Source organism: Xenopus tropicalis, chromosome 3, assembly GCF_000004195.4.
Source record: "Xenopus tropicalis strain Nigerian chromosome 3, UCB_Xtro_10.0, whole genome shotgun sequence".
NCBI lineage: Eukaryota > Metazoa > Chordata > Amphibia > Anura > Pipidae > Xenopus > Xenopus tropicalis.
In genome coordinates this window covers 71,669,252-71,872,085 of record NC_030679.2, presented here as the reverse complement: position 1 = coordinate 71,872,085, position 202,834 = coordinate 71,669,252, and the positions used below count along the sequence as shown (strand labels likewise).

The window sequence follows — 202,834 nt, the reverse complement described above, 5'->3', positions numbered from 1 at the left end:
GTCAACAGTATTAGTTAAGTAATTCCATGTTAATATAGGGTAGGCTGTTTTGTGGTGCATCGGAGGTGCATTTTTAAGAAGCAAAAAATGCACCAAAACAGCTTCATGTGGCATTGCCTTGACATGTATAGAAATCCATCGATAAGACCATTCCCACATATCCTTGCATAAAGAAGTGTGTTAATTATCTTCAAGCATCCTGTTGATCTACCATGGTTTGTTGTTATTGATTTCTACCATTCCAAAAATATTCAGCCCTCTTCTAGAAACCAGAGTTTTGGTTGGATGTAGGGGCTGCCTATGCTAACTTGATCCTTGTCCTGTGAAAAAAAAAGATTTATCATACTCATGAACATAAGAGGCTTAATGGGTGTGTTTTGCAAGTGTTGTTGCAGAGGTTGTGTTACGGTTGCAAGGCTAACCAGTATTGATTTTCACAGAAACAACTGTCATTGGGACACATTTTTGAAGCAGCTTCGACCTCACAGTCTGTTATTAATTAATAAAGGATCTGGAGAATGCATGAGCAGCTCCTCCAGTTAAGGTGCTGAGGGGATAACAAATGCAAAGTAATTTGTAATTTCCCCTGCAGTGATTGCTATTGACATCAGCAGTGGGGATAAGAGATTAGCTGAGGCTTCCTTCACACAGGAGATGACATCAAGGACAGCACATTAGCTGTAATTTTGAAAGCAATTACATAGTAGGTTGAGGTACATTTGTACACATTTTGTTTTAATTAGACTTGTGGTTCTAATGGTTGTAGCCATAATTTTATGGTTTCCCAAATGTTGAAATTCAGATGGTTTTCTAATTAAAATGAACTTTGCCCTTATTAATCAGGCAATATATTTCAATTATTTATTATTGTGCATATAACATTTTCATATATGTATATATATATATATAGGCATACCTTCAGTTGTCTCAATAGTGCCCTTAAGTCTCCCCATATTTCTCCCGTTCAGAGGATCAGAAGCCAAACAGGAAGAAAAAACGTTGAGCTGTGTATAGAAAGTTCCCATAATGCCTCACTCCTGCACCGAGACCAAGTGTACATGCTCAGTTAGTTAGACTATGGTTCAGCTTCCTGCTGACTGGCTCAGATCGACATTCCTAAGGGGGGGTGAGTTCTTAGCATTCTTGAGGGAGGGGGGAGCAGGAGAGGGGAAAGAGCAGAGAGCTGCGTGTCTCTGGCACATGAATTACAGACACAACAATTTTTGACAGAGAAGTCAGTGCAGTGTTATGTGAGTGCTTATGGCTGTATTTACATATACCTTTCTGATAGCTTACTTAGTTTTAACCTTTCTTTCTCCTTTAACATATAGAGTGCTGAGTCTTCTACAGTTGCGTATATGCTGCCATTTTGATCCTGCACCTTAAAGAAATTTTTGGACAGAGTGTATATACATGTAGTCCAAATATGCCAGCACTCTGAAATGTCAAAAATGTGTGTATATATATATATATATATATATATATAGGAAATTAGAACTTTTTCACCATCTTATGTAAAACCACTAGTTCTCACTTCTCAGTGTTTCATATTTACTCTCAAGAGAGATACTTGTACCATATAGGTAATCTGCATACACTAATATCAGTTTTAATATCAATTTGTAATAAAAACCCTCTCATGCATATTGTAAAGTACCGAACATATTGCAGAAAGTGTATTTTAGTTTTAAGTTTGGAACTGCATATTTTGTCCTCCTTATTGTTTCTGTTATGTTATTGAAATAGAGAACTGACTTGCCGCCTTGTTAGCTGCATTGTTCAGATAAGGTCCTGGTGGCATTAGGGCTGATCATTTCCCACTCTGACATTTATTACCCAGCTAAAGGAGATCTATAGCCTTCCTATAAATCAGAGCAGCTGAGTGGGGAGGAAAAACCCTGCAGTGGACTGATGTGTTAGCAGAGCAGATACAAGCAGAGCTGCGATCTGCAGCGAGGGATAAAGGTTTAGACCAGCAAGGGACCTTAAGTTCCAGGAAGCTGTCCTTTGTCAAGCTACCTTATTAGTGTGTGCATGCACGTATATATGCATATCCAACAGAGGAAGATGAAGGGAGTCAGTCTGCATCTTGTCGAAATGGACCACCAATTACTCTGCACTCAGAAGGACCTTTGATCAACCTCAAGCCTCGTTGAAAGCCTGCCAAAGGGGAGTAAGAACAATAGCATGGCTTTTCTTAAACTATCCCTCATGGCTTTTAGCTTTGTGTTTTGGATTGCTGGGTTGGCCATGCTTACAGTGGGCATATGGACAAAGATCTCATTGGAAGAGTACCTGGTGTTATCTACTAATGATTATCCAAATACCCCAGTAATTTTGCTAGGGAGCGGAGCTGCTGTGCTACTCTGGGGTTTCCTCGGCTGTTTCAGTGCCGCAGCAGAGAGGCGCTGCCTTCTGCGCACCTATGGGCTCTTCCAGTTGGCTGTGCTCCTGGCTGGGCTGGCTGCTGGACTCTCCGCACTCTTTTATCGCAGGTAAGAATTTCCTCTCTCATTATCCAACCAACTGCCTACCATGCTACCTTTTCTACAGCAGTCATCTTTCCTGTGCATAGACTCTCCCTCTCCTTCTACTTGCAGTGCACAAAAGAAAATAGGGCCAGAGGGCATTGTAGCTTGCTAATTTTATTTGGATTAACAATATAAAGTTCTAATTATGTTTACTTTAGTGCTGGTACAGTTTAGATCTGACTTATAAGCTATTATTATTGCACATTTTTGTATTATTGTGCACTTTGGTATGTGGTTAATGAATACATATTTCCAATCTGAGGTCCTCTTCATTCTGCATACATCCAAAATCGTCCGTAGAGGCAATTGTGTTGTAGGTTGAACATCCCTGTTCAACTGAGCCACAGACTGAAATCTTCTCTTTTTTAAAATAAATCCGTTTTTACAGCAGCCTCTTAGTTTGGTAAAAAACTTTTTATAGGCATTTCGGTAATTTAAAAATAAATTTACAGTTGGTAAAAATTATCTTCTGTTGGGTGCCAGAAGGTACCCAAGGAATACCTTTAAAGCAAATGGGTTTTGGAAAGAATAATTGTTCTCAATTGTGGGGGCAGGTTTGGGAAACACAAATGGGAAGCCAGGTCAGGGTTTGGGTTAAATGCTATAGTGACATAAACATTTGTGGTTTACTGGGGCTATGGTTTAGGTTGTGGGTCACTCAAGTCTGAGGAGTGAAAAATGTGGGTCAGCAGATCCTTTCTCAACCCTGCTGTGCTGGTGTATATGGACCTCTTGTAGAGCAATTTGGCCAGCAAGAGTCTTGTAGATGGCACAACATTGATCATTCTAAAAAGAAAATTGTGTCATCAGATTGCAGAATCTGCTGCCATTTGGGCCATGGGCGGTAGCAGGCAAGCATAGGTGAGAAGTATATTGGTTGTTGGTGAATCAATGAGTTCTGAGTTTTGGGGCCTGTTACAGGCAAGCAAACACCATGCAATACTATCAGGATTTTTACTGTAGAGATAATGTTTTTCTATACTAAACAGAAATAAGCAATGGATAGGAACAAGTTATATGCTAATTCAAATGACTAATTTTCCCCACATTTTTAATTTAATCTGATGCTAAAGAATAATGGAACAATTGCAGTTTTTTAAACAGTGATAATGTTAAAAAAAAAAAAAAAGATGGAGGAATTTCCTTACTGATTTTTTATGGCAATGCCTTGTTCCTTTTGTTCTCCAATACAAATACGGTAAGTGGAAAAAATAAGGGGCTTATATACCAGCAAGTGTAGGCTTATTCTTGTTATACTAACACAAAGCAACCAATACACATGTAGAATTTACCAGTCTGCTGTGTGACAACAAAGAACTGATTGGTGTGTTAATGCTTTGTAATAGGGACATTGCAGAGGGATTCCAGAGTGGCCTACAAAACGCTGTTCAATCATATGCAGAAGATGAGGAGAAGGCAGATGCTCTAGATGATATCCAGAGGGCTTTGCACTGCTGTGGGGTTCATAGTTACCAAGACTGGTTTGAGTCACCCTGGTCCTTGGAGCAGCTGGAACAACATCAGTCTTTTGGAGAACACAGCAATAATTCAGTGCCCAGCAGCTGCTGCCAGGTGCGCAGAGGATGTCGGAACAACCCTCTGCTGCCAGGTGCCCCAGGAATCCATTGGGATGGATGCTTTAAGAAGGTGTGTGACTTTGTAAGTGACAACATGTTCTACATTGCTACTTCTGCTTTGGGTCTGGCACTTATTCAGGTGGTTGGTATTGTCTTAACATGTCTGTTGGCTGCCAAGATCCCTAACAGTGTACCAGAAACTGTACCAACGTGAGCCTTCGTGACCTGGCAGAAGGCAGTTACCTGCTAATTGTAAACCCTCAACTTTTTTTTTTTTCTAATACCAGAATTATTAACTAGGAGTTGAGGTACCACAAGAATAATTGTGAACTGTATTTCCTTATGGGTGAACTATATTCATCAATTGGTTTGTTCTATAATGAGGAGACACACATAAAAACACTGTTTCAGAGTAATAACTTTTGTCAAGTTAGGGATAATCTGTGGCTATCTACTTTTAGAGCATGTTTTTGGAGAATGAAGATGGAATTGTTTTCTTTGTGTTTGTAATTGTAATCCTAATTATTTGTGTACAGTATATAGATGAGGCCTGGTTCAACTTGGATCTAAAGAGAAAGGTAATTGTACATTTTTGTACTTTTTGGAAGTTAGCTAATTAATGTTACTGAAGAATTTGTAAGTAGTTAATAGTTACAGGGCATAACAGGGCTCCAGAACAGAATATTTTTATGGTCACCATTTCCAGAATTTGGGAAACATGCTGCACTTCTAGCGACTTGATACATCTCTCATCAGCAGCTGCATGGCCTGCATCTCTCTAGTATGTTATCTATGGCAATATTTAAGCAATGTATTTTATAAGAAGAAGAAAGATATTAATTCCCCACCTATATAATATAATGATAGCCATGCACAGGCCCTTTTTTCACAAATAGCATAGTTAGAATTGATAACTTAGCTACTAGCCGATATGCACTTAACTGGGGTTCACTAGAAGCTAAGAATGCCTACATTATTCACAGTATAACATTTTTGAGACAACAAATTATCCAGATACAGAATACTGCTGCTAAGACATGGAAAAGAACAAAAGCAAAGCAGTGATTTAGGGAAACATATGGCAAACTCAAACATACAACAATGGTGAACATATATACAAACATGGAGAAGACATGTCACACATTAATGGGGCTATTTACAAAATGTAATGCCAATGGGAAAAAAATGATTTTATGTTTATAAATATGTATGTTTCTAAAAAGTATACAAAAATGTCAAGTACAGTATGTATGTATAACATCCATGTGTATAAGTTCCCTAGTTTCTATTATACACCAAATGAATGTGTGCTATTATGGTATTACAGGTATCGGACCCCTTATCTGGAAACCCATTATCCAAAATGTTCCGAATTACGGAAAAGCCATCTGCCATAGGCTCCATTTTAATCAAATAATTCACATTTTTCTCTCTAATAATAAAACAGTATCTTGTAATTGTACAACTAAGATAGAATTAGTCCTTATTGGAGCAAAAACAATCGTATTGGGTTTAATTACTGTTTAAATAATTTTATTAGGAGACTTAAGGTAGGAGATCCGAATTACGAAAAGACCCCTTATCCAGAAAACCCCCAGGTCCCAAGCATTCTGGATAATGCGTCCCATACCTGTATTATACACTTCTCTGGACTTTTCAGTGTCCATTGAAAGCAACAGGACTGATGTTACAGAAAACTCCTGAATACAAATAGAAAATTGTAGTTTTTTATACATATATATACCTCATAACAACTGGTGTGAATGATGTACATTTTCTGTAAAGCTCTGTGTAAATGTATCAGCACTATATACGTAAGAGATAATAAAAGATTCTTGTATTCCTACATGCTTATTTGCAAATGGAGGTGAGTGCCAATGCTCCCCTTCATCTTACTCTAATGAATTATTAGTGCACACATTGACACATGGGAACCCTGGAACCCTTACTGTCAGCATGCTCCAGGTGGTAAGTCCAGGGTACCCCTATCAAGTTGCGTCAATACTTTTGACTGACTTACTCCAAGTTAATCAGACACTAATGCTGTTATTAATGAAACATGGTAACACTGATGCGATTCTAACACAAATTTAGATGGAAGTACATGTCCATATTGGTGCATCACACACAAGTTGTGAATGCACCTAAATAGCACACTGCATTGGTAAAAAAGTCTTTCTGTGCATTTAAATTTTTATGAGTATGCTTCATAAAGTTTCATAAATCTCCCCACCCCCATCCTTTCCAAAGAAAGTTGGTTTTCTGGAATTTTGCATAGCAATTTCCACTTTGAAGTTGAGTAGACAGGCATGAGACAGACAGGCTTACCATGAGACAGACACAGCTGCATGATTGAATGACCTTAACATGTGTTTTTAATGACTCATTACTACCTTGACTGTCCTCATAGAACCAGTTCTGATGGACAAATCTGTCTTTCTGCTTAAAAAGGCAAAGAAGACCTTTCCTCATATGTCTATCCTAATGAGTAAGAATCTCTTTATAAACGTTGGGTATGCCCCTTATGAAGATTACATTGGATTGCAGGCAATTGCTGTTCTAATGAGTGGGAAGCCATTCCAAACATTTTGTAGTGTCTTTGCTGAGGAAAACAAAATGCTACGTGTGCTATTACCCTAAAATTACATAAAACAGGAAATCTGAACCTAAAAGCACTCATTTACCATTTACCCAGATTCAATGGGTTACTGCACAGCCTGAGCAAGCAGAAAGCAGGGAGTGGAAATGATGGGCAGGAATAGAAGGTTTTTGTAGATACAGGGTCACTCATTACCTACTCTCTTTGATTACAGAACCAGTGCAGTACCACATTCACAGTAAGGAGCAGCCCTTTACACTTCATTTGAGCATTGCTAAGTGCTACATCTCAACTTGTGGGACAAGTGAAAATAACAAGGCACTTTTCATCTGTTGCCCTATATGTTGTAAATGAGCTCTCTAATCTGGCAGAAAACAACTCAGCAGTATTATGGACTACGGCAGTTTACATACCCTTTACCTTGAATGAATTTTTTTTACTCCAAATTATTCTGGTGCCATCACAATGGTTAATAGACCTTTTGATCAAAATTCCTAGTGTTATGTTAGAAATATGTCTTTAACAGATATCCGTCCTGAAAATTTGGGCTATAGAAAATGAATTCCAAAAAATAGCATAACATATTGAGCTACCACAGTGCTATGACCTCCATGCTTTCACTACCACACCAGGGAGATCAGAATATTCCAAAACCCAATAAAACACAAAGGAATCATTAGAATTCAGTTTATTGATTTTCCATACTATTTATTTCATTCAGCAGTGACAATTATGAACTGTGCATTTTAAGGTTATATGGACATAACCCAAGATACTATTAAATGAGAACATTAACAGCTGTTGTGCTCTTGTTCATATACAACATCACATACACATACATTCATTTATTCTGGAATGTAAATTTCTATTACTAAAGCAACCCTCTACACAACTTAGCTTTACAATACCTGTATTTATGCCCTCCCACCAAAAGAGCACCCCCTCACACAAAATGTTCTTAGCAATTGCAGTGGGCCTTATTTACTGTTGTAGGCATAGTGCAGAAAATGGGTGCATTTTGCCAATTTTTTGCACCACCAAGTGCAAGATGCACTTGGAGGATTCTAGTTATCCCTGGCAATGACAACATGCATGCATGCCCTTTTACTTGCAAGCGATTTACACCTGGTCAATCATAGGTGTTATAGGTTATCTAGAGCCTCTGCAAACTACGCCTTGACCACTTAATTTATTTTAGTAAGGGCAGCTGGAACATTAATGCCCAGATCAAGGCAGTTTGGGCACAAAAGCTTTGGGTATGGTATTTTACAATGTATAACTTGCACATGTTTTTGCCTACATTAGTAAATGAGGTCCAGTAAGTTTATCCCTTAAGTAGTGGGCTGCTGGAATACCAAACCCTAAAGAGACATATCTTGTTTTTGTATGCAGATATATTTGTATTATTGCTTTTATGACTGGTTTTCGGTTACTTGTGGGAGTTTTACATTGAGTATAACAAAAATGAAAGTTGATGAGAAAACGCTTCTTCCAGGGAAACTTCAGCACCATAAATGGAAAATATATATCTCTATTAAAATGATACATGACTATTTATTATTAGAAAATACAATATAAAAATAAACTCTACATTTGTTCTTCTATTCATTGAGCGTATGTTTTCAAACAGGTTGATGTAAAACTTAAACTTGAGGAGGAGATCAGACTCCTTGCTCACAAAGCATGGACACATTGCTGCACAGCAATGCTCTACTTGATCATCATACATACATTTTCCGTGCCATGTCTGTACCTGTAAATGAAAAAATAATTCCATTTCTCAAGTAAATATGTACTTCTGTACTTTATACAGTACCAGTAAGTAGAATACTGTTCTTTCTGCATCAAAGGTCCAGTCTTTTTTTATAAGTATGTGTCCTGTAAAATTCCTTTTAAAATGAGGTAAGTTCAGCTTTAAAGTCTAGTCAGTTGTGTCTGCCATCACATTAAGTGGTTTAGTAAGGTACTCTTTATTACATCTCTTTAAGAAAAATTTTTTTAAGGAAAAATATACCCCATTTATAAATATATGTTTTTATGACATATTACTTTGTAGATTACTGTGCACTGGTTCTTTTATGCATATCTGCACTTGCACATATTGGTGTAAGCCATACTGCTTGCCTCAGCAAGGACTTTCCACAGAATGCATTAATTCCAATGTACCTAGTGGTTAGAGACAAGAGAGCTGGCTGAGTGGAAACACTGGCACTTGCTGGAAGTTGGTCAGGAGTATGTACAGACATGAATGAGATGCCAAGTACATAATTTATATTGTATAATGAATATGGGTTGAATGGATCAGTCTGTGAGGTTATATAAGACTGATGTGTAAAGCTGGCCATAAATGGTAAGAACCGCTCTGCAATCCAATCTTCAATCTGTTATCCAATTGTATGGCCCAGGCCAATGACTCAATGAGTCATATGGGGGACCTACAGATTACCACTGGGAAAGGACCCTATCAACATGTCATTGTAGTTCTTGTCTGATGGCATTTTTAAACCTGCCTAATCTATAGCTGCCTGGTATTCAGACAAATATTGATTGGGCAGGATTTTCTGTGAGGCCCATAAACAGATCAGTAATTTAGGGATTAACTCCATGAATGCTTTTGTTGGATTGTCAATCCGACAAGATAAAAACTGATGGTGTTGGAAAGACTTTCTCATTCAAATACATTGTCAAATGTAGATGCATGAACAAAAGAAAACATCCAACTTTACATTACAGACTATGGAGATCAGATTTGATAGGTCATACGAAATCTCATGCTGTTGCGTGGTATTGCATGACAAGATTGGATAAAATCTGACCAACAAAATCACAAGCACTTGTGGATTTTAGACCTAAGTCTGGAGGGACTGAATTGGCAGCTTTTATTGGCTCATGTACAGCCAGCTTTACTAGAACCATCTGAGGAAGATGCCAAGAAACTGGTTTTCAGGGCCCAGTAAAGACAAACAGTAAAGTGCTAAGATTAGCTAGGCTAGATGGTGAAATAGTTCACTGTAGTAGTGAGAGACAGTAAAGTCAGATAGTATGGGCATTCCTGTGCCACAGCAAGAAGAAAGAGAGGGATTGGTACTAAGGAAGATACACTCATTCACCAAGGTGAAACACATTCCTGAGGATTTTGGCTGAGCGCCAAGATGAGATGGTCCCAGAAGACCTGCCAGACACCAGGTGGTGAGCAGTACCTTAGGGCAGTTCTGTCCATCTATCAGCCTGCAGGCCACATCTGTCCAGTGGGCTGCATCTGTCCCACAGCCCCCCCCTTGTGTGACCTCCCATTAAGGTCTGGCTGCCGTGACTGCTTACCTTTGTGTAAGCTTTAAATGGTATCAGTACTGAGATGAACTGCCTCCCCCTGCATTATTCACACCTCGGATTAAGGCTGTAAGCCCCCCCTATTGTTCACACCTGCAAGTATCTGCATTGCTCACTCCTAAAAGGGCCAATTTATGGTTGCTCAAGCCTTTTCGCTCAAGTAATCTTACGGGAAACGCTGCATGAGTTAAGGAACTTACCTGGGGTTTCAGGGAAATAAACTCGACTTAACCCCCGAAACCCCACGTGAGTTCTTTATCTCACGTATGATTGCTTAAGAAATCAGAAATGGGCTCCTCCATGTTTCCCATAATTGTCGATCCATCTTGCACATAACTTAAAGGACCAGTAACACCATTTAGACCTCCCAGTCCAAATCAATCAACTTACAGTTTTTACTTCAAATGCTCTGCTGCATGCTGCTTTGCTATAATACATCAGTAAAAAATCCAAACCGACGCTTTCCTGTGGAGTAAATAGGGTGTTCGCCATCTTGCAGGGCCTGAAAGCTTCTTCTCCCCTATGTGCGCGCTGCCGACAGCTTCTTCCTGCTTTTCGTTTCAAAAATCCCGCCTCCGTGACGTCACGTCGCTTAGCAACCAGGGAAGCTACTCTGCAGCTTTTCCCTTCAGCAGCCGTTCCATGAATGTGCCTCTCCTCCCACCAGCTCTCCTTTCAGTGTCGCTCTCCCCTACAAGCTGTGCTGTTCCATGAATGTGCCTCTCCTCCCACCAGCTCTCCTTTCAGCGTCTAAGCCGTGCCGTTCTATCAGGTGTGCCTCTCCTCCCACCAGCATGTCTTCAGCACAGCGATCCCTGCACTTCCTGGTTACAGCCGGATGTCTTGTGAAGAGGAGATATGTCGGGGACGCGCACACACTATGGGGTAGTCGCCATATCGCCTTTCTTCAAATACTATGGAGAGGAGTTTTACTAGGGATTGTTTTGCTAAATACAAGGTAAATAACTACAATTCAGCTGGACATGGGTGTTAGTTAGAGGGTGTAGTTTTTATTTTTTTAATAATATTTTTTACTGTTACTGTTCCTTTAAGGAATTTAAGCCAATTCTTACTGAACAGCTTCAACTCGGGAATGTTTGTGGTCCTCCTCCTATGAACTGCCCACTTAAGGTCCTTTCACAAAAAAATCTATTTTGGCCCATTCACAGAACGTTCTTCCAACAGCCTCCTGAGATCTGTAACAAATTGAATCTGTCCCATTCCACTTCAGAGAAACTTGTGAAAGAGGAAATTTGTGAAATGCATTGAAGTCAATAAGTGTTTTTTTCGCTGCAAATTTTTTTTTTTTTGCAGCCATATCTATGGACATTTTTTCGTGGCAAAACCTGGTAAAAATTTTGCTCATCACTATTCTTGTTGGACAGTAGTGGTTTTCTCCTTGCTACTCTACCATGCACAATTTTGCTAATAGCTGTTTTTTGGAGGTCCTTGGATTTCTCTTTTTGAAGCCCTGATGCACTTCCAAAAACAGTGTTAAGATCAGACTTGGACAGTGAAAATCGAGATTTCTGTTCGCTAAATAAGGCAGGGTCTTCCACACTCACAATTTCCTGTCAAAGGAATTGAGGATACTAGAGGTACACATACTGATACACAGCGGCGTAACTAGACATCCTCAGGCCCGGGTGCAGGGCATGAAGCCCCCCCTTCCCCCGCTTTGATCCATTTTTGTGGCAAATTCGCACCGGTGTGAGCATCCAGCGGGCCCCGAGGGGATGTGACACTGCTGATACACAGATATAAATTTGGATCGTTATCCTCGAAAAATACAGACAAACGTTAAGTTTGACTCGTTTGTTTAATTGGGTACTAATTGTCTATTTTTAGGACTTGGGTGGAGAACAGATCAAATTTTCTGTATTTATGCAGAAATACTGAAAATTCAAAAGGGTTCACAAACTTTCAAGCAGCAGTGTATAAATATATACAGTCCCAAGAAGACAAGAGTGTTTAAAAACTACAGACATTTTGTGCTACTCTTTCCTACGAGGGTCAAAGAAAACTGTGCTTTTCACTGCAAACTACCCTAATTTATTATTAGATTCATAATGGTGAAAAAGTGGTGAGTTCAATTCGTCATTAGCATATTTAGAAAATAGTTAAATGCTCCAAGCTCATGCAGCAATTAGTGTGTTTGTATAATGAACCACCAATTCTCAGTAATCCAAAGTAGTTATTATGGTCCTAGGCTCCTCAAAAGAAGCCAACATGACCTGTTTTGGTGGAATCACAGAAATTATTTCACCAGGATCTGGGGAGGAGTGATCTCGATCTCTCAGGGTAGTAACATGTTCCTCCCTGTCCTCATATAAAGTGCTAATGTGAAGCAGAGGGTGAGTGGGATTACGATTAAACACACTCATTGGTTCTGGTTTCACCTGGCTGAGTGTTACACTCGATGTAGTCACTGCTGCAGAGGTCCTGTGGCCGCAAGTGAGGAACAGCCCAGAAACAGATACATCTCTACAGCTTTCAGTTAATGGCTGGTTCTCCTTCTCTATGTCTGCAGTTGGTTTTGGAATATCTGAAAAACAATAAATGCAAAATACATGTGCACATCTTAAGACATGTTAAGCTTCTTTAGTTAATAGAGGTTTATTCGGCCTCCCAACATCAACACTCTACATGAAGTCAGAAAAAACAAAATCATGTGCATTCTCAAAATAATATCATAAGCACCATGAATACTATAAACAGCATTGAACCAGTTTTGTTTACACAATATCTTGATCATCTCAAAGATAAGCTGTTCCCAATTTAATAATCTTTGCAGTATCACTTTGAGTGTGCTCTTGATCTGCAAAACAAACCACAGATGCTGGCTTTCTTGAGGAAGCTGAAATAATAACACAGATGAAAACAAACACATTGGCAATATTCTTAGGAGCTAAATGTGGTAACCTGAAATTGCCTGCAACAGCTATACACACTAGAGCTCATTTATCAACACTGGGCAAATTTCCTGCCAGTGATTTGCCTTTTTTAGCCAGCTGCAGGTAGGATAGTGAATGGGACAATGTAGTTGGTTGCCATGGGCTACTGCCCATGGGCAATTTTGCCCGGTGTTCACATATGACCCAGACTGAAATAGTACTGAAGACTCCTCTTTTGCCTTAGCAACACTAATTTGTCTTCTCTGTAAAATATATCCTTCAATTAATGGATAAATCTGTCTTTATGTTTTTATGACATTAGGTACTATCAGCAAGCTTCACATTACACTGGTTATACACTAAAAGATCACTTGTTTGGCCAGGTCAACAGAATAGTAATTATTTGCTTAATCTAGTTACCCAAGTGTTAGGTTATATATGCAATACATGCATAGATATGTCACTGGAAAACATGGTTTTTTTTTTAAATGAAATCCATTTTTTATATTTTAATTTTGAAAATTTGTATGGGGCTAGACATGTTCCTAGTCACTCTTTACTGCTGTGCTGTTAGTTGGAGTGATATCACCCCCCCCCCCCCCGGCAGCCGACCAGCAGAACAATGGGAACATAACAAGATAGCAGCTCCCTGGCACCTGTAATGCTAAAAATGCTCCTATGCCCCACCTAGTGATAGGCACATTACAAGTCCGACCCATGACTACTTCAGTTACACTGAGTAGGAGAAACAATAGCTTGTCTTGCAGATATTGTTAGAATAGAAGTTCTGTTGTATAGTTCTGGCTTTTTCTGAAAGCTCAGGATCAGACACAATGACCTGAGATGGCTGCCTACAAACCAATATTACAGCTAAAAATTTAGTTTTTGGTTCAAAAATAAAATTTGAAATGGTGGAGTAAATTATTTGCTATGTAAAGAGTGTAATTTAGAAATAAAAAGTACACCATAAAAATTATTACAGAATCCCTTTAACTATTTTAACTAGGAAGGTGATAGCATATAATATATGCCATGGATAATGGTCAGTTAATTATCTTTGAGTCTTGAGAGTCTTTGAGATTTTGTAAACAGGCATAACAACTGCATATCTATTCATGACTATAGGGTCTTAAAATTAAATTGGTAGGAAACCACATTGGTAATACAGGATAAAGACCAAATGTAGTCACGTGATTGCCAGTTGTGCCAAAATAAAAAAGTTGCGTTGGCGACAAAAAAGCAGATAGCATGAGGCCTATGGCAGTTGTTGTCCTTGTTGCTTTGTAGAGAACTAGCATCAACTGCAATCTTTGCCACAAACAATTTACTATTTTGAACTGAATATATTTTGTTATAGCTATGAACATCTGTGACAAAGATTGACACAATCCATAATATTCATGCACATATTTGAAAGTTTAAATATTTTTAAATCTGTCTCACAGTGCTTTGGGCACCTTTGGTAAATTACCTTACCTTTTGTAGATGTTACAGAATCGATTATTGTTTCTTCATGGTTCAGGAAGCCACTCTCTTGACTTTCAGACAAGGCAATAGGAGCATCTTGTGTCTCTGATTTGGGTTTTTTATTGCTAAGGATGTATGGATGAACATCTAAGGAGAAGTGACGAGAATGCTTCTTATCACCCATGATGCTTAGATCAGTTTTAGGAGAAATTATCTGAGAGGAGCATTTGGAAGAAGCTTCTAAAAGAGGGGCTATTATGCTATCTGTAGCAGTTTTTCTCCTAACAGGTTTAAGCTTTTCGGGCTTGCTGTTTTCAATTTTCATGATTGCTAACTGTTCCTTGAAGGGTTGAGGAAGAGGATTGCTACTTGGAATCCACTTCATTTTCTTCCTTGGTCGTTTTATAACAAGTTGTTCATTGACATCAATGTCTGCTGGGTTTGCGTTAGGGTCAACAGTCTGAATACCTGAATCACGCATCGTGGGTGTGGCATCGTAGTTTGATTGTGCCAGAGCCGCCAACAGTTGACGAACCACATTGTCATACATCAGATCACTCTCATTTGTGATAAAGTCCAGTCGATTTAAGGATTTGATGTGGTCCCTATTTTCATTGCAAAACATAGCGAGAATATTAATATCACAGAACTGTGACTTTTGCCACTGTTTCTTGGTCTTAATGCCAACTTTGTTAAGTTTGTCAAATATGAAGTTGGACTTTCGGACAATGAAAAGATGGATTAAATTGACAAGAATAATTAGATTAATGAAGCTAAGAAGAAAAATATCCACTGAAGCAATAATTCTTTGGAGCTGAACAGCTGGCAGTTTACAATTCATTCTTATGTAAAACTTTGAGTTTAGGGTTTTATGAAAGGGCTCTCCCAGTGCACATAAGAATTCATTCTGTTTTTGGGTTGCATAATAAGTGCTTAAATATGTTATTGGTATAATGCTTAAAAAAATAATGAGCAAATGTCTTGCTAAATATAACTTGGCTAAGATGTTACTGCGACCTCGTCTTTCCAAGTACTTTTCAAAAAGGTTTTGTTCAGGGCTTTTTTCCTTTTCTGCATTTTCTATAATCTCTCGTTTCTCTCGTTCAGTAATACTTGGACCCTTTGACTGAATTTGCTTCTCAATTTTGGGGGCACGCCCCTCTGCTGCCCGGTGATAGCAATTGTCAATCTCTTGAAGAAGAAAGTTCAGCTCCGAAGTCAACCTTGTTGAGGCAAGAAATTCCCAACCCAGTGCGGGTATGTACATTATTCCAGCAAAGGCTAAAAGAGCATAGGGCAGAAACTTGTGTTCAAATAATGAAGGCCATTGACTAATATCCACTCCTGGTAGGGCATCTTTAAGTTCTGTCCAGCAATATCCTCTTGCATACAAGGCTTGATCACGGGTGAAGTTTTGAGGTGTGTAACAGTATATAGGCTCCTCTGCATAACAGAGAGAAAAGTCACTGCTGTGGGTTTAACCTACAAGAAAAAGCTCTGAAAAATAATGTAGATTTTATTTTGTTGATTAAACTAAACAGCATGATCCTAAAATATAATATTCTGGCATCAAAATCATTTGTTTTAAAAAAATCCAAAAAATAAATAATTAAACCTCTATATAATTTCATGTCACAGAAATATTTATAAGACAAAAATTTACTTGTAAATGTTATTGCAGTAAAAGCAATATTTGTTTATCCTTTTCTGTTCTCTGGGCTTGACACTTCAGAAGTTATCTCATGCTTTATCACGTGAAATTGAATGGATGAGATTCAATTCGAGGAGAGAAAACCTGTCTCCAAATTAATTTTTTTCCCATAGACTTTAATAGGGTTTTCACATGATAAACTTCTGAATTGAACTGTATCTCAAATTGAATCTTGTCTATGAGTTGTCACATGATAAACATTTTTCTCACTGAACTGGATCTGGCCCAATGTTACAAACAAGCAGACAGATATTGCTTTCAATAGCAAGAACATTTACAAAGAACTTTACAACCTTAGCAAATGTCTAATGTATACTGGATCAATACTTTAATCAAGCTAAATATTTTTTCCCAAATAATTTTTCAAATGTTTATGTAAATTTGTATTTAATACCTTTCTAAGTAGACCACATCTACTAGAACAGCACTGTCCAATGTCCTACAGACTGCATCATAAATAAAAAAGTTGATAGTCTGATCTGATTGGTCCTTCATAAAACTAATACTACCATTACTATTTATATTGCCATTCTTCAGGACATGATCTTTCAAGGACATGCAAAGCCTACATTTTCCTACCATGTATATAAGTTGGGCACTTCTCCCCCACCCAAACCACACCATTTGTACTGCATATATCCCCTCCATTTGCCAGTGCCATCAGATTTCCTAAATCATATAGCAGCTTTCACCTGGCAGCCATTTTCCCTCTGACATCATCAGTGACATTAACATCTGCAAACAGCACATGTGCTGTAAAGTTAATGCAATGAAGAATGCAGGCTTACAAAAGCAGAACATACTTTGATAAAAACTCCTGCTTGGATTGAGCATTGTACTGGTTTAACTAAGCTCAGGAGAAAAAAAAAGTTTCTCCCGCAGAGTGCACAGCTAGAGCAGAGTTTCTCTGGAAACCAGCTTTGTCATCTCTTTATTGGCTGCTAGGGTGGAGGGTGTGTATAGTAACCTGAGTTGAAAAAAAATAAGCATGTTCAGTTAGCCAAGAGCCAAAGTCAATGTATTTAAAGGTTTCAAAGAGGGTGTTCACGTATTGAATTTTTTGTGGGGGGTTTACATGTCCTTACGTGTATAATTACCATGTTCTCTGTCAGCAAATAACAAATTGTTTGGGCAAACCTTCTGTACTGCTAAACTGTATTCCTGTAACATTTGCACCTCATGAAAGTGTTTTTATTACTTTAAGATAAATACTTCAACACATTTTTAGCTGATACTTTCTAAGCTAAACCCAAAAGAAAAAAGTTTAAGATTTAGAAAACCCACATTAAGCTTTACTGCTGTCTTGCAGATGACAAGAATACTTTGTTTATTATGGGCTCCATGGGATTCTGATGGGATGATGAGAAAGAGAGCCAGACTATTGTACTTTCTGGGGGTTGTCTAAGACCTGGAGTAGAAGTCAATGAGACTGACTAAAGCCATGCATTAAAAGATCTGATCATTTTGGAGGTTGCCAAATGAGTGGATCTTTCCCTGATATACCCACACAGAGGTGGGCAATATTGGGCTAAACCTGCAAGATTTATATCTGCCCATTTTTCCTCTGATACATAATCAGATACATTTAAATCTGCAAACAGCCTACACACACAGACCCTTATTCAGCATATATTTCATCAAGAATACAGGCTCACACAGGCAGAACTGTCTCTGATAAAAGTTCTTCTTTGTTTGAGCTGAGCTCAGGAGAGGAGGTTAGGAGAAAAAAATTGAAGCAGACAGCTAGAGCTGAGTTTCTATGGGAACCTGCAATGCCATCTCTTCACTGGCTGCTAGACTGGAGGGCGTGTTTAGTAATCTGAGCTTAGAACAACTGAGCATGCCCACAAGCCAACAGCCAAAGCAAATTCCTGAGGGAGGGGGCAGAGTGGGTTACAGGAGGAGAAGGAAATCTAAGTGATTAAGGGGACACTGTAGCCTTACTATTAACCTCTGGACAACCAGAGTGGCAGGTACTGAAGGATTTCAAAGAGGCTGTTCACTGATTACATTTTTGTGTGTGGGGTTTACATGTCCTTTAAGGCTAGGCTCTGTATCTGTGATACATACATTAGTTCTAGTAGGATAAGAAACTGGAGCTCACAAGACCAAACCCTGAAACGGTAATGTCATGCAATTATCCAAATAATGTGACACTACATGATCCAGACCTGATGTTACTTTCTTGGTAGGGTGACAGGGCATCAGTAGATGGACCAACCGTAATCACAATTTTCACTTGATATTTTCCCCCACAGATAATGATCAATTCATTTTAGAAAGACAGAGGAAGAATGGATCAAAATTCAGGTTTTAAATCAAAAGCTTCCTTGGTTAGCTCTAAGGTAAGGCTATTTAAAGGGGTGTTTACCTTTAAGTATGTTATAGAATGACCAATTCTAAGCAACTTTTCAATTGGTCTTCATTATTTATTTTGTTTAGTTTTTTAATTATTTGCTCTTTCCAGCTTTCAAATGGGGGTTGCTGACCCCAGCAGCCAAAAAACTATTGCTCTGTGAGGCAACAATTTCACTGTTTTGTTACTTTTTATTACTTATCTTTGTATTCAAACCTTCATATTCATATTCCAGTCTCTCATTGCAACTCTACCCAAGCAACCAGATAACAAGTAATAAAATAAAACTAAAAGTTAACTCAAAGGTGAACAACCCCTTTAATGTGTCCACAAAACAGCATAAAACACATATTATTAAATTAAATTTGTGTCTAGGTGCAAGACAATTTATAAACACAACACAGATCAGTGATTACAAGGTCATAACCACAATTTAGCTTACATCATTGCACTTAATGGTAATGAGACCAGTATATTTATTTTTAAAACAACTGGATAGAATTAGCAACTATGTAATTTCAAAATAATAAAACCTTTTTTTGTATAACTATTGCTGTTAAACTAGCATATATGGTAGATCTACAGCAACCATATTCCTACATGTTAAAGGCACCCCAATCAAATATATGCTGCACAGCTTTTTCATACATAATGCTTTAGACGAACTTTAAATGAGAATAAAGGGCAAACAGTGGTCCCCAATATTGGCTTTCCTCCCCTCTCTGCAAGCACAGAAATTATTTCATACCCCTCAGCACAGCCTTGCTCCCCTGTAGTGATGCTGAAAATTCAGAGCTACACAGCAGGATTGGTGGCTGCATTGACTGGCCACCAGAACTCTGGCAAGAATACTTGAAGCCAATATGTTCCTTGCTTCATGTGTGCATGTCCCTGGTCAGCCATCACCACCAGAGAGCACAGGAATAGAAATCAAGTGGGCAATCATGGCAGCTGCCAACCCCATCAGGTCAGGTTGGATGGATGTATTTGGCCACGTATTTCTCATAAAAAAAAGATAAATGCCATTGCTATTGTGTCTGAGCAGTGTTGCTCTCATTCACACTGATTGCCCACAGCACCAGATTTCAGTTTGGGGCATCCAAAAGCCGCCCCATTCTTCACTCCCCCACCCCCCAAGATTGCACGCATGCGCATCCTTTTTGGTCAGATACAGAGCAATGGGGACAGGACACACGTCCCTTCCCCAGTGCCCTGTATGTGAGCACATTTAACTTGTGGCTGGACAGCATGCCGCCCCTAAATTTATGCCACCCTAAGCCCATATTCTCTTTAGCCTTGTATATTACTACTTAGCCTTGCATATAAATATGCACATTTGCTTAATATTGCCAGGGCTGGTGCTTTCACTTGATTTCCATTGCCAGATATTGGGGGTGTATTTTGACACTGGTATCTGAGCAAAGAAAAATGCAGAGGGTAAAATGCCCCAAAATCACTTTGCCATGGGGCTTGCAAATATTTCTTTTTCACATTTACTCTTTACTTACAATATGCAGAACAATGCTGTTCTAGTTTAACTCCTCCATACATCAATATAGCCCAAATCTCAATGAGGAACACCAAGGCAGATCCCAGGCAGTTCTAATAAACATTAAGTTTGTGAGCACGCAGGTCAGATTAAAATGCAAACTAACTAAACAGTTATGTCCGATATGGCCAGACATCTGCCTACTCCAGCCCTTATAGACTACATTTTGGGTAACTAACTATATTGAAAACATTTTTTATTTTGTGCAGTCTATCTATTTTACCCAGTTTCATTTTTACACTGAACTGCTCCTTTAAAGAGATACTGACACCACAAATTAAACATTTTTTACATTTATACTAGCACTGGCTTTGCATGCTATTTATAATTTCACCATAAATGTATTTGCCCAGTGCTTTTACATTACATATATAATCCCTATGTCCCTCTATGAGGGGGCTGCCATATTTGTGCAGCAGGAGGCCGTTAGCATTAGAAGCTATAACTGACAGGCTGAGAAGGGACAGTCAGGTTGGCAGTCAGGTTTAGGGACTTCAAGTAACAATTACTTACAAAAGCAGCCCTATCACTGAAAAACAATCAACATGACCTATAGGCAACTTTAAATTTACATTAATAATTTAAAGAGTTGTTTTTTGGTGTCAGTATCACTTTAAGTCAGTCTTCAAGGACTGTGAATTTCTTTGCATTAATGAGTCCGTTACAAAATGTACCAGCATACACTGTATTACCATTGTATTTATATATCTAGATAGTTATGAAATTATAAATGATATTTTTGGCAGTTATAGGTTTCAAGGTCAGCTATTAGGTTTCAAAGTCATGCTATTATTTCAATGATGAATTTAAACTTTAAGAAATGCTTTACTGAAGTACTGCACCACAATTAACATTTGCTTCTCTGTGATATAAGCTCATGAACAAAGCTTTGCAATATTTTAGTGATAATGGCAGTATTAGTTGAAGAACAGAATCCAAGATTTAGTGCAACTACATTATGTTAATGTTTTTATTTATATTGTGTTAGTGTGATATGGCTGCAGTTATAAAATGCACCCTCTAAATAAACTCTACTCACCCGCAAAGTTCTTTGTGAAGACTAAGGTAACAAGGAGTATGGGTATAAGGACAGTGCCAATGGTCACCACTCTGTCAAAGGGAAGCTCAAGCTTAAGCTGCACCATAAGAGCTGCAAGAGAGCCAGCCCTGTCATCTTGCTGTCCAGGCAGTATCAGTTCTTTAAGTTTCTCTCCAGCCAGCAGAGCAGTAGCCATGTCTGGATGGTTATCAATGATATGTTGCATAAGAGTATGAGGTTCTGAATCTCTTGAGACTTCTCTCTCTTGCTTATGTGTAAAGTGCTCTTTCCAGTTAATGGAGATGTGTTAGTAGTCAAATCTTCAAGAGAAAACATACAACATTATAAATAAAAAAGAAAACATATTCAAGATGAACAAAAAAGTGTCACAATCAGCATTGCAGATGTACGTATAATTGCCTACATCTTCCTTGCGATGAGGTCTTAAATTGCACATAATTACAATGTACATCAAAATGATTGCAGGTAAAAGTTAGATACAAAATAAAAAAGAAAACTTCTCCAAACAAATATATTTTTCAGTATAGACATATTGTCAGTATAGAAACATCTGCAGTCAGCTGCAGTCCAAAAAAAACCAAACCAATACAGACAATACACATTATTGCACAAGTTGCATATAGATATTCAGTATATATTCACCTGCTGCTGCTGGTCCTCGGGCTCCTAAAAAGATGATATGCAGGACAGCTGCCATCTACAGATTTTAGGCAGATTGAAAACTTACATTTCATGTCACTGTAAACTGGCAAATCTTTAAACAAGGCTGAGAGAGGTTAGATATTCATTTGCAGTGATGCTTGTTCCCAGCATTGAAAGAAAGATGGAATATTCTACCAATAATCCTCTGCAACGTCTATGCATCCCAGTAACAAACACAAAAGGGCAAACTGCTGGCAGATTAGGAATGAAATAGATTGTTAGATGTCAGCCATATGATCAGAGAAGGAAGGAGAGCATTTCTAAATACTGCAGGCTACAGAAGGGAGGCGGGATCTCCGGCTGTACATTCTGTACCACAAATGTGTTCTGCATTTCCCTTCCTCCTAGAGACAGAATCAGACTCTCCTATTCACATTGTACCCTCTGTTAGTTTTAAATATGTTTGTTTCATACGGAAGAGAAAAAATTCCGGCAATGCATTTGTTTTGCCGTATCTAGAGATTGCATTTGTGCTCACAATAATGCTGCATATTCTTGTAGATATCACAAACACTTTAAAGGATGAACTCAAGATTCCAAGGTCAGTGCATATAGCTTTGTGTATTTACTCAGAGGTAATTAGCATCATACTTAGCTGAGCTTCAGTGCATTTGACATGACAAATGCTCATTTTTTGGTTAATGGTGAGATTAGTTTTTAACTGCAGATCCCAATTAATGGGCAATGGCCTTAAAACTGTAAGAAAAGGCACAGAGGATATGGTTCAGTAATGAATGCGAGAGCTACTACAAATTGGTCTCTTGCACTGAGACTGCACTAGCTTTTAATAAAGGTACTTGTACCCATACATGCTCCTTGCAACTTGCATGTAGCACAAATGCCAAATGCAAAATGAATGCAAGTTCAAAATACAGGAAGCTTGATGGAAGGGAACCTTGGATTTAACACATCCCTTGAGGAGGTTTTACTTTCAGGGTTCCCTTATTAATATCACATGTTACTGAAATAGAAATCTTTTTAGTATCTTTTCAATATGGCAAGAAATAAAGCAACAAATAATATAATTTAAACCTCCCTTAAATCACCCATCTGGATTTTTATGGGAATGGAAAATTGTAAAAAAAAATTTTAGTTAGGAATTAGGTTGGGAGTAGTGGATTCCCTGTCTGTGTGGGTACTCAGGGAGGTCAATGGGTGGGTTAGCATCTAGCCAGAGATACCCTGTCAGCCCCCAGACTTGGGGTAACGGCTCATCCATTTCATAATAATCAGTTTCTTTATATAGAATGGGATTGTTATCATCAGATTCCTAGGGTAGTTTCTTTGAATAAGGTCATCAACCAGGAGGCACACTTTCGGGAATTTGATTTGTAGGTAAAGTGAAGGGGTTGGCTAGATATGCCACTACTGCGGACCAATAGTTAGCAATACCAAACCATATGTGCAAAGCCTGAGTTAGCAGCCAATTTTGGGCATTCTGGCTGTCTTGACCTACCTATGATTTTCTTGGTGAATAAATTTAAACTGAATTATCCTATCCTATCAATAAGAAAATCATATAAGTTATAAGAACAGTGACCCATTTGTTTTTAAGCTTTGGTGAATGGGGGAGGGAATACTGTAAGACTCATACTATATAGATGTGAGAGTAGTTTTTTAGACCTAGGATCCAAAAATCGAGCCTCCTAGCAAGTTGACTCTGGGCCTAACGTTAGTAGTCCAAATTTAGTTTTAAAGGTGTGCCGCAATTGCAAGTACCGCAATAGTTTATCATATATATCAGTGTTTCCTAACTTTTCCTTAAGGGTTTCAAACTGTATAAAGTCATTAAAGGAGAAGGAAAGGTAAAAACTAAGTAAGCTTTATCAGAAAAGTCTATGTAAATACAGCCATAAGCACTCACAGAAACGCTGCACTGTGTCCTCTGTCTAAAGAAACAAATTATTTCTTGTCTCCTTTTTTGTAAACATGTTCTTTGGTATCAGACTTCCTCTCTCAGAAAAATTCTTTATTTCTGGGGCCAGAGTAAAAAAAAAGTTCTAAATGATTCAATGATTTAAAGTAGCTGCACTGCCATGGGAATTAAATGAAAGAGTATTGGAGCAGGTATTCATAATTAACTACAAAAGAAAAACACTCACATTGATCTTTTTACTAGCAAAAGAAAGTTTTTGTCAGGGTTACAGAGAGGCTGGTTACACCCATGCTTATTACACACACATGTACAGTTGTGGCAAGTTAATCAGAATGCACTAATATTTGGAACCAATGCAATATTCAAAAAGATGCAATAAATAGAAGGAGAATATAAAATAAAAACATCAGATATATTAGGACTGAGTAAAGATAATCCAGTTTTAGAAAGAGATAGAAATTGAATGCCTGTATACATATCCTGTTGATCTGGTGATCTACCTCAGGGTAGTTAAAGGTTACATGGGCCAATAGTAGCTGCCGATATCGGTCCCTTGGAACGATTCGGCAGCTAATTGGCCCATGTATGGGCACTTCTGTCGTGCCTGCCCGACCTATATCTGGCCTGAAATTAGCCAGATCTTGATCGGGCAGGTTAGAAAATCTAGTCGGATCGGGGACCGCATCAACGAGCCAATGTGGTCCCCGATCCGACTAGATTTTCTAACCTGCCCGATCGAGGGACCAACCTTACCTATGCCCGTTTGGGGCCAAACAATCGAATTACCCTGGATTCTCCCGATATCGCCCACCCGTAGGTGGTGGGCCTTTAGCTTGCACCCAATTTATTTTTTTGTCCCTGACATGCATTGAAGATCTCTCTACTCCTCTATCTAGATATGACAGGTAATGGAAGTAACACAACGAGGTGTCTTTCCTTTAGAATACCAGTTTCCTACTAATGACATTGACAAGATTGTGAAGAATCTGAATCCCAGTGTAATAAAATTACCTTTGGTGCGGCGGGGACGCCCGCCGCACCATCGGCAGGGACGCCTGCCGAGCCGCTCCTCTAGCTGGCTCCTTCCTAATGCGCGCGCGCCGCGCACGTCGGCTATTTAAAGGCGCAGGCACGCTGGCGCGTGACGTCAGCGCGCAATGGCGCCAAATTTGAAAAATTAAAGGGGTATTTAAAGGGGTTTTCTGGAATGCTTCCTTGCCCGTGATAGGTTTATTTCTGGTGCCTATATCTGTGCTTTAAGCGTCTACTTATTCCTGATTCCTGTTTTGACCCTGCCTGGCTTTGACTATTCTGAATATCTGTATCCTGACCCGTGCCTGTTTTCGACTACTGATTCTGCTTAATCCTTCTGACTGATTACCCGGTGTGACCTTTGCCTGCCTGACGTTCCTCGATTTCTGCCTGCCTCGACCCGGTCTGTCTGACTTCGTATCTTCTAACTCCTGTCTGTACCGTGACCGTTGGCCTTAAGACTTTTTATACTGTCGTGCCCCATTGCTGGCCAGAACTCCTGCCCTGCACCTCTCGTTTAAGTCCAGGTGGCATCTGAGTAGCTGAGGGCTCCTCCCGAAGCCAAAGGCGGTCACACTACTGGCGAAGCACGAGCCTAGACCAGGGTGCTTAGCGTTTGTTCTGGCATTGGGTGCCGACCGTGACACCCAGGAAACTAAGGGTTAGACACCTTCTTCTTTCTTCACTTTCAAGAAATGTGTGGTGAATTTATCCATCTTTTACAGCAAAAAGCAGATCCATAAAGGTCCTTGCCTACCCCAGAATGAATACTTAACCCACAAATTTATACAGAATTAACAGAATTTATACTCTGACAATAAAGTAAATCCACCCACAATTTACAGAAGATGCCACAGAATTAACCTACAGAAATCTGAAAGCTCTGAACCCTCGTCAGATTCTGACACCCCTGCCAAGACATAAAACACCAATTTTTTTAGGGATCGGCCAAAACCAGAGCCCAAAAAGAAAAGGACCCCACACAAGACAAGTGGTTAATGAAAGTTGTGACCGTAAGAATATTGTTTTTAACCTCAAGTTACCAAATTTTCCATCTGAGCTGAAAGAAAGATTTTAAGGGAGGTGGAAACTTTAACCCACACTATTAAACTTTAAGGGCCATGACACATGAAGCTACTTATAGCCAGCTACTTGTTGCAGCTACAAAATGCCCAAACACACGTTGAGACAATTATCAGTGATGTCTATTTTTAATCGCAACAGGTAGCTGGCTACTGGTAGCTGCATGTGTCACTGCCCTGCCCTAAAAATAAAAATCCTATTAATTAATTCCACTAGAAATACTTTTTAAATCCAACATGTTCTGCCTTTCAATACACTCAGTGTAGACAGTGAATAAAGCAGCTGAGGCCCAAATTAGTAACATCATTGAGGGCTCCTCTTGCAGGCAGACTTGTTTTTAAATGGGAATGTGCGACACAGGAACATAGAGTATAGCATCTATCACCAGAAGGCAGAACACTGGTAGAAGAAGCTGACTCCTCCCTATCCAGCTTTACCCTCAGAATACCACCAGAGGTTTTAGTTTTTCTATTGTCCTCAAGGAAAAATCAGTGACTTTAAGCAATGCAAAGGTCTTTCCACAGGCAACTCCTATTATTGAGGGTGGAAACCTTTTTCGGAGTGGGTAGTTGCCTGCGATAGCAGTGATCTATCGCAAGTGAGTAAGTCGCTCCGTGGGTGCTTGACCTTAATAATTTAAATGCATAATTCTGGATGAAGCTTAACTTGGTGCACTTAACATCTGACAAAAAACAACCCCCATTGGATTTAGCAGGATACTTGCTAATTTTGGTGTTATTAGACTAATAGAAACTCCATTTGATGTTATATTGAGTTATATTGAGTAATATGCAATGTTGTTTATGGGTTCATAGAGCTACTAAGAGAGCACTGCACCAATGTTTAGTATAAAACGACTGAAAATTCTTTTAAAGCATTACACAAAAATTACTTACCTGTGTTACAGTTATGGAAAACGGTATTAATGTCCTTTCCTTAAACGTCAACAGGTTAAACATCTCTGAAAAAAGGAGTAAACTGGTTATAGATATATATGTATAAAAATACATTTCTTTATAAAGCAAGTGTTGGAATATGTCAAGGGTACAAATCTGATCTAATGGAGAACATTTGAAAACTAATAGACTGATAATGTATTAGTTTCTTTGGTATTGGTAAAATAAACAAGATCCCATGCCCAATATTTAAACACCACCTTAACTGGCAATTGTCTTCATCTATAGCAGTGCTGTCCAACTTCTGTGGTGCCGAGGGCCAGGAATTTTTCTAGCATACATAGTGGAGGGCCGCTAATGGAAGCCATTTTTGACCATTCCCCTTTTTTAAACCGCACCCACTTCAGACTGCACCCATGCTATCTCAAGAGCTTTTAAGACCATGCCCACATTAATGGTGGTAGCACAGCAAAAACCCAAATGCTTGGTGCTCACTACGGGGATATCAACTGTCATTCATATGTGAAAGAATTATATTATGTCATGTTAAGACACACCCTTAAATCCATATGCCTCCTGCTCCCCTGTGGATAGCACAGCAACCCCAGCACATAATTACACACCTTAGGGACCATTTAATGGCTATTTCCAACTGCAAACAAACTCCCAGAACAAACCCCTGCCAGGTTCACCTCCCACAGGCAGCATAGGGTAGGTAGAGTATGGCACACACAGGCAGCATAGGGCAGGCAGAGTATGGCACACACAGGCAGAGTATGGCACACACGGGCAGCATAAGGCAGTCAGAGAATGGCACACACAGGCAGCATAGGGCAGGCAGAGTATTGAACACACAGGTAATAGTTTGCCTGATCTATGCTGCCTGTGTGTGCCATACTCTGCCTGTCCTACCCTGCCTGTGTGTGCCATACTCTGCCTGACATATGCTGCCTGTGTTTGCCATACTCTGCTTGCCCTATGCTGCCTGTGTGTGCCATACTCTGCCTGCCCTATGCTGCCTGTGTGTGCCATACTCTGCCTGCCCTATGCTGCCTATGTGTGCCATCAGGCCCGGATTTGTGGCGAGGCCACAAAGGCTCGGGCCTAGGGCGGCACAAATTTAGGGGCCGCAACATAATTTTTAAATTTGGGTCTGATAAGGAGCAATTGGGACCTCTCCTCACTGCTCCGTATGGGACTTTAAATGTTTGTGCATGCGCACTTGGGGGGGGCACAAATGGGGCGCTGTGTGCCATACTTTGCCTTGCCTATGCTGTCTGTATGTGCCATTCTCTGCCTGCCCTACCCCATCTGTGTGTTCCATACTCTGCCTGCCCTTAGCTGCCTGTGTGTGCCATACTTTGCCTGTTCTATGCTACCTGTATGTGCCATACTCTGCCTGCCCTACCCCACCTGTATGGGCCATACACTGTCTGCCCTTAGCTTCCTGTGTGTGCCATACACACAGGCAGCATAGGGCAGGCAGTACATACAGTGACACAATGCTGGCAATGTTCCTACATTCTGTCTAAGGTGTGAAGAGGTGAACAATGTAGGTGCTTACAGTCTGATCCTAAAGTGTGAACAATGCAGAGATTAAAAAATATGAACAGTACAGGGGATTATATATTTAAACAATACAGGGGGGTTACAGCCTGAATCTGAGGTGTGAACCATGCAGGGGGCCAGTTAATCTCAGTACTGATACCATTTAAAGCTTACACAAAGGTAAGGCATCAAAGCAGCCAGACAGGTGGGGGGGCCACACAGAGGGTCGCTGGCTGCCAGTTAGACAGCACTGATCTATAGCATTCACAAATATGTAGCAGGCTTTAGGTTCACTTTTTGTATCCTTGACTGCTAGCTCAAAAGTGCATGAACTAGCTATTTCCTTTACCTTGGACGTAGTATAGGAATGGGTAATGTCTATTATTCCATGTGGGAGTTTAACCTTCTTTAAAATTGTTTCCTACATGAAGGCAATACTCGCTTTTTTTGGAGTTTTGAGGAAAGTAGAATTCACAGAATGTCTTAATGCCCTATATATATATTGGGAATGGGTAAAAGCAGAGGACCTCTTGTTTTGTGGTAACAGCCTCATCGCACCTCCACCAAATGGTTTAAAATTCAGTGGTGAGCACAACTTTCCCTTTTTCGCTATAAAGGAGCAGTGGCCAGCTTCATGTTGTAGCTCCCAACCTTTCCAGCTAGAGTCAAGTGATCCAAATAGGCCAATAAAAGGGCAACCACTTGGTGATTTTAAGCAAGTTGCAGGTAAAACTCAGTCCCTTTGTAAAATGTATAATCAAGTAGTAGAAATCTTACTGAATCAGATAAAAGTGAGTGTACGACTGGCCAGACTGGGGATGACTGACATAGTTGGCCAGCTTGAAGTATATTGCAATATATGGACAAAGGTAAAAACTAAGTAAGCTTTATCAGAAAGGTCTATGTAAATACAGCCATAAGCACTCACAGAAATTCTGCACTGACTTCTCTGAAAAAAGATTAGTTGTGTCTGTAATTCCTGTGCCAGAGACATGCAGCTTTCTGTTCTCTGCTCTTTCCTGCTCCCCCCTCCCTCAAGAATGCTAAGAACTCACTCCCCCCCTTAGGAATGTGGATCTGAGCCAATCAGCAGGAAGCTGACTCATTGTCTAACTAACTGAGTATGTTCAGTTTGGTCTGCATGTCTGTGCAGGAGAGAGGCATTATGGGAACTTTCTTTACACAGCTCAGCATTTTTTCTTCCTGTTTGGCTTCAGATCTTCTGAACAGGTGAAATATGGGGACACTTAAGGGCACTATTGAGACACCTGAAGGTATGCCTGCAGCTTGAGATTAGCTCTTTACTAGCCTTTCCTTCTCCTTTAAAGGCGAGGGCATCTCTTGGTAGCCTTACCTCTTGTGTCTATCTATATGAAAGAAAAATTATTTTCTGGGGACAGTTAAGCCTGCTGACACTTATACTAACTACCTGGAAAGAGTCAGATTTTTTCGGAGTGGTAGACATTATCAACAGGGTACACAAAAGAATATGTGTGAGTAGTTAAAGGAGAAATAAACCCCTCTGTGTTCAAAAGCCCCATTCAACTGTACTCCATTGCCCCCACCCTCCGCCACCCCTCCCGCCCCACACAGTCTATTACGAAAAACAGCACGGCGGAGATTGCAGGCACCATCTTTACTCCCTTCCAATCCGCTATGTGTCTCTTCGCTGACACAAAACCACATGAGTCTCTGAAAATATAGATGTGGCGGACTTGTTTGGATATCCTATCTAAGTTGAGCGGAACCGCCCATGAAATGGTTGTTTGTGCTTCCTCTAATGATCCAAAACAAGAGAAAAGAGCTGTGATATCCTGCTTGATATCCTGCTCAGAAGTTGGTTAAGATCTGCTTTTTGGGGTAGTGCAGAGATGAGAGCCAAGAGATCAGGGTTTTGTGGTGATGATGGTGCTGCGGGGAATAGGACTTGAGAGCTGTGTGGGTCTGTTTTTTCATGGTCGTTTTCCCACATATTGGAGTTGCTCTCAAAGGTGTGGCCAGAAAGGACTTACTGAAGAATTTATAGATGTACCTCTTTTTATGTGATGTATTGACTCTGGGCAAATCCCTGAGTTGAGTTTTTCCCCATTTTCACAGCCAAATAGTATGTTTTGAGCTGTTATAAGGGTCCAGGGGTGGGAGCTCTGTGAAAATACCAAAGGATGTGATGTCTATGCTTTCATATACAATCAAATAGTCTTTACTGTACAATTTTGTACTATGGACAATTAAAAAAAACAATGTATGCTGTATCGTACAGTTTCCTCTTTTTTACTTTTTGGCTGTTGCTGTACAACATGGCAAAAAAAGTAAAAAAAATACTTAACTTATACATATTTTTGATTTCTTTTTCTTTTGGCTGCTATAAATGTTTATTGTTGTAATTTATTGGAATGAGCGTTTGTACCTAAGAATGAATGGTTGGTATGTGTGCAGTTTCCAAATTGTTAAACAATCAAAATCTGTCCATCTCGTCAATGGACAAATTTCATTGTTTAAATACAAAAATCTTTAAACCTGCCCAATTAATTTTGTGAAGAAAGATTGCCAGATGTATGATGGTTCGGTGCACACCAACCTTACGAAAAATTGACGGTTTTGTCGGATCACACTGAAATTGGTTAAGTAAAAATCGTTAAGTGTATGGCAATGATTCCCCTGCATTAGAAATACAAACCACCACACACAGTTGAGATATGGATTAAGGCAATAAATTAAAAATGTTTCATGAAAAAACTGACAGCTTTACAGATCTCTAACCAGTAAGATTTCTTCAAATAATTATGATGAATTTTCAGCTAATGAAAATACTAGCATAGATTAGGGGGCCCATTAATGAAACCTTGAGTATTAATCTGTCACTGACTTTTTTAGGTAAACCATTACTATTACTCTTGGCAACCATGAAAAAGTATTTTTTAAAGTTCCGTGGCATAATTGGAAACTGAGCAAATGACTTCTAAGGCTAGTGGGAGCTGAGGAGGCGGAGGCACAGCGAATAACCAACAGGGCTTTCAACCACGTTCCGCCCACTTGCCACGCCCACAAGGCGGTGCGGGAGTGTTTGCGCTTACGTGTAGTTGTGACGCCAGTCTCGCGTGATGAGACTTGTGGCCTGGAGATTTTCTGTCAGACGGGAGGCTTAGGGGCTGCAGTTAACGTTTTGCTGGAGGTGTAAGTAACGATTTGGGAGTGTGGGCTGTGTTTGGGAATTCGGGACTGTAGGACTGTGTTAGATAAAACTGCACTATTGGGCAGTATAAATGCCATGTTAGGGGAGGGCCATGCAGGCACCGTAGCAACTGAAATTGCTCTCGAAGTTTGCAGCTCACTGACAGCAGGGGGGGTATTCCAATAAGTGTAGCACAGCTGGCCGGGACGACCCGTGATGGCGGCCCTGACTGATGCCCAAGTAACCTGGAAGCAAATTCACTCTGATTCTGTATTTAATTGATCATCATTTTTTAACTTTCTGTTTAGACCCTCTCCTATTTAACTTAATTTTGTCAGTCAATCCACAGTTAGTGGCTAGGGTAAGTGTCATTTTAATTTTATAATATATTCACAAACTGTAAAATATAAAGGCCATCTGCAAATTGTCTTGTAAATAACATTGTCTGTGTTATAAAAAAAAAAGTTTCATTTCAGGGAAGACATCAATGATGATTCATATTAATTTGGCTGTGCAAAAAACTAGAGAAGTTTTAGTTGTCTGCCTGATATCAGAGAGAGAACATTATAACACTGTTATGTAGCAGTTGCATCATTACTTGTATCATAATAAATAGTGTACCTAAGCAAAGTTTTTATAAACATATGGTATGGATGCTTATCCTAGAAAAATAACAACATTCCTTGTTATTCCTGCAGCCACAAAAGTTGCTTGTCATGCTGATGTTAGAGATGAGTTATAACATAGTTGACTTCTTTGAATGAATGTGCCGTGCACGACAACTGGGTGACCACTGGCAAAATGCATTATTTATTATTATGGGGTAAAGTTGCACACAAATTGCACACTTACATCATCCTTCTTTACACATTTGTGCTTAAATGAATGTTTTCTGGCACATTTTCCAATAATGGTAGGTAAATTCCATTTAAGTAAATGACAGGCTGTGTGGCCATATGTTGGCACTTCTCAGCCAGCTGAAAAACACTAGGGGGCAATTTCGGAAGATCGCAAATATCACGAAAATGCTTACGAAAAAATTGTATTAGTCACAATAATATCGTATTGGCAATCCGAAAGTCACGAAATTTTCGTACCGAACAATTGTAAACAGCGGTAAAACCTTTCCGATTTTTTCGTGCAAACGTCCAAAAAAGTCGTGCGCCGTACGAAAAAGTCGTGCGGACGCCCGAAAAAATTGGCAATAATACGCTCGGAGCGTTCGCGCCTTTGTAAATGTGCCCCTAGGGGTCTAAAAGCTGTTTCCAAATGTTGCAGGATACCACCTTTTACATAAATCAATGTGTGTTGAATAAACTATTCATAAAAACTGCAGAGAGTAGAGGGCAGGATTCAACCCACCAGAGAAGTGCACTTCTGGTTCAGGTAGTCATATGTGAATATTGAGGAGTAGTCATATGTGAATATTGAGGAGTGTCCAGCCTAGGGTCAGGGAAGAAATTCCCCATTCTTATGTAACACGTGCACATCATAAGCGAGCCAGGAGATTCTCTCCTTATCTTCAGGTGTGTGACCAAACATGGCCGCCCACACCAGGAACTTCCTCTCATTGCTGGCAGCATAGCACTCAGTAGGAGAATTTTCTGCTCAAAATATTATTGTTTAAACTTACTGGATGGAGAGCTCTATTAGCTGTCCCCTCTGATGAAGGAAACTATTTTGGATATAATAGGATTCGGTTACTTATTATAAGTAATGTGATACAGGTATGTCTGTTGTTGGTGTAACACCTTATTTGCATAATGCTAACTGTATGAGCCAACACCATGGCTTCATGCTGCACTGTTATTGGTTGTTAGTAAGACAAAGTGAAAATGTCTGGAATACCACTGGAAATTTGACTTTCAGGGGTTTGCTAATTTGAAAATCTTGTATCTTTTCAAAATTATCCTCCCTATTAACTAAATACCTGTAATAGTGGCAGCATGGACCTGATTGAGAACATACTATCCTTTTATTTCTATTCCATTTTGATATTTGGGTGGTGTTAGTATACAAAATAGTATACTTGCAGAAAAGAAAATATTTTAAAAGTATTGTTTGAAATGTTTATTATTTCATGCAATATATAATGGGGAAAGTTGTCTTTAGGCTTCAACAGGATTCTTGAGCCTCCCCATCATGGCTGCCATTGGAGGGGGGAAAGGTACTGCTGTCAGGGGCCCGGTGTTACAGGGGCTGCAAAAGATGTTAAAGTGCATTTCATAGGTAATGAATGGGGGTGGGTGGATTATGGAGAAGTATTTGATATAATGAAGCATCGTTATGTGTGTGCAGGCCATTTACATTGTAATGGCACCCCATTCTACTGGGTGACCAATGGGTTAATAATTTAGGACCCTTGGAGGGGAGGGCAGATAACAGTTAAGCTCTGCAGAATTCAGTTGTAATCTACACGGTTTATCTGTGTAATTTGTGCCTTTTCTCTTTTTTTTCCAATTTGAATAGCTACCCCCATGGCTACACAGTAACTTATTTATATAAACTATATTAATCTTTCTGAAGCAAACAAACAACTTTTACCAGTGCAGGGCAGTAGTACATAATATATTAATTTCTTTGAATCCCTTTAATTTTTGGTGTTACTGTTTCTTTAGAATAGTGATTCTGTATAGCAGCCGCTATTTTGCCTTTTTATGTTAAGGCAAAGATATAGGCACAAATAAGGAACAATATAGTGATACATATAGATTTAAATCTAATTGAGTAGTTGGGTTTATCAAGGCTAGATCCACACAGAAAAATAAATGTTTTTTTGAAAGTTTCTCTTATTTTCACAGGTTGCATCATTCTTGGAATGACGGAGAACCAACAGCAAGAGGTATGCCGGCAGTATAATTTCTAAACTAACATTAAACTGGACTGTATTCAGTCACCAATAAAATAACATAATAAATGGAAGGAATAAGACTATGTAACTATTTGCACCCCAGAGTACTTACAGCCCACTCCCAGGGATAAACCTTTATCAGTGTTATCAGTACATTCTAACTCACTCATAAAAAGTAGTCTGACATTGTAATATAAATAGTATCCAAGGAAGTTGTGTCATTTTGTCCATAATGATAGAGTAAATTGAAATGTCAAAAAGCTTCCTGTAGTAAGTTACTCTTACAGTTAAGCATGATAGTTTAGTGAATCTCTTTACTACCATATCCTTAGTAAAATATATATGCCCCTTTGATGCTGCTTTTGCAGAATTATACAATTCTGAAACTAAATGCCCACCCTTAATACACTGTTATTTGGTTTCTTGAAAAAACAGCACTGAGTAAAATATATTGTATTCTTCGCAATTCCTAAAAGTGCTTTTAAGCATATGTTGTGTGGTATTTTCAGGTTGGTGCAGAGCCAGTCCCAGAAGATGGGCCCGGTGAGTCTTCAGGTATACCAAACAACATCTGTAAGTAGTTAGTTTCTTGCCATCATGGCATAACATTCCAGACTATTTTAAAAAATTTAAGAACCCAAATGTCTTCTACAACAAGCAACATGTCTTTTAATTAGCCAGCTTATAAGTTAATACTATACCTACATTATAAGCAGAGTCCCTATTTCACTTTCACTATAATTAAGAATGTTATACACTCGCTGTTAAATGGTGCACACTTATTGTAATAACAAGTATAGAGAATAGCTACAGAATAATATATATTTTTATAACTGGGTGCCAATACTCTTGTCTTTAAAATTAGCATTTTTTGCCAAAGCATACATATGGTAGTGCACAGAGACAGAGAAAACAAACTTGAAATTCATGTATAGGACACATTATCTCTCCCAATGACAACAGTTTGGGGTATAAAAATCCACATTATTTTTGTATATATGCACAGGCTGTTAAGCAGATATTTTGTATTTTGTATTGAATTTTCCAGATACAGGAATAATTCTCATAAAGAGAGGCTCCAAAGGTTTGTTAGAGATATTTAGACATTCTTTAGTTACACAACTTATGTTGTAATCAGATGCCATAGTGCAGTGGTTCTCAACCTTCCTAATGCCGCAATCCTTCAATACAGTTCCTCATGTTGTGGTGACCCCCCAACCATAGAGGAGCGGTGTCTCAGTTCCCCAAACCATCGGAAATTTGTGTTTTACGATGGTCTTAGGCGACCCCTGTGAAAGGGTCGTTCGACCCCCAAAGGGGTCCCGGCCCACAGGTTGAGAACCGCTGCCATAGCGATTAGTATATAATGTCACTCTAGAACCTTTAGTGTTAAATCTGGAGAGGGAGATATTCAGTGTGGATTATAAAGTTTTCAGGAACCTCTTTCTCTTTGCCTCCAAATACCTTCGTTACTGATAAGATGCTTTCTTAGAACAGTGTGTTAAAACAAGCTAGTTAGTATCACATCCCATAACTTTCTATTACAGGAGAACAAAACTCTCCTCCCAACCCTATGCCTTCTCCATCAGCCTACCTCCATGCACCACCTGTTACTGTCTGAAGTGTCCCTATCTTTGTACCTGATATTAACATTTCATTTAGTAAATTATAAGAATTAATGATTTTGCCAGTAATCAAATCTAACAGTAAATTCAGAATTGTTGCTTTTGCTGGTAATGAAATAGAATAATCACATGGCTAACAGTAAATACAGAATTGTTGCTCTTGCTGGTAATTAAATAGAATAATCACATGGATAACAGTAAATACACATCCTCATGCAAGTGCATAAGGTGACTCTTTGTAAGAAAAGTAAATTACATTACTTTACGTACTGTTACAGTGTTTCAGGTTAAACTAAATCCTGGGAAATCCTTATTATTCTGATGACAATATGGCTATACATATGTCTCTCTGAAATGTTACATTTCTTATTTCTAACTTAAGCTGATGAAGATGCCTTCAGAATCCTATGGGAAATGAAAATGAACAAAAGACAGAAGCGCCCATCTCTTCCAGATACTGTGACAGAACTTACCACTGAAGAAGGGAGCAAAGTCTATATTGTAGGCACTGCCCACTTTAGTGATAGCAGCAAACAAGATGTGGTTAAGGTATGACACAGACTACACCATGTGAGTGCTTATCACAAGTGTCTTTTCAGTTTCATATCAAAAGACTGTTAGTAATCTATCATTCTACACCAGAATTGTAGCTGTAGAATTTCCCAACATAATCCATTTACTTGTGGTTAGGGCTATGGCCTACAAACACACAGTATTGTGCATTTTTGGGTTGAGAAGTGTTACTGTTGTTTGATTGTACCATTAAAATCAGAGAGAGAGTTTGATTTTGTGTACTTCTCCACCAGCTGATTTACTTTGGGTGGAGAAATCGCCCTTATAGCATTAGCCTTACAGTTGTCCTACTTTGGGTTTTGGCAGACATGGTGTTTTTTCAAAAATTACTGCAGCTGTTGAACCAATGGAACATAAAGCATATGTGCTGGATCATTGTTGGGCCTCATTGCCAATGGCAGACATGGTGTTTTTTCCAAAATTACTGCAGCTGTTGAACCAATGGAACATAAAGCATATGTGCTGGATCATTGTTGGGCCTCATTGCCTTAACTCAGTGATTACTCACTGCCCCCTTTAATGTTGTCCATTTGGTGTCCATTTTTGAATTTCTGGCTTGGAGACTAGTTTTGGTAGCACAGTTTTGCTCCAAGCATAGCCTCCTGCAGGCTAGCAATCCACATGGGGCTACCAAATAGCCAATTGCAGCCCTTATTTGACATCTCCAAATAACTTTTTCCATGCTTGTGTGGCTTGCCAACATTTGTTACATCTGAGTGTGGCTCACGAGTAAAAAAAGGTTGCGGATCCCTGCCTTAACTGAACCCAGAAAATTAGCTTACCCAGCTTCGCTGAATATGTAAATAGTATGTCTAACCTTGTACTGGAGTTTGAGGTTTGTACTGAATACTTTGATTGAGTGATGTATTGAATCCAGAATTTGTTCTGGGATTGAGACAAATACCAGCAGATCTCCACTTAAACAGATTACAGGTCCATCATGTGACACAATAATTTTCTAAATATAATAAGTGAAACAGATTCTATTGTACATTATGTTACTGTATATAATGTGTTTAAATTGGTTGCACTGGTATTGTGAATTGTATATTACTTAAACACTAGGTGGTGCGGTATTGCACAAGAAAAGGACATCACTTACACTTGATTGTCAGCTTGATAAAGGACCAATTAGGTTTTAAACATTGCAGTTGCCCATGTTGTGATAATAAAGGGTTTTGAACTTTATTATTTAGTGCTGCATGTAACCATTTGAAAACAAGTTCCCAGGAGTGGAAGGACCTATTTACTTTAAGACATATGGATTTGGCCTACAAACATTTTGCCTATCTCAGTGGTAAGGTATACCCTGGTGTACCAAACACACTTTCTCAAGGTGATAATATGCTGGATTCTGAATGTAAAATTGATTCTTTCTCCTAAGTATTAATATAGCACTATCTGTCCGTAGACCATCCAAGAAGTCCAGCCAGATGTTGTTGTAGTTGAACTTTGCCAGTACAGAATATCCATGTTAAAGATGGATGAAGAAACACTGCTTAAAGAAGCCAAAGAAATCAACCTGGAAAAACTTCACCAAGCGATTAAACAGGTGCAGATTTCTTTTCAGTGTTATTTTTGGGGTGGGGGCAGAAAGGTGGAGCTTTCAAAGTATTCATGAAAATGGGAGCTCTAGGGAAATGATACAGAACTTGTGCCCACCCAGTTTGGGACACAGTGGCTGCTTAGGATATTACTATACACTGAATAGTAACACCTTCACAGAGGTATTGGGATAAGGTGACTGTCATATTAAAATTTCAAGCTCTTAGGCTATTAGCACACATTACAGTGTTAAATATATATCACAGCAAAGACAATATAGACTAAAAAAACAATTTCTTATGCTTTTGTTGTTCCTAAATGTTTTTATTGCTTTTTAGTAGAATGGAGTAATGTCTGGTCTTATGCAGATGCTTCTGCTAAAGGTGTCTGCTCACATCACAGAACAGCTGGGAATGGCCCCTGGAGGGGAATTTAGAGAGGCTTTCAGGGAAGTAAGTTTGACTTTTTCTGTTTTCTTAACCACAGAAAATACAAGGTTTCAACAAACAGGTTCTCAAGCCTGTCACAAGGCCTCATGTTTATGGCGTCTGTCAGTTTACCTAGGGTATAGACTGATCCACATATGCTGCTTTGAGGATATGTACAAAACCTTTTCTCATGGGCAAAGCAGATGGCTTGGATTTTCACACAAAGTGAAATCAATACCCTGACTACCAGGGAAGATTGGTTTCCCAATCAATAATGAACCAAATTAGATAACATTTATTAATTCAACCATTCCACTGCTAATTATAAGGCCTCTATCAAACATTTCATGAGAAAATCTTAGATAAGACAACCAAAAAAGGTGCTCTTTTAAAGATGTTTAAATAATATGTGGTCTTATCTATAACCATGCCAAAAACTGATCAGTCGTTTACAACTGTAGTTATCTTAGTCGCAAAGGTCTGGCATTGTCATGAGTAACTTCCATTTCTTGCAGGCAAGTAAAGTGCCTTTCTGCAAATTCCACTTGGGTGACAGACCTATTCCAGTAACATTCAAGAGAGCCATAGCTGCACTATCAGTATGGCAAAAGATCAAACTTGCTTGGGGATTGTGCTCTTTATCTGATCCTATCAGGTATGGGAAATGGATTGTGTTCTAGTTGATTATTGCCATTGTTCTTTTATGAGCGATATTTTTTTCTGATAGTTATACTGATGGTCACAGTATTTGCAGCACAGAAGTTTATTTCTTTGTGTAAAAGATGGGTACTTTTAAAGGAAATATTAAGAAAAGAAAGTTAGCATTTGTATATATGAAGTAAGGTCCTGCTTAAGTTACATTCCCTTGCTCCAGCCCAGTAATCTGAGGTGCAAGTCTGAAGATACCTGAAAAGTAAATGAGGAAAGCTAGAAGCTGCAGACCAGTTACTTCTCTGCATGGAAATATATAAGCTATATGCCTTAATAGAAATGACCTTTTAATGATGCCTTTTTATAAACTTTATAATTGGGAATACCTACATTTGTAATTCCGAGTACTTTGTTCTAGTGAGGATGATGTTGAAAAATGTAAGCAGAAGGACTTACTGGAACAGATGATGGCAGAAATGATTGGAGAATTTCCTGATCTTCATCGTACTATAGTCTCGGAGAGAGATATTTATCTCACCTACATGCTGAAGCAAGCTGCTAGACGAACTGAACTACCTCGTGCCTCAGAAAGTAATACTATGTTGTCTACTGTACTTGACTTTCTGTGTGAGTGTAACATTACTAATTTGGGATTCATACACTGGGTTCATCCTAACTGTGATGATCCTGTTCTACATAAAAAGTAGAACTTCTAGATACTGTTTCCAAAACTGGGGTGCAGAGTTTATTAAAAGTTGCAGTGGGTATAGGATTAAAAGTTATGACTTACACTGAAGGTTGCATCAAATAAGATACTTTGCCCTAAGAATAGTTTTCTCAAGTACAACACACACACACTAAATTTATTACCCACTTTCTAGGGAAAAATGGCAGATATTCATTTAAAAGAGAAGGAAAGGTAAAAACTAAGTAAGCTTTATCAGAAAGGTCTATTTAAATACAGCCATAAGCACTCACAAAAAGGCTGCACTGAGTTCCCTGTCAAAATATGTCTGTTTTCCTCTGCTAGAGACACGCAGCTCTTTGCTTTCTGCTCTTTCCTGCTCCCCCCTCCCTCAAGAATGCTAAGAACTCACTCCCCTCCTTAGGAATGTGGATCTGAGCCAATCAGCAGGAAGCTGACTCATAGTCTTACTAACTGAGCATGTTCACTTGGTCTGGGTCTCTGTGCAGGAGAGAGACATTATGGGAACTTTCTTTACACAGCTCAGCGTTTTTTCTTCCTGTTTGGCTTCAGATCTTCTGAAGAGGTGAAATATGGGGAGACTTAAGGGCACTATTGAGACAACTGAAGGTATGCCTGCAGCTTGAGATTAGCTCTTTATTAGCCTTTCCTTCTCCTTTAAATGATAAGTCCAACAAGAGTCTGAAAAGGTGATGAGGGTAGTAATAATGTACACACACAATAGACTCACACTGAAGTTGCGGCGACTAATCCTCTCAGCGAAAAAACGCACGCAACTTAAGCAGTACCCTATGGCGGAAGAGTTCCCGTGATTAGTCACCACAACTGACTTTTTAAAAAGTTGCGGCGACTAATCACCCCATGTGTCTTTGCCCTTACAGTGAAAGTCTTGGGAAGGTCAGTTTTGAGAGTGTTGCTGCCCACCAAGCTAAAAACACATGAGCAGGAAAAATCTTGCTGTTGTGCAGTGTATCTTTACAGTTAATAAAGTGTATCTTGTCTTGAACTCCATTATTACTTGTACCATTTTGTACCTATTTTTCCATCTTCATCTTGTATCTCTGCCATAGTTAGAATTGCATGCATTTCTGTGTTTGTTGTGTGTTTTGGTGAAATCTGTTTGCATATAGAATTAATTTATTTACCACTTTATATACCTAGCTGAACCTAGAAAAAGTATCCCTTCTGTTGTTGTTGGAGTGGTTGGGATGGGACATGTGCCTGGAATAGAGAGGAACTGGGACCGTGAATTAAACATCCAGGAAATTATGAGGTAAGCATATATCATGAGGTATGTTACTTGTGCAGACACACAAGCAAATTTAATTTTGGTAAAACTGATTATTTTTTGTAAGACTGCTGAGTTGGATTTCAATATTTTGTGTCTTTTCTGAAGGAATATACCATACATCCTGCCCAATAGTAATTACATCTATATATTCTCTATCTCTATATTTATGGTTTTCATTTGCCAACATTATTTAAGCACAGATTTGATCAGAGAGGCAAATCATTTACTTAGCAACATGATATATATACATAAAAAAAAGACTAAACTACCCCTAAAAAATTTATATTCTTCATGACACCATGTACACCAGCTCCATCCAAGCTAAAGGGGTACTTCACCTTTAAATTAACTTTTAATATGATGCAGACATTGATATTCTGAGACAATTTTCAATTGGTCTTTGTTTCTAATAATTTTTTTTTATGGTTTTTCAGTTATTTAGCTCTTTAGCAGCTCTCAATTTGGTACTTTACCAGCTGCCTGGTTGCTAGGGTCTTTTTTACCCTATCAACCAGGCAGTGTTTTAAACAAGAGATGGGAATATGAATAGTAAAGGCCTGCATAAATAGATAAGTAACAGAAACGATGTAGCCTCATCGAGCAATCATTTTTTGCTGCCGGGGTCAGTGACTTCTATTTGAAAGCTGGAAAGAAACAGAAGAGAAAAGCAAATAGTTTAATAAAAAAAAAAAAAATAATGAAAACCAATTGCAAAGTTGCTAGAAATAGGGCATTCTATAACATACTTAAAATTAACTTAACGGTAAGGCTCCTTTTACTTTTCGTCCACATATGTAAATGCACTTAGATTTGCGCTGCTGACCCACAACTTGGAACTTTTCTGTACTTGCAACTTGTCCCCTTCATTGGAACAGATAAAAACGTTGAAGATTTAGGAAAGTGAGTCATTTTTTTTTGTTCTTTCTTTTACAGTGTGCCTCCCCCTTCAACATTGAGCAAGGCTGTTGCATTTGCTGCAAAGCTAACCTTTTTTGGACTTCTTGGTTACAGTTGTTATTGTATTAGCAAAAGGACAGTTCGAATTATACTCTCAGTGCCAGCTACACAGTATTGCCTTCAAAGACTCAGCCAAATGGGTCAATGAAATAAGGGTTCTCATCTGACTGATCTCCCATGACCTGTCGAAAAGGTGGTAATGTAAAATAAGCTGCAATTACATTTGTTGCAGGACCCTGGTTTGCAGGTCATTTTTTAAATGGACTGTTTCTATTCTGCACCAGCCTATCCCTGCAGATTACCTTTAGTTGCTACCCACTGAAGTGGCATTAAAGGAAATGGTAAGCAGATATTGGCTATTTGTTTATGCAAATTGTCTACACAGTCCAAAAGGTACAGTATGTGGTTAACTGGTATAAATGTATTCAGGTGTGCTTATACCAAATTATCCTAAGTCATTCTATTTGCCCATGCAAACATCACAAGTGCACTCCTGTAAAATATGTGGTGTTAGATTATTTACTCTACAGGCTCAGCTAAGGCAGTAGTTGTGCTTTATTTAAACCTAAGAAACTGTATATTAAACCAATTTTGTTTGTTTTTTTCTGACTACACAGATGTGAGTGGAATCTAACTGTCCTGCTTTTCCCAAATGAACAGGGTTTGGCATTGTTTAGAACACAAATTGCATCTAAGGGTTATAGCTGACATAGTCCTTTTAGGAAGAACCATAGCGATAGAGGTTATGTGGTAATTGCATTCCCTTGCAAGACAGCTCAAGTGTGAAATGAGCAGCCCATTTTGGTTATTAAATTGTTATGCGACAACATGAAACTAAAGGGCAGATTTATCAAAATTGTTTGTGAAAGAAACAAAATGTGGCCGTAAAAAAATAACCGCAGATGTAACAGAATATTCCCACCCATGCTTTATCATTTTCAGTGAGACTAAAAAACTCTCTCATTAACTTTTATTAAACCTTGCCAGCTTTTATTTGCAGAGTTTTTGCGACTTTTCTCTAAATACAGACTATTCATGGTTCTTAAGAATATTCTTGGGTATAGTCTCATTCGCGTTTTTTTTTTTAACAAATTGTGCAAAAAAAAAAAACATTAACTCAAATTTTGATAAATCGGCCCCCTAAGAGTTTTGGTTGTTATTAAAGAAGTTTGCAACAATCGCCTCACATGCCACTGGACTAAAGGAAACTGTTATGAAACTGCTGTATCTTGATGGCTGTGGATATAGTCTCTGGCAAAACACCAGTGCTCTCCTGCTTTACAATTATTTCTGAAAACCCAAACAGAAAGTAGAAGTTCTCATTTTACTAACACCATTACTAAGACTTATGCCTCTGTGTGCAATACACATTGCACTTGTGCCTGGTGCAAAGCAGCCATGTTCTACACCCTTGTGCCATTTGCACCTTAAACACTCACCAGCACCTTTTGCACACTAAAGCCCCTTCCTTGTGCACCATGAATAATTGCCTAAGAAGGAGTGTGCCTGTAGACAACCACATTCTGCCCATGTGCCGTGCCTTACCTTCAGAATAGTGCACTTGTTTATCTGTGTGGCATATAGAAGGAGATAAGCGGCAGCTCCCAGTGTGCCTGGTGCATTGTAGGCAAAACACCATTTAAAGCTGTGAGGTCAATATCTCATGGACCTTCCCATGGGCTAGGCATGTTTCTGTGCAAAGGAATCTTACAGTAGGGGATTGATTGGAGATTGCACATGTGGCCATACTGTAGAAACACCTGTATGAAACAAAGTTCATACAGTTGATTTGTTGAGAAAAGTATTTTAGTTGTAATGTTTTTTGTTTTGAGAATTCTTCCCATATGAAATAGGATTAGCTTTTACTAAAAGGGAAAAAAGAGAAACATGACTTCTGTTGTGACTGTGTAGGGGCTGTGCTCCCAGTGCCTGCTGAACCATGGGATGCTAAGCTGTGATGAAGGAATGCCACTGTGATCAGTGTATCCTGCCAAACCGTGCCTTTCAGAAACTTCTCAGTAAAAAGCTTTTGAACTTTCAGTCTAAAAGTTATGAAATTGATTGTCCTGTGGACCAAAAAGTTGGACATTTTGAGATTTGGTTACGCACACAAGAAGGGGCATGGGCAGATTTTTCAATTTGTAATATTGCACATACTGATCACAAAGGTGGTAGGTTCAAACTGTCCCCCAACTTCCTTGGGCATGTATGGCTACCTTTACCATTAGGCTGTACAAGCCCATAGGTCTAGTAAACAAGCACTTAAATATTTCAACTTTTTTTTTGATAGCGCATTAAAGGTTGAGGTTGAAGTGAGGACAAAAAAAGGAAAATTTACACAGAACTTGATTAATGTGGTTAGTTTAAGGTTGACTTTCCACGTAATACATCAAGAAATTGACTTCTAAAATGATCTGGGAATGGTGATTTAAGATTTTTTTTTTTTTTTAAATTATTAATTAGCAAAAGTTTGTACTATTCTGATGTTGATCATTTTTTTGTAAACAGCATTTTCAGATATGGCTGTGTAGCTTGTTTTTTTAGAAATTCTGGTATTACTTTTTATTCTGATATTACTTTTTTGTCAAAGACAAAAAAAAATCACGAGATCATACACATTTTGAAGCATTGTGTTCTGTCTGCCCAAAAGGCCTTACCTGGACATATCTGGCCCTCTTTCCTTAAGGCTAGGGATCCACCGAATCCTGGATTCGGTTCGGGATTTGGACAACATTCTGCCTTTTTCAGCAGGATTCTGATTCTGACAAATCAATGGTCCTGGCTGAACCAAATCCTTAAAATCATGTGACTTTTCACCACATTAACACAGAAGTTGAACATTTTTTGCACGGTTCTTTTTACGCCTTATATGCCTTAGTTTGCATATGCATATTGGAATATGGTTTGGTATTCAGCTGAATCTTTCACAAAGGACTTGGGGTTTGGCCAGATCCCAAAATAGTGGACTCTGTCCATCCCTACTTAAGGCCCACATTCATGGCACCTTTTATTCTGCCACTGTTGGTTTCATTTTTCCTACATTCACACCACTACAGGGCTGTCTTACTTTGCACTACTGGGACACAACCATAGTGTGCAAATATAATAACGAATCATATGTTCGAAACTAAAAGAAGAGCAAACACTGGAGCCTAAACTCTTAGGTTTAATGCATTAACATGGCCTGCTAGATTTTTATAATTGAGCAAGAAGGATTCAAGGGTTTTAGAAACCTAAACCTTAAATATTTCATTAATATATTTATGTCTGCTAAAACTTTGTGGTTATATTATTGTTTTTGCTAGTATCCAGAGCCAACTCCTCCTGTGCAATATTGTTATTACCTTTTCTAAATGTCACTTGACTGGAGGAAAGACAGATCCAATAAGCAGTAGCTCCTTTAGTTAATATTAATGTTGTGCATTGGGCTGCTGTACTCAAATATATAACTTCCCTATGATTGATGCAAAACTAAACAATTCATTAAACTTTAAATGGCAAGTAAACAATTTTATTTATAGTAAAGGGTGCTGAATAATTATGCAGTTGTAATCTCTTCTAGGCAATTGCCCCCCAACTCTGTTGGCCACACATACTAGGAATCTTAAGACAGGAGAGCTGCTATGACCTGCTGCTCTTTTACCTTTACCTGCAAGCTGTTGCAGTGACACACATGCCGTAGTGCCATGAGAAAAAGCTGCCAATTAATGACATATTGGTGACATGTCACCAATCAAAAAGGTGGCCATGGGGGCTAAAAGTAGTTGAAACTTTAAATACTAGCATTGGAGGAGAGGCTGGGGTACTTTGGACCAAGCCAAATTAACACTGTTAACTTGCCTTGTTCTTTAATTATATATTGTATACTGTTAATTTTCTACCCTTTGCTGCAATACTGTCCATATATCACTAAGTAGATCAGCTGTTGATTGCAGAGGTATGCTAGTCTGGCAATCATTGCTTCTTCCAATTTTTGTAGGCAGTGTACAAACTGCTTTTCTTTGCTTCTATGGGAAACATTGCTGCATCTTGTGGGTGTGCCGGTACTGTACTCTATTATGCAATATTATCTTTGAAAACACCCACTGCTTGCTGTATCATGTAAAGAGGTTATGTGAATATGGCATATTTGGTATTTTTTTCTTTATATATGGCTTTTCCTACATGTTTGTGAATGCAATATAGTTCATTGTTTAGCCAGTAACTTGAATTTCCCTCATAGTAAACTTTGACTTTTGGCGCACAGACATTTGCAATTGCCGCAAAAACACAGCAACATCTTCTGCTGTTGGCCAACTTTAATTGAAAAGGAAACGTCAGGCACCAGGCATGTATCTCTCCTATAAATGTAAGTGCCTGAGAGCACCAAGGTCTGCCATAAGCATTAAAGAAGCTGCTGGCAGAGGGAATTCTTCTGATGACTGGTCCTCCCTGAGAGGCACAGGGCAATTAAAAACCAGGTGCCATGGGCCTTTAGTTGTACTCTACTATAAAATCTATTGCACATACCATTCTTACAGTGGTTAAACGTGTGCCTCAGGCCTTTTTTTCATTTTATTTAGCAATTTGCCTTCTAATTTTATTTTTGTGCTTCCTTAGCCATGCTGAAATCCTAAATTTGATGTATCACTTTAATTTTCTTGCAGATATAATTGAAATAATTATCCCAGTTTATCATATTGCAGAAAGAGAAAAACTATTTTAATTTCATGTTGCAAAATTCTAGATTTCCCTGTAGACTTCAGAGACTGACACTATACATGGAAATGAAGGGTTGGCAAAATGAAATTAATCAGTTGTGAACTGCACTTCATAGTTACTGTTGCCATGAAAATGAATGCATCTTTCATCTGTAACATCTAACATTGCTATCAGCTGGATGGCTTGGCATGACAACTGTCCATAATGGATAAAAAAAAAGAAAAATAACAGTGCAACTTTACCTGTTATGGACTTCAACTACTACAAGAGCTTTACAGTTACATTCTACAGCACTATTTTCATTGATGTGGTGCTTAAGGATAACAGCAGCAGCCAGGTTGTTTGAATGCCCATTACAGCTTCTACTTGAAAATAATGGGAAAACTTTGCTAGTGGCCAAGACTGCATAGGCTGACTATCCTTTCTTCATTCTTTAGTCATTAAAAATACTGCAAATTACCCATGAAAATATTTCTTTTCAGTGAATCTAGAACAGAGAATATTGCTTTGTTTGTGCTTGCATGAGACATCTATTTTATCTGTGGTATTTCTAGAATTCATTCTTAAAAGCAAAAGTAAAATCGCTAATACACTGTTTATTATAGACGGTTAAATGCAAACTTTTGTGGCCCCCTTTTTGACAATTACATATTTTATTTAATCTTGTAAAGGAAAAGTAGTAAACAAGTACTGCAGCAAGCAGTGTGTTAATAAACAAAAAAATTACAAAAGTCAAGGCACAGTTTCATTTTATTTCATTAAATTTAAAACATGGAAATTAGTATCTACAGCAAACTGAACCAAATGTGTAATTTAGCAAGGGGTGCCCAAACATTTGCATTCAATGGTATGCCATTTTCTTTTTTTAATTAAAGCATTTTGACAGCTAAAATTGTTAAAGGTCCCTGGGAGATCTCCTATCTTGGAAATATGTTTTTTTTTTTAACTATATTTGAAATAATCCTATGAATTGCAAAACATTTAATAAACACACACATGTGTAAGCCTTTTCTTAAAGTGTAAAGCCATAATGTTTGTTTGCCTGAGGTCTCCATCTGCTTTCTGGCGGTGTACAGACTTTGCAATAGCAGCGTGCCTTTTTTAAGGTTTTAGGGGAACATTGTGATTTCTATTGTAACAATAAAGAATTCTAAACAAAGTTGGTGTGGCTTACTATTATTGTTGTGATCACAACAATTTCTCCTTCCTTGAAACTAACTGTGTAGCTAAGTATTGATACGTATGGCTTCAGTGAGGCACTGGAAACCCTAAAAAGGAATGGTTAAATCTTGATTCGGAATGTGGTATAAATGACTCCTTTTTAACAATTCAAAGAGATGCATTTAAAAACATTTTAACGTTTATTATGTAATTACTCCGTTTTGTGGATCCTCAGCAAAGACTTTTGAAAAGTGGTCAGCCTCCACACCAAAATGTAATTGAAATTCAGATTTGAAAATAAATAAATTGAAAGACTGTTAAAGGGGTAGTTCATGTTTTGTGTGATGTAGAGTGCCATTCTGAGAGAATTTGCAATTGGTTTTCATGTTTTATTTGTCTGTTTTTAATTATTTTGTTTAGCAGCTCTCCAGTTTTCTGTCCTCAACATAATGGTAATCTTTTCTGTGAGACACTGCGGAGGAGATGTTAAAATATATACCATTTGCAGAACTGCCCAATCCTTAAGGTATAAAATGAAGACCCTATTTATGAAGGCAAACTAAAATCCCTTAAGAATGGTTCAAAACAGATTCCCCATCTATTAAAGAGGTTCTTTTTTTTATTATAACAACTAAGTCTGCAAAAAGCAATACGATTTTGAAACCCAATGTTCTAAAGGCGGCCATACACTATAAGATCCACTCATTTGGTGAGGTCACCAAATGAAGCGGATCTTTTCACCAAAATTCCCTCCTTAGGTGAGCAATATTGTGTTAATAGAAACATTTGCGTTACAATGATGGTAATATAAGCTGTCAGAACGAGGACTGCATCAATGAGTCTGATCCGAGGGGAAAATCAAACCTGCCACAAATTGGTCAGGTAGGCCCTATACATGGGCAGATTAGCTGCTGAATCGGTCTCTGACAAATCTGGCAATGTATGGCCACCTTTAGGGTTTATCCTTAAGGGTAGTGATAACACAGGGACATTAGTCAACCGCTTTTATATCTCTGCTACCGCAGGCAACATCTCCCCATAACTGTTTCCCACTGGCAATAAATATAGGCCATATGGTTCCTGTGCAGGAAACATCAGACGACTTCAGAAAATAAAGTGCCGCATATGTATTCACTTTATTGACAGTGGGAAAGCATTACAGGGAAGTTTGCTGCCTGCAGTCACCGAGATTTAGCCGCAGGCGACTAATCTCCCTGTGTGCCACCAGGGCCGCCATCAGATATCACGGGGCCCCTCACAACAACATTTTCTGGGCCCCCCTCCCACAGGGCCACTCCCGCAATGGCCCCTCCCATCAGTACAAAGTACACACAGACATGAGACTTTGGTAGCCAGCAGTGCCCCCTAATACATTTGGTATATTCTACACACTGCAATAAATTTAAAATACATATTTTTGTATCTATGCTTATAAGTTTTTGTTGTTACTTTAGCTCCAAAAACTTATAAGCATATAAAACGTCAATAAAGGGGTGGTTCACCTTAAGGTTAACTTTTAGCATGGTATAGATTTGCCTATTTCTTTATTATTTGTTTTTTATTGTTTTTGAATTATTTGCCGCCTTCTTCTGAATCTTTTTAAGCATTTAAATAGGGGTGACTGTGCACTATAAAACTATCACTAAATAAATTGTATCCCCCCCAGGATGTCTTAAGTGCACCCAAATATTTTAATTATAATATTAGCCTACTGTTCCTACAACTCCCAGCACCCTCACCCAACCCCCAACAGGGACTGAAGATTGCTATTGGCACACAGAATGTGCATATAGTATGGGAGGGGGGTGTTACCATTGCAATGCAAAATAACCATGAGGCTATGGTTTGATTGGAGAATTTATTATACACGCACAAGATTTACAAAATTAAATGTTATAATAAGTTTCAGCATAGGACCTGGCAGATATATATGTATAGCATGGACTGACATTGCTAGATACTGGCCAGAGAATGTGTGTATGTTTGTGTAGTTCCCCTACCCCCCACCCCACCAGCGTCTTCTTCGGCTCCCCCGGTGGCTCCTCCTTCAGCAGCGGTGGTTGTGTCGGCGGCAGCGGCTCCTCTTTACTTCTGACTGGATAGAGGACCAAAGACAGGCCCTTTTATAAGGTTGCGCCCTGTGCGTACTAACGACTGTAGTATGACTGTACCCCCTGTGCCCCCCTGATGGCAGCCCTGTGTGCCACTACCCTAAAGATAGATTATTATTTTAAGATTATTGATACTGAAGATAAATCCTGCTGCCTGTTAAACAATTTACATGCGCTGATCCCTGGTTTTTGCACCATAATGCAGAAAAAAAAAGCATTTTCATGCTATTACCTGGGATCAACGCATGTAAAGCATTTTTCATGCAGTGAATCCGGAGTTATTCTAGGCGCTTTAACACCCTTGGGAGAGATTTCCTTCAGGCAATAAAGCACCCTGTTTGTCAGGGCCTTTAAAGTAGTGTTCTAGAAGCAGTTTCTTGCATGGCAAAAAAGATTTTTTCTTTTAGTATGGTTCTCTGTGATTTCTTTCCCCTTTTAATTAAAGGGCTTCTGTCATGATTTTTATGGTGTACTTTTTATTTTTTAAATTACACTGTTAACATGGTAAATATTTCACTCTACCATTTAAAATTGTATTCTTGAACCAACATTTGTTGGTTTTTTTTTAGTTGTAATGTTGGTGTGTAGGCAGCCATCTCAGTGCATTATGCATAAGTCTGATCTTTCAGAAGCCACACATTAGGACTGCTTTCAGGTAACCTATTCTTTCTCCTACTCCCATGTAACTGGAGGAGTCCCAAGCCGGACTTGGATTTCTTACTATTGAGTGGTATTCTGATATCTACTGGGAGCTGCTTACCCATTGTTCTGCTGATTGGCTGCTAGGAGGGGGGTGATATCACTCCAACTTGCAGCGCAGCATTAAAGGAACATCAAAAAATTAAAGTGTTTTAAAGTAATTAAAATATAATGTGCTGTTGCTCTGCAAAAAACTGGTGTTTTTGCCACAGAAAAGCTACTATATAAATAAGCTGCTGTGTAGCCATGGGGGCAGCCATTCAAGCTGGAAAAAATGAGAAAAGGCACAGGTTACATAGCAGATAACTAGTAGATAAGCCCCATATAATGGGGATTTATCTGTTATCTGCTAAGTAACCTGTGCCTTTTCTCCTTTGAATGGCTGCTACACAGCAGCTAACTTATATAAACTATAGTAGTCTTTCTGAGGCAAACACACCAGTTGTAGCAATGCAGGGCAACAGTACATTATATTGTAATTACTTTTATACACTTTCATTTTTTGGTGTTACTGTTCCTTTAAAGTGACTGAAGTTTATCACAGCACAGGTCACATGGCTGTAGAACCCTGGGAAATGAAGAATATGGCTAGCCCCATTTCAAAATTAAGTAAAAAAAAAAAAAAAAAAATCTGTGTTTTTGAAAAATGGAAGGAAGAGGATTGCTTGCCTGCATTTACCCTGGCCTGATGCAGTTTTCTGCAGGGGCACTAGCTGGGGATTTCGGGTAAGCGATTACAATAGAATTTAGACGGATTTCAGTTTGTGAATATAGAGAAAGTGTTTTATGCCAGTTTTATTACCACTTTTACGCCAAAAAAGGGCTATATTCACTTTTGTGAATTCCCCCCTAGAGTATAGTACAATAAGGGGAGAGACTGTGGTTAAAGTAACTGGAAATTCACAAAATACCATCTAGAGGAGTAATCAGAGAGACCAATTGGCTGCAGGGAGACAGCATTGTGGCAGGACAAAGCAGTGGGCTGGGAGCAAGAATTTCAAGGGTGTGGGAAGGTTTGAGCAGAGTTGGTGTATGAGCAGGGCTGCAATTTAGCCCTGGGTGCTGGACATGTACAGCTAAATCTGGTGGTGGAGCTGAGTAGAATAGGGAGTCCCTCTTTCCACAATTGATATATGTGAATATGTGGATTAGTGATAGGAAGGGTGAGTGCTAGCACTGGATATAAATACAGCAGTGGATGTAGGTGGGCAGAGGGAATTGTGCCATAGCAGGGCAACCAAGGAAGGAAAGACCACTTGCTACTACATTGTCATCGCTCAGTCCTGTGTGCATCAGCAAGGAATAGTGCAGTGCTTTTCTTCCCATTCAAGCTTTGGTTTGAGGTACAGCATTTTTCAAGGCCCCAAAAATCTGTCTGCCATTCAGCCAAGGATATAATTATATATAAATGGTTATGGCTATGAACAGAACAGGGTGCAAACATTAAATATTCTACACATATCAAACAATGCACAGATGTAACCACTAAAACCAAATATATATATTGGTGCAAATGTCACACTATTGCATGACAGATCACTCCGCCCCACCCCTAAACTAGCCACTCCCGCCTGACATTTCACACCATTGGCGGATTCCTCAGAGAAGGCGTGAAATCAAAAGCACATGCCTATTGGTATCCCCCAGTAAATAAATATTATGTACAATTGTAGAATGTGTATGTTACACATTGTATAGCACTTGCAACGTTATTGCTCTTTCTGTGCTCCCCCGCCAGATTTGTTAAATTCAGTATAAGAAAGGTAAGCGGCTCTACAGATTGGGGGTTGACGCATAGAGTCTTCAAGGCAGTGCGCTGAGCACCTATGCGATGGATTCCTCAGAGGAGGCGTGGCATTAAAAGGACATGCTTATTGGTATCCCCCAGACCCCAGCTAATATATATTTTGTACAATTCTGGAATGTGTACGTTACAGGATGGTTTTATATTTTTTTACTGCTTTTTGCACCAATAAAAGTTGTAATCATTCCTGGGCCAGACTGTTCAGAACACATATATAGGGCACCCCAAAATAAATCGAGAAGAGTTTGTTTTAGAAACATTTTTGCAACATATCCCGACCTGTTTCCGCCTAACTTAACACATCAGGGGCTCAGCTATATATAGCTAACACATACTGAGCAGCACTTATTGACTAACGCCACACTCCCGGCACGCAAGCAGATAACCCGGCCTGGCTGCGGGCACATAGCGCCTCCGTCACGTGACCCGATGCTGCCTGTTTATCCCGGGGCAGAAGGCGAATGGCAGCGGGGTTGGTAAGTGCTTCTCCCCGGCTATACGCGATTCACTTGCGGGGTGGGACACGTCGAGTGAGCTGTAGGAAGCCGCGGATGTTCCCTGCCCTCCGTGGAATATTGGCCATAATGAGCAGAGGAATACTGAGCGCCCCTGGGACTGGCTTTCACGCACTGACTTTCGATAACTTAGCGCTGCGCTCCCTGCCCGTGGAGCCCGGAGACGGTACCGAAGAGGAAGCAAGAACACCCCGGCAAGTACCGGGAGCCTGCTTCTCCAGAGTCCGGCCCACCCCCCTACTCAACCCGACGGTAGTGGCACTGTCACGCTCGGCACTTTCACTTCTTGGTCTCCAAGTCGGGGAGGAGGATGAGGAGGCGACCGAGTACTTCAGCGGAAACCGGTTATTGCCAGGTTCGGAACCCGCCGCCCATTGCTACTGCGGGCACCAGTTCGGCAACTTCGCCGGGCAGCTTGGCGATGGCGCAGCCATGTATCTGGGGGAAGTAGTGAATGCAACCGGGAAAAGATGGGAGATCCAGCTCAAGGGAGCCGGCCTTACACCCTATTCCAGGCAAGTGAAGGGAGGCGGCAGATGGGCTCCACCAGCCCAGAGTCCAGCGGAACTGTCACCTCCCGAGTCCTGTTCAGTACAGTGTTAGTTCCCTATCACACAATGCTTACCAGTTAAAGGGATAGTTCACCTTACAGTTAACTTTTAGTACGTCACAGAATGGCCTATTCTTAGCAACTTTGCAATTACTCTTCGTTTTTGTTATTTGCTTTCATCTCCTGACTCTTTCCAGCTTTCAGAAGAATTTTTTGTGACACTAAAATGTTATTGTTATTGTTACTTTTTAATGCTAATCTTTCTATTCAGACCCTCTATGTTCATATTTCAGTCCCTCATTTAAACCAGCCTAGCAACCAAATATGTGCTGAATTTCCAAACTGGAGATCAGCTGAACAAAAAGCTAAATATTACAAATTGTAAAAAGAAATGACAACCTGTTGCAAATTGTCTCAGACTAGTAATCTCTTCATCTTACTAAAAGTCCTTCAATAAAGGGGCCCTCTGCCAAATAAAAAACTATTTATTCCATTTGTTAAATATAATTTGACAACTTTTTAATATACATTCATTACAGTCTCCGTTAAAGGTCCCTGTTCTTTTGGTTCTAACTAGTGATGGGCAAATCTGACCAGTTTTGCTTAGACGTAAACCTTTCAAAACGCATTGATGTCAATGGGCTTCTTTTCGCAGTGAAAATTTTCACTTATCACTAGTTCTAACTCATTAAACAATGTAGCAGCAGTCTGTTTTACTCCAGGCTTTTTGTTAGGGCAGGGTACATGGGGAGTTGCGCCACAACAATCCTCTGTTGTCGCAGGGGACTAATCTCCCCGCAATTCCATCCCACCGGCTAGAATGTAAATTGCCAGTGGGGTGGCATACATGGCGCCGCAATTTGCCGAAGTTGCAACTTCGGCAAATTGCGTCACCGGGTATGCTATCCCACAGGTGATTTACATTCTAGCCGGTGGGATGGCATTGTGGGGAGATTAGTCACCCGAGACAACAGAGATTTTTTTTCTAGCTTTCAGCTGCTGGGGTCAATGACCCCCACTTGAAAGCTGGAAAGAGGCAGAAGAAAAAGGCAAATAATTCAAAAACTATAAAAAAAAAAAATAGTGAAGACCAGTTAAAGAGTTGCTAAGAATTGACCATTCTATAAAATACTAAAAGTTAACTTAAAGGTGAACCTCCCCTTTAACTGGGAAACTAAAGCTCATCAAAGATTTATTCTAGACATGTTTCACCATATCTATAAAATGTAAGCTACAAAGCTGTTTATTAATCAATTCAAATTCACATACCATATCAACAAGTGCCTTGTGCATCAGAAAGGGTTAATAATCAATCTTCTACCTTGGTCCATTGGAAGATTAGTTGCTATCATGAGCAACTATTCACGCACCCACTCTTGCACAAGCAGAATTCCACCACTTTTATTTCCTTTTCGGTGCACCCATGCTGCTTGCCCTGCCTGCCTCCCTGATTGGGAACATCAGGGCCAGGAGGGAGGCAATATGTGGGTGGTCTGTGGGCAGTTAGTGGGGCCTGTAATGACTGGGGCTCACCTGGATTTTCCCAGTATCCTGGTGGGCCAGTCTGACCCTGCCCATGTACAACTTGCATGCAAACTTAATTGCAGTTTACAGTGATTGTTCTGACACAAACACCAAAGAAGACAGGCCACGTTGGTCTGTTCCAAAGGTTTCTGTTTACTTACTGCAGGGTGAGCCTGTCACCCAATTTAAAGGAACAGTAACACCAAAAAATGAAAGTGTATAAAAGTAGCTAAAATATAATGTGCTGCTGCCCTGCACTGGTAAAAGTTGTGTGTTTACTTCAGAAAGTCTACTATAATTTATATAAATAAGCTGCTGTGTAGCCATGGAGGCAGCCATTCAAAGGAGAAAAGGCACAGGCACATAGCAGATAACAGATAAAACACTATTGTATTCTACAGAATTTATCTGTTATCTGCTATGTAACCTGTGCCTTTTCTCCTTTTCCAGCTTGAATGGCTGCCCCCGTGGCTACACAGCAGCTTATTATATAAATTATAGTAGTGTTACTGTAGCAAACACACCAGTTTTACCAGTTCAGGGCAACAGTGCATTATATTTTTATTACTTTAAAGCTCTTTCATTTTTTGGTGTTACTGTTCCTTTAATGTTAGGGGCTACTCTTTGATCGCCACAGTCATCAGATAAAAAATGTCAAAATAATCCTGTCTCTGTCACCAAATAAGCAGGCCTGGACTGGGATTTAAACTATGGCATCTTAAAGCAGCCCCTCTGGCATTAGCCCAGAATTCACAGGTTGCTAGTCTGAGTGGTGACAGGCATGTTGGGGAGTTTTGACCATTGCTCTTTTCTTTGTGCATTAGTCCAAATTGCCTGTGGGCTAGTAGCCTTACAGTTACTATGAACATTAGGTCGGCAAACCTGAGCTGATAAGCACTTCTGACTCAGCCCCTCTGGACTGAGTCGGCAGCTTATTGGCCCATGTACAGGGCCCTCAGGAGGTCTTGCCCAACTGATATCTGGCCAGGAATCAAATGGATCTCTGTAGGCCTGCAGTATGATGTCAGCCTATTTTGGTCCAGCACATGGGTGGCAACCTCTTCAAACAAGCAAATCTCAAAGTGTATAGCTAGGGTTAAACCCACAAAACTTGCAGGTAAAGTTACCAGATACTCTGTAAAATCAGGGGCACATTGAAAAAATCCAGTCATAAGGGCTTCGCTGATTACACATTTTGCTGGTGCTGCACAGGCTACAAGCATAATTTTCTCTCATTGAAAACGGCAGGAACCAATACTTAACCTTTAATTAGCAGTCACATATCCCCATGCTTGACATTAGACATTTCTGAAAGGTTATTCTCTACATTTGCATTACTGTAGTTTGTCTGTCACAGATTAGGGCCAGAGCAGTCTCATGTTTTGGTGTGGAGATGTTTCTGAAATCTTCTTACTTTGCAGACAAGCTGATGGGCGCAAAGTATTGAGATCCAGCATAAGGGAGTTTCTTTGCAGTGAAGCCATGTCTCACCTCGGAATACCAAGCACACGGGCTGGTTCCTGTGTAACTGCAGATTCCACGGTTATCAGAGATATTTACTATGATGGAAACCCTAAGAAGGAGAAATGCACAGTGGTTTCACGCATTGCACCCACATTTCTGAGGTAATAGCAAATGCCATTTGCATGTAATATATATATGGAATAAAGTACCCCCTATTGTAAAATGTAAGGAAGTCACATAAAAGCACGAGGCCAAAGGCCGAGTGCATTTATAAAGGTCATGGAACTCAGTGGTAACTTCTAATATCCTCATATTTTTCAACAGGGGGTCATGACAGAAATTACATCACTAAGCACCAGTTATAACTGTTGACATCACTAAGCACCAATTATAAAGACATAATTTACAGAATAATCATGGCTTTTTTGTGTTTGCAGCCGTCTTGTAGTCATATTTTACACTAGTGTGTTCAAGTCCATTTTGAATGTGCACTGAAGAGAGGTCTTTTATTACTACATAACTGCTTGTGTAATATAGAGTTATAGAGTTCACAAACACAGTGGTGGTATACATTTTGTTAATTTTTGTTTTTGTATTGTTTGGAGGAGGAATATTATATTCTAATCTCCAAAAGCTTGGAATTGCCCAGAAAAGGAAGCATTTAACTGATCACGTTTTTTATTCAATGCACTTACAATGCCATAACTTTTTTTTTTTTTAAATTTCATATAATTTTTTTATCACCATATTTTATATTCATCAAAGAATTCTCCATTTGCAGCTTTGCAGGCCTTTGGAGGTGGGGTCATGACATGTGACTTTAGGGGAAGGGCCATGATATCAGACGTGTCATTGGCCAGACTTAGCTGTCTTGTAGGGATTTTTCTCTGATGTTACCATGAAGTTCTTCCTTCAAGAGCTGGTTAAGACTGAGGTCTGACACTTCTGCTGGCCAGTTCGAGGCACTATTCCAGCTTCCTCTATCTTACCTTACCTTTTCCAAAGCTTACAATGGAGCTTCAGTTAGTAGTCCTGCTACATGATAAAATGTGTATGAATCAAGTGCTGATCAAAATTAGATGGTATGACAAACATATTACTTAGTGATTCCAAACTTTCAAACACAAGTGTATAGAACAACATTTTATTTAAAGTGTGCTCAAATACATCACTCCTTTATAATGCAGTTTAAGTGGCATCACAATGTTGCTAGAAGAATCTTGAATCTAAATCTAGCAATTGAAATCAGTGGGTGGTCCAGTTTTATAAAACATAGTGTAAATTCCAGAATACCTCCTCACAATCTGTGTTTTGGATTTGCAGTATGTTCAATTCTGCTGCAACAAAATTAAAACCCCTGTGTACTACCAAGTATAGTATATAGTGTTCTAGGTGGCACTAATGTGGCGAATCTATTGGCAGTAAAATGACAAAATAACTTTTTTTTCCTTTTAAAGTCATATATTTTGTTATAGATTTGTTATTACAATTCAACAATTCAGCATATTAAGAAAGCTGAAACAAAGTTTCCTGTAAATGTGAACTATGGCTTATGAGTTGAAAAAGGTCATAGGCAGTGATTTTGCAGTGATATTTTAGGAAATATTAAAAGAGAAATCACTAAACCTGACTTGACAAAAACTGTATAGATAAATTGTTTTTGTATCAAACAGTACTCCAGTATGTATATGCTGCTCATACTCTTAATATTTCTATATAGGTGGCCACACACAGGCAGATTATGCATCCTCTCTGTCCATTGGCTCAGGGGCGGAATGGACAAAGAGCATAGCCGCCTCCCTTTTGTTCCTGTCGCTCTTGCAGAGCTTACAAAAGATTGTAACGGCAGGAAGTGAACAGATTTGTTCTTCTTCAATTCCCCATGTGCTGATGCGCTATAAACTGGCTAACATAGTGTGTGTTCTACAAAAGTTATTAGTGGTGTTTATGTATATGGCTAGCTAACTAACTTCAATTTATAATATTTATAGTTCTAAATTGAGCTTTATGTCTGCATGTAAGATATGGGTTGATATTTTTTAGATGTAGAAAAACTTCTGTTTTTTCAAAGTGTATAAATGTGTAAATGTTTCATTCTGAACAGGTTTGGATCTTTTGAAATATTTAAGCCAACTGATGAGTTTACTGGCCGCAAAGGTCCAAGTGTTGATAGAAATGACATTCGGATCCAGATGCTTGATTATGTGATCCGTACTTTCTATCCAGACATACAGGAGAAACATGCAGGAAATAATACTGAAAAGAATGCTGCATTCTTCCGAGAAGTAAGGACTTTTGTTTATTAATAAAACCTCTATATTTTTTCATCAGCATGTGTGATAAGTGAAACTGAAAAGGAGATCTGATTCATATACAAGCAGTAAAGTATTGTTAGTCAAAAAAAAAAAGGTGCTTCTTGTAGTGTTTTGCCAAGAAATTCTCCCCCTACCCCCAGGCAGCATAAAAAAGTAGCTGGATGCAAGGGGGAAAAAGCACCATATTTCTTTGTTGTCCCAAACTCACCTGTAGAAAACCTTTCACATGTGCTGAAAGAGCTGTGCCCATTTGCAAATACAGTTCTTCTGATGCCTTTGAGTTTTCTGCTATACCAGATGAGGTTTAGAGCAGCAGCTGGGTGGAAAACTTTCAGGTGCTATAAAACTAGACCAAGGCAACTGTGCTGGGGCATTTCTGTTATAGGCCTGCTCTGAATTTCTCCTGATACAGTAAATTCTGAGTACAGCATTTCTATCCTTATTTAATTTTAGGCTTCAGTTCTACTTTAAGGGCAGAGAAAATTTAAAATTTAGTACTAATGAAGGTGATTTTCTCATAGGGTCCAGTGTACACACTTATATAGTTACATTTACTATTTTCCTTAGAAAGATGGCTTGTTATTCTAATTGGTGCCTTATTTATTTGTGTTTTGTGCTTATTGATATCTGTGGGAGTTGTCACAATTACTGTGATAAGTTTACTTTAACCATGGACTTTTTAATGAAAAAGTATATTGCAGTGACCGAATTATCAAGAAAATAGGAGAGTTTCATATGCACAGACTTTTAAACAAGGTATTCAGATATGGTGGATAGCTTGTTTTATCCCTCTCAATCATTTTACAATACCTACTGTAACCATAGCCTCATGCAGTAAAACAGCACAAATTATATATGGCAAGCCATATATGGTTACAGTAGGGGGCTGATGTACTAATCCACAAACGGTCCGAAGGCGTCCGAATGCGTCTTTTTCGTAATGATCGGTATTTTGTGATTTTTTTCGTAAATTGTCGCGACTTTTTCGTAGCCGTTACGACTGTTTCGCAAATTGTTGTGACTTTTTCGTAGCGTTACGACTTGCTCAAATTGTCGCGACTTTTTCGTAGCCTTTGCGCCGAGTACGAAAGTTTCGGATTCATTCAAGCTTCAGTATCTTGACTTTTCTTGGGCCAGGTTGGAGCTGCAGAGTGCCATTGAGTCCTATGGGAGGCTTCCAAAATCATGCAAAGTCTGAAAGTTTTGCCCGCTGTTTACGAGCACTCAATACGAAAAAGTTGCGACAATATACGAGCAAATCGTAACGGCTACGAAAAAGTCGCGACTTTTCGGGCAAGTCGTAACAGCTACGAAAAAGTTGCAACAATTTACGATAAAGTCGTAACGGCGACGAAAAATTGCAAAAAATACGAAAAAGTCGCAAAATGTTTGTTTCCAATCCGAATTTTTCCCATTCGAATTCGTGGATTAGTAAATCAGCCCCTAGGTATTGTAATTCTTGTAAAATGATTGAGAGGGAGATGTGATTGCAGTTATTCTGGCTCCAAGAAGGAGTTCCCAGAGGACTAATTAGTATCCAACTGGAAGCCCCTTGTGGCCTTTGGTCTCATATTTTTGCAATCTCTTCCCCCCCCCCCCCATTTGTTTCCAGTTTGTTACTAATTTGTTTTGCGCTAACAGGAAAGGCTTTAGGGAAGCTTCTCTAAAAACCCTAAACATTGTTGCAATTTAAAATGGATACTGTTGTGATATTTTTGCAGTTGTTTTCAATGGCATATTACATGTGTTGCAAACAAGTTAGTAATATGGTATTTCTCAGATTAAGTTATGATTATTTATAGATTAATTATGCTGTTCGGGGCCCCTCCCTATTTCTTGAGCATGATCTTGAGCTGTTGTAAACACCAAGCACAGCAGCAGCATAAATTCACTTTCAGGTTGCTGTTGTTCCAGCTATTTTTAGTATGACTGTGCTTTTCTCACTTTTAGCTACCTTTACTCCTTGATGTACATGCATGCCATAAGCCTAGCATATAAGGCTGGATATGGTGCTACTTTATGGTCCCTGCAAAGTCTTATGTCATCCAGGCATCTGCACCTCTTCTGCAATTTTAATTCCATGTAGGTCTCTGCTGTTTGTAACACACAAATGCACCCAACATGTGGCTTGCTGCTCCCATCCAGATTCTCTACTTCCTTTGTCCTGTGAGCATCCTTCCCACCAAGCCTGTGTAGCTTGTAACTGTTTTAATTTAATTTTGTGTACTTTGTACACTTCCACATGAGTGCCCTTTGTATCTTTTTCACTGATAATGTGCAAAATTAACTCCTACCCTGTTCTACCTGTTCCTTTGTAACCTTTGCCTCCTGCTTTTTGGCTCATGATACCCTACCCTTTGACTTCGCCACCATGTTATCTTTTGTGACCTTTGTCTTTCTTAGTGCATTATGTGCTTTGCCCCCTACCTTGTGCATTTTGGAACACCATTATTTTTCATATTATTTTCCATATGTCTCCTTTAAATCCTCCACCTTTTAACCCAAGCCATTAGTACATTGGTTCCCTTTATCCCTTTGTAGTTAAAGGGATACCTTCATAATTTTTGTGGTGTACTTTTACAAAAGTTTCTTTAAACTTTCTTTCACCAAAAACTGCAGTTGAGTTGAAATTTAGGCATATTTCTGTTTGTGAATATAGAGAAAGTATTTTATATCAGTTTTACCACCACTTTTACTCCAAAAAAGAGCCAATTCTTTGAATTCCCCCATTGTGTTCCCATTTTAGATGAATGAGAAGCAGCTATTGACTGAGATAGTTATCCTGATCACCACCGAGAGAACCACAGCACCACTGGCCCATGCCTTATTTTAATTAACCCTAGGTTTTGTAGTACCTGCATGTTACCCTGCACTCTACAGATATTGTACATTAGTGCCCCAGAATCAGTCATCTGGCCTGCATATATGCTTCTAGACTACAAAAGGAAACTGAGGCAATCCCATATACACATGTGGAGAACATACTAACTCCATGAAGCTAGTGTTTTTATCAGAACTCACAACCTTATAACTGTAAGTTATCCATGCATTCACTGAGCCAAGGAGTTCTGTCTCAAAATCCCACAAACTAACTTATAAAGATCATATACTGACACTGTGCAAGTGAATATGAGGTGATATTCAGCAATTCATAAACTAAAAGTGCATAATACTTCCTTATGTGCCATTGCCCTAACTGCTTGGCATGTTATATGAGATACAGGACATTTATCTTTTAAATGCTGATAAGTGTAATTCCTGCTATTTTAAATGATGACATGTCTGAGCTTTACCGTTTCCTGGGCTGTGGTTCCTAGTATCACTGTTGTGGGTGCCATTTCATGTTTTGTGTGTATTTTATTTAGATAACAAAAAGGACTGCTAGGCTGGTTGCAGAATGGCAGTGTGTTGGATTTTGCCATGGAGTCCTAAACACTGATAACATGAGCATTGTTGGGCTTACAATTGATTATGGACCGTTCGGATTTATAGACCGGTAAGGGCAGTTTTCAGTCATTGCTATCGGTGCATTTTTTTCATATAATAGAAAATTATAGTAAGACATTTTATTACATGAATCACTTGGAAAATATTTACTCTCTTGTAAGATGTTTTTGAGTTAAAGGATTTTTTAAAGTAAGTTACAAATGCTGCATTATGCTTTGTTGTAAATATATGATCGGCTTAAATGCACATTCGATTCTGTTAGCTAGACAGTAATACTATTAATATGAAACCAACAAAAGTGGTTTAAAGGTGATATGTTAATGTATTATTAACTAAGATGATAAGCACAGGCAGCAAACATTATGAACATTTCAGTTGCTTCCTGTAAATCTTTGATTGGCTAACACTGTACACCACCTTTAATTGATTAAATTATATTTAGCTTCAATACGTCAAGTGGAGCAATAGGTCCTGCTTCACTAAAGTGATGTAACTCGTGACCCTAGCCTAGATAATAGAAAGGGCTCATAACCAAAAGTCAGGTAGTTGATGGTTGTCAACGCCCTATAGAGGAGTTCTGAGCTTAGCCCTCCATAGAATCGGCAATCCGTTCTGCAGCAAGCTTTTAATGTCTAGACTACTAGCAATAACAGAAACCATTAGTTCAGATCTCCCAATCACATAACCAACATTGCTGTTTTGTTAGAATAAGAGTTGTATTAATATCTGAGTGTTGTTATTGCACTGTATGTATATAGTTTTATTTGTGTTCTGGTCAAATTAATTATGTTTATGTATTTTGCCAAATGTTCAAACCATCTATTACAGTCGTTGTGTCTGTTCGCTATGGCTACATTCATCATGTAAAATTAAGCCCACCTAAAGCAGTGGATACTTTCTCATAAATTATTTGTTTTTATCTATCCTCTATCATAGTGTTGTTCAAGCTGAGATGATAACTGTATTACAGTTGTTTGGCTTGTGCAATTTTGCCGTGCTTGGATGCTACTGAACCCTCACAGTGAGGTGTACATTTGCTACTTAGGAGGAATCAATATTTCTCTGTTCCATGGATGCCCTTTGTTAGTTGGACATATCATTTTAGAGGTCTACAGCCTCTGCAACAGCATATTGTGCTCTCCCCCCAAAAGCTAACAAAGATTTTTTTTATGACATATAAAATGTGCCCAAATAAGGGCAACTAAGCTGAAAAAGCATGTGGGAAGTCTCAGTTATGAGAACGTGCACTTTATATACAAGTGTGACTTATAATAAACTCTCTAATGCTTTATTTACCAGTAGGTCCTTATAGCAGACACAAGGGCATACATTTAATTTTTTTTTTTACAAAGAGAGCTGTGAAAATGTGGTATTATCTCTCTCTAAAGGGATTTGCATCGTTTTGGCAAATATACTCATTTACAAACGTGAACAATTGTGACAAACCTGATGAAAAATGCAAACCTTAAGCACATTTTTTTTCTGTTTTTCACAGGTATGACCCAGAGTATATTTGCAATGGTTCTGATAACATGGGACGCTATGCCTACAATAAGCAACCAGAAATTTGTAAATGGAATTTGGGGAAGTTGGCTGAAGCTCTGATTCCTGAGTTGCCGTTAAGTATAAGTCAAAGTATTCTCGATGACGAGTATGACGCAGAGTTTCAAAACCATTATATGGAAAAGATGAGGAAGAAGCTTGGTTTAGTACGATTGAAGCTTGATGATGACAGTCATCTAGTATCAGATTTATTAGAAACCATGAACATTACAGGTAAAAATATAAGGTTACTGATGTAAGGGTATATATTGGCATAGTGACACAGCAGAACTTATCTGAAGTTTCCTTGAGTTCTCCTTAAGAGTAGAAACTAGGTGCCAAATATTAGGCACCCCCCAGTAACTTAAAAATAAATTTTACCCTGGGCTGGTGCTTCTGTTAGGAGAAAACCGCACCAGCCGCAGAAAGTGTACCCTTTTCTTTCTGTCTTCTGAATCCCAGGGCCGGTGCATGCACAGTAGAGTGAAAAAGCCAACCTTTTTTTTTTTTTTAAAGTTCTGTTTTTCACTGTACTGTACGTGCACAAAGGCAGGGAGAGGAGACACTCGCCTGCAGTAACCCCAGGCTGGTGCGGTTTTCTTCTCACAGGAGCAACAGCCCAGGGTGAAAGGTATGCAAGTAAAGTCACTGGGGGTGCCTAACATTTTGGCACACCCCAGTGGCGTAGCCTTTCCTTTTCCTTTAACACATAAATCAAATTTAATGCTGTGAATGCTTTGTACTTAGGGCTGACTTAATTACTTGCCTATAGTGATGTGGGGGTCGAAAAAAATTTCAACCCACACCAGACCCTAACACACTTGAATTTAATTGCATCCATTTATATACCCATGTCCAACTTGCCCCGCAAGGGTGGCAGGAAGAGCTCAGCCCACACCCGCCCGCCACCCGCATATTTGCTGTGTCTGTCAACCTGAACCTGCCCGACCCGCAGGTAAACCCACAGGTTTGGGGCTGGCCTGCACATCACTACTTGCCTAGGGTGCCAAAATACCTTGGTCTGGCCCTGTTTGTACTAAATAATAAGTATACTACAGTATATTAATTAAAGAATCCCAGTGATGTATTGTAATCTTTTAATGACTGTTTTATGTAGGCTCAGATTTTACAAACACGTTTCGTGTGCTCAGCAAATTCTCAGGAGATGAAGCAGAGATACAGGATTTCCTGAACATAATTATTGAGCAGTGTGCCTCTGTAGAAGAATTAAAACTTGTCTTCAAACCCAAAATGGATCCAAGGTATTTAAATTGCAATGATCATATCTGATCATAAGTACTCAAGGGTGTATTCCATAAGGCCCTGGGTCCTTATTATTTTTGGTAAAACATTTTTGTTCAGCACTGACAAGTTGAGTATGAGGTGAGCCATATGTTCTTGTAGGGGCCCATTAATTAAAGCATGGATTTTCGCTACTAAAAAGCATGATTGGAAACAATTTGGAATAACCACAATAAATTCTGATGTGCAAAAATTTCACATTCTTTTCTTGGCTGTACGAAAATATCATGGTTGCGATCCGAAAGTCACAAAATTTTTGTATCAGAATGATTGTAAACGGCGCAAAAACCTTTCTGGCTTTGAAACAAAATGTATGATGTTGGAAGCCTTCTATAGGACTCAATGGCACTGTACAGACCCAACCTGGCGAAAAGATAGTCACGATAGCAAAGCTTCAATGAATAACGAAATTTACCACTTAAAATTTTGTACTTGAACAAACAACTGTATTTTTTTTTAAGCTGTATATAGGCGCCATCTCAGTGCATTGTGCCTGAGTCTAAGCTTTCAGAAGGAGCCAGCGCTACACATTAGAACTGCTTTCAGATAATCTATTGTTTCTCCTACTCCCATGTAACTGGAGGAGTCCCAAGCCAGACTTGGATTTCTTACTATTGAGTGCTATTCTGATATCTACTGGGAGCTGCTCTCTTGCTACCTTCCCATTATTCTGCTGGTTGGCTGCTGGGGGGTAAGGGTGATATCACTCCAACTTGCAGCGCAGCAGTAAAGTGTGACTGACGTTTATCAGAGCACAGGTCACATGGCTGTGGCACCCTGGGAGATGAAAAATATGGCTAGCCCCATGTGAGATTTCAAAATTAAATAAAAAAAATCTGTTTGCTCTTTTGAAAAAAATGGATTTCAGTGCAGGATTCTGCTTGAGAAGCTATATTAATTGATTTGTTTTGGAAAAAAATGTTTTCCCATGACAATATTCCTTTAACAATAGCATTTTGTCATTATAGGCAACTTTCAATGATGCTAATGTTAGCACAGAGCAACCCTCAGCTATTTTCAATGATTGGAACTCAATCCAACATTAACAAGGAGCTTGAAAGAATAGATCAATATACTAAACTTCAAGAAACTAGTGCAGATGATCTTCTCAAAGATAACAAGAAACATTGGAAAGAATGGCTTCGTAAGTACAGGTATGTGACCAGCAGCAAGTCTAATGTTGATTAACTAGAGAATATGATGTATTTTTTTTGTCCCATTTATACCTTCCTTTTCTCTCTCCATGCTCTGGTGCATGTGCCCCTTTGGAGGCTGATGTAGATCACTGCCATGGCTTTGTTGTACTGAATTTTTATGGAATTTCCCTTTAAAGAGAAAGTCCATTGTTGGTGGATGAGGTAGATCACCCTGAGTTATAGACTGTTTATATAGAGATGTTATTCTCTGAAAGACCACTTGTTTTGAACATGTGGATGATTGAAAACTTCTCCCCAGCCACATAGACTGATATCGCTTGTAATTATAGACCACTTTACCACTGAGCAGGTTGTGCCCACTCTCATGTTGTGTGTATGCCACCACCACTGAAGGGAACTTCATATTTGCTCTGAGAGCCAGAAGAATCATATATTACATTTTCTTTCATTATGCAAAAACTATTTTTGGGTGGAGGACCCATTTAACAGCTTAGAGAGTTGATGACCTGCCCTCTTCCTTACTGAGCTGCTCTTGCCACACCAGCTTTGCCTTTGCATTAACATTTCTAACTATAGTTGTTTTTCACAGGTAGAAGTGAACAGGAAGTATTTTTTTTTTTTTTTCCAGTGTGCGGTTGGAGAAAGAAAGAGGTAGTGTTGAAGATAGGAAAGCATTCCATGAGGAGCATGTGAAAACCATGGATTCAAATAATCCATCATACATCCTGAGAAACTACATTGCGCAGAATGCCATAGATAGTGCAGAAAGCGGAGACTTCAGCGAGGTATAGTATGGCAACCTGACTTGAAATCTTTTCTGTTATGTTGGCTGTGTTTTTAAAAAAACTGCCCAACCCTAATTTTCACTTTATGTACTTAATGATAAGATTGTGCTATAAATAGTGTATGCTAGGGTAACAGTGTGTTCTCTCGGTATGTGGTGTAATTTACTATAATGATCATAAACACCAGAACAAGTAACATAGAGAACGATTCAGAGGGACTGCTCTGCTGAGTGTTAAGCACTTATAGTTTAGCCCAGATCAGTGATGACTTTAGTTTAGCCCAGATCAAGAGGACATCTTGAAAAGCAGATCCATAATTCTAAATCGTATTGAGAGTTTTTCTTATAATTGTGGTCATTAGAAACCATAGTAGTTCTACTATAAACCAGTTATGTTCACAAATCTCTTGTTCCTTTTATAAATAGTTTCTAATAGTGCTGCAGCTTTATGTAGGATGATTTCCTTCAGGGACTATATCCTACAATTATTACATAGCTTCAAGCAAAACTTGAATAAATGAGGGCATCCTGGGATCAAAATGTTGAATCCCTACCAATCAACACACTCTATAATGGGACTAATATGTTTTCAGGACTGTTAGCCTCTTTGTTTCTTAGGGGTTTAATAAAAGTTGAGGTAATTGGGAACTTCAACTTTTAGCAAGTAAATTTAAAATAAGTGCCTGTATTAATTTATACAGATTTATGGATTATATAATCTTGTTGCATAGGTAAAGCGTGTGTTGCAGATGCTGGAAAATCCATACCAGGAAGGGGAAAGCTGCCAAAGCATTGCAGACAAGTCACCAGAGGAAGATGTGGCTGTTGCTGCCTCTAGTGTCTCCACCAACCCATCCAGACTTCCTTATAACAGCAAGCCTCCGCTATGGGCTACAGAGTTATGTGTAACATGATCTTCTTAGGTGCCTTTTTGATCATTAGCTGCTGAAGAACATGAATGTACCTCAGCAGTTAGATCAACAAGGCCATACATAGCATGCATGAACTGGCTACTCTAACATGACATTTGGATGTTGCATATATTATGCATCCAGTAACACAGAGATGATATAAATATCAGGGCTCTTCTCTTGACATGTCTTGCCACTGGTTGCTGAGCCAGATGATTCTAGCACTTCTAGTATAAAACTAGCACAGCTCAGTGGAGTTGCTTGTAACTAGAAAATATAGGCTAAGGAAAAACACTAATAATCCATTAATCTCAGACTGTAAGAAATATAGTTGTCTTTTTTGAAAAAAAAAATCCACTTCAACTTGGATGAAATACATCATTCTTTAGACATATTTATTTTTCTATACAAACGCATATATATGTATTTTTATCCAAATGTTTGTTTTACATGAAGGCAAAAATACCAATTCAGTTATCTGAAATATTTTGGCCTGATGATAAGCCAGTTATATGCAGTTAACAAGATACTGCTTGCTGTTGCAATAAGTAAATGTAAAAATTTGATTTGCATGTTTTGTTTACTGTAAATTTTCTAAATAATAACCATATATTTAAAACTCCACTGAATGGATTGGCATTTAAAGCAAGATTTCACATTTTAGAAGGTTGGACAACCTGTGGAACTTCAGCTGAGTATTGCAACTCTACTTCCTTTCTTTTGGAACATATCAGTGCAGGGCATGTACCATATGCATCAAAGACACATTACCTTAAAGGAGACATATCCTATAAAAAATTATGAATGTGTACCAGTGAATTATACTCCTAGACATTGAAGGATTGTTCTTAAAAATGTTGTTTCGAACTGATTTTTTGAGAAATTCCACCAAAACCCACTAGCCCCGCCCATCTGTTCCACTTCCTGCTGGCTAAATTCTCTGGATGTGCAGGGGAGCCGGCGGCTCTAAGTACAGGCAATGTAGGATAAGAACCAATCAGCAGCTAGGCTGACCTGATAGGGAACTGAAGCCTGTCTTTGCTTGTGTGACTGCAGGGCTGTGATTGGCTCTCCCCCTTCTACTGTGCTTCTGGCAGGGACCGTTAGGACACGCCCACTCTTCATTTCACACACCGACAGAGAAGTGATAGGATCTATAGGGAGCTCCAATAAAGGGGCCATTTTTACAGATAGGATTAATGTTTAGCACAAAGTGAAACCAGCACCATATATTATTTATAATTGCCTACAAAATTAGTTTTCCCCATTTATCCAATATGTCTCCTATTTTTAAATATTTAATAGATGAATGCCTGATGCACTTATATGGTACTCGGCAAGCAATTCTGTACAAACCTCCCTTATATGAATGGGTTTATTTTCATGCTAAAGTAGGAAAGGGCTTTCCCAAATATATTTCATTTTGCCAAGGGCCCAAGCCTTAAACATGAAAAATAGGCTATTCCATTATTCCTAATCCACCAGATTTAAATGCTAGTATTACACAGCCACCGCATGGCATTGCTTATGGTGATATAGGTTTTCTGTTGTTGAGTTCTAAGATCTATTTCCTTAGAAGTCGAATATTTTTTTTTCCCCAGAAATGTCAGCAACAAAGCATTATATTCCAAAAGAAATACTTTCATGTAATGGTATCTTGCCATGTTAACCAGGAACTACCCTCAGGTTGATAAACCAGGCAATAAAGAAATTGTCTGTGCTTACAGATATGGGGTAAGCCCTGAAGAACAGGATACTCAAGATAATGTGAACAAGCAACTGATGTAGAAATGTGGTCTTTTATTAAGTCATGGCAAAATAAGAGCCTGAAGTTGCATTTGCTCTTTTTAACCTTAATGTATTTCCCGTGGCTTGTATGTACACTTTCTAAGGCTTAAAATGAATGAACTGTGGGTACCCAGAGAGCTTCCATCCTCGCTGAAAGACAAACAAGCAAAGCCTCACCGCTCATCTTTACATGGGACAGTACAGGAAAAAAATCTCCTGTAAACATACCAGCTTTATGATTTCCTCAGTGTCAGTACAAAGGCTGTATACATTGTAGTCATTACATTTAGGACAGAATATAATTTATAATAAACTATAACAAATCATCAAATGTTTATTCTGCATAATACATAGTTTACATTAGTAAATACCTATGTACACTAAGATTCTGGTGTGTCTTGCTAACATTTGTAAATACACTCTAGTTATGATTGACACAGTAGCTCACAAACAACAATCCTTTCAATGTATAAATAATATTGGAGGATAAGCTTTGTTTTTTAACCAAGTTTCAAAGTGGACCCTACGCTGGTTAATATGTGCACGTCTACTCCAAGGCAGCATTTGGTGTAACAGGTTCATTATTTGTGGAGTCATCTCGGAGGGTTCCAATAGCCTTGTTAAGGGGCGGCCCCTTGAGGGCAGCTTGCATTTTTAAATGTAACACAACCAACATCAATTCCTAGCTCTGCTTATAATAGTTGTTGAAGTTAATTCGCAGCAAGAAATCCTCCAGATGGGGCTGATATCCTCTGTTTACAAGCTTTGACACCACTAAAAACAAGAAGTTAAATTCATAAAAATGTCAGAATTACTCTTTAAACATCTATTTACACAAACAAAATAGCATTATCTATGATACATTTCATATAATAATAACAGTGCCACTACACAAAGTCATAAGAAAGAACATGTAGGTAAGTATTTATCAAAGAAGACAGTTCTTAAGGTGCCGGTCGCCAATTTGTAAAAATGTCATAAGCACAGCAAATTTACAAAAGTTATCTTATAATTTTATGGATTTGTTACAATGCCAGCACATTTTGAGAAGTGTTGTATATATGGAAAACAACTTTATTTTCTATTTTTTTCATTATTGCACTATGAAAATGTTTGTGTGCCAAAAAATTCTTTATACAGATTTAAGCTAAATTAAACTATCAACATATTTCCCCAACATTTTCGTTAAAGCGGAGAAATTTTGGTGTAAAAACAATGTCATGGTTATGACTAATTATCAAAATGGTTGTACACAAAAGGGTCATACATATGACTTTTTTTTTTTTTTTTTTTTTTTTTAATTGTTGTAGAGGTGGAAAAATGACAACATTGGTCTGTGGGTGGATTGGAAAAAATACAACATTTTGATGACATTTTTCTTTACTGTCAGGTTTGTCAATTCCCCCCTAATTATTAAAGCTGTCTGGTATTTGCACTATAGCCTGGTTTCATGCTTGGTGTTGCAGCCAGAAGGTCTGCCACAATTCAGCACAGGTAAGTAACAGTAGGGTTTGGCTAGGAAAAGTTTAGGTTGAAACAGTAACAACCACTAGTGTTTCTAAGACTAAGATCAGACCACAGTTAATATAATTACAGGGTTGGTACTAAAACAGCTACTTTGCAAATTCTTCTTGCAGTTTAGGTATCATTTCATCCCCGTAAAGGACCATATACATGTTACTATGATGTGCTGGGTCTGAGCTATCAAAGCTGTGTATCTGCAGAGCTTTCTGGGGTGTGATGAAGGTGGAATCCCAGTATGCATGCACTTTCTGGTTGTAAACAGGAGGGAAGTACAATATTCAGGGTTGTATTGAGGAGAAACAAATCTATGCTATTTGTTAATGTACTTAGGTGGTAGTTTCTATTAAAATTAACAGAAAGCTATAGCTTAACCCTGACAGAGTATTTTGAATTGCAAGTTGAATGGTTTTTGGCTCTGTTGAAAAAGAATGTACATACAGTGTGTATGCAGTTTCAGTGTATGTACAGTACAGAGGAAAACGCCTTTTTTATTTTGATTTGTTACTACAGTAATATATGTAGTAAATAATATCATATCTTTATCACAATTTATTGTGTCCTTACCTTCAAAAAGAAAGTCAGAATAATACTTAAATGTATTGTAAGACTGTTGCATTAAATTAAAGTTGGGATGAACAGCCATTTGTTTCCCTGTGTCACATATCCATGACTGAGAGATTAACTGTAAGCGAAACTTCAGGATGAGGCTGAAAATGCTATGAATAATGTTCATTAGTGGGGCAGCTTTCTCTGTCAGTAGCCCCCTAGGGTAAAAAAACAAAGACAAATGTTAAATAAAGATGGTTACATTTTTATATACTGAACTCACTATACTATCCTTAAGGTTCAGCAGCCATATACCTATATTGATTCATGCTATCAAAGTTGCCCACAGGAGCTCTGCATCATCTGATTTTTAGGCCATCTTTTGAGTGTCAATGACAGTAGTGGCCAAAGGTTTAATTCACCCAAGGCAGGACTCATTCATTGCCACCACTCATCACCCACTATCACAACAACCTCCCATGTTGGCAGACGCACTCTCAAAAGGACCATAACTTGGGGAAGACAGGCACAAAAGGTACAGTTAAGATCATACCAGAACCTGAAAATTTCAGCTACTGAAACCCCTTCTCAGCATGTGTACAGAGCACTGACAGATGCACAAATGAGAGGTAACCCATTCTTCATTAGCCTGCACTTCCACTCTTTGTCATGTAACAATGCTATTTAGGTCCATGTGGCTGACCATATCTCACAATGTCCAACCATTCCACTGGTCATTTAAAAGAAAGCAAAACATATGGCCAACTTTACAGATACAGCTGTGGAGTTAATCATTTATGGTACAAATTATATTTTTTGTAAGGTTACATTGATCAGTCTACTGGCCTGCTTCTTTCCTCTCAATATTCTATGCTTAGATTAAGATTTAAGGGCAATATACCTAAAAAGTGCTTTGTTCAAATAGTCTGCATGGGTCCTGTAAATCTCTTCCAGGTTGCTTACGGCAGAAAGTTTGTTCCTGAATTCACACCAGGTTACATGCAGAATCTGGTTAGCAATGTAACCCTGAATTACTTTAACAAAGTGCTGCATTTCATGTCGATAAAGTTGAAGCTGCCGATACTGAACAGAGTTTGAAGCTTGATTCACCAGTGCTAGAACAAGAAATCAAATATAATTATCAGGAAAACTGTGTTTTTGTCTTTACTACATAGATGATGTACATTGCAACAGTGATGTGTCAAACATATGTACCAATTTCCACTACTGCACAGTTTTAAAGCTACATTGAAGCAGAAAACAACTACACTATAAACGGTGTGTTCATATATGTACAGGGCATTGTTCAGCTATATGTGAAAGTTCCTTTGTAATTTTCCGCTATAAACAGGCACTCGTATTGCACTAAATGATCAAATATTCTTATAGTTGTAAAGCTGCCATGATGAGCTACCCAGAAAGATGTGTTGCCTAAGTTAAAACACAAAATATTTATATAGCAGGGGGGTTGTGAGAGAACTCTCTATAAACTACTATAATTACGACGTGTATATAGCAGAGCTGTCTGTGGGAAAGTAACAAACTCACAGTTGATATCTTGCACAGTAAAACTGCAACCTGCTATACATATGAACTGAAAATTAATTCTTCTTAATGAGGTTGTTTCCTGCTGTGGAGAAACTAATTAGTTCCTGATAGGTTTCTTTTAATAAAATATAAATGCTTTTATGATATAAAGTGGTTTATGGCAATTTTTCAGAATGTTTTATTCTTGCAATTTACCTGTTCTTTTTAGGTGAAACCAAACATCCCTCAATGTCCATACCATGTGCTTCAATTGGAGTAGAAAAGAAAATATTCTGCTATACTTATTCATGCATGCATCCGTAATGACAATGTTGAGCGGCCAATCCACCTTAGGTAGGAAGCATATTATTAAGGATTCGAATACAAGATATGCAACAAACAAGCCACCTGTATATAAACCAGAATTTAACCCTAGATTAAAAAAAAAATCTATGCAATAAAGAAAAACTTTCTAGAAAAAAAGAATGTATTTGTCCCCCAATCTGTTAAATATAGTGATTGGGTGAGCTGAGGAGGGGGTAAATAAAAGTACACTTTGAGGCTAATTGCACAAAGGGTGCTTTGGCCTCTGCTTCCTTCAGAGGACTACAGACTTTATTAGTGCTAACTACCTACATTTTTCTTGCTGTTTTTAAAAAAGTTCCTGGACTCTAGGAAGGAAGGGTAGACTGACATGAGAGCACCATGATTTAAGAGGGTAGGACAATGTTGATATGCTGAAACTTTAGTAATACTATTTTAGTCATTTTCATACCTTGTATTTCAACTCCAAGCAGCTTAAAGCATCAGGGGCAGTAGGTGTGAACATTTCTGGAAGATACTTCAGTGCAAAGGTTAGGTTGGAGGCCAGATTAGAGTCTCCATGCAAACTGTACTGCAGAGCTTTATTCAGTATAGAATTAAGAACCAATGGACTGAGCAGTTGACTTGGTGTATGTCCTGAACCGAGCTATAAAGAAAAATCATTTATCATAATTTCATGCTCAAAATTTGAATATCTAAAAAATAGCAATGACAGGCAAGTTAAGGTTTCAAAATATTACAACTGGAGGACCGAATATTTGCCCCAAATTTTTCAGGAAGGTTAAAAACAAAAATTTTAAAAACTTAAATCTACAAGGTAATTGCGGTGCAGGTATGGCATCTATTATGCAGAATGCTTGGGACTCTGGATAAGGGTTTTTCTGTAATTTCGATAGCCATACCTTAAATCTGCTAAAACATTTAAATATTAAATAAACTCAGTAGGATTGTTCTGCCACTATGAGGGAGTTACAGCAGACTCACAGGACCAATTCTCCTTTTACCAAAGCATCTTAACGTACAATGTACCATACTAATCCCTAGATATAGTTACAGCTAATAAAATATATATGCTCATTTTAAAACACCAAAGCTTCATTCTTAGTTACAAACCATTAAAATATCCTAACATATTTAACTAAAGTAGTTTACCTTTTCAAACAGCATGTCACTAAGTGACTGAGCAAACTCTCCATCTTCCATCAGCAGAAAATGTCTGATAGCTTCAAAGTGTCTCTCCATGTTTAGCTCCACAAAATAATAATCCACTATAGCTTTGTTTACAAGAGAAACACTTGGAATAAAATAAAGAAAAAAATTGTTTAGAATGAAGAATGTTTTAATCTGTAAGGTCTCACAATATTTTAGGATAGGGGTATTGAGTATGTTAAATTGAGAAATTCAAAATAAAGGTGAATAAACTGTATGGGGAAAGGGGCCAAATTATTAAAGAAATACTGTCATGGATTTTTTTTATTTTTTCAAAACGCATCAGTTATTAAATCTTCTCCAGCAGAATCCTGCATTGTGATCCGTTTTTCAAAAACACAGATTTTTTTTATATTTAATTTTGAAATTTCACATGGGGATAACCATATTCTTCATTTCCCAGGGTGCAACATCCATGTGACCTGTGCTCTGATAAACTTCAGTCACACTTTACTGCTGAGCTGCAAGTTGGAGTGATATCACCCCCCCCAGCAGCTGATTAGCAGAACAATGGGAAGGCAGCAAGATAGCAGCTCTCAGTAGGTATCAGAATAGCACTCAATAGTAAGAAATCCAAGTCTGGCTTGGGACTCCTCCAGTTACATGGGTGTAGGAGAAACAATAGATTATCTGAAAGCAGTTCTAATGTGTAGCGCTGGCTCCTTCTGAAAGCTCAGACTCGGGCGCACTGCACTGAGATGGCGCCAACACACCAATATTACAACTATTCTGGTTATTCTTGTTGGTTTAAGAATAAAATTAGAGAGTGAATTAATTGCTATGTAAACAATTTAATTTAGAAATAAAAAGTATACCATAAAAATGTTTATGGTAAAAAAAAAAATCATTGTTTTCCAGCAATCCAATCAATATCTTTGGGTATAGATTAAGGAGGTTGTTGTTTGGCCCTCACATAGAGGCCATGCTACTGAGCTTGCAACTAATCTGCGACAGTGAATGGCCAGCTAAATAAATGCTCATACTCACTGTGAGACCATAGGAGCAGTAACAGAATATTTCATCAACACTGGCAAAGACAGAAGCTCAATAAGCTGAACTGTGGTTTCATCTGTTGCTGGCTGAGTGTTAGGGTCAGTAGGGAAAGAAAACTGCCTGGGCATCACATTGCTAAAAAGATGAAGAACTGGCGGATGTGCTGTATAAAGGAAACAAATGAAAAGCATTCAGACAGTGAATGTAGATCTACTTCTAGGAGTCCAGGCCTGTTTGGGAAAACACACATGACCTTCAATTTAAGCTAAGTAAAATATAATCTATCATGTATATCTGCTTCTTTAATTCACAAAAATAAGTTATATATGTGTGTACGTGTACGTGTGTGTACTAAGCAAGAGACTCACACATCAGTTCATAACTGTCTTGATATTTTTCAAGGCAATATTTCTCTGCCAGGGCTTTTAGATACTCCTGTTGCTTCTCCCATGTATGATCATCATCATCCCCAACATTTCTTTCTCCTTTAGTTCCAAGATCCAGGGTATCAGGTGTGCATAGCAAACTCTGTGCAGCATTTAGTGATGCTTCCCCATCACAGGCCGAATCAGTTTCCTAGAAAGATGACATTGGCCATTTGCGTACTAAGAAAACAAATTACCTAAATAACCCACCTAGGGAAAAGAACTTTATAGGTATAATCAAAGACACCATTTTTTAACTAACATAAGAGATCTCCTTTCTGTGTTGAGCTAATGTCCAAGAAATGTAATAGGGAGTTGATATTATCTATAGTGGTGAAGTTATTTGAATTTTTAGTAAGAGATCACATTAAATATTATACTCTGGAGAATGCCAATATTAGCATTTATCTTGTTGAAGGATTCATTAGAAGCAAATGAAATGCTTTTTATACATTAGCAGGGAATTGGACAGTGGGGTTATAGTAAGTTTTGTCTAGTTTTTCCACTACTTTTTTCTAATGTTTTTCTTAAGGTTTCAAAAAAACAAAATAGCATAAGTAACATCATTTTCTTATCAACCATGCATCTGCTGGATTTTTTTGCAGATTAATACAAGTAACAGATTCTATTAAATGGCATACCCTGTTCATAGATGAAGTACCAGTGTTGAGATATAGATTTGTATGCAGATTCTAATTCAGAAATGTAGATGGAGCAATGTGCTCTAGTGTCTCATATTTGGCTCCAGTTATTTTCTTTAGCAATCTGAATCTTTTCCCCAAGCTGTTCAATAGTTTGAAATAGTTTGTACTGTTTCAATATAATTTCTAAATGGATCCACAGGAATAGGGGTTGAAATACAAATTGTTTTGAAAAACTTGTCAATCATGTGTCTTTTTCATCTTCAACTAACTATGTAAATCTTTTCCATTAACTTCTATTCATTACATTCTAATGTAGCCTGAAAAAGGTTCATTTAGAGACAACATTCTACATTAGGACCATGTTCCAATCTCATCATAAAATCCCCAATAAATAAAGTCTTTGAGAACTGACAAACTTTACCTGCACTTTATGCTGTAGTAGTGTAGAACTTTTCTCCGTGTCATTATCTGAGTTGACTTGAGCTGAAAGTGTGACTGGATTATCTGGTAACAACATTCCTTCTGGTGGGTAATATAAAATATTAGTCTCAAAACATAAGAAAAGCAAATTAAGAATTATTTGTACTGTTTTAAAATGTGGCCCATTCTAAATTGTTAACAATTTTTCAATTACATTATGAAAAACTACAAACATTTTGGAAATCACTGGAAATGTTTCTCTCTGTAGGGCGCTTGGGGTGCGAGGGCTGGCCTGAAACCCATAGCTCAATCTTTTTATAGCAGGTTTCCAGGGTTCTAACTTTCATCACTAGCATTTTGTAGACCTGTCGCTAACCTAACCAAGCCAATGGAATTTAGACAGAATGGTACAGTAGGCAGAGCAACCATAGAAAACCACCTACAGCCACAGAAAATGCATTCTACTAACAAAATCATGGATGTAGCCACGGCAGCATCGAGTAAGATGAAATCATTGTTACTGATAAGGAGTGAAAGGGTGTGATATCTACCAAACAGTTCAACATTTCACACTTCATATTTACAAAACCTCTTGACTTGAGGCTCCCTTGATAAAAACTTTAGGTTAGGTGTTGCTGAAAGGATATGCCGTCAATAGTAGTTGAGCAACTGAACAGCACAAATCAAGATATTTTGAATGTATTTGGAATAATATTGCCCTTAGTAATGTTGACTCCATGTATATTATTTGCTTATACCGTATATACTCGAGTATAAGCCGATCAGAATATAAGCCAAGGTACCTAATTTTACCTAAGAAAACTGGAAAACCGTATTGACTCGAGTATAAGCCTATAGGGTGGGAAATGCAGTGGCTACTGCTAAGTTTCAATAATCAAAATAAATACCAATACAATTACATTAAATGAGGCATCAATGGGGTATATGTTTTTAAATATTTATTTCAAAGAAAAACAGCAAATTAGCTCTGTAAGTGGAGAAGAGTGTCAACAAAAACCATATGGTATCAACAATGATACCTTAAGAGTACTACCCCTTTAGCTCAATCAGCAACCAAGCTAAAACACAGAGTTAAAATCATTCAAAACTATATATAGATTATATAGAATATAAAGTGCAATGTCTAGTGCAGAATGGGACAGGTGAGAACAGTAGATGAAGATGAATTTGGGAGCGGGCCAGGGCACTGGAGGGTCTGGTTGCGGGTGGCCTAATTAGCACACAAAAGACAGAGGGTGCTAGTCTTGAGGGACCCATGGCACCCAACTCTAGTATAAGCCGAGGGTGAGTTTTTCAGGACATTTTGGGTGCTGAAAAACTAGGCTTATACTCGAGTATATACAGTAAATAAACTTCAAACTAAGCAGCAACGGGCTAGTTTTACTGTATATATTTATTTTTAAAACTGTACCTCCTGTAAAGCTTTCCTTGTTGTTTTCTTCTATAAGGACTACAGATGACAAGACAATAGGAGAATCCATGATTTCTGGAGCTGACTGTTTAACCGTGTCTAGCTCTGAACGTCTACACGTACTGTCCTTGTTAGTGTCAGATATCTTGCCATAGCATTGAACTGTAGAGTATGATGAATGGCTAGATTCTGACTTCTGAGTTTTATTTCTGACTTCTAATGTATAGTTTTCCACAGTCTGGTCTCCGATTGGTATGCTTGATTGTGAAGCATGGCCAAAAGGGTTCCTTCTGGGTTTTGATGGTTCTATATCAGAAACCAGTTCTCCAATTTTAATATGAGACTGTGAAGCATGTCCATGAATGTTCCACCGAGGTCGTGAAGATGTTATCTCGGTAGTATTCTCACCAATTTTTATGTTTGCATCAGACACATGTCCATGAACATTCCATCGTGGCCTTGATGGTTTCACATCTGATACATTCTCACCGACCTTAATGTTTGCCTGGGATGCATGCCCATGAAGACTCTGCCTGGGCTTCGAAGGTTCCACATCAGAAGCATATTCACCTACTTTTATATGTCCTGTGGAGACATGTCCATGCAAGTTCAATCGAGGAAGTCGAGGTTCCACATCAGACATATGATCACTAATGTTTATATTAGAATCTGAGGAATGACCATGCTGGCTATGCTTTGGCTGGGGAACTCTGATGTCTGGAACATAATTTCCAATTTTAATACTTGAATCTGACGAATGTCCATGAGAACTCCAACGAGGCTGCGCAGGTTGTACATTAGAATAATATTCTCCAATTTGTATGTGTCCTTGTGAAACTTCGGTAAATGCTATTGGCTTCAGAATGGTTTTAAAATCATACTCATTTCCAGTTCTACTTTCCTGTGAATTACTTTTTAAAGCACACAGATTTTCCTTGTTCTCTGTATTTTTATTTAGATCGGAACCAATGTCTATTAAAGCATCATCTACCAAAGAGTGAGCTACATTTAATTCAACCTCATGATTCTCAGAGGTTAATGTTGGTAAGAAATCGGTAATATCCACATCAAGTGTACACAGATTGGATTCGAAAGACGTTACACTTATAACTGAAGCATTATTGGTTTGCAAATGTATGTTTTCTGTTGGTAATGTAACATCCGGGCTCAATGTTTCACTCTTTAAAAATCTGCTTTGATCATCGTTACTGTGAAAGGTATGTTGTTCTGGAACTGCTTTCTGCAGAATAAATATTTTTAAACTTGTTTTTAAAAAAATTATCAACCAGTAATCTCAACATGTGTTTACAGTTTAATGTGGAAATAGGACTTAAAAAAATCCACTCTACTAGAATCATAAAATACAAAACCTACATGGCAGGGAAAAATGCTGTTTAAATTGTTTTCTTTGCAGATTACATCAACTTCAAAAAGTATTTTTGAATGTATGATAAACTTAAAGTCATATTTCATGGTACAGGTATGTGATCTGTTATGCGGAAACCCATTATCCAGAAAGCTCCGAATTACAGAAAGCTCATCTCCCATAGACTCCAGTTTAATCAAATAATTCTCATTTTTAAAATGATTACCTTGTACTTTGTACTTAATCCCAACTAACATACAATTAATCCTTATTGGAGGCAAAACAATCCTATTGAGTTTAATGTTTAAAATTATTTTTATTAAACTTAAGATATGGAAAACAAAATGGAAATCCGAATTTTCATTATCTGAAAAAACCCAGGTCCCAAGCATTCTGGATAACAGGTCCCATACCTGTATTCACTTGGATGGATCCTGTATCTTCCCCAGGGGCATTTTACAGACCATGAATTTTAAACACAATGTAAGTTATGTAAGATTGACTTGGTCAGTGAAATAAAAGAAAGTCCCAGTGTTAATGCTGTTACTACTTGATTAACTAAAGTCCTTTTCCACTGTTTTTCATAATGGCTTGAAATAATGGAGAAGTTGCTAAATTAAATTAAATGTGATGGTTTATTACTTCCATAAAGGGATACAATGTGGCAATTCCTAATTATATATTATATATATATTATATATTATATATATTATATATATATTATATATAATATATATATATATATATATATATATATATATATATATATATATATATATATATATATATATATATATTATATATATATATATATATATATATATATATTAATATATATTCTATCCAAAGCCTGTGTGCTTTGACATTTACTGGAATGGCCAGAAAAAAAAAAAAAAACTAACCTCAATTCCTATATCCGCCACATCTCCAATATTAGTATGGTCTGTGTGATGTAATATTGCACCATGTGGTAAAACACCCAGATTTTCTTCAGCTATATCCGCTGGGAAATTTGCAACCAAGTCCTAAGGAGTAAAATGATTGCTTATACATTTGGAACTACAATTGTACTATAACACTGTAAAATAAACAATTAAGCAAGTTAAAAACCAAACAGCCAAATATACTCATCGCTAAGCATCTTGCCCAGGTTTAAAAAATATAAAAACCATAAATCATATTCTCTACATCTATTTTACTGCAATATTTAATAAGCCTCTATACAAAACAATACAAGCTACAACCACTTCAATTATCCTCTTCTGTAATATAGCAAAAATATGTAAACTTCTTCCAGCCAAATATTCTTAAAAACTGCTTGATCTCTTGCACCTTGCTTGGCATCTGCATCCATACTATTTAAATTATTTTGTTTGTTTTTCTAGCCTCTTCACTTCATTGGTTACACTACAGTCCTTGTCTCTTATTCTTTCCCAACACTATCTTCATAATCTCTGCTCTCGCATGTTGCAGACCCTTTACTTATACTGAATTCAATCTTTTGAAAAAATAACTGCTTCTTCATAAAGAAGTATTTATGCATTGTTGTAGAAGTCATTTATTCCTATTCCATTTTATTCCACCTCATTTTGTCTTACATTTCATTCAACAGGACACACTATGCATCAGGTAGTTCTTATCCATTATACAGTATATTTTTTACCAGCATTATATCACCATCTATTTAAAGGCACATAAAAATATTTACTGTCAGTGCAATTTATGAGTCCAATGTATTGGTCAACTTATGTGACCTTCTTCAGAGTCAAGAAAACAGTGTCGACATTAGCCTTTACAACCCTCCTAAAAAACAGGGGCTAAATTAAAATACTTGGCACAGTAACCAAATGTAAACAAAACATACACATAATAATACACTCCCACCATGACATCGATTTGCCCTCTGTTGCATATACACACAAATATACATATAAAGATGTATCCTTATATAATATACTGTAAGTATAGAACGATGGAGCACTGCAGAGGAACTTTGTCACAGGGATCTCTCTCAAAGCAGTTCCAAATGATGATTGAAACATCAATTTAATAAAAAATGTTTATAGAAATGCAATGACTACGACCATTTTAGCATTACTGCAAATGCAAGGGGTTGTAAATGAGCCCCTATGTATCTGGGTACTTTATGAAGGTCTGCGCCATTATATGAATATCACATTCTTTAGTAAATAATTATTACATATAGCAGGTAATGTATAATAATGCTTGTTTTCAGTCAAAGCTAAACTACATACCTGCATCTGTTTTTCCTCCTCCAAGAAAAATTTCAGTCGAGCAGTCTCAAGTTTATGACGCTGAATTTTCCAAAGAGCCCTCTGCTCTTTTCGAGTTGCCTCCTCAGACAATTTGCTGTAATGCTCAATAAGTTCTTGTCTATAAAAGCAAACATTATTATGGTGCTAAAAAGTATGAATTATTATTATAATTAGGGATGCACTGAATCCAGGATTCAGTACAGGATCCTTAAAATCACGTGGCTTTTGGTTACATGAAAAAAGAAGTGCTTTGCGCACCCTTCTATATAACCTTTCCTTGGCCTAATTTACGTGCAAATTTGGATTTGGTTTGGCATTTGGCCGAATCTTTAATAAAGGATTCAGGGTTTGGCCAAACCTGAAAACAATGCATTTGTGTATCCCATAATTATAATTAGGGAAAATCTCAACAATGCACAAACAAATTTAGGCATTTTTGCCTATATGTATATATATTTTTGTTTTAACCCATATTAACTATGCAATGTGCAGTATTTTCTAATTCATACTAAGACATATTAGAAAAGTATTTTTTGTTAAGGTGTAATTTTAATTATTCCATTTTCCATTCCTGTTTGCGCATTTAAACTGTTCACTGTACAGCAAAGCTAATGAAACTGTTGGTGTTTTTGTATTGCTTATATAGTTGTTGTTGAACTTTGTTGCATTCTGTAACTTTTGAATAATTGTTTTTGTTGTCAACTTTACTAAAGTATTTATGCTGGACACAAACAACTAATTGTGAAATTTTGTGTAAAAACACAATTTAATATTATTCTGGACCTCCCTGTTCATAAAATGTGAACAAAATATAGTTTTCCTCTGTAAACAAAGTCCTACCCAGCAAATCTCCAAAAATCATCTGGCAGTAGATGCAAATGAAATTCTAAATTCTGCTGGCACTAAGAGTGTAAAGTATTATGGCACACAGGGTTTTACTTGGCAGAGAAGTGTCTGAAAAGTCCCCTGCTGTTGGTCTATTCCCCTGAAAAAGAACCACATAACACATACAGTGAGGAACATAAGTATTTGAACACCCTGCGATTTGGCAAGTTCTCCCACTTAGAAATCACAGGTGTATTTAAAGAGCTCAGACAGGTGCTACTAATTTAGATTAATGAGTGGAGTAGAGGTGGACTTTTTAAAGGCAGAGTAACAGGTCTTTGAGAGTCAGAATTTTTGCTGATTGCCAGGTGTTCAAATACTTATGTGCAGCAGTGCAATACAAATATATTCTCTAAAAATCATACAATGTGATTTCCTGATTTTTTTTTAAATGCGGTCTCTCACAGTGGGAATGCACCTACAATGTGAATTTCAGACCCCTCCATGATTTCTAAGTGGGAGAACTTGCAAAAATGCAGGGTGTTCAAATACTTATGTTCCTGACTGTACTTGGCCTGAACTTGTCAATTGAGAAGGGTAATGTACACAAAGTACAGAGCTAGAGCAAATGGTAGATTTAAGCACTGGAGGAATCATTGACCATACCCTAATTGCCACAAGTGAACACGCTTTATGCTTACATGCAACACTGGAAGTGGTCATGGCTACTACAGTAACTCTAACACTGGCAGCTCCTTGATCTAATTCTTTAAGTCACTTTGGTTCACAATTTGGAGAATCTCCTAGTTGCTGGAATACTATTTGCCTAACTGCACTACACAAATCTGTATACCTTAGGCCAATGCTGTCCAAATGGCGTTTGTGGCCCCCACCTTTCTGGCTGCTGTGACTATGTACCTTTGTGTAGGCTTTAATTGGTATTAGTACTGAAATTAACTGGCCCCTGCATTGTTCACACCTCAGATTTGGGCTGCAAGCCTCTGCACTGTTCATACCTGTAAGGCCTTGTGTTGTTCATAAATGTAAGGTCCTGCATTATTCACACCTACAAGGCCCTGCATTCTTCACAATTCAATCTCACAATCTCAGACTGTAAGTGCCCACATTGTTCAACTGGTCACTACTCAGAGAAACTGTAGGTCACACACAAATATGTAAACTTGCTTATGTATTACTAGCTGACAACTAACTGAGTGGATCTTACCTTGTTTTCAGCTCTAGTTCTTCTTCTAATGCCTTTAGTCTTTTCTCACGATCACGTATCTCTCGGGCATAGCTAAAATCATCATCAGCTTCTTCTTGCTTTGCTGCAAGGCGCCTCTGTACAATCAAATTAATGTCAAAATAAATGGGACAAATTTTGGAATGTACCCTATGTTTTAATTAGCGTGGACTCCTTCCTTTTTTTTTTTTTCAAGATCCCATTTTAAATAATGATAACATTTTATAAGAAAAACATTCAACTTAGCAAAACTACCTCTTGGTCTTTTTCATATTGTTCTTTCAGCTTCTGAAAAAGCTCTCGCTTTTTTGTATCCGAAGACATTTTCTCAGCCAGTTTGTGATCTGTAATATATTATAAAAAAATAATTATAAACAGCAAATCAGAGAAGCAATTCACTCAAAAGGTAATAAATAGAATACCTACCCTTGAAGGTTTCAAAAACTTTTTCTGCTGTTTCGCGTGCCTGAATAATTAACTCTTGCTTTGCAATTTCTGTTTGTAAGTCCTAACATAAAAAATTAAAAAAAAAAAAATTATATATAATGTGTAATAACAGCTGATAAAAGGCCCTTAATGCAGAAACTACTTAAACATTTTGCAAACAATGTCCTAAGTCTACTTCCACCCCTGCACTCCTTAGGCTAATGCCAGACGAGGCGTAGGGCGAATATTTTCGCCAAGCGGAAAAACGCTTGCAAAAAATTCCGCCCTACGTCTCCTACTTGTGCCTGCACCCGAATGAATGAGATAAGCTCGGGGGCAGGCACATGTAGCGGAAATATGCATAAAAATGCGAGTGTTTGAAAGTCTTGCGTTTTTATGCTTATTTCGGCTACATGTGCCTGCCCCCGAGCGTATTCCATTCATTCGGGTTCAGGCACATGTAGGAGGCGTAGGGCGGTATTTTCAGCAAGCGTTTTCCGCTTGTAGAAAATATCCACCCTACGCCTTGTCTGGCATTAGCTTTAAGGCTTCTTTGGAGCCAGCCCAGGTGAAAGCACACAAAGTAGATAATCATTAAATATCACTTTCAATGACAACCATTTCTATTTTGTGCTTTTAACTAAAAACCATCTGCCCCAATCTACCAACTCAAGTAATGTTTTTGTGTACTAAAATTTGTGTCTTTGTGGACCCAATTTATGTTGTTGTTGTTTTGTTCTGAGTAGTTATAGATCACTAGATCCAATACAGCATTCTTTCTGGTCAGGTCTTTATAAATGTGCTGCATGACAATTTCATGTCACATATTTATATTAAACTTGTTTCCATTTACTGTATTGGCAGTTTTATTTCTTCAATTAATACCTGGTTAGTTAAAATAATAAGACTTGCTCCCCAACCTTGCAGCCCTTTCTATTTGCTATAGAAGCTAAGCCTCTTCCTTGTCACTTACATGAGGGGGGCTGAAGCATATTCCTACAGGTATGGGACACATAATCCAGAATGCTCTGGGCCTGGGGTATCCAGATAAGGGGTCTATCCATAATTTGGATCTCATACCTTAAGTCTACTAAAAAAATTATTTAAACAGTAATTAAACCAAATAGGTTTTGGCTCTAATAATGATTAATTGTATCTTTGTTGGGATGGAGTACAAGGTACTGTTTTATTATTACAGAGAAAAAGGAAACCATTTTTAAAAATGGAGTCTATGGGAGATGGCCTTTCCATAATTCAGAACTTTCTGGATAATGGGTTTCCGGATAAGGGGTTCAATACCTGTATAATAAATTTGCTTGTCACGTTACAATCTGTAAAAGGTTCAATCCTCTCTTTCTCCTGCACATCTTCCAACATAAAACAGGGTTTTAAATCATGCTTAATATACCCCTCCTCCTTTTATATGTTTTATCTCTCCAAATAAATATGTGTAAAGAAATGGCTTAAAAACACTTACTGATGCCTTTTCCTTTATACATCCAGGTCTCTACTTTTGTAAAAACTAGTTTAACTAGAGTTAAATTAAAAAAATTTGAACAGGATGTTTAAAGTCTCCCCTTATGGCTTAAACTTACAGACCTAGTCAAGGTCTGTTAAAAGTCATTTTATCCTCAATTTTTTCTTGAAGAGAAGAAATAAATCAATCCAGTCACAGTACTACAGAATGAAGAGATTTCTAACATCTACAACAAACATTCACATTCCTTGAATTTAAAACAAAATAACTATAATCCCATCTCTAGAGATGACTGACTAAAGGCCTTCTTTCAACCTCTGTTTAATATAAGACAGACATGCAGGTTAGACTTTTGGTTACATTTTGTAATTTGCATTGAAGACAGTCCTGAAAGAATCCTCCTTGCTAAGATGAAGAGCAGGAGAAAGCCAGAAAATCGAATAACGTTTCCCCTACCGCTGTGAGTGACAAAAGAAGAGTTAAGGCAACAGGGCTAAAAATATACAGGTGACAGAAAAAGGGTCAATTCAGGATCAATACCTGCAAGTGAGATAGCAGCCAAATTGCAGTATCTGTTCTAGGATCTCAGGTAGCCCTTATGCCTTGGGATCATCTCACATGAAATGTGATTATATACATCTAAATAACTAAATTATTTCATTATTTATCTACATTTGGAACACCACACAGCTACACACACCACAACAGCTAATAATATGCATAACCTTCTGGATAGCAATGGACCGTAAAGTAATAAAGGCATATTTGTACTCACCTTTTGTTCTTTGCTAATACAACTATGTCGTGCTATTCTCTCCATACGTGCAACATAAATGGCACAGTCTTTTTCAATTTCCTTTAGCTCTTCTAAGGAGAATGTTACAGATATTCGAGGTACTGGGATATCTGACCAACATATATAATGCTGCAAAATCAAAATGCATACATTTTTTCAATGAAATTACTTTAATTGCTTTATTTTACTGCTCAATCCTGATATTAACTTTTTTTTACTGTATATTGATCAAAAGAAAAGCTCATGCCATCTGTCTAAATAAGGCAGTAAAATGTTATCTTTGGTTCCTGCAGGCAAGCCATTCCTATAGCTTATAGTCAAGCCCTTTTTAACATTATCAGTGGAAGCAATATAGTAAATCACAGCATCTCACCTGGTCACTGCCCTTATTGTTCTTTCCTCCAATTTAAAGGATTATACTATCTGGGACAATCTTTATACTGTGTTAAATTCATAATGAATATATATACTATTTACCTTAGGACAACATAACTTTAACAAGTTTATGGTTTTCCCACAAATATATATTTCATTAGCTACATGCTTCAGAAATACAGGCACACAGTCTTCAACTTCCTTGGAAATCAAAACGTATCCGTGAGTCCAATATTGTTTATCTAATAAAATAGAATGCAACACATTAACACTGAAATAACAATTTAAGGCTTGCTATGTAAAAACAAAATGCTGCCATACCTCTAAATCCAAGGTAATCTTCATTTACTTGAATCATAAATTCCCCGCATACATCCCTAAAGACACCGCTATACACCCAATCATAAATAAACCTGAACAAAAAAGGAGTTTCATAATTCTAAAGTGCAATACATATAATAGGACTAGTTTAATTAATACAATTATTTTTTGTAGTTGGAACAAAGCTGTATACACCAAGCTTATATGTTTAACAAAAAGAAGGAACACAAATGACAAACAATGAAAATATCAATCAATGGATATCAATTAACACATATTACCAATGAAAATATTAAAAACATATGCTGTCAAAGCATGGTTGGCATCCATATATCTGAGACAGGTTTCTGTTTAAACAGCTTTAGCAGTTTGTTTGAAAGGGTTATCATATTGTCATTATTCCATATTAAATTATTATAATATTTCCCCTTCTAGGAAGCCATGGAGCATGCAAATCTATTTATAATGCCAGATGTATGACCAGAACATTTACCGTTTACACCCGCTTACAGAATAGCTGCCACTAAGGCCTTCTTCCAGAGTAAGATTTAACCTACTGTCATTAAGGTATTCCATAATTCTCTACACTACGCTTGTACACTGATCTTGAAAATTTTTCATAACAGCTTCTTATACTGTACCCATGATCTAGTATTTACTAATGCTCTCTCAAAAGCCCCTCAACCAGCCTTTGACATTTTCATAATTTTTTTTTTTTAATTGCTCAATGCTTTATAGGCTGTAAAGGACATGTAAAGCCTACATCTTCCTACGGTGTATATAAGTTGGGCACTTCTCCCCAACCAAAATGACATCATGTGTACGGCATATATCCCCTCTAATTGCCATCTCCATCACATTTTCTTACAAACAGCGGCCATTTTCCCTCTGACACATCATCAGTGACATTTACATCTGCAAACAGCACATGTGCACTGTAATGTTCATGCAATCAAGAATGCAGCCTTACATAACTTACTATGTATATAGTAAAAATTGTATAAAAATGTCCTGCTTGGATTGAGCACTGTAATGGTAAAGCTGAGCTCAGGAGAAGAGGTAAGGAGAAACAAAAAAGGAGCAGACTGCTAGAGCAGAGTTTCTATGGGAATCAGCAGAATTCTGGGAACGAATTCCAGACTCTTAAAAAAAAAAAATCCCATTTACATGGGTTTATCCTATAGGCTACAGCTCACCCACTGGGTTTGAAGCTGAAGCCAGGACAATAGCTGATCAGATTCCCAACTACAGACCGGTTTCGCCCTTATTGGGGGCTCATCAGTGTAGAAAACCCTACACTACACTGATGAGCCCCCAATAAGGGCGAAACCGGTCTGTAGTTGGGAATCTGATCAGCTATTGTCCTGGCTTCAGCTTCAAACCCAGTGGGCGAGCTGTAGCCTATAGGATAAACCCATGTAAATGGGATTTTTTTTTTTAAGAGTCTGGAAATCGTTCCCAGAATTCCTTTTGTTTGCTTTTGTCTGTGTGAGGCAGTCTCCTCAACCTTATTTATTTGTTTATGGGAATCAGTAAACCCATCGCTTTATTGGCTGCTAGACTGGAGGGTGTGTTTAGTAATCTGAGCAGAGAAGAACTGAGCTTGCTCAAAGTAAATTCCTGATGGAGGGGGCCCAAGGGGGTTTGAAGAAGAGAAAGAATCCTAAGGGGGGTAAATAAGGGGATGCTGCACAAGCATCCAATATCCGCCAACAAACGCAAGACTTTGCATCTATCGGCTGTGTGTGCCTGCACCCAGGTATATCCAATGCTTCTTGGTGCAGGCACAACTAGAATTTTTTTTAAAAATAGAGGTGGATTGTTAGCCTGTGCTTATCCACAGGCTGACAATCTGCCCTGTGTGCCCTTGCCCTTAATATTAAGCTTTGAGCAACTACAGTGGCAGGTATTTACAGATTTAAAATAGGTTGTTCACTAATTACATTTTTGTTTGGGGGGTTTACATGTCCTTTAGATGTTATGTTATGGCATGTGAATCATTAGATCCCAGGGAGTACGCCTTAGTACTTAAAATGGCAATTCTCTATTTAGGATTACCCAATAGCACATACTACTAAGAAAGTATATTTTTCTAAATATGGGCTGCTTTATGCAATATAATTTTATTCAGAAAACAGCATTTAATAAGCGACCTTTACCTTGTGTATGGTTCACAGCTTGTTTTTAACAGTGATAACAAGACAGGATAATTTTCATTGCTGCTGTTATCAAGTGCTTCTTTGTACAAATATGAAAGAAGCTTTACTCCCTAAAAGTTAAAAGGGGAAATATTATTCACGTTAAGAGGCTAAGACAATTTTCAACACATTTACTCTTTAGGATATTAAAGGAGATCACCACCCAAAAACTGTTTATTGCCAAAGGGAAAAATGTGTGCAGCATTCTGTATATTATCGGCTCCATAGATACCAGCCGGGTGCTAACCAACAAATCACATCCAGTAAATAGGAAGCACTCACGGCATCAGATCTGCAAAAACAGTCCTTTATTCAGTTGCCAAGGTGACTGAATAAAGGACTGTTTTTGCAGATCTGATGCTGTGAGTGCTTTCTATGTACTGGATATATTATATATATATATATATATATATATATATATATATATATATATATATATATATATATATATAAACGAGTTGCTGGAAAGCTGCACACCATAAGAGCAAGATAATACCTGGGTGCCAGTGCTGAAAGCGTAGATACACAGGGTTGGAATGACAGCACACGCAGGATGTTTTTCAAGAAGAATCACAGAGGTTTAGATAAATAAATGTGAGGCTTTATTCAGTCCGACGTTTCAGTTCCTATCTGGAACTTTCATCAGGGACAGTCCCTGATGAAAGTTCCAGATAGGAACTGAAACGTCGGACTGAATAAAGCCTCACATTTATTTATCTAAACCTCTGTGATTCTTCTTGAAAAACATCCTGCGTGTGCTGTCATTCCAACCCTGTGTATATATATATATATATATATACATACACACACACATACATATATATACATACGTACATACACTCATAAGGTGCACAGTACTAGTTCTTTAAACCATCATTTATTAGAAAATATTTTAAAAGTCACATAGGCAACATTAATGTTTCAGAAGTATCCGCCACCATTTGTAGTACCCTTAGTTGACAAAAGCAGACAAAAGCAATTAGAAAATTGAAAATAATTATCATACAATTATATATCTCATACAATACCTCAGTGGTTTTTGAACTGATTTGGAATTACAATAGAAAGCAGTATTTTTCTATTCTCTCATTCTGACTCTTGAAACAATGTAACACAAGTTAGTTCTCAATTCTCCTCCAGGTCTGTTAATTAGCTAGCTTCTGTTACACTGTTTTAGAACCAGCAGAGCAAAGAATATAAATAACCATGAAGATCTGCTTTTAATAATAAATACACATACAATGTTACCAGGAGATACTTAAATTACTTGTTCTTGGATAAAGAGCATAACCTTTCTTAGATTTGTTTAAAAAAAATTATAAAAAAAGGACAAGGTAGTCACTATCAGGATAAATTAACTTGACAGTCATACTCACTGTAGGAAACAAAGTGCTGGTCACTCTTGTGGCACTGGTGGCAAGTGCCCCAATGCAGCAAAGCTCTGCTAAATACCTAAACAAACAAACTTAAACTAGTAAAACTTACTTAATCAGATTACAAAAAAAACAGATTACAGATGTATATTATTATATGAGTTAAAACTACTATGCATACAAGAGGCCATTAACTAATTATACAATAAGGGAAGAATGGAAACTTGTTATCCAGAAAAAAATCAAATTAAGGGAAGGTCTTCTCCCATAGACTCAATTTTAATCAAATAGGTTTTGAAATATATTTCTTTTTCTCTGTAATAACTTGTACTACAAAATTACTGCAGGACAAAATAAATCTGTTCTGTCTCAGGCAACATTTTAAAATAAACACCAGTTTCAAAATGTACTACAGGCTACAGATATCATCGCCCTTTCATAAGCAAGGTCACCAATACATTCAATACTAGGAAGCACTAATTTAGCTAATAACATTTCAATGAATTTTTCTTGAAATAAGGTGCTTTATTTTATAAAATGATAGGAGTGCTCGCGCACACATTTTTAGTACAAATGTAAATATATTTCCCCCCTAAATACTATAGATATTGATAAAAAAGAAAACAAAAAGGTTTTTGTGATTTTAAAAATGTTTTGCTCAACCAGTAAATAAAATCCTTAACCACAGCCTTCTCTCCAGAAAGACAAAATGGTGAGCTATGAGAGGCTAAATTCTATTCATAGTTAAAAATAACTGCGTGAAAAATTAGTTGAGAATTTATGATAAAATAAAATTCTTTTGAACCTTTATTTTTTTTCTCCATAAAGAAAAATAGGTTATACAGGTAAAAAGGTAACCAATCAGTCTGAATGTGACAGGCCTGAAACTCTTGACCAATATATTAAAACTGATTAGCAAAATAAAAAATGTATTTTCATTCAAATGTATTTTCAAATGTAAAATCATTTGTTTTACCTTAGTTGCCGTCCAAGTTTTCTGAAAAGGAAGCTAATTGTGAGAAGAGTCAGTGTCGCAGGAGTTGATAAAACACATGCCCGATAATATTGCAGATATTTCCTAAGACCACTTGTAAAAGCCTGTAAAAAGAGAACAAAGAATCAAGCGAAAATGAAAGATTTTTTTGCAATTTGAATAAAACATAAAAATATTAAAGGACATGTAAAACCCCCACAAAAAATTTAATCAATGAACAGCTTATTCAAAATCTTTAAATACCTGCCACTCCAGTAGTACAAAGGTTAATAGTAAGGCTGCAGCATCCCCTTAATCATTTGGGATTTCTTCTCCTCCTCGGCCCCCTTCCTTAGGAACTGACTTTGGCTAACTGAGCATGCTCAGTTCTTCTCGACTCAGGATCCTAAACATGCCCATCAGTCTAGCAACCAGTGAAGGGATGGCAATGTTGGTTTCCATATAAACTCTGCTCTAGCTGTGCACTGCTGGAGAAATGTTTTTTTTTCTCCTAACCTCCTGTCCTGTGTTTAATTTAACCATTACAGGGCACAATCCAAGCAGAACTTTCTATCAAAGTAAGTTCTGCCTGTGTATTTAATTGCAGGTAAACAACGAAAAATAACCTTGATTTACTCAAAAGATCTTTTGATTAAACCAAAGATACCCCCCTAATAGCTAGTGTTACACCCTTTGGCTGAAATAACTGCAGTGAGACCCTTTTTGTAGCCATCTACCAGTCTCTGACATCGGTCTGAGGAAAGTTTGCCCCACTTCTCAATGCAGAATTCTTTTAGCTGTGAAACGTTTGAGGGGTTTCTTGCATGTACAGAACATTTGAAGTCACCTCACAGCATCTCAATGGGATTTAGATCTGGGCTCTGACTTGGCCACTCCAGGACTCTCCATTTCTTAGTTTTCAGCCAGTCCTTGGTGGATTTATTGGTATGTGTTGGGCCATTGTCATGTTGCAGAGTCCAGTTCTGCTCAGCTTTAATTTTTTTTTTAGATGGTCTCACATGTTCCTCAAGCACCCTCTGATACACAGTAGAATTCATGGTGGATTCTATGAAGGTGAGATTGCCAGGTCCTGCGCTGCAGCAAAGCATCCCAAACCATGAAACCTCCACCTACATGCTTTACAGTTGGTATGAGGTTCTTTTCCTGGAATGCTGAATTTGGTTTACGCTAAACACTTCCTCTGTTCGGATGTCCAAATAATTACATTTTAGACTCATTTGTCCAAAAACTATTATTTTAGAAGTCCTAGTCTATGCTGTCTCTGGCAAACTTCAGTCTAACCTTGATGTTTCTCTTAGAGAGCAAAGTTTTCCTCCTTGCACACCTCCCATGCAAGTTAAAAGTTGTGCAGTCTTCTTTCTGACTGTAGTGGCATACACTCTAACATCAACAGTAGCAAGAGCCTGCTGTTGGTCCCGTGATGACATTTTAGAGTTTTTGGAGACTTCTTTTAGCATCTTGCAGTCTGCTCTCGGGGTGAACTTGCTTGGATGGCCAGACCTGGGTATGTTGTTTTGAAAGTCCTCCACTTGTAGACTATTTTCCGGACAGTGAAATGGCGGATTTCAAATTCTTTTGAGATCTTTGTAAATCCCTTACCAGACTTATAAGCTGCTACAATCTTCTTTCTGAAGGCCTCAGACAGCTCTTTTGATCTTACTTCTGTTGTTACTCTCACCTCAACAGTCAGGAGCACACCAAACTAAATGTCTGAGATCTAAATAGGGCAAACCTCCTTCAAAATACCGAGTAACTATGTTCTAATCATGTGCACCTGATGTGAAACACCTGTGTGTGATTTGAGCCATTTTAAGTAGGACTAAATTTGGGGGTTTCCTGATTTATTCCTCACCAGAAATTACATTTTTGTAAAATTACATTTTACAGAAGATTTTGAAAAGTCTATTCTTCAGTTTTAATTGTTTAGTTATATTACTTGAATCTTCCAGTATTTTTAAAATTGAGATTAAATATCCATATGTCCAAGAATGTTACAAAAACACACAGGCTTTCATAGGGTCTCCTAATGTTTTCACATGACTGTATATCTGACTAACAAACAGGGCCTGAACTAGTGTTGGAAGAAGCTAGGCATATATCTCTTCTGTTTGCCTACCCCTAATTTGGGCCCTGGGTGAGGGAAAGAAGTTATCTGCACCTGCAAATTTTGTCGCTCTCCTCCCCCTACCTCCACTTGTCACCAAGTGTGCATGTGCACTTGCCAGGGGGGGCGATTGCAGATCACTTCTTGCCTTAGGTGCAGTTTTGACTTGGCCTGGTGCCATGAACAACATCCTAGTGGAAAGCCTCCCTAGACTAGTAAAGGCTAAAGGGAGAATTTGAATAAGATGGTGGACAGGCAGGTGTTTAGATCCTTTTGGCTATATTGTAACCATAACACATTCTGAAATTTTAGATGTGCCCATGGAATCTAAAAGAAAGATGATACAGAATGATTTTTTATCATGTCCTCAAACTGATATTACTTTTACTGACCCTTACTCTGGTGCCCTGAATAGTAAACCTACAAAAAGATGCATTTTTGACAAATGTATGCTCTGCAAAAGGTTACGATAACAGTGTTCCTTTGTAGCTCTAATCAAAACACCATGCTTGCTCCCTTTTTACTTGAATAGGAAATGCATTAGCCATAACAGACAAAGCTGCCAACAGGTAAGGGTTGCTTGGAAATACTGACTTTCATGTTCCCAAGTGACTCTACCAATGCCAGCAATAAACATATTCAAAGGCTGTCAGTGGACACAGGTGCCCCCCTAAAGACTATTCGTACAAACAAGAACTTCAAAGAAATAAACCAAGCAAATGCCTGCAGAGTTAATAAAGATAACTATGAAAATATATGGAATATATTAATGTAAAGTCCTAACTAAACATTTATAATTTTAATTAGGTAAAGTAAATGATACAGTACTGCAACATCTGACACATGGGCATCAATGAAGGCATCATTTACTAAGCATGGCTCACAAATATCAGTTTGTATAAATTACCTGAAATACAAGACCTTTACTATGTGACGAGTGCAATACAGTGTGCAGAGAAAAGTGACTCAGTCTAGTGTAATATGTTCCATATTCTGCAACTTGTGTCAACAGGTTACTTATGTTCTCAGGTGATGTCCCAGATATATAAACTCCTTGCTTGACTGCAAAAGACTGGAGGGCCTAGAAATACAAATCAAGTTTAATGTAACCATTGCTTGTAACAAACAAATAAGAAAGATATCATTTGAAAAACATAATATAACAAGGGGGGAAATGCAGGCACAGCTGTTGTGTTGTGAAAATTGGACCTTTGCACCTCTCAAGCCCCCGCCATCACTCCCACCTTCCCTCCCATTAAACATAGATTCCTATGTTTAACACAATTCTCTCCCTATATTGTAGAAATAAGTCAAAGGAATATGACTTGAGTTTAAAAAAAAAAAACACCATTCATCTGACCTGTAGTATAGGCACAAACATCCAATCACAATGGTGATTGTGATTATGAACATATCTAGGTAGGTGTAAGCTGGTACCACCTTAGGGCTCTGGCACACGGGGGGGATTAGTCGCCCGCGACAAAACTCCCTGTTCGCGGGCGACTAATCTCCCCGAGTTGCCTTCACCTGCCATCCCACCGGCGACAATGTAAGTCGCCGGTGGGATGGCACACGCGGCGGCGGCGGCGGCGCGATTTCGGGAAATCCCCTAAAAAGACTTGCGAGGCTTTTTCGGCGATTTGCGAGATATCGCGCCGCCGCGACTAATCTCCCCGTGTGCCAGAGCCCTAAGGCAGGTGTTAATTTTTTAATGTACAGGACAAAGAGTGAATTGTTGTTAAACCGCTGATAAGGATGTCAAAGTGGCATTGTATGTTGCTAACAAGCTATTTCGCAGCCCCCCCATCTCTGTTCAGGGATGGTTGTTCCAGTTTGGCATAAATAAGCTCCTTCATACCTGTTTCAAACCATTTGTTTACTCAGCGAGCTGAAGAAGCCACTCAGATGAGTGGTGAAACATCTTCAAGAAAACCCAGCTACTTGCTGAGCCACTTGCTTTAGACTTAATTCTACTAGATACTGTATTTCACGGCCTGGATGAATGAAAATCTTCATAGACAGTTCTCATACACTTTATTCTATAAATTCTTTATGAAAGAGGTAGAAACCAGTACAAAAACACAGACAGAATTAAAGACATACAAGACATACAAAGAGGCCAATAAAACACGCAAAAATAGCAATCAGACAGGGTGATAGAGAGAGAAAAGAAAAAAAAAATCAGAATTTATTTTTAAATATGTAAGTAGTACAAAAAATGAAGCAAGAAGAGTTGGGATCCTTAGTATGGTTGATAAGAGCAGATTCTGCATTGTTATTTTTCCTCTGTTTACATAACTGAGCTACTAAAGGCTTTATTTTTAATAGATCCAAGAAGTTCAAAAGAAACTAGAGCATGTAAAGGCAAATAAAGGTCTAGGACCATATATTAATTATGTGACTGTCAAACCTCTCTACTTAATTTTTCAGCATTCTTTGAGGCCTGGCATGGCGCAGAGAGATTAATGAATGTGGCACCATTATTCAAAAAAGGATCCCAATCTTAGACTGTAAACTATGGCTTTACTTTAAGGTGCAGTGCAATGATATTAGTTGAATTCCCCAATTACAGTGGAATTAAGGTAAAGTTGTGTTGTAAGTGAAAACATGGCAATTTGTGTCCATTTTTGGGTTTCACACACTACATTTGTGCTTCGTTAAAGGGGATTTATACCATTAATTTTTACAATGCACCAAACCATGTAAAATAATGTAAAATAGAAGTAACTGCTTTTATTTTAATACCTTTGGGTTCAAATATGTCCATAACTGCTTGAAAATTGTGCTCTACCCACACCTTTTGCAGCTTCCTGTTTAGACTCTTCAGTATGTGGCTGGGGCCGCCGGCCCTGATAGACTTCAACTGACACAGCAGCGAAACTTAAAGTGCAGTGAATATGCATAGAGTGGACGGGGCTTTGCGACGTCACAGGCAGTCGGTTCCTGCTCTACTTGCTCCCCCAGCAGCACAAGCAGAGAGACACAGAAGGAGGAAACTGGGAGGGGTTTTCCCTGCTACTGTTGAGTAAAGCCTGTCAGTCAGTGCTGTGACCACTTCCTGTGGGAGACTGAAGCCACACTCCCATGTTTCATTTCACTCTGGTTTCTGATTAGAGAGGTTGTGTATGCAGCTCTCATATAATGACAGTTTTAGGACGTAAATATTTTTCAAAACATCTTTCTTTCTGCATCATTTCACATTTTGAGGGAGGATGAATATTATGAATATGAACTTTATATAAAATGTCTCCTTTAAGTAATATTACATTTTTTGCCCAACTTACTAAGGGGGCCCCAGTCTCTCATTTGCACCACTGCCTGGTTGCTAGAGTACCAGATAGCTGCTAACAAAAAGCTAAATACAAAATTCAAATTTACTGAACAGCACTTTCTACATCATACTAAAAGTTCATTTAAACCCCTTTTAAGCAATGCTATAAGCAATTGTATATCTCAAGGCTTGATTATCTATGAATCATTTTCTATTCAGAAAATTACCTGTGACCACAATGCCTGAAATTTGGGTCACAGGTCAGCACTGAAAGGAAATCTCCCTATTATATTAAACGTAGCATATTTTTAAGCATATTTGTGGTTATGAAAAAAGATTTCTTTTGTTAATTAAGTGCACTATATGTCAGAATGTGAAGTAACTGATTTAGGACTTAATCTGTTCCCACTTGGAAGGCACACTTTGCGATATCATTCTCATGTGACCATGATTCTGATGCTGTTGCTAACTGCAAAAAATAGCACAACAGCTTCAACTCATGTAAAAACAAACAATGCCTGGAATGTCTGGAATACATAAAATATTTTTATTTCCCATAAAGGAATACTGTCAGCAGAACAAAGGGAAGGCAGCAAGATAGCAGCTCCCAACAGATATCAGAATAGCCCTCAATAGTAGGAAATCCAAGTCCGGCTTGAGACTTCTCCAGTTACATGAGAGTAGTAGAAACAATAGGTTATCTAAAAGCAGTTCTAATGTGTAGCGCTGGCTTCTTCTGAAAGCTCAGACTTAGGCACAATGCACTGAGACAGCTGCCTACACCACACCAATATTACAGCTAAAAAATAAATTTGTTGGTTCAAGAATAAAATTTTAAAGGAGAAGGAAAAGCAAAGTCACTTGGGGGTGCCAAAATGTTAGGCACCCCCAAGTGACTTGAATCGCATACCTTTTACCCCGGGCTGGTGCCCCTGTTCAGAGAGAACAGCACCAGCCCGGGGTACCTGCAGCGCTTCCTCCTTCCTGTATCGCTCGCGCGCGCATGCGCAGTAGAGTGAAAAGCTGAACTTTAACAGAGAAGTCGGCTTTTCACTCTACTGCGTATGCGCCTATTGTGTTAGTCGCAGCGAAACAAAGCCAGAAGGAAGAAGCGCATCGCTCCAGGTACCCCGGGCTGGTGCTGTTTTCTCCTAACAGGGGCACCAGGCTGGGGTACGAGGTAAGCGTTTAAAGTCACCTGGGGGTGCATTTTAGCACCCCCAAGTGACTTAGCCTTTCCTTCTCCTTTAAATGGTACAGTTAATTATTCATTATGTAACCAGTGTAATTTAGAAATAAAAAGTATACCATAAAAATCATGACAGTATCCCTTTGTAATATACTATTACAGGTATGGGACCCGTTATCCAGAACCTGGAGTTTTACGGATAAGCGTTCTTTCGGTAATTTGGAACTCCTACCTTAAGTCTGCTAATAAAATTATTTAAACAGTTATTAAACGCAATAGGATATTTTAGTTCCAATAAGGATTAATTATATCTTCTTTGGGATCAAGTATAAGCTACTGTTGTATTATTAGAGAGAAAAGGGAAATCATTTTTAAAAATGTGAATTATTTGATTAAAATGGAGTCTATGGGGGATGGCCCTTTCTTAATTTGGAACTTTCTGGATAATGGGTTTCCGGATAAGGGGTCCGATACTTTTAATATTAGTACCCATCATTCCCTCATAATTGTGAATAAATAGTTTAACATACCTGATTATAAGAAAAGGTAGTGGATGCAACACCAATAAGAACATTGAGAACATCTTTTACCAGGTCAGTCTCTGTAAGCAATACAAGCTGGGGTTCCAAAATTGTAGCACTGAGGATCTGCAGGGCCCCTTCATGGAGTTTATATAATTTATCAAATGCTTCTCTCCCAGCTTCTGTTAGATATGGTTCTTCTCTTTTACCAGGGGGACTACAACAAAAAGACCAATACTCCTAAGAAAATATCATGTTAACATTTTATTTTTATTTTTAAGAACATTATACATAAATTAGATGTGAAATATACCTGTGAATGCATGAAATATATCACTTGTGTCACGATTCATCAAAACCTTACCTCCTTTAAAATATTACCTCCTTTAAAATATAAGAAGTCATGTTCTTTTTACACTCTCTGGATTAATTTGCCTTTTAACTTTATTGTAAGTCTGCCACAGTATATTATTCCTTGTATAAAAGATTTAGTTTTTCAGTGTCATATATAGGTCCAACTATGCTCACCAGATATGCATTTTCCATTTGATGCACACAGAATCTTGTAAATACCTTCTGCTCTATGAGCATATATCAACTGTGGCTGCCATTCCACTACTTAACCACTAGTTGACAGTCGATTCAGATTAATTCAGTTGTGTGGCATATATGCACATGGTGCAACGTAATAAATGACTCATAATTGGTTAACAGGTGGGTTGTTAATTATTTTTTTATCTGCGTTATTAATATATTAATATATGCTAAACACAGAAACCATGTTGTCTTTTTTTTTGAGGTAGAGGATGGATGGCTTAATAATTACAATAGTTTTTTTTTACGGAGCAGTTATTAAATAAATATGCAAAAGGTGAGCTACCACATTAAAAAGGCACCTACTACTTTTTTTCAATGTGAGAGCCCTACATTTTTAAGACCGGCCATCCACTTTCCACCAGGTATAACCTCTTCAAGCCAGATCCAGGGTTTATACTTTGCCAAAAACCTATAAAAATAAACAATGTTAACCTGTTCCTTGCATGGTTAAGGGGAACTATTGTAAAAAAATTAAAATGTAATATAAGCTTTGTCTTATGGAAATACAAAGCTGTCTAAATATAATCAATTAAAAATCCTTTACCGTTTCTGAAATAATCAAGTTATTCTTCACTATTCCCCTCTCAACAGCCTGTCTTTCTTCATTCTCTCTTCATGCAGAAGTCAGGGTCAAATTTTGATTGATAGGTAGGTCTAATACATCTTTTAGGGGGTCTTCCTTTCCTAGCAGATGTATAAGAGCTAACTCAAATAACAGACTCCAGCACAAACAAAGTAACTGACTTGAGCACAAATCCTTCATGTAGAGAAACCAAATTTCTGCCAAAGCCGGTTATTTTGAAAGTGTAAGCTCTAATACCTATTTCAGGCAAAGGATGTATAAAACTGTCAATCAAAACCTGACTCCATGAAGAAGAATGAAAATAAAGGGAGAGATGCGGAGAGGGGCAGAGTGAAGAGTAACTTGGTTATTTCAGAAACAGGACAGAATTTTTAATTTATCATATTCAGAAATTTTCTTTCAGCCAGATGAAGCTTATATTAAATTTAGATTTTTGCAAAGGATACCCTTTAATTAGCTACTGTTAATAGTGCTTCTACTTGTCCAAATTTCAACTTAACATTCTGGTTTTAACATGGGCTTTAAGATTCAAAACTGCCTCCAAAATCTCGGCAAAGTTGTGCCACTATGCTGTCGAAAAAGCACCAGTCCCAGCCCCATATATCATGATCTTACACCTTCTCCACCAACCTTCCAATCTAAGTGGGCCAGTTTTTAATGTATCTATTCTTTTTTTTCCAATAAAAAGGGTCAGTACATGATTTACATGGCGTGACTCCCTCTACATAAAGGTGGGGTCCATGGGTGTGTCAAAATGTTTTAACAGATTTTCTGCATCAGATCAAACAAGAGGTTCCACAGATGACTGCAGTCATACACTTTATACATTTTATGCTAAGTAGCAAATAAGTAAACATATACCATGTAATTATTCTGAAAAGACTGGGGACAGCCAAGAAAATTAAAAATGAATTAACTAAATACCTTCAGGTGCTGCAGCCCTATAAAGTGCAGATATTAAAATATTTAATGCACCTGCTGTGTAACAGCTAAACAAATATAGGGAAATTTTCAATTAAAAATGCATTTGCCTTGCTATATAGCCCTCAAAACTGATTTCCATATAAAGATTATTTTACAGAGGGTTTTAGCCAGATCTTCTTTAAATAATCTCAGTTTATACTACACCACTGCAATATGGAAAAGTAAAATCACCATAAAACAGTTTGTGGTAAACTGACATGGTGCTGTATATTGGCAAATTTGGCTATAGCTAACAAATTACTTTTGCTGGAACATTAAACTTTGGTTCTTAATTCAATCTGAAAAGCAAGACAATATAAGGTTAGTCTTTCTATATATTTTTTGTTATGCTTTGAAGGAAAGGTGACTGTCAATAGTAGTTTGTCATCTGCCCAATAATAGCAATCTGGTAATAATAGCCTGTGCTGCTTACCTAACCATTATTATGTTTGTTTTTTTTAATGTGTGTTTCTGCTACTACATCATTCCTGCTAAAATATTTTTGTATAATAGCCTATTTAACCTGTGACCACGTGCAATACACACAGATATATATGTGCATATACATATACAGATATATATGTGCATATACATATACATATATACATATAGAGGACTAGGGATTAAATACATATTATATATATCTCAATCCTTGGAGTGTCCGCACTATGATGCCAAAAATAATTATATGGTGGGGTGCAAAGCCAAATTAAATGTATACCAAAATTATTTCACAACTGGCACACCCTATGTAAAAAAAATCACAACTTTATTGTGATCATATTCCACAAAAGTAGTCTAACGTTTCGGTCCTCAACAGGACCATCCTTGAAAAAGGTGCCGTTGAGGATCGAAACGTTGGACTACACACACACACATTATATATATATATATATATATATATATATATATATACAAACCACGAGGGTTCAGCACTCCTTAGCAAATGGCTAATTGACCCAGGTGCTACCGATTCAAGCAATTTCAATAAAGTCCACAGGTATAGCGGTGCACACTGGGAATCCTTTAAAAATTAGCTTTTATTGAAATATATAAAACTTAATACATGGAGAAATAGGTCAACGTTTCGGCCCCCATCTTGGGCCTTTGCCAAGACCTTAAACATGTAAAAACCATCAAAGCTATAAATAGATAAAAGCACAAACCCACACCCAATGGCACAAGTCATTCCAGTCATGTGTCAAAATTAAAAGAAACCCTGTACCAAGGAGAAAACAATATCAAACACCATAAGGAGAATTATAATGAGCATACCACTGGCCATAAACTCCCATTTATATTCTGGCCCATCACCTTAAATTAAGGGCCCTAAAATCTAAACCCCACAAACATCTAGCGTTGATTTAAAAAGCAGGAAAAAGAGCAATATTCATTAAGGCCAAAAGGGGATAATGTATTTAAAGTTTTAATCCAGAATGTTTCCCTTTGTAGGAGCAAACGGGAGCGGTCACCCCCCCCTCCTGGGTAGGGGAACATGGTCGATTGCAATATAGCGAAAGGTGGGTAACCTGTGGCCCTGTTCTAAAAAATGTTTTGCCACAGGTTTATTGGTCACCCCATCACGAAATGCTGTACTAATAGCAGAGCGATGACCATCCATACGCAGCCTCAACGTTTGATCAGTCTTCCCTATATAGGACAAACCACAGGGACAAGTAATCAAACAAATGACAAAAGATGTAGTACAAGTGATATGATGTCTTATATTGAGACGCTTACCCGTATGGGGATGTAAAAAAGTCGCCCCTGGAGTCATATACCGACAAGAGGTGCAATTGGGGCATTTAAAGCATCCAGGTTTGTTGCTACGCAACCATGAACCAGATTTATTTTGGTAACATGCTATCGGGTCACTCTGTACTAAGAGATCACGTAAATTTATACCCCTTCTGTAACTAACAAGTGGGGCATTAGGTAACACCTTCTTAAAGTCATGGTCGGCCTGAAGAATATTCCAATTTTTACCAATCGTATTTCTGATGTGGCCAGATCTAGAATTAAAAGTAGTACAAAACACCACACCAGGATGTGCCTTGGGACCCCTGCTAGTGAGATTACAGCGAGAGCGAGCTGTTGATAGAGCTTGCGTTAAAACTGAAACTGGGTAACCCCTTGCTTCAAAGTGCCCCCACATCTCAAGGATTTGGGTTTCCGCTATGCGCTCATCGGAGTTATTCCTCAAAACCCTACAAAATTGTGAGATGGGTAGGGACTTTTTAAGGGCTGGAGGGTGACTACTACCAAAGTGGAGAAGCACGTTCTTGTCAGTGGGCTTGCGGAACAGCGAGTAGCCCAACTGGCCACCCGTGATCCACAGCTCAATGTCCAAAAAATGTAGCCGCTCCCTCTGGATCTCTGCTGTAAATTTAACAGGACTGTCCAATGCATTGAGATTTGTCACCATCATATGAAATTCATCCTCCGTTCCACACCAGAGCATAAGCATATCATCTATATAGCGTCGGACAAACAAAAGGTTATTACCATATTTTGGCACAATATACAGTTGTTCAAAACAATGCATAAATAAATTAGCATAATATAATATAATATAATATAAAAAAGAATCACAAGCCCTGTAAAGACTGTCCAAAGTCCATTTTGTTCTTATATTCCCTTATGTTTCTTATTTCCACCTTCAATTTGCATATGGTTCCTTCATGAGTTGATACTGCACATTTCAAACTTGCTAATTTTTACATTTTTATGAATTTTAAATTATTGATTTGCTTCTTGTTCAATAATTGTCTAGTTCTCTCAAAAACTGCTATAAATGATAAAAAGGGAGTTATTTATTTTGATAAAACACTGCTGGCAAACAGAATAACAATTTTTAAGCTAAATTAAACTTACCAGCCTATTCTTTCCCAGCACCTCCTCTTACTTGGTCCATATGTAAGGACTGCCTCCCACACATCAATATCAGGTGTCATGCTAGGCTCAGACTGAGAATCAGGTGTCATATTTGAGGCTGACTGGAACCCTTCATCTTCAGATTGGTCAATACTCTGGGGAACCTAGGAATGTTGCATGTTATTTTAAAAAAAGCCGACAGACATTTTGAGCCCTAAAAATATAACTATTAATTGTACATCAACCTGATTGCTTAATGATAATTTAACAACGACCACATTGTTTAAAAAAATGCCAGACCTGGACTAACAATGAAAATAAAAAAGAAAAATGAATAGTGTGATCATTACGGGCATTAATTATATGTTACTTCCCCAATTTTTTTTAAAAAAAACATCTACTTATATTGAATGGAACGGTACACATGACAATGAGTGTAAAATTAAAATACAAATACTTTATTATCAGTACACTGTACATGTCTAAAATCTTTATTCTACAGTAAAAAGAGTGAACCACTGAAGAATTTTCTACTTCTATTTTTGTTTGTTCTTTCCTCTCATCCTTATTTATTGCCTAACCTACTTCTCTAGCAGTGCCTTATATTTGCATTTTGATGTTGTAAAACAAATCAAAATGTGAAAAAAGCGGCACTATTACACATCCAGCTTTTTGCACCTATAGAAATTATCAGGATTAATAGCTCATGGATACTAAAGGTTATGGACCATTTACATGTCCTATATTATTGTTGTTATATAAAGTAGAGTAATCTGTAGAATAGTTCAACACTAGTTAAAATGACCAAGAAGGGAACAAGAATACTAAGGAAGTTGGGTGCGGAGCTGTGACAATGAGCTGGAGCAAACATACTTTGTCCCATATGTTATTTAATGTGTCTTTCATCCAGCCTCTAAAAAAAAATATTGACATAAGAAACGAATCCTTTTTTTTTTTTTTTTTACAACTTATAATATTGTCTTTGCATGCACGTTATAATTTTGCCATAAAATGATTTGGCTCCATGTTTGTTTATGAGGGGGCTAAAATATTTGTGCTGCAGCAGTTCTTTAGTGTGAAAAATTCTGACAGAGTGAGAAGTCCGGTAGAAATCTGCTCCACTACCTTTCATTTATCTCAAAGGATGCATTTCAAATATTTAGAAGCAGTGAATGGGAGGCAGGCTGTTCAGTGATTTCCCTAATACAAGCAGATTACTTCCAGCAGCTTTCATAGCTGCTAAAAGGACAAGGAAAGGCTAAGTCACTTGGGGGTGCCAAAATGTTAGGCACCCCCAAGTGACTTTAATCGCTTACCTTGTACCCGGGGCTGATGCCCGTTAGGAGAAAACAGCACCAGCCCGGGGTACCTGTAGCGGATCGCTTCCTCCTTCTAAACGACAGGCGCATGCGCAGTAGAGTGAAAAGCCGACTTCTCTGTTAAAGTTCAGCTTTTGACTCTACTGCGCATGCACGCGCGAGCGAGCGATACAGGAAGGAGGAAGTGCTGCAGGTACCCCGGGCTGGTGCTGTTCTCTCTGAACAGGGGCACCAGCCCAGGGTAAAAGGTATGCGATTCAAGTCACTTGGGGGTGCCTAACATTTTGGCACCCCCAAGTGACTTTGCCTTTCCTTCTCCTTTAAGGGTGCTGCCTTGTGACATTTGAGTGTGCTATTACCCAGTGTATCGAGTCCTGGGGAGGACAGGCACAGCATGCATAAACTTAAATAGTTTACACCTTCAAAATTTCCTCCAAGGCATTTTATGACCCTATTCAGAGTTAAATGGGAACACCACATAAACCCAAGTCTCCATGTCTCTGTACTCTCCTGTCTCTCAGTTTGCTTACCATTGTCATCTCCTATTCCGGTTTTCTTCCCAAATCCTATCTCTTTCATTCTCCTTACATACCCTCACTGTACACTCCTCTGGTATTTTCATTTCTCCGCAGTACTCTGTGTACATCTTTTTCCCTATTCTTCTCCTGTCTCTGTTTATTTGATTTGTGATGCTTCAATTCTATTTTCCCAGTTGACTGCTGAAATTTTTTTTCACATCCTGGCTATTTGGGATTTCATCTTATATGATTTATGTAATTGGGCAGTATGAGAAAAATATAAATATTACTTTTATAGCCAACCCAGAAAGGTCAGCACTGTCCGGTACGGGTGGCATATCCAGCTTGATGTCCATATCATTTGTACGGCTGTGTACCAGAGCTCCAAAAAGTGACGCCCGTGTCTCTTTATCAAACTTGTCACTAGTGGGATGGTTTTGAGAGAAGAAACTTATTGCTGGAAGACCTGTTCCAGGTGCTGCCTCCATTATTTGAAGTGTTCTTTGAATAGTGGTGCTGATTTCATATTCTTGGTAGGCAAGGGTTGTCCCAAGGTCAGCTTCAAATACATGCACATCATAATAGTCATAACCTTGGTATTTTACCTTTCTACCAACATATTTGTTGTTTTTAAAGTAGTCACGTTTTGGAGGAAGAAGTTGGGGAGGCCCAGTTCCTGAAAGTTCTACTAAAAGTTCAAGAACAGCATGCAAATCTGAGATTTGCATAACATTTGACTGTTCCAGATATTCTAATAGTTCCTCCAAACGGTCTGCCTCCGAACCCATGCCACACACACGCAAATTAAAGGACAGCATAATAATCTTGTTCTTTACTGGTAGTCTTGTTGAGTTAAGCTGCAGCTTACGAGCCTCATCCTGGAACAAATGTACAAAAAGCGTATCATAGGCCAACCTCTTTAGAGTTTGTTTAGTCCTACTCTTGCTATGTTTTTTGCTGTTCAACCCAGTTCTCCATGGAAACCCGGCAATGTGCAATTCACATAGGTCACCAAAAAGCTTTGTGATACTGTCCATCTTGTCAATGGGAGGATTTTTCCAAAATGAAAGACCTTGGTTCGTTTTTCTGTACTGATTCACATCAGCTACATCTGAAAAATATAGTGAGAAAATTAAACAACAATTATATTTACCCACATTGCCTTGTTTACCATTAAAGGAGACATATAGGACAAACAAAAAAAATCTCTAATCTTGTAGGCAATTATGAATAATATATGGTGCTGGTTTCACTTTGGTATGAATATTAATACTATCTGTAAAAATAGCCCTTTAATTGGAGCTCCCTATACATCCCCTCAGGTCCCTGTCCATGTTTCAAATGAGGAGTGGGCTCGTCCTAACGGTCCCTGCCAGAAGCACAGTAGGAGGGGGATAGCCAATTACAGCCCTACAGTCAAACAATCAAAGACAGGCTTCAGTTCCCTGTCAGGTCAGTCTAGCAGCTGATTGGTTCCTATCCTACAGTGCAATCTGCTGAGTGCCACTAGCCCCCCTGCACAGCCTGGGAAAGAAGGCAGCAGGAAGTGGAACAGATGGCCAGGACTAGTGGGGTTTTTGGAGAATTTTTCAATAAATCAGCCCGAAACACTACTTTTTAAAGCACATTCCTTCTATATTAAGATAAATCCAATTCATTGGCACAATATTGTTTTTCACACTATATGTCGCCTTTAAAGTTGAGTCATTTATTTACATACTGTTTTCAAATAATAAACTAAAGAGTAACAGTGTTACTTTTGGAACAGTGGAGTGGAATTATAGAACTGGTAACAGTTTCTGCAGTTTTAAAGTGATACTAACACTTTCCACATTTATCAGGAAATCACTATAAAGTCTATTCAGGGCTAATACCTTTGAATTGTGCCCCCTGCCTGCTTGAAGACCCCTGTTATACAGCCATAACATCTGTCACAAGTGTCTGACATATAGCTATATACTATGGGCCATCAACAACACAACGTAGACGCCTCACATCTTTTAATAATAAATTACTGTGCAATGCCTAAACTTGCCTGCTAATACGCACAAGCACTTGAAAAATCAATCAAAATACCTTACGGTGAGCTAATAAACTTACATTGTGAACTAGTCCCAATTTCTATAATTTATACCTTTCGTTTCATTTCATTTCAGACGTTTCGCGCTTTAACGCCATGTAACTACAATCCAGCAAAACACCGCTTTCATTGCGCGCAGGCCTTTCCCATTCCAACGCAACTTCCCCCTTTCTGTCAGTTGCTGAGTTCCGGTAGCCACTATTGGTTTCCAAGGGAACCGGACACGTGTTTAGAACGGGTTATTTCTAGTTCGTGGTGCTGCGTCTCTGTAAAAACATTACACACCAGTCTTCTGCTTGGAAGCAGCAGCGTTGTTCCTGTACTGCAGGGTTACTACATTTCTGAACTAACGACAGGACCGCCATCAGGGGGGCACAGTTATCCCGGACCCAGACGATCGAAGGGGGCCCGGCCCCCCTTTAAACAGTTACAGGCCCTTGGTTCATTGGTGGTCAGCGGGTAATTTTATTGGTTGCGCCCCGTGCGTACGCGTGACGTCAGCACGCACGGGGCGCAACCTAATAAAAGAGTAGCTGCAGCGGCCAGACCCAGGGGACTCAGGCGGAGCAGGCAGGCATGAAGGAGGGAAGGAGGGAAGGAGGGAAGGAGGGAAGGAGGGAAGGAGGGAAGGAGGGAAGGAGGGAAGGAGGGAAGGAGGGAAGGAGGGAAGGAGGCGTGAGGATGTTGGGTGGAGTTGGATGATGTTGGGGAGAGTTGGATGATGTTGGGGAGGACTTGAGGCCAGCTGGATGATGTTGGGGGAGGACTGAAGGATGCTGGGGGGGCTTGAGGATGCTGAGGAGGTGGCTGCGGGGGAGCTGGAGGATGCTACAGTGGGGAGCAGCCCATAGTATGGGGACATTGGGGGGGGACATTGGGGGAGGACCACCAATGTTTTAGGCGGTCCCTGCCCTGGCACCAATGCAAAATGTAACCCCTTGCTACCAAAGTTTTAGGGGGGCACTGAATACCAATGTCTGTGTCCTTTGGGGAGGAGGAGGGGGCCCAGAAAATTTTGTTGTGAGGGGCCCCATGATTTCTGATGGCGGCCCTACATAACGGTGTGTTTTTTTTTTTTTAGTTTGGTGCCTTTACCCCGCTGTAATGTTAACCTAAATATGGTGCACATATGCAAGCAATGAAAAATCTTGCAAAAAACTAGTGATCCTGCAAGTTGCAAACTGCACTAAACTTAGGTCAAATTCATTTTAAGTTCTTACATTTAAAAGAACAATGTATCACTGCATTTTTGGCATGTAATAAAAACTTGAGTAGTTTACAGTACGGTAAGCTTAAAATTAATCATGATGCTTTTTTTTTTCATTGTATCATAACATTCTTCTAAACGTAAATGTTGTTTCTAATGTCTACAAGATTAATATACTCCTTATTGACCCTTCTAATTAATTACTATTTTTCCAGTAATGGCTTCTGGTACTGCATTAGTTTATGATGAAGAAATGATGAGCTACAAGCTGTTATGGGATGAGTAAGTAAGCTTATGTTACTGTGGAATTTTCCAACAAAAATTTACTGTGATTTTCTTCAAACCCCTTATACATGAATATTCACACCCAGATTAATTAAAGGGGACATTTTTTTTTAATCTTTTCAATACAGAAGGAACATGCTTATAAATGTTGTGTTTCTGGCTGATTTATTGAAAATTACTCCCAAAACCCTGCTAGCTCCTTCCATATTTTCCAATTCCTTGTGCCTCCTCTCCCAAGCTGTGTGGGGGAGCTTGCAGCTCTCCAGACATTGCACTGTAGAACAGGAACCATCAGTCATTAGACAGACCTAATACAAAAGATGCTTTTAAAGATTGTGCAATGGTCCTGCAAGGTGAACTTATTTGGTGAGCGCTGCAAGCAACACTATTCATGTCAGGATATACAGTTGCAAGAAAAAGTATGTGAACCCTTTGGAAATACATGGATTTCTGCACAAATTGGTCATAAAATGTGATCTGATCTATATCTAAGTCACAACAATAGACAATCACAGTCTGCTTAAACTAATACCACACATAATTAAATGTTTTCATGTTTTTATTAAACACACCATGTAAACATTCACAGTGCAGGTGGAAAAAGTATGTGAACCCCTAGACTAATGACATCTCCAACAGCTAATTGTAGTGAGGTGTCAGCCAACTGGAGTCCAATCAATGAGATGAGATTGGAGGTGTTGGTTACAGCTGCCCTATAAAAAACACACACATCAGTTTTGGGTTTGCTTTTCCCAAGAAGCATTGCCTGATGTAAATGATGCCTCGGACAAAAGAGCTCTCAGAAGACCTACGATTAAGAATTGTTGACTTGCATAAAGCTGGAAAGGGTTATAAAAGTATCTCCAAAAGCCTTGCTGTTCATCAGTCCACGGTAAGACAAATTGTCTATAAATGGAGAAAGTTCAGCGCTGCTGCTACTCTCCCTAGGAGTGGCCGTCCTGTAAAGATGACTGCAAGAGCACAGCGCAGAATGCTCAGTGAGGTGAAGAAGAATCCTAGAGTGTCAGCTACAGACTTACAAAAGTGTCTGGCATCTACTAACATCCCTGTTAGCGAATCTACAATACGTAAAACACTAAACAAGAATGGATTTCATGGGAGGATACCACTGAGGAGGTCACTGCTGTCCAAAAAACCATTGCTGCACGTTTTAAAGTTTGTAGAAGAGCACCTGGATGTTCCACAGCAGTACTGGCAAAATATTCTGTGGACAGATGAAACCAAAGTTGAGTTGTTTGGAAGAAACACAACACTATGGGGGAGATTTACTAATCCGCGAATCTGAATCCCAAAAGGGAAAAATTCGGATTGAAAACAAAAATTTTGCTGTCCTTTCGTCGCTGTCGCGACTTTTTCGTCTCCACTGCGACTTTATCGTATTGAGCGATTGTAAACGGCGGAAAAACTAATCTGATTTTTTTCGCGACGACAAAACAGTCGCGGAACATACGAAAAAGTTACGTCGGCGATGAAAAAGTCACAGAAATACTGATCATTACGAAAAAAACGCATTCGGACGCCTTCGGACTGTTCATGGATTAGTAAATCTCCCACTTAATGTGGAGAAAGAGGCACAGCACACCAACATCAAAACCTCATCCCAACTGTGAAGTATAGTGGTGGGGGCATCATGGTTTGGGGCTGCGTCAGGGCCTGGACGGATTGCTATCATCGAAGGAATAATGAATTCCCAAGTTTATCAAGACGTTTTGCAGGAGAACTTAAAGGAACAGTAACACCAAAAAATGAAAGTTTTTTTTAAAGTAATTAAAATATTATGTACTGTTGCCCTGCACTGGTAAAAGCTGTGTGTTTGCTACAGTTACACTACTATAGTTTATATAAATAAGCTGGTGTGTAGCCATGGGGGCAGCTATTAAAGTTGGAAAAAAGGAGAAAAGGCACAGGTTACATAGCAGATAACAGATGATCTCTTTAGAATACAATAGTGTTTATCTGTTATCTCCTATGTGCCTGTGCCTTTTCTCCTTTGAATGGCTGCCCCCGTGGCTAAACAGCAGCTTTGTTTATATAAATTTCTGGGGCAAACACACCAGTTGTACCAGTGCAGGGCAGCAGTATATTTTATTCTGATTACTTTTATACACTTTAATTTTTTGGTGTTACTGTTCCTTTAAGGCAATCTGTCCACCAGCTGAATCTCAGCAGAAGATGGGTGTTGCAACAGGACAACGACTCAAAGCATAGAAGTAAATCAACAACAGAATGGCTTAAACAGAAGAAAATATGCCTTCTGGAGTGGCCCAGTCAGACTCCTGACCTCAACCCGGTTGAGATGCTGTGGCATGACCTCAAGAAAGCGATTTACACCACACATCCCAAGAATATTGCTGAACTGAAACAGTTCTGTAAAGAGAAATGGTCAAGAATTACTCCTGAATGTTTGTGCACGTCTGATCTGCAACTACAGGAAACGTTTGGTTGAAGTTGTTGCTGCCAAAGGAGGTTCAACCAGTTTATTAAATCCAAGGGTTCACATACTTTTTCCACCTGCACTGTGAATGTTTACATGGTGTGTTCAATAAAAACATGGAAACATTTAATTATTTGTGTGGTATTAGTTTAGGCAGACTGTGATTGTCTATTGTTGTGACTTAGATATAGATCAGATCACATTTTATGACCAATTTGTGCAGAAATCCATATAATTCTAAAGGGTTCAAATACTTTTTCTTGCAACTGTAGCGCCGATTGGACTTTCTTTAATTTTAGGAAGCTGCAGTAAGGGCTCTGGCATACGGGGAGATTAGTCGCCCGCGACAAAACTCCCTGTTCGCGGTCGACTAATCTCCCCGGATTGCCATCCCACCGGCGAAAATGTAAATCACCAGTGGGATGGCATACGCGGCGGCGCGATTTCAGTGAAATCGCGCAAGTTGCCTTAAGAGGAAACTAAATCGCCAGTGGGATGGCAATCTGGGTAGATTAGTCGCCCAAGACACGGGAGATTTGTCGCGGGCGACTAATCTCCCCGTGTGCCAGAGCCCTAAGGGACGCTGCTGCCATGAGGGGAGTTGAAAAAACTCACCTCAGGCAGCAGCGCCCAGAATGTTACCAGGGGCGGCATAACTCTCCTTCTGGTAACTTAAAGAGCCGAAATTCCGATTTTTCAAATCAGAATGTCAGATCTTCTAGTGCTATTGCGCTATTGTGCGCTCTACACTAGCGATCCACCCCCCCCCCCCCCCAACGCGAAAAAGCTAAACATGGGGGGAGCAAGGGCGCAGCATCAACTTTCCCACCTGAGGAGGCCAAGTTGATGAAGCCTACTTGCAGTCTTACTTTGGTGAATACAGGTCTGTAATTGGCTATCCGCTTTCTATTGTGCTTTATTATAACATGCCCACCCCACATTCCATACACAGACTGGTACTGTAGGTATGACAACCTCGCTAAATGAGTGCATCTTTCATTGTATGGCCAGCTTTAATTACCCTAAGGGCCAGCAGTAAAATCAAAATAGACATCCAAGAATAGGACGACTAATAATTGAAAGTCATAAACAATGAAGACCAGTCAAAACATTATTTAGAAAATGGTGTTCTGTACCCTGTAATATCTTAACTACCCCTTGGAGTTGAATTGTACTATACTTTCATTTTGTATCCAGCCAAGAATGTTCTATTGAAGTTCCTGAGAGGTTATCTTCCTCCTATAAGAGGCTACAGGATTATGATCTTGTGAAGAGATGCACCCAGTTGCCTGTGCGAGAGGCCACAGATGAAGAGATCACATTAGTACATAGGTGTGCTACTTATTTTTTGCTTTGTTTAAAGCTGCTACATCTGACAAGCTGAGGTGGGTAAAAAATTAAATAGGGTGATAACAGGGGCAACAAGCAGGTCTCTATTGGAATTAAAGGGTTTTCTCCAGGTTGTTCATTAACAGAAATTGTGCTTTATAAAATTGTGTGCATATATAGTCTTTTGAACAATCTTTGTATTGGAAATGGGATTGGGTTTTCTTTTGGAATTAACATTGTTTGTTCTGCATAAGTTCTGTATATTGGGCTTTATTATTTTTGATAACTGTGATTTGTGTCCTTGGTAATGTCAGCTGGGGCAGTGCAGATGTTGTTGCAAGTATTTAGGTATGTCAATTTTTCCATTTCCATTAGAGAGGTTTTACTTACAGTGATTGTTTTGCATGTTGCACCTACAAACACTTCTTGCTCCTAATGAATCACTTGCTAATGTTGTTTCCCATGCTGTAACAATCACAAGAAATGCTGCAATTTGTTCCCCCTGTTGACGTAAAAGCAAGCATAAACACAAGTGACTCTACACCTACCAGCCTGCTGTCATGGCATTCTGGGAGTTGTTCTCCACCTTACAGTGGAAAAAAGTGAAGAAAAGGTTGCAATAATTGTGCTATTCATGGCTGTTTTACCAGTGTGCCAGTGTGCAGCATAACTCCAAACACATAAGTAGAATGGCCTTTTTTCTGTGTGCATGAGTATTAAGCAAAGTCTGTCAAAAAAGAGTTTTTTCAACTGCTTTGTATTTTATTTTTTTCTAATATTGAAGTATAGGCTTTGCTGTTCCTCTCCTCTGGTGTTTCGGACTGTCATCTAAGTAATCTAGATGCAGACTCCGAATTTAACAATTTGCTACGTTAGTCAATACATTTCCTAGCAGCTGAGTTTAATGAAACTTGTGCTCAGGAGGGCAAAGAATTGTATAAACTAATGTATGTAAAATATCTAGCAAATATCACACACCTGCTCAGCTGACACCTGCAAATACTTATATTGCATACATTCCCATCAAAACTTACAATTCTATGCAATAGCGCAGTTTATTGCATTCATTGCAGAGTTTGTGTTTCTTTCGTGGTTTCGCTCTAATTAAGAGTTACACAAAGTTAGAGAGCAACTTTTCCAGTGCTAAAAATGACTGAGTGTCTGTTATTGAACTTTTATCCTTATTTTAGCTCTGACTATCTAGAGGTTGTGAAAAGCACCCAGACTATGAATGAAAAGGAGCTGGAAGAAATCTCAAGGAAATATACAGCTGTATTTTTCCATCAGGTGAGAAACTGAGCTGCTTGTTTACGTTTTGTTTTAGAGCTTCTTTGATTACGATTATACCAATATGATACACAAAAACAACTTTAAAATTTATAGTTGTAAACTGTGATCTATGATTTCACTTGTGCCATAAGAGTCACTAAATGTGTTCATTACTTAAAATACAATTCTTTTAGAGGTCCTTTTGATGTTTAATGGCCTGTAAAAAAGCACCTTGGGAATTTATAATATTATAGGGGATATATATCTATATTTCTTTTGCTAGGAAAAGTAAAGCCACACCTAATGTTGAATTTGCTTTTTTTTCTGGGGTTGATTGACTAGAATTCTTTCCGCTGTGCCAAGCTGTCCCTTGGTGGCACACTACAACTGGTGGATGCCGTATTGTCAGGAGAAGTCCAAAATGGAATGGCTCTTGTAAGGTAACTGTACCATTGTGAAATATCTTGGTATAGTTTAGCATTCAACAGAAAAAAAATCAATTGGACCCTCCAACAAACTTACTTCATTTACAGCAAAGGGGTCCATCCTTTAAATCTCCGGTCACTGAACTATATCTCTCCATGTATGAAATTTTTTTGACAGGAGATGTGACTAAACATGGAAAAATGTTCTTACTTGAAACAGGCTTGGGACCGCTGTGATAACAGTTGACCATCTTTATTCCTTACACACACAGACTAACTTCACAGACTCCTCCCAACATTCTTCAGAAGCATATAACTAAAAACATCTAAAACATAACATAGCTTATGCAAGGAAATATCAGTTGGATATAATTTTATGGTGTCTTTTTTAAAGTTAAAACCTACAACCCTAAACCTGTATCTAGCCTTAAAACACCTGAAACCCTATACAACAGCATAAAAATATATAGGACATTTGGGAATACTATTTGATAACTACATACATAGCCCCAAATCCCTAATAGGCCAGACGGCCTTTAGATATACCAAAATAGAGCACCAACCTGTGACCCCTAGATCAGCAACTAACTTTTTCCCAGTGGAGTCAGTACAACCACCAAATGCCCTAACTTCTGTTGTTTTTAAGTTTTGGACAGGTTAAATTTCTATTTTGTTTTTATTCATATGTTCACTATAAAAAACAAAACTGTACAACTCATGCAAAGAGATGTATATTGCTGTACAAGTACTTTATTGCACAAACCAATAAAATGCAAGTTACAGAAAACACCTGAAACCAGTTCTTATGAAAAGGTAAATTATTGTCCTTTGTACAATTTTATACATAACTAGGTTTCCCCTGTAACATGGTGTTATATTGCAGGCCCCCGGGACATCACAGTCAGCGTGATCAAGGCAATGGATTCTGTGTTTTCAATAATGTTGCAATAGCAGCAGAATATGCAAAGAAAAAGTACAAATTAGAGAGGTGAGTATGCTGTGCCAAGGACAAAGGATATATCTCACAAAGGATATATCTGCAGTATATTTCCTATTATGCTTTTCAGCAATATAGGCAAAGTTTATTGCATGGCTTTAGTTTCTACAATTGGAATATAGTTTTTTTTCTTCTACCTCATCAGACACAGTACCAATAGTATTTTGGAATCCACTCAGAAGGCAAAATCAATCCCTGATCCCTGATTGCCGCCCACTGGCGATAATGTAAATCGCTGGTAGTAAAGCATATGCATCACCTCGGCTTTTCAAACTCGCCTACTTTCCTCGCAACTTTTTTGATTACTGTCTATGTATAACCGTTTTTTTGAAGAGCCGGCACTTACTGAGCAAATTGGGTAGAATTCTTGATTAAAAAGTAGCTTAATTGCCTTGCGTGTTTCATGTTCACTTCGCGTTTTGTGTGACGCTTAATCATAGGCAAACTGTGCCTGAAGATTTGCTCAGTGAGTGCCTGCTCATCAAAAAAAAAATTATGATATCCGCTCCTCTATAATTTAAGTTGTAATTTGAGTGTGAAATTATGCAATTGTCAGATCAGTGTGTAATCTTGTTTGATATTATTCCTTAATGGTATAGGACCAACCATTGTTCTATGGAGAATGTCACCTTTATTGCTGCTTATAGAAGAAAAACATCTATATTCAATTTATCCAGACGTTTAATGGTGCTTTAGTTTCCTGGATGTTGCCTTGAATGTTGGGTTCTTAAATAAGGACAGGAAAAGCACTTGGGTGCTAAGCCAATCTTATTAAGCCAGACTTGATGAAGGTTAAAGGAGAACTAAACTCCCCCCAACTATAAAAGCCCCCTTAACTGGCCTGCCTCGACCCCCCCCCCCCCACCTCTCCCTTATCACATACTGTGAGACTTTAAAAACTGCCCCTGTTGCAAACCCCATCCTAAAGATGCAGAGTAGTGCAGCTGCGCCATCTTCTGTTTAATCGTAGAAGTTTCGGTTGCACTGCCAACACGGACCCTGCTTGAACATGCGCAGTTGGGGCAATCAGGGAATCGGCTTCAAGGGAGCCGTGAGGGGGGGGCGAGTAAGACCAGTTAAGGGGGCTTTTATAGCTGGGGGGGTATAGTTCTACTTATTTTATGGAGGTAGTTGGTTGAGCGTTTTATAATGCTGAAAACCTGATGAAGTGTGTGTTTTATGATCACAACCTGTCTGTCGATGTAATGTGCCTCTTGCACAGAACAGAGGTGTTGAGGAGGTTGATATTTATCCAAAGGTTGTGGGAGGGTAATAGTTTACCATAATTGGTTATGGTTCCTAGATTGGGGACACCCTTAGTTGTCCACCACTGGAAAAAGTGATATTGCAAGTATGTATTTTTTTTTCATAAAGTTAACTATAGGCGTATCCTATACAATAAGATTGTGGAAGCCTTTCTTAACTTATCTAGGGGGTATTTTGGCTAGCCACATTAACTGATCATGTATGCGAATAATATAACACCATTTGCAAAAACTTGGGATACTTATAAAAATATAAATAAATAAAAGAATGGGATGCTTTGCAGTCACGTAAAACACTTTTTTTTTAATTGAAAATAGTATAAAGACGTTATATGAAATGTTGAAACTTAGAAACATTATAGGGATTCTGACAGGATTATGTAGCAACAAAATTCAATCTACAGTTTTAAATGTTATTCTTGAACCAACAAATGTATTTTTTTTTAATTGTTTGGAAACTGAGGAGACCAATTGCTGTGGTTTTGAAAGTGAAGTGTCCCATTCTCGCTTGTTATAAGATTTAAGCTGCTCAGCTGTTTGAGGTCTCCTTGCCGACTTCTCATTTCATAATGCGCCAAATGTTTTCAATGGGTTACAGGTCAGTTTAGTGCCTGCACTCTCTAACTATGCAGCCATGCTGTTGTAATACAATACAGTATGTGGTTTGGCACTTTAGGGCTAAAATAAGCAAGGCCTTCCCTCTTCTCTTTCTGCATCATTTGTAGGTAACAAGTTGTCTAATTCCTGGCAATGTCATTTGGTGGCTACTAAAGCAAATAAAGTGCTGTCTTGTAAAAAACTGCATTGACTCAAGGGATGAAAACATAATTTTGCCTCTTTATAGGTCCCTGATAAGGCTTCACCTTGAGTATGCAGTGCAGTTTTGGGCTCCAGTCCTTAAGAAGGATATTAATGAGCTGGAGAGAGTGCAGAGACGTGCAACTTAACTGGTTAAGGGGATGGAAGATTTAAACTGAGGTGAGACTGTCGAGGTTGGGATTGTTTTCTGGAAAAGAGAAGCTTGCGAGGTGACATGATTACTCTGTAGAAGTACATTAGAGGGGATTTTATTCCCATAAATACGATCAACACACCAGAGGCCACCCCTTTAGATTAGAGGAACGAAGCTTCCATTTGAAGCAGCGTAGGTGTTTTTTTTACGGTGAGGGCAGTGAGGTTGTGGAATGCCCTTCCTAGTGATGTGGTAATGGCAGATTCTGTTAATGCCTTTAAGAGGGGCCTGGATGAGTTCTTGAACAAGCATAGTATCCAAGGCTATTGTGATACTGATATCTACAGTTAGTATTAATGTTTGTATGTATAGTTTATGTATGTGAGTGTATAGATTGGTAAGTATAGTTTGTGTGTGCTGGGTTCACTTTAAAGGGTTGAACTTGATGGACTCTGGTCTTTTTTTCAACCCTATGTAACTATTTGAAATCCTGGTGAGGGACGAAAACATTGATGTTATAAATTGTGACACCTTTTTCACAGCTTACAGGACAGTATGCGGGAACTACATAACCCATGATGCATTGCACTGTGCTGTTTCTTTCTTTATTGACATCACGTGTGGTGAATTGTGTGATTGGCAGGATGCAGGCTAAAGGCAGACTGAGGATAGTCCACTACTGTTACATTTTATTTGAGTCTCAAAGTAGTCAGCCAAATCAGCAGGAGAACCGAGGGGCAGGCTTGGGTAGCTTTTCCAAACCATATTACATTAAAAATCTTGAAAAGGCTGCATATTTTTTAACTGATGTATATTGCAAAGTTGTTTGAAATTGTTTTCAAAACAACCTTGTAGTTTCTCCAGAAAGACCATTTCTTACAATGAGTACTCAAAGAATTTTTGTTTCTAGCATCAAAAAATTCAAATTCAAAGTTTACCATTTTCGTCATATTTGGGATACCTGATGTTTCCACCTTTGTGCAATTAAAAGTCTTGCCACTTCCAAGAAGTATACAACTAGTAATTTTTGAGAGTTTTAGAAGATCAATTTCCAGATTTAAAAGTGCACTGAGAGGTGTTTTAGAAACTGGGTGGTCCAAGACTTCATTTATTAGTTCAAACGCTTGGGTCCAAAAGGGAGTGAGTTTAGGGCAATCCCACCATATGTGAGTATGTGTACCTTCCTGACCACATCCTCTCCAGCATCAATTAGATGATGATTGTGGATAGATTTTACATAATCTCGCTGGAACTAGGTACCAATGGTACATCAATTTGATGCTAGGTTCCACTAGTCTGACTGATTTAGTTGTTGCTGTGATCAAGGTAAAGGCAGAGTTCCAATCTATTGGGTCTACTGGTGTGGTTAAATCCTTTTCCCAAGCAGATAAGTATGTTTCTGATGGTTTAGAGCAGGGATCCCCAACCTTTTATATCCGTGAGCCACATTCAAATGGAAAAAGTGTTGGGGAGCAACACAAGCATGGAAAAAAGTTTCTGGGGCTGCCAATAAGGGCTATAATTGGCTATTTGGTGGTAGCCCCTATTTGGACTGGCAGCCTACAGACAGCTCTGTTTGCCAATTATACTTGTTTTTTATGCAACCAAAACTTGCCTCCTTACCAGAAATTCAATAATGGGCACCAACTTTGAGGCCACTGGGAGCAACATCCAAGGGGTTGGTGAGCAACATGTTGCTCAGGAACCACTGGTTGGGGATCACTGGTTTAGAGGATTGATAGTTGATGTCAGCGTAGAATTGGGATATCCGCACACCTGTCATAGTTGAGGAAGTGATTTTTTGTTGTATAGCGGAGAGTTGTTTAGTTATACAGTAAGAGTTTGCTTTGTAGAAACTTGAGAGTTGAAGATATATGTAGAATGACTTGGCGGGTATGGGCCACTTGGTTCGAAGTGCTTCAAATGTAGGTAGTTGATTGTTAATCAGAATGCTAGACCATAGGGTTATTCCAGCTTGAGACCAAGGGTGTGGATTGAAATTTGGTATGATCCCTTTAAACAGAATAAATGTTTTTATCTGTTGAAGATAGAATGTAGTAAGTTATACAATATCTATTTGTTTGTATTTCAAGTACTTGTAATTTATTGTGAAAAGTGTTAATTCTGTTTATTCAGTGTATTTTTCCTTTTATTTCTATTTATTCAGAATTTTGATTGTTGATTGGGATGTTCACCATGGGCAAGGAATTCAGTACATCTTTGAGGAGGATCCAAGGTCTGTTCTGTGCTGTTTTAATTTTGATAATTTGGTACATTAATGTAGGAATTTGATTTATCTTACTGCAGTTTGTTTTTCTGGGTGAGTCTCAATTAATTGCATTTTTCTCCTAAAAACTCACCCTGCAGAAATTATAAAGGCATCATTTAAAAACTGTACTTCCCCTGCTGAGTGAGAACCAAAACAAATACAGGTATAGGACCCATTATCCAGAATGCTTGGGACCAAGGGTATTCCGGATAAGGGGTCTTTCCATAATTTGGATCTCCATACCTTAAATCTACTAAAAAATTAATAAAACATTAATTAAACCCAATAGAATTGTTTTGCATCTAATAAGGATTATTTATATCTTAGTTGGGATCAATTACATGGTTCTGTTTTATTACTACATAAAAAAAGGAAACCAGTTTTAAAATTCTGAATTATTTGCTTATAATGGAGTCTATGGGAGACGGGCTTTCCGTAATTCGGAGCTTTCTGGATAACGGGTTTCCGGATAAGGGGTCCGATACCTGTAATAACTTATTTGCCCACTGCAGTGTTTAACCCCAGCCTGGTAAAATAAAGAAAATGTAAATATACCCTGCTTCTTTACAGTGCCTATGGCAACCTTGAAAAACTCTTGGTAACCCTTAATAATGTGTATTACGGTTTAGACATCTTGTATGATCTTGTTGGCAAAATATAGAATCTATGAAATTGACATAAAATGTCTGTGCTGTTCCTCTTGATTACTGACAACATTAATAGATCATTAAAAGATATACATACAGTTATAGGTTTTCTACCTTAAATAATGGCCCTTATATAAACATATTTATTTTAGTTTTAACAGTTCACCACTTTCTGTACAGTTGAGCTACCCTCAGGCTGCACCAATCATGCATGCTTTCTTGATATTCAAACAGCTGTATCAAATAGTAACACAGACATGTCTATCAGAATTACTATTGCTGCAAAGACCCATCTGTGCCCCTGAATATCTAAAACAGTGAACCCCAACCAGTGGCTCGTGAGGAACATGTTGCTCTTCACCCCCTTCACCCCCTTTAATGTTGGCCTTAGAGTAGGTGCCCGTTTTTTAATTTCTGGCTTGGAGGCAGGTTTTGAAAGTACAGAAACAGTTTTACTCCAAGCAGAACCTCCTGCAGGCCAGCAGTCCACATGGGGATACCAAATAGCCAACCACAGCCCTTATTTGGCATCGCCAGAGAACTTATTCATGCTTGTGTGGCCCCCCAACACTTTTTACAGCTGCATGTGGCTCACAAGTATGGCAAGAGATGCAAAAGTGCAAATAGCAAAACTGCCATTGTAAAGTGGGGAGGATTATAGGCAGGGTTTGGGTGGATCATTGGCAGTAGTTTGATATGGTGGGGTGTAGCCAGGGCAGATCAGGGGCTTGACCATTTGTGCAAGGGTATTTTGTTTTGGTTCATTAGGACCCCCAGTATGCTTGTTGGCAGGTACCGCTGCCCAGGGGGTCCAGGTGATCAATCATTAACCCCCTATGGGGGGGCCTGCTAACTTAGTAGTACAGGGACTAATTTTTCATGTAGTGATCACACCTGCAAGATTTAGGTTAGCATGGATTAAGAAATAAGCTTTTAGGTTTGTGGTGAGACTTTGCTTACTCAAGAGCCACCAAATGAGAAATTGTGGATACTACAAGAAAAGTATCTTTTTCATGAAAAGACGTATTTATATGAAAAAAGGGTTTTACACTTGGCAAAAACATCTGGGCAATATTTTAATTCCATTTTCATCCATCACCATTTTTATTTCAGTGTTCTTTATTTCTCATGGCATCGTTATGAGCACAAAACATTTTGGCCATATCTCAGCGAATCGGACTATAATGCGGTCGGCAGAGGGAAAGGCACAGGCTTTAACATAAATTTGCCATGGAACAAGGTTGTACTTGCCACTTTACATCTCTAAATTCTAAATTTATCTAGAGTGCATAAGAATTTTGTAGTAACCTGGGCTAAGTTTTGCCACTGTCAAGTAACCAGCTATAAACTTGCTTACAGTACTATATAACCCCTATATGAATATGTAACGATATAAAAAGATGGCAGCAGTGAATACCCACCAGAAAAATTGGAATATCTATAGTAATGATGTACAGGCAACCCGAAACCCAGGGGACCAAACTCCCACCCAACCACCAGTTAGCATGTCCCCAGTCCCTCTCTCAGCTCATTTATATAATCGTGCCTGCCCTGCCCCCTCTAGTGATGTTAGGGATGGGCAGGTCAGTTCCCGGGGATATAAATAAGGATCATTCACAGAATGTAGGTAGACGTGTGATAGGGTCACGTGCAGGTCAGCTTTTTGTCAATGTATATTTTTATTTATATAGCTCTGCTTGTACACTAAGCAGTGTACTGTACAGCAGAATAACATGGTCGTCATTAAAACAATTAGGACTGAATTTTTATTCTAACTGTACTTGCTATTCAATTGTATTAATTATTTTAATGACCCCCTGTGTTAAAGGGGCAAACTATACCTTAAAACAATGTAAGTCTCTGTAACAATACATCACATAACAGCTCATATGTAAAATCCTGCTTCATCTAAATAAATTTTTTTTTATAAAAATATAATTTTTAGTAGTATGTACGGTAGGCCATATCGGCCATTTTAATGGACAGAGTTCTGTCTTTTATTCCCACACTACTTCCTGTTATAGTTAGAGCTGCTTTATTTCTGGTCATGTGATCTCTGAGGGAGCACACAGCCCATCACTAAATGGTGGCTCAAGGCAAATATACAAGCCCAGCATTTACTGATACATCAATTCCAGTTAGATACTTTTAATATTTTTAAAAATTCGACTAAGCTCACTTCCACAAATGTCTGACATTTACAGAAAAAATCTGAACTTAAAATGTCCGTGTGGGGAAAAAGTCACAAACTACGACTTTGTCAAAATGTCGCCCAAAAACTCTGGGTTAAAGATCCAAAACTTCAAAGTTTTGAGGCAAAAAAAGAATCTTTTAAGGAGAAGGAAGGGACATCTGCCATTGACTTATACATGTTGGATTCTGATTTTTAGCTGTTTGGACGCTTAGTAAATCATGAAAAAGTTGCGACTTTTAGAGCTAAAAATTTGAATTGGGGAGAAAAAATCCAGCAATTAGTAATTGGCCCCCTTAATTTGGTATAAACTGTCTGTTGGCTAAGCATTCTGAGGTACAGTTTTACTTTAAAGAGACCAGAGGATGGAGGACTCTGTCCCATGTATCCTGCAATCTAAGGGGGTTATTTAATAAAAGGCAATAAGTTTGCCCAGGAGCAGTAACCCATAGCAACCAATCAGCAAGCAGAATTTACTGGTCACCTGTTCAAAAGTAAACATCTTATTGGTTGCTATGGGTTACTGCTCCTGGGCAAACTTAGCACCTTTTATTTCATATGGGGGTTAGAATCCTTCCAGACATGTTAAATTACTTTTGTTCAAAAAAATATATTTAGCTTTTCTATATGCGCATTCATAGCTATGCCTTAACTTGTGTGTAAAATTAAAGTGGTCTAATAAATAGTATACCCATCATCATTGCCCTTCAAATAGGGAATTAAGTGCATCATGAAGTGCAGTGCACATATTTGAGGTATCCAATATTAGCTGTACTTAAAAGTATTGATTGGTCATTTATCATGAAAATAAGAACTTTCTAAAGATAATCAACTGAGCATTCTGGAAAATGTAAAAACTGATGAAAGTTGCTCTTCACTATTCTCTTTAGCAATCTGTTATTCTTTTGTTTCCTTTTATGAGTAGGAGACCGATTTTGTTTGGCAGCTCTTATACATCATTGGTGTGTGTTCTCTTTAGCTAGACAATGTATTAAAGGTAACTCGGTTAGATTATTAAAATTTCATTCTAACTCCTGCATGTAGAGAGATTTATGAGGGAAAAACTGAAGACACAGTACAGTTTTTAAATGACTATATTTAGAAAGTTTCTTATTTCCATTAGGTGAAGCTCATAGTTCTGCTATAGAAATGTCATCTGATCCAACTGACTGAAACCAGCAGTTTGCACTGAGCTGTTTCCTGTAGTAAGGGTCATTGTTCACCCTGGATTTGTCCCAACCTCTTTTTTAAACCCTATAATAAAACCTTCACAAAACCCTTACTTGACAAGCTCCGTGGCATCCATATGCTTGTAGTAATGGTCTCCTACACTACTTTTGAACAGGCTCCTCACCCTGAGCACTCATGCTGGAATTTGACCCCAGCAACCATAAGCCACAATGACAGATGTTTACATTTTATCTTAATTCTTATTTTTATCTCTATTACATATTGACTGCCTAGGGTTGGTTTAGGGTAACCCTAGCAAAGAAGTGGCTGTTCACATTCCAAAACTGACAGCTGCACAACTAAAATGGTAAATAATTCAAACCACAAAAAAGAACAACAGTTGCGTATTGTCTTAGAATATGACCATTTACAGGCTACTAAAATTAAATTTTCAAACATCTTCAAAAATATCTGTTTATAAATCATTGTACCTTTTGTGGAACAAATGCTACATAAATTGACATTTTATGTCTTGCATAATTACTTAGAATGAAAATGTTAAACTAATAGCCGTGATCCAGTAAACCTGTTTCTTTGATTTTCAGGTTGGCATGAGCAATGCAGATTATATTGCTGTTTTTTTCCATGTGCTCCTTCCCTTGGCATTTGAGGTAATTGGACTACAATAATATTTTCATTATTGGATCACCTGTAGCTCTCACAGAATAGTGAGAGTGGTGATTTGCTGGAGTGCAAGTGTCGGCAAAGTTGTTTGGATGCTTAAAGAGTACCACCAATCAAGAATATTTAGTTCATTTGAAATGTTACAGAATATCTTGCTGCTCATCTTTAGAACCAGCTGTCACATTGTGCTTTTTGTACCTTAATTCGAGAGGGGTTAAACAGACAATACATTTTTTTTTTTTTTTTGATGTTAAAAAAAAAATGATTTAGCTGCATTTTCTTTTTTCTAGTTTAATCCAGAGCTGGTTCTGGTTTCTGCAGGATATGACTCCGCTATTGGAGATCCAGAAGTAAGTCATTTAGTATCATTTTAATCATAAAGAAAAGGCCAGCAAATGCTTTCATACAAATAAAAATCACTGTAATTTACTTCTTGCATAGAGCTAATGTATGATTCCACTTTGGCTTTATGTATTTTAACTCTTTAAAAAACAAAACCATTTCATTTAAAGCCAGTCATGCATCCTATGCATATAGCTCCACCTACAGCATGTGGCATTATATATGTATGTAGTAAGGTGCTTTAGCCACAGTGGCCACAGTCATTGACAAGATTTTTTTTTTTTTAGGGTTTGCTGTCTGAGAAAATACAGATAGGACTGTGGCCTAGAATAATTTCTTACATTTTGTGGCTCACAGACGTACTCATACATTAGTTTTTAGAGGAAACTTGTTAATGGCTTATATGCCTTTATTTTTGTTATCGCTGCTGTCCAATTGATTATAGGAAGTGGGCCAACTATTTCTCATATAGCATGTTCAAGGGCCATATTCATTTTAAGATGTCATACAGTAAAGTCTGAGGAATCTTTGTGACCCTCCAAAGGATTTTTATGGGGCCCCAGTGCTCATTCGACCTACGTGCCTCCAGTGTGTCAACTCTGTGTTATATTAATGTATGGTTAATTTATTGTATGTGTTATTTTTGCTGAATACTGTTGATACTCCCTCAGTAATAGAACTCATTGTACATTTTAGGGCAGGATGTGTGCAACTCCTGAGTGCTTCTCACATCTCACATCTATGCTTATGAACCTTGCTGATGGCAAACTATGTGCAGTTCTGGAGGTAAATGTACTTCTACTAAGCTCATCTTGGCCAATTCATAAGTGTTAAGTAGGCATGATTGCATTATGAAATGCTGTGCAAGTAGTTTTAATGAAAATACACTGAGGGCGGAGTATGGGGACCATGTGGCACTTGGGATGCACCTTTTTGTCATCTGGTATAGTATGGTTTGTTTTTGAATTTTTGCAAATAATTAGAACCAATAAATGCATGTTTCACTGTTGAACTTGTTTATATATATATATATATATATATATATATATATATATATATATATATATATATATATATATATATATATATATATATATATAATATATATATTTATATTCAGGATCTTAACAGTGACATATTGATATTAGATGGACTCTCTCTATTATTGTTGGGGTAAAATACACTGCAAGTAGTTATTGTCATTACAGCAGTCCTGTAATGTTTACTTACCTGCATATTACAAAGTATTTCTGTGTGTGATTTCCTCTTGTTAATTATCATTTAACAGTCAATCTGCCTAGGTATAAAATATTGTCTGCAGGTACCTCTTGCCTATATATGTACTTGGCATTAGCAGTAAAGGATGTTCTGGGTAGATAACATATGGCTTGATTAAAAAAAATAAACAATATTTAAAGCAAGTAGCTATTGCAAAGTCATTTAATTGGAAATTAAGTTTTGCAGAAACATACATTGAAACTTTTTATCAGTTGGTGCCCTACTGGACCTGCTATAGGCCCCCTATATACGAGCCTTTGTCATAGATAAATTCAAAAAGAGTAGCTACTGTACTCTCGTCCTTCATTGATTAAAAATAATAGATACAAGATTGATTTGACTGAAGTACATGAACTAGATAAAAATAAAACTATCATAATCTAAAATGCAGTGAGATAGATTAATTAAAAATAAATGGAACAGTCTGGAAAATCTTCAAAATTTTAAAGCTTGAAATGGTGGGAATCCATCAGTATTCCACAGTTTAATTTATGATAATCCATCTCCCGTGTGTAACTATTTCAGTACATTTTGTATTTTTTTTTTTTTTTTTTTTTTTTAAATGTATATTTTATGTAAATACTGGTATGGAATCCCTTATCCAGAAACTGATCTCAAGAAAGCTCAGAATTACAGAAAGCACATCTATCACAGAGTCCATTTTAATCAACTAATTCTAATTTTTAGAAAATGTCCTTTTTCTCTGTAATAATAAAATACTACCTTGTACTTGATCCTAAAGCTACATTAATCAATATTGGTGGCAAAACCATTATATTGGGTTTATTAATGTATAAATAATTTTTAACTGACTTAAGGTGTGAAGATTCAGAAAACTGAAAGAACCTTTATACAGAACTTCTTTTTGTATGATCCATAAAATCTGTTTAAAACATAAATAATGCAGACATTCCATGCAGGGTGGATACAATCTTCGGTCATTAGCAGAATCTGTCTGTATGACTGTAAGAACATTGCTTGGAGACCCTTTACCGAAACTTACTGGAGAAATGACACCATGCCATAGGTATAAAATCACTCTGAATCTAAGGAGCCTGTGACATCTGTAGAAATACATTTTATACACTAAGAATTTTTGTATGACTTTTAAGTGTTCTTTGTTGCAGTGCTTTGGAATCCATACAAAATGTAAGAGCTGCACATTCTCCATATTGGAAGTGCTTGTTATGTGATGGTAATTACACATTTTATTATCTTATTATAATAACTTAATGAAAAAGGTATGAAAGGGTAGATAGAAACAACTAAAATTACTTCATATATTTATTTATATTTCCAATTTAACCCTTTATATGCCACAGACTAAAATTTATGATGCCGACAGTCAATACCTGAGTTCCGCTACCATATACTTTAGTCTCTGGGTTACATGTTAGCCTATGTTGTATTTAATAATAGCCTTTAGAATAGCACTCTCTACATCATTCAAAAAGTTAACTCAAAGGTGAACCCCCCCCCCCCCCTTAATATTTGGATGTTGGATCCCTGACTGGTTGGAAGGAAGAAATGCCAAGTGTATGATTTGTCTGCTTTAACTTCAAATTATACAAGGTAATGCAGGTTTAAACAATTTAAACTTTGCCTAAAGCCTTCCATTGATGCTTTACTAAAATGCATAACTCTATTACTAAAGTAAATTTCATCATTACACTGAAGGCATATGTTTTTTGGAGACCTTGAAGTTATTTCTTTTGGGGGGAGTAAATGGCCATCTATGCACTATACCTATTTTTTGTATCTTGCTATAATGCTAAATACACTTTAGTTTATAATTATTATTTTATTTATAATTAGTTATATAAAACATTCTTTTTAACCGAACAGGCAATTTGAGATCAGCGCATGACCCAGGTTCTAAAGAAAACCTTGACTCTCAGCTCTCCAGTGACCAGCAGCAAAACATTGATACAGCAGTGTTTGATAGTTTTCTGGATTCCCATATGAAGGAAATTACATTTGCTGCACCACCTTTAAGAACATGTGCTGTGCTTCCTGAGGGCTGCTCTCTCGCTTTGCCTGATGGAGTGCTATTGGAAGAGGAAACGGCTACTAGGGAACATGTTATTGCTTCTAGCAGGTGAGTCAGAGATGTCATTATAATAGATCTTCACCATCCTATGTTACATGCAATAATGTACAGTACAGCAAGAAACTATTTTGCTCAAATAACAATATTATGGTTGTGAATAAGCACCAGAGTCTTTAGTATGTCATAGGGTAATTATATGTGTACTTTCCTCTATTCTGCTTAGAAGTTTGAGACCTAGTTAAGTTGTCCAGTTTATACATCTGCATATTAAATGCCAATTTTTTGCTTCTCTCAGAGTAACAAATGTAGGGACCTATAGGGTTAAATGCCCTATGGTGTGATATTCCTACCTCTTCACATAAATCCACAGTTTATAGTTATGCCTATACTTTATTGGCCCATATGGTTGTCCACACCCCTTGCAGCCTCATATAGTGTCTAGCAAGGAGGTGTGGCCTCTTTGGCTGCCGGTCTGCTACTTAGTGCACCTCTCCATTGAGCCTGGGTGCAGACACAGGCCCCAGTACGCCATATCATTTAAAGTAAAGTCGGGGACAGGGCCCCGTGAAAGAAGTGAAGTTATTTGCAGGATTAGACTCATAGCACGCTCTAGGAGTGTGGCTAAGTTCAGGGCTATTTAGCAAGAGCAGCTGTTTGCTCCAACAAAGGAGAATTTAGTGGGTTTAGCACACCCAAGGCTGTGCTGCCTTACTGTAGGGACCTCAGTTCAGACACAGGTGTCAGGCTAGTATTAACCCCTGAACCACCATTGGTTGTAGGGATCCGGTCCAGTAGAGCAGTGCTGTCCAACTTCTACGGTGCCGAGGGCTGGAATTTCTCTAGCATACATGGTGGAGGGCTGCTAATGGAAGCCAATTTTGACCACTCCCCTTTTTGAAACCACACCCACTTCAAACCACACCTATTTTATCACAATGGTGGTAGCACAGCAAAATCCCAAATGCTTGGTCCTTACTGTGGGGATATCAACCATCATTCATATGTGAAAGAATGATGTCATATTAAGATATACCCTTAAATTCCATATGCCTCTTCCCCTGTGGATAGCAGAGCAACCCCCAGTACATAATTACACACCTTAAGGACCATCTAATGGCTATTTCCAACTGCTAACAAACTCCCACAACAAACCCCTGCCAGGTTCACCTCCCACAAGCAGCATAGGGCAAGCAGAGTATGGCACACACAGGCAGCACTCTGCCTGTCCTATGCTGTCTGTGTGTGCCATACTCTGCCTGTCCTACCCTGCCTGTGTGTGCCATACTCTGCCTTCTCTATGCTGCCTCTGTGTGCCATACTCTGCCTGCCCTACCCTGCCTGTGTGTGCCATACTCTGCCTGCCCTACCCTGACTGTGTGCCATACTCTGCCTGCCCTACCCTTCCTGTATGTGCCATACCCTCCCTGACCTATGCTGCCTGTGTGTGCCATACTCTACCTGCCCTATGCTGGCTGTATGTGCCATACTCTGCCTACAGTACCTATGTCTGAGGTGTGAAGAAGTGAACAATGGGAGTGATTACAGTCTGAGCCTGAGGTGTGATCACTGCAGGGGGTGAAAAATGCAGGTATTAAAAGGTGTGAAAGACACAGGGGATTACATGTTTAAACAATACAGGGGGATTACAGCCTGAATCTGAGGTGAGAACCATGCAGGGGGGCAGTTAATCTCAGTACTGATACCATTTAATGCTTAATCAAAGGTAAGCCATCAAAGCAGCCAGACAGGTGGGGGGCCACACAGAGGGGGGTCGCGGGCCGCCAGTTGGACAGCACTGCAGTAGAGGTATTTATCCTTGGGACTTCTGGCTATTATCTCACATCTATCTCCACTGTGGTGCTGCACTGCTCTGTTACTTTACAACTGCACTTAACAACTGTACCATTCTACCTCAATTGCTGTGAGTATTGACTGATCCCTATAACAATAACATCTGTCTTGGACAATAAAGAGTTAATTAGTTCATCTGCAAGAGCTCCTGGCATCCTATTACTTTAACACACTACACAGTACCAGTGGGAGTTGTAGTACAACATCATTCCTCTTAATACCTTCCAATTAGCGAAGGCCCACTCCTTTGAAAGAGAGTCCCAATGTGCCCCATGCTCTAACCATAGCCTGGTGTTTAAAGTGCCTTTTAGCCAAAAAGTTACACAAACTTTCTAATGTTTTTACCATTCTGTACAATATCAACTGACAGTTTTATCCCAGTTGGAAGTGCACAGCATTGTGTTATTTTACCTCATTAATAATTTACTAGACTAAAAACTGACAAGTTTTATTTCTTTTTTTTCCCCATATGTACACCAGCCTTTTCCCTTATGAGCTTTTGGAAAAAGAAAGCATGTTGGCTACCTTGGGGAAAACGCTTGTTGTTCTCAATAAACTTATAGCGTATCAGGTAAGATAATTTATTTGTACTCTAAAGCTTAGTAACTAAAATTAAACTTAAACACTGCCTTTACCTGTAGTGATGGCTAGTTTTTTTTATAGAATCCATTACAAAGCAAATATTTGGATTCTTAGTAAAAATGTCAGCCTTCAAAAGGGAACTCAGAGTCCAGAAATCTTCTTTAATTGTGTTAGCCAATAGCTCACTGAATAAAAATGGTATAGTTTTGTATTTAGCTAAAAAACAAAAGAAAAATGGCATAATTGTGATACCTTTAATATACATAGCAATATTACTAAGCAAGCTTTTTGGACTATAAGGTCTCTACGTAAGGAAACATTATAACCCATAGAGGTGACATCGGAGTCCAGAAAGCTTGTTTTATAATTTTAATGTGCCATTCTTTGTCCAAAAATACAATCTCCTTCTTTGCAAGCATATTTTTTTTTTTTTTTTACATTCTGTGTTATAAAGGCAGAAGGAATCCTAGACCTAAGGTATGGACTACTGTTTTCCAGGAAAGAAATAGATGAAATACCACAACCACCAGCAATAGACTATATCTATTGCAGTTAGTACAGATCCCGTTATCCAGTAAGCTCTGAATTACGGGAAGGTCATCTCCCAATAAAACAGAACCTTGTACTTGATCCCAACTAAGATATAATTAATCCTTATTGGAGGCAAAACAATCCTGTTGGGTTTATTTAATGTTTAAATGATTTTTAGTGGATTACTGAAAGACCCCCTTATACGGGGGTCCTGAGCATTCTGGAGAACGCTTTTTCAGAATACACTGGATATTAATTAAAGTGCAAATCACTTTTTGCAATGTTACACCACATTAAAAATAGAAGATATAGGTCTTTTCATTTTCAGTGCTGTTTTACTTTACAAACTCTAAATTTCTTGTTCATTAACAAAATGCAGTGATTTTTTACAGACAATGAATGCTATTGCATTATCACCTGATTCTTCTGTCTGTGCTGCTGTTGCCATCCAGCATGTGTTAGCGTCTGAAGTAAAAAGGTAAGTTTGAGAGGTAAAACTTTGATAGCCTGCCTTGGGAACTTTATTAATACACTCTTTTAATTTCAGTTACTGAGGATGTGTTGACACTTCAAGACATTTTCGTGATGTGTGAGATTTTGTTGTGTGCTTCTCTTTGTTTCCAGACCCAGGGGATATTTTATCCAATTATGCATCCAAAATGAATTATGAACACACATGCACATATTTAACGTAAAAAAGACAGAAATCCTCAGCTGATCATTTGATTAGTATGATAACTTAAGCATATCATTAAGCTTTGGTGACAGGTACCGTAAATTGCTGTTTGCACAGCAGGACTTACTATCTCCATGGAAATGGTTATTAAAGCCCTATATGCAGGCAAAGACATTCCTTGAGTACAGATGGATCTAAATATCCTTAGCTTGATTAAAGGGGATCTTCACCCAAAAAATGAATATATAAACTTAGGGTGCATCACAACATTTTTACAGTTTACGTACATTTTTTTATTTTTAATAGTTTGAAGAGATATAAGCATATTTAGACAATAATGGACGATAATACAAGGCCTTTTCTCAACTGGGAATCAGCAGCCTTCGCCTGATTCCCTGAATAAAGGAAGTGCATAGACAAAGTCACCTTCAAAGAAAGCTGTTGAGCCAAGCTGTGTAAAAATGTGCATATGTCAGATATTACTTAAAACAGAAAACAAATGAAAACTGTAAAAATGCTCAGAGGGTCACTCTAAATATATTTACACCAATTCATATTTTGGGGTTTAGATCCCTTTTAACTAACTATACTTAGCTGAATTATCAATGCTTGTATATTTCAGTCACTTATTGAATGTCAAAATTCCCTATAAGTCATACATAAGCAGTATAATGCTTGGCTTTATAACAATTAATGTTACTCTTGAAATAACTTAACCAGATAGACCATAAGGGCTTTTAATTATTAATGCCTAATTAAATAGTTTTTAAGGTATTTCCACATGTAATGGAAATTATGCTTAAGTTGTGGAAGTTTAAAAAAATGTTAAGGTTGTGAGAATTCTCTCCCTGAAATGGTTTCAGTAAAGAGTCATATTTATTACTATGAAGTGAAAAATAGAATTTTTTTATATTCCTGGTTAAAATATTGATCCAGTGACTGGGCAGATAGCATTTTGAAGTCTGGAAGGATTTTTTTTTCTCCTGGCTTTCTCTGAATAAAGTAGAATTTAGTTTAGACTTACTTGAAAAAATTGTCTTGACTATGTTTTCCAATTTTAACTGCTGAGACAAAAATAAGTCTACAGACTGCACTTTCTCCAAATTTTTGGGGTCAGGAGAAACGAAAAAAAAATTTGGGGGCCTTATTTCCAATTATACCATTGAGTTTGTGTCATGTATGCCTGCAGGTTGTATTGTATTAATATTGGAGATATTGGAATGAAACATGAATCACAAAATGATGGGTAAGTGTTTTTTTTTTGTTTTTTTGCTTTTAGCAGTTATTAACCCCACTCCATTGCCTTTCTTAGTCAGCTATACATGATTTGAAAAAGGGAGGGATAGGTTAAATGCAAGATTTAAATCAGCAAGCAAAGCAATTATGTTTCCAATTTGTTTATCTGCTAATAGTTTAATTTGGTTTAAGGTGTTGTTACTATTTCTGGCACAGCACACATCAGGCTTTGAATAGTGGTTAAGTTTAAGGAAAAAATGTCTGTGAATGTTCTCATTCATCCAGGTCATGGTATATCTATAGTAATAAGTCAAAACACAAATGCAGCAGTACCGTTTACCAGATGGCAGATCAAAAACCGTATAAAAAGGATGTAGAAGATCATCCACAATACTGGATGGAAGGGGGGTTGTTATCAGATTGTGTAACTGCTACTGGAGTTGTTGGACTGACACCATTGATTGATTTAATCCTTGGATTGCCTGAAGAGCTTGTTTCCTTTTCTGGGATTAAAAGGGGTTTCTTTGCTGCCATCTTACTTAGAGGGGTTCCTTTACTGCCAGCAACAGGTATTGTATTGTGTTGTGGTGGTTGCAGAGAAAGTGAGATCTTGCCAATAACATAGTATCTAAGTTTCAACATTTAAGGTTATGCTAAGGAAAAAACTAACACAAATAAACCCACTATATCTCTGGTGTTATAAGGGATAAAGTCTTCTGTTTTTCTTAATGTCTAGTGCTATCCACAAAGCACTTTCTGCATATTTAAAACCTAAGTTTAAATAAATTTGCCAGGATATCAGTCATTCCCACCACAGCATCCTTGGAAACAATGCTATAAGACATACACTCACAACAGGGATGGGTGCATGCATGATGGGAATTAGGGGTAGGCAGAAGATTCACAGTGGTGGGGGGCACTAGGCACATACCTGTTTTGCCTATCCATAGACTGTGCCTTTGTCTGCCCAATGCCTGCATGTCCCCCCACTGCCAGCCTGCCCGTATTACATCCCTCTGCAGTCTTGGCATATTGCGTACATGGTGCATGCACCCATGCATATGCACATCCATAGCTGCCTACTCTGTTAATGTTTGTATTAATAAAATGAATTATATATATCTGATAATGAGAAGAGTTCTACAGAACTTTTTGGCAGGATATAAAAATTACATGAGTTGTTTTATACTTCTTTGTCATTTTTTTTAGAAAATTCCTTTGCCTGAATATCTGTGGAGCTTACCCTACTGGCATGAGTAACAACAGGCAGATTTATGTGAAGTGGACTGAAGTAAGTAAGCCTTAAAACATTGGAATAGCAAATAAGCTTTATTTTTCTTCACCATTATTTTTAAGTTATGTGATTGTCTTGCTTTATATGACATATGATAAATATATTTACAATGGATTCAATAAATATGATTGAATGTACCTGATAACTGTAGGATGTAAACACTTTATTTGCTTTACAGTGTTCTGATGAATACAGCAGCTTCTTCTATATTCTATTCTGCTGTATACTTCCACTGGCCTACAACTACCAGCCTGACTTTATTATAATCACCACAGGATGTAACAGAACTATTGGGGATAAGGACATTGCTCTACTCGTTAGTCTGTTGCAGGGTCTAGCTAATGGCAGAATTATTGCTGTTATTCCGGTAAGAGACATTTTATTGCCTTTTTATTGGTTATATACCGTGTTTGGGCAAGTGCACTGTGTAATAATGTATGTTGGCATGGCAGTTGACAATACTTTTTTTTTTTTTTTTTTTAACCATAGTCAACTCCAAATTTAAAAAAGGTGAGGTACAGAAAAAGGGCAAAGTTTACAAAAATGTTCAATGTTACCAATTTACAGTTAATTGGAAAATTTTTCATACCAATACAACTTTGACTGTATTAATACACTTATTTACATTGTTCAAAATGAGGAAAGAAAATATTCAGATTGCACTACTGATATTACATTTTAACAATTGCTATTGAAATAATGGTATTTCAATATCATTTTACCATTTTTAATATATTTCTATTACCATAATATTAGCACAGATATAATGGACTTGCAGTGGAGGAAATAATTATTTGACAAAGAAATGAAAAGTCTCAGAACAATATCATTTCAATGGTAGGTTTATTTTAACAGTGGCAGATAGCACATCAAAAGGAAAATCGAAAAAATAACTTTAAATAAAAGATAGCAACTGATTTGCATTTCATTGAGTGAAATAAGTTTTTGAACCCTCTAACAAAAAAAGACTTAATACTTAGTGGAAAAACCCTTGTTTGCAAGCACAGAGGTCAAATGTTTCTTGTAATTGATGACCAAGTTTGCGCACATTTTAGGAGGAATGTTGGTCCACTCCTCTTTGCAGATCATCTCTAAATCCCTAAGGTTTCGAGGCTGTCTCTGTGCAACTCTGAGCTTGAGCTCCCTCCATAGGTTTTCTATTGGATTAAGGTCCGGAGACTGACTAGGCCACTCCATGACCTTAATGTGCTTCTTCTTGAGCCACTCCTTTGTTGCCTTTGCTGTATGTTTTGGGTCATTGTCGTGCTGGAACACCCATCCACGACCCATTTTCAGTTTCCTGGCAGAGGGAAGGAGGTTGTCGTTCAGGATTTCACGATACATGGCGCCGTCCATTTTCCCGTTAATGCGAATAAGTTGTCCTGTGCCCTTAGCAGAAAAACACCCCCAAAGCAAAATGTTTCCACCCCCATGCTTGACGGTGGGGACGGTGTTTTGGGGGTCATAGGCAGCATTTTTCTTCCTCCAAACACAGCGAGTTGAGTTAATGCCAAAGAGCTCTATTTTGGTCTCATCAGACCACAGCACCTTCTCCCAGTCACTCACAGAATCATTCAGGTGTTCATTGGCAAACTTCAGACAGGCCTGCACATGTGCCTTCTTGAGCAGGGGGACCTTGCAAGCCCTGCAGGATTTTAATCCATTGCGGTGTAATGTGTTTCCAATGGTTTTCTTGGTGACTGTGGTCCCTGCTAATTTGAGGTCATTAACTCCTCCCATGTAGTTCTAGGATGCTTTTTCACCTTTCTCAGAATCATTGACACCCCACGAGGTGAGATCTTGCGTGGAGCCCCAGAGCGAGGTCGATTGATGGTTATTTTGTGCTCCTTCCATTTTCGAACAATCGCACCAACAGTTGTCACCTTCTCTCCCAGCTTCTTGCTAATGGTTTTGTAGCCCATTCCAGCCTTGTGCAGGTCTACAATTTTGTCTCTGACATCCTTAGACAGCTCTTTGGTCTTTCCCATGTTGGAGAGTTTGGAGTCTGCTTGATTGATTGATTCTGTGGACAGGTGTCTTTTATACAGGTGACTAGTTAAGACAGGTGTCCTTAATGAGGTTGACTAATTGAGTAGAAGTGTCTAACCACTCTGTGGGAGCCAGAACTCTTAATGGTTGGTAGGGGTTCAAAAACTTATTTCACTCAATGAAATGCAAATCAGTTGCTATCTTTTATTTAAAGTTATTTTTTCGATTTTCCTTTTGATGTGCTATCTGCCACTGTTAAAATAAACCTACCATTGAAATGATACTGTTCTGAGACTTTTCATTTCTTTGTCATTGGACAAACTTACAAAATCAGTGAGGGGTCAAATAATTATTTCCTCCACTGTATGCTTATCTGTATTCTGGTAACCTAATAATCTACCTTACAAGAACAAAAAGTGAAGTAGCTTCGATTTCTGTCAGCCCTGTTTAGGGAAAGGGAACATGGGACAGATTGTCAGCCTGCGGATTAGTGCAGGCGGACAGTCTGCCCTGTGTGCCCTTGCCCTAAACCATCAGAATTTCTTATCAACCATTATTGATTATGACCCTTAACCTGATATTTAATAAATAGGCCATTTCTATACAATTCCTTTTTCCTTTTGATTAACAGGAAACAGAACCAAAGCTGGGTGAAATGTTGGTCAAATGCATGTCAGGCTCTCCTGGAGAAAAGCACTTTGGGCCACACAGAGCACCACCGCTAGAAATTATTCAGGACCTTAATGAAAAACTTCTTGTTATTCAGAAAGAATGGAAAATGCTTCAGTGTAGTGGTAAGACTCAAAGTTCTGTTATATTAAACTCATTTAATCACACAGATATCCTCTGGGTACATGCACGAAAAATTAACACAGAGCAGCTATTTATCTTGGCAGCTATTGGTAAATTGGTTCAGTGTTTAACATGTATACACAGAAATAAAGCTCTTTGGCAAACTGCAGTAGAAGGGCACCTAGTCGGTTTTTTTGAAGGGACTGGTTGCAGAATTCTCTATTTTTAATTAACACAACAGAGTGCATTTAGAAGATTATGAGGCTCAATCTGCACACAGAACATTTCTTCTTTGTATGCATATATGAGGGAATGGATAGGGTCCTGTAATATTGCTTTCCTCAAAACAGCGAGTCTCTAAAGACAGCAATGTTATAGCACCTTGTGAGGTCATTTTAAATATAATGCAGAAGCTCCAGCTGCTTATGCATTCTTTATAAGCGGCAATAGCATCTGCTGCCTCAGTACAATACCACTAGAGGTGCTGCTGCATTGTTGTCTATTAAGACTACCTCTGCCACCCCATCATTAACATTCTTCTTCAGTTTATGACCCTAAGTATAAATACACTTCTTTATCTAGAAAGATATGATATTGGTAAATAAGTAAATCCTTGAAATACTACTACAGAGTTAAGGTGGCCGATTCTAGCTGCCGATATTGGTCCCTTAGACCGTTTCGGCAGCTAATCGGCTCGTGTAGGGGAACTAACGACGGGCCTGCCCAACCGATATCTGGCCTGAAATCGCCCAGATATCGATCGGCAGGTAAAAAAATTTAGTCGGATCGGGGAAAGCATCGGCTCGTTGATCTGAAGGTGTATGGCCACCTTTAAGGTCGCCAAGCGAAGCGGATCTTCTCCCGATATCCCCACCTACAGGTGGGCAATATTGGGTGATTTTAGGCTAATCCGGTCGTTTCCCTAGTAATTAAAGCGCCGGTAATAGGTGCAATCGGTTTGGGGACTGCATCAACGAGCCAATGCGGTCCCCGATCTGACTAAAGTTTTTAACCTGCCCGATCGAGATCTGCCTGATTTCAGGCCAGATGTCAGTCGGGCAGGCCCGTCGTTTGTGCCCCTACACGGGCCTACAAGCTGCCGAATCGGTCTAAGGGATCGATATCAACAGCTACAATTGTCCGGTGTATGGCCACCTTTTAGATTACAGCTAATGGATCTTGTGATAAGGGAATGGGCTAGGAATGTTGTTGTCCACTTTTTATTTTCAATTTTATCCCATATGATAATAGCAAGTCATGTTTAAAATAGAAAACTATTGGTCTTGATAAGTTTTCCTTTTGTTTTTTGTTCTTTAGCCAGCTAGAAGACAACCTCCGTTTTTGTGAACATCAAGTTGGACTTTTTTTTTTTAATGCCAAATTTGATTCATTTAATAAATGTTAGAGTACATGTTTAATTATTAAATGGATGAACTCTTTTTCATATTATATCACTAGGGGCATCTTCAAATACAACTTTCTGCTATGCATTTAAAGGAAAACTATATCGTCCGAATAAATAGTTCACCAACTTATTGTTTATATCATATTTAGTGGCCTGTTAAAGAATTTTACTAGAGCTACCATTTTGTGGTGGGTTGTGTACTCCTTCAGAGATCACCTGATGGGAAATAATGCAACTCTAACAGGAATAAGTGTGGAAGCAAAAGACAGAACTGTACATTTTTGGTGCATGTGACCTAGCATGCCATTGGTTGATTTGTGTGCACCGTGAATTATATGATTCCAGAGGGTAGGCCATTAGTACTTACAATGACAATGTTTAAGGTTACCCAATGAGACACGCTATTTAAGAAGGATATTTTTATAAAAATCGTTTATTTAGATGAGCTGTATATTTTTTTTCAGAAGCTCTTATAAGAATCTTCATACTTCTGTAAATCTTGGTGGTTATATCATTTTACAGAAACACAGAATGGCCTTTTCAAATTGGCTGAACTGTTGAATTATACTAATCTACTATGGTTTTTGATGTGATACATACTATGACTTTTCTTGCTAAGCAAACACTAGGTACTGGGTACTGAATGATGCTTCCAATCAAATGCTATTATGCTGTAAAACACCTTTTGTCTGCTTTTCAAGTGAAATGATTGCATTAAATAGAAATCTCTGTGTTAAAAATAATTATTGTAAAAACCTGGTTTGAATAGGTAAATGTTTATACATATATACGTGTGTGTGTGTATGTGTGTGAAACCTTGATATAAGCTATAATGGTGTCATTATTACTTTTCTAATTTCTTCATTCTTCATGTTTATCCAAAAATCATCTTCTTTCCTAAGCATTTTGTCTTTGTGCAAACTTGATGGTGTTCCACTGGAAATAAAGAATTTTTAAGGCAAAAAACATGGTGGAAATAAACTAAAAACATAGTGTCTGTATATATATGTGCATGAACCTTTATAGGGTGTTGCTGTTGGACAGGAAGTAGAGACAACATCAGGCACTTTGCTTTAAAATATCTGTGGTAATCTCTGGCCACTTATTCCCTAACCCAGTGATCCCAAACTAGTGGTTTGTGAGCATTGTGTTGCTCACCTAAAGATTGTAGACTTCGGCAGTTATGTAACCCTTTTAGTGCTAAAGTATCTACAAATGAGTCACCACTCACCCACTATTAGGGAAAATTGTGAAGCAGACACCCTTACTGGGGGAAGGGTTAAGTTTAGGTAGGCAAACTATATATTTCAGGAGAACCTGAGTTTTCTAAATCTGCCTGAGTTTTTGTGTATTTCCACTTCTGGAACAAGATTTAGAGCTCGAAATACACAAAAAAAAAAAAAGAAATTGATATTTTTCATGATATAGGGATTTATGCCAGAAACATATTAGGTACCAAGAAAACACATCCTAAATATGAAAGCCAAGGGTCCACTGAACAGTTTTTCCGAAAGTACACATTCTGACAAAACAAAAATGGGTTAATACATCTTTCTACTGCAAACTACAAAGCTATGCTAAACAGAATGTGATGATTTTCAGAAATGTCATAAAAACCAAAGCTTGCATTTTACCTCATTATGTACCCCCATATTAAAACACTTTAAATATGAATGTCAGGGGTCTACTGAACAGTTTGATGCCCTATATGCTTAGATTTATCTGGTGTACAGAGGAAGCTAAATTGAAATACAGCAGACAAAATGTCCATTTGCAAGACCAGTAACAAAGAACAATGTGAAATGCAATTAAATTGCTAAAACCCCCCCAAAAAAATCACTAAAATCAATGTTTTTTTTCCTAGTGATATCTGTAGTCGGAATCACAGTTTGAGTATTTTGGGTTGGGCAAATTAGTTTTACAGACAAAGTCAAGCAAACAACAACTATGCATAACTGAAAATGCTATAAAATGGCTAAAAATGCAATAAAATGATCACATAAAGTGTAATAAAACAACAAAATAATACACAAAAGGTATTGGACAGTTACATAGTTAGTTACATAGTTACATAGGGTTGAAAAAAGACCAGTGTCCATCAAGTTCAACCCATCCAAGTAAACTCAGCACACCTAACCCACACCTACCAATCTATACACTCACATACATAAACTATAAATACAACCACTAGAAAAGAGGAGAGCACCTCCACGCAGATGAACCGCCCCAGCCCCCACCCAAACCACAGCACACAACAAGCCCCGGGCCGCACCAAGCCCCCTCCCAAGTGCAACCAGTCAACAACAGAGCGAACACCCGAACCCATAGCCCCACCTCCCAAGCGCCGTCTTTTGCTAATATTTTTGTCAACCATTTAGAAAAAGTATTCTTTTTGGAAAAAGCACCTTTTTGTCACTTTATACACGCATATTTTAGGTATGTGGATGATATTCTTTTGTTTTGGAAAGGTTCGCTAGAGATGCTACATGACAGTGAATAAGTTATCCGCAATGGCACTCAAACATTTTTTTCAAGCAAGAAAAAAAAAAACAATGTGATTTGTGCATGTGTGTGAGTAAGTGCTGTGAATGTGGGAAGCCCCCAAAAATGTATATGTGAGTATAAGTATGTATTAGTGTATATGTGTGTGTATGTGTGATTTTTAACACCTACCTGGGACAAGCAGTCACACAGATCCTCTGGAGGTGGGAGGAAGGACCCAGGAGCCGTGCTGCAGCTTCTTCTGCGATCCGTGAGTGTGCAGAGGGAGGGGGAGCAGGAAATGTCAGGCATGTACAGACAGCGTGCCTGACTTTTCCTATGGGGCCCCTGCTCGTTGGCTGGGGAACGAGCGGGGAGGCAAGCCGCTCCTCCGCTCCCAAACCCGGAAGTGCAGAATCTACGTCCTGTGGCACTTAAAGGGTTAAAAACAGGTGTGAAAAAAAATTCTGTGCGTGCATAGAACTGAGTGGCCCAGAATAAGTACTAATTCATCTGTTTTCATACACAATGCTTTGTGCGCACCAAAATGTGTGTGCATACCCATGAGTGAACAGCAAGAACATTGATTCTAGGTCAGTGCTTTAAATATCTAAAATTCAACAAATCTACAAAGACCTATCATATGTTACATCTTATCTTTACAAAAATAATCACCTAAATATGAATGTGAACAGTTTGATGCTTACTAAGATTGCCCAAGTATGCTTCATATAGAAATCCCAAAATTAACCGTGCACTTACTTGTTATTTTACAAAATACAACAATTATTTAAATTCAATGCAGAAAGCAAAAAAAAAGACAGTAATACATTTTATAAACATCACTTAGAGAGTTGCAGTGGCCAGAATGTTAATTTTAGTACCAATGTAGAGGAATTTTTTTCGGGCACAACCAGAGCCGAGCCAACTCATAGCAGCACCCACGCCAAGCACCCATCGTCATACTCCCCCTCCATTCAGTTTTTGACTGGTGTGTGCTAGTCCCACCAGGCTTGCTACCCCAAGGGCCCCTGCCCACTCACTCACCCACCAACAGACCTTTCCCGCACATGCACCTTATACTGTGTTCGGTGCTATGAGGGGAGGGAGGGCTGCAGGGAAATGACTGCACAGGAGAAGCAACCAATAACGGGACAGGTGGGGATCAGGTCTGGGTTGGCAGGGCCCACCAAGTTTTTTTCCCAGTGCCCCACTCCACACATTTGCTGCTTGTCGCTTCTCCTTTGGCCCTAAGTGCTTCTTTCTAATACCAGATGTGACAATGTAGGTCGCACCAGCGTGACTGCTTCTTGTTAATGATTTGTGTGTAGTGAACAGCGTGTTCCTGCAGAATGTGGTTCTGAGCAAAATTAAATGAAAATCAGTGGCTTAAGGTGGCAAGAAGAGGCAATGCTGACTGTGTGCCCTATGTTCAGAGCCCTAGGCAGTCGCCTCTTCTGCCAACCTCTATTTCTGTCACTGGGTACAACAAGCAATCAATAGCATTGTAAAACAGAAAATACAAGAAAATTAGAGTACAGTAAAAACTGTATGTATAAATTTGTTGAAAATAATTTTTCAGGTTCATCCTGAAGTCAAGAAACTGATACATTCTGAATAGGAACATATCTAGTGCTGGCACACAAAAATGTAATTTTTAAGGCTCGTCTTTCTAAAAGAATTTCATTACCTCTTAAAGGGATTCTGTTATGATTTTTATGGTGTACTTTTTATTTCTAAATTACACTGTTTACATAGCAATTCACTCTACCATTTAAAATGTTATTCTTAAAGCAACAAATGTATGTTTTTAAGTTGTAATATTGGTGTGTAGACAGGAAAAATGTTTTTTTTCTAGTATCTAAGCCTACTGCCAGATGGGCTGATTGCCAAGAATCAGCAGATCCACTGCTGTTGGCTCCCTCCTGTGCCTGCTCTGAGTGGCATTGTGTTGGCTTGGGTACAGACACATAGTGCAGATTTCGGCACAAAAATGCATACTCATGTGTATCTGTTTTAAAATCCACTCCATGTGTGTTCACCCAGGGAGAGACAGTGCCTCTTGGTGCAAACCCTGGAGGGTGCAAAGTTTGATGGAACGGATTATTCTTAGCCTATAGAGTATATTTACAGACCAAGAACCAGCCCCATTTGGTAGTAGCCTTAGAAGAGTGCAAAGTGTTCCTTTTTTTTTCCCAAAATTTCCTTTTTAGAATCTGCCTCATTGAAATCTCTCTAGGTAATCTCTCTAGTTCTTGACAATCAAAAGGTCAAATGGTGCATTCTGTTCTGTTCCTGGTGAAGAAAGCTTTAGAAAAATTTAGGCCACATGTTTTATACTCGTTGTTTTCTTTCCCAGTATAACAACTCCATGTTGGGGAATATCCATAAGTTATAGATGAGTTTCCCAGCAAAATAAAATCATAAGTAAGTATGACACAATGGCCCACAGAACTCATTCGAATAATTTTGCTGTTGGTTAAGTTTTAGATCAGGACCTAGTTCAGCAATCAGACATTAGGGGGCTGATTTACTAACCCACGAATTCAAATCCGAATTGGAAAAATTCCGATTGGAAAACGAACATTTTGCGACTTTTTCGTATTTTTTGCGATTTTTTCGGCGCCTTTACGACTTTTCGGAAATTATCGTGACTTTTTCGTTACCAATACGATTTGCGCGAAAAAACGCGAGCCATTCCGAAAGTTGCGATTTTTTCGTAGCGTTAAAACTTGCGTGAAGGGGGGGCGCTAGTGCGCAGCATCTAAGATGGCCGCTCCATAAACGAGCTCCGCACCAGCCAGGCACCGAAGCAGTGGGATACCCCGGCCATCGGTAGATTTCTTACCTCATAATCGGCGCAATCGGGCCCCCTGGAGACCCTGCACAAGGCGGTGATATTTGTTGCGACTCCCTGACGAGTCATTTGCCGCACGCTCCTTATACAACTTGCTGCGCACCTTGGACCTACAGACGCCGCACGTGCGACAGCACGGCAGGAACGCCACTCTACCTAGAGGCACATAAAGGTCGGTAAAACCGCCTACATATACCTACAGAAGGGGTGCTGCGTGGACTTGATCGGTCTGTCTAGGGGAGATTTTTTGTGGTTTGGTGTGTTGGGGCCCCTGGGAGAAAGTGACAAATAGGGTTTTTCCCTTCATGCATAACCCAGGTACTGCAGTTTAATTATAACTGGATTGGGCACAATAGCTGCTATTAAGACCTATGGGACTGCTGACCTAATATACAGGGCTATCCATTACGGACAGAGCTGGACAAACTGCCCGAATCCCAGACCCCTACAGCACGGGCTATTAACCCTTTAATAGCAATCGGACTACCAATCACTGTATTCTTGGGTGAACAAACACTTTCTTACCCATATACTGAGAGCCTTTTTACTTATACTACTATATTTAACAAAATATTTTGATCCTGGACAAATGAATATCTTTATACTCCAATACTTGAGAACCTAACCTCTGCTTATAAATATTGAACTGTGTCTCAGTCGGACTCTGGATAAACAAATATTCCCATACTTCTAGATTGGGAAACTTTACGCCTTGGAATCTGACTCTTTACAACTTTAACTGAGATACCGGTCTAGGATTTAGACCCACTATTAATAATCATACACCAGCTAAATGGGTAAATTACCTAAATCCCAGCGTGGACCACGCAATAAAACTCCAAAACCAGCAAACCAATTGGACTCCTTCCTGTCCAGACCCAATCGACAACTACCTGAGGAAATGGAGATGACCTCAGACTCTGAACTTACACAACAACACCAGCAGGAGGGACAATCCCAAGACCCCCCAACTCCATCAACCCAGAAGGACCCTGATCTAATACACCGATTTCACACCCTGCTCCGCTCTGAATTGGAAAAAACCTCAGATAAAATTATGAGATCCATATCCAGAGAAATACAAGAACTGGGTCAAAGAACAGATACACTGGAGAATAAAATGGATGACGCAATCACCGTCTTGGACGGACACGAAGCAGAGATTCACAAACTTACCACACAACTATCAGATCTTAAGGATAAACTGGAAGACTTGGAGAACAGGTCCCGGAGATCCAACCTGAGAATACGGGGTCTCCCAGAAACATATAAAAATTTGGACCAGGACATTACTGATCTATTCCACTCAATTGCCCCGGACATCCCTATGGCAAGATTGGAAATGGATAGAGTCCACAGGACACTGAGCAAACCACCTCAGTCAGGACTCCCACGAGATATAATTACAAAACTTCATTTTTTCCAAACTAAAGAATTGCTATTACGAGCAGCCAGAGAAGCAGGCCAGATTACATATCAAGAATATCCAATTCAGATCTTCACTGACCTGGCTCCCCAAACTATACAAAAACGGCGAACCTTCAAACCAGCCTTGGCGATTCTGCAACAAGCAAACATCCGCTACCGATGGGGGTTCCCCTTTCGTCTGTTATTTAATTACAAAGGCAGACAGTACTCTCCAGCTTCTTATGAGGATGTTTGGGAAATATTACAGAGGCTACAACTAGCCCCACGAGACCAATCATCACCAATCCCCTCACAAAGCTCGTCCGGATCACCGGCTCTCACTCCAATATGGTCACGCCAAAAGACCAGAAATAATCGATCCTCACCAGCCCAATCCCCGAAACCAGACGGATAGCCGAATACTAATATTATGACTGATTCTACTATACCCTAGATGGCCGAGGGCCCCCCCCCACAACATCTCATATATGACTACTTAACCAAACATAGGTGCCGGGCTGCACCCGAGCTACCCCCCAACTACGGTCTTCAAGCTAAATTTCTACAAGCTTGACGGACAGTTAAAAGACCAAGCTTAAAGCTTCGGCATTGTTCACAACATTGTGTTTTGTTCCTTTTTGGGTTTTTTTGTATTTTTTTTAAATGTTTTTGATTATGCTTTTTTCCGTACTCATTATGCTTTTCTATATTTCAGATGTTAAAAGTTTTAAAACTGTTTCTAGCTTACTGACGGTTGACTTGAACAAGTTTCCACGAGAGGGTTCCTTTATTTTGATTCACCTTCCCCGAGAGTTCATAGTGGTTCTACTGATCAATATGGTAGTGAGTATACAATGTGATCGACTGATATTTTCCTTTGCATGGCCACTCACTTAAAAATTGTCTCACATAATGCACAGGGTCTTAACTCCCCTCATAAACGTACTAAGGCATTCACGTATTATAACTCTACCCATACCGACATACTTTGCATACAAGAGACCCATTTTTCCCAAACATCTAGCCCAAAATATCTCTCTCGCCATTTCCCTACCTTTTATTCCTCTTCCGGCCCTGATAAAACTAAAGGAGTCCTCATAGCCTTACGGAAAAATTTGCCGCTAACGTTCTCCCAACAAATCCGGGACGAACAAGGACGATATCTCATTTTAATAGGGGAAATATTTGATTCCCCAATCACCATAGCCACATATTATGCACCCAATACTCAACAAATTCATTTTTTTGAACAATTTCTGCAAAAAATAACAGACTGCCATTCCGGCCCGATCATACTAGCTGGTGACACTAACACAGTCCTTGACTCATTTTGGGATAAATCACACCCCAATATTCCCAATCCACAACTGATGACAGACTCCCCAACTCGTTTGAAAAAAATGTTATTACAACTTAACTTAATAGACTCCTGGAGGGAATTCCATCCACATGGGAAAGAATATACACACTATTCAAATCCACACGGCACTTATTCACGAATTGACCATATTTTAGTATCTCAAATACTTATTCCTAATATTTGCCAAGCTCATATCCTGACCACTCCGTGGTCAGACCATTCTCCTACCGCCCTTACGCTTACTAGTTTATGGCAAAGACCAATTGATTTTAATTGGAGATTAAATGATTCCTTATTGAAAATTAAGTCTAATTTCAGCTCAATAAAACAAGCAGTCGAAAATTACTTTACAGAAAATCAAGGATCAGTTTCCTCCCCAATTACACTTTGGGAGGCCCATAAAACTGTAATAAGGGGGGAAATTATTAAAATAGCTTCTATTAAGAAAAAGCAAACTATACAAAAAATTAAGGAACTAGAACTTCAATTACAAAAAGCAACTAGACAAGACCAAATTACACCTTCCCCATCTCAAAAAGCTACTATACTCCGTTTACGCACTGATTTGGATCTCCTTCAATCCCAAGCAACGGAGAAACAACTACAATGGACCAATCAGAGGTTCTATACCCAAAGCAATAAGATAGGAACACTACTAGCGCGAAAACTTAATCAGCCAATCCATCAAACTCCACCGCCAACCACGATCCGTACGAGATCGGGACACCTAACAAGTAACCCCCAAAAGATCCTACAAGAATTTACTGCATACTATTCGACAATATATTCCAAATCTAAACCGTTCCCTTCCTCAACTGCCAATAAACTCCTCTCTACTCTACATCTCCCCACCTTATCTGCCCCACAATCAGATTCATTAGATGCTTGCATTACACATGACGAGGTAACGAAGGCAATTAAAAACTTGAAAACAGCTAAATCACCAGGACCGGACGGTTTTACAGGTCTCTATTATAAAAAACTGTCAGCTCTCTTAACCCCACACTTAACAAACATGTTTAACGCAATCAGACTAGGGGAGACATGTAATGAGGAATCATTAAAGGCGCAATTATCCTTTATTCCGAAACCACGGAAAGATCACCTCGAATGCGCCAACTATAGACCAATATCGGTAATGAACATTGATATTAAGTTATTAACCAAAATCTTAGCAGATCGCCTCAATATGTTTCTTCCTGCCCTGATAAACTCGGACCAAACAGGTTTTATTCTTAACAGACAAACCACCGACAACATTAGAAGAACTTTACAACTTATACATAATTTCCAGATTACAAAACAACAAGGAATGCTACTATCCATTGATATTCATAAAGCATTCGATTCTATCTCATGGGACTATCTATACTTTATATTGAGCAAATGGGGAATTGGACCCTACTTTATTACAATTTTAAGGTCTTTGTACCGTTCCCCCAAAGCTATTCCAAAATGGGGTCCTTATCGAGGGAGCCCGATCACTATAGAAAGGGGTACTAGACAGGGATGCCCTCTATCTCCCACTTTATTTATATTAGCAATTGAACCTTTAGCCGAACTTATCAGACAGGATGCGAACATTACAGGCCCCCAATTTGGTCAACAGATGCACAAACAATCCCTTTATGCAGACGATATTTTAATGACCATCACAAAACCATTAACCTCACTACCCAATCGAATCCATCTACTAGACGCATTTGGGAACATATCAGGTTTAACTATAAACCATAGTAAGTCAGAAGCCTTAAACGTGACCTTGCCAGAACACACTATCAAACTTTTGCAATTAAATTTTGATTTTAAATGGCAGCACTCAACTATACATTATTTAGGAATTAACATCCCATCTCATTTACCAACCCTATACCAACACAACTATCCACAACTCTGGAAAATGGCGAGAGAAAGCTTACAGTCATGGTCCAAAATGGACTTATCGTGGTTTGGGAGAATCAATGCCTTTAAAATGACCCTCTTACCCAAGATACTTTATCTGTTTAGAACATTACCAATTCCTATTCCCGATCAAGACCTTAAGACCATGCAGGGGAAAATATTTAAATTTATCTGGGCAGATAAACACCCCAGAATAACCTGACAAACCATGTATAGATCAAAACAACAAGGGGGGCTGAGTGTTCCACAATTACAAAACTACTATATAGCAGCACAACTGGTTCCTTTGGCCCACATGCACGCTCTTAACCCTCCTAAATGGGTCACTATACTAAAACATCAACTCTTCCCGATATCCCCATGTTCTTTACTTTGGTCTCCTCCTTTAAAACGGCCAAAATATCCAGATCCCTTCCTGACTCATTCTATGTCAGTTTGGGATAAACATAAGCATATTGCCTCACTAATGTCATCGACCCGTCCAGCAACACCCGTGTTTGGCAATCCACTTTTTCCTCCGGGACTTTCTTTTGCTGCTTTCCAATGGTGGATGTCCAAAGGCTTCCAATTTATATACAATTTTTACTCCCTTTCAGGCCTCAAGACTTGGCAAACAATTCTAAATACCTATAACCCTCCCCCCTCAGAAGCTTTCCACCATCAGCAGATAAATCATTTTATCCGCACAGTTAATAAAGAAAAGACTATTCTAACCCCCACTTATTTTGAAATTATTTGTATTAAATACCCATATTCAAGAAGGGTCATCTCCAATTTGTATAGTATGCTACAAAGTACACACTCAAAGGATCCTTTACCATATACCCAAGCATGGCATAAAGACCTTAACATTACAATTACTGAGGAAACTTGGACCCAGATATGGCAATCTACAGCTAACTGCTCTAGAAATACCTCTTTATTAGAAACAACGTATAAAGTTCTTTTGCGCTGGTACATGGTCCCTGCTCGCCTACATAAAATAAATCCCCAACTCAGTAAAGATTGTTTTAGAAGATGTGGACAAACAGGTTCAATGATACATATCTGGTGGGACTGTCCAAATGTTCAAAGATTTTGGTCTAGAATATACAATATCATATATTCGGTAACACAAGTAAATTTGAAGAAAGACCTTCAAACTGCTTTATTGAATGTAAGAATACTCAACATAAATGACCATACTAGATCACTAATAACTTTTATCTTCCTGACAGCCAAGATAACTATCGCTAAATTCTGGAAAACAACCCAAATTCCCATTTCCCATTTCAAAAGCAAAATGAACTGGGTTCATTAGTGTTCAACTAGTGTTCTTGCAGATAAACATGATAAGTTCATAAAGACCTGGGAACCATGGTATAGATACTCATTTCCGAATTCAAATAATTTATTTTCACTTACAGTCTGAACCAAATAATGAAACAACACGCAGGAAGTACAAAAACTAAGGAAAGTTTATTTAGATTACTTTTTGAAACAAACTTTTATAGTCGTTAACCACTTTGAAGGGTTCTTGCCTACTTTCATAATAAGGGACCTTAAAGGTACCTACAGGTAAAGACAAGTAGATATAAGGATCAAGTCAACCGTCAAATTTATTGTTTATTGTTTTGCTACTTTAAACATATCATGCCGCCTTCTCTTTTCTCACTTTTTGGCCCCCTCGTTTGTTAAGACGGGACCACCTCTTTCTCTTCTTTCTTCTCCTCTCCTTTTTTTCCAGGATATAAGATACTCAATACAAATATGTGTTATTTTGATATCCACTTCTGTAAAAATTAATAACCAAATAAAAATCATTTAAAAAAAAAAAAACTTGCATGAAAAGTTGCGCTTTTTTCGTAGCGTTAAAACTTAAAAGGCGCGACGTTTTGCGCAAGTTTTAACACTACGAAAAAATCGCAACTTTTTGCGCAAGTTTTAACGCTACGAAAAAATCGCAACTTTCGGAATGGCTACGAAAAACTCGCGTTTTTCCGCAAAAATCGTATTGGTAACGAAAAAGTCGCGATAATTTTCTGAAAAAAATCGCAAAATACCGATCATTACGAAAAAAACGCAATCGGACGCATTCGGCCCGTTCGTGAGTAAGTAAATGGGCCCCTAGGTGTGCTTGGTCTACCCCCAAGTAATAAAATAAGAATTTAAAATGTGTCCTTTATAAAGCAGGAACTTTTAATCTTTAACATACAGTATATTTGTGTTTTCTCTAGTCTTACATATAAAATTATAAAAGATATGCACCCAGGTTGTGAATAATAATGTGAGATAAAGTAATACAGATGTATAAATTGGGATGTTCTAGGGCAGTGCTGTCCAACTGGCGACCCCCCTCTGTGTGGCCCCCCACCTGTCTGGCTGCTTTGATGGCTTACTCTTGTGTAAGCTTTAAATGGTATCAGTACTGTGATTAACTGCCCCCTGCATGGTTCTGTAATCAGGCTGTATTGTTTAAATATGTAATCCCCTGTACTGTTCACACCTTTTAATCTCTGCATTGTTCACCCCCTGCAGTGTTCACACCTCAGGCTCAGGCTGTAATCACCCACATTGTTCCCGTGTTCACACCTTAGGAGCAGTAGAAACCTCCAAATAATCCCAGCACACTACAAATATAATATATAATATATAGTTATTGTGCAGACTGTAGGAGCAGTGCCAGCACTGTGTCACTGTATGCTGCCTGTGTGTGCCATACAGGCAGCATAGGGCAAGCAGAGTATGGCACACACAGGCAGGGTAGGGAAGGCAGAGTATGGCACACACAGGCAGAGTAGGGCAGGCAGAGTATGGCACACACAGACCAAGTTTGGCACAAACCAGCCAAGAATGGCACACACAGTGAAAGTATGGCACACGCAGGCAGGGTAGGGAAGGCAGAGTATGGCACACACAGGCAGAGTAGGGCAAGCAGAGTATGGCACACACAGGCCAAGTTTGGCACAAACCAGCCTAGAATGGCACACACAGTGAAAGTATGGCACACACAGGCAGGGTAGGGAAGGTAGAGTATGGCACACACAGGCAGGGTATGGCAGGCAGAGTATGGCACACACAGGCCAAGTATGGCACAAACCAGCCAAGAATGGCTCACACAGTGAAAGTATGGCACACAGGCAGGGTAGGGCAGGCAGAGTATGGCACACACAAAGGCAGGGTAGGACAGGCAGAGTATGGCACACACACAGGCAGGGTAGGGCAGGCAGAGTATGGCACACACAAAGGCAGGGTAGGACAGGCAGAGTATGGCACACTCAGGCAGGGTAGGGAAGGCAGAGTATGGCACACACAAAGGCAGGGTAGGACAGGCAGAGTATGGCACACACAGGCAGGGTAGGGTAGGCAGAGTATGGCGGGCAGGCAGAGTATGGAAGGTTTTTGCTGTACTACAACCATTAATATGGGTATGGTCATGTGATAACATGGGTGTGGTTTCAAGTGGGTGCGGGTTCAAAAAGGGGAGTGGTCAAAACTGGCTTCCATTATCGGCCCTCCACCACGTAGGTCGGAAAAATTCCGGCCCTCGGTACAACAGAAGTTGGACAGCACTGTTCTAGGGTACACAAAAATAATTTAGCCCTGCCTAAAAATGGTTGTCCCTCGCAACCCTCTGTGCAAACAATAAAGCTATAGGAAGTTGAAACATCCAGGGACATAAATAAACCTGTAATTAATTTTGGATTTAGGTGGTAGCAGTGACCAGTGAGGCTCTGACTGATCATCAGGTATCAAAGGGTCTATGAGTCTTTTTAAAACAAAAGAAGATGGTGCAAAATATAGGGAATAACTGCAGGAGAAATTGTTTTGGTCTGCTTAAAAAAAAGTTAATATTTTAGCATGACTACTTAACGACAGTTTTTATATTTAGGCTTATCCAGTGTATAGAGATGTATATTTTTATGATAAGGGTTTCTTTAGATAAGGGAAACCCCCAACCATTTTTACTTGTGAGCCACACTCAAATTTAAAAAGTGTTTGTGAGCCACACAAGCATGAAAACATTTCTTTGGAGGTGCCAAATAAGGGATGGGATTGGCTGTTTGGTAGTCCCATGTGGGCTGCTGGTCTGCAGGAGGTTCTTCTTGCAGTAAAACCATGCTTCAAAAACTTGCCTCCAAGCCAGAAATTAAAAAATTGCTTTGCTGCACTTGGGAGCAACATCAGAGAGGGAGGTGAGCTACGCATTGCTCACGAGCCACTGGTTGGGGATCACTGCTTTAGATGAAACAGAGCTTTACATATTAGCTGTTTTATACATTATTTTTATAGAGACCTGCAGAGGTATAATTTTCCTTAATATTAGGCACAACGTTTGCTTTAGCAACCAATCATCAGGTAGCATTTGCTGGTCACCTATTTATATGCAGACATTGTATTAATTGCTTTTGATTACTGTACCTGGGCAAATTTTTTGCCTTTTTTTATACAAGGGAAATAGAGGCAACATGTTCACTTATTTTTTTAACATTGGTTCAGTGAAACAAAGCTATACTGACCATACTTTTTGCCTATTGTTTTTAAAAAAAATGTGCAGTTTTTCATAATATCTGAAAGTGGGTTCACTTTAAATCCTGTTTGTAAGTGCACAATTAAAGGAGAATGAAAGTTAAAATCACTGGGGGGTGCCAAAATGTTAGGCACCGCCCCCCTACCCAAAGTGATTATAATCACTTACCTGAAACCCCTGGAAAGGAGAAAAGTGCACCGGCTGGGGTGTACCTCCTTTGGTCTACACACATGTGCAGTATCACAAAAGGCCGAACTTTAACAAAAAAGCCAACTTTTTTTGCTCAACTGCACCTGCATGGAACCCCGGGTGCTGCGACAGGAGAAGGATGGAAGAAGATTGGTTGCCTGTATTTACTGTGGGCTGGTGCAGGTTTCTCCTAACAGGAGCACCAGACGGGGCTTTCAGGTAAGTTTTCCAACTTCACTAATTCCGTTTCTTCCCTCTCTGATTACAACCTGCTCACCTTTCAACTAACACTATTTCCCTCTACAGTCTGTGAATCTCCCAAGACATGTACACACTCTGAACTCTTAAATCTAGTGTTTTAACTTGGCTATCTACCTAAGGGTAAAGACACAGAGCTACTAGTAGCAGCTACTTGTCACGGGTACTTGAAATAGACAATGCTGATCATTTAGTGTTAACTGTCTCTGTGTGTGTTTTAGCAGGGTATTTTCTGGAATTTAGAAGCCATGAAAAAGTAACAGGTACTAGTAGCTCTATGTGTCTTCACCCTTAGTAGCCATTACAAGTAGCTGCTACTAAGTACAGTAGCTCCGTGTGTCTTCACAATTAGGGTCACACGAGGCAAATTGTGAGCCTGCAGATAAGCACAGGCTGACAATTTACCCCTATGCTTAAAAATACTTCTAGTTGTGCCTGCACTCGGAAACATTAATCTGCCCGGGTGCAGGCGCACACACCCAATATCCACCAATAAATGCCAAGTCTTGCGTTTGTTGGCGGAGATCAGCTGCATGTGCCTGCACCTGGGTGGATTTAATGCTTCCGGGTGCAGGCACAACTAGTATTTTTAAGTATAGGGGTGGATTGTCAGCCTGAATTTATCTGCATTTTGTGTACCTTGCCCTTAATCATAATACACTCACTGCTGTCCTTGATAAGGTTGTTGTTGCACAAGAACCTGTCATGGAATTAAACCATGGTAGGGCAGGCAGAGTATGGCACACACAGGCAGCATAGGGCAGGTAGAATATGGCACACAGGCATGGTAGGGCAGGCAGAGTATGGCACACACAGGCAGCTAAGGGAAGGCAGAGTATGGCACACACAGGCAGCATAGGGCAGGCAGAGTATGGCACACACAGGCAGCATAGGGCAGGCAGAGTATGGCACACACAGGCAGCTAAGGGAAGGCAGAGTATGGCACACACAGGCAGGGTAGGGCAGGTAGAGTATGGCACACACAGGCAGCATAGGGCAGTCAGAGTATGCACACACAGGCAGCATAGGGCAGGCAGAGTATGGCACACACAGGCAGCTAAGGGAAGGCAGAGTATGGCACGCACAGGCAGGGTAGGGCAGGTAGAGTATGGCACACACAGGCAGCTAAGGGAAGGCAGAGTTTGGCACACACAGGCAGCATAGGGCAGGCAGAGTATGGCACACACAGGCAGCATAGGGCAGGCAGAGTATGGCACACACAGGCAGCATAGGGCAGGCAGAGTATGGCACACACAGGCAGCATAGGGCAGGCAGAGTATGGCACACACAGGCAGCATAGGGCAGGCAGAGTATGGCGCACACACAGGCAGCATAGGGCAGGCAGAGTATGGCACACACAGGCAGCATAGGGCAGGCAGAGTATGGCACACACAGGCAGCATAGGGCAGGCAGAGTATGGCACACACAGGCAGCATAGGGCAGGCAGAGTATGGCACACACAGGCAGCATAGGGCAGGCAGAGTACGGCACACACAGGCAGCATAGGGCAGGCAGAGTACGGCACACACAGGCAGCATAGGGCAGGCAGAGTATGGCACACACAGGCAGCATAGGGCACGCAGAGTATGGCACACACAGGCAGCATAGGGCATTCAGAGTGCTGCCTGTGTGTGCCATACTCTGCCTGTCCTTTGCTGTCTGTGGGAGGTGAACCTTGCAGGGGTTTGTTCGTAGTTGGAAATAGCCATTAAATGGTCCCTAAGGTGTGTAATTATGAGCTGTGGGTTGCTGTGCTACCCACAGGGGAGGAGGAGGCATATGGATTTAAGAGTGTGTCTTAATATGACATAATATAATTCTTTTATATATGAATAACGGTTGATATCCCTGAAGTGAGGACTAAGCATTTGGGGTTTTGCTGCACTGCCACCATTGTGATAAAATGGGTGTGGTTTAAAAAGGGGAGTTCTTCCATTAGCAGCCCCCCACCATGTATGCTAGTGAAATTCCTGCCCTCTGCTCATTTATAAAATGCAAGCATTAATTACACCAGTTTCAAACAAAATATGCTTCCTTATCATATCATGTATTGACTATTCTGTTGATTGGCCTTCCCTTCAAATGTCACCACACCTGTTAATACTGAATGCAGTTGTGGGGCTGTTACACTTTTTTTTTAAATGTTGAAAATAAAACTACTGACACTGATGTTCAAAACAATTCACAACTCTGCTCTATCCTATCTGAGTAAACTTCAAGTCAAGACCTCAAGTATTCACCAACACTTGTTGAACTCATACACATACATTTCCTTACACCACTTAGACTGTAAGCTTTACAGGACAGGGGCCTTTCTTCCTGCTGTGCCTCTTACCGCATGGCACTTAATTTCTGTATATTTATACTTATTTATTTATTATAATGTTTATACTTCCTGTGTGTGCTTCTCCGTCCTGTAAAATAGCACAGTACTGGGTATCCTAGTAGCGCATTGTAAATAAAATCAGTTTTGATAACTATGTCAGTTCATTAAAGAGATAAAAACTTTGTTCCCCTAAATCAATATTACATATATCAGCCCAAATGGTTGCAAGCCATTTAATTAGCTGCCAACTGATATGAAAATCTTTTCTTAAATCCTTTATCTCTGCATTATCTGAACACTGCATGCCACCTCTATGTCAGCTTGTGTGATAATAGGATTTGATTAATTATATTGGGTTGAAAAAAGACCAGAGTCCATCAAGTTCAACCCTTCCAATTAAACCCAGTGCGCACACATAAACCTATACTGACCTGACATATAATAAAATCAGTACTTATTTTAGATTTTAGTATCACAATAGCCTTGGATACTATGCTTGTTCAAGAAGTCATCCAAGCCCCTCTTAAAGACATTTAACAGGATCTGCCATTACAACATCACTAGGAAGGGCATTCCCCAACCTTACTGCCCTCACCGTGAAAAACCATCTACCTTCAAATGGAAGCTCCGTTCCTCTAAAGGGGTGGCCTCTGGTCGTTTTTTGGTTAAAAAAAGAACATCCCTGTCTGTCTACAATCCCCTCTAATGTACTTGTACAGAGTAATCATGTCCCGTCGCAAGCGCCTTTTTTTCCAGAGAAAACAACACCAAACTTGACAGTCTAACCCAGTGGTGTGAAACTCAATCACATAAGGGGGCCGAAATCTAAAACACAGGCTAAGTCGCCTGCAAATTTTTTTATTAAGATGCAGTCAGGCGATTGGTGCTGCGCGGTCAGGCACAGTCACCAGGGGCCACATAAAACAGCCAGAAGGGCCTTGTGTTTGGCACATGTGGTCTAACCTCATAGTTTAAATCTTCCATCCCCTTTACCAGTTTAGTTGCAGTCTCTGCACTCTCTCCAGCTCATTAATATCCTTCTTAAGGACTGGAGCCCAAAACTGCACTGCATACTCAGGGTGAGGCCTTACCAGGGACCTATAAAGAGGCAAAATTATATTTTTATCAATGCTCTTTTTTGTACAATACAGCATATTATGCAACGTGGCATGTTTATACGATTGAAGAACATTTTATCATGAGAATATGTGATGTAGTCAGTAGATGGTGCTCAAACCCAGGACACTGCTACCTATATTGAGAATTTAAATTCACAAATTAGAGTTTTTAGCTTCAACTTAACAAAAAATACTATCCCAGACTTACTAAAGAACACTGACAATCAATGTTTTTCTAGTGCTCAAAATAATGAATATTATCTTGGATGATATTGTGTGTTATTACTAGGGGAAAAAAATTACCAAAAGGTATGTTATCATTCTATTCATTAAGCGTAAAATCAAAATTTCAAAGGTCCTGGTTTAATTTTTTTTTTTTTTTTACATTTAAAATTTGTATGTATTCTTCCAGCACCTCCAAATTAAAAGAATTCTGCCCTGGAATCCATTTTTTTAAAAGAGCTAACAGACTTTTTTTCATATTTAATTTTGGAAGTTGACATAGGGCTAGCCATTTCCATACTTTCCTAGGTGCCCACAGCCATGTGACGTGCTCTGATGAACTTTTACTGCTGTACTGCAAGGTGGAGTGATATCACCCTTCCATTTCCCCCCCAGCAGCTGATCAGCAGAACAACAGGCAGGTAACCAAGAGGGGAGGATAAGTGGGGGTACTGTATGGCGGCTTGATTGACAGCGTGTAGGGTCAATTTAATTTTCAAGTCCAAAATAGTAACCAAACTCTGTAATTTTGTCTAGTAGGTCAGTAAAGCCAAGTCAGGGTTTTCTAGACATATTAACATATCATGTGTAGAATATTTAAGTTCCACCAATTATTAAATGGCAAGACAAAACATAATGGGCACCCCTGTCTTGTGCCTGGTTCAACTCTATGGGGCACATTTACTAATCCTCGAATCCAAATCCCGAATGGGAAAAAAACGGATTGGAAACGCAAATTTTGCGATTTTTTTCGTCGCCGTCGCGTTTGTTTCGTATTTGTCACGACTTTTTAGGCACCGTTACGACGTTATCGTATTTTGCGTGATTATTTCATCACCGTCGTGATTTTTTCATATTGCGCTATAGTAAACGGCGAAAAAAACCAATCCGAATTGTTCGCGACTGCGGTGAAAAAGTCGCAGAAAATATACGAAAAAGTCGCAGAAAATATACGATAAAGTCGTAACGGCGACGAAAAAGCCGCGCAAAATACGAAACAATCGCGATGGTGACAAAAAAAATTGCAAAAATACCGATCATTACGAAAAAAACTCTTTCGGACGTTCATGGATTAGTAAATGTCCCTAATCTATCAAAAGTTAAAACATTTTTTCATCACCAGTGAAACACTATTTTTTTTTTTATTTAGGAATAAAAGTGACTCTAGATGTGAGGCACAGTGGGCTTACATTATTGCTTCTGGGTCGCATTAATCTTATTAAAATGAAGTATTTGCCCAAATTTTTATATATTTTTAGAAACACCCCCAGTTGGCTCCTCACCTCCTTTATATAGAATCATTAAAGGAGACATATTGGATTAATGGAAAACCCCTACTTTTGTAGGCAATTATGAATAATATATGGCGCTAAACATTAATCCTATCTGTAAATATGGCCCCTTTATTGGAGGCCGTATAGATCTGTCCGTGTTTCAAATGAGGGGTGGGCATGTCCCTGCCAGAAGCACAGTAGGAGGGGGATAGCCAATCACAGGCTTGCACTCACACAAGCAAAGACAGGCTTCAGTTGCCTATCAGGTCAGCCAGTTGCTGATTGGTTCTTGTCCTACAGTGCAATGTACTGAGAGCCGCCGGCTCCCCTGCACATCCAGAGAATTCAGCCAGCAGGATGTGGAACAGATGGGCGGGACAGGGGGGTTTTGATTTCTCTATAAATCTTTCAGAAATACAACTTTTTAGGCACTCTAGAGGAGTATAATTCATTGGTATATTCATAATTTTTATATATGTCTCCTTTAAGCACCTAGAATTACATATACAGGAGGATAGCTATACCAGACATTATATATAAAATCAGGCAGCAATACTAGTTGCTAGTAGTTTGAGTCAGCGTATTCTGACCTTGCCACTGTACTAGAAGCATCCATTTTGGGCTCAGTGGAAACCCTAAGAGTTGAACCATACAGAGGTAGGGAGGCACACCAATCTGTAACCATATCAATGTCCACTACTTTAAAGGCCTGGACTGCAACTCAAAAACTCTTGTACATGAAGGGGGAAGTGATTTGCTGTACACAACACAATCTGGAGAAACCCAAGACTGTCGCATAATTAAGGGCTGCCAGAGTATCCGTGGTGGCAAGACAAGGGGGTTGATTCATCAAAGTACGAGTTTGAATCCTGAATTGGGTAAAATTCGGATTAGAATCGATAATTTCTAATGATTGGAAATGTCACGAAAATGCTTATGAAAAATTTGTATTAGTCACAATAATATCGTATTGGCAATCCGAAAGTCACAAAATTTTCATATCCGAACGATTGGAAACGGCGGGAAAACCTTTCTGACTTTGATCCTTCTGTGCATGTTTTTGGAAGCCTCCCATAGGACTCAATGGCACTCTGCAGCTCTAACCTGGCCCAAGGAAAGTCACGATACCGAAGCTTGAATGAATCTGAAACTTTTGCACTTGGCGCAACAAATACGATTTTGTTGCACAAATTGTCGTGCGTTTTGTCGCAAAGTACAAAAAAGTTGCAAAAAATATGCACAGTACGAAAACTTGGAAAAAATATGATTTTTTTTGTATTCGGAAGCGATCATACTTTGATAACTGGGCCCCAAGGACTTAAATACTTACAAAAAAAATCTGTTTCAAAATGACCAAATGTGACCAAATGCTAATGCTTAACCAACTAAACATTAATGAGAACATAACACCTAGGGGTGTACCTGAAATGCCAGGGCCTATTTTGAATCCCAGTCCAGGCTTGCTGGGGGTGGGGGGTACCTAAGATCTTGGTTCCTCAAAACAGCATGATAAGCATAAGAGGAAGGGAGAGAGAGAGAAATTGGTAAGGGAATGGTAAAAATTAAGTAGAAATGGTGGAAAGGTGGTAATATACCGTATTATGTTAAATGTAAATATAATTTACCTTAATCTTGTATAATTACACCTTTGTTACAAGATATATGACTCTAAATACCCAATAAGTGAAAAGTGTCGATTTTTTTATTGTAATAATGAAATATATCACAAACACATTTTAATATATGGATGAAAATAAAGTTGGAAAGGCTCAAACTAGAGTACGCCAATACTCAATATGTATATTTTTATCAAAACATTACTGCACCGAAAGTAAGTATATATTAAAACCACAGCTTCTCTTTACTTCTCTTTTGATTGTTTGGGCTATCTGGCAGACATAGAGTATAGTGTAAAGCCTCAGTATGGTAGCCTTGCTATGGTAGCCATCCATTTAGATTTGTCGATGGCCAATTGGTTAGTTACCCACAAACATAGGGCCATATATGGCCACCTTTATATTATCTAGGTACCTAACTTTACTGCACAATCACCTCAACTATAAATCCTTCTGAAGCTTCTAGTTCTCATCTCATGAGAAATATCTATTACAACATGTTGCCCTATTCTGGCATCATCTTTTATATCACTACAAGATGTGTCTTACATCACTTATGTTTTGCCACAGTCCTCTATTCCCACCACAAAAAAACTCTCCTATGTGTCTGTTACCAAGAGGATTGTCAAGATGCACACAAGACAGAGACAACTACACATGAATAGATAGCCAGCACTTTATTAGAAGAATGGAATGTAATGAGTAAGTCTAAAATAACCCCATTTAATAATATGCAGAAAAATCTCAAAAGCTCTAAAACACCCTTACATGTATTGAGAAGATACTTAAAAACTGTATATTGAAATAAATATAAAAAAGCCAAGTCTACTACATCTTATCTGTATTGTTGCTATGCTATATTGCTAGACTTTTTTGCTCTTTTAAAAGCATAGTTTATTCTTTCATTCCACCTTGTCAAAAAGTCATAGCTGCTTCACTGACTCAGCACAAAAGTATGGTAGATTTTGGGCTTAGTGCAAGCTTTGTACAGATTCACAATGGATGCAGCTCAGATGTAGAAGGGAGAAATGGAGATAAATTCACATATCTGACTTGACCTTTAGGGTGGCTCACTTAAGAGCAGAATTCTGGGCTGCTATAAGACAAACTTCCAACCTTATTATGTAGAAACATAGGTTCCAGTATTATATCACATGTATCGTCTATTTTTCTCAGAAGTTGTCTGGTGTCAGCACAGCATAGTTATCACAAATGATATCTATGTAATTAGGAGGCGTCAACTGGATGTATAAGAAATGTGTGGTATGTATGTCAAATAATAACTGTACATGTGCCCTAATGACAGTTGATTCCCACTAATAATTGGAAAGGATCCCTAATGATTCTCAGAAGTCTGTTGCCAAAAAAGGCCACAGAGGCAAAAAAGAGACAAACTGCCACTTCTGACGTCCTACAATAAAGAAAAAATGAATGGACTCACTAGTCAGAACAGAGTAATTCAGCCATGTTTTTTGCTGGCAACCAATAGGCTCCAAGCAATTAATTTATTGTCAGCTGAACTTGAATGCCACAAAAGCAGAGCCAAAATCATACCCTGATATTTAAGTTGACATATTTTTACTTATTTATCTTTTTTTTTTTTTTACTTGTTATGTGAACAGGCAACAAAAGGAAAGGCATAAAACAGAGGAAAAGAAGAGAGCAAGATGTTATATACTTTAGAGCGGGGATCTATGCAACCAAAACTTTCCTCTAAGACAGAAATTAAAAAATGAGCACCTGCTTTGGTGCCACTGGGAACATCCAAGGGGTTGTTGAGCAACAAGCCACTGGTTGGAGATCACTGCTTTGGAGCTACTGTATGTGCTATAGTTTGCTGTCTTATTTGTGCATAGATTAAGTTAAAAAAGGGGGTTCCTTTGGTTGTTCATATTATAAACATAATTGTTCTACCTTATTGATTTTAATTGTGGACTGCAATTGGTAAAGTAACAGAAAAAGAAATACAGTGATGCAAATATACACATTTCTGCCTTTTAAGAAGCAACTGAATAAAATATTCCATCATTTTATGGAACTGTCACATTTAATCAGTTTTCTGTGCATTTTCAGGTTAAGTTTCTAGCGCCTGTAATAAATATATTTTGCTTCTGAAAAGGCAGCACAATTGCCAAGGTAACTGTAAGACTTTTCCTCCCCTCATTATCTGTTCAGGTATAACCAAGAAACACGTTTTTAGCAATTTTTCCCATAAAAGAAAATATTTAATTAAAATATTATAGGGGTTGTGCTCTAAAAGGTGCAAAGTTTGCTACAGTTCTAGTCACCCATAACAATCAATAAGAAAGTAGTGTTTACTGGTCACATGTTTAAAAGCAAGCATCTTATTGGTTGCTATTAGTTACTGCACATGGCCGTGTGGACCAGGAGTGCCCCACCCGGAGGAAGGACTACCATACAGCAGACTGTTCATGCCCCCACAGAAAATCAAGTATATAAATATAACCACCAACAGAATCCATCACTCACAGGACTTGATACAAAAAGCCATTTTTTTTTGCCAATCCTTTACCTGCCACTGTTGCTGCTATGTTCCATCAATATATACAACAACTTGCAGTGATGTAACTAGATGGTCCTGGGCCCCACAGCAAATTAATTTTAGGGCCCTATAATCCAGATGCATTAAATCTGGGATCAGTTCTGAATCTGGCTAAATCCTAACCATTTGAAGGCAAACCTAACCAGAATCCTTTAAAGAGATACTGACTTTAGAAATTAAACCTTTTGTACATCTATCATAACATTGTCTTTGCATGTTATTTATAGTATTTCCTTAAAAGTATTAAAAGTGGAGCTTCCATAAGGCAAGAAAATGATTAATGAACTTCATTTCTGATTTTTAGTGTACCTTGCTTATCGCTCAATAATGCTCTGGCTGCGTTCACTTCGGTGTTCGACCCTTCTATCTTTGAACAAGGCATTTAACAACCAAAAGCATAAAGTCTACTGACTATCTGTTACAGATTTCCTACCATATGAATACCATAACCATGCATGGAATGTTTTTTTTTTTCAAGTGTTTGAAATCTTTTTTTTTTTTTTTGAGTTATGAAATTTCACCTTCTGAGCCCAATGCTGTCTTTATAAAATGTATGAAAACTACCTTAAGGTCCCCATACACGGGCCGACTACAGGGCCGGATTTGTTGGCAGGGCGCCCTGAGGCCGCCCCCTCTCTGTCGCGCCCCCCCCTGCGCATGCGCGAACGGCGAACCTCCCCCCGCGCATACGCGAACTCGCGATTGCGCATGCGGCCCTTTTCAATTGCATACGGAGCAGTGGGGGAGAGGTCCCCATTGCTCCGTATGCGCAATAAACTTTAACATTTTGGTGCGGCGGGGCGGCATGCCGCCCCCCAATTTTTGCCGCCCTAGGCCCGGGACTTTGTGGCCTTTCCACAAATCCGGGCCTGGCCGACTATAGCTGCCGATATCGGTCCCTTGGACCGATTCGGCAGCTAATCGGCCCGGGTATGGGCAGAACAGAGCGGCGACATCGCCAAGTGAGCGGATCTTATAGTGTATGGGCACCTTTACTCTAGCATGTGGATGTTATCTGAACAGATCTATTGACATTTTATTAGAGAGTGAACTGGCTCAGTATGGTATTTTGCCATCTTAATCACTATATAGTGGGAATACCATGTTAGCCATATAAAGTAACTCTAATTTTTTTAAATTCCTTTTTTCCTGTAATGATAATAAATACTTCTGTGTGACCGTACCTAAAATGCATTCATCATACTTGGTGGCAATACAATCCTATTACTTTTTTAAATGTTTTTAGAAGACAAGTTATGGTGACCCAAATAAGATAAAATCCACTTATCCCAAAAACATTAGGTGCCAAGCATTCTGGATACTATCTGTAACGCTTGGTTGGCTATATTTAGACAAAAACCAGGCTAGTGTTAAGGTTAGAGCATGGGTTACATTTGACTCTCTTAAACAGGATGGGCCTTTGCTAGGTGGAAGAGACCAGGCGGAGCAAGGGTGTAGTGGGACTACAATTCACTATAGCTGTGTAGTGCAGATTATTAAAGATGGACGGCAGAAGGTTCTTGCAGTTTAACTATAATACAAGTTTAAGGACAAACAAAGGGAGGATTCACACCATTTTATCCCACCTCTTGGTAGAGTCTGGGCAGGGTAAATGCACCTGTCAGCTTGGTACCCCATAGGAAACAGTCTGAATAGATACCTCAGTCCTCAGGTTGATAACCCCTAGCTGAAGAGTCCCCCGTGTGACTAGGGATCAGGGTTTGTTCTAACCTGTCTCCTATGTCTACTCCGTGGCCCTATGCTGAGGGAAAATGGCTTACTGGGGCTTAGTCCTGCTCCCAGGCTCAGTGGACCTTCACCTGAGATGCAGATTAAGCCACACCTCCTTGCTAGACACTATATGAGACTGCAAAGGGTGTGATCAACCCAAATAACCAATAGGTAGAAAGCATAATTATAAACTGATACATGGGTCTTTGCCCAGTAACAGCAGAACTGAGGAAGCAGTAGGGTTTAAAGCCATAGGGGCAGATTAACCCTATGGGTCCCTACATATCCATACCTGTATAGCAACACATGTTCACAGTGCCAGGCCAAGCACTTGATCGCCATTCCTCTATCCCACATGATGACCGCAGAGAATGGGGAGGCTAGAGTGACAAGACCCCCCCCCAGGCATGCATTCATGCCTAAAGGCATAAGTTAGGGTACAATGGAGAAACCTCTGCCCAAATCCTCAAATTAATGGTCACTATCCAAACTTGGTAAAAGGCATGATCAACATTAACACATTTAGGGCACAAATCTGATACCTAATATATGTTGGCCAGCCTATATGATGTGAGATATGCTCTATTAATAAACTTGACCTGAATATTCTGTGACAAAAACAGTATCAGTTCAAGGGTCTCCTTCCACATTTCATTCTCTAGCTCTGGAATATCTACCTACCCTTTTTGTGGCTTTTAAGTAAATGAAATATGTAGTTTTGAGAAATTTTAATTTAAAAACAAGTGTTCTGACCACAAAGATCTGAGATCATGCATAACACCTTCTTAGATCTCTGCAAGATGTTGGGCCCTACTCCCACCTGTTCCTTACTGTAAGTGCACTGACAGGCACTTGTTTAGCTTAGGCACTAATAGACTTCTTTGTAATAAAATAAATCATATTATTAATAGTATCATTTACTTAAATGTGTGTGCTGGGCATGAAGACTGCATATTCCTGCACCAAACTGTACACAGAAGAAAAGATTTGTTAAGTTTTGGCTTTCACAATACCCCTAATTATCTTTGCAATGTTCTCCATGCATGCTATTGTTATGTAGAATGTACTGCCCTATATTGCAGACCCCCTGCTTCCAGTCTGTAGGCTGTAGCACATCTTTAATCTGCAGACAGCTTAGGCAGACTGATCCATGCGTTTCCCTACTGCCTCCTGTCTGTCCCAGTGCTATTATCATTAGGCTAATTTCTGTGTAATTGTAAGAAGTGTCAATACCCCTCAGGTAGTCTAGTGCCTTTTAGCTCTTTCAGTCCTTCAGCCTCATTATTAGCATATTGGTTAGTGGGGTTTGGTAACACAAGTTTTACAAACATTACATTTCCCGTTATCTTATAAAAGGAATAAATACGACCGGATCTGTTTTTAGTCTGGCGGAGAACACTCTGCACTTTAACTTGCTCTTTCCTTAAGTGATATAACTATGATTAGATCTTAATGACAAAGTCATAAGAATGATTTAATTGCCTTAATTTTAAAACAATTTGTGACACAAGTCTGCTCAACTCCAGAATAGTTTTGCAGAATTTAGAATAGATAAAACAATATAAATTATTTGTTCAACAGATCTGAGCATTTTTTACATTTTGTCTGCATTTCTGTTACTGTCCCTTTAGGACAAGGCAGGCAGTAGGTTAATAGAACTGAAGACCGTGAGTTCATTTTTATATGTAAGTACTGCACAGAGCTTGGAATATTACATGGGCCTCAACAGAAAACTACACTACAACATTTCATTTGGTGTTTAAGGTTAAAAGGAAAATGTACATCCAGCATATTTTGGTTTTATGAATACAGGATTGTTTTCTGTAATCTGAGGCAACATGATTTAAAGCTACTTGAAAAAAACATTTAATTATTTTTTTTAAATGCTTTTCCTATCAATATGAATTCATGCTAGCATAGTTATGAACCAGTACAAGGCACTAATTATTGCAGAAAAAAAGTAAATATGTAATAAATGAAGGATTGCTTGTTTAAAGGGGTTGTTTACCTTTAAGTTAATCTTTAGTATGATGTAGAGCAGTGATCCCCAACCAGTGGCTCAGGAGCAACATGTTGCTCCCCAACCCCTTGGATGTTGCTCCCAGTGGCCTCAAAGCAGGTGTTTATTTTTTAAATTCCTGACTTGTAGGCAAGTTTTGGTTGCATAAAAACCATGTGTACTGACAGACAGAACCTCTGTAGGCTGCCAGTCCACATAGGGGCTACCAAATAGCCAATTACATCCCTTATTTGGCACCCCAGGAACTTTTTTATGCTTGTGTTGCTCCCCAACTCTTTTCACATTTGAATGTGGCTCATGGGTCAAAAAGGTTGGGGATCCCTGATAGTAGAGAGTAATATTGTGAGACAATTTGCAATTGGTCTTTATTTTTTATTTGTAGTTTTTTAATTAGTTCAGTTTTTGTTCAGCAGCTCTCCCATTTGAAGTTTCAGCAGCTATTTAGATGCTAGGATCTAAATTACCTTAGCAACCAGGATGTGAGTTGAATGAAAGACTGATATATGAATAGGAGAGGATTTTAATAGAAAAGTAAATACTAAAAAAATAACAATAACGATTAAACTGTAGTTTCATATTGTAATAGTTTTTTGGCTGCTGGGGTCAGTGACCCCCGTTTTAAAAGCTGCAAAGTGTTAGAAGAAGGCAAATAATTCCAAGAACTATAAAAAAAATAATGAAGATTAACAGAAAAGTTGCTTAGAATTGGCCATGCTATAACATACTAAAAGTTAACTTAAAGTTGACCCACCCCTTTAAGTAGGACTTTATGAGAACTGTAACCAATATAAAGAATATATATTTCTGAACAATGTGCTATTCTCTAGGGGTGTAACCTTGGGGTTGGGTGATCCACAAATTTGCATGTGTTGCAGGCCTACTTCAATCCCTCCCCCGGTAGGCACTTTGTTCCCTTAGGCCCCGTCTATAGTTATATTACTGCTTTTCTTGTTCTGGTGTTCTTTCTACAATTTGCATTATATATTGTTGGCAGGGAAAGCACTGAAACACTGCTTTTCAAACTGTGGGTCTGTCTTAGCTATCTGTAGGAAACTAAACTGAATGTCTGTTGGGGTGAGATGTGGGACATTTAATCGCAGTACTAGATATTCCTTGATTTATAGCAGGATGACTGATCACTGAACACCAGTCCCATATACTACTGCAACATGAGGAAGACTTTTGATTATTTGTTGGACCATATACTTGGACTAGAACCCCAAAATGTCTGCTTTAAAGGAACTGTATAATCACAATGAGTTTATTTTTTCAATTTCTGTCAACAAAATTCTCATGTACTGTTCATTGATGCAATTTAAAACATAAATGGGAAAAAGCCCTGAGATAGCTTTTGGGTCTTTTACATCAGATTAGTGAAATTAAAAGGGGAAAATAACTATATGATTCCCATATGTCAGAAAAGCAAACTGGTTGGTGGCAACCCTTTAAAATGCTTTACAAAATATGGCAGAGATGGAATTTTACTTAGCAATAGAATATTGCATATAACATGGAGATCCTTTTAAGATTTTCCTTTCAAGAGGTTACAAATACTGGGAAATTTAAGACATTTTCTGCATTTTGGAAATTCACCTAGTCTGGCAAAGCACTATGGGTAGGTGCCAAGGAACAGTTATTTGCATGATCAAACCAGTATATATATATATATATATATATATAAAAACTGCCATAAGGTCTCCTGTGCAAACATACACATCTATATAAATTATGTTGTGGGGTTGTGGTGGTACATACATATTTAGATACACAGTATTCATTTTTTTTTAAGACACTTTATGCACTGTTAAAAAGATAAACGGATATGTTTGTACTAGAATATTTTTAATGACAAAATGCTTAAATAGAAAACAAAAAAGTCTTGACATAAATATTTAATATTTTCTCACTTTATACATATAATATTTGCTCAGTTTATACAATGCTCATATAATTGCTGCAATGTTATATTCTTCTTATACAGCATGGTTATGGGATGCGCTTGGACATAGCTGACCTGCTACACTCAATCCAGCTGATATAATAAGGCTTTATATTTTACAATATATATATATATGAATAGAAACTATATATTTACATAGTGTCCTTTTTAAAAGAGTGCCTTGAGTATTTACATGCAATAAAGTAAAAGAGTTGTATCAACATTTATGGTGTCTCCACCTCCTTGTAGCCAATGTCAGCTGAGAGTCCTTTTTCTGCCAGTGGAAAACTCTGTTGACTGAAACCTTGCCATGATGGATGTCACCAGCAATAACATACACTGTGGGTCTGTTCCGTATCAGCCTCTGAGCACAGTTCTCATTAATTAGCAGCCACTGCTCAATCATGGTACGTGTGTCATATGGAAGGAGCAGACCTTGTTTAATGAACTCAACTGGGCCTTCTGTCTCATATACATAGATTCCTGAAGTTGTTTTCTTCTTTGCCAATTTCACTTTCACAGCTATGGGGCAAAAGGAGATAGTGGATTAATTAACTGATCTATTACTAGATCACAGATTCAATAGAATTATAGTATGGTAATCTATTATAAAGGTATAGTATTACTTAAGTATAGAATGGTATGTTTTCACAGAGCGTATTGATTATTGAGTTTAGCAGCTATTAGCATATAGAAGCCCCAATTATAAGACTGAAGGTTTATAGTTATTGCTTTATGGACAGCTATGAAGAAGTGATCCAAGTATAATGTTTCTCATCTTGTATATTATAAAATATAAGATAATTTGTTTTGTATTTTGAATAAGCAAATTAGGGTTTGGATCCACTTTGGTGGAAGACTTAGAATTTGCCAGAATTAAATAATTGCAGATTGGTGTATCTCTACTCCTTTATATAAAACCCCAAGTTATAACTTAAAATGAGTTATTTTATTAATACATTTTACATCTTACTACTTGGTGCTAGTAGCAGGGAAAACTGCTATAAGTGGGTGCCAGGGCTCTAGACATCAATAAAAGCAACCTTAGTTTTCTTACTCCACTCTTGATGAACTACAGTACCTTGGAATATATTTCCTTTATAGATTTCTTAAGGTCTGCATTGACCTAAAGGAATCTATCCCAGTAGAATGCATAAAAGAGACTTTAGCTGTTTACAGAGTCAGGCCACTGTCTAGACAAGCCCACCCGCTTCTAAGGAAGAAAAATACTGCCTTATATATGTATTTACCTTTTGTTTGTGTTAAGTGCAGGTTAAAAAAACGTAAGTAACCCTCTAATAGTTGAAAAGACAGAAAGAAAAAAAAAAATACTCACCAAAGTTATTGTCACAGAAAGCTTCCAAAACTGTCTTGTGTGAAAAAAAATCCTCAATTAGTGGGCAGCCCTGGCAGCTTGGCTTTGGCAATTCTAGAAGAATTAAAAAAAATGTTTTTAGTCATGTCCATTTTACCCCAAAATGTAAAAAAAAACATGTATCACATGAAAGATGGAGTTCACAGAAACTAGTGTAAAATACATGCCACTCCAAACAATGAGTGAAATAATGTAGCCTTGTGTTACAATGTGCCCCTTCATATGGAGCAATATTATATGTATAGTTACTGCAATCTCTAGCAACACTGAAGATAGGTTTCAGGGCTCTTAACTCTGTGTTTTTCTAACTGAACTTAAAAGCCTCCATTGATACAAAGAGTTTATGTCTATAGAGTTTGTCTATGAATGTTAAGGTTTTCGTAAATCACAGTCATCAAACTAATACAAATATTATTATGGCCAATGACATAAGGTGTGGGCGCTTACCTTTATAGGAGTACTGATACTCTTTGCTGAGGGTGTCCAGGCACATGTCTTCCCCAGCTGGGAACCTGTCACAGTCTAAGCTCTCAGGCCAGGCGTGCCCATGACATGCCAGAACTGGGGCACAACTGTCTCTTACAGCAACACACATGCTGCGGCAGGGCTGGATGAACCTGGGGGAGAAATGAATATTTGCCATGTTACTAATAAGCCAACAGACTTAGGAAGCTAAAGCTAAACACAATTCCCCTAATGTTATGAGTCAAAAGGAGCAGTGACAGGTATATGTGCTGCAGTCTGTAACAATGGGCTGGCGCCTGGGACAGAAACCTACCGGCAGAGATAGAAAATACAGTTTGGAAAGCTCTCAACAAGTGTGGCAGGTACCGCATATGCCTACCCTCAAGCACATTCATTTACAGAGAACATAGAGGTCCCCAGCAGCCACCCCAGCAGTAGCACTAGGACTGCCCACAACTGACCCCCACACTGTGCAATGACAACTTAGTACTTACGTATCCAGGCAGACTGGGGCGAAGAGGGAGCATAGGAACATCCTGGCATATGGGTGACAGCCGGTCTGTAGGAGGTTCTGCCACTCTGCTGACTTGGGCACGACTTCTGCCATGCTAGTGTGTCCCATCAGGTTCGGCAGTCTCATCTCCGAGTAGCCGATGTCATTGCACATGGCCATCTCTTTTGGAATGGAGACGCACTTAGTGGATAATCCAATGTCAAAGGCGGCGGCGCAGGCCAGCATGGAGGCGGAGAGGAGCAGGAAGACTCCAGTCATGTTTGCAGTTGTGCGAAGTGCTGAGCTACTGCCAGTGTAGCCGGGGAGCGCCTTATATACAAGAGGCCCCTCATTATCTGTTGCTTATCAGCAGAGACACAGCCCTGGCTCAGCTCATTGCCCATTCAGGCGATTGTTGTGATAAGTAAAGAGGTGGAGACACAGGCACGGCGGACTCTCAAGGTGCATTTGCATAGGAGATTTCATTAGTTGGGGACGGCAGGCTCTATGCTGTATGTTGGAGACCTGGATATTAAAATGGGACAAATTGAAGTTTTGTTATGTAAATAGATAGTAGCATGTGGGGAAATGTACATGGGCAGACAGGCTGTCTCCTGCCATTGGGCAGACTTCATTGTGGTATTGCCACTGCTGATCTGGCAGAAAATATCTGACGGACTGACTGACTGAATGAGTGAAAATGTTTTGTTATTGCTAATTGCCCCATGTCTCCTTTGCCATTTCCCAATAGATCCGCGGCACTTTCTCTAGCTGTCCGGCTATTATCAAGGAAGCAGCTCCAGCAGCAGGTCTGTCATGTCTGGAGCCTTCCCCAAATAATAAAGACATAAGGCAGCTGGTACTTATGTGCCTCACACTAAAACTACACATTTTCTATTTATCCAGAAATGAACCTCTTCCCTCTAAAAAGTAGGGAAAATGAGGTGTTTGTGGTGTGAGACTGGTATCCAGCCACCTGTCATTCCCTACACTTGTATAGATAGTATGGCTTTCAGGACAAGGATCACAGATGCCTTATATTATAGATTATGAATATGTAGGTTCCACTCTTCATCACTACATACAGTGGTGTGAAAAACTATTTGCCCCCTTCCTGATTTCTTATTCTTTTGCATGTTTGTCACACAAAATGTTTCTGATCATCAAACACATTTAACTATTAGTCAAAGATAACACAAGTAAACACAAAATGCAGTTTTTAAATGACGGTTTTTATTATTTAGGGAGAAAAAAAATCCAAACCTACATGGCCCTGTGTGAAAAAGTAATTGCCCCCTGAACCTAATAACTGGTTGGGCTACCCTTAGCAGCAATAACTGCAATCAAGCGTTTGCGATAACTTGCAACGAGTCTTTTACAGCGCTCTGGAGGAATTTTGGCCCACACATCTTTGCAGAATTGTTGTAATTCAGCTTTATTTGAGGGTTTTCTAACATGAACCGCCTTTTTAAGGTCATGCCACAACATCTCAATAGGATTCAGGTCAGGACTTTGACTAGGCCACTCCAAAGTCTTCATTTTGTTTTTCTTCAGCCATTCAGAGGTGGATTTGCTGGTGTGTTTTGGGTCATTGTCCTGCTGCAGCACCCAAGATCGCTTCAGCTTGAGTTGACGAACAGATGGCCGGACATTCTCCTTCAGGATTTTTTGGTAGACAGTAGAATTCATGGTTCCATCTATCACAGCAAGCCTTCCAGGTCCTGAAGCAGCAAAACAACCCCAGACCATCACACTACCGCCACCATATTTTACTGTTGGTATGATGTTCTTTTTCTGAAATGCTGTGTTACTTTTACGCCAGATGTAACGGGACACGCACCTTCCAAAAAGTTCAACTTTTGTCTCGTCGGTCCACAAGGTATTTTCCCAAAAGTCTTGGCAATCATTGAGATGTTTTTTAGCAAAATTGAGACGAGCCATAATGTTCTTTTTGCTTAAAAGTGGTTTGCGCCTTGGAAATCTGCCATGCAGGCCGTTTTTGCCCAGTCTCTTTCTTATGGTGGAGTCGTGAACACTGACCTTAATTGAGGCAAGTGAGGCCTGCAGTTCTTTAGATGTTGTCCTGGGGTCTTTTGTGGCCTCTCGGATGAGTTGTCTCTGCGCTCTTGGGGTAATTTTGGTCGGCCGGCCACTCCTGGGAAGGTTCACCACTGTTCCATGTTTTTGCCATTTGTGGATAATGGCTCTCACTGTGGTTCGCTGGAGTCCCAAAGCTTTAGAAACGGCTTTATAACCTTTACCAGACTGATAGATCTCAATTACTTTTGTTCTCATTTGTTCCTGAATTTCTTTGGATCTTGGCATGATGTCTAGCTTTTGAGGTGCTTTTGGTCTACTTCTCTGTGTCAGGTAGCTCCTATTTAAGTGATTTCTTGATTGAAACAGGTGTGGCAGTAATCAGGCCTGGGGGTGACTACAGAAATTTATATTGAAATTGAAAATTGAAATTGATAAACCACAGTTAAGTTATTTTTTAACAAGGGGGGCAATCACTTTTTCACACAGGGCCATGTAGATTTGGAGTTTTTTTTCTCCCTTAATAACGTAAACCTTTATTTAAAAACTGCATTTTGTGTTCAATTATGTTATCTTTGACTAATAGTTAACGGTTTTTGATGATCAGAAACATTTAAGTGTGACAAACATGCAAAAGAATAAGAAATCAGGAAGGGGGCAAATAGTTTTTCACACCACTGTATCAGGAGCTAAGGCAGTGTAAAATATTATGAACATATTTATGGTGCTATTTCCATAAGGTCAGACAAAATGTTAGGCAGCCCAAGTTGCTCCTGTATGCTAACAATTATACCAGCCTGGGGTATTTCTGTAAAAGCTCTCACTCTAGGGGCACCTGTCCAGACCAAAACAAAGATGGAAGAATTGGAGAAAGATAGCAACAACAAGTAGAAATACCTTGGGCTGGTGCCGTTTTTAGAAAACAGGAGCATTGGCTTTAAGTATCAAGTAAGTGATTATATTCACTGAGAGGTTCCTTGAGGATACAAAATATGGCTGTGATTGGTTATTTGGTTGCCATATGTAAACTACTGGTCTGCAGGAAGCTCTGCTTGGAGTAAAAACATGTCTCTATGCTTTCAATTCTTGCCTCCAAGCCAGAGATTTAAAATGGGCACCTACTTTGAAGCCACTGAGAGCAACATCTAAGGGCTCTGGTACACGGGGAGATTAGTCGCCCGCGGCAAAACTCCCTGCTCTCGGGCGACTAATCTCCCCGAGTTGCCTTCCCCCTGCCATCCCACCGGCGAACATGTAAGTCGCCGGCGGGATGGCAGACGCGGCGGCGCGATTTCTTGCAAATCGACGAAAAAGACTCGCGAGGCTTTTTCAGCGATTTCCCGAAATCGCCCCGCCGCGTCTGCCATCCCGCCGGCGACTTACATGTTCGCCGGTGGGATGGCAGGGGGAAGGCAACTCGGGGAGATTAGTCGCCCGCGAGCAGGGAGTTTTGCCGCGGGCGACTAATCTCCCCGTGTACCAGAGCCCTAAGGGGGTGGTGAGTAACATGTTGCTCCAGAGCCACTGGTTGGGGATCACTCTTTTAAGTGATCAAACCCTAATCAAATTGTCAGTGCCATTCTGCTGGAGGTCTGTGGGATGTTAGTGACTCTCTATATAGAAGTTGTGTGGCCACCACACTTTCCAACAGCTCTATTAACATTATTTCTTTATTGTTTTGTCCCTGAAAATATGATGTAGAAAGTGACCCCTTTATATGGAAAAAGTTGGAAAGTGCTGGCATAAATTACAGATCTGTTAATTTAATGACACCTGTTGGCATATGTGGTTTTCTATACTTTCCAAAACAGGACACAGTTCTGCATAGTATACTGCAATCTTTTGAGCCCTGTGTTAGCTGTTTTTCATTAGACCCCAGCATAGTTTTACAAGGCATACTCCTGATATTAACATAAATGTTTGTGTACATAGTTCCACATAGACCTTCAGCTGAATGGGATCAGATTGCTTCCTGATGTTGTTGCTTTAAGCTGAAGGATGCTAAAATGTTGTCCCTAACCCTTCACCAGTGTAAATGAGGAGACAGCATGAAACAGAAACAATTTTTGGCATGCTTTTATGGACACATGTTTTTCCTTCTATTAAAACTGTCTGGCTAAATCACAGGCACCTCACTTTTAATGCATCAGCCATATCATATGAATGGGATTTTCCTGTGCTGTGACATTTCAAATCTAAATCCAATCCAGGAGGTTTTAATAAAAAATGAATTGCTTGATATAGTAATAGGTTTCTCTAGATATATGGACATTATATCCTTGTTCCAGATTCCTGGATGGGATCTACATTGTGGTGAGCCACTACTCTTTTCAAAAGTCGCTGTATGATTTCTTGTATATAAAGGAAGGCAACTGCTGTATTACTATTCAGTAATAGTAATACAGCACTATTCAGGAATAGTAATAGTAAAACCCGATATCCAGAAAGCTCCAAATTATGGAAAGCCTGTTTCTTATAGACTCCATTATAAGCAAATAATTCATATTTTTAAAATTGATTTACTTTTTCTCTGTAAAAATAAAATGGTACCTTGTATTTGATCCCAACTAAGATATAATTAATCCTTACTGGATGCAAAATAATCCTATTGGGTTTAATTACAGTTTTATTGATTTTTTAGTAGATCCAAATTACGGAAAGACCCCTTATCCAGAATACCCTTGGTCCCGAGCATTCGGGATAACGGGTCCTATACCTGTATTAGAAACTAAGTTTGATATGGTTAAAATGACTCTGACTCCAGTGGCAGTGCAATAAAATCCCTTCTCACCGCTGCTCTCATGACACCTGTACTGACAGCAGACAAGAAAGATGCCTGTCTCCTGGCCTCATTTAGGAGGAGACAAGCAACAGGGCAATTAGCTGTATTGATAACCACTTATCCATTAACACTTCATTGTCAAGTTCAGCAGGCAGTGCATGGGTTCACACTGTGTCCCTCTGATGGAACGATGCCATCTCACTTGTAAATTGGATTATACATCAAAGTCTTCTTAATGAAGAAAACACATCACCTTGCTCAGTACCAGGGCCCTGATAACAGGGACAGTTCATCATTGCTACTAACATTGCATGGAGCCTTAATATAAGCATTTAAAAAGTTATGGTTTTAATATAGAGGTCCCCTGTTTCTGCCCCACCTCCATAGTTTCCAAAAAGTAAATACAAATCCCTAGCCTTATTTAACAAAAGCAAATTAGGATTTTGCCTGAGGTTGTACCATGTTGTTTTTTGGAGGTTTGATATTAACTGTAAAAAAGGGGCCCTTAGTGTCATTTGTTAGGTTACTGTCATACTCCAGCCTCAATGCTTCATGGGATATGCTGGCAAAAATAAATTATATTTTTAAAAGGAGTAACTATTGGTAAAATAATTGTAAGGTCAAAAATAGGGTTTGAGTTTATTTGTAGCATAAGGGCATGGGGGTGATTAACTGTTTTAGATATTTCAGTTGAACTTGTTGCTTTGGGTAATTATGTTTTTGGACAATGCTGTATCTTTGACTAATGTTACAGTACTCACCAGCCTGTTATCAACCACTACTTGTTACTCCTTATGGAGATACCTCGTGCACCCATCATGCAGTGCATTGTGGTGCAGAATAAACATATCAGACATTAGTTTGGCTCAGTCTGTGTTAAGCACACCTTTCTACTTAAATGTGAATAAACCCAGAAATAAAACAAAAGTACCAATTTGGACATCTGCTATAGTCAAGAACAGATGCATGTGTTGTGGTGAGTTGTTTAACATTGCTGCTTATTAGCCATATTCTTTATTTTAATCCTTTATTTTGAGACTTTTTTATTCATCCACCTATATATCAGCAACTGTCTAAGTACATGTTTTCCTCATTGATCATTATTCTGACAACAGGAGCACAGGATTCATATAAGGTTTCCCATTGTTACTGTGGTAGCAAATTAGAAATTGCCAGTTTTAAAACACACATACAGGCAAATAAAACTCTTGAGTTTTGTCATGTTTGACATCTGTCCATGTGTTTGACTTATGTCTATGGCGTATAATGATGGCTCCATCAGAGAGATGATTTTATCAGCTAAGTATAAAAACAGTGGCTGAATGGGATGCTTGGCTCGCCCACCTAATTTAATTGTTTAGTTGGCTGAAAGATGATCAGATCGATGTCTGCAGCAACATTTCAATAAATTATGGTTGAGCAACAGTGTTTACAACCCCCTTTAATGTCTGCAGATAGGGAAGTAAAGCTAGCCACAACATGGGCTGTGCCAGAGGGAGATTATCAGCTAACCCATTTTTCTGTTTTTTGGCAATTAACTATGGTGTGGTCATTTAAATTACTTGTCCTGGGACACACTAAGATATAGACAACTTTTGGGTATATATCAAGTATTTTGTGTGTGTGTCTGCTGTGTGTGTTTGTAATATTGGCTGGAATTTGTTATGTTGTGTAACATATATTTTTTTTGTAATATACAAAAGGAAAGAGGGAGAGGAATGTGAAATAAACAAACCTCAAATGGATTTCATGAAATAAATTCAGTAAAATAGTTATCTTAACTGACTCAAAAAATAATTGGAATATAGTCAATGATTGAATCAAAATTTGTTCCCTAATATACATCAAAGCAGAAAAGGTTATATACCCAGTATCGGGCTAGGCCCGGGTGTTCAAACCCCGAGCCCGACGCAAGGTTCAAAAAAGATCATTCAATAATATACGGACAAAGAAATCCAAGTAGCTCACCAAAAGCCGATGGTGGTCCGGGTGCTCAAGGCCCCGAACCCGCAGCTGAAAGGGAAAATTCTCCAAGGTTGAACGTGGGACATCCAGCACTCCGGACTCATGAAAACTGCTAAAATCCAAAGTTTATTCCTTCATGTTTAAAACAAATAAACGCCTTTATTTGTTTATTTGTTTTAAACATGAAGGAATAAACTTTGGATTTTAGCAGTTTTCATGAGTCCGGAGTGCTGGATGTCCCACGTTCAACCTTGGATATATTTTTTTTGCATTAATTGTGTGATTTAGCGTTATTGGTTTTGGTAAAGAGCTTTGTGTTGTGAGTATGTTGAGTTAATAGACATCTTTCTTTAAAATCCTGGTAGTTGTCTCTGTGGAACATTCTAAAGGCTTTATAATATTCAGCTATAGTTTATAAACAGAGAGAAGCACACACCAGCAGTGTGCCCGGGTTTATGTAATGTCTCTTTAAATTTCTTTTAGTTTCCCTTTAAAAAAAACCCCAAAAAACAATATGTCATACTGTTCCTCCTAGTAGGTAATGAAATGCAAAAATGCATTTAGATGGATGGACTCAGCAATGGATATGCAAGTCTGATTTTACAGTTGGTATGTGATGTACACTGTCCATAATCTGGTTTGAGCTAAATAATTGCCATAGTGGAAATATTTGAAAGTGGCATTTATCTTCTTAAAATCAATTTTTATGCTAATATCCTGGGAGAATAATGAGGTACAATGATGTTAATTGCATGATTGCAGCAATTTCTGGTTTGGGTAATTAGTTTGCAACATTCATAATAAAAGTGTGAATATGAAGAACAAGTTGTATCTCTGACAGTGGCTACATATGTGTCTCTTATTGCGACATAATTGGCAAATGCAATTGGCAAAATTGACGCCATGCGTTGAGTCGCATATCGCGTGCGTTAAATAGCGTGCAACCGCATGCGTTAATTTTACAGCGTTGCGTTAATTCTCGCGCAGAAATAATACTAACGCATGATTCACAAACACTTAGATGTGCTAAATATCGCATTAGTCTGTACTTGGGGCAGGCGGTAATTATAGAAAAGTACAGTTCATGAGCTTTTGGCAACACAATATGGACTTTGCAGTGGGATTTATTCAAGTATGTGTTGGCCCTAGAGTGATGTAGCTTCCAGTTTGCAGGGAAATAATCATTTTCAAAAAAAGTAGTTTTACAAACGTAATGGTGTTTATGGGTAATATGGCATGCGCGTGACAAGTAGCGCACGTGCGTTAAATAGCGTCTGTTGTGTCAAATACCACACGAAAATAGTCTTCGCGACTAATGCAAACAGCATCGCGTTAAGACGCGAAAAATAAGACGAAATAAAATTTTTAGTGCATGCTATAAATAGCGCTCATTTTATCGCACTTTAGTGAATCAACCCTTTTATATCCTCTTATTCACTTTAAACTGCATAGAAGTACTTCTCTTTTTTTGCTCAGTATGAAGTTAGATCGACCTAAGTATGTGGCCCCAAAATGAAAATTGTGCATATAACTTTTCTTGACTGCCAATTCAGCTTCAACACTGCATCTTGCCTGTACAGTTAGGGCCATAAATATTTGGACAGAGACTACTTTTTTCTAATTTTGGTTCTGTACCTTACCACAATGAACTTTAAATAAAACAACTCAGATGCAGTTGAAGTGCAGACTTTCAGCTTTAATTTAGTGGGGTGAACAAAACAATTGCATAAAAATATGAGGCCACTAAAGCATTTTTTTAAACACAATCCCTTCATTTTAAGGGCTCAAAAGTATTTGGACAATTGGCTAAAAGTCTATTTCATGGGCAGGTGTTGGCAAGTCCATCGATATGTCATTATCAATTAAGCAGATAAAAGGCCTGGAATTGATTTGAGGTGTGGGTGCTTGCATGTAGAAGATTTTGCTGTCAACAGACAACATGCAGTCAAAGGAGCTCTCCATGCAGGTGAAAGAAGCCTTAAGCTGCAAAAACAGAAAAAACCCATCTGAGAAATTGCTACAATATCAGGAGTGGCAAAATCTACAGTTTGGTACATCCTGAGAAAGAAAGCAAGCACTGGTGAACTCAGCAATGCAAAAAGATCTGGACGTCCACAGAAAACAACAGTGGTGGATGATTGTAGAATCATTTCCATGGTGAAGAGAAACCCCTTCACAACAGCCAACCAAGTGAACAACACTTTCCAGGTGGTAGGCATATCGATATCCAAGTCTACCATAAAGAGAAGACTGCATGAAAGTAAATACAGAGGGTGCACTCCAAGGTGCAAGCCTCTCATAAGCCTCAAGAATAGAAAGGTTAGATTGGACTTTGCTAAAGAACATCTAAAAAAGCCAGCACAGTTCTGGAAAAACATTCTTTGGACAGATGAAACCAAGATCAACCTATACCAGAATGATGGCAAGAAAAAAGTATTTTTTTTAATGAGCACAGAATTGTGCCTGTTATTGTAGTTGAACCTCTTAAGATGCATGTGGCACAAGCTGCAGAGTGCTTAACACCTTCCCTTACAGGGCTCCAGACCAATTTTTAACACCTTCCACTCCTGCTTTTGTACGCCATGAATAATGCACCCTTCCTGTATGAAGTGCTGCCAGTCAGCCAGTGACAGGCCCAACTTATGGGGGGAAAAGGTGCATTTTGGCCGAGAAACATTTGCAGTTTGTGCATTTGGTAAATGATTCCAAAAAAGCTTAATTTTAGTGATAATCACAGCAGGACAAAAACAATACTAAACTTCGGAGTGAAAGCATCATTATTCATAATGAAGAAAGCTTTGGAAAGACACGGCTATGAGGTGCATGGACTCAGCAGGATTCAAAGTGCTGATGGTACTTAACTACCTGAGGCATATTCATATGGATAACACTCCTACTGTGAAGGCTTTTGTGCTTTTGTAAACATGGAGACTTGTATATTTAGTAGAATGTTCATCACAACAGCAAAGTATTTACTGTTTTTTCACTGTTTTATACCATAATCTGAATGTTAGAAAATATATTTATAAATATATATTTAATAAATGGATTGCATTATCTTGTGGCAACAATGATACTCCCTGGTCCAAACTGCTTTCCATTCTATGCTCTGTCACCTTGTGAAATTTCTTACTTTTTAAAAATGTACCAGCTCAGTTGCTATTTTACTAGTAAATAACATATAAATAAATTTTGCGTTTTTTCTGATATATTTGAGGTGTGAAATTAAAGCAGACATGTTAAATATGACCCACAAGTTTTCATATAGATTTGATAATGTAATAGAATAGCTATAAAGGCCTGAGATTCGGATTCCTTTCTCAAGGTAGTCATGGTGCCTTTCTGACAAAAAAAGGTTTTCTTTAAGTCTGATCTTATTCATACACTGAAAACCTAACACATACAGATTTACTAGACACTATTTATTATTTGCGTCATTGGGTGTGGTCTATTGCAGCTTGTAGACATACTGTTTTCTATAAGCTTTTAACATTACAGTGGTTACTACCCCACTTGAATAGGGTGCATGTTTTGTAAACATTGCCCATAGTCTGACCCACGATAAGTCTGCTGAGTCTTAGGATCGCTTCTAACAGACCAATATGATCAAGCACATATAGCTTTGACCTCTTGGATGGTTTACATTTCTGTGAACTTTAAATACAATCAATCATTTCAACACAATAACGTAGAACAAGATACTTAATTAAATAAAATGAATGCTACTGTAACATATTTTATCACATCAACTTATTCAAGGACCCAGCAAAGTCTACGCCGCGATTTCGGGGAAATTGCGGCACCACGTATGCCATCCCACCGGCAATTTAAATTCTCGCCGGTGGGATGGCATTTCGGGGAGATTTGTTGCGGGCGATTAGTTTCCCTGTATGCCAGAGCCCTTAAAAGGTGTTAGAGATTCATATGTGGTGTTTATTTCTACATCTACACTATGAGGGTCACAAAACCTGTTCCATTGTTATTATGCTTGGTGCTCAATAAAAGCAAAAAAAAAAATATATTTTTTTTATCTTACATTTAAGAGCTAATAAAACAAGAACTGGTGCTTACTTTAAATATCTATAAGATTGTTTATAGAAAAGTTTAGTAAAACCCAAAATACAGGGTCTGTCTTTGTATGTGTGACTTGATGCCAGGACAGTACATAGCTTTTATGTGTATACTGTACATATAGTTTCATACATTTAATTGTGATAGTCTTGTGTGCTAGCATAGTTATTCTATAAGGGTGAAGACACACAAAACTACTAGTAGTAGCTACTTGTCACAGCTACAAAAATAGACAATGCTGATACTTCTATGTGTGTTTTAGCAGAGGCATTGTCTATGGCAGGGTGTTTTCTGGCGTTTAGTAGCCGTGACAAGTAGCGTGTCTTTTGGCCCCCCAGCACTCTATGTTGTCTTCACAACATATTTAAGAGTAGCACCATGTTGTGAAACACAGGGGATTACATTCATCGTCTTTGTCATGGGATGCAGTCTCAGTTCATTTGGTAATACACTGATAACAACGTAACACTGAAATTAAGAGAACTAATTGATAGGGATTTGTACCCTTATATGTTTGCAATATTTTTACTGTACTGCATAACCCGACATTTTGAAAAGATCTAATATGATACAGTAATGATAGCATTCTAGAGACAGTAATTAATTTAGCCATGAATTTTGTTTTGGCTTTCAGACAGATTGCCTTAGGCTACTTTGTCTCTGGACCACTGGAGACTACTCACCCACCTACTCTGGCTGCACTAGTGCTGATAGAGAGGGATTAGCCAGAGGCAACCTCCAGGACTTTGTTGTTTTACAAAGGTCAGCAGCTATGGTCTGACTGATTTTGAACAAATAAGAGACAGTTGAGGGCTCATGTCTGTTATGTCTTGCACATTACTTTAAGGGGTGGTTGGACTGCTGCTTCTCTTTGATCCAGTGTTAAAGGTTCCTAGACAACAGTCATATCATATGGGGTACCTCAGCAGACCCTTTGGGAGAAGACCAAATTCTAAGCTAGATGCAGTCCTCATTCAATGGGATTTTCCAGTCAGACTGGTTGATATCTGGCAAAGCAATGACCCCATACATAGACCAATAAGGTGCTGACTGGGTAAGAAGTGATCAAGCAAGCAGGCAGCCAGTACTGACTATTTGTCCTCACCGAGCAAACTGGCAGACTTATCTTCAGCCCGTGTGTCATCATTAATGATTGTGCCAGCCTCTCATTGGGTTGTAAAAAAATGTGGCAGGATGGGCCAGAGAATTCTACTCTTACAATTTACAGTGGTGTGAAAAACTATTTGCCCCCTTCCTGATTTCTTATTCTTTTGCATGTTTGTCACACTTAAATGTTTCTGCTCATCAAAAACCGTTAACTATTAGTCAAAGATAACACAAGTAAACACAAAATGCAGTTTTTAAATGAGGGTTTTTATTATTTAGGGAGAAAAAAAATCCAAACCTACATGGCCCTGTGTGAAAAAGTAATTGCCCCCTAAACCTAATAACTGGTTGGGCCACCCTTAGCAGCAATAACTGCAATCAAGCGTTTGCGATAACTTGCAACGAGTCTTTTACAGCGCTCTGGAGGAATTTTGGCCCACTCATCTTTGCAGAATTGTTGTAATTCAGCTTTATTTGAGGGTTTTCTAGCATGAACCGCCTTTTTAAGGTCTTGCCACAACATCTCAATAGGATTCAGGTCAGGACTTTGACTAGGCCACTCCAAAGTCTTCATTTTGTTTTTCTTCAGCCATTCAGAGGTGGATTTGCTGGTGTGTTTTGGGTCATTGTCCTGCTGCAGCACCCAAGATCGCTTCAGCTTGAGTTGACGAACAGATGGCCGGACATTCTCCTTCAGGATTTTTTGGTAGACAGTAGAATTCATGGTTCCATCTATCACAGCAAGCCTTCCAGGTCCTGAAGCAGCAAAACAACCCCAGACCATCACACTACCACCACCATATTTTACTGTTGGTATGATGTTCTTTTTCTGAAATGCTGTGTTACTTTTACGCCAGATGTAACGGGACACGCACCTTCCAAAAAGTTCAACTTTTGTCTCGTCGGTCCACAAGGTATTTTCCCAAAAGTCTTGGCAATCATTGAGATGTTTTTTAGCAAAATTGAGACGAGCCTTAATGTTCTTTTTGCTTAAAAGTGGTTTGCGCCGTTTTTGCCCAGTCTCTTTCTTATGGTGGAGTCGTGAACACTGCCCTTAATTGAGGCAAGTGAGGCCTGCAGTTCTTTAGATGTTGTCCTGGGGTCTTTTGTGGCCTCTCGGATGAGTTGTCTCTGCGCTCTTGGGGTAATTTTGGTCGGCCGGCCACTCCTGGGAAGGTTCACCACTGTTGCCATTTGTGGATAATGGCTCTCACTGTGGTTCGCTGGAGTCCCAAAGCTTTAGAAATGGCTTTATAACCTTTACCAGACTGATAGATCTCAATTACTTTTGTTCTCATTTGTTCCTGAATTTCTTTGGATCTTGGCATGATGTCTAGCTTTTGAGGTGCTTTTGGTCTACTTCTCTGTGTCAGGTAGCTCCTATTTAAGTGATTTCTTGATTGAAATAGGTGTGGCAGTAATCAGGCCTGGGGGTGACTACAGAAATTGATATTGAAATTGAAAATTGAAATTGATAAACCACAGTTAAGTTATTTTTTAACAAGGGGGGCAATCACTTTTTCACACAGGGCCATGTAGATTTGGAGTTTTTTTTCTCCCTTAATAACGTAAACCTTCATTTAAAAACTGCATTTTGTGTTCAATTATGTTATCTTTGACTAATAGTTAACGGTTTTTGATGAGCAGAAACATTTAAGTGTGACAAACATGCAAAAGAATAAGAAATCAGGAAGGGGGCAAATAGTTTTTCACACCACTGTAGCTTTGCAGAATTGCTCCCTTTTGAATTCAATATCTGTTGCCCAGTAAGGTTATTTCACTGGACCCTCACTGGTCCAGGCAAATGGATTTCAAATCAATAGGCAGGATTCCAAGAGTTTTTTTTTTGACCATCTGCATAGCTGTTTATCACTTGAAAGGCAAAATGCTATAGCCCTACAACATTTAGGGGGAGATTTATCAATCCACGGACGCTCCGAATGCGTCCAAATGCGTTTTTTTTCGTAATAATCGTTATTTTTCCGAAAATTTAGTCGTTGTCCCAACTTTTTCGTATCTTCCGCAAATTTTTCGGCGCCGTCGCGACAAATTCGTATTGTCGCGCCGAGTGCGAAAGTCTCGGATTCATTCAAGCTTTGGTATCATGACTTTCCTTGGGCCATGTTGGAGCTGCAGAGTGCCATTAAGTCCTATGGGAGGCTTCCAAAATCATGCACAGAAGGATAAAAGTCGGAAAGGTTTTCCCGCCGTTTACGATCGTTCAATATGAAAAAGTTGCAATCTTCAGAAATTATCGTATCCAATCTGTATTTTTCCCATTCGGGATTCGAACTCGTGTGAATCGGCCCCTTAGGGTGAAGAGACACTGGGCTTCTAATAGCAGCTACTTTTTTAAGGCTACTAAACTCCAGAATTTACCCTGCCATAGACAATACTGTGAATTGCCTCTGCTTAAACACACAGGGACAATTATCAGTAAATGATCAACATCGTCTATTTTAGTAGCTGCTATGTGTGTCTTCACCCTTAGTAGTTCTGCATTAGATGTCTAATTTGTGATGCACTTACAAGGAAAGTTTAATTTGAAGATTTTTTGAAGGTAAAAATATATATTATTCTAAAGGGCTGATTCACTAAAGTGCGATAAATTTTATCGCACGCTTTTTTGCGTTAAATTAGACGCGATAATTATCGCGCGATTCACTATAGTATTATCGCGTGTGTTAAGTCGCCATATCGCATGCGTTATTTTTCGCGCGACCGCATGCGTTAAATAGCGCACAGAAAAGAATACGATCGCATGATTCACAAACAGTAAGGCGCGCTAAATATCACATTAGGCTATGCGAAAATTAACACCTACTTCAGGCAGGCGATAATTATAGAAAAGTACAGTTAATGAGCTTTTGGCAATAAAATATGGACTTTGCAGTGTTATGTATTCAAGTATGTGTTTCCCCTAGACTGATGCAGCTGCCAGTTTGCAGCGAAATGGTCATTTTTAATACAGTAATTTTCCGCAAGTATTGGCGTGTATGGCTAACATGGCGTGCGTTTATTCACACGACTATTTATATGCGGCTACAAGTGATGAAATGTTTCGCCAGGGATGGATCCGCAGCAAATTTTTGGACGTGCGGCGAAATTTTCCGTGGCAATTTTTTTCATGCGTTTCGCAAAATAATCTGCCAATAGCAAAACGCATGAAAAAATTTGCCACGCAAAAATTCACCACACGTCCAAAAATTGACACAGGCGTCAAAAAATATTAGTCGCGGCCAGCAATTTTTTTGCTCGCACAACATTTTTGCCTTTCGTGGATCTTTCAAAAGATTTGCTAATTTTTCACTATAGATAACCAGAACACATTTGCTCATCACTAGTGGCTACTATTTATAAGAATCTACTATTTATATGCTACCATTTATATGTGGCTACTATTTATATGCGGCGACAATTTATATACACTATTTCTAAGCTACTATTTATATGCGGCGACTATTCGCGTGCGTTATTTAGTGCATGTACCGTCAAATACCGCATGGAAATAGTCTTCGCGAGTTAAATAACGCATGCAATATCGCGCGTAAAATAGCGCAAGTATGCTTATAGTGAATCGCGTGAAAAGTCGCGAAAATTAAGACGCGATAACATTTTTACCGCACGCTATAAATAGCGCACGTTTTATCGCACTTTAGTGAATCGGCCCCTAAATGTTGATATATTCCCCCCCTATCTGAAGATGACATTGGAAGATTAGCAATTGGAAACAAAGCAGAGGCCGGAGAAGAAGCATCTGGGCCTAAGACTTGTAAATCATAATTCACAGTTGTCAGAACAAATCCAGTAATTTTCATGGAGTACTATGAAGTCTGTTAGTTAAAGGCCATCTCTATGGCCATCTAAAGGCATATCTATATGGGGAACAAAATTGACAACCCATTAAAAGCTTTTGCCACATGGCTCATTTTACTCTTACAGTTGTCTGGGCTCAAAATTCCTTTTCCTGGTGGCCTAGCCTACTGCAGATGTTGGTGTGGACAAGCTGGGATTGCTTGAAAATGAACACATTTTTAAATGGCCTATGTCCCACAAGGAGATTACTAGCTGCTAAATTGTAACCAGCTTAGGGTAATGGCACAAGGTGCATTTTGTAACCCACACAATCTCCTCTACTGCGGGCAACAAAATGTCCAAATGTACCATTTATACCACACTATTGGTGTCAATGTGATTATCTACAGTGAAACATTTCAGTGGCGTAACAGCTGGAAATTGCCTTCTCTTGCATGTTCTGGCAATTATGTGATTTAAATGTTTTACTGGCAGCGAATTATTCTGATATCAGTAGGAAGGTATCTTTAGACATTTTGCTGCCTGTGCTGGAGGAAATTAAGCGTGGGTGACAAAATGTACTTTTGCCATTACCTTTAAGGTTCCCAGAACATGCAACAAATTGGGGATCTGTACAGCATAACAGAATTGCACTGACGGATCCGTTGATTTTTCAGTGTGCATTTGGGAGTTTTAACCTTATTAAAGCCAGTTGCAGGTAAAAATGTTTTTTCCTCTTAGCATCTATAACAGCTCAAGTTATTTTGTGCTACTACTTGCCCCTATATGGTCTCCTTCACACCTTGCAGCAAGCATCAGCCCTCCAGTAGCCATTACTAGCATTAGAAGTGAGCCCATTCACACACAAATGCAGTAAGAAAACAATTTACTATATGACAATTTTTTTACTATATGACAATGGAATAGTACATTATGTATAAGAAAAACATTGTAACTTGTGTCCAAATTGTGCACTTTGCATGGAGTGCTGCTTACGTAATTGAGCCTTCTATCTTTTAATTAATAGTGTGTCAGACTAAGCCGACAAGGGATGACTTTTATGTAATTGGTAAGGTTGCTACTTTTTCTGGAAAGAAATACTGGCCTTCCTATATTTTTTTCTTTCTTCCCTATTAATAACATTGGCATCAAGCATCATGTTTGCTGGCCAGGTGGCAACCCTAGTAGTTGGCCAGCTTAAATATAAGGCCAAATGATTAATTTACCCATTTTGTTTATAAGGATTCACTGTGAATTCATAGTTGTGGCTTCAATCGTCTGTATTAATATAATCCCATTAATAGTTTATTTTTACAAATCATTGTATACCCTGATGTAAGATTTATAGGGAATAAGGTATTCCCAACCTACCCACAGCACTTTTACATAGGACATAGGAATATTATTTCTCACTATGTTTCAAAGAATGATATGGCTTCTGATATATCACTAAGCACAGACCTAGATATATTTTTCTGGTTAATTGTTTATTTTGTTTACCGGAAGGTTATAAATGACAGACCTGATCTTTATAATGGTATTGGCATATGGTCGCTCACCATAATTATTCCTCCATAAAAATGTGACATCAAAATGCTCAGAACTGTCCTCCATTGCTCTCTGCCTGTACTGGTGCTTTCAACTACATACACAGAGATCAGTGGAAAGAGATTTTGAGCATTTGGCTGCATTTATTTTAGTAGATCAAATTAGTAATCAGTCCAAAAGAACATACACAGTTTTATTCCTCATTTCAGGTGGCTTGTAAATGTGCACAAGATCTCTCACAAACCAGGAAAGAAAGTGAAGCAGGGGATTTAACATGCCCCTGTTAAGTAAAAGTAGTTCTTAAGTACTTAGATCTTTAGATTAATTCTTTCGTTTGAAAGTAAATGTCAGGTACATAACAATTGTTTGTAACCCATTGAAAACGCAAACATCTTGTCTGCTTCTAGTGACTCTTTGTCTGTGTTTAGTAGTCGGCTTCTGATTAATGTGATAAGACAAAGCACTTGTGGGTCTGAACATTATGTCTGGCCTGTGGCTGCTACTGGAAAGTCTAGGTACACTGTCTGGGCTACAAGCTCAGGTGAGTGCCTGAAGCTCCTACCTATCTTGAGGTTCTGTTAGCTCTATGTTATCTTTAATAGTAGTTAGCATAAATTATATCATTATAGTACCTAAGTAAAGCCGGCAGTCTCCTAGGGGCAGTGAATTATTAAGTCAATTGAGTCAATGTCTGCTTCCAATTCCTTTTGGAGAAGTTTGTTTGGAAAGTCCATTTTACATTTTAGGCATCTTGCATTTCAAGCTTTGTGATTTGATTTTACCTAAAACCATCTGCAGCAACAACATTTGTTATCCAGAAAAGCCTATTGGAAACTGGAGTTTTTGGGGGAGCTGTGGCCCATGCTTGAAAATGATCCTTCTCTTAAGGGCTCTGGTACACGAGGAGATTAGTCGCCCGCGAGCAGGGAGTTTTGCCGCGGGCGACTAATCTCCCCGTGTACCAGAGCCCTAAACCAGTACCTCTTAAATCATTTCTTCCATTGACTTTCCTGGACAATTGTTCTTGTTGCCTTGTTTGCATAAGAATGACAAAAACAAAGCATCATGTGTGATAATACTTTCCAACAGAGTCTGCAACACTTGTGCTCAGATATATTTTGTCCTAGTTCTGGCAAAACTGCATACAGAAGTGCTTCCTTGAGATGCTACCTGCTTGAAACACAGGCAATACTGATATTAAAAGTGTCCTTATATATCATATTATGCATTTGTATATATGCATGGGATAGGGTGTATAAAAAGGAGGACTCTATATGTGTTTGCAACTTGAAAAAAGGCGCATACATGTTTTTTTTTCCCAGAGGGCCTCTTATTATCTTTTGACTTTTAATCCTGCCATTCACCGCCTCCATTCTTCTTGCCAAAGTAATAGCTTCCCTGTTCCTGTTTTGGTCAGTATGTTCATCTAATCTGTAAATTAGATTGTACAGCCTTCTATTGTAGAATGAGGCATAATATGATGGCAATTTATAAATAGGTAGTAATAATAATAATAATAATAATAATAATAATAATGTATAACACTGACGTGTCTTGTATTTGAGAATGCCTGCTTCCTTTGCATTTCAAAACTTTTGGTCATTTCCAGTTTATTGGTACTTTGGTGACTTCCAGCCATGTTTTCTTATTCATTATGGGAAAAAAATATAAGAAGATGTGAATTGATTGGTACAAAAAGATATAAAGGAGTGAAGTTATGCATTCATGGTACTACTAGCAGAGTTGAATAAATCTGCAGCTAGATGATGCAGAGATGGAAAACCATACATACCCTCTGACCTACTAAAGAGCTGTATGATGTGAGTTACAGTATTTTCAAATATATTGAGTTGGTATTGTTAAATATTCTTGTTTCCTGTGCCTTGGCTGTTATTTCTCTTATTGGTGCATGTCTCATATTTTGCTTGAATGTAGGCACTATTTTTGTTTGTTTTTGGGGTTTTCTGTAACTGTTTCTTTTGTTTTCTGGTTACTATAAATATAAAATTGGGAAACTTTTGAGGTGGGACATTGACTCAGAGGTAACACTGAACAGTTGAGCAAAAGAGTAATATTCTGGTTAGCTTATGGGCTAGCTACTTTAGTAGCATACATGGGGGCAGGCAGAGCACCTACAAGTATCAGCCAGTTGTCCATGTGTTTGATGTACTACGCTTACCACACAGTGAATCCAATTATGTTGAATTCTTAAAGGAATACTGTCATGGGAAAACATGTTTGTTTTTTTTCAAAACAAATCAGTTTATAGAGCTTCCCCTGCAGAATCCTGCATTGAAATACATTTTCTTAAAGCACAAACAGATTTTTTTATATTTAATTTTGTAATTTAATGTGGGGTTAGCCATGTTCTGTGCCATGTGACTTGTGCTCTGAAAAACTTAAGGGCTCTGGCACACGGGGAGATTAGTCGCCCGTGACAAAACTCCCTGTTCTAATCTCCCCGAGTTGCCTTCACCTGCCATCCCACCGACGACACACACGAGGCGGCGCGATTTCGTGCAAATCGGCGAAAAAGCCACGCGAGTCTTTTTCGGCGATTTCCCGAAATCGCGCCGCCACGTGCGCCATTTGTCGCGGGCGACTAATCTCCCCGTGTGCCAGAGCCCTAAGTCACTCTTTACGGCTGCAAGTTGGAGTTTCATCCCCAGCAGCCAATCAGCAGAACAGTGGGAAGGTAGCAAGATAGCAGCTCACTAAAACCTGTATTGATAAATGTGGTAGATATCAAAATAGCATTCAATAGTAAAAAATCCTGCTTGGGACTCTTCCAGTTACACAGGAGTAGGCGAAACAATAGGTTACCTAAAAACAGTTCTTAGGAGCGGTTGAGTCGCCTGCAATGGATCTCTGCTATCGCGGACCACAAACCTCTCCTAAAAGGCTTTATATTAGCAGCAATAGGAGTCGGCAGTGGAAAGCCCTTCACATTACTTCCTTTTCCGAAGTCACGTGAAGTTTCCTCCTGCAGGCAACTTTGCGCAAATTCGGATTACCGAAGCGTTGCGAAGGGCTTTCCACCGGCGACTCCTATTGCTGTTGATGGAAAGCCTTTTAGGAGTGGTTTGTCGTCCGCAATAGCAGAGATCTATTGCGGACGACTCAACCGCTCCGTGGGTTCTTCCCCTAAAGTGTAGTGCTGGCTCCTTCTGAAAGCTCAGACTCAGGCACAATGCACTGAGATGGCGCCTACACACCAATATTGCAGTTAAAAAAATTTGTTGGTTTAAGAATAAAAATTTTAAACAGTAAATTATTTGCTATGCAATTTAGATATAAAAGGTACACCATAAGGGCTGTGGCAGATGGGGAGATTAGCCGCTAAAAATGTAGAATCCCCAAAATGTGTTTTAATACTGTGACATATCTGTTTCTTTATATTTTGCTGCTATTTCATATTTGTGCCGCAAAATATAATAACCATACCAATATAATGGCAGTTTTACTGCACTCTTCTTGTGTGTATATTCACATGTGGCAGGTCAGTTTCTGTATGATGTCATGCATGTTAGGGTAATTCAACAAAGCAGGTAAATAAAATCTATTTAATGAATTGATGTTCAGTACTGTAGGAAAGACACATTCTTTTGACTGTCACAACCAGTATTTATTCTGTAACAGAAGAAACTGCTTAGGGCAGCACTGATTTCCAACTTATGTTTCTGTCCATAGTTCAGTGCTTGTTATTGGCTAATTGAGTTACAGTAGGCATAATGGTGGTTCACTTCACAGACTATTTCAGTGTTTCTGGGACATCAGCACTGACAATATAGTTTCACCTGGAACTACCTTTCAGCCTCCTAAACCAACCCATTCTTGGGAGCTTTGTACATTTTCTAACTGGCTCAGCAGGTCTTCTATACAGCACTTGTACTGTATGTTCCCTTATAGCATACATATAGCTTGACAATACTGGAAAATCTATGGCTTTGCAATTGATGCTTCACAAGTCTTATTCCTAAGAGGTCTATACCACAGCATTCATGGGGATGGCCTTCTGATCCATCCTTCCTAATGTAAAGCCATAATTTCTGCATAGCTCCTGTGATGCAGGAACCTCCTTTTTCTAACAGAAAGGAGCAAGTTGTTTGTAGACACAAGTCCGTCTTTTCTCTCAGTAACATATACAAAGTCTTAGTGGAACATTATCCTAATGTATCCAACCCTGCTGTGCTGTACAGACTCTAATTAGCTTATTTATCGTTGTACAGTACAATAGATAAAAGTGTCAGTAGAAAGTATAAGGGAGATGACAGACAAGGAGATTCGTCTTCTCTAGCAGTAGTGACTTGCAAGGAAAATTCATACATTTTCCTACCGGTGATATAAGATAGCATTACACATTATAGTAACAATCTTTCCTACAACCATTACTTGCAGAAAGAATTGTTCGTCCACTCCACTAACATTAAGGGCTCTGGCAAACGGGGAGTAACGGGGACAGGGGGACTAATCTCCCCGAATTGCCATCCCACCGGCGACAATGTAAGTCGGCAGTGGGATGGCACACGCTGCGCAGGCGATTTTGGCAAATCGACGAAGTTGCCTCGCGAAGCATTTTCGGCGATTTGCCGAAATCGCGCCGCCGCGTGTGCCATCCCACCCGGGACTTACAACAACTCGGGGAGATTAGTCGCCCGCGAACAGGGAGATTTGTTGCGGGCGACTAATCTCCCCGTGTGCCAGAGCCCTAAAGGACATGTCAACCCCAAAAATACTTTTTTGCCTAATAAAACATAATTCTAAACAACTTTCTAATATCAATGTATTAAAAATGATTAGTGCTTTAAAAGTTATTTGTAAATGTAATTGCTATAAAAAGCCGCATTTGCTGAACTCCTGGTTGTTACTTTCTAAACAGTGTTGCAAGTGCCAGGCTCCTCCAGCAATGCAGGTCTGTCAGGCTGCTTTTAATAGCAGCTATATATGCAAATAACTAAAATACCATTACAAATATGTAATGAATGTATATTACAAAGTTGCTTAGAATTAAGTTTTCTTTCATTAGGCAAAAATTATTTTTGGGGTTGACATGTCCCACAAGAAATATGCAGGTAGAAACAATAGGATTCTACCCTTATCTGACAATTCAGCATTCGTGCCCGATCAAAATTTTCCACCCTGGCGAATGATAAGACAACTGTTATCCAAGGCTTTTGCCGGTATCAGTCTCCTCATCAACTCACCATACACACACTGAATGTCGTTCGAAACGAGGTTTCGTATTGGTGCGTGTATGGGCACATTTACTTTCTTGTCGGTAGGAAAGCATTCAGAGGAGATTGATCCTGGGCAACTAATATTGTGTGTCATTATGAGTTTGCACTATTAGGGCAATAGTCCAAACTCATGATGGCTTAATATTAATTGTATCCAGAGTACACAGTCTATATTCAGAAAGGGATAATAAATCCTAAGGCATATTTATACAGAATGTTATTTTAATCTGTCATGAAAACAAAAACAATATATTTTTTCCTCAGTTTTTGCAATACCAGTAGCCATTCCAGCAGAACAGATAAGTAGATGAGTACAGGGGGCCTGTATTCAGCATTCTGCTCTCTTTTGTCAACTTCAAAGAAACAGACAATTGGTTCCAATTATCATATCTTGTAAGAAATTCACTGATAAACATGTCTCCACCCTAATGATTAAGTCCCATTCAAGACATGGCTGAAATTAGTGACTCCACAACCCATTTGTCAGTCTGGACACAGACAACAAATGTATGAAAAGTACAGTAATTTGACATCAGCTCATCGTTTGTCAGGTGCCTCTAAATAGAGTAATGGTCTAGAGGGAAAATATGGTAATTATATCCCCTTATATACAAAGGATGTTTAGTGCAAATGCAAAATATTCCTTTTTTGCATTATTTTATCTGTACATGTGAGCAGGAAATGGCAGGTTTCTGGTCTTGGCTTGATGGATTTTACTAGAAAAGAATTGGCAAGTGCTTATAAATAGATAGTACGTAGCTGCCTACTGGAGATGCCTCAGCCAACACAAACAATAAAGCTGATCTCCCTCATGTCTATCATTGCATAAACACAGAAAGCCATGACCCTATGTGTTGTCAGTTCAAGGGAAAGCAACTAGAAGAGAAACCCAATTTATGACTATAATATATATTTCGATAAACATGACCCTTTATAATTTTGCACAATATTTTGTGTTGTGGAGGGTGAATTAAAATTGATTAGAGATGGGGACCTGAAAGCTCCTAAAAGTGTAAAATAAATAATTACAGATTCTCTAAATACGTTTTCCCATAATCTTTATTTCCCTTTTTTTAATGTATTTATTGTTATGGATACTGTTTTGCATCCCAAAAATACAGACTGTATTCAGTTTCTCTACGAGGAGAAAGCTGTGCTACGCACGGGGGACAAATCTTTCCCATTACTAACACTGGGTCCTGGCATGACTCCTAGAAGATTCTGCAGTGAATTGTAGGCTTTTTTCTACCTTGTCTGCAGCCGTAACACAGATGACTCAATAGAGAAACAGAGAAGAGAAACAGAAACAGAGTTTCCAAGCAGAGTTGTCACTAAATCAGGGATGCCCAGTGTCGGTCAAGATAAATCAAAAGACCAGAGAGAGAAGAAGCAAGTGTCTATGCGGACAGTATGCTAGGCCTACAGCTAGATGGACATTTTTATGTTTGGTGAAATAAACATTATTTTCCATCTCAGCTAGTAGTTTTAAGTCTCACATACACAGACAAGTACAGCCGATCATATTACACAATGTAATCAATATAATCTGAATGACATCCAGCCAGGTGCTGGGGCAGATCTTCTTGATTCCAATGTTTGCTGGTTTGTTTGATGACCCAGACTAGGGTATAGTAGTAGTAGTAGTAGTATATGACAAATATAGTCTCTGCTTGAGCTACTATTCTCTCAGATAACTGTCAGCTTTCCCTGTTAACTTCCATCGCTTTCATAATGCGTCTCCATACGAGAAGCCAGTGGGATGTAGACAAGTACCCAGAGGGAAATCTATTAAATTATTGTCAACATGACTAGTGGAAAACAGCTAAAGTTGAAACTATAAAGCCATAGCATTAGCAGATTCTAATATGGAACTGTGCACCCACACCATCAGTATACAAACCCATCAGTATACTAGGAAGAGTTTACTATAGTCATTGGCTGTAGCAGAATTATTAATTTCTTTTTGGTCATCCGACTAATCAGTCTCATGTTTAGATTGTGCTAGAGAGAAAGTACACAGAGTATTTACATTTTTTTTTGCATCATGACTTACTGCGCGCCAGTCAACAACTGGATATAATCCTGAGAGATCAGCTCCAACATGGCCAAATAATTAATACATATTTATACATATCCTCACAGTGCTGTTTTGATTATTCATTCAAACATATTACTTAAAGGGGTGGATCAGCTTCACATTAACTTTTAGTTTGTTGTAGAATGACCAGTTCTTATTTGCTTTCTTCTTCTGACTTTTTCCAGCTTTCAAAAGGGGGTCCCTGACCCAGCAGCCAAAAAACTATTGCTCTTTAAGGTTACAATTTCATTGTTATTGTTACTTTTTATGGCTTATCTTTTTATTTAGACCCATTCCTTTTCATATTCCAGTTTCTTATTTGAACCACTGCCTGGTTGCTAGGGTAATTTGGACCCTAGCAACCATATAGCTGCTAAAATTACAAACTGGAGAGTTACAGAATAAAAGGTTATATAATTAAAAACCACAAATAATAAAAAATGAAGACCAATTGCAAGTTGTTTCAGAATAGCACTCTCTACAACACACTAAAAGTACATTTAAAGGTGAACAGCTTTTTAATAATGTCAAGAAGCCTTTATGCTAGGCAGATAATGGTAATATACTATGCCCTCTAATGGCTGCTCTTGCAAATGCAGCTATGTAACATCAACTGTGTCGCTAGAGACAGAAAAAAAATCTTTGGACACAAAAACGTTACCTCCTCCCCCCCCGTAATAAAGCTGAAAACTACTGAGACATGGCGAAATGATCCTTTATTTACAAGACAGACATAAGCTTTACTGGGAATTCTGCAACACAGAGGAACATGGAAATACATGGAGGAACCGAGTATTATTGCATCAAGGTACACAGAAGAATTGCACGTTACTAGGAGAGGTGGGACAAAGAGGCGTTTTTATTGTAATAGTGAGATACATAAGTAATGTTCCTAATCTGGACCAGCCAGACATATGGGAATTGTACTTTATTCAGTTGGTGAGATGCCAGAGCTATGATATAAAGAAACAATGTGATATTTACTTTAATAAAAAAGAGGAACAATTAGAGAAGAAATGCTGCCTTGTTTTTTCCGTCCCTTTTACATGAGTGTACACATAGACACACGCATGCACACACACACACACACACATACACATACATATATTAAGTGAGACAGAAGTGCTACGGCACACTGGATATAAGGACATTTAAGAATCCCTATAAAGATATGGGACCCCTTATCTGGAAACCCATTATCCAGAAATCTCCTAATTACAGAAAGCCTGTCTCCCATAGACTCCATTTTAATCAAATAATTCAGAATTCTACAACGGATTTCCTTTTTCTCTGTAGTAATAAAACAGTACCTTGTAACTGATCTCAACTAAGATATAAATAATCCTTATTGAATGCAAAACAATCCTGTTGGGTTTAATTAATGTATTATTGATTTTTTAGTAGATTTAAGGTATGGAGATCCAAATTACGGAAAGACCCCTTATCCGGAATACCCTTGGTCCCGAGCATTCTGGATAACAGGTCCTATACCTGTAATATTAAAAATTGGATATGTAATTTCTTCTAATGCACAAGTTCAAAAGGGTTCATGTGACCTCTCTGAGCACTTTTAATAAGCATGTATTTTACAGAATATTTAATTAAAAGGTATAATACACAAAACCCCCCCGAATTGGAGGACTCTGGGTATAGTTCATACTGTAACCATCAGCAGCTGAAACCAGAAAGAAATAGCAATACCAGTTGCCAAAAGGTGCAACCTGACAATATTGAAACAAGACTGAAAGCTTGGTACACTATAGATAGGATATCTGAAGTTGTTATCTGGCCTGCTGTCTGGATAAGATAAATAGCTTCATGTACTTAGTATTTTATTTCAGGCTCTGCACATTTTTGGTCGTTTGCTGATAGAGTTTATTTACAGATGATCATCTCCCACCAGATTATGCCCCCAGCCTCCTTTCCTTTTATATCAGATTTTTAAATACAAATCACTGCAGGTAAACACAGACTTAGCTACTGTTGTGTTGAAATCTGCAATCAGCAGAGACATAGCCGGCCAGCCTGCTGCTGTACTATATCTGTCCTTCATCACTTGGTCTCATTGGAACCCGCGCTGGGAGCAGGACTAATGTTATCAAAAAACTAGAAATGTGCAGTTAACTAGAAAAAAAAGAGCCTGCTAGTTCGGGTTAAAGTTTTGGGGACAGGCTGGGGAATTTCACTCCTCCTCTGCTACCAAAGATTCCCTGTCTTGGAACCTAAGGAAGAAGTAGCGTCTTAAAATGGAAAAATGGTTGGGTGCTACAAAGGCAACATTTTGCGGGTTAGGGTTGGGTGTGGGTTGAGATTTTCCTGATCTGCGCATCACTACAAGAACCATGACAAGGACCAGGCCCTTTTACTTGTGTGCATTTATAACTTGGCTGCACACAGTCATTAAGCTGACCATACATGTAATGAACCACTCATGTTGCAAGGTCCCCAAATGAGCAAATATTTTACCGATATGCCTGCCTTGAGGTTGGCAATATTGGGAGAATCCAATTCTTTAGCCCTTGGGCCAACGTTCGGATCATAATTACCACTGTGTAAGCCGTTAGAACAAGGACTGCATAAATGCACAGATGCAATCATTAATCCAATGGCAAAATCAAACTTGCTGATTCTCTGGAGAATCAAAGGATCTTTTCTCTCTATGCCATCACGTTCCAATACTTCATAATGGGGTGCCTCACATCATTAATAGCTGCTGCTAATATTGTCCATACACAAGGCGACCCCGTGCAGGCAAGATTGATGGATAGCATACACATGGTAAAGTCACTTTTGTTTTGTTAAGATTGATCGGGCTGTCTGCCCAAATGATCAGAACAAAAAAATAGTGCTCTCTTCACTGCAGCTCCTGGTCATTTCCTCATCTGTCACCATATATATCAGCTGAAATGGTAGATAAGATTGGCAGATAAGATTTCTAAGCAGTGAGTAGCCTTCTATACCTGCGACCAGCAGCACAAATTCTTTCTCACATAGCAGTAACAAAGATTTATGTCTTATATTTGCTAAAGTTGCTCAATATGTGCTTAATTTTAACCAAAGCTACTTTGCCTTATTAGGTTATTATATAACTCGTAAGACTTTTGTTTTGGCAGAGGCCAAAGTGCAATAAACACTGTGTCTGTTGCAGAATTTCCACTGTCGGTGCCCTTATCCACATTCCTTTGCTTCTGTTAAGTTAAGAAAACTGACAAACATTCAGGCAATAGCAAGAGTAAATCTAACCATTTATTGTACCATCAGCATTGCCATAATTTGGCCTGTCGGTGCCACCTAGTGTACACAGAATGTAGTGCTGAGTCCATAGATCATAGGAACAACAGGTTTGTGAATCTGCATTTATTCGTTATATACTGCTGTGGGCAAAATAAAATACATTATCCTTTAAGACATTTTTTGTCCTGACGTCACTCTTGTTCTGTAGGAATCTGCTATGTGACTTTAAGCTGGCTGGTCTGGGGACTGGCCCTACTTTATAATAACATGTATCTGCTGATGTACGCTAAATGCAGCATTTTCTCCCATAATTCCGGCATCATTGTGGTCACAAAGGGGCGATGCAATCGAGCTGCACCCAAAATCAACACAATTGCCCTTGCAGCAGTTGCACTGCATATTTCTGAAGTCTGTAGGCATCATTTCCAGTGAGGGCACCCTAAAACTTCAGGGCCTAAATACAAAAATCCATATGAAGGGCCTGTTTCCAACGCATCAAAGAATTCCTCTGAGTTTGTAGATTTTTCATCTATTTCTAATACTTCATCTAAAACAGAAACAGTTCATTTAGATATAACCAGCCCTATACAGGTAGGGAAAACCTGTTATCCGGAAAGCTCCATACCCCTTCATTTTAAGCAAATATTTTGTTTTTTTTGTGATTTCCTTTTTCTCTGTAATAAAACAGTACCTTGTACTTGATCCTAACTAAGCTGTGTGAATTCATATTAGTGGCAAAACAATCCTATTGGGTTCAATACATTTTTAAATGATTTTTAGCAGACCAAAGGGGGCAATTAATTAAACTCCGTTTTTTTGGTTCAGGTTTTTTGATGCCAAAACCTGATTTTGCCATGGGAAAAAATAAGATCTTGGCCAGCTAAGTCCTAAGTCAATTGCAGGTGTCCCTTTTACAACTGGAAGAACTTTCTTTGCTTTTATACAACAATATGAAAAAATTGCGGTTTCCGTGTGACAATATTAAAAAGATGGGAATTTTGCATTTTATCTGTGACTTTTTTTATTTATGCTTTTCCACTTCAGCTATTTTGATAAAGGACTGACATTCGTGGAAATGCATTTAGTTGTGGTTTTAAAAAACTCTAAAACCACAAAAATCCGAGTTTTAATAAATGCCCCCTTAAGGTATGGAGATCCAAATTACAGGAAAGACCCCTTTATCTGGAAAACTTTAGGTCCCAAGCATACTGGATAACAGATACTACAACTATATATATGCAAAGACTATATGAGCCCTACATAAATTAATAATAATAGATGACCTATAAGAAGCTGCTGGTCCTGTTTGGTCTGTCCTGTTTTGGTCAGCCTAGTAATGCATCATTCAACTAATGGTGAAAAAAAGTCTAAAGGGCTCATGTAATAAAACATCTGAAAGGTGCAAAATTCACACACAATTCTCTCTGTTTTTACCCACAATGCAACATTATTTCCCCTAATTCCCTTATAACTGTAAGTACCACAACTTGGTTTACCAATGTGGAAACTGTTTTGAATGAAAACTAGATAAATCATACACAATTTGTATTCTGGATTTGTTTGTGTCCAATACACCAATTGTCACGGAGATGGAAATGGCATAAGCACTAGGGGGGCTGCAGAAAGAACATTTCCTCAAGACATTTGTTAATTCAAGGCTCCCCTTTTGTCCGTGCCCTGTAGTTTGCACCTTGTTAAGCAACGTAGATGCAGCTGGCAAAATAAATTGATACAATTTTGCATATATAAATAAGTCTTATGTGTAATCTACTTAATTGCTAGTCCCAAAACTACCGTCAACTAACTTACAAGGTACTTCTTATCCAGCACATTATGATAAGACTTTCTTGAAAACTGATATTTTTATTGCATTGCATTGCTCCAGATACCTTTCTTTTTTCCTTATACATGAACAACAGAACTTTAGGCAATACCCATTCATCACGTCTATATTCCAAAATTATCCTCTGTAGAAGCATTCACTGGGCCACCAACGTGGGAGACTTGCCTAATGGCTTCTGCTATTCATTTTGGCCTATTAACAACTGACTACAATCACACTTTGCAGATGGTTTGAAGAACTCAGACAGAACAAAATGTAGGAACATTAGACAGAAGTCGGCTTTTCGTGCTTAATATAATATGCCAAATGAGTTGTTTTGACATTTGAATTGTGGAGTGCAGCTGGGCCTGAAAAACCACATTTTTGCCAAGAAGATAGACCTTATGTATACTAACGTCTATTTAATACATGTCTGACAGAGAAAAAAAAAATTTGTACCAACAGTTGCATCTCATTAAGGTACTCATTAAACTCTCATACTATTCATCATCATACTATTGGCTATAAGATTTGTTTATTGCATATCTGACTTCTCCTTCTGATAGAGGGATACCTAAATTCCAACTATAACCTCCACTAAAAAAAATTGCACTGGGGCTAAGGCATGTGCACCCAAGGGTAAAACGCTGATAACTGAAATTAGGCTAGTGTTCATTATATTATACAAGAACTACACTGAATTATTACCTTTGTCCTGCTTGTTTAATACTATGTCCATGGTGCACCTTGGCTTGGCACACTTATAGATATACAGTCTGCTGGACCTACCACTAACACATCTTGTCCCAGCAGGCCACAGCTCACAATATGTATACAATATAAAATTCACACTGCGTGGCAGCATAGAAATCAGTGCATTCTGCATCAGAACTAATTAGTGATGAGCAAATTTTTTTGCAGCGAACCACGGTAAAAAAGGGTGAGGTCACGGCAAAAAAAGGCACCCGTGTTTTGCTAATTTTTCAGCAAATCCAAATGGGACAGATTCGCCCCTCACTAGAACTAATAACTAGCCTGTAGCATCAGCTGCTGAGACAGATGAAACCTCACTTTCTGCTCCCACGTTTAGCTTATCAATAGCAGTGAAGAGAACACATATTTTCACAGGCACTGAAAAGATGGCCTAACAAGGAAGGGGTACATTATTCATTATAATCTATAAGTCTGTGTGGTCTGGTGGAAAACTAAAATCAGAATTCTCACCCTATACACTACCCATGATCTCCTAATTTGGCCCCCAAATATACATTGCACAGGCTGGAAACAGCAGGAGGGGACCCTATGTGTGAGTGGTGTGTGTAAGGTGTTGGAGGCATATTTACATCTATCTACATTTTTTCCTT

At 38.7% G+C, this 202,834-nt stretch overlaps 7 protein-coding genes across 12 annotated transcripts; 4 read left to right on the top strand and 3 right to left on the bottom strand.

Moving 5' to 3' along the window:
* The first annotated feature begins 1,813 nt into the window (after positions 1-1,813).
* Positions 1,814-8,315, top strand: LOC100497410 (tetraspanin-7-like). Its single transcript, XM_002932182.4, has 2 exons — positions 1,814-2,495; positions 3,878-8,315. The coding sequence occupies exons 1-2, from the start codon at positions 2,188-2,190 to the stop codon at positions 4,320-4,322; spliced, it is 753 nt and encodes a 250-aa protein (XP_002932228.2). The 5' UTR covers positions 1,814-2,187; the 3' UTR covers positions 4,323-8,315.
* On the bottom strand, positions 7,388-22,043 carry panx2 (pannexin 2). Its single transcript, XM_012960218.2, has 4 exons — positions 21,717-22,043; positions 21,054-21,373; positions 14,408-15,841; positions 7,388-12,582 (listed from the first exon to the last, which is right to left on the bottom strand). The coding sequence occupies exons 2-4, from the start codon at positions 21,277-21,279 to the stop codon at positions 12,215-12,217; spliced, it is 2,028 nt and encodes a 675-aa protein (XP_012815672.1). The 5' UTR covers positions 21,280-21,373; positions 21,717-22,043; the 3' UTR covers positions 7,388-12,214.
* Positions 22,044-31,257: 9,214 nt separating this feature from the next.
* Positions 31,258-47,870, top strand: trabd (TraB domain containing). Of its 4 annotated transcripts, none has more exons than XM_012958596.3 (10): positions 31,258-31,385; positions 34,185-34,225; positions 34,744-34,789; positions 36,242-36,408; positions 37,844-37,984; positions 38,319-38,429; positions 38,921-39,060; positions 39,475-39,683; positions 40,924-41,035; positions 41,987-47,870. In XM_012958596.3, the coding sequence occupies exons 2-10, from the start codon at positions 34,202-34,204 to the stop codon at positions 42,156-42,158; spliced, it is 1,122 nt and encodes a 373-aa protein (XP_012814050.1). In that variant the 5' UTR covers positions 31,258-31,385; positions 34,185-34,201; the 3' UTR covers positions 42,159-47,870. The 4 variants fall into 4 exon arrangements, with proteins under 4 accessions (XP_012814050.1, XP_012814048.1, NP_001120465.1 ...); XM_012958594.3 differs by having other exon boundaries at positions 31,261-31,385; positions 34,744-34,807; NM_001126993.1 differs by having other exon boundaries at positions 31,326-31,385; positions 34,744-34,807; positions 39,475-39,647; positions 41,987-42,622.
* A 5,067-nt stretch (positions 47,871-52,937) lies between these two features.
* On the top strand, positions 52,938-70,120 carry selenoo (selenoprotein O). Its single transcript, NM_001142065.3, is given in 9 exon segments — positions 52,938-53,516; positions 56,497-56,700; positions 58,644-58,824; positions 62,220-62,350; positions 63,797-64,077; positions 64,961-65,105; positions 66,114-66,299; positions 66,931-67,087; positions 67,818-70,120. Coding segments are annotated over 9 exon segments (2,046 nt in total). The 5' UTR covers positions 52,938-52,947; the 3' UTR covers positions 68,010-70,120.
* tubgcp6 (tubulin gamma complex associated protein 6) lies at positions 69,778-108,642 on the bottom strand. 2 transcript variants are annotated; one of them, NM_001374765.1, is given in 26 exon segments: positions 70,468-70,559; positions 71,874-72,073; positions 72,757-72,970; positions 73,599-73,731; positions 74,158-74,352; positions 74,859-75,000; positions 75,903-76,071; positions 76,277-76,484; positions 77,399-77,499; positions 78,830-80,069; positions 81,098-81,220; positions 82,451-82,589; positions 84,522-84,637; positions 84,795-84,883; positions 84,966-85,047; positions 87,218-87,367; positions 87,716-87,855; positions 87,935-88,026; positions 90,094-90,203; positions 91,509-91,584; positions 92,482-92,603; positions 95,511-95,684; positions 99,594-99,801; positions 104,602-104,765; positions 106,729-107,549; positions 108,573-108,642. In NM_001374765.1, coding segments are annotated over 25 exon segments (5,226 nt in total). In that variant the 5' UTR covers positions 107,476-107,549; positions 108,573-108,642.
* A 379-nt stretch (positions 108,643-109,021) lies between these two features.
* hdac10 (histone deacetylase 10) lies at positions 109,022-140,655 on the top strand. Of its 2 annotated transcripts, none has more exons than XM_002932181.5 (21): positions 109,022-109,092; positions 109,941-110,007; positions 113,663-113,797; positions 114,985-115,081; positions 115,406-115,503; positions 116,372-116,476; positions 120,870-120,938; positions 122,732-122,858; positions 125,585-125,650; positions 125,954-126,013; positions 126,702-126,791; positions 128,204-128,310; positions 128,411-128,478; positions 129,129-129,381; positions 131,665-131,755; positions 132,690-132,775; positions 134,163-134,219; positions 135,419-135,500; positions 135,682-135,870; positions 138,124-138,286; positions 139,602-140,655. In XM_002932181.5, exons 2-21 carry the CDS (start codon positions 109,943-109,945, stop codon positions 139,607-139,609), a joined length of 2,016 nt encoding a protein of 671 aa, XP_002932227.1. In that variant the 5' UTR covers positions 109,022-109,092; positions 109,941-109,942; the 3' UTR covers positions 139,610-140,655. The 2 variants fall into 2 exon arrangements, with proteins under 2 accessions (XP_002932227.1, XP_031754854.1); XM_031898994.1 differs by lacking the exon at positions 109,022-109,092 and adding an exon at positions 109,274-109,804.
* Positions 140,656-169,346: 28,691 nt separating this feature from the next.
* On the bottom strand, positions 169,347-172,081 carry szl (sizzled). Its single transcript, NM_001044506.1, is given in 4 exon segments — positions 169,347-169,984; positions 170,799-170,891; positions 171,285-171,454; positions 171,797-172,081. Coding segments are annotated over 4 exon segments (846 nt in total). The 5' UTR covers positions 172,075-172,081; the 3' UTR covers positions 169,347-169,679.
* Between the last annotated feature and the right edge of the window lie 30,753 nt (positions 172,082-202,834).

What these genes read in the sequence shown, in the direction of transcription:
- LOC100497410 (XM_002932182.4), top strand. Translation starts at nt 2,188, where the DNA reads ATGGCTTTTCTTAAACTATCCCTCATGGCTTTTAGCTTTGTGTTTTGG. An exon ending in TCCGCACTCTTTTATCGCAG is followed by an intron (nt 2,496 to 3,877) that starts GTAAGAATTTCC and finishes GCTTTGTAATAG; the next exon opens with GGACATTGCAGAGGGATTCC.
- panx2 (XM_012960218.2), bottom strand. Translation starts at nt 21,279, where the DNA reads ATGCAACATATCATTGATAACCATCCAGACATGGCTACTGCTCTGCTG. An exon ending in CTTCACAAAGAACTTTGCGG is followed by an intron (nt 15,842 to 21,053) that starts GTGAGTAGAGTT and finishes TCTGTTATGCAG; the next exon opens with AGGAGCCTATATACTGTTAC. An exon ending in TTCTGTAACATCTACAAAAG is followed by an intron (nt 12,583 to 14,407) that starts GTAAGGTAATTT and finishes ATTGTTTTTCAG; the next exon opens with ATATTCCAAAACCAACTGCA.
- trabd (XM_012958594.3), top strand. Translation starts at nt 34,202, where the DNA reads ATGACGGAGAACCAACAGCAAGAG. An exon ending in AGGTATACCAAACAACATCT is followed by an intron (nt 34,808 to 36,241) that starts GTAAGTAGTTAG and finishes TTCTAACTTAAG; the next exon opens with CTGATGAAGATGCCTTCAGA. An exon ending in TTCACCAAGCGATTAAACAG is followed by an intron (nt 37,985 to 38,318) that starts GTGCAGATTTCT and finishes GCTTTTTAGTAG; the next exon opens with AATGGAGTAATGTCTGGTCT.
- tubgcp6 (XM_031897519.1), bottom strand. An exon ending in AGGAGGAAAAACAGATGCAG is followed by an intron (nt 81,221 to 82,450) that starts GTATGTAGTTTA and finishes TTTACTCCTTAG; the next exon opens with GACTTGGTTGCAAATTTCCC. An exon ending in TGGCGGATATAGGAATTGAG is followed by an intron (nt 80,070 to 81,097) that starts GTTAGTTTTTTT and finishes TTTATTCTGCAG; the next exon opens with AAAGCAGTTCCAGAACAACA.
- hdac10 (XM_002932181.5), top strand. Translation starts at nt 109,943, where the DNA reads ATGGCTTCTGGTACTGCATTAGTTTATGATGAAGAAATGATGAGCTAC. An exon ending in TCCTTCCCTTGGCATTTGAG is followed by an intron (nt 125,651 to 125,953) that starts GTAATTGGACTA and finishes TCTTTTTTCTAG; the next exon opens with TTTAATCCAGAGCTGGTTCT. An exon ending in GAAGTGCTTGTTATGTGATG is followed by an intron (nt 128,479 to 129,128) that starts GTAATTACACAT and finishes TTAACCGAACAG; the next exon opens with GCAATTTGAGATCAGCGCAT.